Source organism: Phacochoerus africanus, chromosome 11 (assembly GCF_016906955.1).
Source record: "Phacochoerus africanus isolate WHEZ1 chromosome 11, ROS_Pafr_v1, whole genome shotgun sequence".
In the NCBI taxonomy this organism is placed as follows: domain Eukaryota; kingdom Metazoa; phylum Chordata; class Mammalia; order Artiodactyla; family Suidae; genus Phacochoerus; species Phacochoerus africanus.
In genome coordinates, this window is record NC_062554.1 from 2,092,530 (window position 1) to 2,380,887 (window position 288,358).

The following is a 288,358-nucleotide window of genomic DNA, read 5'->3' on the forward strand; positions in this document are numbered from 1 at the left end:
TTTAATTGAAATTTAACTTGTAAGAAAGCGAGGCGTGAAGGATGAAATAGCCACAGTCCAGGCCAGGGTGTGGCCAAGGCCAGGGCGGGTGGGGTGGGGGGGTACATTTGCCCCTGGGAGCCTGTCTCTGCTGCAAAAATGCTGGGTTTTGCAAATTTTAATGAAGTAGCTGCTGCTGCAACATTTGGCAAAAAAGGCCCCAACATTTTCTGTTTTATGTTGCTGAAATCTGCTTATTTTTAAACGCAAGTCCAATTCAGCCAAAGCTCAGAGCTTCTCAGTACTCGGCTAGCATGATTTTTATAGTGACCTTATGGCTCATCATACAGAGACAAAAAGAACAGGAAGCCCTGCTCTCATCCTCAGAGAGTAAGACATGAAGAACAGTGACCAAAAAGTAGCTATTTTAAAACTGCGCGAGTGGCTAATAGCATTTTAGACATTTTAGCCCCGGGCCAGGCAACGTTCTAAGAAGGAATTAGTGCGGTACACCTTCAGAGTAGCCATAAGAGGTCAATTTTACTCTCGTCCTCCCTTTATAGACGAGAGAAACTGCCAGACTGGAGGATGGAGGAAGGCCCTGCTCCGGGTCCCAGAGAGCCCGCTCGTCTATGAAAAGCAGCAAGTGTGCCGTCAGCGCCCTCGCTACATCATCACGACCTGGAACAATGCATCCGAGTGCGGAGGGAGGAGGCGCCGGTCCTGCTGCGGCCAGGGCAAGTTCCAGCTGTCCCGGGAGGAACCCTGAGGGGCAGTGGGTGAGAGGAAGGGACTTCCAGGAGGCAGGTGCCCAGATCAGGCGCACGGATGCCACCTACCTCCAAGACCTGGAAGCGCTGATAGATGTAATGCACCATGCCCGGGTCCTGGGCGCACCGCGGCGGGGGCAGAAGGGCGGTGAGGACCAAAACCCTGAAGGCAGAAGCTCGCGTAAGGGCCAGCATCGTCCTGCACGCCACCCCGGGCGGGAATCTCTCTGCTCTGGCTCCTCGAAGTCGGCCCAAGGGGCCAGGTGGAGGCCTCCCGCTTTCTAGCCGCTGCAGAGAAAACCCACCAAAAAAAAAAAAAAAACCGCCAGCGAGCAAGGTCTGCGCGTCTGGTTACACCGCCAGCTGCGTGATCTCACTTTGCGAGCTGGTGATCAGGTCCAGCTGTGGGCAGGCCAGTCCCCAGAGGCCTTGCAGGCGACTTGGGGCAGAGAGCTCCCGGGGTCCAGCATCTGCTGCTGTCACCTTTGGCACCCGCAGACCTTCCCCAGGCCAGCGGCTGCACCCTCTTGCAGGCCTGGGTGGGTGTGCGTGGGGTGGGGTGGGGGACGGGGGCGGGGGTGGGGGGCGGGGGGTAGACAGGCTGCTCCCCTCTCCCCAGCTCTTCCCTTTTCGCTTTTGCTTTGCTCCTCCTGGAACAGTCTGCAGGCCAATCGCAGGCCTGACCCCACGCGCACCACCCCCAGCTTCTCAGAGTTGGAATCTCTGTTTAGTTTCTGGCCCCAGTTCCCAGGATCCTCTTCCCAGAAGTCGAGGGGAGACCCCACCCCTCTCCAGATCTGCTTTGCCTTCCTGCAGCCTCTTAAAGGCACAGCCAGAAAAATGAGAGCCCTGATGTGCCCCGTCTCTGGGCAGCCCGGGCACAGGGCTGACGGCCCCGCAGGGAGAGACGGCCAGTGGACCCCAGGCCTGGCTGCCCGAGGAGACCGCTGAAAAGCCTGAGAGTCACATGCAGAAGACGCATGCCGGTTAGTGACACAGCGACACTTCCAGAGCCCAGCCGTCGGGAATGGAAGCCCGCGGGGGGAGGGCTCTGGGGTTTCTCATCTCTGGCAGCAGCATCGCCTTCACCTGTAGCTGCAGGCCGGCGAGGCCGAGGACCCAACCCTGCAGCCCAGTCCAGGTGAAGATGAGTCACATCGCAAGGACCAAGGGCGAAGCCTCCCGGGGTCTGCCTCGGCTCAACCTCTCCTCCCACGAGTGGGTCCAGGATACGAAGGATGTTTCCTCAGTCACCTGCTGAAGTGGAGAAGGTTGGGGCTTCTATGCCGAGTGGAAGAATTCTGACCAGGAGTCAGAAGACCTGGATTTGTACTTGGTCCCTGTGAGAGACACTAAGAGAGATTTCCGGAGTCCTCTTCATGGCTCGGCAGTTAATGAACCCAACTAGGAACCAGGAGGACACGGGTTCGATCCCTGGCCTCACTCAGTGGGTTAAAGATCCGGCCTTGCCATGAGCTGTGGTGTAGGTCGCAGAGGAGGCTCCAATTTGGCATTGCCGTGACTGTGGTATAGGCAGCTGTAGCTCCAATTAGACCCCAGCCCGGGGACTTCCATGTGCCGCACCTGCGGCCCTAAAAAGCGAAAGAAAAAAAAAAAAAAGAAAGAAAGAAAAAGAAAATTTTCCGATGTGGCCCTTGCATGCTCTGGTCCCCGTTAGCTCTTCCTCTCAACCTCTCTTCCCAAAGCCTTTAGCCCTGAAATGGCCCTCCCTTCCCTCTTGGTAAAATCACAGACAATGGCTCCTCATCCTTAAGCACAGCTTCTCTGGAGTTTCCGTTGCGGCTCAGTGGGTTAAGAACCCAACGAAGATCCATGAGGATATGGGTTTGATCCCTGGCCTCGCTCAGAGGGTTAGGGATCCAGCATTACCACAAGCTGCTGGGTAGGTCACAGGTGTGGTTCAGATCTGGCGTTGCTGTGCCTGTGGTGTAGACCAGCAGCTGCAGCTCCAATTCGCCCCCTAGGCTGGGAATTTCCACATGCCACAGGTGCAGCCCTAAAAGAAGAAAAAGAAATAAAAAAGAACGCAATTCCTCCTACTCTATTTCCAACAACTTTGACGCGAGCTGGCCTCTGTATCTGCAGGTACGAAGCACTCTAAGCCAGTTCACAAGGGGTTCGGGTATCTGCAGGGAGTGTGGGGGGGTTGATCCCCTCAGACACCCAGGGGCCACTGTGTTCTCCAAAGCAGGCGAACCTCCACTGAATTCCCCTAAATTCTCAGGAGAAAACACTGCCCGCTCAGCCCCCTTCCCCAGGTGAGAACGCCCTGTTGGAAACTTCTCGCAGGTGGCGTCGGGCAATAAAGACACACTCAAGATGCGCTGCCTCAAGCCCTAACTTTGAAACAGTCACTATGAGAGATAAAATCCAGTGGAGGTGAAACTCGGATTGTATCACAACTAACCTTTCGGCAGCAGGGCGTAGCTAAACTTCTCGGTTTTCCAAAGCATGCTTATGTTATTTCAGAGTGAAATAGACATTCAATATGAAAGGCGTCTAAAGAATTATTGGAGACTCGGTGAGAAGGCAGGGGGAGGCCTTCCTATGGCCCGTGTCCTTGGGCTACTTCCAGGCCGCCCACTGCCCCCTCTCTGTGGCGGGGGCGCCGCAGAACTCGGCCTCAGGACCCTTCCGTCAGGCCTGGCAGACGCCCCCTCTCTGCCCGCCCTGGATTCAGGCCCCACGCCGCTCTCTCTCCATCATCCGCCCAGAGGGACAAGCTTGGCCTCTGGTCTACCTGCCCGCACCTGACTCTTGTGATCTCAGAGGGAGCAAAGGCCACCGCTGGTCCCCCAACCGGGTAACATTGACGAGCCGAAGGGCAGACCCAGAGTGGAAACCCTCGTGGTCTTGGGTCTGTTTGTTTGTTGTTGCTGGGTTTTGTCTTTTTAGAGCCACACGCGCGGCATACAGAGGTTCCCGGGCTAGGGGTGAGTTGGAGCTGCAGCCGCCGGCCTACGCCAGAGCCACGGCAACGAGGGATCTGAGCCACATCTGTGACCCACCCAGCAGCTCGTGGTAATGCTGGACCCCTAACCCGCTGAGCGAGGCCAAGGATCGAACCCACAACCTCATGGATACAGTCGAGTTCATTACTGATGAGCCGCAACGGGAACTCTGAGGCCCTGCCTTCTTGAGGAGGCAGAGGCCAAGCAGCAGCATCCCAGGCAGGATGCTGGCACTCATTGTTTGGAGCTGAGCAGGATGCCTCTTGTGAAATTCCCTTCTCGTCTTCCCCTTCGTCTTCTCTTCACCCCTCCTGCCCCCACCCCACCCCAAGCGCTCTTTGCCTTTCCGTCCAGTCTCCCCACCTTTTCTATCTAATTGCCTTGCTTCCTGCCTGAGTGATCGGAGCAGCCTCTAATTCCCAGTCTATGTCTCTTTTGATAAAATGTTGATTGCTCTTCTGCCAAAAGGAAAGCACTTTCAAACGTGACCTCAGCCAACCCCTTGTCAGGGAGGAAGAATTTTTTCCCTACCCTTCTTGGTTCTTTTGGCTGGTCTAAGAATTACACTGACATGAGACAGAGCAACAGGAGAAAATCAAAAATTAAAAAAAAAAAAAAAAAAAGACCCAGGAAAATGGAGTAACGCTCCAGAATGGCCAAAGCGCTCCCCTTAAAGACAACAGAGGATGGGGGGGGGGCAGTGACTTGGGCCTTCGAAGAGGACGAAGGCAATTTCCGTGGCACTGGACAAGCGGGTGTTTGGTGAACAAACCTTGGAGGGGGGGCTGCAGAGACACTGGCACAGAGGCAGGAATTTCAACAGCATTTTGGTTACACCTGACTTCGCTAGGCTCCCCCGTCCACACAGGTAGTCACAGTTCCCCAGGGCGCTCGCTCCCTTCCTCCAAGAGGTGCTCTAGCCACGCTTTTAAGGGAAGGTCGACGTTCTCCCCTAGTCTTTTTGGGCCTTAAAAGCAATCAGCCTAAATTATTCCTCCTGCCAGAGGCACGATCTGGGGAGGCTGTTCTGTCCCTCTTCCCCCTCTTCCTTCAGCTCAGATCGTCGCCCACACTCATCCCCCCCGCCCAGGGCCACATCAAATTCCTCCCCCCATGCAATTTAAGACTTTACGATTCTCCCACAACCTGACTAGAGACGGGAATTTATTACGGACATATTCTGAAAAGTATCCGATCCCAAATAGGAAGACTGAAATAATAGGAATAATTTTAAGTTAAACAGGAAAAAGCCTTTTACAGCAATAAAAGACGTTGTTTACGAACAAGATCAAATCATTAAAAAAAAAAGACTTCACGTCTTCCTACCTCCTCCTCCCCCCAACTCCAGGCAGAATAGCCCCTCATGACTGTGTCCACGGCAGGTTGAAATCTGTCTGAATCTCAGACAATGGAGAGGAAGGCTCATCCAGAGCTGGTGCCCTGGCGGTGCAGTGTGGAAGGAGGAGGAGGAGAAATGCAGGCTGGTTATGGCTGAATTGTGTCCCCCCCCCTCCCCGAAACAGCCTTTTTTTTTTTTTTTCCTGGTCTTTTTAAGGCCCCACTAGTGAAGTTCCCAGGCTAGGGGTCAAATCAGAGCTGCTGCTGCCAGCTGACGCCACAGCCACAGCAACGCCAGATCTGAGGTGTGTCTGCGACCTACACAACAGCTGTGGCAATGCTGGATCCTTAACCCACTGAGCAAGGCCAGGGATCGAACCCACATTCTCATGGATACTAGTCAGGTTCTTAACCGGCTGAGCCACAAGGGAACTCCCCCCTGCAACATTCTTACATGGAAGTCTTAGCCCATTAGGCCCTCAGAATGAGGCTACACTTGGAGATAGGACATTTAAAAGGGTAATAAGGTTGAACTGAGGTCCTTAGGCTGGGCCCTAGTCTAAACTGACCACAGGTGTCCTCATAAAAAGAGGACATTTGGAGCCACAAAATGATGCCAGGGGAGATACCACATGCAGATGCAGTAAGGAGGCAATCACAAGCCAAGGAGAGGCCCCTCAGGAGAAACCACACCTGCCGACACCTTAATCTTGGACTTCTGGCCCCAGAACCGTGAAAAACAAATCCCCGTGTTTTAAGCCCCCCAGTCTGTGGTGTTTTGTCATGGGAGCCTCCCCCGAGCTGCAGAAGCAGGCAGCCCGGGGCCAGAATGGAGACAGATCGCAAAGGGGAGCTGCAGGTCGCTCTCCACCAGAAGACGATGGATAAGGGGGCTTCCTGGGAGACACACAGGGGTCCCAAGGCCAGCCTGAGGCATGGGAGGGACCTAGGAAAAGAGAGTCACCTGCTGGGACGGCCCAGACCTGCCCTTACATGTCGTCTTAGCTAAAGCCGTAGAGGACGTTGGGGTCCTGGCTTGGGACTTCAGAGGGCAGGAGGCAAGTCCCCGGGAATCGGATCAGCAAGTGTTGGAACAAGTGTTTGGGGGGCCCCGCAGAGACAGGGGCGCAGAGGAATCTAACAGACAGACTCGCCCGAGTCCCTCCTTGTCTACACCGAGTTCATGCTGTTCTCTGCGGTGCCGGCTCCCCCCCAGGAGGGAAGGTGTCCTCTGCCTGCTGTCGGCAGGGGGTGGGGTGGGGGTCAGGGGTTCTTCCTGGGTCTTGGGGCCTTGATGCTTTTCAGTTTGAAACAATCCGAATGCAAACAAAACAAAACAAAACCTGAAACTTGACTTGAGGAGTTCCCAATGTGGCTCAGTGGTTAACGAATCCGACCAGGAACCATGAGGTTTTAGGTTCAATCCCTGGCCTTGCTCAGTGGGTTAAGGATCCAGTGTTGCTGTGAGCTGTGCTGTAGGTTGCAGACGAGGTTGGGATCTGGTGTTGCTGCAGCTGTGGTGCAGGCCGGCGGCTACAGCTCCGATTCAACCCCTAGCCTGGGAACCTCCATATGCCACGGGCGAGGCCCTAAAAAGACAACAACAACAACAACAACAACAACAACAACAACAAAAACCCCTGAAATAATCTGAATGCCAAAGGGATTTTGAGGTGGCAAATTTTGCTCCCCTCCACATGCAAGGCTTTTCGGGGGCGGGGGCACTCTGGGAACAATACCCAATGGGGGAGGGTGAATGGAGGATGAGTGGGCAAACAGAGAATTTAAACTGCAGTGCAGCTGCCACACAGGCCTCAGCCAACCCCACAAGGGGCTCTGGGGTCAAGGAGGGCCCTTTGGTGTGTCCCAAAGGGAGGCTAGGGGACGACACCTAGGCCCCCCTGGCATCTGGGGCTCAATGGCAAGGGGGCATATGCAGCCTTTTTTTTTTTTTTTTTCTTTTTAGGGCTGCACCTATGACTATGGAGGTTCCCAGGCTAAGGGGAGAATTGGAGCTGCAGCCACCGGCCTACACCACAGCCACAGCAACATCTGATCTGAGCCGTGTCTGCGACCTACACCACAACTCACCGCAACACCGGGTCCTTAACCCACTGAGTGAGGCCAGGATCTAACCTGCCACCTCATGGTTCCTAGTCGGATTCATTTCCACTGTGCCACAACGGGAACTCCAGGGGCGTACACAGTCTTGAGTGGGGCAGCTTCCTTGGTCTGGGGACAATGCCTGCAGAGGGACTCAGCTGTGAGCTGTTAGTGGCAACAGTCACAGAATTTGGGGACCGAGCATCCTTCTCCTAAAGGGTCCATTTGGGCAACATGCCTGAGTATCCACTTCCACAGGGAGAGGCCAGACCTTGTCCAGCTCGCCGGGTACATCAAACACGCTCGGTATGACAGTAAGAGGAGGAACAACTCTTAGTCACGTGAGCCACATGAGGCTGTGTTCCAGAGAGACCTGCTGGCGGCCGGGTGAAGGGTGGAGCAGAGGGCAGCAGGCCAAACTCAAGTGGGAGACCAGGAGGCTGTTACAGTGATTTGTGGGGAGATGATGAGGGCGCAACCAGAGCAGATCAGGGGAGAGAGAGGTAAATGGATGGTGTGATATCCTGACTTACAAGAAATAAACATTTGGCCTTCCACCAAGGTTCCTGGCCCAGAGCTCCTGAAACTGCGAGTTTTCTTGGAAGAGAGCCCTGAAAGCTTCTTTTGTCATGTTAATGAGGTGGCTTTTGGAAAGCCCCTGAGGGCCTGGGTGCCCAGGAGCCAACTTGAAACGTTCATTTCCACCCAGACGTCCAGGGAGGAGAAAGGAGCTCCAGGCCGAGTTTAATCATTGTGAGTTACTCAGCCCTGCCTCCGTAAGGAAGCCTCCAGCAAATCCTCCCTGGAGAGCTCTCAGAGAGCTTCCGGGTCGGTGGACACGTGGGGATTGGGGGAGGCTTGCCCCACACCTCGCCCCGCCCCAGGCTTCTCTTCCACGCGGCTGTTCGAGGTCCATCCTTTTATAATACACCAGTCATCGTGAGAGTAAGATGTTGCCCTGAGTTCTGTGAGCGGCTCTAGCAAATTAATCAAACTCATGGAGGGACTGTGGGAACCTCCGATTTACAGCCAGGTGGGCAGAGCATGGGTGGCAAAACCTGGACTTGAGGCTGGTGACTGAACTGGAGGCAGTCCTGGGGGACTGAGCCCTTAACCTGCCGTCTCCAGGGAGAAGTGTCAGAACCGAGGGAGACTGTAGGACACTGGGCTGGTAAAGAAGAATGGGTTATGAGGGATCCCCCCCTTTTTTAGGGATGCACATGCAGCATATGGCGGTTCCCAGGCTAGGGGTCAAGGTGGAGCTACAGCCACCGGCCTGCGCCACAGCCGCTGCAACGCAAGATCTGAGCCGTGTCTGGAACCTACACCACAGTTAATGGCAACTCAGGATCCTTAACGCACAGAGAGAGGCCAGGGACCGAACCTGCATCCCCACGGAGGCCATGTGGGGCTCTCAGGTTCTCAACCTGCTGAGCCCACGACGGGAATGCCGAAAAGCAGACGTTGTGGTTGGCGATCAGAACTGCAGGTGTCTGTGAGAAATATTTAGAATGTGGACTTGGCTGACGTTGGCTACTGAGGGGAGCAAAAGGGAAGTGTCAAAGTCAATGGCCAGGGTCTGCCCTGACCCCTTCTCGTCCAGCATTCGGACAGCAGCCGGGGTGCCCGAGTCAGTGTGCAAGCCCCACCACGTCGTTCCCCTGTCTCAGAGCCTGCTTGCCTGCCAATTTGTCCCCAAGACACTCCTCGGGCTCAGGGAGGGCACTGAAATAAGTTTCGTCTCCCCGCCCATCTATAGCCAGAAGCAGGTGCAGGAGTGGAGTGAGTGAGAGGCAGCCCAGGCGGTGCTTTAAGCGCCTCTGGCCAGCGAGGCCCCCTCTCAGGGTTGAGCCTGCCTGTTTGGGGCTCAGTTTCTGCGGCTCTGCTTCGGTTTGCCCTCTAAACCTTGTGAGCCTCGCAGACACCCGCCCTCCTTAGACTGATTCCTGAAAGGATGGCACCTCTCCTCCTGGGCTGGGCTCATAACGGCCTCCAGGACGGGTCCTTGGTCTAAAGCGTGCCCACCCCCACCTGGCAGCCGGGCTGAAAGACACTTGACGATCCCCGTGGATGTTGTACAAACTTTGGCTCCATCACCAGGGCCCCTGGATGGGTTTTGGCATTGACCTCAAATCTTGCGTTCTTTTGAAGGACTCGGTGCCTTCCGCCCCTTGCAAAGCTGGCCGACGAGAGAGAAACACACTGCGGGTCAACACGTTCCCATGCCCGTGAAGACCTCGTTCTCTGATGCATCAGTTTTACCAGCCACGCGGCGCGGGGGACGTGACCCGCATTTCCCCATCCTTGCTGGGGGATCAGACGTTCTTCATAAACCAGTTTTCAGAAAGTACGCGTTTCCTCTTCCCCTGGGAAACGTCAAAGCGTTTTTTCACCTGAAGTGTGTTCATGGAAATCTTCCCAACTGTCTTTCAAATCTATTCACTCTTTAAAAGCCATTCATTTATTGTTTTCTTGATGGCATGAGACGATGAAGTTGAGCTGCTGTACTGCGGACGGGCATCCCTTGGAGAATATAAGTATGTCGAGGCAGTGGCCTTCCTACTGACTGGCTGAGGACAACTAGGGATTTTTAGTTCCCGGATCTGCCTTTGGATCTGCTTTTGATTTTCTCTTAAAATAATTTTCTTTTCAAAAAATGGGCTCGTTCTCGGAGTTCCCAGCATGGCACAACAGTTAACGAATCCGACTAGGAACCATGAGGTTTCAGGTTCAGTCCCTGGCCTTGCTCAGTGGGTTAAGGATCCGGCGTTGCTGTGAGCTGTGGTGTAGGTCGCAGACGAGGCTCGGATCTGGTGTTGCTGTGGCTGTGGTGTAGGCTGGCAGCTGCAGCTCCGATTCGACCCCCTAGCCTGGGAACCTCCAGATGCCATGAGCCCGGTCCTAAAAAGCAAGAAGAAGGGGGGGGGCTCATTCTCAGGTATCCTCAAAGAAGTGTGTGAAATAATCTGGGATAATCTTTTAATCTTTTTTCTTTGTTTCTTTTTTTTCCTTTCTTCCTGTTTTTGTTTTTTGTTTTGTTTTGTTTTGTTTTTTACAGCTGCACCAGCTATAGCCTCATTCCTGGGCTATGGGTTGAATTGGAGCTGCAGCTGCAACCTATGCCACAGCTATGACAACACTGCATGGGAGCTGCATCTGTAAACTACACTGCAGCTTGAAGATCCTTAACCCACTGAGTAGGCCAGAGATGGAACCCGCATCCTCACAGAGACAACTTTGGGTCCTTAACTTGCTGAGTCACAGCAGGAACTCCTAGTCTGGCATTATACTCAGGCCTCAGGATTATCAGAGGCTGCCCCCTAGGTGGACGAGTCAACCGTTCTGTGTCTCCAGGGACCATGACTTTTTTTTTTTTTTTTTTGCTTTTTAGGGCCCCACCCATGGCATATGGAGGTTCCCAAGCTAGGGGTCCAATCGGAGTTACAGCTGCTGGCCTACACCACAGCCACAGCAACACCAGATCTGAGCCACGTCTGCAACCTACACAGCAGCTCACGGCAATGCCAGATCCTTAACCCACTGAGCAAGGCCAGGGATTGAACCCGCAACCTCATGATTCCTAGTCAGATTCATTTCCACTGTGCCACGACTTGTTTTAATAAGCCATTCTAATCAAGGAGGAGCAGTCAAGAAATAATAGGCAGGAGTTCCCCTTGTGGCTCAGCAAAAATGAACTTGACTAGCACCATGAGGAAGTTGGTGTTTAGTGGCCCCAGGACTGGTCCTGGGGGTCCTCCTCCCTGGCTTTCATTTGCTGGGGGTTTGGGTTCTGCAGAAGGACTCAAAGGTACTGTTATGTGTGTTCCTTGACAAGGAACCAGGACCTTGCCCAAGGCTGCACTAATATTGTTAGTTTTCATCCTCTGTGAGGATGCAAGCTCACATCTACCCCGATCCTTATCTGTGGCCCTATTTTCTTTTTTTTTTTTTTGTCTTTTTTGTTGTTGTTGTTGCTATTTCTTGGGCCGCTCTCGCGGCATATGGAGGTTCCCAGGCTAGGGGTCGAATCGGCGCTGTAGCCACCAGCCTACGCCAGAGCCACAGCAACACGGGATCCGAGCCGCGTCTGCAACCTACACCACAGCTCACGGCAACGCCGGATCGTTAACCCACTGAGCAAGGGCAGGGACCGAACCCGCAACCCCATGGTTCCTAGTGGGATTCGTTAACCACTGCGCCACGACGGGAACTCCCATGTGGCCCTATTTTCTGCTCCCAAACTATAAAACCACTTCCTCATCTCTCCCAAGGGAGGGCACAGTCTTTAGGGCATTAGCCTGCTATGGCCGCCTTTGCCTGGCAAAGCAACAAAGCTATGGTTTTCTCCTTCGCCCAAAACTCTGTGTCTGTGTTTCTACTGGGCACCGGTGGACAGAGGCCGAGTTTCAGCAACACTTAGGAGGTTGGTTTTAGTGCCAAAAAAAGAATGGTAAGAAGAGTTTATAGCTTGTACGTGAAGGGGGCCAGGTGATGGCTACGCACCGTTACTGAAGCCAGTGAGCTGTGAAAATAACAGGACCTGGCCCTGCCCCCAAGGAGCTTATAATTCACACCCCCCCACACACGAAATCAGAGGGCCAGACAGAGAATCCAGTTGTGAGGATGGGGCGTGTTTGTGGGTAAACACGAGGTGCTTAGGTGATTTGAAACAGACTTTTAAGTTCTGCCGCTTTCCCCGCCATGTGTTAATTTTCTCGTTAACTTGCTGCTGGGATCTTTTCAAATCTTTGGATCGTGTGGAAGGGAAGAAGGGGACGTGTGGAGTTTCCGAGGGACTGACTGCTGTTTCGAGCTAGAATGGAAAGGAGCAGACGGCCTGCAGAAGGAACTTAAATCAGACCTTAAGACGTGTTCCGGGGGTTCCCACTGGGGTGCTGCATTAAGACTCCAAGGGCAGTGGCTCTGTTTGCTGTGGAAGTGCAGGTTTGATCCCTAGCCTGGCGGACACAGCGGGTTCAAGGATCCAGCACTGCCGCTTCGGCATAGGTTACAGCTGCGGCTCGGATTCGGTCGGCACCCAGGAACGTCCATTTGCCACAGGTGCAGCCAGTAAAAAAAATAAAAATAAAGTGTTCTGACTGAGAATTGGGGGTAAAAGGTTATTGAAGCACGTTGATATTTTTCCAGTGGACAATCAGATACTTGGGGGAATCATTAAGTATCTTAGAGATTTGTTGTGTGTGAGAATACGGGGAGTCGGGAAAGAACCTCCCAGGAGCCCCATGAGTCTGGTAACACGAGGTGACAGTCAGCTGCAGGTGCTTGCAAAGCCTCCAGCCACGGAGTGGCCACACCTGAGGTACCCTGTAGCCCTCACCCCCGCTGCTGTGTCACCGATCTCCGCATTTACCAGGAACAGCAGAGGAGTGGGGCCGGCCCCCCACCCCCCGACACTCCCTGACCCCGCCCCCTCCCCATTTCCCCCCCCCCCCCCCCCCCCCGCCTCCCGGGCCTGAGTCTACGCCAAGCCTGGCCCCTAGAACTTCAGTTCTAGGCATGCCCCCGACACCATGCTTTACCAGGAACGCCTTGGGGCCAGAATCCCGTCCGGGGCTGGCGGTGGTGGTGTTCCCTGCCTGCCCCGTGGGCCCCAGGTGAGAGTCCCGGCCTCACGCTGCGCTTTGAAATAAAAAGCAGGCCCCAGACGCCCTAGAAGGCTCAGAACCTCCCTGTGATCCCGCTGCTGCGGCTTCTGAAACCCACCTGGTGCTTTCCCCTGACCTGGTTCTCCAGGGAGGCCAGTGCTCGGTCCTGAGGGGCGCCCGCCAGATGCTGGTCATGGCAGGAGGGGCTGGCGGGGCTCAGGTGGCCTTTTCGGGGGCCCCTGTTCCTACAGCGCCCCGTAACTTCCTTTCTGCCCAGAGGGATGAAGCCCTGCCCGGTTCGCTCTGCTTGGGGAGGGGCAGGCGTGCGATCCGAGGGCGCGCAGCTGGAGGGGAGGGGCTCATCGATGGGCTCCCGGTGGGGCCGCGGGATGAGGAGGGCGACCTCGGGTGGTTTAAGAAGCAGGTGCAGCTGCGAAGCCGAGCTGGGCGGGGCTGGCGTCCCACCGCCTAGGATGACCTTCCCCACTGCTTCTGGGTCGGGCCCAGGGGCTGTCAGTGTGTTGCCCAGGCTCGGTCTCCCCCAGTAGGACCTACTTGTGGTCTCTCTGCTGAGCAGGTTCCCAGTGGATGAGGCAGCTGGGCCCTGTGAGCAGTTAGCCCACTGGGAACAGAGCCCCAGCCCTAAATCCGAGGGGTCACCTGCGGTCCCCAGAGAGTGCCAGCTCCGGGTACCAGGCTCAGACACTGAATCACTGCTGTGCAAAATATTTGTGGAGCCTTTGCCACTAGAGGGCAGAAGCTTTTCTGCCTATGGCCAGGGTCCCAGTCTCTCTCCTTTTCATAGTTGAACGGGAAGGAATCCAGCTACAGAAGTGCCCACAAACCTGGCTTTTCTTCCCCCTCCTGCAATAAAAGGAAACTCTCAGCCAGGCTGACTAAATGGATGGAATGAATGGGGTGATTGGATTTTCAAACGTGTCTAGGGCCTGATGCTCCGTTCTGAGGTCCACACCCCAGGCGGCACGCTCCTGGGCCTGGTGGGTGGGCAGCTCTGGCTTGTGTGACCTACGCGGTTTCGAGAAGAAAGGAGGCGCCCCAGACGCCTGTCGTGCATCAGGAGCTCCGGGCTGAGCCGCAAGCGCTGTGGACAAACCCAGAGCATCCGGGGAAAGATCCTCTCACGGCCCGAGGGGAGCGGTTGTAGGCTGCTGCCCGGGAGGGTACCTGTGGGCCTTGTCCCTCTTGCCTGCCCCTGACAAGGACCGGCACCAGCCTGGCTTTCCTTTTGGTCATCTCACAAGCCCTTCTGGCGGGGACTCTGCTGAGCTCTCCGGGACTGAGAGGAGGAATTTGGGGCGTACTGAGCAAATCTGTGCTGGTGTTTCATGCAAACTCCACTCTCCTCTGCTTTGAGCACATGCCAGTTCTGGTTCTATGATGCTCACTGGGCATCACTGGTTATTGAAAGCGTTTTCAGGAAATTCTCAGCTCCAAATTCCTTTCTGATCATTTGATGAAAATACAAACCCGTGGAAAATGGAGCTCAGAAACAATGAGCAGGCTGGAGAGAGAGCCAAAGTCCTGCGGAGCCACAAAAGACATCTTCAGAGTTGATCTGCACTTGGGCCTCTAGGCAGCTGGGGTCGGGGGCTGCATGGTGCCCTCTGGCTACACGGCTTTCCCAGGCATGAGCCGTTTCTCAGACTTGGGACACACAGAGGCAGAAGGAGCCCAGAACACGGGGACCGAACTTCTTCATGTGAGAGGCAGCTGGGGGCCGCAGGGGGAGGCAGGAGAGGGGTCTCCCCACTGTCTCGCTGCTTCCTGTCTTGGCTCAGCCCTGCTCAGACCAGCAAAATGTGATTCCGGCAGAAACGGCAGCCCCGGCAAAGTCTCTGTGTGATACCCCTGACTCGAGCCTTTCCTGAAGCTGCACATCACGGCCCTGGAGAGGTGGGTCCGCCCTGTGGGACACCTTTCCTGGCCAGGGGCCAGGTTTTGGATGTAGAATCTTGCATAAAATGGGAGGGGACAGCTGCCAGGACCGGGGGTCCTAGGAAGACCCGGAGAGTGCCTTGCTGCAAAGAGATGGAGGGGTCAGGTCTCCAGCTGGGTGGGCGGGGGCCGCTCTTCTCAGTCTCCTCTGCCTGGGGGGACACGAGCCTACCAGCCCTCTGCCTGCTGGACCGGTTTGCGTTCCTCCTGCCTCCTTGAGCCCCACTGGCCTCTGCTGCTGCTGCTTCTACCCGCGTGAGGCCAAGGCTCTCTGAGTAGAACCCAAGTAGTGAGATCATGCATGAGAACGGTTTTAAGTGGCGGGTACAAGTTGAATCTTTGTCCTCTGTTTAATCTTGACCCCTGTGTAATTACAGCTTCAAGCCTGAAATCTGCCTTTTCCAAACTAGTGATTTTTCCTTGTCCCCTGGAGTCAAAGAAGGTCACGCATTCTGCCCATTTATACAAACGCCTCTCTCTCCACAAGGACCTGCCCTGGGCATGGAGGCATCAGACATGAAGACCGCGCTGGGGCTTCCTGCACCTGCGCTGCTCTTCCAAGCCAGAAAGGGTCCCCCTGCAGCTTCACGCATAGAAACAGTCCTTTAAAAGGGCACCTGCCACTTTTACGTGGGCTGGGGAAATCGACATAAGGGAGCCATTCAACCAGATGCCAGTATTTGGTCTACAGAGAGAATAGGGGTTTGCATAATTTACTAAACTTTCCTGGTGTCATGGACTCGTCCACGTCACCGACATAGCCCTTGGGTTTCTGTTGAGTCCATTGCTATTTTTTTTTTTTTGAAATTCTATCTTTATGTCCCCTGAAAATTCAAGATCACTAAACCTGAAAATGTAGAAAAAAATTAAGACGACTGCCCTTGGGCTGGGCTCGATGGCATCCCCCCGCCCCCGCTTCCCTGCACACCCAGGGGTTGTCCTGCTCTATTCTGTTTCATGACATGGATTCATTTTCCTTGGCTTTGAATTTTTGGGGACAAAAAGAACCGCCTTTCAGAAAGGGGAGGCTCAAAACCGAGCGGCCGCTGCTGCCAAAGTGGCGTGATCTTAACCCAGAAGGTGGTGGATGGTGCTGAGCCGAGTGCCACGGGGAGGACAGCGTCCCATCAGGCCTGGGAGCGGCCGCGAAAGGGCTGCAGGTGCCAAGGGCGCTGACGGCCGGGGTCGGGCAGGCCGCTTCGTGGATTTCACGTGAGGAACACACCAGAAGGCCAAGTGGAAATCTCCTCTTGTTAATTTTACTCAAACACCGTTATTTCACAGCCTATTAGTGCTGTCGAGAGCGTGTGACACTTAACTCCGCAGAGAACAACATGAAATCGATACAGAGTTTAGGGAAAAAATTGACGTTGGTTGAAATACTTCCAACCCCAGGGGTTCTACTTTGGAAAACAGCATTTGGTACTTGCTCCTCTTTAATTTTCTGTGGCGCCTGAGACATCTTATTTCTCTCCAGGGGGCTTGTTATTTCCCCCTGGGTCTTGTTCTCAATGAGACATTCATGTCGTCACTCTTTCCAGGCAGCAAACGAAATCTGAAAATACCAACCAGGATGCTGGGACACAACGCTGCTTGTCTAGGAGAGTCTGTGGGCCTTTCTGGATCCAACAGGCCCCTGCTCTTGAGCACAGCTCCTGTCTGAGGCTGTCCACACACAGGCAGGAAGAAAGCATTTGTTGCCCAGTTTATGGCAACGCTCTTGCCCTTCTTGGCTGACTCCCCATCTTGCTTGTACTTTCTAGAGCACTTTTAAGGGAAGGATGCTACTTCTGGCTTAAAATTTCAGTGAGTTCCAACACGTCAGGAGGAAAAAGATCTATGTTAAAATTAGTTTTTGCGATGGAGCTAAAACTTGTTTCCGGAAGATTTATTCACCAGTTTATAAGTCTGTACGTTCATCTCTGAGGCCTTGAATACAAGCATCTTCAGGCACTTGAAGACACAAGTTTATTATCACCCACCAGCTTTGAGGTTGGTGCATGAGAGGAATTATCTGTCTGAAAACTCACTGGACCCTGCTGCCATGCCAAGAGGATCTTATCTAAATTGTGAAAAAGTCAGTGTCTCAGCGAAGATGTTTGCTTGATAGGAAAACCGTCTATATTACTATGTCAAATGCTGGTTTGGAAATAGCTTTAATGCAATGGATAATTATTGGAATGATAACTACAATAACTTCAGTATCAAGCCAAGACAATATTAACTTTTTCTTTCTTTTTTTTTAGGGTCACACTGGTGGCATATGGAGGTTCCCAGGCTAAGAAAAGGGTTGAAATGGAGCTAAAGCTGCAGGCCTACACCACAGCCACAGCAACGCCAGATCCTTAACCCACTGAGCGAGGCCAGGGATCGAACCTGCATCCTCATGGTTACTAGTCAGATTCATTTCTGCCAGGAACTTCACTTTTTTTTTTTTTCTAAATACCTTTACTGTTTGGAATTATACGTCAAATTGTCAAAAAATAAAGAAAATGAATAAAAATGATACCATGCATTATAAACTATAAGATGTGGTATTATCATTGATCATCTTCATATTAATAAGTATATTTTTTGAAGAACTGTCTGGCAATGCTCAGCCAGCCTTTACAGAGCACTCTATCTTATGATGGAGTTTGGGGGCAGCAGCGATGAGGTAAGGGGACAGCCTCTGTGGCCCACGTCCCCTTGGCCTGCTCTCCTCCGACCTCCCAGGAGGAGGTCCATGAGAATCCTCGGTGACCTGTGGAGGGCTCGGGGGCCGTCCTCAATCTTGACTGTAGCCCATCCCATGCCCAGAGCTCCTGGACACAGCGAGACACCAGGGAGTGAGGGGACAGAAGTGATTTTCCTGCCCGTTTAATTCTGCAGCCCAGGGAGCCTCGGCGGCAAGGGACAGGTAAGTCTCTTGAGCGGAAGAAGGAGGAAGCCGTTCTGCCCTGGTCCTCGGAGAGACGTCACCTGTTCTCCTGGGAGGCTGAGCAGAGGGAGCTGCACACCTGACACCACCAAAGCTGGAGGCAGGTCCGCGGCCCAGATGGGCTTCCTTCCCCGACGCCTGCGCTCAGAGGGAGGCCGAGTCCTCACCGCCCGCAGCTCCCAGGATAACGGCGCCCCTCTTTTGTCCCGTTTTCCTCGGGGTGGTCCTGCACACCCTCTCCAGGGTATTTCCTCAGCCGGGGAGACTTTTTTCTGATTTGTATCTTTTCCTGAGCTTGACTTCCTCACTTCTTCCTGAAGGTCAGCCTATTTGATACGATGTTGGAGAGAAGGTGGGATGGCGTCAGCTACCTGTTCACAGGTGCCTCTTCTGGGCAAGGCCGTCTCAGAGACGCATCAGAAGGCTCTGACCACTGCCTGGGACTTAGCTCTGGCTGAGAAGAGAAGGTGCCAAACAGTGCCTCTGGGGCAGGTGTCCCGGGGCCTGTGCTTAGGAAAGTGCCCGAGGATGATGGTTTAAAGGCATCAAGGGGTGCGGCCTCTCTTTGGCCCTGAGACGGGTTGCAGGGGAAAGTCAGACGGTCCTGGTGATGAGAAAACCCATCTCAGAGAGGCCTCACCAGCCACGCTCAGCCTCTGGCTGTGCTCGGCAAGCAGCTCAGAAATGCTGTTCCACACAGGGGCCTGGAATGGGGCAGTAAAGCAGCAGGTGCGGCCACCCTCTCTGGCTGGAGTGGGGGCGGCCACTGCAGAGCCCGCCCAGGCTGGACACTCGCAATAGCCTTGGGCCCTCTGTGAGGTGGGTGGCCACGGGCGCCTACGCGGTCTGCAGAATTCTCAGGGTCGCATACAGGTGGCACACACACTGGTTTGGCCACAGGCACACCCTCGGTTATGTCCTTCTCTCAGCTCATTAAGTCACTTTCTGTAAGGTTGCTTTTACTCGCAAGGTGGCAGTTAGGAGGAGGACAGGGTGAGGGGAGAGCAGGGGACAGACCCTGACTCTTCCGCTGGGCAGGGCTGCTGCAGGAGAGGGAGGGCAGGCTGGAGAGGGTGCCGAGGCAACACCTGCAATGTGGGGACAACCGGCAGGGTTATGCTCCTTCAAACCAGAGGTGACAAGTTCCCTCTCTTAATTAACTGCGATGGTTCTTTCAGAAAAGGGACAGACCACCTCTGCTCACACACTTAGCATTTTTATCTCCAACCACGGGGGCGGGTGGGGGGGGAATGTCTTGTCTGTGCCCTTCCTTTGGCGTAAAGATGAGTGCAAGAGCGTTCACCTCGAGCTCTCGGGCTGCCCCTGCAAGGACGGCCATCACGGGCTGCCTCCAGGGTGTTCTCTTTGCTTCGGCTGACGCCCCCTTTCCCTGCTCAAGGTCAGGCCTTCCCCCCCCCCCCCCGGCCCCTCGTTCCTCCTCCCTCATCCCACCCTCGGGCTTGCTACGCGTTGCACGCGCTTTTACAGCGACAGCAACCCAGAAGCCCTCTGATCCAGGGTCACGTCCCTTCCCACTCCCATCACCTCCAAAGTGGGCCCGGGGAGCCACACTTCCTGGTGTTCTGTCCTCAGGAGGTCCCTTCCTCCAGAATCTAGGCTGCCACGTGCCAGGAAAGGCTGTGTGACCGGCCAGGGTGTGTACGAGACAACCTTGAGGCCTCTGCGGGACTTTTTCCAGCATCAGCCCTGGGGGAAGCCAGCAGCTCTGTGTGACGTCTGACTGCCTCGAGGCCTCCATGCTGGGAAGAAGCACAAGCTAACGTGGAGGGACTGAGCCTCCAGCGATTGCAGCCCTCCCAGGGGAGGAGCCGGATCTGTGCCAAGGCCAGGCCTTCAGGGGGATCCCGCCAGCCTTGCATGCCGGTGGTACCAGCCTCAGCTGCCACCCGACAGCAGCCACCTAAGCCCCGGAACCCAATACCCATGAGAGATGACTTTATCTTTAATCCACTGAGCTTGGTAGAGCTGGTGATGGAGCACCCACCGACCCGGAAAGGACGTCCATGAAGATGGCCAGACATTTTCCAGTCTGTCTTTCGTCAGTCTTGAAGCCCACCAGGACCCTGTGGGGCTTCTGGTCGCAAGTGCCCGGAGTTCCCGTTGTGGGGCAGTGGTTAACAAATCCGTCTAGGAAGTGTGAAGGGCGGGTTCGATCCCTGCCCTTGCTCAGTGGGTTGGGGATCCGGCGTTGCCAAGAGCTATGGTGTGGGCTGCAGACACGGCTCGGATCCCGCGTTGCTATGGCTCTGGCGTAGGCCAGTGGCTACAGCTCCGATTCGACCCCTAGCCTGGGAACCTCTATATGCCGTGGGAGCGGCTCAAGAAAAGGCCAAAAGACAAACAACAAACAACCAACCAACCCCAAACAAATGCCCTCGCGCCCCTCATTTCTTGTTTTTAGGAAACAGGCCTCACGCAGCCTCTGGGACCTCCCCTGGGCTCCGAAGGGCAGGTTCCAACAGGTGCTACTCAGGGAAGGGAGGGGACCAGAGGCCAGGGAGGAGCAGCCTGGAGACAACAGCGCAGCCTGGGCGCACGTCCTAGGTTCTTAAGGAATATACATAACAATATCTCTGACTTCTTTTTTTTCTTTTTTGTCTTTTGTCTTTTTAGGGCCACACCCAAGGCATAGGCACAAGGAGGTCCCCAGGTTGGGGGTCTAATCAGAGCTGTAGCCACCGGCCTACACTGCAGCCACAGCAACTCAGGATCTGAGCTGAGTCTGCGACCTACCCCACAGCTCAGGGCAATGCCAGATCCTTAACCCACTGAACGAGGCTGGGGATCAAACCCGCAACCTCATGGTTCCTAGTTGGATTCACATCTGCTGCGCCACGGCGGGAACGCCACACTGTCTTTGACTTCTGCAGAACTAAAGTCCCCACTAAATGAAAGAGTTCTGAAGCATTCTTCACTCCAGGACCAGTAAACACCAACTCGGAAGAAGAATGAGAGCTTGCATCTCTCCGGATCCTCGTCTGTGGTCCTATTTCCCAGCCCAGACCAAACGTCACTTTCTATTCTCTCCCAGGGGAGGGCACAGTCCTTAGGGCATGAGCCTCGTGGCCCCCTTTGCCTGGCAGAGCAATAAAGCTATTTTTCTTTTCTCCTTCGCCCAGAACTCTGGGTCTGTGTTTCTATTTGGCACCGGCAGACAGAGGCTCAGTTTCCACAACAGTCTCAGGTGTGAGAGTGCTTTTCTTAGCTTCACATGAACTGTGGGTCTATCGACGGCCACGAGGACTAATTCATTCCATTGAGAGTCGGATGGTTGGGGCATTTTGAAAATATCCAGGTTGTAGAAACCATCCCTCCCCCCCTCCTCCCCCCACCCCATCAGGTACCAGTGCTTCCTGGACATCGTATCGCTACTGAATGTGCCCAGTTCACTGGCTGGGAAGACGCCTCTGCAGGAACACACATCCAGCGCCATCTCCCTGAAGACAAAGGCAGTAAGAGGAAAGGGCTGAGGGTCGCTGCCAGGGGGCTGAGGGTCCATGCCAGGGGCTGAGGGTCCGTGCCAGGGGCTGAGGGTCCATGCCAGGGGGCTGAGGGTCCGTGCCAGGGGCTGAGGGTCCATGCCAGGGGGCTGAGGGTCCGTGCCAGGGGGCTGAGGGTCTGTGCCAGGGGCTGAGGGTCGGGGCCAGGGGGCTGAGGGTCCGTGCCAGGGGCTGAGGGTCCATGCCAGGGGGCTGAGGGTCCGTGCCAGGGGGCTGAGGGTCCGTGCCAGGGGCTGAGGGTCCGTGCCAGGGGCTGAGAGTCCATGCCAGGGGCTGAGGGTCCGTGCCAGGGGCTGAGGGTCCGGGCCAGGGGGCTGAGGGTCCGTGCCAGGGGCTGAGGGTCCGTGCCAGGTGGCTGAGGGTCCAGGCCAGGGGGCTGAGGGTCCGGGCCAGGTGGCTGAGGGTCCGTGCCAGGTGGCTGAGGGTCCGTGCCAGGGGCTGAGGGTCCGTGCCAGGGGCTGAGGGTCCGGGCCAGGGGGCTGAGAGTCCATGCCAGGGGCTGAGGGAAATGCCCAGTTTCTCCCATCTCTTGGAACCAGGTTCCCCTGAGGTCCCTCCGTAAGATCTGACCAGAGGGTAACCTTTGCACTGCCATTTCCATTTTTTCAAGGGTCTTTAATTTCCTTCTCGATCCTGGAAGAGACAGCGAGAACCCCCTCCCCCCAACCCCCCAAATTCAATGAAACAAGGTTGGAATTTTTCAAAAGGAACATTTACTAGGAAACTAACGGGAAACCAAACAGAATGCAAGAGAACAGAGGCAGAGCTGCAGATGGGCTCAGGGAGTTCAGACCTATAACCAGCTTCTGACCCCAGCTGGACTGCCAGGCAAAGCTTTCCAGACACAAGCCACCTGCCTGCCTCTTTGCCTGCTGTCCCCTACAAGCCACCTTCCGCTTCTTCCCGACAAGCCAGTAGCATGCTCCTTCGTACCCCAGGGCTGCCAGTTCTCGGGGCAGGAAGATCTTGAGGGTGGAATCAACAGGCACAGCTGTCCCAGGAGCTCCTTTCCTGGCTCCCGTGCCAAGGACAACTCAGGGTCTCCTGGGACGGCTGCCTGTGTCTGCGGGGGCCAGTCTGGTTTCTCTGGGAGCATCCTTTTGGGCTCATGGATCTAGAGATAGCATTTCTGCTGACCATGCTGCTGGCACTGGCCCATCATGCTTTGGTTCTAAACACTGGTCGGTGGTGGAAGCTGTCTGACTAGGGAGGAGCTGGCAGAGGGGAACGTCGGGCAAAGAAAGCAGCATTCCCCTCACGTCCACGGACGCAGGCGGAACTTGGGCTCCCTGTGGATGCTGGAGGTTGAAAGCCAATGAAAGGATGGAGAGGGATGAGGCAGGCTGGGGACCACGTGAAGCCGGATGCAGTGACACAGCCCCGCACAACCACAGGCCTCCATCCTTTTCAGATCTGACGTCAGGGTGGTTTCTTGCACCTGAAGCTACTTGCAGCCGTGGCAGCAGGGACGTTCTGAAGCCCTGCAGCGGCCCTGGAGACGTTAATTAAATGAAGGTGATGAGCCTCCCGGGCAGGGGGAGCCACAGTCCAACTGCAGAGGGACGGCATGAACGGAGACGGAGCAAACACGGCTGGGGAACCTGTCACGGGAGGCAGAGGACCACGGGGTAACCCCCCGCCCCAGGCGCGCTGAGGCCTCTGGCTCCACCTGTCTGGAGGCAGAAGCAGCGGGGATGAGAACACCGCTGGCAGTGGGCTGGCTGATGTGGTCACGAAGGAAGCTGAGTCATGAGTGGGATACGCAGGGGAGCCCCTGACCTTTGCTCGTGTGGGTACGTCCATCCCCCGAGTGCTGTGAAAGGGACGTGTGTGTGTCTGGAAGTGAAAGGAAACCCGTCTGGGGCTGCCCGAGGCACTGCCTCTGGGCTGCTGCACATGGAAGCACCCCACAAGGCACTCAGGCCCGGAAGGCCCCGAGACGTGCCTTCAGTCAGGGGCCACGTGTGGCATCTCTGCAGGAACTCGTCTGTTTCTGAGGCTGTTCCCTCGGTGGACAGGTGCCCCTGGGAGAAGGGGCTCCAGATCGCTCCCGCCACCCAGGTGCACCCTCTCCATCAGGGATGACGGACCTTGCGTTCAAACACCAACACCAGTTGACAGGAAGTGGCTGCTGGCTACCTCGAAAGAGTGCTGGGGATTCTGAGCCCTCATTTCTGGGTTCAGCGGAGCTGGGGGCCGGGATCAGCTGGCACTCACTGCCACGTCCAGGGGAGTGGGCAGTGAGTCTGCTGTGAACGAGACCTCTCTGCACTGGATTTTCCCCAGGGTGAGAGCCTTCTTTCCCCACCACTCTCCCGGGGCTGGTCCTTTCAAGCTGAGCACTGCTCGGGTGAAGTGTTTTCTGGAGACAGTTATCAGCTTGGTGGAAGTCCAGATCTGCTGCCCATTTAGCACCTGGATAGATTTTGGAATATTCTGTCCTTCCAGGGCCTTCAAGCCAACAATGCCACGCCAGAGTGACCCTGCCAGGGCAGCTGCTGTGACCCCGTCGCCCAGGGCCTGATGTAGTCACTCTGGGCACTCCGAGGACTCTCACTGGGTTAGGCGGTTTCTCCCCGGTCCAGTCTCGATTCTCGGCCAGAAGAGACATGCCCCCCTGCAGCATACCACCTCAGGCCTCCCAGGGACAGCCGGGCCGCGCACGTCCAGCAGACCCGGTCTGGAAAGAGGGCCGGTTATTGCCGCGTTCCGGCTGAGCATTCGGGCCCTGGCGGCGTCGGGATGTCGGTGGGCGGGAGAGGTCACTGGAGGTCTTGGTGAGGTGGCGGCCCTCTCGCCCACACTCATCGCTTCTGGAGGAAGAAGAAACAAAAAGAACACTTTGTGGCTTTCGTCCCTGTATATTTTTCCCTTTCTTTTCTTTCTTTCATTCTTTTTTTTTCCCGCTTTTTAGGGCTGCCCCTGCGGCATATGGAGGTTCCCAGGCTAGGGGTCGAATCGGAGCTGGAGCTGCTGGCCTCCACCCCAGTCAGAGCAACGCCAGATCCAAGCCCCGTCTGCAAGCTACACCACAGCTCGCGGCAACGCTGGATCCTTAATGCACTGAGCAAGGCCAGGGATTGAACCTACGTCCTCCTGGATACTAGTCAGACTTGTTTCTGCTGAGCCACGACGGGAACGCCTCCTTTATTTTCTTCTGATTTACGTTTCAGGTGTACAGCAAAGTGATCCAGTTACAGACATACATCCTTTTCCATTGCGGCTTACTACAGGCCGTTGAATCTGTCTCCCCGCGCTGTACGGCGGGGCCTGCTGTCTATCCGTTTTACAGACACGACGCATGTCTGTCAGCCCCCAACTCCGAGGCTACGCCTCCGCGCCCTCCCTTCTCCTTTGGAAGCAAACGTCGGTGTTTTCTAGTCTCCGTCGCCCATATATTTTTAATGTGACCCAGACAGGCGCCAGGCGCTGTGACAGATGCTGAGGACACAGCTCCCACGAGGAAGACCCACGTCGTGCTTTCAGGGGCTGACGGGGGAGGTTACAACGTGCGAAGATGAGCAAGAGAGCCGTGTGTGACATGCAAGGAGGAGGGAAGGATGAAGTTAGAGGGCGGAGGTCGTCAGCAGAGGGAATTCCCAAAGAGGTCCTGAGCCATGTAAGCTGCAGGGGGACCACGGGGGAAATGGGGGGGGGGGGCACCGTGGGCGGAGGAGAGAGCCCGAGCAGAGGCTGGAGAGGGGCTGGAGGAGCTGCTGGGGTCTGGTCTGAGGAGTGGGAGGAGGTCAGCTGGGGACGGGAGCGGGGGGCCGAGGGGCCGCCACCCCCTCGTGAGGGCCGGGCGCTTTTGCTGCAGCCCCAGACCGCGGGGCAGGGTCTCTGGATCACACTTAGTCCAGCATGCAACTTAATTCAAGCTCAGGGCGTCTTGCAACACAGAGGAAGGGAGTTACTGCTGCAGTCAGAGAGAAAGAAAATCAGTCCCTTGCGAGGACACAGGGAGGACACAAAGGGCGCCTGTGAAACTGCGGGAAAGTGCAAAGGTTCTCGGGCGGGAGGTGAGGACGCACTGCAAGGCCACACGTTCACACGGGAGGCCGTTCGAGAAAATCATACGAGCCAGAGTGTAACGGGCGGGGCAAAGCCGATGCCGATTGCACCCTGGGCCTTGAAGTGTGTGCGTGTGGGGGGCCCCCCCACGCCGCTGGGTCAGGGGTGTTCTTTTCCGGATGGAGGAGGGAAATGTGAGCAGATATTTCCGGAATATTGAGACTCAAATACCACGTTTCCAGAGCAGCTGGCGCTCCGGAGTGCCCTCCAAACGGCTCCCTTCCCAACCCACCACCCACATCAGGCGCTGCTGCCCAGAGCCCCTTCCGCCAGCTGTGAGACCCGCACCTGCAGGCCAGCTTGCCAGTCCTGAATCCTTTCTTATCAGGAAAGCAAAGTGGCCACAGGCTCGGCCCCACCAATGAAGTCCATGTGGTCTGGAATTAACTGTGCATTTATTAGCCAGCGAGGCCTCAGGCCCTGTTCTTTCTGTTTTTGATTACATATTACGATGTGAACTTTATAAATCCCTACAAGAACCCTAAAATTCTTTTTTTTTTTGCCTTAATTTCTTTTTTTTTTTTTTTTTAATTTTACGGCCGCATCTGTGGCATAGGGAGGTTCCCAGGCCAGGGGTCAAGTTGGAGCTGCAGCTGCCGGCCGACACCACAGCCACCGCAATGTCAGATCTGAGCCAGCCTACGCCCAGCTCATGGCAATGCCAGATCCTTAACCCACTGAATGAGGCCAGGGATCGAACCCGTGTCCTCATGGATACCAGTTGGGCTCATTACCACTGTACCTACCACCAGGGAACTTCCCCTGAAATTCTTTCCTGAAGGATATGGAGATGTAGAGAGATTCGTTTGCCCAAATTCACACTAAGTGTCAGAGCTGGGCTTTGAACCCAAGACTTCTAACTACAAAGCATTACACTATTTACAACACCCAAGCCATGGAAGCAGCCTAAATATCCACCAAGAGATGAATGGATAAAGAAGATGTGTGACTAGCCCACGCACTACGGCTCAGCCGTAAGAGAATGAAATAAGGTCACCGGCCACAGCATGGATGCACCTGGAGAGAACCATAAATAGGTGAAAAACCTGGACAGACAGACAAGCCTCGTATGATATCACTTACATGTGGCATCTAAATAGGACACAAAGGAACTGATCTACAAAACAGAAACAGGTCACAGACACAGAACGTAGGGTTGCCAAAACGGAAAGGACGTTTGGGGAGGGATGAATGAGGAGTTTGGGATGAGCAGATACAAACCACTATGCACAGAACTGATAAACATCAGAGGCCTGCTGTGCACAGAGGGACCCTGTTCAATATCCCATAACAACCGCAACGGAGAAGAACATGCAGGCGTTCCCCTTGTGGCTCACCCGTAACAAACCCGACTAGCGTCCATGAGGATGCAGGTTCAATCCCCGGCCTCGCTCGGTGGGTTCACCCTCTCCGCGTTGCCGTGAGCTGTGGTGTAGGACGCAGACACAGCTTGGGTCCCACGTTGCTGTGGCTGTGGTGTAGGCTGGCAGCTGCAGCTCCGCTTCAGCCCCTAGCCCAGGAACTTCCATATGCCGCAGGTGTGGCCCTAAAAAGAAAAAAAAAAAAAAAGAAAGAAAAGAGAATACACATACACACACAACTGAGTCACCTTGCTGTACGCCAGAAACTAACACGACACTTAACTACACTACGCTTCAACACAGCCTTCCTCAAAGCACTCTAAATCTAGCAGATGAAGTAGCTTTAAGAAACCCTACTCCAAGCGAGCAGGCCTAACCCAGGTACGGCTTCCCACCCTCTGACTCCAGTCCTCTGGATCCCCGACCAGGGGCCCTGCCTCTACCGCGTCCTTGCCCATCACGGCCTCGGCTCGCATCTCTGCATTTGCGCGGTCCCTTCAGACCACTCTGGGGAGGCCTCTCCCAAAGTGCCCAGCCCCGGGACCACCTCTGCATCTGGTTTGCTACGGCCTTACCGAGGGCCTGCCCAGAGCACAGGGCTGTGAATTTACAGTTCCCACACACAGGAATACCACCAGCAGAGGCCACGCTGCCAGCTGCCATATCACAGGACAGCTCCAGGCAAGTCCCTTGTGTGCTACTAGCTGAACCAAGCTGAGCCCTGGGAATGCCGGGGGAGCCTACGGGCCTCGCCCCTCTACTGCTGGGTGCGTTTTCGGGGTGCTGACCCTGCCTGGTTCCAGTACCCTTTTTTTTTTCCCCCTTCCCTGGACAGTGCTACTCTGCCCCCAGAAGGCTGTGGGTCTGCCAGGCCAACGGGGATGAAGATGTTTCAGTGCATCCGGTGGAATGGCCGTCTCACAAGGGAAGCTTCTTGGAAACCGATTTCTCCCAGGGAGTCAGGTAAACAAGGCAGGTGGGAGAAGCGTAGCTGAGGTGTTGCAGGAGAGGGCAGTTCTGAGTGTGGCCCGGGTGAGCTGGGCTGTGGCACAGGCCCTTTTGTCTACCTTGTTGGGGGGACACTGGAAAAACACGAACCAAAAAAAAAAAAAATCAAATTATAGCATGTTTCCCGAACTCCTGTAACCTAAGAGGCTGTGTCTCAGCCATGAGTTCTGTTCAATGAGTGTAAGGCAAGACTTTTCTCTAGCAGGGCCCTGACCCGCAGGAGCTTGGTGGAGGGGAGGAGGTGGGGACTCAGGAACTGATACGGCAGGTGTGGGTCCAACACTGGGGGCCACAGGCTGCCTGGCGGCTCCAGCACGGGTGCCAGGCCCATTTCAGGGCAAAGGCGCAGTCGTATCCTGGCTCCCAGGAACCTCCGTGGCATCCACAGGAAGTACGGGTTACGGTCTTATCTCAACAGAGGGGATTTTAAGCAAATCCAATTGTCCTGAGACAGATGGATCTGATTGGAATTAAATTGAATTGAAACCAAAGATGAGAACTGTCCCAATGAAAACTGCAATGTGAAGTGACATTTCGGTTACAAAGATGACAGCTGATGTGAGACAGGCCATTGAAACTGACCCCAAATTAAGAACATGAAAAGATTAAGCGGATCCTTAGATGATACCCGCCTGGGAATTGGCAAATGGGGTTTGATTACAGGAAGTATCTAAAGGCTCTGAAATAAGAAGCCTGTCAAACACTGAAGTGGCTCATTATTGTACTTACGACTGTTAAAGCTGTATTTCAAAATTTTATTGAAAAAGCGTAAAAATCTTGGGATTTCGGTGACTACTGATTCCTTATGATAGCTCTGCAAACATATGAAGAAACGTGCCCTCTTATCATCCGATTCCTCCCTTCTCAACTTCCCCAAGGAGGACCCTCTTTGCCCGACCCCCCCCACCCCCCGCCTCCGCCTTGAGGAGTCAGTGTGCTAAAGACATAAAGCCGTGTCACTGGAGCTGCATCTCCAGCCAGGAGATTGGGGCAAAACACGGGACATCAAAGAGTCTATTTGGGTAAAAACTGCTATTTACTGAGCACCCAGAACTGCGCTTTATCCCACGAGCTTTGCACACCTTGTCGCATGCAATTCTTGCCTTGACCCTCTGTGAGACGGTACAATTACTTTTTTGGCAGAGGCCACTCGAGTCTGAGAAAGGCCAAACAACAGAGTGTAGACGGCAGAGCCAGGATCGGCCACCTTGCGTTTATGGATACAAATGTGTGCTCTTAACCACTCTACCCAGGAGGGCAACCTGTGGCTCCTTGATGCCAACTCCACGACAGCACCTTTCCACAAAAGAGTCTCAGTTCAGAAAAGAATTCTGAGCTGTCCACACTTTGTAGGAAAGTGTGTTACGATCCACTGTCAAGTCATCCTTGAGGGGAAAGTGGTGAATGTGTCACGAGACAGGTCGGCTGCTACTGAGAGCGGTTCAACAGAAACAAGCAAGAAGGCAGGGCTACACGTGAGGCGTTGTTCAGAAGCTAAGAGTGGCACCACGGAGTTTCCGATGGAGGGGGCGTTAGGGGATTACCGCAAGCAAAACTGATTCTACGGGATGAAGTTAAGAAGGGGACATTTGGGGTTGGCTGCACCCAGTTTATAGCCACTGCATTTACTTATGTTTATTTGTTGGTTTTTTTGGTTTGTTTCTTTGTTTATTTTTTTTGTCTTTCCTGGGCCGCACCTGCAGCATATGGAGGTTCCCAGGCTGGAGGTCTAATCGGAGTGGTAGCTGCCGGCCTACACCACAGCCACGGCAGTGTGGGATCCAAGCTGTGTCTGCAACCTACACCACAGCTCACGGCAATGATGGATCCTTAACCCACTGAGCGAGGGGCCAGGGATCGAACCCGCAACCTCATGGTTCCTAGTCAGATTCATTAACCACTGGGCCAGATGGGAACTCCTATGTTTATCTATTCAACCAGCATTTATTGAGCTCTAGGCAAATGTGCTAATGACTAGAGACACACGGGTGACCAGCGCACACCCTCCTCTCGGCTAGCTCACAGTTGTCAGCGGATAACTAGAGAACCGAGGGCGATGAGAAAGAAAAGAGTAGACAAAGTCTCGTCAGGAAGCTCGCCTGTAAATGCTAAGTGCTAAGTGGTGTGTGTGTGCGTGTGTGTGCGTGAGTGTGTGTGTGTAATCGCATTTACTCAAATCAGGGAAGAAAAAGAAGAAAGTCATGATAAAAATTGGGTAAGGGTGGAAGTTGAGAGGGTGGCAGGATACACTGATGCAGTGGATTGTGGGAGGAAATTCAAATTCCGTGTTAAAAGCCTGAGGGTGGCTTCCCCTGACAGTGCAGCTAGCCGACGCCCACCCCAGAAAGGCTGTCCCCGGTCAGTGCAGCGGTCTGGTGGAACCCCGGGAGGCCCCTTGCCGTCCCCTCCATTCTGTGCACACGAGTCCTACCTTTGCAACCTGGGACTCAGATCTCAGAGTGGTTTTGTGTAATCTCAGTCACTATAGAGGACTTGAGCAGATAATTCCATTCCTGTTATTTGGAAAAGTAACTTGTTTGTTTTTTGTCTTTTTAGGGCCATACCTGCAGCATATGGAGGTTCCCAGGCTAAGGGTTGCATCGGACCTGGACCTACAACTCTTGGCCCACGCCACAGCCACCCCCACGGGATCTGAGCCGTGTCTGTGACCTACACTATAGCTCATGGCAACACTGGATCCTTAACCCACTGAGGGAGGCCAGGGATTGAACCTGAGTCCTCGTGGATGCTAGCTGGGTTTGTTACTGCAGAGTCACGACAGGAGATCTCTGGAAAAGTAGCTTTGTAATGCCAGAAAGGTCTACCAAGTAAGAAGTACAAAGGATGAGGTATGATGCTTCTGTGTCAGTTGTATTTTTTTGAGTGTAATAACAGGATGTTGCTTTGCTTCTGTTTTTAAGGGAAGTGTTTGATGAAACGATATAGTAGAAATTTACTAGACTTATGGTTTTAGTGAATATATTTAAGAGAACTTGTTAAATTTACAAGCGATATTTAAATGCTTAGGAAAACACAGTGTACCGGATTTATGGATTTGATTTAAGGAGCTGACATGCCCAAGGTGACTTAACCCAAACGTATACGGTTTTATTTCTCAGCATCGTAAGAGTTCACGGTCCTCGAGAACAATTTCATTCAACACCTACCGTGTTAGACACTGAAGTGTTTGATAACAATCACATTTTAAATTTGCAGTGTTCAAGGGAAAAGAGTCAATCAATTGCTTCAGTAGTGCTTAAATATTAGGAGGCTTTTTGGCTAGGTTTATATGGTTTTCCCCCTTTAATTTGAAACATTTAAGAGAATTTGATTAAGCGTGAAACTGGCATTAAAACCTCTAGGGAGATTTAATCTGTCGAAGTAATGAGCTAATTGAGAATTAAGCAAAGGACAAGTAAAAATGAGCATTTTCATTTCAAACAAAATGACTAGATTTATGGTCATAATCGTTGACACCAGGTGGCAGCTGGTATGTGCGTCCATCACCCAGGTCACTCCTCACCACAGTTCTCTGAGGTGGACCCTATTATCCCCATTTTATAGATGAGGACATTGAGGCACAGAGGTGTTAAATGACCGATTATCAAGGGCCATGACTTAATTATGTACCCCCCAAAATTCGCCTTTGCAGACGGGGTCACAGAACAATCAGGGTTAGATGACGGGGTCATGGGTCAATCAGGGTTAGGTGACGGGGTCACGGGAGCAGTCAGGGTTAGGTGACAGGGGTCAGAGAACAATCAGGGATAGATGACAGGGTCATAGAACAAGCTGGGTTAGACGACGGGGTCACGGGGGCAGTCAGGGTTAGACGACGGGGTCACGGGGGCAGTCAGGGTTAGACGACGGGGTCACGGGGGCAGTCAGGGTTAGACGACGGGGTCACGGGGGCAGTCAGGGTTAGGTGAAGTCTGGAGGGTGAGGCCCTCATGATGGGATTGGTGCCCTTTTAAGGGGAGACACCAGGAGCCGGCTCCTGCCCCCTCTTAGCTTCCTCTCCACCTGCCGTGTGAGGACAGTGAGAAAGCCACCGTGTGCAGCCGCCAGCAGAGAGCTCGCACCAGAACCCACTCTTGCGGGCACCCTGATCTCCGACTTCCAGTCTCCAGAACTGGGAGAAAGTAAGTTTCCGTTGTTTAGCCGCCAGTCTCTGGTATTCTGTCACAGCAGTCTGAGCTGAGACACTACGTACGTTAGTTTCCCAGGGCTGCCACGACAAAATCCCACGAACTGGGTGTCTTGGTCAGCACAGTCCCTCTCGCAGCTCTGGAGGCCAGATGCCTGAGATCGCCAGGTCAGTGGGGCCGCGCTCCCTCTGCGGGCTCTGGGTAAGAGTTCCCCTTGCTTCTTCCCGGCTCCCGGAGGCGGGCAGCCGCCGGCTCCCCGGCGGCATCACTCTGGCTCCTGCCTCCATTCTTACCTTGCCTTGTCCCTCTGTGTCCCTCTGTGTCTTCACGTGCTCTTCTTGTAAGGACACTACTCACTGGATCTCAAGCCCGCCTTTTCAGGACCAGCACGGCCCCGTTTCGTCTTTTTGCCATTTCTTGGGCTGCTCCCGTGGCACATAGAGGTTCCCAGGCTGGGGGTCAAATCAGAGCTGTAGCCACCGGCCTAGGCCAGAGCCACAGCAACGTGGGATCTGAGCCGCATCTGCAACCTACACCACACTCACGGCAACGCCGGATCCTTAACCCACTGACCAAGGCCAGGGATTGAACTCTCAACCTCATGGTTCCTAGTCGGATTCGTTAACCGCTGTGCCACGATGGGAACTCCAGCCCCGTTTTTTTTGTTTGTTTTTGGCATGCAGAAGCTCCCAGGCCAGGGACTGAACCCATGCCGCAATGCCACAGCAGTGACAGTGCTGGGTTCTTAGCCTGCTGTGCTACCAGGGAACTCCTACCTCCCCATTTTCACTTAACTAAATATGTACATGCAAAAGCTATTTCCAAATAAGGTCACAGTCTGCGGTTCCAGGTAGACGGGAATTTGGAGAGGGATGCTGTTTATCCAGTATCCCGTGTCTCCAGCATCCAGCACACTGATAAACTCAAGGTCAATTCTCAGTTCTCACCTCATTTGACCTGCTGGCAACCTCGGACAGAGCTTATAATCGCCCTCTCCCGGAAACGTTTTTTTTCTTTCTTGTCTTTGCATATTCTCTTGATTTTTCTCACCAGCTCAATGGCTTCTCCTTCTTAGTCTCTGCTGGTCTCTCCCTTTCCCTACTTTTAAGTGTTAGAAGGTCCCCACTTTCAGTCTTTGGGCCCCTTCTCTTCTCCGCTTCTCAACCATCCCTGCAACTACAGCCCTTTCTCTGGAATGCCACATTTCTGCATCTCACGTCCTTTGGGGTCTCCCTACAGATGCATCCAACAGATGCTTCAAGCCAGGTAGGTCTGAATCCTGGGTGGGCTGCCAGGTGCCCCACCTGCAGCCTTCCTCAGCCCACTTCATGGCTACCCGGTCCTTCCAGGTACTCAGCCCCAAGTGCTGGCAACATCCCTTCAGGTCTCTCTATAATACCTGCATCAGGAGGCCCCATGAGATCTCCTTCCAGAAGAGGTCCAGAACACAGGCATGCCCCACCTCCACCCTGGCTTCTACCCCGGCCCCAGCCCCTACTGTTTCCATCCAGGTGGTAGCGTCAGACTCTAAAGGTTCTCCCCACTTTCCCTTGTGCCCCTCACACAGTCCATCCCGGCACAGAACCCCCGGGAACCGCTGTGAGCCCAGACCATGTCCCATCTCTCTTCAAAGCCCTGTCCTGGCTTGGCTGCTCCTCTCAGCGTATGAACCGAAGCCCCTGTGAAGACCTCCTCGATTTCTCCTGCCCACCCTGAGCGCCGTCCAGACCTCCCTCCTCTCCCTCCCCCCTCCCTCCCTCTGCATCGCCCTCACTGTTCCTTGTGCAAACTCCCCCCAGGCCCCAGGACCGGGGTTCCCTCAGCCTGCATTTCCCCAGCGCCTGCTCCCTCAGCTCCTTCCAGGGTTTGCGCAAATGTTTTGATCACTGGGGAGCCTGCTGTTACCTCCACTAAAATTAATCCCCATCCAAAAAAAAAAAAAAACCCAACCAACCAACAAAAAAACCATGACCACACTTTTGGTTCTTCCTCACTTACCTGTATATTTCACACTATAATAGTATCTTTTCTTGTGATATAATATATATTATATATAATGTATAACTAATAATAATATAGTTCATACTATTACATACAACTTACATCCTATGCTCATTTATAATGTTTATTTTTATTTATTTATTTATTTTTGGCTTTTGGCTTTTTAGGGTCGCACCCACGGCATATGGAGGGTCCCAGGCCAGGGGTCCAATCAGAGCTACAGATGCCAGCCCACACCACAGGCAGAGCAATGCCAGATCCAAGCCACGTCTGTGACCTACACCACAGCTCACAGCAACGCTGGATCCTTAACCCCCTGAGCGAGGCCCGGGATCGAACCTGCAACCTCATGGTTCCCAGTCGGATTCCTTTCCGCTGCGCCACGATGGGAACTCCCATAATGCTTATTTTCTGTTTCTCCTACTAGAATGTAAACTCTGCCAGGGCAGGAACCTTTGTCTATTTCTTCCTCAAAGGTGAATATCCAGAGTGGGTATTCAATCCATACTCGCTGACGAATCAGTGAACGCCTGAGTCCACTTCCCTCTGCAAATGATGTTTTCAAGGCAACCTAGTCGAGCGTTACTTGGACCGAATGCCGCAGTACAATAAATGTCGCAGGTCACTCAAAGAGGGATCCCGGGAGACTGCTGACACAAGGAGACAGCACGGCAGCTGCAACCGTGAAGGAATTCTGAGCTTTCTGGAGGAAACAGCCACGGATCTCCCAAAGAGCTTTTAAGTAAACCAAGATGGGCCTTTTGCACAGACCTCGACGGGAACTGTCTGCAGTTTTGTGTTGCCACAAGTGTCACCTGAGATCACGACGGGGAACTTGACAAGGTCACTGGTGTCGCCTTGCACATGAAGGACTGGTGCTGGAAGGAAGGTAGACCTCGTTCAGGCCTCTAGAAAATAGGGCTTCTTTGGCTTTCAGAGCCAGCCCTGGCTTACTTTATATATTAATAGAATCGCTACGCCTGGATGTTTGAAAATATGACATGTAGAGTCTTTCTTACAAATCAGCAATCATTTTCCAAGCTGTAAGAGAGAAGAAATTGGAATTCTATCCAACAAGAAATGATCTGACCCTGCCTCTGTGCCAGGCATTTTGCCAGATACTCGTTATACAATGATGAATCAGAGCCTCTGTCCTCAGGGAACAGTTGGACGTGCTGTGGGTGACTCATCCGCGATAATACCGAGGGGTACGAAAGTCACGTTAGGGGTGGCACAGGGTCCTAGGAGAAGCGCACTTGGGCAAGAGACACCGAATTCACAATGGGAGGGCCTTCAGAATGCTTCCTGAAGAAGAGGACAGCTGATCGGATGCTTAAGAAATGTGCTGGATCGAGCTGAGCAAAGAGGGGTGGGGGGGACGGCAGAGACACAAAAGGGAATGAAGGCTGGAGCAGGCAGGAGCCGGGGGTGGACAGAAAGCACAGGGGGAGCCCTAGTGACTGGGCCTGGCCTCAACACAATGCGTGGAGGACCTGGGGGAGGGGCACCTTGACCTTGAACAGAGACAGTGGACTTGACCTTGTTCTGACAAAGGGCTGGTGCTGAAGGACTGTAACGGGCTGATCTGTGTTTTAGGACTGGGCCCCTGGAAGCAGCGTAGAGATCGGACGGGAGGGCACGGAGGAGAGGAGGCCAGGGCCAGTGGCCGTGTGGGAGCAGCTGAAGCCCCCCACCCCGACCCCGAGCCTTGGTAGCCCCCATCAGCCCAGTCAGTGGGGATGGGAAGGGGACAGAGGGCTTCAGCTCCCGAGAGCTCTATTCGACTGGTCCCCAAACAAGGCTGGAGTGTTTAAGTTCAGCCCTTCCTGTAAAAGGGAAAATGGAGCTCTGAGAAGGAATAAAGAGCCACAGATACCAAACCATCAGGAATGAAAACTCATATATCATCTGCCCCCAAGCGCCAAATGACCCCGAACACGAGCGCAGAGCAAAGTGGGAGCTGTCCACCTGTGAACGGGCATATGGCCTTTACAGATGGCAGGCATTTTCTGGCTAAAGAACAAGACTCCCAATATCAAGCTCGCACCTGCCCGACACTGGAGGGAGGTGACCCAGGCTGCTGCAGGTGTGGGTGCCGCACGTTTCTCCCTGGGGTGCCTCCTCCCACCGTGAGCAGCGCCTTGGGCATGTCGCACTGACCAGGCCCCTCCCGGCTGCTCACCATCACCTGCTGACACTTCTCTGCAGACCACGAGGAAACCACCCCTGCAGCAAAGGTCAGCAATGAGCCCCAATCAGCTGCATACCATGCATGGTGAAAGAACCCACTTTTCACCCCAACAAGGAAATGATCTCAGATGGCAATGGGGTCACAGGCAGGGGAGAAGACAGGCGCCCCTCACTGTGAATCTGGAGGTGGTAAGTGGTTGGTGAGTCACAACTGAACTATTACGGGGGTACTTGTGTGAAGTGGGGTGCAGGTTACAGGAGGCAGCCCTTGGACTGAACCCCGAGGAGTGTGTGGGATTTACACGGAGAATGTGCAGGACGAGCTGAGGAAGCATCAGGAGAAAAACCCCATCAAATCCGCTTCTCCTTCTAGGGAGGACTGGCTGAGATCACTTCCGTAGGCCACCGGAGGGAGAGAGGACAGGCTCTGGGGGACCTGCCTGGGCCCGGCTGGGGCAGCCTCACCTGGCTGGGTGGTGATGCTTTCCTACCGCGGCAGGTGTGACCCAGGAGGGGGTCACTCACACCCAGAGTTCACACGGCTAAAGTGCAGCCACAGGATCTGCAGCCCCTGTGACATCAAGAGGGATAAAATACCTACGCTCGCAACCCCAAACAGGGGCCTGCACCCCAGCTCCCAGGCCCCGCGGGCTCCCCCTTCCTTCTCCAGGTCTGACTATGGTTGTGTTTTTCCTTAACTTGGAAAAAGCTCTAAGAATTAGCTTAAGTACTGTGATGTGATGTGGGGGATAAACACACCTAATAGGGGGAACGGAATTTCATTTTGAAAGTTCTAATTAAATATGTGGTGATTTCAAAAATGATTGTTTTGCAGCTTATTTTTCTGAGAGCGAGCGATCAGCCCTTAAATGTGTTTGTTGTTTGAAAAGGGGGGATGACGTAAGAGCCTTTCTCTTCCCCAAAGGTCTAGAGGCTTAGATTGATATGTTTATTAATTATTAATAATAATTGATAATGTTTTGGTACTGCTCTTGCCGTTGGTTTTTTTAAATGTCCCTTACAAATTTTTTGAAAACTTACAGTTGATTAACAGTGTTGTGTCAATTTCTGCTGTACAGCAAAGTGACCCAGTCCCACATATACATACATTTCCTTTCTCATATAATCTTCCCTCACGGTCTATCCCAGGAGTCTGGATATAGTTCCCTGAGCTGTCCGGTAGGACTACCACTAGCTTTTCAGCTCAGACAGTCTCGTGGTGTCAGGAAACCGTATCAGCACAATTACTTTTCTCTTACTTGGGAATCTGCTAAGAACCAGGGCTCAGAGTCGGCCCTGGGACGTGTCTCCCCGCCGTGCTATTCACCTGCGGGCTTTGTGTGAATTAGAGACGGGCGTCCCTCCCCAGGCACATGAGTCGGCCCGGCTCCACTTGCAGAGCACTCTGCGTGGCCCCAGAGAGGCTCTTGTTGGGAGGCGGGGTTGGGGGGCTCCGAAGGTCTAAAGTAGAGCCCAGCGCCTGTCTTGGCCTGAGACGCGGCCTGATGTATGTGTTATTCTGCATAACGACACAAGGCATGGTCCTTGCTGGCGGTTCCCTATGACAGGGACAGTATTAGGGGATGTTTCTTTCCATAGCACAGAATTATCCGTTTCACATGACCTGTTCCGTCTTGCAGTCACTCGGGTTGTCCCCAAGCCTTAGCTAAGTTTCAGTCACTGCTCCAGCCTGGCCCCAGCTGTGCTCTAGGGACCGGAGGAGGGGGGGTCCTCGCCGGGGAAAGCGGGCAGGGGAGGCTGGCGGCTGGAAGCAGGGGTCCTGAGACCCAGGCGCTGCAGGGAGTGGAGGGGGGAGGCCCAGTCTGACTTGTGAGACACGTGGACAAAGGTGCTTCAGGGACTGGCTGAGCCGAGGGGCAGAGGGAGTCAGCTGAGGGCAGACAGGGCAGAAGTCAGGTCAGACGGAACCCGAGGGCCCTGGGCTTTGCTCGAGGGGCTGCAAATACCGCGATAAGGGGGAAAAGTGACCGGGAGTGAAGCGAGGCTGGGCAGGGGTGGCCTGTGCAGAATGGAGCAGGGCATCCGTGCTACCTGCAGGGAGGCTGAGCTCACCTGGCTATGCTGGGGGCACCCGGACTGTCAGGAGAGGAGCCGCAGAGGGCTGGGCCGAGGAGGCTGTGCTCAGCTCCTGCCGCTCTCCTGCCCAGGCTGCGCACCTGAACCGCAGGGCCAGCCCTGGGACTCTGCCTCCCACCCACACCGCTTCCTGGCCGATCCTCCCAGGTCTCAGCTGTGCCCTCCACGTCTCATTCCAGGCCTCTGCCACATGTCACCTCTCCAGGCACCCAAAGCAAAGCTAGCTCCCACCCACTCCTGTCACACTTCTCCCCTGCATGTCCAGCCTCCAACTTATCAGGACTGGTTTCTCTGTTTGTGAGTCTGGGATCTGTCTCCTTCACCAGAATGCAGGTGCCAGGGCGCCAGGCACCTCCCGGGTGCTCTGTGCATCTGGAAGAGCAGCGCACGTGCAGTGAATACGGCTGCGTACACGGGGGAGCGCAGAGGTCAGAGCAGCTGATGGTCCAGTGGGAACCGATGGCAAAGATGCCAAAGGCCAGCCCCCGCGGTTCGAGGACCCCAGCTACCCTGATGGCAGCCTCCCCCCATCACCTGCGACGCCCCCACCCCCAGCAGGGCGTCGCTGGAAGTTATGCTTGCGACACGGCTCTTTCTTCACCCCCTCTCCACCCAACCCCACCGTCTCAGCTGCTGGGACCAAGCGTGGGCACCGGAGCCAAGAGGGGCAAGTGAGAGGTCCTTCCACGGGAAAGGAGACAAAAGAGAAAAAAGAGATGGAAGTGAGCCGTGGAGGGAGAGACAGAGAGAGAGAGAGAGGCGGGTAGCAGTGAGGCAAGGAGGGAGCAGCGTGAAAAGAAGAATAAACACAGATCTGGTTTCCCAAGTTTCCAGCTCCAGCCCCAGAGCTTCCTGGAACCGAGATACATTTCCGCTGCTGAATTCCAAGAGACTCCCCCCCATTTCTTACACAGAGCCCCAAGCTAGTTCCATTCCGTTTCTATTATCGGCAGTGAACTAAAAGAGGGGGTTCTGGGCACAGGTGGCCTGCCACACCCCACATGCCCGAGCTCAGGTGCCTCTGGCGTCAGAGGTGCCGCAGAAGCCTGAGCCTGCCCTAGGAGGGCTGGAGTCATTCCTGCGGCCCCTGGAGCTGGGCAGACTTGTCAGCTGCAGGTCCCAGTGCCACCCAGGTCCTAACAGGTCTCGCTTCCTGGCCCCAGCCCTGCGCCACGGCTTCTGCACCCCCAAGTCTGGTGGAGGTCCCACCAGCCCACCTGGCTCTGCCAGCCTTGAAGCCTATCCCTGGCATGGGCCCTGTGGCCAGTGTCCCATCTCCCCGCCCTGCACCCCCCTCTGAGGCTGCCAGCCCCACGCCCACCCTCACGTCTCTCCCCTCCCTCCTGTGTTGCTCAGACGCTGGCCAGGTGCCCCCGCGCTGCACAGCTGTTGAGTGCGGAGATGCTGAGGGTTACCACCCAGGCCACCTTCCCACCTCTCAGTCTGCCTAGTGGCCTCTCTGTCCCTCCAGGGGTCCCAGCTGTTTCCTCAGGACTCTTTCCCCACCCCTCAACGCTGTTCTCCTTTGATTGGCTCCGTTCGGGGGTAGGGGGGACTGCAGGGCTGGCAAGACAGCTTCTGACTGCTCCACGTTCGCATCCCCACAGCTCCAGGTCCAGTGGAAAATGCGACTCCTCCTGACGGTTCCAGCAAGGTCACATCCCCACCGAGGACCAACTCCTGCTCATGCCCGCTGGACACAGACTGGGGTACACGGAGTCCTGGAGCGGAGGGTGCTGTGAGGCCAACCCTAACCACATGGGCACAGAGGGAAGTAGGCGGGTCCTCAAGGAAAACGCAGTTCTTTTACCAGGAGAAACAGCGCATTCGAAAAATCCTAAGTTCTCACTTCAGAGCTTTTCCCGTTAAGACGATCAGGGAAAATCATGTTCTAATGGGACGAAGAGCTCTTTGCAGCTACTACGTTTAGTCTCATCAGAATACAACACTGAAACACACACATGTGGGGAAAGCCTCCCACTACAACATGGCTTCTAAAATAAAAAAGTATTTCATTAGCTTTTAGGGTTTTTTTTAAAGGGGGCTTTCAGTTAAGTTTACTGCATGTTGTTCTCGGCACATCCTACTGGTTTTGCAAATTGTGGTTACAGTGAAGCAGAGGATTCGGTGGGGGAAGAAACAGCAGAAACAAAACAGTTGAAAGTAAATTAGCAACAAACACACATGACACATCATTTGGGAATGTGAGGTCAAGAACAGTGAATTAGAGCCAGGAGGATGAAAACAAAAGAACTTTCCGGAAAATTCATAGGCGTTGTTTTAGTTTTATATTCTTCAGTGAGCTGAGTGCTAAACAGCACAGAAGGGAAAGCTGACTGCTTGTGTCTGATTGATAAAGCGGCAACTCCTCCCAAGCTGCCTGACCGCCAGGGGGGCACATCTGAGAGATGAGCTGGGTTGTGCAGATATGTGCAAATCCTCCCTCGGAAGAGGGCAAAGGGAGAAAGAAGAAGGAAAAAACAGAGAGCAATCAGCAGGTGGCCTGCTTCAGTTGATGAGGAAGTGGTGAAGACGGAGCCTTTCCTAAACGGCTGGAGAGAGGCCCCCCCCGGCCGATCCAGTCCAAACAGCCTTGGCATCTCTGTCCAAGCAGCACTGGGGCAGAAGAATGCTCGGGTTTAAAAGTATGGACTCAGAAAGCTCTCTGTTCATATCTGTATCAGTCAGCTCACGCTGCAATAACAAACAGCCCCCGACTCTCAGTGGCAACTGTACTTATGCCTTGCTCGTGGGTTTGCGGGTTGGCTGCAGCTCTGATGGACTTAGCTGCATCTGGCTCCAGACATGCAATTTCTGTGTCTTCTTGTTCCAGGACCCAGGGAATTCCCATGAGAGGCCAAAAGCTCAAGGGGTCAAATAAAAATATGTGATGCTCCCCAAAGCCTTCACTTGGACCTGTCATCCCACCCACAGTCGAGGAACAAAAAGCACGTCACAGGTCATGGGGCCAAGTCACTGAGTGTAAGGCCCTCAGGGAGGGTGGAGAGGCACGTGACAGTGGGCAAACAACGCCCTCCTCTTCGTGTGCCAGCTCTACCACTCCTTGGCCTCTCGATGCCGGGTATGTAAATTAAGCCTCAGCTTTTTCGTATCTGGGGAGATAAGCCTACTTATCTCGTAGAACAAGAGTTGCGTGAGATGACGCATGTCAGCACACTGAGCACAGCGCCCTGGATGGAAGAGGTATTTGTGCCACGCAGGAGAGCTCATGTCGCCTTACATGCATCTCCACCCGCAGCATGCGCAAGTTCCCGGGCCAGGGACTGAACCTGTGCCCCTGCAGTGACAACACCAGATCCTTTACCCACTGAGCCACAAGCGAACTCCAACGTTGTCTTATTATCAATCTGAGGCTTCATGTTACAGGCAAGGCAGCCCTGCATGTCAGGAGCAGAGCGACAGGCACTAGGGAGAAGGTGGCATGCAGGACTGGCAGGTTAGATGGGCACAGCCCAGGGTAGCAGAGGAAGAGGCAGAGCCACGAGGTTTAGGTGGTGGGAAGGCCAGGGACACCTCTGATCACAGGCTCGTGAACACCGAATGATAAATGCCTGGATGCGGGGGGTGAGACCCAGCTCAGGGCCTCCGGAAACACCACCCCTTGGAGGGCAGCTGGGCTAAGAGTGCCTGTGGCTTTATCTTCCCACCCCCAGGGCAGCCTGGTCACCTGCCTCCTCCAGGTAAGGCAGCCTTTGCCCCAGAGACCAACCTTGCCAGGCCCCACCCCTCACCTTCCACCCCCACTGTCCAGTCTCCTGGCCTCCCCCCACCCCCGCCACAACCTGTCCTGCACTCACCCCCCGGAACCCCGTCTTTGAGCCATCCCCTGTCTCCTCAGGGGCTCTCCCTCTACTGTCCTCTACACGCATCATCTTGTTTGTTTTTGTCTTTTTAGGGCTGCACCCTCGGCATATGGAGGTTCCCAGGCTAGCGGTCCAATCAGAGCTACAGGTGCCAGCCTACACCACAGCCACAGCAAAGCAGGATCTGAGCCACGTCTGCCACCTACACCACAGCTCACGGCAGCACTGGATCCTCAACCCGCTGTGCGAGGCCAGGGATCGAACCCGCGACCTCATGGTTCCGTGTCGGACTCCTTTCTGCTGCGCCACGACGGGGGCTCCTCCATGCTTCGCCTTCATCTAACCTCGCAGCTCTCTCTCCCCCGCCAGTCAGTCCTGGTTCTCCCTGAAGTCACGACCGCCGCCCTCTCCGTTCCTTCCCATCCCCCCAGTGGCCCGTGTCCCGGGGGGAGCTGGCATCGTCTCTTTGCTCCCTGATCCCTCTGCTCCTCCACCTCCCTGGGATCCTACCCTCCGCCCCTGACCACCAGGAACAGCGGAGGCCGCCCCCTTCCCTGAGGAACAAGGCCTGTGCAGCCCTGGGTTCCCTCCACCCCAGCCCTGCCACTGCCCCACACCAGCAACCAGCTCACTGGGCGCCGGCTCACCCCACCGCGACCCCAGAGCTGGGCACACGGCGGCGACGCGGGGGAGGGCCCCTTACTTGGGTTGCTGGAAAAGCTGTAGAGCCACAGCCTCCAGCTCAGCGTGCCCACGGCAGACCCATCTTGGAGGTGTTATTTATACAAAGGTGAGTTATTCTGAGGGAATTCTTTGTGCTCCGCAGCTGAGGGGTTTTACCACTTTATCCAACGACTTCAGTGAAGCCTGGAAGACAAACTCTCGTGCGCGACCCGACAGTGGGGCCAGTGGGCATTTTCAGCATGGACTGAAGTGACAATCGCAGTGTCAAAGCAATAAACAAGTCGTCTCGCTGCAGCTGGCACAAGCACACGCGAGGGGCACTTTCCCCTCGGGAGCAGGGGGGACGTGCTGCTGCCCTGGTCTCTGCCGTGTGGCCAGCACGTACCTGGGGACCCGGGGACTGGAAGACCCCGCGAGGTGTCTGTGTACACAGTGCTCACTCCACGGGCAGCTTCGAAGGCAGTGGGGATGCTCGCAAGCCTGGGCGGGGTCCCCACCTGGGCACAGCTCGCTTGCACGGCAAAAGCTGCTTGCAGAATAGAGTCAAGACAGAAGCAGGTGCCTCTGAAGCCCGGCCAGCGGCCACAGCCTCCTCTGCCCTCTGTCCTCACCCCCTGCTGCCACTCCATCTCATGTCTTCTCAGGTTAACAAGCAAAGCTACAGCATCATCTGGAAACGTGAAATATCCCAAAGTCCGCAGGCCCCTGGAGCCCAGCTGTATCTCTGTCTTTGCGGCCTGTTTCAACTTTTCCTAAAAGCCCTCCTGGAGCAGGAGAGCTCGTGCTGTCGGCCAAAGCACACGATGCTCTCAGCGGGTTTCCCACCCAGCTTTTCAGGGGTAGGAGTGGGAGCAGGCGAACTGCTGGAACGGTGCTCTGAGTGCGAGCGAGGGTCCCCGGGCCTGGGGTCACCAAAGGGGCTTGGGCACTGCATGCTGAGCACAGGAGAAGCAGGACCCTGCCTCCCCGCCTCCCTCCGTCCCTCTCCTTCTCTCCTTCAGCCAGGACCAAGCACCTGCTCCTGAGCGGGGGCCTGCACCAGGGTCGAGGGAGTCAGAGACACGTGACATTCAGCCCGGCTCCCAGCGATGGCATCATCTATTCAGGAAAACAAACACAAAGGTACAGCACAGCTGGGAGCTACCGCATGCTGCTTCTACAGACAGGAGGCTCTGCTTGGCTGAATCCTAAGAAGGCGGCAGGCCTGTTCTGGGGAGGAGTCCCGGGAGGGTGGAAAGGCACGTGCAAAAGCAAAGGGACTTCGGGGCAGCATCTCCACATCCTGGAGTAGCCGGTATGGTGTGGCCGGGGCATAAGACAGCGTCAGAAGGCTGGGAAGCACCTGAATCCTGTGGGTCCCTTGTCCCCACCTGTTCCCTGTCCCAAAAGCCACTTTGCGTATGTGTAGAAGAAACAGCGAGTAGCCCAAGACAAAGATCTGGGGCCCAGCTGTGAGCCCCTGGAAAACACCTGAGAGGCAGAAAGGGGCTGTCAGAGATCAGGACGGAGACAGGGCTGCTCAGGGAGCCGGCGGGGCAGTGGGGTTCCTGGAGAAGCATGGGGACAGCATCAGAAAGGACAGGGTCCCCGAGCACGGGGCTCCTCGGCAGGTCACCCTGAGTGAGATCAGGTCGGAGAGGCAGCGGCTGTCAAGCGCACTCTCAGAGGCCGCTAGGGCTCAACGGCCGCTCGTTTGTGGACACTCTGGGACCTGCCCCCACGCTAAGTAACACCAACGATTCAATGCACCCGGCACCCACTACGTGCCAGACGCTGCTGAACACCCACCATGGTTTTCTCAAGTCTAACTCCCACAACAACTATTGGGCAGGGCCTATTAAGTATCATCTCGGGGCTTGCCGAGGTTCAAAGGCTGGCCTAAGGACACACAGCTTGGGAGAAAAATGGGAAGAGCCGAAATGTGAGCCCAGGGTCTGACTCCAGGGCCGGAGCTTCTATTTTTTTTTTTTTTTTTGGCTGCTCCGTGGCATATGGAGCTCCCTGGCCAGGGATCGGATCTCAGCCATAGTTGTGACTTAAGCCATAGCTATGGAAATGCCAGATCCTTAACCCACCGTGCTGCACCAGGGATCGAACCTTCGTCCCAGCGCTCCCAAGATGCCACCAATCCTATTGTGCCACAGAGGGAACTCCAGGGCAGGCGCTTGAAATACCACAAGCTTCCAGTGCCCACGGTGAAAAGACCTTGTCCCTGCCTTTGGTGGGTGGTGGTGGCCCAGGGCCCTTACAAAACCGCAGCAAGGGGGACGCTCCTGGAAGCCTCCTGCCCAAAATGCCACCCTCCCCTCTGCCCGCAGGCTCCTCTAGGTCCCGGCGGTGGCCCAGCTCTGAAAGTCTCAGGCACATCAAGGGCCAAGGCTGAAGTGCCTGTCCTCCTGCAGCCCAGCCGGGGCCACCAGGAGCCCCAGCCTCCGCCAGCTCTGCCCCCACGGGCAAGCGTCCACGTGGGCTTCTGCTGGCTCGGAAACGGGGCAATTTTTCACTTAAAACCATCTGAAAACAAACTTCAGTGCCTCCAAAATTATATATTCACAGAACATTTGTAGACTCTGGAATAGGATTAGACAGTAATGATTTAATTGATGGTTAAGTGTGTAGATAAAATGCATGTGCTGAATCCTCTCCGTAATTATCCCTCCAAGGAGCCCCAGCAGCTGTAATTACTGTCTGGGGCCAAAATTACAAACCGGCTGTAGTTTTAAGCAAACTGTGCCGCAGCCCCTCCTGGATCTCGGAGGAAGCGCCGGTCCCTCCCAGCCGGGGCCCCCCAGGGAAGCACGGCGCTCCCAGAGACCCTCACCCAGACCTCAGCCGTTGTCCCCACGGCTGCTCTGCACCCCGGCCCTGCCGTCGCCGCGCACGGTCTCTGCCTGCTGCGGGCATCCTTCTCCCAGTTCCGTCTTTACTGGGAAGAATTCTCTGATCGGCCAGGTCCCCAGCAAAGGAACGCCCTCAAATCTCAGCTCCCCCACCCTGGACGTGGACTCGTATCACCACAGCCCAGAGTCTACGCCCTGTTGGTGGCCAGTACGCCACGTTAGGCTATGAATCCACTTCTGGCTACAGTGAACCAGAATGGCTGTGTCTGTTCATCAGAGGAGGCCCAATCGTGGTTAAATCCCTTGCAGAGGCTACGCCCCGGCCTGGATAATTATGCACCATTCACATATTCCTTTGACAACCACCACAGAATTGCCGGGTACGTCCTGCGTGCCAGGTGCTGTGTGGAGGGCTGGGATACCCGGGTGAACAGAGCAGACGTAGCCCCTGCAATATTGGAATGTGGCTCCTCTCTTTCTTTCTTTTTTTGGCAGTGCTGGGAAGTTCCTGGGCCAGGGATCAAACCAGAGCCACAGCAGTGACACCACTGAACCCTCAACTGCCAGCACCGGGGACTCCTAACCTGTGGCTCTTGAATTGGCCGAGCCTTGACCAGGGACCTGGCAGAGGCCCATCTGGATCTGCACGGACAGGAGGAAGGTGGCAGAAGAGGATGGGGTGCAGTGAGCATAGGAGCTGCTCATCGCAGCTGTGTTCGTGGGAAACAGGCTTGGTTCTCTGCAGCCCCGTCTACGCAGTCGGCACTTCCTAAGACGCCTACTGCGCGCACAGGCTGTGCTCCTCTGTGGCTCATCCTTCTACCCGAAACCACAGAGCCCACGTCCTTTTCTGGCCGGGCTCTTCCTCGGTGTGAAGGCTACAGAACGCAGCACAGGTAACCCTTATCCAAGCAGCTGTTGAACAATCTCCCTAATGATCTACTCACGCCCATCTCCTTAGCTGACTGCGAATTCCATGGGGGACGGGATTCCCACCGTGCCCCCAGTGCCTGCAGAATGCATGCCACCTGCTCCAAAATATCTGGCTTATGAAATGCTGGGGGGGGGGGGAATGATAACATCATGATCCTACTGGGGGGGGGGTCAAGGGTCCCATTTCCACCCTAAAGGGGAAGGGGTGCTCCACTCCAGGGGTTTCTTCAGGCCGAGGTGCGGGGCAAGGAGTGATGAGCGAGTCGGAGCCTCTACGGGACCCACTGGACTCCCCACTCCATCCCCGCTGGGCACATTCTCTCCTCCTCCTCCCTCCTCCATCCCGGTGCCCTCAGGGCTCGGTGAGCCTGTGCGAGGCCAGCACCGGGTACTCGTACCACCAGATGCCGTGTCCACACGCTGCACTCTGCAGAGCGGCTCTGAATGTTTCAGAATGAGCCCGCAGAAGCCATCAGAGCGCGGAGGGTCACCTGCAGGGACCCCGGTGGCCAGGCGAGGGCAGCCGAGGGCAGCCGAGCTGCTGGCAGAGGCCCCTGGAAAGATCCCTTGGGTCCTGTGACCAAGTGAACATCACAGGAGGGCACCCGCTGACAGAGCAATGCCGACAGAAGCCCGGGGAAGCCCACATCACAAAGGAGGGGAGCCACGGAGGCTGCGCAGTGCCGGAGCCTGTGTGCAGGGGAGCTGGGCCAGGGTCGCAGGTGAGCGACGGGGTTGAGAGCCACAAACCCTGGGCTGAGCGCCCAGCATGGCTGCTGCTCCTTAAGGTGACAAACGTCCTGAGAGCTGGGCCTCGCGCTGTCCTCCACCCTGGTCTGGGCTCGGCAACCGTGGGAAGGAGGCCAGAGACCAGACTGGCGCTTGTTTTGTGAAGGATGTTCTTAGGGTTCCCCCACGCCCCAGGGCTAAGGGCTGGCAGAGTCCGGGGCTTAGAACAGGGGCTCCTCCTCTCAGTGGGCTTCCCCTGGACTGCGGGGCGCCACGTGCAGAGGCAGGAGGGGGCCGGTAGAGGGGAGCAGGACAGTCCCCCCCTGGCCAGGACCAGCCCTCCCTCGCCTGGAGAGGCTCAGCCGGGGCTGCGGGCCTGGCGAGCATCGAGATCCAGACTTGACCTGCTGCCCTGCCCACCTACGCTGGCTTGAGCCTCCTGGAAACGGCCACCAAACAGCTGTTTCCAGGAGGGCAGATGATGGAGCCCCCAGACATGGGGAGCGGTGGGCAGTCACGGTGGGAGGTTAGGCCGATGCAGCTGGGGGCCCGGGGCAGGGGGCAGGGGTGGGGGGTGTCGACGTCGCTGGAAGGAGGGAGTCTGTCTGGGCTGGAAAACAGCGTCCTCCCAATCTGGGGAAGGGCTCTGGGGCTTGGTGCGTGGGACACGGCCAGCAACCCAGAGGGTGGACACGCGTCCCTTCGGGCTGGGGCGAGTATTAGCAGCTTTGGGAGTCCTGAGCCCCAAGGTGATGAGCCACATGCCGTCAGGGACTTTGAACCAAAGAAATTGCTGCACAGGAGTTCCCTCGTGGAGCAGCGGAAACGAATCTGACTAGGAACGAGGAGGTCGCGGGTCCCATCCCTGGCCTTGCTCAGTGGATTAAGGATCCAGTGTTGCTGTGAGCTGTGGTGTAGGTCACAGACACGGCTCAGATCTGGTGTTGCTGTGAGCTGTGGTGTAGTTTGCTGATGCAGCTTGGGTCTGGCATTGCCGTAGCTGTGGTGTAGGCCGGTAGCTGTAGCTCCGATTCACCCCTAGCCTGGGAACCTCCATATGCCACAGGTGCAGCCCTAAAAAGAAACACACACACACACCCACACACCCACACACAGACACACACAGGAAGCTCACAGTGTCCTGGCTGTGAAGGGCCTGTGGCCTCCTATCAAGTACGTGGCTCCTGGAGGAAGCCTGGCTTCCGAGCACAGACAGAGGCGCAGGAGCCCAGATTCAGGACTAGCGGGGCCCTTTTGGGGAAGAAGAGAAACAGGCAATGGTCTCCTTTGGAGACAGTGCAAGTCCCTGGAGGGCAGAGCGGTGCTGAGACTGGGCGCTCTGGAAAAGGCCCCAGGCCGTTTTCCGCACTGTCTCGCTTCGTCTTCCGTACATGTCCCCGCAAAATACCAGTCACCGTGTGTTTCTCCGAGTACCTCCCAAACTGACATCTCCGACTGCGGTCAGAGCAGCATTCGAAAGAGCTCTTCAGATATCTCAGGGCTCCCCAGCCAGGCTTCCAGCAACAGCAAGTGTCTGCCTTCGTTTTTCTTTCTTTGGAGGTTGTGAAAATCTTTTTTTTTTTTTTTGGTCTTTTTGCCTTATCTAGGGCCGATCCCACGGCACATGGAGGTTCCCAGGCTAGGGGTCGAATCAGAGCTACAGCTGCTGGCCACAGCCACAGCCACAGCAACATGGGATCCGAGCCGCATCTGTGACCTACACCACAGCTCATAGCAACGCCGGATCCTTAACCCACTGAACAAGGCCAGGGGTCGAACCCGCAACCTCATGGTTCCTAGTCGGATTCGTTGACCACTGTGCCACGACAGAAACTCCGAAAATCTTTATTCTGAAGCTGATGGGAGCATCTGACCATAACGAAACATGATCCCTTCACTACCAGGGTCTGACGACAGAGCAGTTCTCCTGAGGGTCTCATTACTTAAGAGGCTTTACTTTGCTGCACATTTTCCTTCTCCCTCTCCTCATTTTAATATATTTTTTCTTTTTCTTTTTTTTCTATTGACGGTCGCACCCTTAGCATATGGAACTTCCCAGGCTAGGGACGGAATTGGAGCTGCAGCTGCTGGCCTGCATCACAGTCACGAGGGGTCCGAGCCGCATCTGCGACCTACGTGGCAGCTTGTGGCAACACTGGATCCTTAAGCCACTGAGCGAGGCCGGGATTGAACCCGCATCCTCACGGAGACTCTGTTGGGCTCTTAACCTGCTGAGCTGCAACGGGAACATCAAAAATATTTTTCCCTTACCGTCTGCAGTTATCAGAAGATGTCTTGTGAAAAACACTGTGAATCACGCACCCCCTCCCCCCATTTCCTTCTTCCCCCGCGAACCCTCGTCTGTCCAGGCTTCCACCTCTGCCCCCGCGTCGAGGCGTCTCAGGCGAAGGGGCTCCCTCTCCAGGGCTGGACCTGCTGGGCCCACGCAATTCATTCCTTTTTAGGGGACTCCATGAATTCTCCCCTTGCTCCTAGGAGGGAGTTTCAGGAAATGCATTTTCCCCTGATGATTTTCCTGTTTGCAGGATGCCTCCAACGGCATCCCCCTTGTTGCCAATCTGAATATGAATGAACAAGGAAGGATGACCCGCAGCCTGGCAAGGTGGGCGTCCTTGACCCACCACCGCCCTCAATCTACAATCCCTGACCCCGCTCTACTTCTTGTTTTTTGGCCTCTTAGGGCCGCTCCTGCGGCATATGGAGGTTCCCAGGCTAGGGATCAAATCGGAGCTGCAGCTGCCGGCCTACACCACAGTCTCAGCAAGGCTAGATCTGAGCCACGTCTGCAACCTACACCACAGCTCATAGCAACGCCAGATCCCTAACCCACTGAGCGAGGCCAGGGATCGAACCCATGTCCTCATGGGTGCTAGTCGGGTTCATTAACCACTGAGCCACCATGGGAACTCCCTGGTATTCATTTCCAAATCCTCTTGAAACGATTAACTCATCACTCAGCAGTCTCCCACATCTTTGTGTAAGATCTGCAGCATTCTTGGCTAGGCGTGGTTTCTCGTGGTACCTTAAGTCGGGTTTTACAACCACAGCTAAGCATCAGCTCGGTCTTCTGAGGCAACTGCTGGTTGCCTTTGCGATGTTCCCCCATCTCCCAGGGTTCCAGAGGGCGAAGGGAAGAAGTGACGGAAATATTGCCCGCTGTTCTCACGTCCTTCATTTTCCACCCCAAAATCGGCGTGTCTGAAGGTGCATCCAGCGCCTAGCGGGCTCTCTTCGGCCAAGAGAAGCAGAGACTCAGCTCAGTTTCAGCCCCAGTCACACTCTACTCGCCACGGGCCACACGGGGGGCATGGAGCTGTGCTGTGGCGGGGACAGAGGGAGGGACAGCCTGTGGGCTCGCGGAGAAGAGCTGCGCTGGGCCCAGGGCCCGGAGTCTCCAGGTTAAAGCCCACACGTCAGTCGTCTCCTCGCTTGGTCCTGGCCTTCCCTAATGGCCCCCTTCTCCGCCCCTTAAGATGCTCACACGTCTTGCTTCTGAAAAAGAACATCCCGCCCTCGAGCCTCTGACCTGACCTGCCTTCCCCTTTCAGACAAGAAGCGGAGGGGGGGACTGTCCCTGACCCGGTGGGGGACCATCTCCCCGCCTCTCGCGGGCCTCGCTACCCCTGCCCCCACCTGCCGGCTCCTTGCTCGCAGGACGCGCACCGTCTGAGCGCCCTCCGTGGCTGCTGTTCCGGAATTTTCCTTTTCAGTCCTCACTCTCCGCCTCAGCAGGAATAGCGCTGTAACAGCAGAGCCGGCCTGTCTGCATCCAGGTGCCCTCTCTTCACAGCGGGGTCCCAGCCGAGAGTGGACTCGCCAGGACCGGGACCCGGGACGAGAAAACCCCGCAGCCTCCCGTCATGCCGGGAACGCTCTGACTTGCTCTTCCCCGAGGGAGCGGGGGCTTACAGTTCAGGCTCATGAGCCTTTTGTCAGCAGACTATGGGCATCGGCATTTTCGTTCCAAGACGGGGTGACCCATCTGCCTTCTTCCTGCGGCCGAGGGCCCGGAAGAGAGTTGGACAGGCGGGGAGCTCAGAAAGGGCAGCCGTGAGGAGCAGCGTGCGCATGCGCGCCGCGTAGGCCGGTAGAGGGGGAAACCGCAGCGGCTCTTCCAGGAGAGCAGCTTTCAGAAGGTGGTAAGCGACTGGTGCCGTCTGTCAGCCTCTGCTGCTCTTGCCACATACTGAACCTCCTTGCTCTGGGCTCTCCTTGACCCGCCCCTCCCCTCCCCCTTCTCTGCCACTCTGCCCCTTCTCTGCCACTCTGCAGCTCAGTGGATGCCAGGACCATCCATCGGTCAACAGAGAGGCCGGGTCACCGTCCTGAACGCCTGACCTCTCATGACCTCTTCTAACCCTTCGCAAAGGCATCCTTTCCCACCTGCTATCTCTCTGCCCGCTTCGGGCCCGGGCATAGCTCAGCCTGGCCAGTCCAGCCTATGCCCCTCCAGTCGGCATGCTCAGCGCCCTTGCTGTCCCAGCAGAAAGTTCAAGTTGTGTATTCTGCATGAACAAGCCCATCCTCCCCTTTCTGACCCCCCGCCCCTCCCCCGTGTGCCCTGTGTCCCCGGCGCCAGCCCTTCTCCTTCACGTCTTCGTGCCTTTCAGGTGTTCCCCTTTCTCCTCTGGGTCCCCGTGTCCTCTGCTGCTGGGAGGATCCCCACCCATTCTGCAGGGCTGCCCTAGCAGGTGGCTGCGTCTCTCTGGCTACACCTCGCCCCCCCCGCCAAGGTGGTCGGAACTCTTGTCTGTGCTCACATACAAATTCTGAAAACACTAATTATACAATTTACCCTCACACTCTCCGACCAGACTCCTCCAGGGTGGACGCTGTCTCCTCAGGACCTAGGACAGTACCCAGGGGGGTACTCGCAGCAGCCACACATGCCCAGCAAGAATCACACACCGTCCTGTGTCTTTACACAACATTCTTCTTCAATCATAAACACACAGTTGGTGTCTCTGTGCTGTTTCAGCTTTGTAAGGCGAAGCACAGCTCTAGGGCAGAAGGTTAAAATATGTGATGAAATAATCTAGTTGTGCTCATGCCCATGTGTCAACACAAACGCAGGCGTGCAGCATCCTATACGGAGAAGCTCGAACCAAGAGCTGCTGTGGCTTCCCAACGAAGAGATGTGATGGGAAGCTAGAATTCAGGTCTTTTGGAGAAAACGTATTCTGGCAATGCATGCAGCTGGCTCCGACTGCACGTTCCCCTCTTAGAGCTCCCACGGGCGTTGGCATTTCCCCAGCTTTTCTGAAAGTACATATCCTTTCTTTCAGTTTTTCAGTCTAGATCACGACCCATCATTGGGTCTGTGAGATCATTTTAATGGTTGTGACCAGTATTCTTTTTTCTTTTTCTCTTTGAGGCTGCATCTGTGGCAGATGGACGTTCCCAGACCAGGGGTTGAATTGGAGCTGCAGCTGCCAGTCTACACCACAGACACAGCAACACAGGATCCAACCCGCATCTGTGACCTACACCACAGCTCATGGACACGCTGGATCCTCAACCCACTGAGCACACCAGGGATGGAACCTGCATCCTCATGGGGAGTACTTGGGTCCTTAACCCACTGAGCCACACGGGAACTCCTTTTTTCTTAATGAAATATTTTTTTTTTCCTCAAAAATGCATCAGATGGGAGTTCCTGTCATGGCTCAGTGGTTAACAAGTCTGACTGGCATCCATGAGGATGCACGTTTGATTCCTGGCCTTGTTCAGTGGATCAAGGATCTGGCATTGCTGTGAGCTGTGGTGTAGTTTGCAGATGTGGCTTGGATGCTGCATTGCTGTGGTGTAGGCCAGCAGCTACAGCTCTGATTCGACCCCTAGCCTGGGAACCTCCAAATGCCACAGGTGCAGCCCCAAAAAGCAAAAAAAAAAAAGCATCACATGGATGTGTATTCTTTCATGAAACGTTTGTTTCAGCTTTATATGTGTGTGCGTGTGTGTCATGATGTGAAATGTCCTTCTTACTGTAAATCACTGCCAAGAGCATTCGAGGCACTCCGCTCTATTCTGAGTATAATGGGGAACTTCTTAACTGTTGTGTTACACCCACAATCGAAGTCTCTTTGAAGCACTGGGAATCCCCAAGGCAGAGAAATGACAGGCTTGGAACACTCCCCCAAAGTAACTCTTGCGTCCCGCGGTAGCACCACTAGACGTGGGAGACCGAGAAGCTGGGCGCCACTGTACTGTCCCACTTGTGCCATCAATACGCAGTGAGCGTCTCTCCTGGCAGGTGCCTTCCCACCTGTTGCGTCACTTAATCACCACCACAGGTGTGTACAGGTAAGTACCCACGGTCCCTTTTACGAAGAACAAACTCATTCTCAGGCAGAGCAGCTCTAAGAGGCGGGGCCGGCAATGGTTTCCTGCCTTTCAGACACTAAAGCAGCCCAACTGGATTGCTCTGCTGGGGAGTTTAACTGGGTCACAGCTTCCTCTCGGATTCAATGAATTTGCGCTCCTCAATTTTTGTCTGCTTTGAACCCAGTAGCTCTTGCATCTATCGGTTTTGCTCATTCGGTTTCCAAATTAGATAGGACTTCAGGAAAGAATTCAGAAAAAAAAAAACAAACCTCTAAAAGCTGCACAGCACTGTCTTAAGCGATTAATGTAAGCCTTTTGGTGTGTGCTTAAATCAGTTAGGGACCTTAAATGTGTACATCTAGAGATGCGTGTGGACAGCAGAATGCAAATAATCTTGAACAGCATAAGGCCTTCCTGGGCCCTCCAGTCTGGGAGCCAGACTGAGTCAAGTTCTCCTATCACAGTCCAAAGGCAAGTTCATATCAGTCCTGCCGACAGCTTCCGGGGCCGTGAGGTGACCTCGTCTCCGGCCAGCAAAACGGACACTACGTCTGATTCAAATGTCTTCTCACGCCTCTTTCCCCCAACACGAAACTCCATTCTCTGTGGCTGGCCGCCCCCCACCACCTCTGTCCCCCAAACCTACGCCTCTTCAGCTTGTCCTCAGCCGCAGGCAGGGCCCCTCGTACAGCTTCCCACCCCACCCGTCTCAGCAGGTGTATCTCAGTGATACGGAGCCTCAGAGGAACGCAAGGGAGTGCAAGCCACCTAGTGGTCCCTGAGCGTGGGGGGAGGGGGACAGGGCGGGGGGGGGGATGGTAGTGGCGAGGGGGAGGGTGACGGTGACGATGCTGGCGATCTGGTTCCATCTCCAGCGATGGCATCGTCGCATTGCTTTTAAGCAGCAGGGTAAGAACCGCTGGTGCTCCGACTGGGGATGGCCATTCTGCAGCCTTAAAGGACACAGGATCTCGAATGCAAGTAAAAGATCAGAGTATCTCCTCCCGGCTGCCCACCTCTGAAGACCTGACCCTGCAGGAGAGGCCGAGCTGCAGGCCCGAGGCTGGCCTGCCTGCCAGGTTTGGGCTCCTGTGACACAATCCTCCACAGCCAAGGGACCTTGTGGGTCAAAGTGGGCCACCTCCCACGCCCTGCACCCAAGCACCAGGTGGGCCCAGCCGGCAAGATAGGGTCCTGCTCGGATCCTACCTCAGGGCTGAAAGTTCACCCCAAGGAGTGCTGCCATCAGGCTCTCAACACGGAAGCCCACCCTGAGCCCCGCCCGGCTCTTGGTTCCTTTGTTAGAGGTTGATCTGTGGCCACAGTCATTGTCACTGGGGGCCCCACTCACTACCCTTGCATGGAAGCTTCCAGAACCAGGATGGGAGCTCCAGATGCTGGGTCTCCGTATCTTCATAGTGGACTCTGCAGGCCCCTCGGTGCCCAGGCCATTTCCTCAGACCCAGCTTCGCCTCGAGAGTAGGTGCTGTCTGTGGCATTCCAGCTCTGCCCCCCAGGGTGGCCGGGACCCCAGTCAACAAGAAGGGAGATGCAGACGAGGCCTAAGGAAAAGCTCTCCGTCTGGATCCACACCTCCCTGCCCCCTTCGGAGATTTCACTAAGTGGTCCTAACAGGAAGGAAAACTCGGGACGCTGACATAGTTTAGTTTTTATCAATCTTGATCGCTTTCCATGGCATCTGCTGTCTTAATTGGCTTAATGACCTTTAGCAAATTTTTCAACCTGGACACTCACTGTCAGTATGTACAGCATTTAAGTAGCTGCATTTACATCCTCAGCTATGTAGGACACAGAAAGAAAAACACATCTTTGTTTTCCGACTCTTCATTCATCGCTGCTTCTGACAGCTTCTGACAGTCTGAGCAGACTCTCGATAGCACACTCTCATCCTTTAAGATTGCATTACGTAATTGCTCAGTGATTTGCAAAGTTTCTCTTGCTTTTTAGAAACCCCCTTACCTGGGTTGTGGAGAAAAGGGAACCCTCCTGCACTGTTGGCGGGAATGTAAGCTGGTACAGCCACTATGGAGGTACCTTAGAAATCTATACATAGAATTACCATATGACCCAGCAGTCCCACTCTTGGGCATAGATCTGGACAAAACTTTCCTTAAAAAAGACACATGCAAACCGCATGTTCATTGCAGCACTATTCACAATAGCCAAGAGCTGGAAACAACCCAAATGTCCATCAACAGATGATTGGATTAGGAAGATGTGGTACATATACACAATGGAATACTACTCAGCCATAAAAAAACAAAATAATGTCATTTGCAGCATCATGGATGGAACTAGAGACTCTTAAACTGAGTGAAGTAAGTCAGAAAGAGAAAGACAAATACCATATGATATCAGTTCTAACTGGAATCTAATATACAGCACAAATGAACCTTTCCACAGAAAAGAAAATCATAGACTTGGAGAATAGACTTGTGGTTGCCAAGGGGGAGGGGAAGGGAGTGGGGTGGATGGGGAGCTTGGGGTTAATAGATGCAGACTATTGCTCTTGGAATGGATTTACAATGAGATCCTGCTGTGTAGCATCGAGAACTATGTCTAGATACTTACATCACAACAGAACAATGGGAGGAAAAAGTATGTGTACATGTATGTGTAACTTGGTCCCCATGCTGTACAGCGGAAAAAAAAATAATAAAAAAAATAAACCCCCTTTCCTTTATTCTTAAGCATTTCAATGATCAGTGTCACCCCATTCCAGGAGTTCTGAACTCTATTTAAAATGGGGAGGTGTGGGGGTGGGATACCTAATCTACCGCCAGAGATCAGAGACTTTACGCGCATGACTGCGCTTCAGCTTGTGAATAAAAATAAAACAGACAAGCACAAGACTGTGTTAGAGTTGCTAGGATCCTGTTATTAGGAGACTATGGGTCTTAATTTTCATTCTAAACGAGTGAAATGCAGGACGTGGTAGGAGGCCATGGGGAAGGACGGGGACGTGACCCGTCCTCGCTCCCGAGGGGCCTCGGCAACACCGGGAGCCCCTGGCAGATGGAGAGCTGTCCTCTAGAGCCACGCAGGACGGGACTGTCCTTTCGGGAAATAAAACATAAATGCGCGAGGAAAGCGGTTCCCCCCTCACTTTAAACAGCATTCGAATGTCATTAAGAGCAGAGCGTCTCCCTTTTGGCCACAACTGTTTCAACACACAAGCTAATGAACCAAATATTGACAACGATGTGTGAGCGTTCGCCTGTGTCCCAGATACCTGCTGTTTCAAATAACAGAAAACCTACCTCTCGGTGCTCACATAACAAAGGGAACTTATATGCTCACATACTCGTAAAGGCCAGAGGTGCCATCATGTTCAGGAGAGGCTTGATCCAGCGACTCAACCATATGATTGTAGGTCTGGATTCTTCTTCTCTCTCTATTCTGCCATCCATGGGGTTGACCCCACTCTGACCCTGGTTCCTCTAAAGGTCCAAGAGGACTACAGCTGCTCCTGAGGTACATGCTTCTTTGTTTACACCCAATAGGGGAGAGACAGCATTCACACCAAAGGTTCTATAAGACTCAACGACTCCATGCATCAGCTTATGCAGTACTAATTCCCAGTGAACTTGACTGGCTTAGCTTGGGATGAGTTCTTAGCTCCATTACTGGAGCCAAAGGTGGAGCCAAGTCCCCTAGAATCCCCAAGCAGAAGTCATGACCGTCAGCAAGGGATATAAAAACAAAAACAAACAAATGGAATCCCATCAGACTTACAATGTTTTGCACAGCAAAGGAAACCATAAAAAACCCTGAAAAGACAACCCATGGAATAGGAGGAAATATCTGCAAATGATGTAACTGACAAGAGCTCAATTTCCAAAATATACAAACAGCTCATACAAATGAATAACAAAAAGACCACTCAACAGAAAAATGGGCAGATGACCTAAGCAGACATTTCCCCAAAGAAGACATACGATGGCCAGTAGGCACATGAAAAGATGCTCAGCGTCACTAAATATTTGAGAAATGGAAATCAAAACTACAATGGGGAGTGGGATGGACTGGGAGTTTGGGGTTAGTAGATGCAAACTACTACATCTGGAGTCGATAAGCACTGAGGTCCGGCGGTACAGCACAGGGAACTACCGCCAATCATTTGTGAAGGAATGGGATGGAGGAGAACGTATCTATATGTATAACTGGGTCACTTTGCTGTATAGCAGAAATTGACAGAACATTGTAAATCAACTATAAAAAATGTTTTTAAAAACTACCAAGAGATACCACCTCACACATGGTCAGAATGGCCATGAATAATAAGTCTACAAATAACGCATGCGGAGAGGGTGGAGAAGAGGGACCCTCCTGCACTGCTGGTGGGAACGTAAGTTGGTGCAGCTGCTACGGAGAACAGGATGGAGGTTCCTCAGAAAGCTGAAAATAGACTCCCACTCCTGGGTATATAGCGGACAAAACCATAATTTAAAAAGACACACGCACCCCCATGTGCATGGGAGCACTGTTTACAATAGTAAACAAGACGCGGAAATGACCTAAGTGTCCAGTGACAGATGAATGGATTAAGAAGACGTGGGACAAACACAAATCTATGTGTAAGTATAGATACTCAGCCATGATAGAGAACATAAAATGCGATTTGGAACCAGAGACTCTCACACTAAGTGAATTAAGTCAAAGACAAATACCATATGGTATCATTTATAGGTGGAATCTGAAACATGGCACAATGCACAAGGCACCTGACTATACACTGGAACAGACTCAGAGGCACAGAGAACAGACGCGGGTTGTCACGGAGAGGAGAGGGGAGGGGAGGGGAGGGCTGGGTTAGTCGAGGAAAACTATTACATTTAGAATAGGTAACAGGAAGGTCCCCTGTGTGGCACAGGAACTATACCCAATCTGCCGGGATGGGTGGTAGCGGAAAGGAATATAAAGAGAATGCGTGTATGTGGGTAACTGAGTCGCTCTGCATCACAGCGGAAAGTAGCGCAACACTGTAAGTCAAGTACACTTGAAAAAGTAAACAAAAAGTCAGGGACATCCTGCTGTCTGCGTGGTATCTGCGGAACGAGGCAGGCTCCTTGTCAGCTCTCCTTCTGCTTCGTGTTCTCGGGGTGTGAGAACTAAAGCCATCCCCGCAACATAGCCAGCTCCCTACAGAATGCGCTCCATTCTCCTGCCTTCATTAACCCACCTGCACTGTTCCCAGAAACTCTGGCCAAGAGAGAGAAAATGTGTAGATAACACTGTGGCTCATTACAAGGACTCGCCCACACCATCAACTCTTCCTTAAAAAGTATCAGCAGACAGTTTACACCCCAAATTCTGCAACTCTAAAGTCTCGACGTCTTCACCTTGCGGTGTCCGCCGAAATTATTCCATTGCGATCTCTACTCAACTCTAACCAAGCTTCTCCAGCCTCCGTCTCGTTCCCCTGGCTGCACTGAAAGACCCATCTTAAACTGCACTTCCAACAGCAATACATCCGACTGCCCCTCCCCTTCCATTAGCAGGTACGCATGAAACTCAGCTTGGTCCTATCAACTGGTTGCTCTGCTGATATTTGAGAGAGACCACTGAACAGGCATCGCTTGAAAGACTCCTTTCCAGGAGCAGTGGCCTTCCAGATATCAGTACCTCTGTCCTTTGCCAGGATGCTCCACCCTTGCCCTGGACCCCTAACCCAGGAAGTACTCTTCTTCCTCTAGAAATTCATGAGGAGAGTGGTTCAGTCAGATGCTGGCACAATCCATGCTGCTGCATTTCACCTACGGGGAGAACCGGCCAACAGCCCCGAGCATGAGCAGTCACCTCTGAATGCCCTTCCTGGAGATGAGGCTGCTGAAGGCCCAAGCCCACGGAGAGCCACCTTCTTATTCAATTGCTATTCAAGTGCGCCACAGGAACGCTCCAGGGCAGCGACTGCTGAGGCAAGGTCACGGCTAAGAGAGGAGCGTCAAGAAGCAGGTGACTTTCTGTTCGGGCAGAAATGTTAGTTTCCAACACACTGTTATTATCTGTCTTGTCTCCCGTGTGTATCTTAACGCTTCCACGGCTTGGATGACTGCTGTAGCGACAACCTCTGGAAGAGCCACTGCATTTGTATCCCGGCTGGAGATGAGAAAATGCTTAGCGAGCTTTTTCTAAAAAAATAAACCTGATGACTGTACGAGACGAAGACTTGCCTGGGAAACCCCGCCCCACCGACCGTGCCTGGCTTTGTCTGCCGCCCCCTCTGCCAGCTGGAAACACAAGGCCCCATGAACAGTGACCACACCTGCTGGTCCAAACTGCACGCCGGCCACCACGTCGACAGGCACAGACTCTAACAGGCGACGCGCTTTTCAGATTCCCAAACATGCCGCGCATTTTTCTGTTCTTCCCAATTCATTTTGCATCAGTGGCCCTGCAAGGGTTTATGGAAAGTGGCATGCTAAATCCCCCTATAGAAATAGTTCACTTTTTTGCAAAAAAAAAAAAAAAAACCAGTCTCAATTCGAACTCCTTTATTTTGTGCCCCCATTTCTTGTCTTACTGTTTTCGTCTTTTTTAAATCTTCACAGGTAGATGGAGCAAAGCTTTGCCTGATGTAAAAATGCTGCTAAAAGGTTTCCCTGGTGAGAAAAGCCAGCTCACGGACCAACGTCCTCGTCACCCTCCTGTCAGTCCCCACTCAGGACGCAGAGGCTGCCGTTTCCTGTGGGGTCTGCCTCCTCTGTCGCCTATGAAGGACGACGCTGAAACACTCTAGGACCGGCCGCGCTACCAGCTCAGGGGACCCTCACAATTTACCAAGGTGCCCAAGCTGACGTCCCTGACACTTCTCAGCTGCACGAGACGTGCAAAGCCACGATCATCAGAGGGAAGTTCGTGGAGCCCCAGGGGAGAAACGGCCTCTTCTCCAGTCCTTCTCCTAAATGCAGAAAAGGTCATCAAAGCTTGGCACTTAAGAAGGACCATCTCCGGGAGTTCCCGTCGTGGCGCAGTGGTTAACGAATCCGACGAGGAACCATGAGGCTGCGGGTTCGATCCCTGGCCTTGCCCAGTGGGTTAAGGATCTGGCATTGCCGTGAGCTGTGGTGTAGGTTGCAGACGCGGCTCGGATCCCGCGTTGCTGTGGCTCTGGCGTAGGCCGGAGACTACAGCTCCGATTCAACCCTTAGCCTGGGAACTTCCATATGCCGCGGGAGCGGCCCAAGAGATAGCAAAAAGACAAAAATTAAAAGAAGGACCATGTCTGCTGGAAAAGCCTTCGGTCCTTTCAATACCTTTTACACGTTGCACCAAACTGACTTCTACTGGCAGGAAATTGTGGAACATGAGAACTAAAGGAATCCTCAACAACAACCAAAACCAGAACAAACAAACAAACAAACAAAAGGAATCCTCAACAAAGCTTCAAAAACGGAAAAAAAAAAAAACTAAAGGAACCCAAATGCTTTCGTTATGTGTCTTATTCGTTCATTCTTGCATTCATTTCCCCAAATATCAGTTCAATACCTAAGCCACAGGGAGAGTATTGCTAGTCTCTGTAAGTCATGCTCTTCCATGCAAAGGAATCAGGGCTACACGGCCCTGCAAACTGAGCACAAACAAGCCCAGGTCAGTGGACAGACAGACCGTCCTGGAAACGGGAGTCTCGGCGGCCAGGCCTTGTCAAGAGAAAAGAGACACACGCCCTTCGACGCTGCGAGGAAACCTGAGACCCCAACACAGGTCACAGGTTGAAGGAAATCACGCCCTGACACAAAGACGTTTCCACCAGCGGCCGAGCAAGTGAGAGCCTCTGGCAGGACAGAGGGAGGGGATGCACTGGAGGCGCCGGCTCGCCCCGTCAGGCTCGACGCCTCTGGCGTCAGGGGGGTCGAGGAGGCAGCTGAAGGCAGATGTGCCCACAAGAGGCTAGAGGAACAGCGGAGAAACGGCCGTGTAACTCTCGGGGCACGAGGAAGGCGCCCGAATTGGCACTGAGTCTGTGCAGCTCCCGCGTGTCCCTGAACGCTTGGGGGGTGCGGAAAGGAGGGGACAACACTGGCCGACGGGGTTTGGGGGGTGGTTCCAGCACGTGGGGAAGTGACCCCTGTACCAAAGGCTGCGGAGAAGACCTCTCGCTCGGGCCAGGCGCCCACTGGGAGGCATGAGATCTGCCAGCGGCCAGGAGCTGCGGGGGCGTCCAAGCGGCCCAGGCAGGGACCCAAGCGTCTGAGGGCCGCGGATGAGCAGGACCACAGGCCCAGTCTTTGAGCTTCCCTCACCTGGGCGCCCGCTGGGGCAGCGGAAGGACGGAGGAGGCCGCCGGGGAGAAGCGGATCCTAGGAGGAATCGGAACATTACGTCTGACCAATTGATTATCCCTAAGAGGCCGAGCTAACCTGGAAAAGACTGAGAAACATTCATCGGCAAACTCAAACTGATTTTGTTCCCTTCCTGCGCCTCGCCGGGAGGGCTTCCCTTTTAAAGAATAAACGAGTACATGTTCTTGCTGTCGGAATGTACCTACGTGTTTCTGGGTGTCTCAGTTTCCAACCAGAACAAACATTTTGTTCTTGGAGATGCTGAGACCTCCTGCTGGACTCCGTGTTGGCGGGGGGAGCGTGTCACACGTCCGGGAGGTCCCCACGCTCACCCCCCACTGCCCCCCGACCTGCGCACACATTGGGCTCACAGACCCTGTCCTCAAGCTGCGCCTTCAGAGGGCAGGGCATGTGGCCGCCGCCTCAGGCCAGCTCTACTGCCAGGGACTGCACCGCAGTGTCCCCAAGCCCTGCGATCCGGGCTGCCCGCGAGCACCCCGAACACCTCCTGCTTGCCAGCGGCAGCTCCCCGTGGGCTCTCCCGTCCTGTGCCTCGGGTCAGCCTTGTTTTCCTGCTCTGAGCTGCCTTCTCTGCTGGCCTAGTCTCACCAGGACCCAACCCCGCCCGCACTCAAGCTCCCTGAGGGGAAGGTGATCTGCTTGGCTTCTGCCAGTCAGCCCCTCCTCCTGCGAACCCGCTGCGAAGGGCGAAGGGCGCCTGGCCTGGAATGCTGGAGCCCTCCCTCCCTGCAGACTCTCCTGGGAGGGGCGGGGGTCACTTGGGTCCACCTGTCCTGCCGGAGGGGGTGCTTCTTGGGAAGTCTGCCCTCCCCAGTCCTGCTGGAGTGTGGCTGGCTCACATTTCCATGAGCCCTGACCTGCAGCAAACTGGACCAGGGGTGGACACTCAACCCAACCTGGGCGACCCTCGAAGAATCCAGGTGGGCCCTGCTGGGCATGTGGTCGAAAGGGTAAACCAGTGTAAGCTGTGTAACTCCCAGTCGAGTCTGTGTACGTTACACAGCTGAGTCTACACCCTTCAGGAGGCAGAGGGCAGCCGATGCCGGCTCCGTTCACGCGGGGTGCGCTGTGCCCCACGCGCCCCAGCTACACCAGGAATTGCAGGACCCTGAGTTGCAGGGGGCTTCAGGCTTGTCGAGGGGGTCCTGCAGACAGTCAGACAAACCAGGGGCTCGGAGAAAAGGGGGAGCTTGCAGACCTGAGCACCCCGGTTGGGACCCTGGGGTTTAGAATTGCGCACGTCTGTCCATCAGGGGGTGCTGGGGACCTTCCCTGTCTATTCTGATTGGATTCCATCTCTTTGAGGGAAAAAAAAACAAAAACAAAAACAAAAAAAACACTGATTCAACTCAGTGGTGCCTGTGGCCTGGTTTTCCCGGCCAAGCAGATTCCCTACTTGCTAATCCAGCGGGCACGGAAGAGGCAGAAGCCTGGAACCGCTTCTGTTGCTCTGACCGCTTCTCAGCTCAGGGCGTGGGCCAGCGCCACGTGCAGGCTTGGGGGGCACCAGGCACACATCTTCTCTGGGACACACAGGGGAGGGGCTGTAGGGAGGCCCCTGCAGGGGAGGCTCCTGTCCCCAGGTCCCAGGCAGCTGCTCTGAGGGACTTTACCCAGTTTTTGGAATCTCTGTCATCGGGCAGAGGAAAGGGAGCGGTGCTGGCTGACCTTTGGATGTGCGGTGAAGCCATCCAGAACCCCTCAGAGAGAAACGGGTTTTGAACTCATTGGCTTTGGAAAGGCCATCTGCCACCAGCCTTGGCGAGGTCAGGACATGCTGGAGGCGGCCCCATGCAGGCTGCCAGATCTCTGCGGGGCTCAGAGCACAGGCCTGACCCGGTCCCAGCGCCCAGTGGCAAAGAGCTTCTGCCAGGCCAGCCTCCTTCGTACTAGATCCCAACTACCACGCGTCCTCTCTCCTCCCCCCTCTGCCATGCATTCTTACACACATGCACTCACACCCAGAGAACTGGGACGTCATTGCTGTTTTGTTTTAAAGCAGACATTTTAAAGGTTCTCAGCAAAAGTGCAACCTATCTTTACAGCCAAGGCAGAAAGGAGAGAGAACAGAATGTAAATGAGTGTATCTACTTCCAGCCAAGTCCCAAATGACCCCTCTCCCGGTGTGAGGTCACAGCCGATTGGCACACGGGGGGTGGGGGACGGCCGCCCTTTCCTCCTCCCTCCACGTCAGATGCCACAGCCCCGTAAGCACCCCAGCAGACCCTCCGAGTGTGGGGTACGCACAGCAAGGATGTCAGGAGCTTTTACCGGGTCGCAGCCGCGGTGCCTCCCGTACCTCCTCACAGCCCCCCTTGTGGGACGGGCTCGTCATGGGGAGGAAGCTAAGCTTCCGAAAGGGGAGCACCAACAACTGAGGGGCAGCACAGGGATGTGACTCCCAGTCCAGCCAAGTCCAAAGGGAGCGCCTGCATCCACTCTGCCCACGGCCGCCTCCATCCCGACAGCAAAGCGCGGGGCCCTGCCCTCCCACACAGCTCAGCTGGTGCCACTGCCCCGACTCGGCTCCTCACATGTTTCTTCTTAAAAGAGGAAGAACTGCCCCCTCCCCGCCATGGATTTGAAGTCCGGGGCATGTACTTCAAAGAGACAGGAAGCAACAGGGCGGGACGGCATCTCAGGTTTGCCTTTTCACACAAGAGACATTTCTCTTAGTTCTGCGGCAACTGTCGAAAAAAGGCCACTGTGTTCCCCGAGGTGTTTGCAGCTGCTGTAGCAAACGACTCCCACGTTTTAGTGGTTTAACCCTCAGAACACTTCTCTCTCACACTTAAGTAGCTGTCAAACACAGATTTGCCATAAGCCAAGGGCTCAGGTTTACGGAAGGTCTGCCAAGCGGCCAGTCATGCTGCACTTTCTCCCGGGCCGCCTACTCCACATTCCCGCACGCCAGGCGCACACGTGGCTGCTTGGCTGTGCACAGAGTGCCACCCACGGTCACTCCCTGGGTAGGTCACTGAGACCAAAGTGCCTGTGCACAGAATCAGGGCTCACGGCTCAGCCCCAGGCCACACCCGTGTCCCTCCCCACTTCCTGTGCCCCACTTCCTGTGCTCTTTGACGCCCCAGGTTACAAATAAGCATTAAAGCCAGCAGCGACCTGTAACAGAGCAAAAAGTCTGTTACCGGTGCTCTAACCGCCACTGCTAGTGACAACTCTGGCAATTTCACGCCTTTGACCGTTCCACCAGGGGCCCCGTCGTCAGCCCCAATCCCTCAGCTCCTTCTCAAGTGCTTCACGGGTTCCACAGATCTCCCTTAGGGACCAATTCTGAGTCTGGAAAGAAAGAGTCTTTGCTTCTATGGCCCAAGGACAGAAGTGTCCTCAAGGACCTGCAAAATAGGGGGCCCTGGGCACTCTGTGACTATACATCCTGGAGGCCCTGACGCTTGGAATCAGTCCACAGATCCTATCCTGCTCTTCCCTCCGGCAGCATCTCCAACAAAGAAAGGCTCCCTCTGTCCCCGGGGGGCCTTCTTGCCTCTCCATGGCTGCCCTGCATGTCGCTTAGACTGACTGACTGTCTGCGGCTACAGAACCCACCCTGGGCGAGGCTCTGGTCTTGGGCTCTCAGGACGGCTTTGCAGCGAACAGAGTAAGAGGGAGTTCTTGCCTGGAACCCACGCTCCCTGGTATCCCTGTTCCCAGGGGCTCACTTCTCTTTGCTTCCCAGGAGCACGCGGGACTGACGCTCCACGGCCGAGCTTGTCCCAGCGCGATGAGGGCCTCCTCCGCTGTGCCCCTGTAGCTCCTGATGTGGATGACAAGGCTTGTGACTGGAGATTCACAATTCGTTCACATGCTGTCCTTTCCCGCTCCTGCTCTGTAAGCTCTTCAAGGGAAGGAAAGGTTCCCTATGCCAGCATGTTCTCTATCTAATATGGCATTTCACCCACAGAAATGTCACCTAGTGAGTGCAATTTTTTAATATTTTTTTCATTTTAGGGCTACACCTACAGCACATGGAGGTTCCAAGGCTAGGGGTTAAATTGGAGCTGCAGCTGCCGGCCCACACCACAGCCACAGCAACACGGGATCTGAGCCGCATCTGCAACCAACACTGCAGCTCATGGCAATGCCAGATCCTTAACCCACTGAGTGAGGCCAGGGATCGAACCTGCATCCTCATGGATACTAGTTGGGTTCTTAACTCACTGACCCACAAAGGGAACTCCAATTTATTTTTGAGAATGAGTTAGTTAAAAACAAACAAACAAACAAACAAAAACTCCAGAAAGCAAGCCGAGAGGGAACCTACCTCAACATAATAAAAGCCATATATGACGAATCCACAATGGTGAAAAACTGAAAACATTTCCACTAAGATCAGGAACAAGACAAGGATGTCCACTTTCACCGCTACTAGTCAACACAGTTTTGGAAGTCCTAGTGATAGGAGAAGAAAAAGAAATCCTAGAAGAAATCATAGAAGAAAAAGAAATAAAAGGAATCCAAATTGGAAGAGAAGTAAAACTATTACTGTTTGCACAAGACATGATACTATACTTGGAGAACCCTAAAGAAGCTACCAGAAAACTGTTAGAACTCATCAATGAATTTGGCAAAGTTTCACGATGCAAAATTAATACACAGAACTCCACTGAATTTCTATATACCAACCATGAAAGACCAGAAAGAGAAATCAGAGAAACCACCATATTTATCATCACATCAAAAAGAATAACATACCTAAGAATAAACCTAGCTAAAGAGACAAAAGACCTATTCTCTGACAAATATAAGATGCTGATGAAAGAAATCAAAGATGACACAGATGGAAAGATATACCATGCTCTTGGATGGAAAGAATCAATGTTGTCAAAATGACTGTACTGCCCAAGGCAATCTACAGATTCAAAATAATCCCTATCAAATTACCAAGGATGTTCTTCACAGAATTATAACAAAATATTTTAAAATTTGTATGGAAACACAAAAGACCCTGACTAGCCAAAGCAATTTTGAAGAAGAAAAACGGAAATGGACGAATTAGGTTCCCTGACTTCAGACAATATTTCAAAGGTATGGTTATCAAAACAATGTGTTACTGAACAAAAAAACCCAGAAATATAGATCAGTGGAACAGGATAAAAAGCCCAGAAGTAAACCCAAGCACCTAGGGTCAATTAATATATGACAAAGGAGGTAAGAACATATAGTAGAAGAAAGTCTCTTTAATACGTGGTGCTGGGAAAACTGGACAGCCACATGTAAAAGAATGAAATTAGAACACTCCCTAACACCATACACAAAAACAAACTCAAAATGGATTAAAGACCTATATATAAGACCTGATACTATAAAACTCTTAGAGGAAAACACAGGCAGAACACTCTTCAACATAAATCACGGCAACATCTTATTTGATCCACCTCCTAGAATAAGGCCAACAAAAACAAAAATAAACCAATGGGAACTAATTAAACTCAAAAGCTTTGGCACAGCAAAGGAAACCATTAAAAAAATGAAAAGACAGTCCACAGAATGGGAGAAAATCTTTGCAAATGATGCAATGAAGGCCTAATATCCAAAATATATAAACAACTCAACAACAAAAAAACAAACAACCCAATTGAAAAATGGGCAGAAGGCCTAAAATAGACATTTCTCTGAAGAAGACATTCAGACAGCCAACAGGCACATGAAAAAAATGCTCAACATCACTAATTATTAGAGAAACGCAAATCAAAACTGTGATGAGGTACCACCTCACACTGGTCAGAACAGCCATCATTAGTAAGTCTACAAATAACAAATGCTGGAGAGGGTGTGGAGAAAAGGGAACCCTCCTACACTGTGGGTGGGAATGTAAATTGGAACAACCGCTATGGAATACAGTATGGAGGTACTCAGAAAACTAAACATAGAACTACCATATGACCCAGCAATCCCACTCCTGGGCATCTCTCCAGACAAAAAGATACATGCACCCCTATGTCCACAGCAGCACTATATACAATAGCTAAGACATGGAAACAAACTGAATGTCCATCAACAGAAGAGTGGATAAAGAAGATGTGGCACATATGTACAGTGGAATACTACTGAGCCACAAACAAGGACAAGATAATATCATTTGCAGCAACATGGCTGACTAGAGATTCTCATATTAAGTGAAATGTCTTAAAGAAAAAGACAAATATCATATGATTATCACTTGTATGTGGAATCTAAACTATGGCACAGATGATCTTATCTACAAAACAGAGAAAGATCATGGACATGGAGAGAAGACTTCTGGTTGCCAGAGGGTAGGGGGAGGGAGTGGGAAGGAGAGGGAGTCTGGGGTTGGTGGATGCAAACTGTAGCATTTGGAATGGACGGGCAAGGGGCCTCCTCTACAGCACAGGGACCTGGGTGTGGCTGGGTCACTCTGTTGCACAACAGACACTGAAGAAGCATTATAAATCAACTACACTTTCCTTAAAAAAACCCAAACCCAGAGAAACAAAAAAGGGAGTGAATAAGAAAATAATTTTTAAAATAAGTTAAGAAATTAGAAAACCAAAAAAAAGCTGAGTCACCGAGTAAGGATAAAGGGTGGGGGGTGCGGGGAATGAGAAGGAAATGATGTGGGAGTGAGTGAATGAATGAGGGTGGGAGGCAGAAGCAGGGTCCATCGCCACCTCTTCCACCCTGAAACAGAACCCTGCTTTTAGCAGACATGCTGCCACGCAACGAAAAGGATATACTTCCCACCCTCCCTTGAAACTGAGACATGTCTCTGTAACTAAGCTCTGCGACTAATTAAACATAAGCAGCAGTGTTGCACAGGACATCAAGGAAAATCCTTTAAAAAGGAAGATGTGGGCTTTGGGCTGTTGTCTCTTTCCACCTTTCTACTGCCTGGAAGATACGTGATGGTTGAAACTTAGCAGCCATGTTGTTTAATGAGGAGACATCGACAAAACAAAACACCCCACACTGAGAGAGGGAGGCAGAAAGATCTCCTTAATCACAGAGCTTCTATAACATCCTAAATAGCTTCCCTGTATATCTTTTTAACGTAAAAAAGACATACATTTCCATTTCACTTGTATTTTGTGGTTTGTTGTTTTTTTGTCATATATATCTGAATCTGATACTAACCAGTTTGTCCAGAATCACAGGTTCACGCTAGAGCCAGTCTGAGAACCCTCTCTCCCAGTGTCCAGCTGTTCCTGAGGCCAAGTTAAGTCACCCTATGATGGCCTAGACCTCTGCACTCACCCAGGTCCTGCAGATGCCCTCCGAAGGTCAACCCGAAGTTGTAACATGAGACAACAGAATCTTGACCTTTTTTGAAAACAATCCAAGTGGAGGATAATCCCTGAGTGGCAGGGGGCCCAGACCCAACTTCGCGTTGGACGCAGTTCCCAAAGGACGCCCCCCGAAATGCAACCAGGGGACCCCAACACTGGCCCCAGACCTACACTCACAGTTCTGGTGGCTCCTGCATTTCACAGTCAAGCCGCTCCCCCTGTGTGAAGCGGGGCGCGAGGGGAGCAGGGCCTTACCTCCACCAGGGCGTGCCAGTGTGCGATGGGCTTGCGTGGGCACGACAGCATCTCACTCCAGTGGTCTCTGCCCAGCCTCTCCGCGTCGTTGCCTACTTGACACACGCCGATGATCTCATTGTGACCTACACTGTGAAAACGGCCCACAATAGTTTTTTTCCTAAAATTTTGGTATGTAAGAGCAGCAACCACTCAAACTGCTAGAGGAATAGGGAAGGGGTGGGCCTTTTTATTCCCGGACTTAAAACGCTAGGCCAAGTTTAACAGCCACGAGGACACGGAGTCTGGCCCTCATACACCTCAGCCGTTGTAACACTGCCATGGCCTAGCTGGTTTCCGGGAACCCTGTGTTGGAAGAACTTTTTGATGCACGCAAAGAATGCCACTCGGGTTCTGGAATAAGGTTGAGCTCAGGCCTCCAAATCCATGTAATGACAGGGGGCCATGTGGAAGGAGTTTCTTGCATTAACGGCTACTCCATTCCTGCAAGTGGGAGCCAAGTACAGCTAAGGGAGAAGCTCTGAGTCTGGCAGCTGCGGCCTTCAGCTCCCAAAAGGGGCAGAGTGGAGGAGGCCCTGGGTCTTCCTGCAACCCTCTCCTGGGAGGACACGTTGTCTTCTCAGGCTCTTCCTTCCTTCCTTCCAAGCCCAGACCTGCATCGTTGACCTCACTTGAGTTCCCTTCAGCAGAAAGATACTTAGCCCTCAATACTTAGCTAGTGTTTCTGCAACATCCCTGGACAGGCCCTGCCCTGCATCGCTTCTTTCTGCCCTGACGGGTTCTGGGACCATCTTTTGTGCATAAGCAGAATGACATGGCCCGTCCTTTAACTCTTTGAGACCCAAACGCATGGACGTGTTCTCTCCTTTTTCCTTCCTGCAAAGACTTTTTTTTCTCCTATCTGTGCGTAGGGAGCAAGGGGGAGACGAGGTGGGGAAGCTGTGTGAGGATATTGGATTCTATGCTCATTAAAATCAGTAGCAGGCAGAAGCCCCATGAATCCTGCCATGGATTTTTCCAGGCCAGATTCATGAGTTCACTGAGAATTAAACTGAAGCAGAGCTCACATAATCAGATTTGCCGATGCGGGAAACTCGGCAATAGCTTGAAAAATACTGGCCCAGCCTCCCACGGCTGGTGGGCAACATCCCCTCCCGTGGCCAGGCACTACTGGTGCTGGGTGCCATCCAGAGGCGACAGCGGGGTTGTCACACCCATGGGCTGAGCCAACCCACGTGTTCCTGGGGTTGGAAGACAGCTGTGCTGCACCCAGGCGTCTGCTCGAAAGAGCTCAGGGCCTTCCTGACCTTTCAGGGTCTGTGGGAAAATTTTTAGCTGCAAACAATATTGTAAGATATTAGAAGTCAGAATTTTTTTTTAAATTTTAATAATTGTGCCCAGATCACGTGGAAGGTTTCCAATTAGAAGGAGACTTTGCATTTCAGTCTAATGACGGGTTTAACATGTATAATTCCCTGTTGGTACTTCCTTTGCATATTAAAATGACTGTTTCTCAAATCTGTCCTTTAAATACACAATTGGCTACAATGCAGGCTATAAATATCTCTGCTGCGCTGTATTAATTAGAAAGTCGAGCATCTTATACATTTTAATGTGCCCTGTCATCCACACCGATGCTAGCATTTCCAAGAGGATAGGTGTGTGTGTGCTCTCAGACTTAAGGAGATGGACGTGATCTTTATTAACACGTCGGGGGAAGGAAGAAGAGAAGGAAGTGACGTATTGGAAATGCTGACGGTCTGGCGAAGGTAATCCTTCTGCGGCTTCGAGGGGGAGCTTTCCTACAAAGGCGGGGTTGCCTGGGAGAGTGGGCAGAGCGAGATCTGGTCTCCAAGCTGAGATTCTAGGGCGCAAGAAGATGGAGAGGAGAAGTGGGGAGGGGGGAGGACACGGGAGGAGGAGGAAGTGGGAGAGCGTTCAAGGCACCCTGGAAATCTGCCCGGACGGCAGGGCTGGCTGGTGACGCGGCGACTCCTCGCCAGAGCTCTGGGCGTGCTGCTCACAGACGCCTTTCCTGTGGCTGCACCCAGACACCAGCTAGGACTCCCTCCCCAGCCCTGGGCACAGCGGACCTGCCCCGAGAAAAGCGCCCCAGGCATCTCACCGGTCGTAGTCCATGACCGCGATGGACAGGTGGATCTGGTCGATGTTCTCGGGAGGGACGTCGAAGACGATGGCTTCGTTGTAAACGGGGTTCAGGGTGTTTCTCTTGGTGGACGTCTTCCTCTTCTTCAGTCGTCTGCCCTCACACATCAGCGAGACCTTCACGTAGGGGTCTGTGGAGGCCGGAGGAGCAGGGGTGCGTGAGGATAAGTGCGGATGCAGGCCGGCAGGGCCCCCGCGGCAGAGTTTCAAGGACCTCGGGCTGCAGAACCCGTTCCCTGCCTCAGGACTGGCGCTGGGAGATTTTAACTAATACGATGTCTGGGCAGCGACTGGAGTTGGGATCATTAAGCCACTCATTCAGGAAAAAGCACAGGGCACGTTCTCCTCAAAATGCATGGTATTTAAAAATAGGGTAAAAACATCTGTTACTGAGGGTTAGAAAATGTTCCGGCCAGGATCCAGGACCTGCCTGGCTGCCACAGCAGGGGACACGCAAAAGCACTGATCACGCCTGGGAAACCGGCTGCAGGCCCAGCCCAGAGCCACCCTGGGGAACCTTTTCCAAACACCAGGACTTTAGGAAACGGAGAAGCTGAATCCCTGGAGGACAGGGAGGACCTGGGCGTGGGGTGGGGGTGGATTTCCTTCAGTGTGGGGGCCTCAGGCCCCAGAGCAGCCTGTAGCTGGGTGCCAAGGTGGGGGAGGGGGGAGGTCAGCAGGTCAAGGAGAGAAAGGACACAGGTCTGCTCGGGTGCCATGCTGGGAGGGGGTGACAGGTGACACGGCTGGTCTCTGCTTCAGGTGGGACACCCTGCTTTCACCTCCCTAGTCTCCCGCTCAGTGGGAGTCCTTCTTGCTTCAGCTGCCTGACCAGGTGAAGCCCTGACACCTAGACACCGTCCGGCAAAGGCCAGAAGGGGCCACATCCTTTTTCTGCTTGAAAAAGACACTGACGTCCGGGAAGCCGAATATACTGCATTTTTTATTTCAGGAAGCCCGTGGACCGGGCGCTCTGCAACCGCATTTCGGGAGCCCATGCAGAGCTGGCTTGTGAACTTGTGTAAAAGGGAAATGCCCAGCGGGGATTTTCTGTTGGGTCCTAGAGTTTAAGGGGACACTGATTCACTGGGAAACCCAGCCGCCGAGTTCTCTGCTAGCCTCTGATGCAAGGATATTGGGTTACCCATCTTTGAAAGGCCCGAGGGGAGCCTGCTTACAGCTGAGGAGAGACTCAGCTACGCTTCATCGGCAGCGCCCGCTCGGGGTCAGGTTCACCATCGCGCGAAGAGGACCTAAGGATGACGACACTGACGGCGCGGACGCTGAGGACCACTGAGTGGGCGTCTTAGGACTCGCTCACTCACGGCAGCACCAGCGAGCCAGATGCCACGGTTACCCTCCTTTTTACAGACGGGGAATCCGAAGCCCAGACCCGTTAAGCGGCTCAGCGACTTGCCCAAGGCCACACAGTGACCTAGGTCTAGGTCCTAGCCTGAAACCCGGGCGCTTTGGTGCCGAAGTCCACCACGTCTTCGCCGCGGGAGACTCACAAGGGGCGCGCGAGAACCGTGGGAGGAGAGCCGCCGCGGACACAGCCCCACCTGACGCTCCCGTGATGTCCATCGCCTTCAGGTTCCTTGCCTTTATGATGGTGATGGTCAGCCTGCCCGCCGTCGGAAGGTAGCAGAGGGAGAACATCAGCTCTCCGAGATCCACGTTGTCCTGGCGAGAGAGCACAAACCCAAGCATTAGAGAGCGTCTTGGGTCTGCTGCACGGAAGACGCAGGGGTGGGCAGCGCCGCAAGGGATGCGCTGCTCCTTCTGCTCGTCTCCAGGGTCCCCCGTGTCCCCCCTTCATGACATCATCAATCACGCGAAGGAGAAGAAACGCCCACACTCTGGGAGCCCCCACCCTACAGAACCACACTCGTCTTCAGACGGCCAAGCCGCCGAGGCCATCCAGGGCTCTGCCACCTTCTAGCCATCCACCTGCAGCTGGATAGAAGCCCCCCAGCCTTAACCATCCCCAGGAACAGAAGCCCCCCCAGCCTTAACCATCCGCATGGAGTCCCCCATGTGGCCCCACTCACAGCCCCCACAACGCACCCAAAGCCCACAAAGAGGGGCCTGCAGTGCTGGGCTGCCCACCGGCAGCCCAGACCAGCTCTGCTCTCTCCCACAGGTCTCCATATAGCCCCTCGGAGACGCCCCGTTTCCTACAATAGCATCTCCCACCCAGGCCCACAAAGTTCTTCAAATAGTTTCTGTCCAAGTGCATCCTTGCCCTGCAGCCCCCCACCCCCCTACGGAGCCCCAACCCCAGTTTGCTGCAATGCCTCCTGCAAACATCCCTCTGCTGCAACACACACCCACACCCTCCCCTGGTCAGAGCACTGCACCCAACCTGGTCACATGCAACCTGTGCAGGGAGAAGAGCGCGCGGCTCTGCTGGACCCTGCGAACCCCTTGTTCCTCCCCGGCTCTCGACAAGGAGCTGCAGCAGCCTGAGAGCAGCAGCCCGAGACCCCACCCGTCCACAGTCCTGCACGCACCCGGACCCTTGCCGGGCCCTGTGCGAGGTCCAGGCCGGGAGAGGTGGGCAGAGACCCAGGCCCCGCAGGCCCTGACTGCTGACCTCAGGGTCCCCTCGCCTCCTCTCGGCACGTCTCCAATAAGCCCATTTCCCTCTGCTGGGAAAACATCTCCGCGGGCAGCGGGCAGCCATTCAAATAGGTCAGAAGACACCATTCTCTTCCTCCTTCTTAGCCCAGGGGAGGTATAACCAGAAAGGGGAAAAAAAGCCAGTTCATTTAGTTTCAATTTCTGTGATACCTGAGGTTATGGAGCTGGGTGTCTGTGTCTCATTAATAGTTTCATACGACAATGCTCTGGGGAGCCTGGTTTTTGCTGTCAACATCCAGAATCTCCCCGCCCCTTCTTGATTCTCCAAGGATGCTTCTACTTTTAGAATCACAGATGCCGCTCTGGAAGGTCACCTCGCCCAGCCTCCCTCCTTGACCGCTTCTGCAGGAGGATGCGGCAAAGCGAATCTCTTTGGTCGCTGAGGCAGATGGATTGCTATGCATCCTCCAGCATTGCCTGCTGCATGTAAATAAATGGCCTCCCCTCCCAAGCGTGCCAGGCTCTTCTCGTTCCTGGAGCCTGGACAGCAGGAGACTCAGGCAGCTGGGTCTCTCCCTCTGGGGTGGAGGGAGGGAAAGATGAGCGTTCTACACAAGCAGGGGGTGTCCCACCAGGGGCTGGACCGCTTGGTGCTACAGGGTTCCACGCTATGGAGGAGGCCTGCTCTCACTGAAGGGGCTGACCCAGCTTCCTGCTGGGGCCAGAGGAGGAAGAGAAGCAACAGCTGTCCCCATAAATTATCTTTTTTCCGTCCATACTGCCTGGCATCGTCCTTTGTCACTGGCCCTCTCCTGCCCGCCTTAGGCAGAGAGGCGTCGACACCTGTTCTCTCAGAGGGCTTTTCACTGTTCGTGCCTCCTTTCCTCGCATCCCATCCTGAGAGTCTTGGTCTGACGAAAGTAAAACAGGAATAACCAAAACCGTGCCTACAAAGCTTCAGCATCATTTTTTCAGCATCCGGTTCCTGCGGGCCCATGCTGCGCAAGCTCCGTGGGTTCAAGGTGTGATCAGACATCCACTCCAGGGCCCGCCCTCAAGGCCCGTGCTCCGGACTGAACCCAATGCGTCAAGTTACCTTTGCACTGAGTACATGTCTTTCCCACACAGACTTCATTCTCACATATTTATATTATGTTGCTGTTTGCTCACGAGTCAAAAGAGAAAATTAAGCTTCAGGTTTGGTTATGTCTTCAGAATGTGAACTGGGCTGAAGTCTACATTTGTACTTTAAAAAAAAGTGGCAAATTAAAGAAGTACCTATCAAAGAGAAAATGCTTGGTTTGATTTCCAAGTGCTTTAAAAATCAATTATGTAAAATTATATAAACTGTGACAGTGAAAATGATAAAATGCAAATACGAAAATACCTAAGTAAACCAGTTAAATATCCCCTTTCCTTGCGTACATGCCACTTATGTCACCGCTGTCCCGGAGCAAGGCTGTGCATCGTGATACACACTGCACCCCCCCCCGCCCCCCGCCCCCCATTTATCCCCTACTCTTCTAACACGTGCTGTGGCTTTGAGCCCTGCCCTTCCAGGCCCTGGGAGGCGTTTCCGCAGCGGTGAACAACGGTCGTGCTCCTTTAAGAGGGGATGGGCTTGCTGGGGTGTGGAACAGGAGTGGAGGGTACCTTGTGCTAACTTCTCTCCCCATCAGCGGGTGCTGAGCTGGGGTCAGGAATCTGTAGAGTCTGATGTTTGCAAACCTTCCCTTAAATCAGGGTTCTCAATTTTGCTCCCCAAGGGGACAGCTGACACCGTCTGGCTAAGGTTTTAGTTGTCCTGGCCGGGAGGCAGGTCTGCTGATGTCTGTCCGGGAGGTGGATCCAGGGTTGCTACGAAACACCCGACAATGCACAGGCAGCTCCTCACTACAGTGAGGTAACCTGACTCCAAGCGCCAACAGTGCCAAGGCCGAGACACTCTGCCTTATGGCGAAGTGTTTGTATCATTAGTCAAAATTTTCCCAGAAGGCTGATAGAAGTCAAATATAAAAAAGAGAGTCATGGAGTATTTGGCTTCTTTTCCGGCTTGACAGAAATCAGATATGTAGAAGTGCTGCTGGTGGCCGAGCACCCTGGGGGTACAGGGGGCAGGGAACTGTCACACCAAGAGGTGCTCCATTTTCTCCTGCTTTGTGTGGCCAAGTGCAGTATCACTGGGAAGATACACTAGGCATGAGGGCAAGTGTGTGTGAATTCTCTCCCTGCCAGCTCACTCTGTGCTAGGCCTGCCATGCTGGTCAGCTCTCTCTGTGCTAGGCTTGCCTGTACTGGTCTACGGGAGCTCAGATTCCTGTCTAACCAGTTCACATTCGCCTTTCTCTTCTTGGGTTCTTCTGCTGAGGCCATTCTCAATTCCATAAAGTTCTAGAAGGATTGCTGCAGGAATTCAGACTGACCAAAATAGTCATGCCCCTTGTCCACTGCTGTCTGTTCAGGGATGAGTAAGTAACCCAAGCAGGGAGATTTAGAGTGTTCCCTGGGACTGAAAAATCAACATGAAGGCAGAGAATTTTCATTTTACTCTGGTTATCCACTGGGAAGATATGAAACTAGAATTGCTGTTAGCATTTCTGTACCATATGTATTACAAGTAGTGTAATATTACTTTAAGGTAGGCCGTGGATACTAAAAATGCATGCCATAAACTCAAAAGAGATGACTGATGGAGGTCCTGCTACGGTGCAGAGGAAATGAATCCAACTAGTATCTGTGAGGACGTGGGTTTGATCCCTGGCCTTGCTCAGTGGGTCAGGGATTTGGCATTGCCATGAGCTGTGGTGTAGGTTGCAGACATGGCTTGGATCCTGTGTTGCTATGGCTGTGCTGTATGCCGGAAGCTGTAGCTCTGATTCGATGCCTAGTCTAGGAACTGCCATATGCCATGAGTGTGGCCCTAAAAAGCAAAAAAAAAAAAAAAAAAAGAAGAAGAAGAAGAGGAAAAAGAAATGACTAAAATAAAACAACAAGAACTGATAATTAATAAGCCAACAAAATAGAAAATATATGCTTTAAAAATATTAATCCAAAGGAAGGCAGAAAAAAAGGAAATCGGAATAAGACCAGAAGAGACAAGTATGATAGAAATAGAAAACAGTAATATGGTAAATTCAAACTCAACTATTCTAATAATTACATTAAATATAAAATATCTAAGCATCCAAATAAAAGGCAAAGATACCCTGACACCTATGGTCGATTAATCTTTGACAAGGGAGGCAAGAACATCAAATGGGAAAAAGAAAGTCTATTCAGCAAGCATTGCTGGGAAACCTGGACAGCTGCATGCAAAGCAATGAAACTAGAACACACCCTCACACCATGCACAAAAATAAACTCCAAATGGCTGAAAGACTTAAATATACGACAGGACACCATCAAACTCCTAGAAGAAAACATAGGCAAAACACTCTCTGACATCAACATCATGAATATTTTCTCAGGTCAGTCTCCCAAAGCAATAGAAATTAGAGCAAAAATAAACCCATGGGACCTCATCAAACTGAAAAGCTTTTGCACAGCAAAGGAAACCCAAAAGAAAACAAAAAGACAACTTACAGAATGGGAGAAAATAGTTTCAAATGATGCAACCGACAAGGGCTTAATCTCTAGAATATATAAGCAACTTATACAACCCAACAGCAAAAAAGCCTATCAATCAATGGAAAAATGGGCAAAAGACCTGAATAGACTGTTGTCCCAGGAAGATAGACAGATGGCCAGCAAACATGAAAAAATGCTAAACATTGCTGACTATAAGAGAAATGCAAATCAAAACTACCATGAGATACCACCTCACACCAGTCAGAATGGCCATCATTAATAAATCCACAAATAACAAGTGCTGGAGGGGCTGTGGAGAAAAGGGAACCCTCCTGCACTGCTGATGGGAATGTAAACTGGTACAGCCACTATGGAGAACAGTTTGGAAATACCTTAGAAATCTATACATAGAACTTCCATATGACCCCGGGATCCCACTCTTGGGCATCTATCCGGACAAAACTCTACTTAAAAGAGACACATGCACCCGCATGTTCATTGCAGCACTATTCACAATAGCCAAGACATGGAAACAACCCAAATGTCCATCAACAGATGACTGGATTCGGAAGATGTGGTATATATACACAATGGAATACTACTCAGCCATAAAAAAGAATGACATAATGCCATTTGCAGCAACATGGATGGAACTAGAGACTCTCATACTGAGTGAAATGAGTAAGAAAGAGAAAGACAAATACCATATGATATCACTTATAACTGGAATCTAATATCCAGCACAAATGAACATCTCCACAGAGAAGAAAATCATGGACTTGGAAAATAGACTTGTGGCTTCCCGATGGGAGAGGGAGGGAGTGGGAGGGGTTGGGAGCTTGGGGTTACCAGATACAACTTAGAATAGATTTACAAGGAGATCCTGCTGAGTAGCATTGAGAACTATGTCTAGATACTCATGTTGCAACAGAACAAAGGGTGGGGGAAAAATGTATACATGTAAGAATAACTTGATCCCCATGCTGTACAGCGGGAAAAAATAAAAATAAAAAAAAATAAATAAAAAGGGAGAGAGAGAAAAGAAAAAAGGCAAAGATTATCTGATTCAATAAAATAGCAAGAAAATATTATGTTCTCTATAAGAAATATACTTTAAAGATGTAAGTACATTAAAAGCAAAAGATTAAAAAAGATATCCCACCCTAACACTAATAAAAAGAAATCTGGAGTGGTTAAATTAGTATCAGACAAAGCATGAGGCAGAACAATGAATATTACCAGGATCAAAGAAGGTCGTTTCATTATGATAAAGGGATCAATTCATAAAAAACACACAGTAGTTCTAAATTTTTATGCACCTGCTAGCACACTCAAAACACATGAGGCAAAAATACTGGAACAACACAATCAACAAACTTGACCTAACTAGTCATTAATAAAACGTTCTACCAAACAGCAATAGAATACATACTCTTCAAGTGTACCCAGAACACTGAACAAGACAGCCCATATTCTGGGCCATAAAAAAGTCTCAATTAAATCTGAGAAGATTCAAAGTACATTTTCTGGTTGCAATGGAAATGAATTGGAAATCAACAATAAAAAAGATATCTGGGAAATCTCTAAATACTTGGGAACTAAATAACACACTTCTAAATAACCTATGGATCAAAGGAGAAATTAGAAAATACTTTGAACTGAACTGAAGTGGAGATATGATACACTAAAATTTGTGGATGCAGCAAAAGTAGGACTCAGAGGGAAATTTACACCACTACAATGCTTATAATATACAAGAAGAAAAATAACCAATCACTGACTTCAGCGTCCGCTTAAAGAAACCAGAAAAGTAAAAACAAATAAAAAGCAAAATAAGCAGAAGAAAGAAAATAATAAAGATTAGATAACACAATGTAAAGGTGTATATTTTAAACAACAGAGTAGCCCCTAAAAGAACCACTGCACACATGTAATAAGCCATTACTAGAGATAAACTGTAACCATTAAAATATTCAGTTCTAAAAATGGTAGGGAAGGAATTTCCATGTGGCTCAGCAGGTTGTGGACCCAACTAGCATCCACGAGGATGCGGGTTCGATCCCTAGCCTCACTCAGTGGGTTAAGGATCTGGCACCGCCGGAGTAGGTCACAGATAAGGTGAGGTCACAGATGTGGCTTGGATCCTGCGTTGCTGTGGCTGTGGTGTAGGCTGGCAGCTGCAGCTCTGATTCGACCCCTTGCCTGGGAACTTCCATGCGCCATGGGTGCGGCCCTAAAAAGACAAAAAACCCAAAATGTGTATGCTTCTAATACAGATCTTCCAAATATATTGAACAAATCTGAGGGAACTAAGAGGAAAAATACAAACCCGAAGGGGAGTTAGAGATTCCAACACTGCTCTGTCAGCAAGTCACTGAATAGGCGAGGCAGAAAAGAAGGATGTAAAGACGTGAACAAGACCGCCAGCCAACCTGATGTACTTGGTGTTTACCTACTCCGCCCACTGACACTTGGTCAAACAACAGCGAAATGCACATTCTCCTCAAATACACGCCAAACGCACTCCGTAAGATAAGGCATATTCTGGCTCCTTTAAAAAATTCTCATTAGGAGTTCCCGTCCGTGGCGGCGCAGTGGTTGACGAATCCGACTAGGAACCATGAGGTTGCGGGTTCGGTCCCTGCCCTTGCTCAGTGGGTTGACAATCCGGCGTTGCCGTGAGCTGTGGTGTAGGTTGCAGACGTGGCTCAGATCCCGCACTGCTGTGGCTCTGGCATAGGCAGGTGGCTACAGCTCCAATTGGACCCCTAGCCTGGGAACCTCCATATGCCACAGGAGCGGCCCAAGAAATGGCAAAAGGACAAAAAAAAAAAAATTCTCATTAAATTCAAGGTGAATGAATGAAATCATAAAAGTACGTTGTTTTTTATTTTGTATTTCACATTTTAAGATTTTTATTCTTTCTATCACCATTAATTTATAACGCTCTACCAATTTCTGCTGTCCAACAAAGAAAAGCATGTTCTGTAACAATGATAAAATTAAACTAAGAATTCAATTGTAGATACCTGGAAAATCTCCAAATATTTGGAAATTAAACAATACTTTTCTGAATTACCTATAGGTCAAAGAAAAAAAATCACAAGGAATATTAAAAATTATTTTGGGGAGTTCCCGTTGTGGTGCAGAGGAAATGAACCTAACTAGTAGCCATGAGGATGAGGGTTCAATCCCTGGCCTACACCACAGTTCACGGCAACGCCGGATCCTTAACCCACTGAGCGAGGCCGGGGATCGAATTCGCATCCTCATGGATCCTAGTCAGGTTCATTACCACTGAGCCACAACAGGAACTTCCTAGATGCATTTTTCATTTTGCTTGAGTATGTCCTTGAGTACTTTTTTCCCAGTGAAGGTTCACAGGTATTTAAACTAATTTTTATTGGGCTTTAGTTCTTAAAAGAAAGATAGTTGACACAGAGTTTAGGATAAAATTATTTTATCTTAGAATATTTTATTTAAAAGTCACAATGTCTTCTAGGACCTCATGTTCCAGCCAGGGGGTTGGATGCTGTTCTCTTGTAGAGTTTTCCCCTCAAGGAGGTTTTAAGATCATCTCTTTGTACTCTTACCTTGTAGTTGTACTTCTGAAACTTCCCCAAAAGGTGTTTAGAGACCTTGTTTTCACTGATTTTGCTTGGTCCTCAGGGATGGCTGTTAATTAGAATTTTTTTCTCTCGCTTTAATCTCTTTTTCTCCAGTGACCAAATGATCTGTTTATTTTGGACATTCTCTTTAATGATGCTTGGTTTTCCTAAGATTCTAGGACATCTCTAGGTGTCTGCATTTATAACTGAAGGGGCAAAGCAAAAGTCTTACTGCTCATCACTTTAGGAGAAGCCTCAGAAGGGAGTGAGGCAATCTCATGTTTTCATCTGATGTATATAACTGGAAATTCTGAAGAGGTGTTTTTGTTTGTTGGTTTGTGTTGCCACACCTGTGGTATGTGGAAGTTCCCGGGGCAGGACTTGAACCTATGCCATAGCAGGGACAAGAGCTGGATCCTTACCCCACTGAGCCACCAGGGAATTCCTGAAGAATTATTCTCTAATACCACCGCATGATATTAATTTCGTCAAAATCGTTGAACTTTGGTTTTACAGTAGGTTACACAGTTCGGCAAAGAGAGTCACAGTCAACAGACGTTTGAAACCCTAGTGTCCTCAATGTTTTTAAAGCACCCCTGTGCTGGGGTCCCGAAGACCACCCTCAGGTGCGGCGGCTCCCTAGAAGAACTCGCAGGATCCGGAAAGCCCGTTACGTCATAATCACGGCTTACTACAGTAAAAGGACACGGATTTAGATCAGCAAAGACAAAATGACATAGGGTGGAGTCCAGGAGAAACCAGGCATGAGCTTCCAGTTGCTCTTTCCCAAGAGAGTCACAGAGAGCCCTGAATCCCCCCAGCAGTGATGCGTGACGACACGTACAGAATATCGCCAGCCAGGGGAGCTCACCCAAACCTTGATGCTGAAGGTTCTACCTGTGGGTTGTAAGGTGTCCCCACTCCTTACACGACTAACTTAGCTCCTCAGTCTTTTTTCCCTTCACCGGAGGGGCATTGGCATAGCTCAGGGCCCTGGGGGAACAAAAGCAAGTGTCTACCATGGATCCCACCATGAGCATAAAACATCTGGGATGGCCCAGAACTCTCATTGGTCAGGATGCTCTAAGGGCTTGGGGGAATCTTTCAGTCAAGGACTAGCCCTTTCTTTAGAATGTGCAGGGTTCAGGTACCCCAAGCATGGTGAGTCAATCCTTTACTACACACATACAATGCCCTCATTTCAACTTGTCTTTTTACGCCTATTTTCCCGGACTGAAAAACGGAGAAGTGGAGTTCCCATCATGGCTCAGTGGCTAACGAACCAGCTAGCGTCCATGAGGTCTCAGGTCAGATCCCTGGCCTCACTCAGTGGGTTAAGGATCCAGCACTGCCGTGGGCGGTGGTGTAGGTCGCAGACACAGCTTGGATCCTGTGCTGCTGTAGCTGTGGTGCAGGCCACAGTGACTCGCCAAGAAAACTAGAAATATATTAAACTCTGATTGGACCCCTAGCCTGGGAACCTCCATATGCTGTGGGTGTGGCCCCCAAAAGATAAAAGACCAAAAAAAAAAAAAGAAAAAAAAAAGAAAAAGAAAATGGGAGAAAAAAAAGAAAAAGAAAATGGGAGAGAAGCAGTGGTAGTCCCTAAGCTTGTGTACCCAACCATCACACATTCTAACCCAGAGATCAACATCTGATGTGGTGGAAGACATTTCTAGAAGGAGAGCAGTTACCATCGGGGCCTGGCAAAGATATTAGGTAGGATGAGCAGTGACCATAATGCAATTAATTAAGCTAGAAATCTGTAATACAAAGGTAACTAGAATGTTTCCATATGTTTGGAAACTAAGAAATACACTTCCAAATAATCATGGGTCCAAGTAAAAATCACAATGAAAACTAGAAATATATTAAACTGGAACATAATAAAAATTCTACATTTTAAAATGCATAACATGCTGTAAATATTGTGATTTATAATTACAATATTTTTATTTGGTCTTTGTCCTTGACTCTGACACAGGGCTCCTGAAACCCTTGTAAATGCCTAAGTGATAAAAGCACTAGAAGCCTCTTTTGTTCTAGGCAGGGAGCTGTGGGCAGGCTCCTGGATGGCTTGTGGATGGGAGCTGATCACCAAAAAGGACGAAGCTGTAATTAGAAGCTTGAAATTTTCAGGCCCAGCTCCTACTCTCCAGAGAGGACAGGGGGCTATAAATGACTTTAATAACTGAACATACCTACCTGAGAAAGCCCCCAAATACCAAGAGTATTGTTTCTGAAGAGCCTCCTGGTTGGTGAATACACCCATGTACCAGGAGGGTGACACCCCCCACTCCACAGGGACAGAAGCGCCTGTGCTCGGGACCCTCCCAGACCCCAGCCTATGTATCTCTGTTTATCTGCATCCTTCAAACCATCTTCTAACAGGCTGGTAAAAGTAAGTAAGTGTTTCCCTGAGTCGTGTGAGTTGTTCTCGCAAATAATCAAATCCAAGGAGCAGGTCCAGGGAACCTCCAATTTGTGGCCAAGTCGGACAGAGGCTGAGGGTGACCTGGGGACCTGCTTCTTGTTCCTGCATCTGAGGCTAGGGGGAGTCTCATGGGACTAAGCCCTTAACTTGTGGGATCTGACACTCTCTCCAGGTAGGCAGTGTCAGAACCGAGTTAAATTCTAGCACATGCAGCTGGCCTCACAGAACTGCTTTTGCTGACACCAAACACCTGACATGCTTGGTGTCAGAAGGGTCACGAAGGCGGCAGGAGTCCGGGAGTAAAAGAGAAACACATAGAAAGAGAACTGTAGGTTGCTTCCCACACAAATGCGGAAAAATCAGACTAAGGGGAAGTTTTTAGCTTTAAATACATAACTTGGAATAAAATAAAGCTGATTAATTGCGATCATAACATCTATCTCAAGAATTTGGAGAAAGAACAACAAATTAAACCCAAAGTAAGTAGCAGGAAGGAAATACATTTAAGAGCAGAAATGAATGAAATAGAAAACAAATATATTTCTAGAAAATCAACAAAGCCCAAAGTGAGCTTGAGAAAGGGTAATAATAATTGCTAATGATCGTTTTTGTTTGTTTGTTTTATCTTTTTGCCTTTTCTAGGGCTGCTCCTGCAGCACATGGAGGTTCCCAGGCTAGGGGTCTAATTGGAGCTATAGCCACTGGCCTACACCGGAGCCACAGCAATGTGGGATCCAAGCCGAGTCTGCAGCCCACACCACAGCTCACTGCAATGCTGGATCCTTAACCCACCAAGCGAGGCCAGGGATCGAACCTGCAACCTCATGGTTCCTAGTCAGATTCGTTAACCACTGAGCCACAATGGGAACTCCGATAACTCTTATTGTCAAAACAGATAGAAAAGGGGGTTGGGCAGAAAGGCATTGTAAATAACCATGTTAGGCCGGAATGCAGTACCACTAAGGATCGTTACTAAAAGCATTAAAAAGATAATACGAGGATTTTATAAACAATTTTATACCCACAGAGTTTAAAAATCAGACAAAATGTGTGAATTTTTTAAAACACAAAACTTAACAGACTCAAATTATCCATTAAATAAATTGAATCTGGGAGTTCCTGTTGTGGCTCAGTGGTTAATGAATCCAACTAGGAACCATGAGGTTGAGGGTTCAATCCCTGGCCTTACTCAGTGAGTTGAGGATCTGGCGTTGCCGTGAGCTGTGGTGTAGGTCGCAGACGCGGCTCGGATCCCGTGTTGCTGTGGCTCTGGCATAGGCTAGAGGCTACAGCTCTGATTAGACCCCTAGCCTGGGAACTTCCATATGCCATGGGAGTGGCCCTAGAAAAGACAAAATAAATAAATAAATAAATAAATAAATAAACAAATAAATAAATAAATAGAATTCGTAATTAAATATCTCACCATAAAGAAAATTTCAGGTTCAGTTGGCTTCACTGGTGAATTCTATTAAAATTTTATGGGAGAAATAAAATCAATATTATATAAACACTTTCAGAGAACAGAAAAAGAGAGAATATGCCCTAATTTATTTTTTGAAGATATCATGTTTTGGGTACCAAAGTCTGAGGCAGCCATCACAAGGAAGGCAAAACTACAGACCAATTTCGTTCATTGAATGAGATTTAAAGAATGAAAACATCAGAACACTGAATGCAGAATACGTGAAAATGATAATACATTGCTGATATGTTTTATTCGATGTATACAAGCTTAATTTAACATATGAAATTAAAAATATAACTGTCCATATAGTAACGGAATAAAGAAGAAAAATCATATAATTATCTAAATGAATGTAGAATAATATGATAAAATCACCATCTATTTATGGTAAAAGTTTTTATTGAACCAGATATGGAAGAGGAATCTGCATATCTTGTGGCAGGTGTCTAGAAACAACGCTACAGCACTGGAGTGCTTACTGGTGAAATGTGAAAAGTAATGTGCAAACCAGTCCATGGTATATACTATATTAACAAATTGAAGAATACAGACCATGGGATCATCTCAATAGAGGGAGAAAAAGCTTCTGACAAAATTTAATACCCATTTACGATGAAAACTTCCCAGAGAGCAGGCATGGAGTGAGTATACCTCAGCATAATAGAGACAGTATATGACCGTCCACAGCTTACATCACACGCAATGGTGAAAAGCTGAAAGCATTCCCTCCAAGATCAGGAAGAAGACAAGGATGCCCACTTTCACCACTTGTATTCAACATAGTTTTGAAAGCCCTAGCTGTGGCAATCAGAGAAGAAAAAAAAAGGAATCCAAATTGGAAAAGAAGAAGTAAAACTGTTATTGTTTGCAGATGACATAACCCTATACGTAAAAAATCCTAAAGATGGTACCAGAAAACTGCTAAAGCTTATTGATACATTCGGTAAAGTTGCTAGAGATATAGAGATATTTGTCTTTTTGTCTTTTCTAGGGCTGCACCTGCAGCAAAAGGAGGTTCCCAGGCTAGGGGTTAAATCGGAGCTGTAGTCGCCAGTCTACGCCAGAGCCACAGTAACGCCAGATCCGAGCCGTGTCTGTGACCTATACCTACACAGCTCGTGGAAACACCAGATCCTTAACCCACTGAGCAGGGCCAGGGATCAAACCTGCAACCTCATGGTTCCTAGTCAGATTTGTTAACCACCGTGCCATGATGGGAACTCCACAAAATATAAAATTAATACACTGAAACTTCTTGCATTCCTATACGCTAACAATGAAAGATCAGAAAGAGAAATTAAGGAAACAATCACATTTACCATCATATAAAAAGAATAAAATATTTAGGAATAAATCTACCTAAGGAGGCAAAAGATCTATATGCTGACCACTATTTAAGACATTGATGAAAGAAATCAAAGACAACACAAATAGGAAAGATACACCATGTTCTTGATTAGAAGAATAAATATTGTCAAAATGAGTATACTATGCAAGGCAAGCTACAGATTCAAAGCAATCCCTATCAAATTAACAATGGCAGCATTTTTCACAGAACTGGAATTTTTTTTAAAATTTATATGGAAAGACAAAAGACAGTGAATAGCCAAAGAAATCCCGAGAAAGAGAAACAGCGATGGAGGAATCAGGCACCCTGACTTTTGACTATATTACAAAGCTACAGTCATCAAAACAGTATGATATTGGGACAAAACCAGAAATATAGATCAGCAGGACATGACAGAGAGCCCAGAAATAAACCCATGCACCTACGGTCTATTAATCTACAACAAAAGAGGCAAGAATATGCAACAGAGAAAAGACAGTCTCTTCAATCAGTGACGTTGGAAAAATTGCATAGCTACATGTAAAAGAATGAAATTGGAACACTCTCTAACATCATACACAAAAATGACTCAATTGGATTAAAGACCTAAATGTAAGACCAGATACTATAACACTCTTAAGAGGAAAACATAGGCAGAACACTCTCTTTGACATAAATTGCAGCAATAACTTTTTTGATGTACTTCCTTCAGTAATGAAAGTAAAAATAAACAAATAAGACCTAATTAAAGTTAAAAGCTTTTGCACAACAAAGGAAAGTATAAGCAAAACAAAAGACAGCCCACAGAATGGGATAAAATATTTGCAAATGAAGTGACTAACAAGGGATTAATCTCCAAAATATACGAACAGCTCATGCAGCTCTATATCAAAAAAACAAACAACCCAATCAAAGAAAAGGTCAGAAGACCTAAATAGACATTTCTCCAAAGAAGACATACAGATGGCTAATAGGCACACGAATAGATGCTCATCATCACTAATTATTAGAGAAACGCAAATCAAAACTACACTGAGGTACCACCTCACACTGGTCAGAAGAGCCATCATCAAAAAGTCTATGAACAATAAATGCTGGAGAGGGTATGGAGAAAAAGAAACCCTCCAACACTGTTGGCGGGAATATAAATTGGTACAACCACTATGGAGAACAGTAAAAGGTTTCTTAAAAAACTAAACATAGAACTATTCTATGATCTGGCAATCCGACTCGTGGTCATATATCTGGAGAAAAGTGTACCTCAAAAAGATACATACACCCCAGTGTTCACTGTAGCACTATTTACAATAGCCAAGACAAGGAAGCAACCTAAATGTCCCCTGACAAAGGAATGGATAAAGATGTGGTACATACAGACAATGGAATATTAGTCATAAAAAAGAATAAATTAGTGCCATTTGCAGCAACATGGATGGACCTAGAGAGTACCATGTTCAGTGAAAGAAGTCAGAAGGAAAAGGACAAATATTGGACATCACTCAGGTGGAATTTAAAAACAATTCCAGTGAATTTATTTACGAAACAGAAACAGACGAACAGACTTTGGAAACAAGCTTATGGTTACCAAAGCGCAGAGGTGGAGGGTTAGGGATACATTAGGTGTTTGAGATCAGCGTACACACGCTCGGATATATAAAAATGGATAATTAACAAGGACCTACAGTACAGCACAGGGTACTTCACCAGTATCTGTAGTATATGCGGGTAAGGAATCTGTGAAAGAATGGCTGTGTGTATACGTATAATCGAATCAGTTTGTCGTACATTTGAAACTAACACAACATTGTAAATCAACTATACTTCAATAAAAATGAAAGAAAATAATTTTTTTTTTGGCTTGCCTTTTTTTTTTTTTCTTTTTAGGGCTGTAGCTGCAGCATATAGAAGTTCCCAGGCTAGTGGTTGAATTGGAGCTACACCTGCTGGCCTATGCCACAGCCTCAGTAACACGGGATCTGAGCCACGTCTGTGACCTACACTACAGCTCAAGGCAACACTGGATCCTTAAACCACTGAGCGAGGCCAGGGATCGAACCCACATCCTCATGGACACTAGTCGGGTTCATAATCTCTCATCCACAATGGGAACTCCTAAATTTTATTTTTTTCCCTGTCTTTCTGCCATTTTCTTGGGCCGCTCCTGTGGCATATGGAGGTTCCCAGGCTAGGGGTCCAATCGGAGCTGTAGCCGCCTGCCTACGCCAGAGCCACAGCAACGCGGGATCCAAACCGAGTCTGCAACCCACACCACAGCCCATGGCAACGCCGGATCCTTAACCCACTGAGCAAGGGCAGGGATTGAACTCGCAACCTCATGGGTTCCTGGTCGGATTCGCCAACCACTGAGCCATGATGGGAACTTCTAAATTTCATTTTTATGTACCAGAAAAAAAAGGTTAAAAAAACCCTCTCATTGAAAATAGCATCAGAAACCATCAAATCTTGGAATAAATTTACACAGAAATGTCCACAAATTTTTTTTTCTGTTTTGAAAACAAAAATAATGCGTTATTGAGTAACGTGAACGGAGGTCTAAATAAAGGAAGAGCTGTGCCGTGTTCGTAGACTAGAAGAACTCGACACCATACAGACACTCTCCCAACCGACCTGCAGGCTGAGTGTAATTCTAACCAGATCACAATTTGGCCAACTGATGCTAAACTTAATCTGGCCATGCAAAGTGCCAAGAGCAGTCAAAATTCTCTTGAAGAAGAACAAACTGGGAGACCTCACCCTACTGGATGGGAAAACGTATTCGAATGCCACTGCACTGGTGTAACATTTGCACCGGGCAAAGGAACGCATGGACTTGGACAGAGAGCGCAGACACCGACCCGGCTACGTGTGCCTGCACAGTTGTGTTACGTTCCGGTTCTTTTGGTCTGCCCCTCCACGTACCCTCAAAGGCCATCCTCTTTGGAAAGCAATGAAACCTCATGTACGCATGAAGAGACCAAGTCTGGGGTTAGTCTGGGACAAGCACATGAACACACCCATACGTGGCCAATAAAACCAAGACAATTCACTTGTTTGTTCTTCATTCCACAGACATTTATGGAATACAATTATCTGCCATGTGCTCTTCTGCATGCTGGGGCCCAACCAGGCAAAAGGCATCTGCCATCATGAGCCTTATTATTTCTTTTTTTTTTTGTCTTTTTCTCCTTTTAGGGCTGCACCCGCAGCATATGGAGGTTCCCAGGCGAGGGGTCTAATCAGAGCTGTAGTCGCCAGCCTACACCACAGCCACAGCAACGCCGGATCCTTAACCCACTGAGTGAGGCCAGGGATCAAACCCGCAACCTCATGGTTCCTAGTCAGATTCCTTTCCGCTGTGCCACAAGGGGAACTCCAAGGCTTATTATTTCTTGTGTATGAAGCCTGACAATGAGCAAAATAAATTATATATAGACACACACATACACATATACACACATATATAATATACATAAATACACATATAATACACACGCATAGGATAAAACGCAGAGAAGAAAAAAGTAGAGAAATGAGGTTGAGCAGTGTGGAGTGTGGCAGAGTTAAACATGATGCTAAGCAGGGAAAGCAGCAGGAGAAAACGCTTTTGTTTCTTTCTCTTTTTTGGCTACCCCTCAGCGTACGGAGTTCCCGGGCCAGGGGCCAGATCCGCGCCACCGTTGCAGCCTAAGCTGCAGCTGTGGCAATGCTGTATCCTTCACCCACTGTGTCTGACCTGGGATCGAACCCGCGTCCCAGCGCTCCCAAGATGCTGCCGATCCCCTTGCACCACACTGGGAACTCCAGAACGTGCTTTTTTTTTTTTTTTTCCTTAATAACTCAATGGATTTATTACATTTGTAGTTGTGCAATGAAAGTGCTTTTTTGAGTGGAGGCCTGGAGAAGTGAGGTGAGATGGCTTATGATGCGGTTGCCTGGGAAAAATTGTACATGACCAAGGAGCAAGGGCAGGTGTCCTGCGGTGGGAGGCACCTGCTATGTCTGACGCAGGGAAAGGAGACAGTGAGAGTGGGAACGGTGAGGTCAGAGAGGCGGTGAGGGACCGGACCACGCAGGTTCTCCAAAGAACTCTGCCTGACGCCCTGCGTGGGAACGGAAGCCGTTAAAGGGATTGAGCAGAAAAGCAGTGACTTTATTCTAACAGGATCACGCAGGCTGCTGTGTTGAGATCAGTCTGTGGGGACAAGGGCAGCGGCAGGGCCCTCAGGCAGGAGGGGACTGCAGCAGACGACTCCAGAGAAGGCAGGGAGGTGGTGAGAGGCCGGCGAGTCTGGAAGATGACACAGCAGGACTTCTCATAGATTAAATGACAGAAAGGGAGGAGTTACGAAGGATTCCAGTATTCGGGGCCTGAGGTAGTGAAAAGGTAGAATCGTCATGAACTCGTAATTAAGAGGGAGAAGACTCTGGGCTACGGGAGGGACCGAAGACTCGGTTCAGCCAAAGGGAAATGTGTGATCCCAATGGGGCTGTCAGGCTGCCCATCAGGTAAGTTGGGAGGCTGCGGAAGGGCCAGGTAAGAGAGAAAAAGACCAGCTCCTGGAGGGAGCAAAATGTAACCACGACGTGTTCAGCTATAAACTCAGTTTACATAATAATGATATTGACAGGAACAATTATTGCCACGAATTTACAATATTACTATTTTTGAGAAGACGGAAGAGGGAGGGTGTGTGCGTGCACTCGTGAGCTAAATCCTCATCTTCCATAATAAAATTCAACAGTAATCTAAAAATAAAATAGAGCATTTAAAACATGGAAGCGTATTTTGAAATAAACAGCTGAAAGTATCGAGTATTGAGGCTGCGGGTATGAACATAATGAGGACTTGGTATTTAAAACCCTGGGAGTTCCTGTGGTGGCTCAGCGATAACGAACCCAACCAGTATCCCTGAGGATGTGGGTTCGATCCCTGGCCTGGCTCAGTGGGTTAAGGATCCAGCATTGCCATGAGCTGTGGTGTAGGTCAAAGATCCAGCTCGGATCCCAGGTTGCTATGGCTGTGGTGCAGGCCGGCAGCTGCAGCTCCAATTCAACCCTTAGCCTAGGAGCCTCCGCATGCTGTGGGTTTGGCCCTAAAAAAACAAAACAAACAAACAAACAAAAAAACCCCTGAAGCCTGGACACACAGTACCACAGAACCATTCTCTGTTCTCAGATTCTTCCTTTCAAAACTGGAAGGAGTATCTCAAGGAGCACAGGGTTGTTAAAAAGATTGAGAAAGCATGAGTCTGCAGTAAATGCTAACTAGGAGGTGGCTATTTTAGCATCACACTTGCCTATTCGTTTCTCGCTCCCACTGGCCATGCACTCTTCCAGGGGAGTCCCACTTGGGCACCTCCCCCAGTGGCTGGCACTGAGGAGCAGCTCAGGCCAAGCTTCGGAACGGATGCACCCATGAAGAGGACACGCGAGGGTTCTGGGTTCTGTGGCAGCCCCGGGGCCTCACTGCCTGGAGACCCTGGTCAAGCCATCCTGCTAGGGGACATCTGGTTACCACTCACCCGATAGTCCCCAGCACCAGTGACTCACTGAGAGATCCTGCTCTTAGAACGTTTCTTACAAAAACAAAAACTCTTGCAAAAGAAAGCAGCAAGAAACTACCAAGTGGAGAGGAAATCCCGGGGCAACATCTTCCTCCAGGGTCACGGATTCCCGCTGTTGGTCCAAACCTGGAAACCTGCCCCCCCGCCCCCCGCGACACAGAAGATGGGAATGATTTGATCATTCAGTTTGCTCAGAAACCCCAACCACATTCCTGACACTTGCCCCAGACATGACAAAATTGGCAAAAACCACCCCTTGTCAGTGACGGCTCCTACCAGTAATTAGCATGCACTGTTAACGTAGCTGTTGCTGGCACTTTATTTATGGATATTGACATGATGAGCCGCACTGGAAGCGCTCCTGAGGATGACACTCTGGGAGCTGGGGTGGCCGGAGTGAACTCAGCAGCCCCCACAGGGCACAGGGAGAGGACTGCCATCAGCCCACTCTCTTCCTGCCCCCAACTGCTCCCCCCAGGTCTAATATGCTATAGACCGGCCCCACGGTGAAAAGCAGGACTCGAATTAGCTCAGCCAGGAATGCACAAGACGGAGCTTCCGTCGTGGCTCAGTGGTTAATGAATCTGACTGGGAACCATGAGGTTGCGGGTTCGATCCCTGGCCTCACTTGGTGGGTTAAGTATCCGGCGCTGCTGTGAACTGTGGTGTAGGTTGCAGACGCGGCTCAGATCTGGTGTTGCTGTGACTGTGGTGTAGGCTGACAGCTGTAGCTCCGATTCGACCCCTAGCCTGGGAACCTCCACATGCAGTGGATGCAGCCCTAAAGAGAAAAAAACAAAAAACGAAACAAAACAAAAAAAGGGGAATTCGTGGGACACTAACGTCACATCGTGTCAACACTTCCAGGCTGACCACAAACGTGCCCCTGGCGACCAGATCTGATCTGGTTTAAAACGTCACTTACGTCCGGATGACGCCAACATTTGCATCTCCAGGAGTTCCCGCGGAGGCTCAGCAGGTGAAGACCCTGACACAGTGTCTGTGAGGATGTCGCTCAGTGGGTTAAGGATCTGGTGTTGCCCTGAGCTGGGGTGCAGGTCACAGATGCGGCTCGGATCTGGCGCTGCTGTGGCTGGGGCACAGGTTGGCAGCTCCGATTCACCCTCTAGCCTGGGAACGTCCCTATGCTGCAGTTATGGCCATAAAAAGATAAAAAAAATTACATCTCCATCCCAGCCTCTTCCCTGTATTTATAAACGCACACATCCAAATGCTTTCTTTAGATGGACGCCTAGCTACTTGTCTAAGAGGCATCTCAATCTTAATACCTCAAAAAGGGAGCTCATTTCCCTCTCCTGCCCCCAGCCTTCCTGTTCAAGTTGCCTTCATCTCAGTTTGGTAAACACATGCTCCCAGAAGCGCCCCAAATCTGGGAGTCATCAGATTTATATTCCTCCTCTCCTCTCACCCTCCCACACCTGCAAGTCATGTTATTTCTCCCTCCAAAAATATCTAGAGTCTGCCCGATTTTCTCCTTCTCTGTGCTGCTACCCTCTTCCAAAGTGCCGTCACCTGACTCACGTAACTGCTGCACAACCATGAAGGCAAAAGGAGTGCCACCGGGCGCAGGGTGGCTGCTGGGACAGCTCGTAGCACAGGGTGCTCAACCGGAAGGCGGCCTCTGGGGCTCGCACACATCCGCACGCTTCCCCTCAGTGTGCCTGCGACTGGGATTCCCAGGCTGGACCAGGGCACTCAGAGGACGGGCTCCACCCATGGAGGGGACATCGCGGCTCCCGACCTCCCCACACGACCGGAGCTTCCCCTTGGAGGCTTCTAAGAGTACGGCAGGGGCTGGAGAGCCCCGCGCACACCTCCGTCCCACAGGAAGCCGGTGGGTGTCTCCTAGAGCGGCAGTGGCAGATGGGATGATGACGATGACACGAAGGAGACTTTGATGATGACACGAAGGCTAACAGCTCAATAGGAGCAACCTCTTTGCCTTCCTGTGAAAAGCCAGCGGTCCCGAATGACAGGATTGGCGACTGTACCCAGCTGCTCTTGGAGTCTTTCATCTTCGCAAACTCTGCCCCCAGACCCAGCCAGGGAAAGGGTGGGGTTTGGCAGGCACGCTCTTCTGGGACATACCCAGCCAACCATGTCTCACCAAGGGCATGCTTGGTGCTCAGCTGGTCTCAGCTCCGAGGGCAAAGGGAAAGCTTGGTGACTGGTTGTGCCCCATAGGAGCTGATCGCCCAGGACGACAGGCAGCCCTTCAGCACAGGCCGTGCTCAGCAGGCCAACAGGCACAGAGGAAGCCCATGGCCCCGGAGCAAAGGCAGAGCCTTTTCCTGGGAGAGGAAGCACGGTGCTCACCTCAGACACTGGTATCAGGATTGATTACTTTAAAAGTACAGATGCAAGGCCCTAAAAACATCACTGAGTCTTCACAGGTTCGTTAAAAACAGGTGATCCTAGACTAACCTCACTTCCTTTCTTGACTTGGGTCATTTGACTCACTTATCAGGACGCTCTTGCAGGCACAGACAATGTGGACCTCGGCACAGACCTGGGAAGCTCTCTCCAGACAGACAGCCCTGGCTCAGAGAGGTTGGGTAAACTTCCCCAGGTTGCACAGCTAGTTAGTGCTGGAGCCACACCCTGAGTAGGCAGCTTGACTGCAGAACCCAGAGCGCTCCCAAGTGGGCAGTCCTTGCATAGCCCAAGAGAACATAGGGGATGGGAAGGGAAGGCGGCCAGCTTCTTCTGTGTGGGGATTTGAGGAGGCCTGAGCTGGGAACACAAGCCTCAGACCCTCCTCTTTGCCGAACAAGGACCCCACCCTCAGGGCTGACCTCACGCCCTTCGTCAACAGGAACCTGCTTCTGTCTTGGCAGGTGGAAAGGAAAAGAAAGAGAAGGAAGCTACCCTGACTGGATCCCATTAGAGAACTAGGGCAAACGGGGCTTTAGCAAAAGAGGATCTGCCTTCCTTTCACACACAAGCATTACACAGTCCCCTTCATGTCCACTACAATTGTCTAATATCCTTTAAGGTATTAGGTAGAGCAGGTGCAATCAGGGGCGTCTCAGATGCACTTCCATGAGGACAAGAGCAAGGGTCTCCCCCTCTTTTCCAAGAATTAAGTCAGCTAAAAATACATGTAAAGCATTTAGCACAGCATCCGAAACATCAGTGTTAACTCATCTGTGTTGCTCCTCTTAAAACAGGCCTCGCACAGGATGGGTCCATAATTATTAAACGCACTGCATCAATGAATGAATAGCAGTCGTTTCTCAGGAAAGGAACGATAGATTGATGAGAACATAGAGCAAGGACTCCGCTCCATCAGCTCGACCCACATTTGAAGACACTCTCACAGCCTGATCTGCATGCTGGATACAGGAGACACACAGATGCTACGAGAATTTCCTAGGCTATGGGGAGAATTAGTTAGGAAGTTCAACAAAGAAACTGGCACATCCTGCTGCAGTGGTATGGCCCCAGTCGCTACAAAGGGGATCAGACAGCAGCAGAGCAGTCAAACAACTTGTTCACGTTACAGAGTGTCAGGAACGGGTCTTTCCACCTCCATGTGCTTTCTCTGGCTCTAAGTCTTCATGCAAATGCAACGGTTTTCGAAGGTGCCAGACAATCCTATTAGAATGTCAGAGCAGACCTCCTACTCCAACACCCAGGACTCATCAGAGGATCTGCAGCTTTCTCCACCCAATGCTCCATTTGAAACTCATGGGAACTTCTGGGAAGAACAAGTCAACTTCTAAGAGGCGTCTACCTCTTGGTAATGGCCTGAAGCCATTCCACATGCTGGGCTGATTAGGTGACAAACATGGGTCCCAAGGTGGCCCTGATCATCTGCAGAATTCCCCGACTCCCTGGAGTCCTGTCTTAATCTGTGTTGTGGAGGAATTCTCTCTTTTCTCAAAAGACATAGCTCGCATTCACACGGAAAGAGAACAAAGGTAGCTATGAGGGAGCCTGGGAGAACCTGCCCATGTTTAAAAAGGTCTTCCCTTTAAATTCATTTGTTTATTTTTACGTATACCTTTTACTTTTAGATATAAGGCTTATATTTACAATTTTTTTTTTTTTTGGTCTTTTCTAGGGCTGCACCTGCAGCACATGGAAGTTCCCAGGATAGGAGTCAAATCCGAGCCATAGTCACTGGCCTACACCACAGCCACAGCAACGCCAGATCTGAGCCGCATCTGCAACCTACACCATAGCTCACAGCAATGCCGGATCCATAACCCACTGAGCAAGGCCAGGGATTAAACCTGCAACCTCATGGTTCCTAGTCAGATCCATTAACCCCTCAGCCATGCCGGGAACTCCTAAAAATTTTTTAATTATAGTTGATTTACAATGTTCTGTCAATTTCTGCTGTACCGCAAAGTGACTCAGTCATATATATACACATTCTTTTTCTCACATTATCCTCCATCATGTTCCATCACAAGTGACTAGGCATAGTTCCCTGGACTATACAACAGAATCTCATTGCTTATCCACTCCAAATGCAATAGTTTGCATCTATTAACCCCAAACTCCCAGTCCATCCCACTTCCTCCCCATCTTCCTTGGCAACCACAAGTCTGTTCCTCATGTCCATGAGTTTGTTTATTTTCTGTAGATAGATTCATTTGTGCCATATTTAGATTCCAGATATAAGTGATATCATATGTATTTGTCTTTAACTTTCTGACTGACTTCACTCAGTATGAGAGTCTTTAGTTCCATCCATGTGGCTGCCAATGGCATTATTTTGTTCTCCTGTTCGGCTGGGTAGTATTCCATTGTGTATATACCACAGCTCCTTAATCATTTAACTTGTTTCCACATCTTGGCTATTGTGAATAGTGCTTCAATGAATACAGGAGTGCATGTATCTTTTTCAGTGAAAGTTTCATCCAGATATATGCCCAGGAGTGGGACTGCTGGATCATATGGTAGTTCTATTTTTAGCTTTCTGAGTACCTCCATAATGTTTTCCACAGTGGTTGTACCAATTTACATTCCCACCAACGGTGCAGGAGGGTTCCCTTTTCTCCACAGCCTCTGCAGCATTTGTTATTCGTTAACTTATTAATGATGGCCATTCTGACTGGTGCGAGGTGGTACCCCAATGTAGTTTTGATCTGCATTTCTCTAGTAATCAGTGATGTTGAGCATTTTTTCCTGTGTCTGTTGGCCATCTGCATGTCTTCTTTGAAGAACTGTCTATTCAGGTCTTCTGCTCATTTTTCATTTGGGTTGTTTGTTTGTTTCTTTGCTGTTGAGTTTTAAGAGCTGTTTGTATATTTTGGAGATTAAACCCTTGTCAATTGCATCATTTGCAACTATTTTCTCCCCATTCCATAGGTTGTCTTTTTTTTTTTTTTTTTTTGCTTCATGGTATCTTTTGCTGTGCAAAAGCTTGTAAGTCTGATTAGGTCCCAACGTTTTATTTTTTATTTCTATTGCCTTGGGAGACTGACTTAAGAATTAACACTTGTACAGTTGATGTCAGAGAATGTTTTGCCTACATCCTCTCCTAGGAGTTTTATGGTGTCCTATTTCATGTTTAAGTCTTCAAGCCATGTTGAGTTTATTTTGTGCATGGTGTGAGGGTGTGTTCCAGTTTCATGGATTTACATGCAGCTGTCCAGTTTTCCCAGCACCACTTACTGAAGAGATTGTCTTTTTCCCATTTTATATTCTTGCCTCCTGTGTTGAAGGTTAATTGACCATAGGTGTCTGGGTTTATTTCTGAGTTCTCTATTCTGTTCCATTGGTCTGTCTGTCTGTTTTGGTACCAGTACCACACTGTCTTGATGACTGTGGCTTTGTAATATTGTCTGTAGTCTGGGAGAGTGATGCCTCCTGCTTGGTGTTTCTTCCTCAGGATTGCTTTGGCAATTCTGGGTCTTTTGTGGTTCCATATAAATTTCTGGATTGTTTGTTCTAGTTCTGTGGGAAATGTCATAGGTAATTTGATAGGGACTGCATTGAATCTGTAGATCGCTTTGGGTAGTATGGCCATTTTAACACCATTAATTCTTCCAATCCAGGAGCATGGAAAATCTTTCCATTTCTTTGGATCCTCTTTAATTTCCTTGATTAATGTTTTATAGTTTTCAGCATATAAGTCTCTCACCTCCTTGGTCAGGTTTATTCCTAGGTATTTAATTTTGGGGGGTACAATTTTAAAAGGTATTGTATTTTTATATTCCTTTTCTAATATTTCAGAAATGCAACTGATATCTGAATGTTAATCTTGTTATCCTGCAACTTTGCTGAATTCACTGATCAGTCTGAATAGTCTTTGTGTGGGGTCCCTAGGGTTTTCTATATATAGCATCATGTCATCCGCATAGGGTGACAATTTTACTTCTTCTCTTCCAAATTGGATCTCTTTTATTTCTTTTGTTTGTCTGATTGCTGTGGCTAGGACTTCCAACACCATGTTGAATAAAAGTGGTGAGCATGGGCATCTTTTAAATTTATTCATTCATCTATTCAACAAGGATTGAGCAGGCACTGTAACAGGCACTGCACTAGGTGCTGAGAATATAAAGGAGGAAAAAGGATGTGAGCCCTTGCAGTAATGGAGCTGCCACTGCAGCTAACACTCTAGAGCTCCGACAATAATCAATCACCTGAGTAAACTATATCCCATGTTAAATGATAAAGAGGGTCCTTCCAACATCACAGGGATACAGGAGGTCATAGAAGGAAATACAGTTTTAGATAAGATGGTCAAAGGAGACCTCAGAGATGACGACATGGAAAAGAAGACCTAAAGGAGGTGAGGAAGCAAAGGCGTGTGGCCACTTGAGGGAAGCGGTTCCAGGGGAGAATGTGGTGCCGAGCTGGGGGCGCATCTGAACATCACAAGAGAGGGCCCTGTGGGCAGAGTGGAGAATGCGTTCGGGGTGGTGGGGGGAACCCAGGTCAGAGGGGACGGGGGAAGGGGCTCTGGCTTTCATTGTGATGAAATGGGGAGTATCCGATGATCTGGGGCAAAAATAGTAAGAATCCACCTAGCAGTTGAAGGGATTGGTCTAGCTTCTGCGTAGAGGACAGACTGAGCGGGGAGGAAGCAGGATCAGGATGACCAAGTAGGAGACTGTTCAGCACACCTGCAACCTATGCTACCCAAGTCCCCATGGCTTTTGCGTAATTTCTTAAGACTGTTTTGGATTTTAAAAGGTCTCCTTAATCATCAGTGAGTGTTTCAACTGGTCATTGCATTAGCTGTTGCCTCCACCGTAGACACATTTCTGCTACTCATCCAGTCAGGTCCTCTAACGTATGTAGGATGTCCTTTTGTTTGGGAAAGTTTACAACTGGGGCCTAACTCAGTACTTTCCTCAGGAGCTCTGGGGTATCAGAGCAAAAGCCCTTAGGACAATCTAGAAAAACGTAAATAGACTGTTGAAAATGCTCATCAGGAAGCTGTGCCCTGGCGCCAGGGCCCCAGTCACACCTACACAAGAATCTCCCTCCAGGGCCCCCAAAAGAGAAGAAAGTGAAGGCTTCCCCAGCCTGCAGGTGCTCCAGACTCTGGGAGAGAGTCCAAGTACATAGGTGAATGACGTGAAGCTGCTGTTCCCACAGGTCACAACTGGAGGCCTATCAGTGACTGCTTACCGTGCAATCTGTTTCAGGGCTCGGCGTCAGTGTGGGCAGAGCCTTTGCTGTCCTAGACGTTCTCATTAGATGCCCTCCAATTTAGTACATGAGAACCCTTCCCAAAATAAAATGCAACGCTCACCACTCAGGGCAGCCCAGGATGCCGACAAAGCCTATACCGGCAGCAGTGGGACTGAGCCTAAGCAGGGGGCTTGGGATGCTCTGGAGCTCCGTGTGGGCAGATGACAATAAGGAAAGGGGAGGTGTGAGATGAAGGGAATCACCCAAGGGGAGAATGGACGGGGGAGTGGGAGTGAAGGGGTGGCACACGTAACTGACTTACTTAAAATACACTTCAGAGGAGAATACATTAACTCATGCTGAGTTTCGTATAACCCTGAAACTAGCATTTGGCAAAGATGCAGGGAAGAAGGAAGCGCTGCCACCAAAACAATCACAAACAAGCAAATAAGCAAAACTGTAAGCCAGTTCTTACATGAGTATAGTTGAAAAATTCCTATGTGTTAACAAATAAAATCTATTCGTATTAACAATGTATCTTGACCAAGAAGGGTTTATTCCAAGATGCATGGATGTTTCAAAATTAGTAAAGGACATTGGTGGACTGAAGAAGAAAAATCATGCAAACACCTCAACAGAAAAGATACTAGAGAAAATTTAACATCCATTCCTGATAAAACAACAATGCAACACTAAGAGCATCACCATTAAATTCAAGACCAAGAGCAGATTTCTTGCTATCACTCCTCTTATTTAACAGTCTGAGGAGTTCTGGCCAATGCCATAAAATAAGGAGATACTTAAAAGGAAAATTATTACAGAAAAGGAGGAAACCTATGATTCTCCGCAGAAGATAACATTACTTGGTTGAGAATCAAAGATAAATAAGTGGATAACTACTGAAACTAACAAAACAGGTATCTGATTTTAAAAAAAGGACAAATAAAGAACACCTACAAATCAGAAGATAATCCAGTGAAAATGGGCAAAAAGCTAAAACATAAATTTTATAGAAGAAGATACATGAAAAGCAAGAAAAAAGTGCCTGGCGTCACTAATCAAAAAGGAAAACCATGATGAAATGCCATCCCTAGAACAGCTCAATTTAAAAGATGATAACACTAAACACTGGCAGGGATAGGAAGCAGCTGGAACTCATCGGCAGTGCCAGTGGGTAGGTAACATAGCACAGCCACATTGAAAAACTACATGCATTTCTTGTAAACGTATATCTACAATATGACCTAGGAATTTGCCCCAGAGAAATAAAAACATATGTCCACACATAGACTTACGAAAGAACGTTACAACAGCTGTATTCTTATGTGCCCAAACCAAAAGCAAAGGAAAAAAACACCCAAGATTAGAAACAACCCAAATGTCCAAAAGCAGAAAAATGGATAAATAAGTTTGGTGTACTCATACACTGCAATTTTACTCATTTAAAAAAAAAAAAAAAGGATTACGGATACACTCCGCGATACTGCTGAATATCAAAAACATGATGCTGAACAAAAGACCCCCCCCTCCAAAAAAAAAAAGTGTGAAGTACAAGAGCAAGAAATCAGGGTGACGTCAGTCAGAGACGGGCTGCTCGGGGATGGGGGCGGACTGACGGGGAGGGCACGTGCTGAACCTGGGGGTGATGGGGCCGCTCTGCATCTTGCTGTGGACGTGACCACACGAGTGAAGACAGGTGTCAAAACTTTTCACACTGAGCACTTAGGATCTACGCGCTTTAGCAAAGGTACATTACACCCCAATTTAAAAAGTCCTTTCTACATGTGCCAGTGAATAAAACAGGTTTTAAAAGTAAAAACTACCCCATTCTCAAAGGCAGGAAAAAATATAAAGTACACAGGAAAAAAATCTTAAAGAGGCATGTCATGAATCCAGATAAAGAAATTTTACACAGTGTTACTAAATGACTTTTTAAAAAGACTGGAGTAACTGGAGATGCTCCAGTTGGTGACATTTAATATGGGAATTACCAGCTCCAGACGGTAATATTTAATATGGGAAAGGCGTTCATCACACCAAATTGCATGGAAATTTAGGGAGATCCCAGAGCAGGGGCACAGTTCATTTTGAAACATCATTCCTAAACAATACAAAGGTTTACCTGTAAGATTAAACGGATGACACCACCAATCTCTTCTCGTTTGTAAGAATGATGGAAGATACATCTCACCAGATAGTAAGATGTATTATGAAGAGGCCATGATTTCAAGACCAGAATACTGCTACCAGAAAAGTGAAAAGATGAATGAACCCCCCCCCCACACACAAGGTACAAAAACAGGCAGTTCCCTACTTCCCTACCTAATCACCTCATAAAAACACACCAAACATAAGTGCACAAAACTGAAAAAACTGTAAACCAGCTATAATGGAACAAAGAAAAATCATTAGAAAAAACAAGTGAAAAACACTTAGATGTCATACAAGGGTTTCTAATTCCTAAGAACTAAAAGTTCTATGAAAACCCTCATCACACATTACTTTAGTGGCACGCTGTTAACGGCGTCGGGACAGTTTCTTTCACTCACGGTGGGTCCCAGAAGCAGGCCAAGCGACGAAGCGAAAGACAGCATCTGCCTGAGGATAACGGCGAACAGGTTCAAGTTCTCATCCTTGCCACATTTTCCCAAATTTAGCACATTTTTATGCTTCTACTTTATGACCGATATCAGCATTTTTGAACTTCCAATCTCGTCTGTGTGTGTGCCTGTGCGTATGCGTGTTATGTGTGCACGTGTGTGTATGTGTGTGCACGTGTGTGGGCAGGGTATAGGGTTTTGCTTTTTTTAAAATTGCTTTGCTCAGATATAACTCATACCCTGTAAAACTCACCTGTTTAAGTATAAAAATTCAGTGAACACTGGTATGTTTGCAGAGTTTTACAACCATCATCACAATCTAATTTTAGAGCATTTTCATCACCTAAAAAGCCACCTCATACCTATTTGCAGTCACTCGCCATTCCAGTATGGGTGCTATTGTGTCTTGCTCCGAAATAAGGGCAAGATGAAGCACCATTTTTAAACAATTATATAAAAACCACGAATCAATTGAAGGTGAAAATACTGCTGAAGCTGACCCATTTCAGCAATGTCACTGAAGACAGTCTTCAAGAGCTTCCTCAGCTGATGCATCAAGTGTCAAATCTGGGTTATAAAAGGAGGTTCAGTGAGGTCAATCTACGAGGCTCAACGTGCAGACTGCACAAGCCTTAAAAACAGCAGCGCTTGCTACATGGCAATGTCGGGAGCTTAGGAAGTGCTGGTAAGCTTACTCGGGCGGGCTTAAGGTAACTGATTATTTGGGGAAAATAAGTCCAGATCACTGGCACGCAGGCACACCGAAGTCGTCTGAATAGATTCAAGCTGTACTGCAGAGATTACAGGTTAGACGGTGGCCTCCGGGGTCAGATTAGCTGGACTGGATTCCAGCCTCGCCACTCACTACGCGACCTCCACCAAGTCAGGCCACCTTCTTGGGCCTCGGTCTCTTCACCTGCAAAGGGAGTTATGAGATCAAATGCCTCATGGGGGTTTCGGGGGGAATGCGGAGCGCACACACCACGCTCTCAGAGCAAGGTCTGCCCAACAGTTAAGCCGTCGGCAAAGGCTGGTCTTCGATGTCGCTGGTGTCAATACGGATGATTTTTGCCACCTCCAGGGTGCGGGTGGAGGGGGGGAGGTGGGGGGCATGGTTCCGAGAGCAGCATCCCGAACGGAACAGCACCCTCATGTGAGGATATAGATATTGAAGGATGTCGAAAAGCCAACAGAGACTCACACCTCTCATCTCAAAGAGACCGCAGCACGACTTAGAAAAAACGAACACAAGCCTGCAGAAGAAAGAGGTCTCAAAAGAAGAAAACCAAATTGCCACGACGCGTACAAAAAGATGTTTATTTTCACCGTATCGTGAGACACACACACCCTCAAGCTGTGTTTTGCCCCTTAAGTGAGAGGACGATAAAATCATGATCACGGAAATGAGCTGAGGTATTTACACTGTCGAAAACAATAACTGAACTGGGAGAAGCAAAGAGTAAACCAGGCGAGCGAGTCCCTGAAAAGGTCAGTAAGGAGAAAGCACCTGGAACCAGAGGGCGTGAGCCGTGGGGGGGCTACTCGGTGAGGACAGCCTAGCGAGCGCATTCATTCATTCCTTTAAAGAAAAGGTGTCACCCACGAGATGCCAGGCTTGGCACATGGTGCTAAAGTTCCGGGTGTGCCAAGGGGGGCGAGCGCCCCGGACCCGGCAGAGTTCCGACCCAGCTGGCTCGGAGGGCAAATAACACACAAGCCGCAGCTGAACGTCACGCACACATTCCCAGAACACAGCCTGCCAGAAAACCTGTAGTGTGTTTTTAGGCTTGCAAAGGGGGAAAAAGAGAAATGGAAACAAGAAAATGTTTTTTCCTTCTTGGCCGACAAGAAAATATGAAACGTGCTTTTCTGAATAAATGGGAGGAGAATAAAACATGTACTTTTTAGGCGGGAGTGTGTATGTTCCGGATGAGTTATTGGCGCCCATTCTTCTGCCCTCATCTTGAGGGTTTCTAAGTCATTTCTTCTGGCTTATTTCCTCTTCACGGATATGAAACCAAAACCACTTCCACTCCATTATTACAGTTTTCCATTTCCTTGGAAACTGAAAGGTTAACTGGAGGAGTGAGGGTGGGATTAGGGTGCCACAGGCCTGGGAGGGGGCCCTGGACGCCTGAAGAGGGCAGCCCAAGGACCCCCAGCAATCCAGAAAACCCCTTCTGGCTCCAAAGGCCCGCCTTCCCTGGACAGAAGGTTTAGCTTAGGACAGAGTTGTTGTTTTTTTTTTTCTTCTTTCCTTTCTCCCTCTGGCATTTGCTCCCCCATCCATCTGTCAGAGCTGCAGAGTTTTCCGGCCATGAAGGAATCTGACCCCAAGTTCTATTTTAGCCTTGGCGATGCCTTACACTTAAGAGAAATAAATGTAACCCGGAAGACGACTCACTCTGCTTGTGCAGGTTACAGTTTGCAACTGGGTCACTGAGGATCTTCAAAGCCAGATGCACTGGGGGAAGCCAGTGAAGCGACGGCAGAGAAGTCCAACGAGCCAGCGGAAAACTGGAGGAGATGAGTTTTGTCTTTCCCACGCTCTCCCAGTGCTTCGAATGAAAGTGCAGTTTAGGAGTTCGTGTTTTGGCTCAGCGGGAACGCATCTGACGAGAGTGTGTGAGGATGTGACTGAGGCCCCTGGCCTCGCTCCGTGGGTTAAGGGCCCAGCGCTGCTCCGAGCTGTGGTGTAGGTCGCAAACGCGGCTCAGATCTGATGCTGCGGCTGGCAGCTGCAGCTCCGATCCAACCCCTACCCTGGGAACTTCCATATGACGTGCGTGCGGCCCTTGAAAAAGGAAAATTGTCAGTTTAAACCCCAAAAGATCTGTGGTTCCACTTCAACTGTGCCATCCACCAGCTGTATGAACTTGGGCAAATTATTTAACATTTGTTTCCATTCTGTAGAGTGAGGATAACAGGATTTACTAAGGTTTTTGTGATTATGAGAAATAATACAGGTCCCCGACACTAGAAATACAACAAAGTGTATCTATTACACACCAACCACTCGGCCTCCTTAGCTCTCCAGCCTCTCATCTTTACCTTTACCTCAACATCAGCAAAGAACTTTGCTTTTGCTTTTTATTTCATTCTTTTTCTTTTCTTTTTTTTTTTTTTGTCTTTTTGCCTTTTCTAGGGCCACTCCCGCGGCACATGGAGGTTCCCAGGCTAGGGGTCTAATCGGAGCTGTAGCCACCAGCCTACGCCAGAGCCACAGCAACGTGGGATCTGAGCCGCGTCTGCAACCTACACCACAGCTCACGGCAACGCCGGATCCTTAACCCACTGAGCAATGGCAGGGATCGAACCCGCAACCTCATGGTTCCTAGTCGGATTCGTTAACCACTGCGCCACGACGGGAACTCCCTTTTTCTTTTTTTAAAATTGTTATTTCCCCAATACAATTTTTTTTTTTTTTACTGTACAGCATGGTGACCCAGTCACACATACATGTATACATTCTTTTTTCGCACATTATCATGCTCCATCGTAAGTGACTGGACATAGTTCCCAGTGCTACACAGCAGGATCTCCTTGCTAATCCATTCCAAAGGCAATAGTATGCATCTATTAACCCCAAGCTCCCCATCCCCCTTGGCAACCACAAGTCTATTCTCCAAGTCCATGATTTTCTTTTCTGTGGAAAGGTTCCTTTGTGCCATATATTAGATTCCAGATATAAGTGATATCATATGGTATTTGTCTTTCTCTTTCTGACTTACTTCACTCAATATGAGAGTCTCTAGTTCCATCCATGTTGTTGTAAATGGCATGATTTTGTTCTTTTTTATGGCTGAGTAGTATTCCATTGTGTATATATAGCACATCTTCCCAATCCAATCATCTGCTGATGGACATTTGGGTTGTTTCCATGTCTTGGCTATTGTGAATAGTGCTGCAATGAACATGGGGGTGCATATGTCTTGCTTTTTATTTCATGAAGAAAACAGGAGCCCCCACAACTTGCTGGCCAGACATCCTTACAAAGATGCCTATATCTCTGTCCTCTCCCTGCACTGAAGGATGCTCCTCATCCTAGCAAGTGAGATGGACATTCTACCCTTTAGGGCCTCTCATCAGCTTCATGGATTAGCCTCTCCAATGGATCCTACTTATCAATATTTAAACATTTTCTCGGAATTTTATTTTTTTATTATTAAAGTATAGTTGATTTACAATGTTTCTTCAATTTCTGTTGTACAGCAAGGTGACCCAATCACACAGAGTTCCCTGTGCTGTACATTAGAAGCCCATTGCCCATCCATTCCAAATGTTACAGTTTGCATCCAGCAACCCCAAACCCCTGTCCATCCCACTCCCTTGCGTGCCTCCCCCCCCCCACGCCCCTGGGTAACCACAAGTCTGTTCTCTTTGGCCTTGATCTGTTTCTGCTTTGTAGATAGGATCATATGTGCCATAGTTTAGATTCCACAAATAAGGGATATCATATGGTATTTGTCTTTTTCTTTCTTACTTACTTCTCTTAGTATGAGAATCTCTAGTTCCATCCATGTTGCTGCAAACGATATTCTTTTGTTCTTTTCCATGGCATAGTATTCCATCGTGTAAATGTACATCTTCTTAATCCATTCATCCATCAGTGGACATTTAGGTTGTTTCCATGTCTTGGCTATTGTGAATAGTTCTGCAATGAGCACAGGGGTGCATGTATCTTTTTTTTTTTTTTCATGTATCTTTTTGAATGAATGTTTTGTACAAATAGATGCCCAGGAGTAGGATTTCTGGGTCACATGGTAGTTCTACATTTAGTTTTCTGAGGTATTTCCATACTGTTTTCATAGTGGTTGCACCAATCTACATTCCCACCAACAGTGAAGGAGAGTTCCCTTTCTCCACACCCTCTCCAGTGTTTGTTATTTGTTGACTTGTTAATGGTGGCCATTCTGACTGGTGTGAAGTGGTACCTCATTGTGGTTTTGATTTGCGTTTCTCTAATAATCAGCGATGTTGAGCATGTTTTCATGTGCCTGTTGGCCATCTGTATGTCTTCTTGGGAGAAATGTCTATTCAGGTCTTCTGCCCACTTTTGAATCAGGGTGTTTATTTTTTTTTTGCTGTAGAGCTCTACGATTGTTTGTGTATTTCGGAGATTAGGCCTCCTCCACTTGGATGACCCACAGTCCCCTCACATTCGCAATACACACAACTAAGTTCCATCTAAGCCAGCAAAAGGCATCGCCATCTACTGAGATGCTAATATGGGAAGCTTGAGCACCTTCATTTTCCTTTTATGATTTCTCAATGTTGAAAGTGCTCAATTTGGTTGGACCTTGTGGATGAGTCTAAGAAAATTTAGGTTAGTTGTTTTCTTACTGATTTCTCTAGTTCAATGAAGTCATCATTCAGAAGTAGCAGCAAGAGTGGATTCTGGGAGGCTAATTAGGAGGCTATGCAAAATATCCAACAGAGAAATAAATGATAATAGCTTAAGCCAAGGCAGTAGTAGTGGAGGTTCAAGAGATAAGCAAGAGAAGGATATGAGAGAGCCACTCAGAGTTCCTAATATAAATAACTGGTGGGAAAAAAACATAGCATGAACAACAACAAAAATGTGGCCAATTCTATAAACAACAAGAAAAAAGACAGAAGACACTGTATGCAGATGACATGATACTATACATAGAAAACCCTAAGGACTCAACCCCAAAACTACTTGAACTGATTCATAAATTCAGCAAAGTAGCAGGATATAAGATTAACATTCAGAAGTCAGTTGCATTTCTGTATACCAGCAATGAAATATGAGAAAAGGAATACAAAAATACAATACCTTTTAAAATTGCACCTCACAAAATCAAATACCTCGGAATACACCTGACCAAGGAGGTAAAGGACCTATATGCCGAGAACTATAAAACTTTAATCAAAGAAATCAAAGAAGATGTAAAGAAATGGAAAGATATTCCATGTTCCTGGATTGGGAAAATCAATATTGTAAAAATGGCCATCCTACCCAAAGCAATCTACAGATTCAATGCAATCCCTATCAAACGACCCATGACTTTTTTCACAGAACTAGAACAAACAATCCAAACATTTATATGGAACAACAAAAGACCCAGAATCGCCAAAGCAATCCTGAGAAACAAAAACCAAGCAGGAGGCATAACTCTCCCAGACTTCAAGAAATACTACAAAGCCACAGTCATCAAAACAGGGTGGTACTGGTATCAAAACAGACAGACAGACCAATGGAACAGAATAGAGAACCCGGAAATAAACCCTGACACCTATGGTCAATTCATCTTTGACAAGGGAGGCAAGAACATCAAATGGGAAAAAGAAAGTCTATTCAGCAAGCATTGCTGGGAAACCTGGACAGCTGCATGCAAAGCAATGAAACTAGAACACACCCTCACACCATGCACAAAAATACACTCCAAATGGCTGAAAGACTTAAATATACGACAGGACACCATCAAACTCCTAGAAGAAAACATAGGCAAAACACTCTCTGACATCAACAGCATGAATATTTTCTCAGGTCAGTCTCCCAAAGCAATAGAAATTAGAGCAAAAATAAACCAATGGGACCCATTCAAGCTGAAAAGCTTTTGCACAGCAAAGGAAACCCAAAAGAAATCAAAAAGACAACTTACAGAATGGGAGAAAATAGTTTCAAATGATGCAACCGACAAGGGCTTAATCTCTAGAATATATAAGCAACTTATACAACCCAACAGCAAAAAAGCCAATCAATCAATGGAAAAATGGGCAAAAGACCTGAATAGACATTTCTCCAAAGAAGATATACAGATGGCCAACAAGCACATGAAAAAATGCTCAACATTGCTGGCTATAAGAGAAATGCAAATCAAAACTACCATGAGATATCACCTCACACCAGTCAGAATGGCCATCATTAATAAATCCACAAATAACAAGTGCTGGAGGGGCTGTGGAGAAAAGGGAACCCTCCTGCACTGCTGATGGGAATGTAAACTGGTACAGCCACTATGGAGAACAGTTTGGAGATACCTTAGAAATCTATACATAGAACTTCCACATGACCCCGCAATCCCACTCTTGGGCATCTATCCGGACAAAACTCTCCTTAAAAGAGACACGTGAACCCGCATGTTCATTGCAGCCCTATTCACAATAGCCAGGACATGGAAACAACCCAAATGTCCATCGACAGAGGATTGGATTCGGAAGAGGTGGTATATATACACAATGGAATACTACTCAGCCATAAAAAAGAATGACATCATGCCATTTGCAGCAACATGGATGGAACTAGAGAATCTCATCCTGAGTGAAATGAGCCAGAAAGACAAAGACAAATACCATATGATATCACTCATAACTGGAATCTAATATCCAGCACAAATGAACATCTCCTTAGAAAAGAAAATCATGGACTTGGAAAAGAGACTTGTGGCTGCCTGATGGGAGGGGGAGGGAGTGGGAGGGAGTGGGAGGGATCGGGAGCTTGGGCTTATCAGACACAACTTAGAATAGATTTACAAGGAGATCCTGCTGAATAGCATTGAGAACTTTGTCTAGATACTCATGTTGCAACAGAAGAAAGGGTGGGGGAAAAATGTAATTGTAATGTATACATGTAAGGATAACCTGACCCCCTTGCTGTACAGTGGGAAAATTAAAAAAAAAAGAAAAAGAAGAAAAGAAGAAAAAAAAAAAAAGAAAAAAGACAGAAGAGGCAAAAAAAATCAACCATGTTAACTGGAAAGTGAAAAAAAAATAAGATGATGGAAAAAAATCCATATATGTGTATACATACATACATATTACACACACATACACACAATGGCAAAATATGCACACAGATTAAATTTTCAATTAAAATCTAGTTTTATGCTATTTACATGAGACACTCCTAAAATATAAAAACACATTAATGTTGGAAGTAAAGAAATGAAAAATATAAATTAGGTAAATTCTAAAAGTTCATATAATGAACAAATGGTGTCTATGGTTAAAAAAAACATGAATAGGGATAAAATAAGTATGCTATACTCTATTGGTTTTCTACCCAATATTCAATCTCTCCAGTTCCTCACTAACGGAATTCCAAATTTTTTTACTGAGTTATAGCTGATTTATGATATTATATACGTTTAAGTTGTACAACATAGTGAGTCACAATTTGTAAAGGTTATATTCCATTGTTATTATAAAATATTGGCTATATTTTCTGTGAACCCCAATTTTTTTGATGCAGCAATGGGCCCAGTAAAAATACTCAGTTTTGGGGACTCTTGCTACAAGGGATGATCAGTGACCATTTCTGGCCTAGAATCTCTTGTGGAAATCTACTGTGTGGTATTTCTCAGGGGCTATTATTTATTTTCCTGATATTAAGGAGCACTCTTAGTTGGACGCATGACTTTTGCCTTTTAACCATCTATCATCTTATATGTAATGCCAAGTAGTTGCTGGAGGTTCAGTAATAGGAGAAAAACATATTCTCTTTTTTATATACAAATATACATAGTCAAATATATTGTTGCTGTGATTATTTTGAACAAATTATTATCTGTTAGATCAACTAGGAATAAGAAAAATAAAAGTTTTCATTTTACCTTCACTTAATTCTTCTTTGATGCTTTTTGTTCTATAAATCCAAGTTTCTGAACTGTACTACTTTCCTTCCTTCTAAAGAATTTCTTTTAATATTTTTTGCAAGGCAAGTCTACTGACAACAAATTCCCTCAGTTTTTGTTTGTCTCATAAAGTCTTTATTTCTCCTTCACTTTTGAAGGATAATCTCACAGAGTACAGAATTTTTGGTTGATGATTTTTTTTTCCTCTCAACACTTTAGGTATTTCATTCCATTCTCTTCTTACTTGTATAGTTTCTGAAGAGAAGTCAGATGTAATTATTTGTCCTTCTACAGGTTAGATGTTTTTGACTTTGTCTTCTTTCAGAATTTTTTCTTTGATTATCTGTAATTTGAGAATTATTTGCCTACGTGTAGTTCTGGGGGGTTTTATCCTGTTTGGTGTTCCCCGAGCTTCCTGGATTTGTGGTTTAATATCTAACATTAATTTGGGGAAAATTCTCAGTTTTCATTGTTTCAAATATTTCTTCTGATCCTTTCCTTCTTCTCCTTTTGGTATTTTCATTTTGTATGTGTTACATCTTTGGCAGGTGCCCCAAAGTCACTAGATATTCTGTTCTGATTTGTTTTAGGCTTTGTTCTCTTTGCTTTTCAGTTCAGGAGGTTTCTGTTGAGACACCTTCAAGCACAGAGATTCTTCCCTCAGCCATGTTCAGTCTACTCACAAGCCCATCAAAGGCATTCATCATTTCTGTTATGGTGTTTTCTTACCTTTAGATTTTTTTGTTGTTGTTCTTTCTTAGGATTTCCATCTTTCTGCTTACACTGCCCATCTGTTCTTACATACTATTTTATCCACTAGAGACCTTAGAAAATTAATCACAGATGTTTTAAATTCCTGATTTGATAACCCCAGCATCCTGCCATGTCTCTGTCTGATGCTTGCTTGTCTCCTCAAACTGGTTTTTTGCCTTTTGATATACCTCCTAATCTTTTTCTTGGTAGCTGGACATGAAGTACCAGGAAAAAGGAACATCTGCAAGCAGACCCTTCGTCATGGGGCAGTGAGTGGGTGTTGGTAATGGGGTGTGAGCTGCAGGGGGAGGGGAAGTGTTCTAAAGTCTTAAAATTTGGTCTCAGCCTTTTAGGGCACCTGTGCCTCTGGACTGTAAACTCTATGAGTGGTTTTAAGTTTTTTTTTCTCCTTTCTCTAGGTGGGAGAAGATAGCTAGAGCTGACTGGAGTTGCATCAGTTAGGCTCTGATACTGCTCCAACAGGTTAGGCTCTGGTTAAATTATTCTCCCACAGGCAGCTTCGATAAGAAGAACAGAGTGCTCTGGTCCATTTCAAAATGGTTTTTCCCCTCTGCCTGCCAGAAGGAGAAAAGGATTTTTCTCTGATTTTATTGTGAAAACCTGGTGGAGCTCCTGAGGTAAATCTCACAAAACTGTGGGGGGTCTGCTGTGACTGGGTTTCACTTTCTCAGGGTTGTCTACACGGAGACTCCAGCAGTCCCTAGCACTGATTCCAGAGACGGTTTCTATTCACGAGTCTCTACTCCAAGGAGCCATTATTCTCTGAATTCATCTATAGGTCTCTCCACTCTTGGGGGTTTGCCTGTGTCCTCACATCTTTCTGAATCTAAGAGAGTTGATGATTTCTCAGTCTGCTCAGCTTTTTACTTGTTGTTAGGATGGAGCAGCAGGTTCCAAGCCCCTCATATGAAGAACAGGAAACCATAAGTCAAAAACACGTTCTTCTTGGGGAACTATGAAACAGTTGTAAAAGCCTGCCACATATATGGCTGTGAAGGAAGTCTCAGTAAATCCAAAACAATGATATCCTTCAGATCACATTCTCTGAGAGAAATGCAGTGAGATCATAAATCAATGATAAACAGCCAAACAAGCTCACAAATGTGGAAATTAAAAAACATACTTCTAAATAATTCACTAGTCAAAATAGGGATTATAGCAGGAACTAGAAGCTACTTAGAACTGAATGACTCATAGGATGAGGCAAAAAACCTACATCAAAAACTTAGAAAAAGTGCAACAGGCTAATCACATCAAAAAAAGAAGCACAAAACAAAAAAAGAAGAGAAAAGGGAAAATATCATAAATAGAGACAAAAGGATTAACAATACAGAAGCTGATTCTTTGAAAGGCTCTGACAAATTAACTCTTTGACAGAGCTGATCAAGAGAAAAAGAGATAGAGAATAAACTCTGCGATAAATGACAAAGAAGCCATAATTATGCCTCTTAGAGAAGATCAATGACCAACACCAAGGCATCTGAAAACCTAACAAAACAGAAAACTACCTAGAAAAATATAATTATCAGCTTTCACATCAAGAATAGGTAACTTGAAAATTATAACCATTGAGTCAAACAAATCAGTGATTTAAAAGCTACCTCAAAAAGCCCTCTAGGAGTTCCCATTGTGGCTCAGTGGTAATGAACTCGGCTAGTATCCTTGAGGACGTGGGTTCAACCCCTGCCTCGCTCAGTGGGTTAAAGGATCCAGTATGGCCATGAGCAGAGGTGTAGGTCGCAGATGTGGCTCAGATCTGGCATTGCTGTGGCTGTGGTGTAGGCCGGCAGCTATAGCTCCAAGTAGACCCCCAACCTGGGAACTTGCATATGCTTCAGGGGCAGCCCTTAAAATAAAAAAGCCATATAAAACAGATAATTCGACAGATAAATTAGATCAAATCTTCAAAGAACCAACATTTTCTATCTTACACAAAATTTTCTAGAGAGCAGATTTTTTTTTTTTCCTTTTAGGGCCTCACCTGCAGCATATGCAGGTTCCCAGGCTAGGAGTCCAGTCAGAGCTGCAGCTGCCAGCCTACACCACAGCCACAGCAATTCAGGATCCAAGCCTTATCTGTGACCTACACCACAATGCCGGATCCTTAACCCGCTGAGTGAGGCCAAGGATTGAACCCGTGTCCTTGTGGATACTAGTCGGGTTCATTAACTGCTGAGCCATGAGGGAACACTGAGAGTAGATTTTCAAAAAGAGCTTTCTCCAATTTGTTTTATGAAGCTACTATAACCCTGATATAACTACACAGAGAGTACAAGAGAGGAACATTATAGGCCAACTGCCTTTAGGAACACAGCTGCAAAAATGCTAAAGAAATCTTAAAGCAAAACAAAGCAATATGTGAAAAAAAAAATACACCATGACACAACAGGGTTCATCAGCAGCACTCAGAGACAGTTTAACAGTAGACGACGTAAATTACAACCCGTCACATGACACGATGGAGCTGGAAATGGAAAAACACCATTATCATCTTAATAGGCACAGAAAAAACCTGCTAAATTCTTACACCCATTCATAAACAAGACGTTTAGCAAACTGTGAATCTCTACCCTGATAAAACGTGTCTACTCAATACTCACAGGGATGGTCACGCTGAAGGGCTTAGTGGTGTCTCGATGAGAAAAACAGCAACGGGCAGGAGGGGGAAAGAGAATCAAAACTGTATTTTGTTAAAAATAACAGTCTTCAAGAGAATCTGCACACTAACGGAACCATATCCAGTTGCCAATGTCTGCTGGGTATCGGTTCAGTATTCAAAAATCAACAGCAGTTTCTGGAATTCCCTGGTGGCCTGGTGGTTAGGGATCCAGTGTTGTCACTGCTGTGGCCCTGGATCGATGCCTGGCCTGGGAACTTCTGTGTGCCATGGGCACGGCCAACAAAACAAAACCAAAATCAATAGCATTTTTATTCACCAGCCAAAAATCTTGTAATTTTAGAAGACAATGTTCACAGCGGCATCAAAAACTATGTTATATTAAGACATAAATGCTGAAAGGCTATAAAAAATTTAAGGAGAACATTATTATTGAATAACAAATAAAGAGCACTCTGTGTAAAACCATAGCACTAACCTGTCATTTTTCAATCCCTTTGAACACCATTTTTCTTATTACTTAGCACCTTCTAACATTTACATTTTTTTGTTTATTGTCTCTTTTTCCCAATAGACTATAAAGTCCTCAAAGCTGTTACTTTTTCTGCTTTCATTCTCTGCTGGATAACATTCTCTGGAATGGTGCCTGACACCGAGCATGGCCAGTAAATACTTTTTCTGATTTGATGAACATCTAAATTAATAAACTGTCTGTAGGTAGAAAAATAGCAATATTATAAATATGTGAATTCTAGTCAAATTCATATGTAAATTCCATGCAGTTTAGATAAAAGTGTAGACACTGTTTTTTATGAAATTGGAAACACTGACCCTAAAGTTCTTAAGGAATAAGAAGGGCTAAAAATAGCCAATTGATGTGAGAAAGAAGAAAGGAAAGATGAGAACGGAGTTAAGTGGGGGAACACTCACACTACCAGATTCGACAATTACTAAAGTAATACGGAAATTGATGGAACAGAAAAGAATGCCCAGAAAAATAAATGCATCTCTCAGAACTTGTCCTATGTCAAAAGTTGACCTACAAGTTCAAGGAGAAAGAGTAGACTATACATGGACGGTGTTGGGACAATTATGGTTGATTGACGGCAAGATGGCTGCAGTTCTCACCCTTCTCTGTACACGTTCTTTGCATCAGGAGGCTGCGGTCCTTCCAATAGAGAGGTGGTCTATTTTCCACACCTGGAATCTGGGTGCCTTGCACCTGCTCCGCACAATGAGATGCTGCTGCAGCGCGTGTCAGTGCCTAACCTAGGCTTCGACAGGCCCCTGGCTTCCACTCTCTCTCCTTCTCCTGAGCCTGTGCGGCGAGAATGAGGCTGGGAAACTGCATGGAGCAGAGCTAAGCATGGCTGTCCCCACAACAGGCCCAGCTGTGTGAAGTGTCCTACCAAGATCAGCTGACGACAGACCTGAGAGTGAGGCGCACGAGGCCCCACTCAGATCAGCAGAACAGCTTCGCTTGAGAGCAAAACATCCATGGCCCTGAGGTTTTGTGGTCATGTGACACGTCTCATGACTGTGGCCTCAGATAAGGGATGCTGACATCCTTTCGGAAGTGGGGTCTCTCACACACACTGTACACATAAAAACGACTCCAGACAGACCAGAGAATTAACTGTAAAATGCAAAGCTTAAAAAGTTTTAGAAGATAGTCTAGGAGCCTCTTTTTATGACGCTGGGGTAAGAAAAGACTTCTCGAGGCGTCTAACACTGCAGACCTCAAGAATGAACAGACAACTGTGAACAGACTGAAAGTGAAGGCCTCCATATGACAGAAGAGACAGCACACAACATTAAAAGTCAAGCTCTAAACTGAGAGAAGTACGAACATGTATAACTGAAAAGTGATTTATAATTAGAAAGTAGAGAAATCCCGACAATTAACAAAAAAATTAACCCTAAGAGAAAAATGGCCCAAGTAGACGGTCAGGTAGCTCAGAAGAAAGCCTACTGGATAATGCGACAGGATTGAATACCCGTCTGGTTGTCGAAGTTAACTAGTTAACCAAGTTTCAGGGAATAAGCACAGCGATTTAGGCCCACACGCTTCTGTTGGGCGTATAAATGGACATAACTACTTGGGAAAGCAATGAGTAAATACATGATAAAACTGCCTAGGCCCGTGCTCCAGGCCTAGCACTTTCTTCCCAGTAACGCTCCAAAGAGCTGTATGCACGAGGGTGTTCCTTTCGCATTTTCTTTTTTTTTTTGCAGAGAGTAGAATTCATGTAACGATCCATCATCATGAGACTGGATAAATGAACTTATTCACAGAATGGAATTTTTTTTTTGCATTTTTTAGGGCCACACCCGTGGCACATGGGGGTTCCCAGGCTAGGGGTCGAATCGGAGCTGTAGCTGCCCGCCTACACCCCAGCCACAGCAACGCGGGAATCTGAGTCAAGTCTGGGACCTACACCACAGCTCATGGCAACGCCAGATCCCCGACCCACAGACAGAGGCCAGGGATGGAACCCACATCCTCATGGATACTAGTTGGATTTGTTTCCACTGTGCCACAATGAGAATTCCCTTAACAAATTTTTAATCTGGTACAATGTCATATTTGCAGAAAAGTGGCAAAAGTGTTCAAAGAACTACCACTAACTTTTTTTTTTTTTTAATATATATATATTTTTTGTCTTTTTTTTTTGCTATTTCTTGGGCCGCTCCTGCAGCATATGGGGGTTCCCAGGCTAGGGGTCGAATTGGAGCTACAGCTGCCGGCCTACACCCCAGCCACAGCAACACCAGATCCGAGCCACGTCTGCAACCTACACCACAGCTCAGGGCAACGCCGGATTGTTAACCCACTGAGCAAGGGCAGGGACCGAACCTGCAACCTCATGGTTCCTAGTCGGATTCGTTAACCACTGCGCCACGACGGGAACTCCCCATTAACTTTTTAATCAGATGCAGCAATAGTCTACATTCTGTCTGAAATATTTATTCTATGTATTATGTATCAGGCATCTATCCATAGGTAGCTAGCTATCATCTATCTATATATATATATATATATGTATCTATCTGTCATCCATCCATCATTTATCTGTAGGATCTCTTTCGTGGACTCTTTGAGACTAAGGTGGAGACAACCTGTCCTTTCCCTGCTAAATGCTTAAGTATTTTTTCCCTAAGAGTGGAAACCTTATTTTACCTAAACATTGTAGTTAACAAAATAAGAAAACTTAATACAGATACAATATTATTACCCAACCCATAGCTCATATTAGTATTTCTCACAGAATGGAATTCTAAACAAGGACAGGAGATGACTTATATGTACGAGTGTAGATAAACCTTGAGGAAATAATATTAAAAGGAAAAAAAAAAAAACAAAGTTTCAAAAAGATGAAAACTGTGATGCTACTTATAAGACATGAAGCAGTATTACATTTCGCTTATGGACAACACCATGTGTATTAAACACTTGCATGGAAAAGATACACAAACTTCAGCAGTTGCTCAGGGGATTGGAGGGGCTCTGACTATGTCTGCACTATTTTACATATTTATAAAAATATTTAGGAGTTCCCATCGTGGCGCAGTGGTTAACGAATCTGACCAGGAACCATGAGGTTGCGGGTTTGGTCCCTGGCCTTGCTGAGTGGGTTAAGGATCCGGCATTGCCGTGAGCTATGGTGTAGGTCACAGACGCAGCTCGGATCCCATGTTGCTGTGGCTGGGGTGTAGGCCAGGCGGCTACAGCTCCAATTCGACCCCTAGCCTGGGAATCTCCATGTGCCACAGGTGCGGCCCTAGAAAAGACAAAAAGACACACACAAAAAAAATTTAGAGTCAAATATGACAAAATGTTAACATATGAGCATCTGCTGCTACATTTTCTGCATTTTTCCATATGTTAAAATATTGAGAATCAGACAACTAAACAAGAAAGTGGAAGGAATGAGCAGCCCTGGCCACCTGTCGTCCCCCCATCCTACTCTTCTGACAACTTACCCATCTCCGCTCCCAGGGAGGAAGAGCTTTTAAATCGGGTACGTTTTTTCAAGATGGATACGGACGGTGACAGAGAAGCCGCAGCTCTTCCCGGATTATGTCCCGACTGGGTGAGCTTCCAACCACGGCCCCCATTAGGAAAAGCGGGAGGAGTACATTTGGGGCCCGTGGTCATCCATTTATCTGAAGATTACTACATCAGGAGTTTACTTCTCATTTGCCTTTCCATCTTTACGACATTCTCAGTGCTGGGGTCCAATTATAACTGTTTCATGTACATTATTTTGGAGATAAAAGGGAAGACAGTTTAGTAATACTAATAATTTAAAGCATTTTTATTGTCAAGTCTTGAAGACCAGTGTAAACTTAGTATTATCTTTGTCTTACACTGGTATCTGTGTTCTACATTTCCAAACATCCAGACATTGGCTGCCTTTTCCTAATCTCTAAACCTAAGACAATAGCAAAACAGTCCTTGACAACTTCCCCAGACACCTTACAATCTCCTCCACATAACAGAACTGAGGGTTATTTTTAAAATGCAAATAATTTCATTTCATGTCGCTCTCTTCCCAAGACTCCTTCAGTAGGTTCCCACGGCTGCTTAAGGGGAAAAAAATCCCAAGTACTCTGTGAGGCTGGTTCTTCCCCAGTGAGAAGTTCTTTGCAGATCTTCCATCACCTTCTAGCCATGCTTTGGGCCTCAGCACACACACTACTTCTTTGGGAAAACTTGCCCTGATTCTCTGACCAAGTTTTGCCCTATTGCTACAGCTTATTGGGGGTACCTGGTATTTTGTCTTATGCCAGTTCTCATAATTTTAATCATATAAACATCAATGTAATTATTTGTTGAATATCTGCCTCCCCTCCTAGGACCCAGCAGCACAGTCCTTGGCATGTAAATACCCAACACGGAACTAGAGCATGCATGAATGAGCAAGCTTTAATATTACAGCTGGAAAAAAGGCGAAGGATAAATAATTCTCCTCCCTGTAACAGAATCTGCATGAGGACTGTCAGCTGCTGATGGTCACAACTACCTTTAATGGGATCTGCTGTAAAAAGCGACAGTTGTCTGTAAAGGACTCATTTATTCCAAGAGTCCCAAAGCGGTTTTTCTCACCACATCAAATGCTCTCAAAACAGAGGTGTAAAGTGATTACATTTACAAGGAAAAGGAGCACTAGTGGAGAAGAGATTGGCCATGCACCATGGGGAGCCTGTACTTTTTCCCTCTCTGGGAGGCTGCATTTCAAGGAGTCAAAGTCAGGCTGGTGGGCAGAGGAGAGAAAGAGCTGAAGAGGCAAAGCCCCCAAGCCAGGCTGGGGTTGCTTAGGCCACGGCCTTGATGCTAACTGGCCACACTGACAACGTGGAAAGACAGAAGTGGCCATTTCTTCCAAGGAAGGATCTGGATGCTGAATGAGAGACTTTCAAAAAAGATTTTAAAATTAAATGCCAAGAGCTGGAAAGATGACTCAAGTTTGAAGAGGCAGGCAGACCGTAGACTCCTGAAACATTTCAGTCTTCCTCTCTGGCTAGAGTGTAAGTGGGGCCTGGATAGCCTCTGGAAACTGTCTTCCATGCAATGATGGACTCATTACATTTGCTGACTTGAAACTCAGTGACAAATCTCAGTTCCTAGACAGGCGCAAACACATCACCAGTTATCTCAGCCTAGACCCGAGACAGTCAATGACCGTAACAGAAACCATCAACCCACAGGAATAATTTAGGTTTGGTTCCCAAATGAAATCCAAGGACGAGCCTTGAGTGTGGCCAATCAGGTTCAAATAAGGAATGTTTCACGAGCTCCTATTTGTACAAGGCACTGGGCCAGGCTCACTACGGCAGCCACGAGGCAACAAGGAAGCTCCTGGAATAACTTGGGAGAGAAGATACCGCATGAGAAATGAAAATAGCACAATCACGGACCAGTTATGAGAATTCTGGAGCTCCAATTCCAGCTCTGAGAGATCCATTTAACCCCGATGAGGCTCTTTCCTCTGTCTCTGTTATCGTTTCACCCGATGATCTCGCAGGTCAACTCCCATCAACCACACTGTCCCTTCCTCATTCTTATCCCAGTAACAGCACATAAATGGTGTCCCAAAGCAGAGGCCGAGTCTCTGTTCAATGGTCTAATACATGATCAGACAAAAACTGCAGAGGAATATGGAGAAGATAGGATAGCCTGCCTCAGATGGATGCTTCTATTCCATCTGACTAAGGAAGGCAGGGAAGAATTTAAGGGAAAGGTGGGATTTGAGTTGAGGCCAGAAAGGTCAACAGAAGAGGCAGGAGAGGAAGGGTAAAAGGCAGCTCTAACACGGCAGTTCCCAATTATTTTATTTATTTTTCTATTATTATTTTTTTCTTTTGCATAATGGTTTTTATTTTTTTCCATTATAACTGGTTACAGTGTTTTATCAATTTTCTACCGTACAGCATGGTGACCCAGTTACACATACACGTATACCTTCTTTTTTCTCTCATTATCATTCTCCATCATAAGTGACTAGATAGAGTTCCCAGTGCTACACAGCAGGATCTCATTGCTAATCCATTCCAAAGGCAATAGTCTGCATCTATTAAGCCCAAGCACCCCATCCATCCCACTCCCTCTCCCTCCCCCTTGGCAACCACAAGTCTATTCTCTAAGTCCATGATTTTCTTTTCTGTGGAAAGGTTCCTTTGTGCTGTATATTATATTCCAGATATGTGACATCATATGCTGTTTGTCTTTCTTTCTCTTTTTCTGTCTTTTTGCCATTTCTTGGGCACATGGAGGTTCCCAGGCTAGGGGTCGAATCGGAGCTGTAGCCACCGACCTACACCACAGACACAGCAACTTGGGATCCAAGCCGCATCTGCAACCTACACCACAGCTCACGGCAACGCCGGATCCTCAACCCACTGAGCAAGGCCAGGGACCAAACCCGCAACCTCATGGTTCCTGGTCAGATTCATTAACCACTGCGCCACGACGGGAACTCCTGTTTGTCTTTCTCTTGCTGACTTACTTCACTCAGGATGAGAGTCTCTAGTTCCATCCATGTTGCTGCAAATGGCATTATGTCATTCTTTTTTATGTGGTATTATGTATATATACCACATCTTCCTAATCCAATCACCTGTCGATGGACATTTGGGTTGTTTCCATGTCTTGGCTATTGTGAACAGAGCTGCAATGAACATGCGGGTTCATGTGTCTTTTTCAAGGAGAGTTTTGTCCGGATATATGCCCAAGAGTGGGATTGCTGGGTCACATAGTAGTTCTATGTGTACATTTCTAAGGTATCTCCAGACTGTTCTCCATAGTGGTTTTACCAGCTTACATTCCCACCAACAGTGTGGGAGGGCTCCCTTTTCTCCACACCCCTCCAGCACTTGTTATTTGTGGACTTATTCATGATGGCCATTCTGACTGGTGTGAGGTGGTATCTCAGGGTAGTTTTGATTTGCATTTCTCTAATAATCAGGGATGTTGAGCATTTTTTCATGTGCTTGTTGGCCCTCTGTATGTCTTCTTAGGAGAAATGTCTATTCAGGTCTTCTGCCCATTTTTCAATTGGGTTGTTGGCTTTTTGATGTTGAGTTGTATAAGTTGTTTGGATATTTTAGAGATTAAGCCTTTGTCAGTTGCATCATTTGAAACGATTTTCTCCCATTCTGTAAGTTGTCTTTTTGCTTTCTTTTTGGTTTCCTTTGCTGTGCAAAAGCTTGTCAGTTTGATGAGGTCCCATTGGTTTATTTTTGCTTTTATTTCTGTTGCCTTGGGAGACTGACCTGAGAAAACATTTGAAGGTTGATGTCAGAGAAGGTTTGCCTGTGTTCTCTTCCAGGAGTTTGATGGTGTCTTGTCTTCTATTTAAGTCTTTCAGCCATTTAGAGTTTATTTTGGTGCATGGTGAGGGTGTGTTCTAGTTTCATTGCTTTGCATGCAGCTGTCCAGGTTTCCCAGCAATACTTGCTGAAAAGACTGTCCTTTTCCCATTTTACGTTCTTGCCTCCTTTGTCAAAGATTAATTGTCCATAGGTATCTGGGTTTATTTCTGGGTTCTCTATTCTATTCCATTGGTCTGTTTGTCTGTTTTGGTATCAGTAACACACTGTCTTAATGACTGTGGCTTTGTAATATTGTCTAAAGTCTGGGAGAGTTATGCCTCCTGCTTGGTTTTTGTTCCTCAGAATTGCTTTGGAAATTCTGGGTATTTTGTGGTTCCATATACATTTTTGTCTTTTTTGTTGTTGTTGTTGTTGTTGCTATTTCTTGGGCCGCACCCGCGGCACATGGAGGTTCCCAGGCTAGGGGTCTAATCGGAGCTGCAGCCACCGGCCTACGCCAGAGCCACAGCAACGAGGGATCCGAGCCGCGTCTGCAACCTACACCACAGCTCACGGCAACGCCGGATCGTTAACCCACTGAGCAAGGGCAGGGACCGAACCTGCAACCTCATGGTTCCTAGTCGGATTCGTTAACCACTGCGCCACAACGGGAACTCCCCATATACATTTTTGGATTGTTTGTTCTAGTTCTATGGAAAATGTCATGGGTCATTTGATAGGGATTGCACTGAATCTGTAGATTGCTTTGAGTAGTACGGCCATTTTTACAATATTAATTTTTCCAACCCAGGAGCATGGAATATCTTTCCATTTCTTTCCATCTTCTTTCATTTCCTTGCTTAATGTTTTATAGTTCTCATAATATAAGTCTTTTACCTCCTTGGTCAGGTGTATTCCCAGGTATTTGATTTTTTTGGGGTGCAATTTTAAAAGGTACTGTGTTTTTGTATTCCTTTTCTAATATTTCATTGTTGGTATACAGAAATGCGACTGGTTTCTGAATGTTAATCTTATATCCTGCTACTTTGCTGAATTTGTTGATCAGTTCAAGTGGTTTTTGGGTGGAGTCCTTGGGGTTTCCTATATATAGTATCATGTCTCCCTAATGTTTTATACTGTGGCAAACATAGCCTTATTTTTATGGTACCCACTGGGGCAAACCAGTGAGGAGAGGAGGTAAGGCTGGAGGTGAGGGGAGCCCACTTCGCATCCCAGGAAGCTGAGGGAAAAATCGGTACCCTTTAGACTGAGGTCTCTAAGGAGGGTTCATGTTTATATACCCCAGAGAGGTATAAAATGGGACCCTACCCATAAGCAGAGTAAGGAAATAACTTCTCTTTATCTTTATTTATTTTAAAAATAAGATCTATTCATACTTAATATAAGGATGGACACAGGGGGCCTCACTCAATCCCAATCAAAACATCTGAAATGTGGATATTCCTTTACTAGTATTAGGGATTCCTCATACTTGGTCTATATTGTTATTTGAAATATCTGCTAATGACAGCATAAAGCTATTACAATCAAGAAGATAGTTTAACATATTTCGAATGCAGAATATTTCACCGTTGTCTAAATTTTTCACGTGTGTTTTAACATATTCATTAAAATTCGTAAAGCAGTACATACACTTGAGAAATATAAAAATGTAAATATGTTGGCAATGCATATACTGAACTTTTTTGTTTTGCTAAAAGAAACACACTGTATCTGTTTGGGTCCAAACAAAAAAGAGAAACCATCCAGTAATTCAGATTTGATATGAACTGACATGAAGAATCATTAACTATAACAGAGGACTGAGCAAGAAGTCACAGAACTCTGAGGACCACGGGAACAGCCCACAGAAAGAGCAGCCATTTCCCTTGGGCTAAGACAGAACAGCCAAGAACAAGGGCCTCCCTGCTTTCGAGGCTGAGCCCCAGACATGCTGGAGAGGGCACAGCTGTCACTTCCAGAATGAGAGCCGTTGCCTGAGCACCGCACTGGCAGAACCTCCTGGAAATCCAGCCTCTGCCATCTGGGTGCAGGAAGAGCTGTTCACGGGAGGGTGTCTCCCCCGGGGCACTCGGCTGCAAAACCACCCGAGGGGGTGCCCAGGGAGCTGCAGACACCTATGCACCGCAGAGGCCACCTGTGTTAGAGAGCCACCACCCACACTGCAGGGCAGGGCCCGGGGAAGCCGCCTGTGCTGCGGGACCTGGGTACCAGCGGCTGGCCTTCCGTGGGAGCCTGAGACAGGTGGACACACCGGACCTGGGAAGAGGAGCCCTTCTTCTATCGTTGCCCTCCAGCGCCCTCTACTGACCATGCTCGCCACTGCGCCCCCAGCACAGGAAAACCACTTACAGGTCCCAACTCTTCTTTTTCCGGAGCAGGCAATGAAGGCTGAATTTGCAGCGGAGAGGAAACACAGTTACAACTGACACATGTAGTATAAAAATGTCAGAGGGAGAGAGCCCCAACACATGTATATTTATTTACTTGTAACTTATATACAGGTAGAAAATTCTAGTGATGTATAATAAACATGCAAAAAAAGGGAAGAGATGAGATATTACACCCAGAAGTTGTAACCTTACTCCTACACCTCAGGGTCTGCTTCTCCCACTCTCGCTCTGGAGATGACTCCTCCCAGTCAAACCTGTCGGGACCCACGGCCAAACCACTTAGCTGTGGTGTTCTACCACCTTCCTAGCTCACAGCAGCCTCTGTGTTTCCCAGGCACAGCTCATCTTTCCCGACCGCTCTAGGTGACATATCATTCTATGGTATTTTCCACAGCACGAGGCAAAAACTCACAGTCATCACAGACCTGCTGATGGTTAATCCACTGACTGTTCTTGAAAAAGACACCCGACTGGTGTGTAGTAGTCGTCGTACACAAAGCTGTGCACGTGTAATGGGTACACAACCTGAGGAGTCTGAAGATAAGCCTGTGAAACCATCACCACAAGCTATGCCATGAACCCAACCAGCATCACCAATTATTCTGAAATCACATCCACACTTACCAAACCCATCATTGTTCTTTATTATGTTTCCAAACTTGAGACTCCAGATCACTGGGTCCTACGATCTAACACACCTCATCCGGGGATACGAGGCACGTGACCACTTCATTACACGCGTTCACTGATGTTGGCTTGCACGTCTGTTGTACGATTTCCGGCCTCGTACGGAAGCCCGCCCTCAGTTGCAGCACAGGCGCCCAACGTGGGGCTGTGCTCACCCAGCTGCCTGGAGAGACATTTATCTCTTCTCCGTCTCTGATGCAGACAAAAGCTGAATAGAAACTCCTGAGTTCCTAAGACTGTGTTTATGCTTCTGTAGGAAGGACAAAGCTCACTTCCTTTAAAACAACTCATGTCACAAGTGTGGAAATTGCTCTGCTCTGTAAACTGTTGACAGCATTTCACAAACACATGTGTTTTCCAGCTCCTCCGGGATGAGCTGTCAAGCCATTTGGGATCCGGTCAAAGACCGCCACCACTGCTCACCATTTGGCCCCTTCCCTGGCAGACGGCAGACCTAGACCTGCAAAGGAAAGCCAGGCCTGGGGGTGCCTCTGCCCCCTTCACCCCCGTCCTGTGTCCCCCCCCCACTCCCGTGGGGTTTACTTCCTGGAAAACAAATTCATAAGCCAGTCACCACCAGCTCATCCATTCAGCAGGCTCCAGCATTGAGTCCCTGGCCGCTCATTAATATTTCTTCCTTTTCCCTTCCCCTCAGGCCTGGCAGCCACACTCCTGGTGGTGTCTGTAACACAGGCAGACTCTTCCCAGCCCAGGTACTCAAATACCAGCACATCTGTCAAGGAAGCCCACTGTTTGCCTGTGGATCCTTTGCTTAAAAGAGTGGCCAAATGTTGACAAAACATAGCTTAGCCTCATCTCAAGTTTCTGTTCCATCTTCAGAATCGATGGGGATTCTGAGAAGTGCATCATTAATTCCACTACATCATCGTATTGAAGGTGCTGGTGTGGCACTTACGAAAGCAAAGGCTTTCTTCCCCCATAAAATCAATGATGACAGGCTCAGGCTCCGGGCAGGGAACGAGCAGTCTGGAGCTCCAGTCCACACCCGGCTCCCACGTGGGGGGCCCCCCCGGCCACTCAGGAGCTGCTCCCCAACGTCGGCCAGCTTCCCCGCTGCATCCTGCCTTGGGTGACTGCCATTACCCAAGCTGCCCAGAGCCTCAGGGCTCTTGCACTGACTGCAGGAGCTTGACCTGGATTAGCCACATCCTGGCAAATTAGCACAGACGGCAGACTCCTGAAAATGTAACCACTGCCCCAAGTGACAGTTGATATTTCTCTTGTACTAAAGATCTTAGGAACTACTGAGCTATTAGTTGCTTTCCCCACCAAAGGTCATGAGACTCAACTGTTAAGAAATAGGCAATGCATACCACTTTGTTTCAAGGCGCAAAAAAAAAAAAAAGTCATTAAAAATTATTCTTGGGAGTTCCCTGGTGGTCTAATGGTTAAGGATCTGGTGTTGTTACTACTGTGGCTCAGGCCACTGCTACGGTATGGGTTCGATCTCTAGCCCAGAAACTTCTGCATGCCATGGGTGTGGCCAAAAAGGTTATTTTTAAAACCATTGCTGTTCATATGGAAGCAGAACTTTTTTTTTCCTTTTTATGCCACACTTGCAGCATATGGAGGTTCCCAGGCTAGGGGTCAAATCAGAGCTGCAGCTGCCGGCCGACACCACAGCCACAGTGTCGCTGGATCTGAGCCGCATCTGTGACCTATGCTGTAGCTTGTGGGAACACCAGACTTTCAGCCACTGACTGAGGCCAGGGATCAAACCTGCATCCTTACAGAGACCGTGTCGGGTTCCTAACCTGTTGAGCCACAGTGGGAACCCCGGGAAGCAGAAAAGTTTAAGGTGGCTGGTTGTTTGTAAGATACGAGCATCACATCCTAAAAAGCACTGGTTTTATTACCGAGGCAATGCTCACCACTCCATGAGGGCCAGCACTCCCAAATAGGATAAGGATCAGTGATGGGGTCAGGGTCAGAGGTCTGCTGAAAACGGTGATTTTACACACTGTTTGGAAACGTCTGTAAAAGCTGGACATTCGTTTGTTTGGGGCTGTATCAAAATGCACGTAGCATCTCTTTTCCTCCTCTTGCCCCACCCTCTTACCTTTTGGGAAAAGCACGCCCTCAGGCTACAAGCTGGTAGTGGCAGCAATGGTAGAGCCAGCCACAAGAGAGGGGGGGCCTGGGGGGTGGGCGCCAAGAGAGGACAGGCCTGGGGAAGAGAGCGAGAGGCCTCGGCAACCTGAGATAAGGAGGGGAAGGAGGCCAGCGGGGCCGCAGGCCTGCCTACTGGAGGCACGGGGCTGAAGTGGGCTGAGGCAGGGCGGCAGGCTTGGCACCTGCAGGACAGACCAGTGCAGCGGGCAGCTCAGGCAGGAGCTGGCCACGCTGTCCTTCAAACTGGTATCGCTTACATTCCTGTTGGACGTGTGTCAGGGAGACTGAGCGGTCGTCCCCCTCTCGTCTCAGCGGTCAAGCCTGAAGCTGGTTCACAGGAGTGCATCTTCAGAAGGCAGGTCAGTGAGCGCTCACTGCAGCCTGCGCTGTTTGCCAATGTCCCTGCCCTCCCTCGGGGGCTTATTAAAGTATAATTTCCATCTGTATGGGATAGTCTCTGGGAGAGAAATCATGACGAGTAGCCTCCCCCGCCTCAGCGCTTTAGCACCCTTCACTGGTTAGTTTTCTGGACAACCACCTAGCCAGCCTGTTCCTTATTCAGGCTCCGGTGTATCATCCAGTCACTGAAACCTACACGGGGGGACAAAGCATCGTGAGTGGGTCCCAGGGGCCTGGGAGCCTCACACTGTGGAGGGATCTATGGTGACAACACTGTCAGTGTTCCAGACACAAACCACTGATGCAAACTCATTTTAATTCCAGAGTTGACGAAGGCATTGTTCAAAGCATATATGTGTATTTTTTTTTCTTTTTTTCAGGGCTGCATCTGAAGCATATGGAGGTTCCCAGGCTAGGGGTCAAATTGGAGCTACGGCTGCCAGCCTACGCCACAGCCACAGCCACAGCAACGCAGGATCTGAGCTGCGTCTGTGACCTACACCACAGCTCACGGCAACACTAGATCCTTTAAGCCACTGAGCGAGGCCAGGGATCAAACCCGTGTCCTCAAGGATACTAGTTGGATTTGTTTCCAATGAGCTGTGACGGGAACTCCCTAAAGCATATTTTTATGCTAGGACAGACTGTCTGAAGTGTGGTATAATGAAAAAAATATAGGTTCAGAACCCGGACTCTAAATAGGCTTAATTCAAACTCCTTTTTCCCTCTTATTACCTGTGTGACCTTGGGCCATTAATGAATCCATTCCTTAATTAATTTCCTCATCTGTAAAGTGGGCATAATACCTATTTCACCTTTGTGAAAATTAAGTGGGACACACATAAATGCACTCAGGGCCTGGCACCTCAGAGGCGTGTGGCACTCTCAGGTCCCCTTCCCTCCAGTGGGAGGGGTCTGGGACTCCGGCCCCAGAGGGGCACCCAGACCTGGAAGGGGTCAAGCACAGTACAGCTGGCCTTGACGAGACACTGACGATTTACGAGAAAAGAACATTCCTTTAAAAATTGTTTTGATGCTACTCAGCCATAGAAAAAGAACAAAAGAATGCCACTTGCAGCAACGTGGATGGAACTAGAGACTCTCATACTGAGTGAAGTAAGCCAGAAAGAGAAAGACAAGTACCATACGATATCACCTATATCTGGAATCTAATATATGGCACAAGTGAACCTTTCCACAGAAAAGAAATTCATGGACTTGGAGAACAGACTTGTGGTTGCCAAGGGGGAGGGGGAGGGAGTGGGATGGGTTGGGAACTTGGGGTTAATAGATGCAGACTATGGCCTTTGGAAGGGATCAGCAATGAGATCCCGCCGTGTAGCCCTGGGAACTACATCTAGCCACTTACGATGGAGCCTGACAATGTGAGAAAAAGAAAGTATACAGGTATGTGTGACTGGGTCACCTTGCTGTACAGAAGAAAACTGACAGAACCCTGTAAACCAGCTATGATGGAAAAAATAAAAATCATTTAAAATAAAAAACAAGTTGTTCTGTGTTTCCAATGGGTGTATTTAGTACTCAGAAGAGAACCTCGTGTAGGGATGGTGAGAAACAGGGGAAGGGAGTGGAGTAAACTGGGTTAGGACAGGTGTTGGGGGGATGGCCCAGGTCTCTGGGAGCTGAGGGTGCCCACCGTCCCTGCCTGGGCCACGTCGCAAACAAAGCGGGGCCCTTCTCTGAGAGTTCAGCTTCCCCTCTTTCTCCAGGATCAGTCCCCTCTGCCACTTCTCTATACCTGCTACTCCGGAGAAATATACAGACCAGAGCCAGGGCAGACCTGATGCCCACGCTTGGCTGTGAAACCTAAGAGACAGCAAAAGAGAAGGCCATTTCTCAACAGGACCAGCTTAATTCCTAAAAGCCACCCATCCACTATCTGAAAATACAGAAGGATTCTCTTCTTCACCAAAAAAAAAAAAAAAAAAAAAGAAAAAAAAAGAAAGAAAGAAAAAAAAAAGGGAAAAAAAGGAGAGGCAGACTGACGGCTCAGCCATCTGGAAGGGATTACACGCCCAAAATAGCTCAAGGTACTGCGACTGCTGCGGGAGGGCACCGTCCCCCAAGCAGAGGGCAGTAAACGCTGGCAGAGAGGCGCTCCTTCGAAATGCTCAGGATCTGTGAGTCATTCGACACCCCCATGAGACGTGAAAGCCGTGTTCTGAATAACAGTTCGATGACGGGCCTTTCTGCCAGCCCAGTGTGTTAGGAAAGCGTCAAATGCCCAGTAGAGGGCCCAAAACTGCCTCGAGATGGAGGAAACGAGCTACGGCTGAGGTTCGCCAACGCCCCCCTGTCAGGGTGAAGCCATGCTGATGGCCAGGTGACATATGTGCAGGACCATCTGGTGACATTTCTTCCTGGGAACAGATCAACGGAGACTGGGGAGGGTGCCGGGGCGGGTGCAGAGGCCAACACACGGCTCTGGGGTGGCTTCCTGGAGTCCATGTACATCTTTAAAGTGGGGGGGGATCCCCTGTTTTTTTCTGTCAGAGGGTGGTTACACTGCAGTTAGTTTACAGGAGTGCTGCACGTGCTCCTTTTCGTCCCGGAAGCATCTAGAACGTGGGGCTTAGCTAGGGACTCAGGCAGGTCCCTCATGAGGAGATGCTCTCCCCTCCTCACCCCGTCCCTCTTCCAGGGTGAGAAGGGATGAGCTGTTTCTCCCTGGAACTGCTTCCTGCTCTGATGCCACAGAGGCAGCTCCTGGCAGCGTGTGGGTTCCTCCTTCCACTTCTGTGGGCATCTCAGTGCCGAGCCTGACTCACGGCATCTCCTCAACGAAACCGTGCTTCTCTGGGCCCTGCCCGCCCTCACACACCCTGCTCTCACTGAGCTGCTGCCGTCCTGACCCGGCACCACTCCACCCTCTCCTGCCTTCAGCCTCCTGTCCCCTCGACAAGCTGCTTGCATGTCCGAGACCCCCCCTCCAGGCCTAAGGGAAGCGCTGCATGTCTGCACACTTCCTGACTCCCCAGGGCCAGCAGCATCCTGTGACAGGTGCCGGCCCTAAGGTCCTTGACGCTGCCCCTGAGACCCCCGGACAGTGGCCCTTAAGCATTACCCTGCCTTGTTCGATCCGAATGTTTTCAGGAGGCTGTCTGAACGGAGCAGTGGCTAACCGATCAGTGCCACCTTCTCTTTTGGATGCTCTGTGACCCCTCAGCCTCCAAAGACAGAAGCAGCCAGACCGGCTTCCTCCCAAGGCCGTCCGTGATGTGTATTTGCTCAGGGTTGCCGGCTGTGGGCAAAGCCCCGAACTCAGGAAATGCAGACACACGGGACCGAGTCCAGCTGCTGGGGGTGGGGGGGAGGGCTGTTTCATGCTCTCAGCACACAGCTCTGTCTCGGGGGCCACCCCCCCCCCCAGAGAGGGTCCTCTGGGAGACACAGCCGTGTGCTCTGCTTCTTCCCGTAAACGAGGAAAGCAAAGGAACAGGACAAATCTTGGCAGAGGCATAAAAAACTGGCGAATGAAGAGTCGTGGACCAATTGTACAGGAAAGACACAGCCACAGGTTAACAGTGCCTGCCTCTGGGCACAGGGATTACAGGGGACTTTGTAGACAGGATTAGCCACCCTTCTGGTTTCTTATTTTATTATTTTTTATTTTATTTTTGCTTTTTAGGGTGCAGGTGCAGCATATGGAAGTTTCCAGGCTAGGGGACGAACTGGAGCTATAGCTGCCGGCCTACACCACAGGCACAGCAACACCAGATCTGAACCACGTCTGTGACCTGCACCACAGCTCGCAGCAATGCCGGATCCTCAACCTACTGAGCGAGGTCAGGGATCGAACCCATGTCCTCATGGAGACACCTGTCAAGACACGGCACAGAGATGAGAATCCACACACAGCCCAGTGGGACCTGCATTGAGGAAGTGGACCTGGGAGTCTGGAAGGTCCATTCCAGCTGGCGTTTAGAGGGCAGAGCGCCAGAGAGGAGAGAGGTGAGCACGGAGCTCTGCAGAGACCTCACTACCAAACTCTGCTGAATGGGTTAAAGGAGGTGCATTAAATGGAGAGCTACACACTGGTGGGGAAGACGTGGTATTTTCAAGATGTGTACTCCTTCTAAATTGATCGTGTAGTCAATGCAACCCTCATCGAAATTCCAACAGAATGTGCGTGTGCAAATAGATAAACTGACTATAAAGTTCAAACGGAAATCTGAAGGCTCTAGAATAACCAAAACCACTCTGAAAAAGCAGGACAAAGCTGGGACACTTACCATACCTTATTTCAGGACTTGTTATAAATCGACAATAATCCAGTATGGTATTAGAACAAGAAGAGACAAACAGAGCAATGGAAAAGAATAGAGCCTAGAAATACGATCAATTGGTCAACAGATTTTCTTCAGAAGTTCAAAGGACAGTTACATAGATAAAGTATGGTGTTTATAACAATGTTGCTAGAACACTGGATACCATATGCAAAAAAAAAAAAAAAAAAAGCAAACAAAAGAATACGGACACCAGAAACTCCAATCCATACCTCATGCTGCCTACTAAAATGAATCAAAACGGGAGTCCCCTAGTGGCACAGTGGATGAAGGATCCAGCACTGTCACTGCTGTGGTATGGATTCGATTCCTGGCCTGGGAACTTCCGCATGCTGCAGGTATGGCCAAAAAAAATTAATCAAAGTGGATCATACTCATAAATGTGTGAGCTAAAAGTATAAAACTTCTAAAATGGGAAAATCCTACTGTATAAATTTGGATGAGGCAAAGAATTCTTTGGTATGTCACTAAACACACATTCTGTAAGAGATCAGACTCAGAAAATGGATGAGCAAAATTAAGAACGTCTTCCTTTCAAAAGACAATGTTAAGAAGATGGAAAAACAAACCATAGCTTGGAAGAAAATACTTGCACTTCATATATATGGATAAATAACTGCCATTGAAAATATATAAAGACTACTCACAGCTCAAGGCTAAAAAAGCAAATGACCCAATTTAAAAACGGACAAAAGACTTGAACAGACGCTTCAGCAAAGGACATAAACAGATGGTAAACAAGCCCATGAAAAGATGCTGGACCTCCTGAGTCATCAGGGAAACACGAGAGCCCGTATTACACCCCTCAGAACGTCTGAAAGCCAAGGCTGAGCTTTGCCAAGTGCTGGCAAGAATGTGGGGCAAGAAGGACTTTCCTTACTGCTGCTGTGGGTGTAAAACGGTCTAACGGTTTGGTGAAGAGTTTGGCAGTTTCTTAAGAAGGTAAACACGCACATACCACAGGACCCAGGCCATCCTGTCTTAGTAGCTCCTCCTACAGCCTCTGGGGTCTCAAATGGGTATGAATTCAGAAGGTTAACAGAGTGCAGTCTTAAGGATTAAATACTTTAAAGGCCAAAGTACTAGACTTCTAAAAGGACGGTTTGCAATGTTTAACACACCTGAATTGCCAGTTCAACTGGGGTTTTTGAAAAAATCAGTCATGTTCATTTAATGTGAGTCCATTTATTCTGGAAACCACACCCCAAGACAGTTAAAAGGTAGTTCACAGCGCAGTTATCAAAGGATGAAACTAGACGGAGATGAGGCTGGAGGGCAGGACCCGACAGGAACTGGAGGGAAGCTTTCCTGCCTTCCTTGCTGAAAGCTGACCATTGATCCAGCACGACCACGCTTTTAGCAGAGCGATGGCCTAGATTCTCGGTGTAGCTGAGGTACGTGGCACTGGGAGGATAAAGGCTCTGCAAACATGGCCATTTTCTAGAACAGCTTCCTGAGAAACAGCCTACCTTCCCCTCCTTCCCACCCGCCCCATGTTTATAGACTCCCCTTAATTAGAGCATTTCAGCATGGAAGCATAATCCAATCTGAAAGAAAATTTCCCTTGAGAGCCATCTGTCAGAATTAGACTCCACTCAGCTACCGGACAGTAAGGCGGTACTGTAAATACCACAGATGACTTCAACTCTCCCAAGGCTCAAAGCGCATCTTCCGAGCAGGCACATGCCAATCCACGGGACACGGCTTTCCGGCTGGGAGCTGGCTCTCTGTTTTGGACACAGGTAGAAGATCCCTCACAGCGGTCCCGGGAGACCCTCTACCTGAGCAGCCTCGCCTTTCTTGGGAGATGAGACTGCTGTCCTTGACAGCGCTATTAAGTTCTCCTCCAGGTATTCCAGGTCTGCAGATCTTCTCACTGAACTGGGGTGTTCCCAGGCATTCAGCTGCAGGGGGCTGACTATGTCGGGGCGGGGGGGCCGTGAAAGCCCACCCTGGCTCCCTGCACAGCCAGCCTCCCCCTCAGCAGCACTTGAGCTGACTCTGCAGACGCCCGTCTTTGGACCCCACGCCGAGGCGGCAAGCAGACTCCTGCCTGGGCAAGGATCAGATTGGGTGGGGGCGAAGAGGGTCCTTCTCTCTTTCTTCCCTCCCCTCATCTCAGACGTCACATGAGTCAGCAAGCATCTCTCCCATGTGCCCATAACCCTGTTCGCATTGTTCTGTTCCATGGCGCTGGAGTAGACCCTGCTGCATCCTGCCAAACTCCCCGCTACCAGGCGGGTGCACCCCATCTTTAGCAGCTGTGAGTGTCGGCTGCCCTCAGCTCATCACTATATCCTTCTTGGGAGAACTCCCCTCAGCTGATGGGAGCCACCTTACAAAGGACCAGCAAGTTGTATGCTCTACCCAGGGATGCCTACAGCCAATGACAAGCTAGGATAGGGTGAAAAGGCCACTCCCCTGTCTCCCGGTGGGAAAGCTCTGTGGTGCCTTGCATGCCCCATGGCTCCCTGCGGGACCAGGCTCTGGCAGAGGCTCAGCTGAACTGCATCTTATCCCTCCTGCTCTCCTTGCTTCCTTACTCAAGAGCAGTCTCTCAACAAATCCCTGCACAAATCCTCTCCGCTTCTGATTCTAGACAATTCTTCTTAAGGCACACACACTATATTGGAGCTATTTTCTTTCATTCACTCATTCACTCCCTCCCTCACTCCCTCGAAATACATTTAACACCCATCTCTTAGCTTAAGTACTGAAGACAGAGCCTTGGACTGCCCTGAAGGAGCATCTGGGCTAGTGGGACAGGCGAGGATGAATAGATACTCACTGTCAACTGTGATAACTGCTGTGAGATGCGCAGAGAGGCAACTTTAAGAGCACACAAAGGACACGTGCTCTGTTCTGGGTGGATGGCGGGGGGTGCTTGCTTCATAGGGTGTTGAGTAAGCACAAGGGGACATCTAAGATGACTAACATTCAGTTCAACAGCAAAGAGGAGTGGGGCAAAGGTCCCTGCAGACAGAGAGCGGTAGGTGCTCAGAACAAATGCGTGACTGAGCCGCTAGTGGGGACCTGCTGCCATGACAGAGGGAGGTGGCGTCCAAAACTGGGGGCAGACATTGCTCCTGGGTCCTGGTCTTCCATCTGCTGAGTCCTGATACTGCTTCTGGACCCTTAACACGGCCACCAGTGGCCCACCACTGCCTGATTAGAGCTGGTCCTCAAGATGAAAGCTCTTTTTGCCTTGCCATCGCTTTTGCACATATGTTTTTATGCTTTCTCTTCAACTACACATGTCCAAATCCACAACCTTACCTGCATCTGCTCCCATGTTTTCCTCATTAATTCCTGTAACAATGCAAATGTTGTCTCTTTGTTCATCTGAAGCCAGTCACTCTACCTGAGGTTTAGATCCCATCTCGCACCTTTTCAGGGAAGTTTTGCTATTGTTTACCCTACCCTTTATATCCATTCTTCAAACTCTACCATCACAGACTCTTTTCACTAGAATTTTTTTCCATTTAATTGCCTTTATTTTCCCCTTCAAAAATGATTTTGAATGTGTATTTATTTAATTTACATACAGCAAAATGCACTGTTTTGTTATGGTTCTATGAGTTTGGACAAATGCATACAGCCATGGACCCACACTATAATTAAAATAATTATAACAGAGAACAGTTCCACCATTCCTCCAAGATTCCCTCACATGTTGCCCCTTTGTAGCCCACCAACTCCCCATCCCCAACTCCTGGCAACCAGTAATTTGCTCTCTGTCTCTATAATTCTGCCTTCTTTATAATATCATGTAAAAAGAGTCATACAGTAGGTAGCCTTTTAAGTCTAGCTTCTTTCACTCAGCATAATGCACCTGAGATTCATTCGTGTTATTCTGTGTACATTAGGCACACAGAGTTCCTTTCATTGCTGAATAGTGTCCCATTGTATAGATGAAATAGGTTACCTACTTCCCCTTGGAAGGACAATTAGGTTGTTTCTAGTTTTTTGTAATTATGAATAAAGCTGCTATAAATATTTATATGCATGCTTGTGGAAAAATTAAATTTATAATAATAGAAAACACTTGGATCAGAATGAAATGAAAATAATAAAGAGCAAACTATGCTGACATACAGCTAAAGCAGTACTTTAAGGACAATTTATAGCCTTCTATGCATATTTAAAGTTTCAATTGTGCAAGACCAGTAATTCCCAGAAATCTACTATACAGCATTGTGCCTGTAGCTAACAACACTCTACTGTTCACTTAAAGCTTGCCAGTAGACCTGCATTACTGTCCTTTCCACACCAGGTTGATGATGATGATACTAACAACGATAGCAACAACAAAGGGGGTAGGAGGAGACTTTGGGAGGTCATGGATATCTCCATGCTTTAATGGCTGTGATGGCTTCATGAGGTTACATTTATCCCCAAATGTATCAAGTTACTGTCATTAAAGATACACAGCTTCTTACATGTCAACCATACCTCAAAAAAGTGTTTTAAAAAACATTTACTGGGAGTTCCTGCCGTGGTACAATGGGAGCGGTGTGTCTCTGCGATGGCAGTACAGGTTAGATTCCTGGCCTGGCACGGTGAGTTAAAGGATCTGGCATTGCCGGATGGGGCAATGGGGCCAGGGATCAAACCTGCATCCTCACCGATATTGGTCAGGTTCGTAACCTGCTGAGCCACAATGGAAACTTCCCACCTCTTGCTTGTAGAAAAGCTTTAGCCTCTTAGGCCTTCCCCAAGCTCCAAAGAGCAAATTTAATCAGAGAAGTGAGAAAATGAAGAAACAAAGGAAAACAAGAAAAAGCCATAATAGTTTAGCCATAAAACAAAGTCGAGGACCTTCATTTCCTCTTTAAGGATGATATACGATATTTTCAGCCACATACTTGAGCTATTTGTAGATACTAAAACTCCCACCATATAGAAGAAGTTATCTGCATGCCGACCCCATGCACAGAGACCCTAGGCAGGTTGGAACCAGGCTGACGATGTTAACTCCAGGAATATTACCCTGTTACCCCACCACCGACCAATCAGAAGAACGTTCAAGAGCTGATCAGGCACCTGCAACCCTCACCCCTAATGTGCCTTTTAAAAAACTTCCCTAAAAGCTATTGGGGAGTTACAGTCTTTTGAACCTGAGCTGTCAGTTCTCCTTACTTGGCTGTACATGTTGGAGGCCTTATAATAAATGCTTATAATAAATACTTTCCTTCACCACAATCCAGGGTCAACAGACCGGCTTTGCTGTGCATCAGTCAAGTGGAACCAAGTCTGGTTTAGTAACTCTTGGGTCATATATTTCATTTAAAAAAGCAAATGTTTTGTCCTGGCACCTAGACTACAATAAAAGCTATTGACGTCAATTTGTCAGAGGCCTGTAGCTTTATCAATCCCTTCCTTCAGAGGTTCTATCCTGCAGCTCTGCCCCTTTTCACTCCCCCTGAATAATCTAGACGTTGAGGGGGTAACGCATCTAAGGGAGCATGACTGGGAAAAACGGCAGGTGGGGGTCCGTGGGTGCTCGTGAAGGCAGCTCGTCAGACCCCAGGGCTGGCTGAGCACCACCCCCATTCACGTCACTGAAAGAACTTGTCTTCTCAGTTGTCAAGAAAGCCCAGGGCTTTCCATGGGGTTTTTCAAACTGCTGGTCGCTCAGGATCAGTTAGCCATCCAGTCCTAGTGTTTTCCCTACTCAGGCAGGAGCATCCTATCAGCTGACACCAGCTTGCCAGAGTCAACGTGAGCATCTTCTGCGGACTCCACCCTCAGCAATCTCACCCGGCAGCCTAAAATCAGCCCTGCTGGAAGATTTACACCATGGAAAGGAGCAAAGGCTACAACGGGAGTCCCCTTCTGATCCTCCACCCCGACCAGTTAACACGTCCACTGGACACCACTGGATGTGACAAGGCCACAGAATCACATGATGACTTAGGACGTAATGGCACGAAACAGGATTAAATTAATAAGCTTCTTCAGGTACAGAGAGTGTCTGCCCCATTTGCACTTAACTGTTAGGAGCCAGGACCCTGGGCTTCCCTGAATACTTTTATCGTCCCCTGAGCAGTTCCAGGTTCCACCTCGATCAGGTCTCGAAACAGCCCCAGGGCCCTGGCAGACAGAACGGGAACATTCCTAAGTCAGCCACTGCAAAATATTTGACCTTGCAACCACATAGAGTCCAGTTTTGGTGGAAATGTAAGGTTTTTAAATTCATGACACTGAAAGACAGTCTATGCTCTTGTAAACAGTACCTTCCCCTTTTATGAACTGGGATCACAGAGCATCCCCTCCAAACCAGACAGAGGGAGACTCCTGAAGTGCTCGGTGCTGGCCTCCAGGAGCAGTGACAAGCGGGGCCACCAGGGCCACCAGGAGCCCAGGCACAACACCCAACAGTTGCCCAGACCTACACGCGCGCCCTCGCAACCGACACCTTCCTCCAGAGACTGTCTCCTCTCGTGCGGACCCATGCACAGCTCACAAAAAGCATGGTGCTATTGATGGTCTGGCTTCAACAGTTGAGAGGTTTAATTAAACTGTCATTTTTACACTCAACAACTGCCTCTTTGTTCCTTCATAGGAAAGTGTTAGGATTTCTGAGTGCTGACAACTATAAAACTCATGATGCCCTCAGAGAAATAAAGAATAACAATAAAAAGATGAGTTGATGGATGCAGCTCCACGTAACATCCCCCCCAACCACACCCGTCCCGAGAGCATCAGCAAATGAGCCCCTCCGGAGGAACTTCACTTTATTCAGCAGGTGCTTATTTGTCATTATCACTTCTAGACATAATTCTAGGCTGGCACCCAGCAGTGAACTAGCTGGATAAGCTCTTGGCACTCACCAAACTGTATAACAGCGAAGAAAGAAACCTGAACAAATCCATAAAAGAAAGTATAATGACACCAGAAAAAATTATAATTGTGTATGGTGATGGATATTAACTAGGGTTACTATGTTGCTCATTTTGCAATATATACAAGTACAGATCATTAGGTTGTATACCTGCAAGTAATATAATGTTATTTGTCAATTATACTTCAATTAAAAATTCTAAATAAAACATACATCACTCAGAACAATAACGCAAAATCAAATAAGCTGCCATTTTAAAGTCTAACATGTGAAAAAGGACACAAGTCACGATAGAAGTACAGGATATCATGGAAGCATATACCAGAAAAACCTATCGTAGGCCGGGGTTCCTTCAAGAGCTTTCCAAGGAAATGGAATTGAAGCTGCGATCTAAAAGCTTAGTGTGAGTTAACAAGTTAACCAGGGAGAGAAGAGTAAACCAGCACATGTGGTAATTCCGAGACATCTTTTCACAAACAGACTGACATGGCTGTTGAAGAACTTAGTCCTAAACCCTTTTGACCTCTATGACCTTGGCTGAGTCTCTTAATGGCCTTGCAGTTCGGTTGTATGGGCTAAAGGAGGATTTTAGATTACAGGCTCTTTCGGGCTATTTGACTGCAAGGCATTTAACATCTACTATTGTTTATGTTAGGAAATAACAGGCACATATAAACACCGATCATTGCTTACTTGGTACCAGAAAAAACTGCCCTCCTGAAGAGGCCTTGAGTAGTTCAGCACACAGTGTTTCCAACACAGGATGGATGTTCGCACAAACTCCCCCAACGAAACATTCTCCATTACAAGATCCTTTTCAATGTGCACCAGAGCTGACGGGACCGACAATGAATTTTTCGGTGCCAGAAAAAATGAGGTAGACAAGTTGTAGAGGTGGAGTTCGAATGGAGGCGAATGTGCATCTCAGGTGGCTTAATGCCTGGGTTTAAAGTACCATGGGAGAATTCTGCATAAAGGCTGGAGTCCCAAAGACTAAGGGGCACATCCTGAAAACTTCTGCCCCACACAAGTAGACACTGGAAACATAGCGTGTCTCGGACCTAATCTAGGTAAAGCAAGAGTCCCCCCACCCCACACCCCATTTCTAACCTTTAATACAAGCCTCTGCTTAAATGGCTGGAGTCTATATTCACTCTACCTTGTGGTCCCAAAAACCCTCAGGCTCAAAATTTAGAGTTAGTCCATGTTGGTAGTTCATCTAGGTACCTGGGAGAAGCAATCGCAAATCATCTCTGAAGGGATGCACTTTAAATCCAAAGCTTGGAAATTGCTACTAATGAAGTTCTAAGCTGAATGAGCTCACAATCACACGCAACTAAATCCTTGAGTCAACAAGGCAGGATGAGGAAGAGCTGATGGAACCTCACACAAGAGAACAAGAGCTGCAAAGACTTATAGCGATCAGAATGATGAGCAGCACAATACAAAAATACCTGGGTATGAAATGACAAAAGAATTCAAAGAATGAAAGAACTCAAAGTACGTAAAAAAAGGGAGCGTTTCATATATGAGGCAAATGTGAAAAAACAGCACATACTACTTGTACAAATGAAAAGAGGTAAATGGCTGAGTATTTTCCAGAACCGACAGAAGGAAATAATCTCAGATTCAGGAATCCAGTAAACCCCAGTCAGGATAAATAAAAACAAATGTGCATTTAGCAACATTACCGTTAAACTACAGAACACGAAGCAGGAAGGCAAGGTCTTGAAAGCAGCAAGAAAGAAAAGAAAAATTACATACAAAGGAACATTAGACTAAATGCTGACTTCTTTAAAGGAAATGAAGGCCAGAAAACCACGGAATGACAGTTTTACAATGACAAAATCAGGGTAACTGAGAGTTTTCAGAGCCACACCTGTGGCATGTGGAAGTTCCCAGGCTAGGGGTTGAATCGGAGCTACATTTGCTGGCCTACACCACAGCCACAGCAACGTGGGATCCAAGCCACATCTGTAAACTACACCACAGCTCATGGCAAGGCCAGATCCTTAACCCACTGAGCAAGGCCAGGGATCGAACCTGCATCCTCATGGATGCCAGTCGGGTTCGTTAACTGCTGAGCCACGAAGGGAACATCTGAGTTTTTGTGCCCAGAAAAACGATCTTCTAAGAACAACAGCAAAATAAAGACATATTCAGGACTAAGGCTTGCAGCCAAAGGTTGCTGCCAGCCATGGATGCTCCAAGGAAGGCATCTAGGGGAGTTAATATCCTTAGCTCACTCTTCTTATTTTCTGAACCTAACCACAAGCCAGAGACTAAGGGAGTCCTTTTCAGGTTGAAGAAAAATAAAGAACCCAAAGCCTTCAGGGGTACTGAAGAGGAACAAATGGGAGGGATCCAAAATAATTCTCCAACTAATTAAGGTAATCAAGAATTACCCTAGGAGTTCCCACTATGGCTTGGCAGTCAGCAAACCTGACTAGTATCCACAAGAATATGAGTTCAATCCCTGGCCTTGCTCAGTGGGTTAAGGATCTGGCATTGCTGCAAGCTGTAGGTCACAGACGTGGCTCGGATCTGACTGTGGCGTAGGCAAGCAGCTGTAGCTCTGATTCAGGCCCTAGCCTGGGAACTTCTACATGCTGCATCTGCAGCCTTAAAAAAAAAAAATTGCCTTGATTCCAACCCAGATAAGGGCCGTACAAGAAGATAAATTACATGTTATCATTCATGAGCACAGATGTAAAAAAATGTTAAACAAAATATTAGCGAACTGAATTCAGCAATGTACAAAAGAGGCAGTACATCAAGCCTAGTCAGGATCACACTAAGAATATAAGATGGGGAGCTCCCGCCGTGGCTCAGGGGTAACAAGCCCGACTAGTATCCACGAGGACATGGGTGTGATCCCTGGCTTTGCTCAGCGGGTTAAGGATCTGGCACTGCCATGAGCTGGGGTGTAGGTCGCAGACAAGGCTCAGATCTGGAGTTGCTGTGGCTGTGGTGGAGGCTGGCAGCTGTAGCTCTGATTCGACCCCTGGCCTGGGAACTTCCATATGCTGAGGGTGCGGCCTTAAAAACATTAAAAAAAAGAATACAAGATTGGCTCAAAATTAGAAACGTGATCCAATGTAATTAACCAAAATAACAGATTAAATTGAAAAAAAAATATAAGGTCAGAGCATTTGACCAAATGAATGTTTGTGATAAAAGGTTGATTAGTCAAAGGGACCGCTTGTACACTGATGGGAGAAGGTAAATTGAGCAGCCTCTACAGAAAACTGTATAGAGGCTCCATAAACCACTTAAAAAAAGAAAACCTCTGAAAATAGAGCTACCACATGACCCAGCAATCCCACTCCTAGGCATTTACCCAGAATAAGCGAAAACTCTAATGCAAAAAGATACATGCAGAGTTCCGGTCATAGAGCAGCGGAAACAAATCCAACTAGGAACCGTGAGGTTGCGGGTTCGATCCCTGGCCTTGCTCAGTGGGTTAAGGATCTGGTGTTGCCGTGAGCTGTGGTGTAGGTCGCAGATGCAGCTCAGATCTGACGTTGTTGTGGCTGTGGTATAGGCCAGTGGCTACAGTTCTGATTAGACCCCTAGCCTGGGAACCTCCATATACTGCAGGTATGGCCCTAAAAATACAAAAAGACAAAAACAAAACAAAACAAAACAGATGACTGACTTAAGAAGATGTGCTATATTTACAATGGAATTATTACCCAGTCACAAAAAATAGTGAAACATTGCCATTTGCAGCAACATGGATGGACTTAGAGAGTATTATACTTAGTGAAGTCATATAGAGAATGACAAAATACGGTATGATTATCACTTATATATGGAATCTACAAAAAATAATACAAATGAATTGATATACAAAACAGAAACAGATTCACAGTCATAGACAGATTTACGGTTACCAAAGGGGAAAGGGGGAGGGTCAAATTAAGAATATGACGTTAACAGATACAGATATCATGCATAAAACAGAAAAGCAACAAAGCTCTTTAGGGAATTATATAGCACAGGGAATTATATTCAATATCTTATAATAACCTAGAATGGAATATAATCGGAAAAAAAACTGAATCATTTTGCTGTATACCTGAAATTAACACAACATTGTAAATAAACTATACTTCAATTTAATAAAATGTTTACAACTAGGAATATAGGAATACATTCTCAATATGATAAAACAACCACAATGCATCTATAGCAAAATCATACTCAATGGAAACATTAAAGACAGTCCATCTAAAAGAAAGAATAAGTCAAGGATTACTAGTACCGTAATTATTACTCAGCACTGAATGGGAAATCCTAGTCTATGCACTAAGTTAAAAATAAAAGTGGATCCCATCACTCACAAAAACAAACTCAAAATGGCTTAAAGACTTAAATATGAAACAAAACACCATAAAACTCCTCTAAGAGAACACAGGCAAAGCATTCTATGAAATCAGCTCTACAAATGTTTTCTTGGGATAGTCTTCTGAGGCAACAGAGATAAAAACAAAAATATACCAATAGTATCTGATCAAACTCACAAGATTTTTCACAGCAAAGGAAACCATAAAAAAAAAAAACCAAAAAAGATAACCTACAGAATGTGAGAAAATAGTTTCAAACAATACAACTGACAAGGGCTTAATCTCTAAAATATACAAACAACTCTTACAACTCACAGCAAAAAACAAACCACCCAAATGAAAAATAAGCAGAAGACCTGAACAGACATTTCTCCAAAGACGACATATGGGTGCCCAAGAGGCACCTGAAAATATGCTTGACATCCCTGATGACTAGAGAAATGCAAACCAAAACTGCTACAACTACTACTTATTAATGATGATCAGAAAGGCCATCATTAATAAGTCCACAAGTGACAAATTCCAGAGAGGATGTGGAGAAAAGGGAGCCCTCCTCCACGGCTGCTGGGAATGTAAATTGGTGCAACCACTACGGAGAACAGCATGCGGGTAGCTCAGAAAACTAAATACAGAGCTACCATGACCCAGCAATCCCATTCCTGAGCATATATCTGGACAAAAGTGTAATTCAAAAAGACACATGCACCCTGTGTTCATTGAGCACCATTCACAGTAGCCGAGACATGGAAACAACCCAAATGTCCATCGACAGACGTTTGGATTAAGAAGATATGGTATATATCCACAATGGAATACTACTCAGTCATAAAAAAGAACAAAATACTGCCATTCACAGCAACACGGACGGAACTAGAGACTCTCATCCTGAGTGAAGTAAGTCAGAATGAGAAAGACAAATACCATATGACATCACTTACATCTGGAATCTAATATACCGCACAAATGAACCTTTCCACAGAAAAGAAACTCATGGACATGGAGAAGGACTTGCGCTGGCCAAGGGGGAGGGGGAGGGACTGGGAGGGACTGGGAGGCTGATGTTAGTAGATGCCAACTCTTGCCTTTGGAGTGGATCAGCAACGAGGTCCTGCTCTAGAGCCCTGGGACTATACCCAGCCACTTGCGACGGAGCATGACGGAGGATAAGGTGAGAAAAAGAATGCACATGGATGCATAGCTGGGTCATTTTGCTGTGCAGCAGAAATTGACAGAACATTGTAAATCAACTATAATAAATGTTTTTTAAATAAAATAAAAGAGGAGTTTCTCTGTGGCTCAGAGGGTTAAGGACCTGGTGTTGTCACTGCTGTGGTGTGGGTTCACTTCCTGGCCTGGGAGCTTCCACATGCCATGGGTGTGGCCAAGAAGAACAAAAAGGGTATATATATATATATATATATATATATATTAGAAACAAAACTATCATAATTTACATGACTCATTCTCTACAAAGAAATTCAGAAGAGTCTAAAAATCACAAGAGCAATAAGAGTTTTTACAAAATTGCCAAATAGAAGATAAATATACAAAATTGAAACTGCATTACCATACAATAGTTAGAAAATGCAATTTTTGAAAAGATACTATTTAAAAAGTAAGGTACCTGGCAATAAAACTAACCAGACATAAAGGATATGCTCACGCAGAAAATTAGAAGCCCCGGATGCAAGACTAGAGGAAAACTAACTAAGCGGATGGTACACCACGATTACAAAGAGGAAACTCACTACCACGAAGGACGCAAACTGTTCCCGAATTTATCTATAGGCTTCACAGAAGTCCAAAGATATATGGGAAAGAAATTTTAATGTGACTCTCGGATTCTAACATTTATGAGAAAAGGCAAGTCTTAGCCAAGACGGAACTGAAGAAAAAGCAGGCTGGATGACGTGCTCTTGCAGATGTTAAAAGTTTATCACAGAATGACAGCCATTTACAAAGTGGGCTACTTGTAGAGATACTCAAATCGAACCACGGATAGAGAATAGAGTCCAGAAACAAACTCTACATATACAGAAACCTACATAAGACAGAGCAATGCACTGCAGAGTATTGGGGAAATGTACCAGAAAATTGGTTCTCCACATAGAAAAAGAAACGGGAGCTGCCTTGCGGACTGAATGTCTGTGTCCCCCTTCAGCCCCAGGTGTTGGTATCTGGACATGGGTATCAATGAGGTCACGGGGGGCGAGGCCTCCATGATGAGATTCACGTCCTTACAAGAAGTGGAAGAGAGACCAAAGCTTCCCTCTGTCCCCACATGAGGGACATCGAGAGGGCAGCCACCTGCAAGCCGGGAAGAGGGCTCTTAGTGGGAGCCGCATCTGCTGGCACCTTGATCTTGGACTTCTCAGCTCCAGAACTGCTCGAAACACATTCCCATAGGTTTTAGTCTATAGAATTCTGTCACGGCAACCGAAGCTAATACAGGCTGCCTAGATTACACCACACAAACACTTTCATTCTGGGTGGATCAACATCAAAATCCGCAAAGGCAAAACTTTATAATTCCTGATAGAAAACATGGGAAGAATAGCTTTACGACAGAGTGCAAGGAAGGATCTCAAACAAGACAAAAACACAGTAACTTACAGTAGAAAAATTGATACATTTCACCACGTCAAACATACGAACCTCCACTGATCCAAAGATACCATCCAATGAGTATAAAGACGGCCACGAACTGAGAGATGCTGTTTGTAAAACCCTCCACCGTCTGGAGGTTTGCATTCGACTGTGGAGGACACGAATGAATCAGTAAGAAAAGAAAACGACAGACGACAGTAAAAAGTGCTAACAAACGTTTAACAAGGAAGGAAACGTGAATGACCAACAAGCCTTTCAAAAGACGGCTGGCCTTGGCAGCCGAGAATATACAAATCACCTCACTTTACGTGCACACACACACACGCACACACACATATCAGATGGGGTTGGCAATTGCAGGAGTTGGTGAGAATGCGACGCCTTAGGAACGCTGGTCCCTCCAGTGGGGGGGCCAACAGTGGAAGAACACACTGGGCCCTGCCCAGAGAGTGTGAAGGCCGAGTACCTACCTCTCTCGGGGATACCCCTAGAGAAGTTATGGGGGAACCAGGAGATGTGCCCAAAAATGTTGTCTGCAGCGTTGTTCAGAATCATGAAAACTAACAACCGCCCAAACATCATCAATATAAGAAAGCTTATCTGTACACAGAACACAAGAGAATTTTACAGAGTAATGAAAACCCAGCTCCATTTGTCTCGGTTGCTGAAGGTCAGAGACAAAGGGACTGACCCAACACCCAGAGCAGAAACGGACAGAACAATGGACAGTCTTCCGAATACAATTCAGGACAGAGTTCCCCTTGGTGGGAATGGGCTGGGAGCACGTGGTGGAGGCAAACAGCCTGCGGGTACCCCAAGGCACGTGGCGGTTTTCTGGCCTTATCCTCTCCTTAATCTGTATGCGTGTATTATACACGCTGCACCACACACATGCTGCACCACAAAAGTGAAACCTTGGCAAATCTCAAACGTTCACGCTCAGTCTGTACAGATGCACGTTCAAAAAAGCACAGTCAAAACAGCCCCCAACAGTCCTTTTTTAAACGGAATTTTTAAAAAAATGGCCAACTATGAAACAAGCTGTAATTCCCTTCTCAGGACCTCCTCTGGGCTGCTGGCCATCCAGAGGCCTAGACCAGTGCTCAGAACACGTGTTGTCTGCTCAGGACACAACTGAGAATGTCGAGGCCTCTTAACTTCTCCGTTTTCCTCCTTTTGATCAGTAATTTCACGTTGTCCTCAACTCTACGGAAAACCCGGATTCTCCATCCGTGGGCAGAAATCTCCGCCACGGGCCAGTGCTGAGACGGCAGCGATCTGGGGCTCGGAGGTCTCGGCGGGCTGCGCTCTGCATTCTGGCCCCATAGGAACCCGCTCTAGGCGACCCACCCACCGGGGATCAGCCTCATCCAGATTCTTAGCCGCCACCGTGCACCCGTTCCTACTCCCCCCAAAGTCTCCAGAAGGCGACGCAGAGCGGGACCCCTGCTAGGATGTTCCAGTTATTCTACGGAAGCCATGAGTCAAGAAATACAACACGTCACACTAGGCCATGCGACCAACCTCCATCTATCACGCACTGTGGGCCCGGCAGGGCTCAGCTTCTACCCAAGGGGACCTGGCAGGCTCTCCAGGGAGAGGCTTCGCCCTTGCCCATCGGCAGCCTGCTCATCCTGTTTCTTTAAAGCTCTAACGCGGCTTCCTGACTTTGGCGACTGGGATTTGGGACGCCGTCCTTGCCTCCCAGGGCATCTGGGGTTTACAGACATCGCCACCTTTCAAGTCCGAAGAGGCCTTCTCCTTCCCCAACTCCCAAACCACCTTGGTTTCATCACCCGACGTTCTCTGGACCTTCTCCAGCCCCGTTTCTGTCCTGGTCATTGTGATCAATCAGGACCAGCAAAGCACCACATTCTACTTTTCTCATCGGAGTAGCAGGGCAGAGCTGGCTCTGGTGTCACCCAGCATGTGAAGAGAAGCTGTCCCTGGGAACGTGAGTCCGGTTCACAAACGTGGCTGAGACGAGAGAACAGGCACCACGTGGGTATGTGGCCGTGGGGCAGAGATTCTGTGGGGTCTCTTCCTGAGCAGAGTGAGAGCCTTTCACTAAATGGGCTGCAAACTCGAGCCGGGGCCATCATCTGAGCCGAGTAAGGATTTCGCTCCTCGGTGTCTGCAGACGCCAAGGCAGAGGAAGAGGATGCTTTGCCCTCGAAGATGTGCTAACAAAGCTGCCTGAAGGAAGGTGGGCAGGGAAATAGAGCGAGTGGCCTTCAAATACCAGAGTCCCCTAAGAACGCTCTCTCTTCTATTTCAGGAGCAGCAATACCCCTCTTCAGAACAGTGAAAGCAAGGCTGCCAGTGGGATGAAAACATCAGCACTGCAATCTTGTACCTCAATGTAAACACGGCATCCCTACAAAGCATCTGCCCCCTCTCCTGGCGCCAGCTAGGATCTGACCTTGTGTAGTTAGCTGTGATTGTGTAGATTAGTTTTGCCAATATCTGCAGATCTTTTCAGACGGACCCCCTGTACCTTCGATTCCATACTTTAAAATGCGGTACGAACTCCTCTCAGTCCTTCTCCGGTCTGGGATGAAAGCTGAAGATCTGATCATGGGAAATGCCGCTGGGCCGAGCTGAGCAACGGCAAAGACTTAATGCTTTCAGAGAGCCAGGCCACAGTGTCTCCACTGCAGATCAGAGTTAAGAGGCTGCCAGGACCCACCTGGCACAAACAGCCAAAGAAAACTCGAAAGAAAAGGTGGTGAGGAGGGCAGGTGATATCTCAGGTTTATGAGGGGATAGCTACTAATTAGAAAGAAGAACAGAGAGATTGCTATGCTTTTCTATTGCTTCCGTGAGTAATTCTTAGAAAGCGCCAAATGAATATCGTGAAAGACTCGTTGCTGGAAAGGAAAAGAGGTTTGAAGCAACAGCTCTAGGTACACTAACGAGAATTTTACGCTCTGCCCCTCAAATAGAAAAGGCGTAAGAAATCTCTCTGTCATCAGTAAGTAATCTGCTGACCAAGAAGCCCCCACCGCGCCCGCAAAGGAAGGGACGTCAGACTCACGTTGGTGACGTGTTCGATATCCTTCCAAAGGACGCACTCCCTGGGGAAATCGGCCAGGTCCAAGAAGTGATCCACCACCACCTGGCCGATTAAGTCGTGGCGCGAGAACCTGTCGAAGTCATAGACGGAGAAGTGGAGCTTCCGGGCGGCCAGGTCGTTGTAAGGCAGCGGAAACAAAAACACCTCATCGAACACGGGGTTCAGGGTCTTTCTGTGAACTTTAGTCTGGTGCTTTGTTTTCCGATCAGGAAGCAAATAGATCTTGACGTAAGGATCTGAAGTCCCGGAAAAGTCCTTGGCAGGCAAGTTGACGGCTTTGTGAATCTTCACTATGAGCTGCTCCAAGTCGCAGTCGTATTTCAGCATGAAGTTCAGCCTCCCACAGGCCTTGCTGTGACTCCTTCTCCCATCGTCGTTATCCAGGGACCTCTGCTTATACAGCTCCGGCTTAATTCGGCCAATTCCAGTCAACTGCTCCTGTTTCTGAAGCTGCTGGATGCTGAACTCTGGGTGTGACAGGTTGAGCTGTCTTCGGATTGAATTATGCCTTGAGTGAAGAGCGAGAGAGAACAAAGTCATAACCTGATTGGCTCCGGGTCTCTCAGAAACGCGGGCCTGGGATGTAGGCAGACTGTTAAAGGCTCAGATGTGTGGGCCTTTTTTTTTTTTTTTTTGGCCTAAATTCAAAATGCTCATCAATGCAAGTAAGCTGCTCCCCAAGGCTAGAAGCTTGCAATTGAGGTCTGGCATCAGGAAACGAATTACTAACGTGTGGCCCTGGAGCTTGAAAGGTTCCATGTGCTTTCTAAACTGCCTAAGATGTGGTTCAAGAAGCTTATTCAGCTGGTGGGATGTAAAGATTTGTACACACTTGTTTCAACGCAAGATGACTCACCTTGATACACAGTAGCATCCCGAAAAGGAAACAGTTAGCTGCGTGGTGACTTAAAAAGAATGGACCTTTCTCTCAATGACACAGCATTTCCCATCACTGGCCTTGAGCCCACTAAGGTTGCACACTCTTACTGGGTGAAGTAAAATCACGTCATCCCAGGAACACAGTCCTTGCTCTTTTGGAAATGCACGCGTCAGGACGTGTCTGTGTGCAGGGGGACTGCGTGGACTCTGACAGGTGCAGGTGCCAGCTCTGTGACTGTGCCTCTGCTGGACCACAGAGGGGATGAGCAATGAGGCGCAAGGGCTGTATTTCTAACACGGAGGGGATAAAAATGGAAAGTAAGCTACCCTAAATGGATACAGGGATTCAGCGAGGGAAGGCTGGATGCTGATATTTACAAATTAAATATCTGCTAACGGAATCTACTCTTCGCCCTGTAAGCCAATTGGTTTGGGTTAAAGTTTCCCTGAAATGCTCTTTGAAACCTGCCTCATCTGCGTGGATCCTCACAAACTGAGAGGAGTCTTTATTACTTACAAAGCTGTCTTTAAGGGTCTTTGTGTTTGCTTTTAGCTCAGAGTTCAGAGCCATTACACTGGATTTTGTGCAGTCTCTCAATAACCTTAATTAAAATAGCCTCCTCCACCAGAAGGTGAAAGCTGACTCTGGGGGGTTGGTAAATCATCGTCAAGGCAGAGTAAATATTTGAGTTTGTCATCTTTTCCTTTCTGAAGAGTACTTTATGAAATAAAGATGTTAACGACAGGATTAACGGGACCGAAACACGTTTGAAATGATTCTCCCTTGTCATACAGATGCTGCTGTGCTGAATACTCCTCTTCACCCTAAAGTACCCTCCTAATTACGGATCACCCAAAAGGTACACAGAGCTGTCACCTGTGCCTGTCACAGACAACAGAGTCCACCGCAAGGGGCACACCCAGGCACACAGGTTCCCACGTGTGCAAAAACCGTGTGGTCTGCAAGCGTCTCCTGTGAGATTTTAATTTCTTACTGAAAAACCCACCATCTTTAGTTTTCTCTGTATCCTTTGATTTTTTTTAAGGAGGGGGGAGAGTCAGGGGACCACGTCAGGCACCTCAAACCGGCTCTCAGCCCTATTCCATTTAGAATGGATAAAAACGGGGTCCTACGGGGTCCCCTACAGGGAACTGTATCCAAACACCTGTGATGGAACATGATGGAGGATAATATGAGAAAAAGAATGCGTATATATGTATAACTGGCTCACTCTGCTGTACGGCAGAAATCGACAGAACATTATAATCAACTGTAATAAAAAGAGGAAAGAAAAAAAAAAGAAAGAAAAAAGGAAGTAAAACCAGCTCTCTGAACTAGTACGGCCAGGTCAGCCGGGTCAGTCCCTCGCCTACAGCTGAATCTCTCCAGTGCAGAGTAGAGCTTTAATCCTGCTCCATTGGGGTCTCTGGGGGCAGGGGAGGGCCTGGCAGGGGGCAGGGGGGGGGCGTCTGGCAGGGGAGAGGCCATTAGTGGCTGGCACCAGCTCGCATTTCCCATGCCACCAACTTTTCTCTTCAGAAAAAACTGGATTCAAACAAGGGTCGTACTTGCGTGTGGATTCAGTCCCCATCTACAATGGACCGTTCAGGGATCTGCCTCGGTAGCGGCACAGTCTAAACACTAAGCGTGCACCATGCAGTTCCACTAGATGCGTCTGTGACGGACACCAACCTCTGCCCCTCGCTGTCACCTTTGTCCCCCAAGTGGCTCTGGCAGACTCCGTGCGCAACAACCTCCCTTCGCGGCTCTAGAGTCCTGGCTTTAGACTCACCACAGCAGCAGCCTCTCTCCCTCATCAACAGGACGGAGCTGCCGGGTCAAGTTTAAGTATACGAACGTGGCTGCTTAGCAAGGGAACATACTCTGTTTTCCTTGCACGTTTTCTTAGACATGAAATCTGGAAAGAAGTCCAACGTGCCCTGATCTTCTAACCACAAAGGACCGCCGGGGGCGGGGCAGGTCCAGGGGGTGGGCTGGGGAGGGCACCACGGAGAGGTCTGTACTTCAAAGACCAAAGAGAAGCTCCCCGCCCCTCACCACCCAACTGCACAGGAGGCCTCCACTCAAAATTCCAGCAGAGCTGGAGGTTCTTTCTAAAAAGTCAAGCACAGATATGAATCCTATCATCTACCCAAATGTTCGGCCTGACTGGTTTCTCTCCACCAGCCAGAATCACACCAACCGTAGGGCCGTGGCTTCAGCAGATGCCAGAGACCCTGACAGACCACGACAGGTCTCCCTCCCTGGGGTCCCCTTTCAGTCGATTCCAATTTCCTTGCAGGAGTGAGTTATTGGGGACTGGAGTTGGGGGCATGGGTCAGAGAAGCTCCGAGCAGCCAGAGAATTGGGGTCACCTGTCACCTCCCTGGCCCCCCCATAACCTGTGCTGCTCTCCGGGCTGAGCACCAAGAAAGGAGGGCAGGGAGGCTGCCCCAGGGCCACGAGGGAGAAGGTGAGATGGGGAAACAGAAAATCAGCATCCTGCAGCTCTCCCAGGACGGACGAGGAGACAGGTCACAAGTAGGAGGGAGAAAACCGCAGGATGGGATGGCCTGAGCCCCCCCTCCCTGGAATGGGGGTCCGGAATGGTCCCTGGAGGTGGCCTCGAACGCTGGCCACTGGATGGCCCTCAGCCTGAGGGTCTGGAGTTCGAACGTGGACCCTGAGTGGGGCAAGGAGGGAGCTGAGTCTGAAGCAGCCAGGCCTCCGCGTAGGTTTTGGGGGGCCTCTGTTTTGGTGTTTTCAGGACTTACTGTGTTCCATGAACAGAGGGAGAGGTGGTCCCCCAGGGCACGTGCTGAGAAGGGGGACAGTCCCACCGTAACACTGTCCCACAGAAGCTGCCTGGGACTGAGCCTCTGCCCCCGCTTCCCAGCCCCGTCGGGGGTGGGGGGCAGAGGCCATTTTCCTTTCGTGAAACAGGCAAGGAAGACGGCAGCACGACTGGAGCTGGCTGGGCTGGAGGACCAGAGGCTGGGCCTGGAGAAGACCTAACTTCCAAGACGACCGACCAGATTGGAAAGCAGATTTCGCATAAGCTCAAAACCACACCTTCATGCCTGAAGGAATCTGAGCCTCGCCGAGCTGCAGCCAAGGGCCAGGAGAGCCAGGTGCCCACAGGCTGCTCCTCCGCTCCTCAAATTTAAATCAACCTGTTCTAGGGTCCCACTTTGAGCCCCCAAATAAAGTTCAGTTCCTGAACCACAGCCCCCGAAGCCAGCCTCCTCCACTGCATCTTAAGAAAGAAGACATGACTGCAATCCAGCAAATTCGAATGTGCGAAAAAGCAAGGCGTTAGCCAGACTGGAAGGCACAGAGAGACAGAGCCCAGCCGCCGCCTTCAAGGAAAGGACTGGCCAGGAGTGAAGAGATGGTTGTACACTAGCTATAAACCAGGGCAGAGGGGGTAGGGACGGACCAGGGTTAGACAGAGGGTGAAAGAAGCCCTCTGGCTTGGGAACCTGTCCCAGGTGCGATGGTGCTGGGGCCGAGCCTGCCTCCTCCACCCGGCCTCCTGCTCCTCAGCCTCCGGCTGACACTCTGGAGCTCCGAGGGAAATCGGCTGAGTTCTCCTCGTGGCGCCCAGCTCTCCAGCAGGATGGGACCCGTCGGCTCTTCTGCCCCGGCAGCTTTCACCTCACACGTGCTCACATCCGACATCCCAGGCCCTGGGTGAGAACCAGAGCTCAGAATGGCCAGCATCCCTCCCATCACTGGGTTTCCTGTGCAACACAGACAAGGACACCCGCTCCGCCCTCTCTCAACTCCGAGACAGAGGCCGGATGTGCTCCCTTCCCTGGTTCTAAGTCACCGGTGTTAACAAGGCGTTGGGGTCCAGAGAACACAGAGGGGCGGACTGAGACCTCAGAACCCTCCTGGGTTTCTTTACGAGTCCAAGTCAGGACAGGGAAGTTTGGAAAGAGCAGAAATGGGGGCCCTTTGCCTTCTTGGAATCTTCCCTGGTGATGGAGAGGAGAGAGCTGGGTTCTGCTGAACTGTGAGCGACACAGAGAAAGGCAGGAAGCAGAGGGACAATGACTACGAGGGCAGGAGGAGACGGCATCTGAGGCTTTATTCTGGGATTCAGAGGCTCCCGGGGCAGGGAGCTAAGGCGGATGGAGGCACCAGGCTGTGGCCAGTGGAGGGGCATTGGCCAGCAAATGCAAGCCTGGCTTCTCCCACCCCGTCCTAAGTCAGACAGGAAACCTCACTGGCATCTTCCAGTATTTTGTCCCCACTGCTAACGTGAGCCTCCGTCCAGCAACACCTTCTCTCAGGCAGCTCAACCTCCTGTCTCTTCCCATTCCCACTGCTTCCCACTGACGTCAGGTCCTCACTGTCACAGGCATGAACCGGACCCCGGATCCGGTCTTCACTCGGTCCCCCGCGGCTTATACGATCTTGCCAGATTCATCCCTACAGAACCCCTCGAGCCCTTCGGTGTGTATGGCCAGCAGTGCTGTCACGTATTTCCCCTTCCAAGGCCGAGGTGTGTCCTGGCTCCTCTTTATTACCAGCACAGAGTACAGAGCTCTGCGCGTGGCAAACGCCTTGCACATGTGTCTAGAGTAAGGACAAGGATGCCACGGACGTCAGCGTTTCCCCTCCTTAGATCCCAGCAGAGGAAACACATATTCGTATCTGGTTTCAGGACGTCTTAGAAGTTGAAAGGGGTCTGGGCCATGTCTGTTTTTGAATCTGTCCGTTTATTAAAATCTGAATAACTAAGAGAGTATGTTTTAAATGCTTACATCTAACCAGTGCTCTCAGCACCATGAAAAATATGGCCTCATGCAACTGTGCTATTCATAGAGTAATCACCACACTGAATCCTACTTTCCTGCTTCCCAGAGTTAAGGGCCAGTAACGAACGAGACTCGAATTTGGAAGACGCAGAGGGTCTGCTGTCGATGCTGTCGCACTGTCCCTGGGACGCTACAGGGTGTTTAGTTCAGAGACAAGGTCAAAAGTCTGAAGGTACGGCTCCTAACGTATGTGCCACCAGGGCAAGCGACCTTCCGCCCGCTTCTCACCACTGCAGCCGCTGCTCGGGGACAGCAGCGCTACTGCAGCCGCTGCTCGGGGACAGTTTGGTGCTTTGCCATTTTTGTCAGCAGAAACCCGAGACAAGTGGCCTGAGACTGACGAGTGCACCCTGTCAACCATAAATGGAGAAATTCTGTGCCAGGAGCTGCACCGGGAGTTCGAACGAGAAGCAGAAACAAAGCAGACGTGGTCCTTGCGCTCACGGAACTCGGGATACGGAGGGAGACGCAGGCAGCAAGTGAGCAATCGCACGGGTAGAAGTAGATTTTAACCCTGGGAAGAAGAGACAGGAAAACAATGCGGGGGAGGATGCAGGGCGGAGGGCACGGAGGGCAGACACGTGCTTCGGCAGGGGCCAAGGAGGCTCTTCCCAGGAGGGGACATTTTCGCTGGGACATTAAGGCGGCCACGGAGCCCAGCACGGAAAAGAACAAGGGCTGCAGAGAGGCCGGTGGAGCCGCAGTGTGACGAGCCTGTCCGGGTCAAGCCTCTTCCCCGAGTGCATGGGAGCATTCGGTCTCAGGGCCGGGCTGGCCCTGGCCTGGAGGTGGGGCCGGCAGCGGGCAGGAGAGGCCTGTGGCACAGTGCACAGGGCTTACCAGGCTGGATCAGGAGTCTGCGGTGTGGTCACGGACACTTTTACAAAACCAAGGGGTTAAAAAGGAAATGTGAGAAGTCTTAGAGAGAGATGGGACTTTCCTCCTGGGACACGAAGCAGGAGGCGGATGAGCTGGCCTTTCAAGGTTCCCTCTATTTTGAGGGCCCAGGGATTTTCATATATTTGGAGTAGAGACTTTTAAAATGTTCCGGTATCGACAAATTCTGAACAAAACGATCCACATTCCCAGGATAGTAGGTCATGACACAAAAGGGATTTCATATAAAAAGGAATGAAGAGGAATTCTGGAGGGTTCTGCCAGGAACTGAGCTAACTAGGAACAGAACGCTAAGGCGCTTGGTCTCGGAAGACCAAGAGAAAGTCACCCTGACCAGAAACGCTCTTAGAAGATGGACCCGAGCTCCCCTTTAGAACGTTCCAGAAGGCGGTGGTGGGAGCCAAGCAAATCCCAGCTGCAGAGGCCAGCTGAGGGCGAGACCTCTGGTTCACATGCCCGGGCAGAAGCTGTGCCAACCACCGAGACGGGAGGAGGCCCTCGACTGGGAGCCTCAGCTTTGTGTGCTCGGGCCCACTGGTGTCCCGGGACCTTTGGGACCCGTGATTAACGAGACGCAAGAAGGAAGCAGCAGGAAAGAAAGTGGCGGTGGTGAGAAAGTAAAGAACACAATGAGAAAGAAGGGAGCAAAAATAATAACCAGCAGAGCAGACGGTTCAGCTCCATCTCAGCAAAGAATACCTCCTCCCTCCCAGATACGGCATCAAAACTGTTCCTTAAAAAAGAAGGCTAAAAAGGCGCTGGCGTGTTGAAGGAAATTTCATTCATTTCCCCACTTTGTCAGTAAAAAGGGTGTGTGTGCGTGTGTGAGAGAGACAACACAACCCTAAAACATCAGAAGACCACACCCTTCTCATTACAGTAAGAACAGGAGCCAAAGATGTGTGCTTCCAGGCATAGCGCATAAAACGAGGTCAGCAGGAACTTAGATAAGAATGTCTGAGACGCAATAACGAGGCAAACGATCAGCCTGAGGGCAGGTGCAGCTGGAAAGCCAGGGGCTTTACGGCAGGCAACTATTACGAAGGTTGATTTGGGCACCAGAAGAGAGAATTTAATCGCACGACTCCGAGACTAGAATAAATCTAGATGGAAAATGCATTTTACAGGGATAATTCCTTGACTCGCTCTTTTATTTTTCCTCGTCTACCCAACTTCTACAACTCAGTGGTGAGGATATCCTTGGCTGGGAGAGTTCCCAACGCAATCTGTTCCTTGGTGTGCACATTTTTCTAGCATAAACCCTGTGATCAATTAGAGGGGTACGACTGCTATCCATTCATGAGAATCACAGCAGAGTTCTCAGCACTGTCATCTAATAAAAACAGAGCCCAACTCTATGTACGGATGGAACCCCGATCCGAAAAATTAACATGTAAGAGTAAAACCAAATAGGGACCATTTCAAGGGCAACTCCATCCGAAGGCACTGGAGGCTTTTATAAGGAGTCTGCACCGCTGCATAAATTCCAGGGCAGCATCCAGTTATGTTTATGTCTTAAATCTGAAGAGAAATGCCAATGATAAAATCTGAGGATTTCTTCTAAATCAAATGGCAAACAACCATCCATTTCCTCACAGAGGAATATTTTAGGTAAAGCTCTTTGATTCAGAATTGAAAATGATACTAAAAAAGGTTTCTGAAAAAATGAAATTATAAACTGTCATGTTCCATCCCACTCAATGTGAATAAGCAGAGCCTCCAGGATAAACTCGATTAACATAAAAAAGGGTCAAATCTTATTTCTGTTTCTAGAGAATAAAAAAAGATTAAAAAAAAAAAAACTGAAACCGTGCTTGTACTTTCCAAATGACAGCACGTGTTATTCCTCCAGCTATCACTCAAGCAAATATTTTCATTTTATTTAATTATTTTTGTTTTGTTTTGAGCCACGCCCATGGCATGTGGAAGTTCCTGGGCCAGGGACTAAACCCGTGCGAAGGCAGTGACACAAGCCGCTGCAGTGACAACACTGGATGCTTAACCTGCTGTGCCCCGAGAGAGCTCCCAAATAATTTCATTTAAAGAAATGAAACAAAGCTGCTTCCAGAGTCTCTTTTCCTTAAGTTCTTACTTACTGAGAGTGAATTTTTACATCCAGTGATGCACAATTGGCAGTTTAACCACAAAGCCACCTTTATGCATCTGTGTCGTGGGAGAGGTGGCCTCAGTGACGACGAAGAGGACAGCAGGACTGAAGGCAAAATGGCAGCTGATGGGGTGGAGTCCGAACTAGGTGTGGGCTTGTGCAAAGCCTGCGTGCACAGGTTAGCATCTCATTCTTAAAACCCATCCCCATTCCTGGACTTCCCATCGTGGCTCAGTGGAAAGGAATCTGATTAGCATCCATGAGGACGCAGGTTCACTTCCTGGCCTTGCTTAGTGGGTTAAGGATCTTGCATTGGTGTGAGCTGCGGTGTAGGTGGCAGACATGGCTCGGATCAGGCGTTGCTGTGGCTGTGGTATAAGCTGGCAGCTGCAGTTCTGATTCAACCCCTAGCCTGGGAACCTCCATATGCTATGGGTGAGGCCCTAAAAAGACAAAAGAAAAAAAAACCCCACAAAACTCCATCACGATTCCTCTTTCACACGACAGGAAGAAGAAAGAGAGGAGCCCAGTCTCACGCTTCTAGGTGAAGACTGCTCGCTGGACCCCAGAGCCCTTGCTGTTTCTCACTGCAGAAGAGCACAAAGCACCCAGCCCGCGGGACGAGAGGGACCCCAGGCCTGGGAACTCTGGAGACCTTGAAAAGGCTGGACATGGACAAGGACCTCCAGCCACTGCATGGCATCTACAGAGAGCCTGTGTGACAGCTAGGCGAGGTCTGAGGCACAGGGAGTGAATTCCGTAGCAGCACAGAAGACTGGGTCAAAACCCAGGCTCTGGTATTGTCTAACCAGGGTTCAAACCCTGAGCTGGGTGTGGACCAGTCTACGACTTTGTCTCTCAATCTCCTCGACTTCGGTTTCGCTTCTTCTGTGAGATGAAAATGCTAACGGACTGCAGCTCACATAAAGTTTGAGTGATAATAAAATGGTGCAAGTTCTTAGGCGGTAGAGGAAACGCTGAGTCTTAGCCCTGCTAACGCTCAGTATCGGGAGCTCAGCAGAGACTAAGCCGTGCTCTGGAGCCTAACTCAAGCACGGAGAGCATCGGTCAGGGTCTCCCAAAGCCATGTCACTGATACCAAAGGGACACGGGAAGGAGCACAGGCTCCTGGGCTGATCAAGGCCACGGCCGCCCGGAGAAGGGGTTGGGGGCGCCCGGCTTGCACGCGAAGGGAGGGGGTTGGTACTGACCGAGCTGAGGAGGTGGGCTCTGTGACTTGGCGCTGGACTCGGACGCCATGGGCACAGTTCTCCTGGTCCCCGGGCTGGGTCGAGAGGGGAATGTCGGGGGACGTGTGGCTGATCTTCATGGAGGAGTCTGGACAAGGGGTGGGAGGGTCTGGGAGGCCCTCGCTGTTCTCCTGCTCATTGGTCTCCGTGTCCGTGTCGTTAAGAGGCTCCTGGTTGTTGTCTTTGCTACCAGAGAACAGGCCTCGTTCTCGCCACGGAACCCAGCAGAGCTTCCAAGACACGAAGAGAGACACGCCGAAGAGGGCGAGGCCACAGGCAGTGACCACAAGCGTCAGCAGGCTCACCGAGATATCTGCAGAGAAGCAAAGGTCAAAGGTCAGCGGGACGGCTCCCCCCCCTGGGCCCTCCCCCTGCGCGCAGGGGCAGAACGGGCCCTCTCATCCACGCATCCCTGGAGCCACTGCGGACGGCCAGGCTGGAGACGCCCCGGAGTCACCCAACCCTGAGGCAGGAACAGTGAGGACTCAGACACAGGCTCAGAGGAGGCAACGTGAAGGCAGTTTAGACACAACAAGCAGCCTGCGCCAGCAAGAGAGAGGGTATATTCAGGGAACCAGGGATCGTCCCCTGGCAACACAAATCATTTACACTCTGGCAGCTGGACAGTTCCAACTGTCCTTGAAAATTCCTTGGCCATCTCAGAGAGCTGAATGATGTAATTTGGGAATACTTAAATAACAGCTTTGTCAGACAAGAGGTCCAAGCAGAAGGGAGATCAAGTCCTCCCTCACGCCCAAAGATTACCCACCACCCAGTGGTCGGGTGCCCAGGACCCAAGGACGACTGGCACAGTTTGGGTTTCGCTAGTGGCATAGCTGAGAGCAGTACTCAAGGGCAAGACGTTTATTCAGAAGGTAAAGAAAACGCAGGGAGAGGCGCAGGGGAGCGAACCAGGTAGGGGGGAGGGGACGTGATCCAGGTAGGGGGATGGGAAGCGGTCCAGGTACGGGAGAGGGGACGTGATCCAGCTGGGGGGTGGGGAAATGACCCAGGTAGGGAAGTGGAGTGCTGATCCAGGGGAGTAGGATAGCATCCAGGAACGGGGACTTTATCAAGCCAGCTGCCACCAGGGGGACCAGAGGTTAACTTGCTGGGGGAGCTGCACACGCCAGGGGCCGGGGCCAGGCTGTTCATGACATCAACCCTCTTCAGTCACTGATTTGAGGGCAGCTCTAAGCGGCATTTCCAACCTGTAGCATGGGTGGCAAAGAGCTGCCATAGCCAGAAAATTCCCACATAAATAAATAAACACAGGGGCTGGCCTCGGTGGTCAGCAGGCAGGATCTGAGGGCAGGGAGAGGGGCTATGCAGGCAACAGCATCATCTGCTACATGGACCGTGGCCCCCTGGCCTCAGCGAGGGTCCGTGGCAGTACAGTGTCCAGCGGCTGCGTCCTCACTCTCAGAACACAGTCCACCCCCCCCGTACAGTAGAGGGTGAGGCATCAGCCTGGACTCATGTCCTGGCACTGTGGCGCTATGAACTCCTCTCTTTAAAGGACACCCCTTTATGGGGCTCCATTACACCCAGGAGCCCCAAGGACCCGCCCCCCCCCCTCCCCCGGCTCTGCCTTTCCTGTCCATCATTAACGTTTTCAATGCTTCAGCCAAAGTTCTCTGGATGTTTATTACATGTCAGCGACTGCGCCAGGCTTCAGAGATACAGTGGAGGAGGTGAGAGACACAGACGCACCTCCACAGACTCACACACTAGCGAGGGGAGACTTCGGAGTCAGCTACTGAAGAGTCACAGTTTCAGCATCCAGAGCACACCGACAACCCATGACATGAGCCATCGGCATCTCTGCCGAGACAGGCACGTGAGCCCCTCCCATGAGTCACTTACCTACCAAGTCAAGCTGACCACCTGCAGTCCACAGGCTTTGCAACATGACTCTGAAGGCACTTGATGAGTCTTACGAAATAATAAAGCAATTTCTGCATGAAAAATTGCTCTTGACAGAAAGCCAGCCGCCAGGGCTGGTGATGGATCTAATGGACCTCGTCTATGCCTCCCGATGAAACTTTGCCCTTGTGTTGGGACAACAGTATGTCTCTGTTTGGAAACACGGGAGTTTCAGCTTCACCATGGGCAGCCAAACTCAAAATCTTGGCTTATCCTACTTCTCCCCTCACGAAACACTGACATGGGACAAGCAACCTGTGCAACCGTGGAAAACAAGGACAGGTACCATCCATCCATCAGCACCCAGCAACGCAGAGAAATTTCTGGGCTTGCTTTAAAGGGAAGGCAGTCAGGGCTGAACATTTAACACCAGCAAATGAAGGGGCGCCGAAGGTTAAAAAAGAGGTAAAAATCCCAGGTGCAGAGCAAAAGGGCAGGGATGGGGGCTAGGGAGCGGAGTCAGGGTGCAGAGCGAGGGGCACTAGACGTCACGCCTCCCAGAGCCCCACCACCGGTAGCCGAGGGCATGGCCTGGCCACAGGCTCACCGGCACGGTGGAAAATGTGCGGGTGAAACTTTTCTGATAGGTGGGAGCAGGAGGGCTCAAGGAAGGAGGAGACCCTCTCCCAGTTAATCAGGCTGCCAGAGAAGACATCAACCCCACCCCCTCCAACCAAATCTGAAAGCAAAACAAGCTCCACCACACACTGAAATCCCTTAATGCATTTTGTAATCCCAAACCCATCCCTGCATCCTGTTAATCACTGCAGCACCGTCCTGACACAGACACCACCAGGAGACCGCTGACAGAGGCTGGAGCAGAAGGACACCAGAAGGCAGTAGCGTTTGTTTATTTATTTATTTCTTTTTCTTAACATTTATTTTTAAAAAAATTTTTATTATGGTTGATTTACAATATTCTGTCACTTTCTGCTGTACAGGAAAGTGACCCAGTTATACATATCGATACATTCTTTTTCTTGTAATAGTTTCCATCATGTCCCATCACAAGTGATGGGATAGAGTTCCCTGTGCTGCACAGCAGGACCTCATTGCTCATCCGCTCCACATGCAATAGTTTGCATCTATTCACCCCAAATTCCCAGTCCTTCCCACTCCTTCCCCCTCCCCCTTGGCAACCACAAGTCTGTTCTCTTTGTCCATGAGTGAGTTTCTTTCTGTTCTGAAGTTAGGTCCATTTGTGCCTTATTTTAGATTCCACATAGGAGGGTGATGTGCTAATTCCAAGAACAGCCTAAGCCCCAATCACCTTCTGTTGGCCTTTGGCCACATGACTTGCTCTGGTCCATGAAATGAGTAGACACGGCCCATGAGGACTCTTGGGCACCCACCTTCTGCCGAGAGGAAGGGGTCTTAAATAAGGGCTGTGTTTCGGCCCCGGGGCCATGAGCGAAGACCCGCAGGCCAAAGCCTAGAGTGAGGAGCACACTTAGGCCTGGCACACACTGGGGCGGAGCGGCACCTGATCCACAGGTCCACGAGTAAAACCTCAATACTCGATGTTTTCTTTAAGTCACGAAGATCTCAACAGTGTTTGCTATCACGGCAAAACGTTGGCCAATAAACACCACCATCCAGGGTGATTTTTGACGTCACCTCTTTCCCTCTTAAAAGTGTGTTCAGGCCACATATACACACACCTCAGACCCACGGCCTCAGGAAAGGGACGGGAGAGTCCACTTGGAATCATAAAATAGCTTTATTTTATTTATTTGTTTATACATTTTATGGCCTCACCTGTGGCACGTGGCAGCTCCCAGGCTAAGGGTTGAATTGGAGCTGCAGTTGAGGCCCATGCCACAGCCACGGCAACACCGGATCCAAGCCACATCTGTGACCTACGCCACAGCTTTCCGCAATACCGGATTCTTAACCCACTGAGCGAGGCCAGGGATCGAACCTGCATCCTCATGGATACTAGTTGGGTTCATAACCCACTGAGCCACAACAGGAACTCCACTTTATTTTAGAAAGGAGTTACTGCTTAGTTACATGCTAGGTACATGGCCATTTCTTTCATTATTGATCTTGAAGTTACATGTATTTGATGTATATTCTTTGGCACTTACGGTATAATTTTCTGAAGAATAGAAAAGTGTAATTGGTCCTCTGTCCAGGAGTCAAGAGAATAACCAGCTGGGGATTCAGGAATAAAAGGAAGCAAAGGGTAACGTGGTTCTGACCCAGATCCCGGGGGGTGTTGCTGGTTGGGGTGACTGTGCGTGCCCTGTGCCCAGAGCCGCCATGGAGGGCGTCCTCCCGGGGGTGCCCTCTAATCGGGCCTGACCATCAGGACCCTCTTCTGCTGGCTGTTGGCCTCCCCGCAGGCCACGCTGTGCTGCATCAGCACCCCGGACTCTGAACACGAGACCCATGACGCCCCTCGAGCCGGCAGACCTCCCAGCTGGACACCTGCAGCTCCAAGGGGTCCCTGCAAGCCTGGAGACTTGGTTTAGAATGACAAATACTATTGCCCAATGAGAACAAAGCTTGAGCGCCTGCCCTGCCTGTGGGCAGAGGGACAATAACTGCCCTGCTGAACTGTGAAGGGACAGGGAGAATAATTTACACAAAAAGACGACAGCAACAACAACAACAACAACTTGGGCCAAATGAGCAACTTGGAAGATGCCAATCAAGCTGAGCCATCAGACTAAATGACACGTGACGCAAAACGAATTAATGCAAGAGGCAAATTAATTCATATACCCAGGGAGATGCTTACGATAATGGTTAAGACAGAGACGTATGGCCGCAGCAGTAACGGGAATTGCAGGCCCTTGAGATTGCACCTGATCTAACTAAGAAAAGGAGATGGCAGCCCTAGCATTTCGCGGCGAGCCACGTGATCACAAGAGGAAAACGGAAAAGCACTTTAAGTCATCAATGACCCAGAAAATAGACTATGTATGTACCCTTTCCTGCAACAAATCTGTGGAAATTCTCCTAACGAACGGAAATTGATGTCATAATAGAGAACCCAAGAAAGGAAGACAGAGACGATGTACCAGGAGAACTGGTGATAAGCAAAGAAAATGGCAAAAAGTGTATTAAACCTGAATAATTGCTGGTTTTGAGACTAGGAAGTTCAATGAAACTGTTAAGAAAAAAAAAAACACTTAAAAGAGCAAAGGTATGGTAACTAAATATATTTAAATTCCAACAATTGCAACCAAACTCGGGAGATGGAAAAAGGAATGGTATAAAAACAGCTTAAATGTCCTACGCTGTTGGCAGGAAGAGAGGACGGCTGCTTCAACCTGAAGTTGCTGAGGAAACACGGGTGCCAGTAAGAACGGGAAGTATTTAGAGAGACTGGGATCCATGGTGGTGCATGTGCACAGAGTTACGCACACCATCCTCTCCTTCCTGACCCCCCCTTAAACACCACGAAACAAATACAAAGTATAAACTCACAACCACAAAGAGAACAGCAGGGCTGAGCAGCAGACAAGGTTTCCTTTTTTTTTTTTCTGTTACATTTAGAATGGATCCGCAATGAGGTCCTACCCGGAGCCCAGGGAAGGGTGTTCAGCCTCTGCGGACAGGCGGTGCTGATGGATGATGTGAGAAAAAGAATGTATACGTGTATGACGGGGTCGCTATGCTGCACAGCAGACACTGGCACAGCCCTGTAAATCAACTCTCTACTGTGACAGAAAAAAATCCGTGACATTTTTTTCCTGGAGGACAGCATACGGATGAAGGTGTGATAGGGTTTGTCAGAGCCCCCCTCCCAAATGCAGAGGGGCAGACCCCGGAGGGGTCCGCAGCCTGGCCCACTCCACTCACACAGGCTCAGGACACCGACATTTTTCAGGGAGACGGCAGCTAAGACGAAGACGCTCAGTGACTGGAAATCCTCCCCAGGATTTTCCTGTCTGTCTGGGGAGAAGGCAAGAGGAGACGTAGGAGAAGGAGTCCCCACGAGCAGAATCCTCCTTCTTGCAAAAAATGGGGCCCCTGATAATAACGGAATCCCCTTAGAAGTGGGTAAACCCTGACTGTTAAAATCGCATTCCTGGACGAAAGCCTTATGGTCGGCTTTTCTGCTGCCTCCTCCTTGAATGGGACTAAGCTGCAAAGAATCACCCGTGTTACAGAGAAATCTTACGGCACCACCAACACAGAGAAGCTGCAGCAGCAGCAGCAACAACAAAGATGTTCCCAGAGAAAATAGAGATACATCGAGAAGGAAACAGGAACTTTTCAAACATCTCATTCCAGGAAATTTCCATAGTGGAAATTTTTGAGGGAATTTCCATGTATTCTCTCCACAAGAATAGCCCACTAGGAGATGGAACAGAGAGCAAAATAAGAAAATCGTAGGAAAAGAAGCCAACATGATTGCTAAAACAAATGAAAGATGCAAAAGAGGGCAAAATCAGGGCATATCTATGTAAATGTGAACCAAAGATTCAGAAAATTTAAGCAAAAAAAAAAAAAAAAACAAGCAAACAAAAAAACCCAGCAAAATGAGCTATAGAGTATATATCCAGAAGGTTTAATATTTAAGTTTTTGGTTTTTTTTTTTCTTTTGTCTTTTTAGGGCTGCACCCAGGCATATGGACGTTCCCAGGCTAGGGGTCAAATCAGAGCTACAGCTGCAGGCCTCCACCACAGCCACAGCAACATGGGATCTGAGCCACGTCTGTGGCCTACACCACAGCTCACGGCAATGCCAGATCCTTAACCCACTGAGCAAGGCCAGGGACCGATCAAATCTGCGTCCTCATGGATACCAGTCAGATTCATTTCCACTGAGCCACAATGGGAACTTCTGGTATCGGAAGTTTTTCAGAAGGTTAGGACAGGAAAATAAATGTAAAAGTCATTAAAAATTAATTCCTGGAGTTCCTATTGTGGCACAGTGGAAACGAATTCGACTAGGAACCATGAGGTTGCAGGTTCGATCCCTGGCCTCTCTCAGTGGGTTGAGGATCCAGTGTTGCCGTGAGCTGTGGTGTGGATCACATACACAGCTTGGATCTGGTGTTGCTATGGCTGTGGTGTAGGCCATCGGCTGCAGCTCCGATTAGACCCCTAGCCTGGGAGCCTCCATATGCCACGACTGGGGCCCTAAAAAGACAAAATATAAAAAAAAAAATTTAATTCCCTAGAATTGAAGGATAAATTGATAGGGGTCCACAGAGCACTTCTAATACAATAACCCTAACTTAGGCACAGGATTGTGAAATTTCCAAACATAAAAATTAGAGAAAATCACAAAAGCCTCAGAGGCAAAAATAATACAAACACAGAGAAATTATTTGTCACAGACCTATGAAAACCACTTAAAAAAGCACTAGAAAGAAGGGAGTTCCAGTTGTGGCTCAGCAGGTTACAAAGCCAACTAGTATCCATGAGGATGCAGGTTTGATCCCCGGCCTCACCGCTCAGTGGGTTAAAGATCTGGCATTGTTGTGGCTGTAGCATAGGCTGGCAGCTGCAGCTTTAGCCCCTGGCATGGTCCTAAAAAGCATAAAGAAAGAGAGAGAGAGAGAGAGAGAGAGAGAGAGAGAGGAGAGAGAGAGAGAGAGAGAGAGAGAGGAAGGAAGGAAGGAAGGAAGAAAGGAAGGAAGGAAGGAAGGGAAAGAAAGAAAGAAAAGAAAGAAAGAAAGAAAGAGAGAGAGAGAAAAAGAAAGAGAAAGAAAATAAAGAAAGAAAGAGAAAGAAAAGAAAAGAAAAAGGAAGGAAGGAAGCAAGAGCACTGCAAACTTCTAGGGACAAATTACGATCAAGTTAGAATTCTATACCTAACCACACTATCAACAAAGTGTGAGGACCAACAAAGCTGTCTTCAGACTCACAAGAAGTCAGGAGATTACTTTGCAGGCACTGACCACGTGAAGTTTCTTGAGGATGAATGTATGAAATTAAAATGAGACAGGAGTGTGCACAGCGTACAGGGAAAACCCCTCTCCTCTCAGAAGCCCCGTTTGGGGAAGTCTCAGCGAAAGGGCTCTGAGCAGCCTGGAGAGGGGCCCGGCCAGCCCGGAGAAGGAGCACAAGAGCTCCCCACAAAGAGGATCGGAAAAGATCGAGGACAAGATGGAGAGTTTCATTTTTAATAACATTAACTGTCTTCAAATAGTATAGAAAAAAGAGAAAAATTAGGAATTCCAGGAGGAGATCTTTTTAAAGAAGGAAAAATTATCACAGTATTATTTTTCACGTATACTTCTCAACATAGTATAGGTCTTGGTTTTGCATTAACTGAAATTTTATGTTCCTAGCAACACAGACACCACTTACTGATTCTCAACCCTCAGAATCAAGCAACAGACAAGGCATGGAGGCCCTAAGTATGGTTGCAGAACAGAATGGAAATGTTTCCAACTTTGAGAATTAAAAACTAATAGAGGCCTTCCCGTGTGGTGCCACAGGGTCAGTGGCATCTCTGCTGCGCCAGGACACAAGTTCAGTGCCCTGCCTGGCACCACGGGTTAAAGGATCGGGTGTTGCTGCACCTGCAGGGTAGGCTGCAACTGATCCCTGGCTGGGGACTCCATGTGCTACAGGGTGGCCAAAAAAGAAAAAAAAAAAAACTAGTAGAAAAGTCGTCAAAAATTAATAAGTAGAAAGAGGAAATAAGCTGAAGGAAAGGTTACAGGTTGCCTTCCAAACTGAGGGAACAAGAGATACTGTCTATAGTTGATAAATAATATATGTATATCAATGGTTTTTAATTGACGTATAGATGATTTACAGTTTTAGTTTCAGGTAATAGCAAAGTGATTCAATATTTTTCAAGATTATACTCTACGTATTGATGTTTTAGGCTAAAATTATTTATACCTTGAAAACCATATGGAAACATAGCAAAGCTATTTCTGTTGGGATTAGAAGGGACTTTCACTTCTACATTAACTTTTTGCAAACAGCAAGGAATACTGAGGAAAAAATGGGAAGCACTTTTGAAAGTGCTGTAGGATATAAAGTGTATGCGGCTCAGCATCCTCAGATGCACCGGGATCTGTGATCCCCCAAACCTTTCTGAAAACAGTCCTTATGTAACCATGTGGTTTACAAGGAACGGAGGAATGACAGTTAGGACATTGTTTACAATAATGATAATCTCGGTTTCCCCGCACGCTTTCCCTTCCGCGTCAAACAGATAAAAGCAGCCTCCTCTTGCCAGCTCTTCTTTGTTCAGACTTTCAGACTCACGAACAAAACATGAGGATACTGATATAGGTGATTCACTATTTACTCCGCTAACACCTATTTTAAAGCATGCGACACTTTTCTGCCATGCCCACTGCATACAAGAAAGGACATTTTAACATCAAAAACAAACGGCACTCCCTTAAAACACTAAAGTACACAATACTGAGCTTTATGAATAAACCCATTATACTGTCCTTATTTTGTCACTTTGCCTCCCAGTTGTGAGGACTTTGTCCTGGATAAACAAGGCATCAGAGTTTGGGAACCATGGCGCCAGTCCCTTGACTGTCCGTCCCGCCCCATCTCTACTTCTCACAGCAACAGAACAGCTCAGGGAAAAACAGGAAAACGGAGGGCACTTCTGATCCCCCTCCAGTCTTCCTGTCCTGAGCGCTCCCCCTTCAATGCTCTCCCAAGCTGGTTTTATCCCAGAAGACTGGAATTTTCAAAGGGAACCTGAAGAGTTCGTGTCTGCGTCCAGTCCTCGCATGGACACAGGTGACCCAGGGCGATGGTCCAGAGGACCGGGTGCAGACGCTCAGAAGGAATCAAGGCTCCGCGGGTTCAGAGCCCGATTAGTACCCAGGAAGACACGGGTCTGATCCCTGGGCTCTCTTAGTGGGTTAAGGAACCAACGTCGACCCGAGCTGCGGTGTATGTCACAGATGCGGCTTGGATCCTGTGTTCAACCCCTAGCCCGGGAACTTCCATATGCTGCAGGTGTGGCCCTAAGAAGAAACAAAGAAAAAAGAAAGTGAGGCAGATGGGGCATGGAACAGCAGGGGAAGCTCATGGTCAGAAGCCGGGATGACAGGAAGTGGTTTGAATTCAAGAAGTCGAAATGAAGAAAGGCAACTGGCTCAAGATCAGTGATCCATTCACTGACACATGGCTTACCTTTTTGCAAAAGGATTTGAGGCAGCTTTGAAAATATAATGAGGCACAGCAGGAGAAATTCAGTGAGGAAATTGGGGCCAAAGAAAAATAACAGTAAAATGAAGATGAGGTCAGGGGTAAGGTAAATAGCCCAAAATGCATGCATGAGGTTTCGTAAAGTTGCCAGAAGTGGCTACAGAATTCGCTTCCAACATCCCACTTGTCATAGAAAAGAAACAACCAATGACAGGATTTAGCACCTAAAACACTACGGAATCAAGAAATACTTGTGAAACACAGAAAATCTGGACTAGAACTGTCACGATATTAGAGGTTATTGTTCATTGCTTTTAACTATGATAACTGTATTGTGGTTATGTGACATAGATTCCAATGGAAACATTCCAATGAAATGATGTCTGGAATTTGCTTCAAATTATAGATGAAACAAGACTGACTATGGGGTGATAACTGTTGAAACTGAATAGTGAGTATGTGGGATTTATCGTGTTATCACAGGCATCTCAGACCTCGGATGACCTGATGCTGATGGTCGACAGACGTTGAGTCAACGTCGCACACACCCACGGCGGCTCAGAACCTAAGATGCTCCTAATTCTAAACAACTGTGTCTGGGGGCCTGAGAAAGAGAACGCTGGGACGTTTAGTGAGACAGTCGAGCCACAGAAAGAGCTTGAAGATACCACCTGGTGCTTGCAGGGACGAGGTACTGCAACTAGACGGAGGAAGCGGCCGAGACCAGACAGCGCCGAGGAGAGGTCAGGTGCTGCAGGGAACTGAACCAGTGTGGAAACGCGGTATTGCAGAAACCTCAGGGATCATCCAGAACAGTCTCCGTCAGAATTCCGTCATCAATAACCCTTCCACGTGACCACGTGACCACGACGCCTTCAGCTGAATAATTTCTGTATTTTTGAAACTTAATCCACTGAACACGTTTTACCTTACAATTTTAAAAGGGAATAATGATGATAATAATAATGAAATTGCTGCATTCAAAAATCAAAGAATTCCGGGGTTATCCAGGAAAAGGGACTTAGCCCATATACACCCCAATAGGCCAGAGAGTTCTGAATGGTGACCCTTATCTTGGATAAGACACGTTAATAAATCTGAGGCTTTAGATGCCTTGGTGTTTAAATGACTGAACTGAAGTTGTTTGGGAAACGTGATCTTGCAGAGACCTGGGTCTTTAATTCGCTGAGGCACAGTATTGGGAACGCAGGTTCTAGAACCACAGGGTCGAGGTGTGCAGCCCAACACGGGGAGAGCTCAGGACCTCATTTTCTCCCAGCAACACTGGGATGGAAACCCTATCTTCCTCCTGGGGTGGGACTGAGTGCTTACACAGGTCCTGAATTAGGCTATTGCTTTGTCTGTTTTTCCATGAGGTGTCTCAGAATTCAGTGACTACGTACCTAGACGTATTCTTACTGTCAAGAAGCAGTCACTCTGGTTGATGACTACTGAGGCTTCCTGCAGCTTTATGAAATGGGCTGGCAACAAGCAAGCATTAGGTGCCAAATGGTGCTTAGGGAGCCAAATCTGAGGACAAGAGGAGCGCCTATTGAGCACCTGATATTCATTAAGGACCAAACCAGGGGTACAAAATAAATAAGACGAGACTCTGCCCTCAAGGAACCACTAGTCCTTTGAGTAATGAAACCCCGAAGTGAGGGCTATGTAACCCCGGCTCGGATACAGAGAGGGCCCCCCACCAAGCAGGCGTGAGGCAAGTCCCGTGATAATCACCTCTCTTACACGAAGGCCAGAGCAGCTCACTTGGGCACCTGGTCAGAACTTCCCCAGGAGAAAGGGAAGGCCAGGGCTTCTGCACACAGCCCCAGGTTGCAAAGAGCACAGCCTACTCAGCTCTATATGGAGGCCAGGAGAGAGCTGGCCTGCTCCACAGGCTCCAGGACCAGCGTTGCTCTCATTTACATGCTGTGACCTTAGTTAAGTCACTGCCCCACTAGGTCTTACTCATCTGTCATAAAAGGCCTGGGCACAGCTCTCACATTCTGTGGTTCTTGTGAACTTGCCAAATGGCCTTTAGTTCAAGGCAACGTCCACTAGGGCCAAAGCCATTGTAATAATTCCTATTAGTGACCACAAGCCAGTGGGTGCTCTCCAACGGGCTGTGTTAGGGCCATTCCTGCTCTTCATTCTTGCAGCAGACCTGAGGTTCTCGGAGCTCACGGAACAATATTGGCTCATGGTACAAACCAAAAGGATTAAGGAGCATTAACTTGGGCCTGCAGGAGCCATACCATCCGTAAGGTACTAAAACAGGTAAACAGAGCACTCGACTGCCTTGACTCTAAGAAGCCAGCGGACTGGCAAAGAGAATCACGGCATGGAAACTGGCATCAACTGCACTCCCCTGCACGTGGCATAGAGGGAAGGACGCATCTCAGAGGACTGCCCTCCGGCCGTGCTGGGCTGCACCCTCAGGCCGACAAAGCTGCACCTGCCAGTGTCAAGTACTTGCTCCTCGAAGGAGGAGTCCAGAGTCGGCGACAGAGAAATCAATGGTTCACCGGATGGGGGAGCTCACGTGTCTGAGGCAGGGTCCGGAAGGGACGCCCCCACCGTGTGCGGCAGACTGCAGGACAGGACGTGGTGGCAGGCCTCGCTCCCAGGGGCAGGGAAGGTTACCAGCGATGGGGGAACTCAGGTCAGGTTGGCACATCAGTTACCAGGGGGACCAGCAGAGGGGCACGCCCCTCACTGCCCCTTTGATGGACAAGCACACAGGAAGGTCAGTCAGGTGAGCAGGGCACAGGTGAAGCAGGAACGGGTCCAGGAGGGGGGGAGTACAGAGAGCAGCCATCCTGAATGGCCTGACCCCACGGGCCCCCAGAAGGCGCCCAGGTGATCCTGCCCTTGTTAAGGACACAGGAAGCGGCTGACCTAAAATTAGCATTGCAAGAACACCTGCTGTCGCACCTCGTATTTGCAAAGTGCAGCCTCATCGGTGTGACCAGCCGCACCGCCTCTTCACATGGCCTTGCCCCCTCCACCTTAGCCAGACGGGGCAGGGGCCGCAGCCCTGCACACTGACGGGAGCTGCAAACACTAAGAGCAGGGGTCTTGGCTCCTGTGTCGCTAATCCCTGGCCTCCCCATCCTGCTGCACCCGGGGCCCTGCCGTCCGCACACTAGGGAAGCTCAGGAACTATGAGCAGGTTTGCTACGGGGTTTCCAGGCTCTTTAATTCTCTAGAGAAATTATTTATTTGGAAAAAAACCCACTTAAGAAAATGCTCTACCACCCACTGCAGCTTTGGAAGTGCCTGCGAAATTGACACTGCTTTCTGTCTCATAGGATTCTGGCCTGTGCAGAGCAAAGGAAAACACTCAGAAGTGCTCGGATTCTTGAGAAATAACAGGAAATCTGATGCGTAGGGTTTTAGATGATGCGGACTTTTTGCCTGAGAAGAACACCACAAAACAAATCTCAAGAACACGTGGGGAGACATACAGGCCCAGCAGCCTTCCTTGGTGTGTGAGTGGGAAGTGAGTCCCACCTCCGGGCAGTGGAGGGGGCAGGAGTAGGCATTGGAACCCGGTGTCCAGCCCGATTATTTCCTTTGACACCCTGGCTGCCTGCAACTTCTACTCTTTAGAAGCCATTTCTCACCTCTGAAATGGAACAGAGATCCCCGCCTGGATCTTATGGGAATTCGGTGCACCTGTCACAGTGCTTTCAAGACATGTTGCCTGAAGTTCTTTTCCCACTTAGCACTGCTGCACTGGCCTAAGAATTCACACCTCCCACTGGGAGCCCTTTCCAAATTCGGTCAGTTATTTCCCAGGTTATCTGGTCTTGCTTTGATCCAATTAGTGTTTAAACCTATCATCTACCCCGTGGAACAAGATCAAAAGGTTGCTAACAACCATCTTTGTGAACAGTATTTAGAAAAATCTCACAAAACAAGGTAACATTTGGGCGGGAATGCTTCTTCCCAGTCTCAGCTCCCATGAGGAGCGACTTCCCCCTAAAGCTCCTGGTCACTTCTCCCAGCTCTTCCTGCTCCATTCTGAGCAGAAGTGGGTTATTCAACTGGACAGCTCAGGGCAGCCCCACTTCGCGCTTCTCCGTGGTGTCTGTCCACATGTGCAGGGCGGTGCTGGAAGTCAGCTACGGCTCCGGGCCCCTAATTAGACACACGCTCTCTTCTGGATCTTCCTCAGGCACAGCTGGACACCTGCAGGCAGAGAGCAGACCTGGGCACGTGCCCTCTGCTAGCTGTGTCTATTCAGGTCAGGGCAGAGGACTGCCAGGCTGCCATGAGCAGGAAGGGAGTCACATGGGTGACGTTTTTTCCATAGCCCAACAGCTCAGCAAGAGACAAAAGCAGGAAGAAGGAAAGGACTTGGGGTCTCGGTGTAGACTTGTTCTTAACCACGCATGAGACACTCTAGCCTAGAGCCTCCCAAGAACTCCTGCAAGAAGGAGCAGCGGCCCTGGTGAGCCCTGGCGACTGTCAGAGGCAATGGACAGAGGCATTTTGCGTTTCTTCAGGCTGCTGAGTGACAGGCATTTCGGTTAGTAGGATTCCATGATTCTAAAACAGGATTTCCTCTTTCAAATTAGAAACTTTAAAAATGCTACACCCGAAGGATGCCGTGTTTGCACGTGACATCGTCATGTAAGACAGTCAAAGACCCTTTCCCAGGATCTGAGGAAGCCACGTCCTTACCTCTGGGCACCTGATGCAGCCTGTCTTCCACGAGGGAAGTCTGTGTAACGCGCCCTCCACGTGCCACTCCAAATCCGCTCTCCTCCCGCCCCGCCCTGCTCTGGCCACGCGGGCCGACCTACAGGGACCACACCCATTGCCTGCGCCTTGTCGGACTCACCCACTGGGAGGCCCTTGTGGGAAATCACGAGTGGGAGGAGAGGGAAATTACGAAATCCCTTCCTCCAGATCTCCTCCTGCCGGGTCACCCCGTCACAGGTGCTCCTCTACGAAGATCCACAGCTCCCTGTCCGGCTTCTCCCAGGCCTGGGGGTGGCCCTGGCGTCCCAGTACGATGAGCCCTGGAGGAGCGTGCTGTCCCAGGCTGGTCTCCCTGAATCGTAACGATGCCTTTGCAAAAAGTCCTTGGACCCAGCCCTTTTCTCAAAGAACCGAAGGCGACCCTGCTGCACGTTTCCACTGGGACCCAGACTGACTGTCTGCAGAATGACTTGTTCTATATTGAGGGTCTTCCCTCTACTCCCTACCTGCATAGCCCACCTGTGCAACCTTGGGGAAAACGAACTCGTATCTGGGCCTGAGTTTCCTAGCACACGACATGACTTGCGATGAGATGGAAGGAGTCTTCCGGAGCTCGAGTTTTTTTTAAAAAAAATTAAAAATACAGTTTTTGCAGGTTACTTTCCATTTACAGTTAGTACAAAATCCTGCCTATATTCCCTGTGTTGTGCGATGCATCCTTGGGTCTGTCTTACACTCAGTACCTTGTGCCTCTCACTCCCCCACCACACCCACCAGCTCGTTTTCTCCATCAGATCTCATCTTCCGGAACTGAGAAATTCCACATCCAAAGTATCTTCCACAACCTAGCAGGATGTCTAACACACAGGAGGCACTCGATGTTTGATGAATGATACAGTTCTGAGCTGTGCGTGATTTCCCTCTTTACAGCCATTAAAAATGTGCTTTAGGGAAAGAAAATGCCAAAGAAGCCACGTGTTTAAGAATCTATAGGATAAGAGTTGAGACAATCTTTTCATCATGATTGAAAATAATATTTCCTGCTTCTCTGAACATTTAAGACTCTGTAGAGGCAGGGCTGTGTGCTAGAAGGAGCATGTGGAGTTCCCATCGCGGCTCAGTGGAAATGAATCTGAGTGGCCACCCATGAAGACACAGGTTCGACCCCTGGCCTCCCTCAGTGGGTTAACGATCCAGTGTTGCCGTGAGCTGTGCTGTAGGTTGCAGATGCGGCTCAGATCCCGCGTCGCTGTGGCTGTGGGGTAGCCCGGCAACTACAGCTCTGATTCAACTCTTAGCCTGGGAACCTCCGTATGCCATGGGTGTGGCCCTAAAAAGACAGGAAAAAAAAAAAAAAAAGGCGGCACATGGGCTCTGGAGACAGGCCTCATTATTAAATTAACTTCACAACACATCATATTGAGCTGCCTTTATGAAGCTATCATGCCTTTGGGAGGAGAGTGATACATCCAGAGTGCGCCAGACAAACTGAATTTTCAGGAGACGCCCTCACAGCCAGATGATGGCTCCACACAGTCTTGCTTTCACGGCCAATATTAACCCTAGAACTACCTCTCCTGAGAACCGGCTCCAGTCACAAGGCCGCCTAAAGTCAGCACAGAAAGTGGACTCCTGGTTCACACTCTGCCCTATTTTTTCTTTCCCTTCTGTCTGGCTTGAACCTGGAACCATGACTAAAGACAGACTCTCTTCCAGCGTATAGCCTCTTCCTTCCGAGCTTGGCCTTCTACGCTTGAAATCCTCAAGCACTCCCAGTGCTAAGAACACGACCAAGCGTGGACTATCAGCAACGGATTTAAGGCATGGGCTCCTGCGTCTCTGCATTCAATTGTCAATTTTCTACAAACCAGGTTTTTAAGTCAATTTCCTTTCAGCAACTATGTCATGGTGCTAAGAAGATGGTTTCCTCTCAACGGCTCCTCCTCATCGGTGGCCATGCCCGGGAGCTGGCACTTACTCCTCATCAGAACGATGAACAGCACTGGCGTATAACCGAGAAAGGGCGCCACTGTGCTGAAGAGCGCTGACAGTAAAGGGAAAAACCCTGGATTTCAACACAAGCTACTCTTAACTGTAACTGGGAGACACAAGGACACCAACCGTTCCCAGCAGTGTTCTCTTTAAGACAACCCCCCCCCCCCGCCGCCACGAGTCACGGAAATTCTCCCTAATGGCCATGGACAAAGCCGCAGCTATGAGCAGGAACGGACGGCTCTTCCTAAGACACGTCTGCAATCCTCTCTTCCCTTTAAGCCAGGTAGGTTTCCTTTTCCTGCAGAAAAATATACACAGTATAGACCTGATCATTTTAACCATTTTGGGGTGTACAGTTCTGCGCCATACGAACCACCGCCCTGTTGTGTGGCCATTGTCACCATCCGTCGGTAGAGCTCTGTCATGGTCCCATATACGCGACACCTATAAACAAGAACCAACCCTTCCCTCTCCCCTCGCCCCCAGCTTCTGGCAGCCACTCTTCTGCTTCCTATCCCATGATAAACTAAGCAGTTTGCTTCATTTTCAGGAAAGCTGGTCACAAGCCAGGCCCTTCGCCTCCCAAAAGTGCATAGAGAAGCGGAGGGGACTCCAGCCAGAAAGCACAGGCAGGCGGTGACTCCAGCCAGAAAGCACAGGCGGGCTGCTACACAAACAAGGCGGAGGGAGGGGAGTCCGGGGCCCATCCCAAATGATGCTCTGGAGACCGAGGTAGGAACACAGGGCTGCACACAGGGACCCCGCTGACAATCTCGCCGGACCCTGGATGGAAATGCACTCTCCCGAGGGTGCACGGAACTTCTTCCACTCTTCTGGGCGCTCATCAGCATCCTGCACCTACAGGACTCCAGGCGGCACGGCCACGAGGCGCTCTCCCCACACACTGGGCTTGAGGTAGGAAAAGTGTTTTCCTAAAAACCCAAATGCGGGCCCTGGACACAGGCGTAATGAAGACTCCAATTCACAACACAGAGAGGGCGAGGTTCTCAAGCTTACGGGGGGCTCGACGACTCATGGCAGATCAGGCAGGAGCCTGTGGACAGAGTGGAGATTAGCAGGAAGCCAGGGCGCGGAGAACCTGGACAGCATCAGAGCAGCGAAATGACAGTAACCGCGGGCACAGACCAGGGTGACGACCGCAGCAGGAGGCCCGGCTCACAGACAGCAAAGCCACAGGAAGTGGCACATGGATGTGGGACATTATCTCCATCATGGTGCCCATGGGAGACGCACAGGAAACGCCCGAAGTGGATGCCAGGCCCTTACCATCCCCTGACAGGTCAACAATGAAGACACCGCAAAGCCTGCACAGAAAAATGCTGAAGAGACCCACCTAGGCCCATGAGTTGGGGACACTCAGGGAGATGCTTGGATGAATGATAAAGGAAGACTCAAGACGTTTTGAAACTACTAGAGAGGATAACACATTATCATGAAAATACGAGAGAATTACGAAGCAAGGAGGAGACGGATGAAGAGTTACATTTTACCAAATACACACAACTCCATAGCTTCACTAAACACAAGTACTAGGCAGGGGCCAAGCGCCTTTCGACCCTTCCGCCAGAGTACTTGGAATGCAGTACCACCGCCACAGAGCTCGGAGTTCCGTCCAGGGTGTTCCAGGGCCTAAAAGTCATTTACGGATTCCCTCTGCTGTGACTCTGGGAGCCTGCGTCAAAGACTCACAGCCCCGCAGAATTAAGTCAACGGAGCATCTCCGCCATGTGCCATGCTTTCATGATGCATCTTTCTACTGTAAGCACACCAGCTGCTGTGTGTCACTCGAAAGGCGTGGCACATCAGAGCTTAAACAATTCCACTTCCACACAGAACTTATTAACAAATGCACAGGGAAACGGGATGAAAACATAAGGTGTCTGCCTGTCTTTATAACTTGCATACTTATCTTGGCAATTTCTGGATGCTTTCTGCTTTATGATTTATTAGTTAACTAGAAGGGAGCCCCTTTCTCGTTATCCCAAAATGAGAAAGAAAAAGCTGCAATTAGATGTCATCCCTGTTAGTCAAGTGAGGTATGAAATAAGGTAACGAAGGTTATGAGTGAGGCACCGACCTCTTTCGAAGACAGGGAATGAGTCGACTTCTGCTCAGACCTTTGAACAGGCAAGGACAGAGACCACAACACAGTAAACTGAGAAGCCAGTGTGGATGACGACAGCCAGTTACTGCTTCACGTCCTCATGAGAAGAAATCAGGGGGCCCGGCCAAAAATCCCTTGTGACATGAGCTGGGCATGGAGTTCTGAAGCTTGCACTTGTGAACTTGACAAAAAGAACCAACCATTAAATTAATATAAGCATTGAAAGGAGAGAGACCCCCACCGAATCTTTAGCGTCAAAATTCTCCTAAAAGAGGTCTGGGGATAGCCTGTGCCATAGACTGAGAATCTGCAGCCTCTGCCGCACCAAGTTCACAGATTAAATTCTATGAACACCTCATGTGATGGTGTTAGGTGGTGAAGCCCTCACGAATGGGATTGGTTCCCTTATAAAACAGGCCCAAGGAGTTCCCGATGTGGTTCAGCAAGGGAAGAACCCAACACAGTGTCTGTGAAGATGCAGGTTCAAACCCTGGCCTCACTCTGTAGGTTAAGGATCTGGTGTTGTCTCAAGCTTAGGTGTAGGTCACAGATGCGGCTGGGAACCAGCACTGCTGTGGCTGTGGCGCAGGTTGGCAGCTGCAGCTCCAATTTGACCCCTAGCCCAGGATCTTCCATAAGCAGCAGGCGCGTCCTTAAAAAAAATGAAAAATAAACAAATCAATAAAAGAGGCTCAGGAGAGTTCCCTCATCCCTTCACTCACATGAGAACACAGAGAGAAGGCACGTCCATGAGAAAGTGGGCCATCGCCAGACACCACATCTGCCTGCACCTTGATCTTGAGCTTCCCAGCCTCCAGAATCCTGGGTAATGAATTTCTGTTGCTTATAAACCACCTAGTCTATGGTAGTTTGTTTACAGCCGCCCAAACAGACTAAGACAGCTTGGTCCCGGGGCGGGGGATTGGGGCATAGAAATAAAACCCAATGGCCTGAGTAAACTTACCCTGTGTTATCTTTTTGTTTCTTAACATTCAAATTCCATTGCCAGATTGGGGGGGGGGATGCTGGTGGGGGTTGTGTAGAGAGGAAAAAGTAGGAAAAACTGGAGGAGGGATCGAAGAATTCACTCATACTAAAGTATCTGTGGTGAACGTTTGCCTAAAGAGAAAGCTAGGTAAAGAGCAGAGACAAAAAGCTGTGGAGAAGCCAGGGAACTCAGGGGATTAACCTAGGAGGACCCCAAAAAATAAAACTGAGAAAATGGAGAGGAAGAAATCCTCGAAAAAATAACATTTCCCAGAGGGTGCGACATACAGCTTTTGATAAGATGTCCCAAGAAGTGCTGAGCAAGATAAATGAACAAAGGCATACAGAGAGACCCATGGCAGCGAAATTTCAAAACCCGAAGGCCAGAGAGAGAACACCATAGGCGCAGGCTGTCGCTGGACTTCTTTTAAGCAGTTCTGTAATGCAAGACGACCATGGGACAGTACTTCTAAAATTCCAAGAAAAAATGACTTTCATTATAGAATCTATGCTCAGCCAATTCATCTATAAAAATGAGGGCAAAATAAAAGCATTTTTAGAAATGCAAGAACTGGATATTTATATCCTATGTCCATCTTCTGAAAATTTTACTGGATGTTCCCCAGCTAAAGGGATGCTAAAAAAAGGAACTGAAGAAAGAGAAAGCAGAGAAACTGATAAAAGCGTACTGCACATTCAGGTGCCAGGGACACGGGGTCCTGGACGCCAGCTCTGCGTCGGTTAGGGAACATTTCCTGGGAGGAAGCTGTCAGGAAGAGAGTGAGTTCCTAACACACCGAGCGTGCGATGGAGACACAGAACATTTCGTGACCCAGAAACACGGTCCTCTGGTCTACGAAGTATGTTAAGTAGTTTACGATAAAAAAAAATTATAAAATAGTGTGAGGAACCCAACAAAAGAAACTGACAGCCAAATGCCAAGCCAGTGAAAACACGAGCACGTGTGAATAACTGATGGCGGCAGATACCTGAGGACACCGGATATGCACGAACGGAGGCCTCCGCGTGGCACAAAATGAACCACATAAAGCTGTGCTTCCTTTGCCAAGAGTCCTGTGAGTCACCACGGCTTAGGGCTTACTAATTTTTACAACGTCACGGCATTGTGACAGCAACGACGACAGCTCTACCGTTGAGGGCCTAACAGGGAACAGGGAGCTGCCGCAAGCACCCCTCACGTGGGAATTCACTGATCCTTGTGACACCCTGTGATGACCACAATGTAGCAGATGAGGAAGCCTAGGGACAGAAAGCTGCTGGATGCTGCTGCTCATCACCACACTCCACCACTAGGCGCTAAGAGCATCCTTAGCTCATGTGGTTGCCACCAGTTAACTGAAAAAGTCACTCAAAGGAAAAAAAAAACAAAAAAACCTACCCCCTTAAATATTTTCTTTGAGTGTACAATTTCTGTTTTAACCCAAATATATTAATTCACCAAACCTTTGGTATAGGCTAAAGTTCTTTTGACCATGAGTCTTTTGACTGCAGTTCTGCGCTGTCTCTCTGACCTTGGAAACACCCACAACACCTCTTGTGTTCAATGTGAGTTTGTTTGAAGCAGAAGCAGCTAAAGGTGTTTGCGACGCAACCTGAGAGACTCCCTCCAGGATTTTCCATCGTCTCGGATCTTTCACAGTGGGGTCTCTCCACACCCAATTCAGCGCCGTCCAATTTTTCAAAGTTTTATTGACGTAGAGTGGTTTACAGTGTTGTGGTCATTTCTGCTGCACAACACAGTGGCTCAGTTGTGCACATACACACACCCGTTCTTTTCCGAGTCTTTTCCCGTGTCGGCTACCACAGAATCATGAGCAGAGCTCCGTGTGCTGTACGGCAGGTCTCCAGTGGCCAGTCATTCTACGCACCACGCTGTCGGCACCCCTGGAAAAGGTACCTTGCCTTTACTGAGTCTAGGGGAGTTTTTAATTCGGTTTTCATAGAAACAACAAGTCTCTGGGGTTCCCGTCATGGCTCAGTGGTAAGGAACCCAACTGTATCCGTGAGGATGTGGGTTTGATCCCTGGCTTCGCTCAGTGGGTTAAGGATTCAGCGTTGTCGTGAGCAGTGGTGTCAGTTGCAGATGCCGCTTGGATCCGGCGTGGCGGTGGCTCTGGTGTAGCTCCTATTTGACCCCAGTCTGGGAACCTCCATATGCCGTGGGTGCAGCCCTAAAAAAGCAAAAAAAAAAAAAAAGCCTCTTTTATTATTCATATTTCATCAGTATACATAATATTGAATTAAATTACATAATCGCAATAAGTACAACTAGAATAAATAAGTTTTTGAACAAAAATATCTGCTTCGTAGTAAGCACTGAGCTTAATTTACGGGAGCAGGAACAAACAGGCATAGTAGTGAACCGCCTGCGATCTGTGAGCACTCAGCCTGTCCTAAAACGTTTCCTAGAAGAAATTAAAAGCTCTAATAATTACGACTAGTCGGCTAATTGGAAGTTGGTCACGAACGCTTCAACTGAACCATAAAACACAGTTTGTTGATTTGTAACGTTTAGAATCAACTTATAAAACATGGATGACTTTAAAATTCCAATACAGAATGTAAAAATTTTGTCATCCCCAGAATAAAAACAGCGTAAGAAGCAACTAATAGCCTCATTTTTAAAAGCAGAAGATCCAGGTTGTCTAAGGTTGATGCAATAGGAAATAGAAGTTTAAAAAATATTTTTGGAGTCTAAAACATAACTGATTAAAAAAAAAAGAACTTAAGATAACAATGAATAAAGACTGGGGATGAGAAAATTCCTCATCTTGTTTACAAATAGCCTAACGTTGGTAAATAAAAAACTGAAGTACAAATGTATTACAGTATGGAGATAATTACCAGCAATATAAACTAAAAAAAGATTAAATGAAAATAGATACCTCTGGGAGTGGACCTATAGGTAAACTTTTTTTTTTTAAGTATAGTGTGAATTTTTAAACACTATATATATACACACATACATAAAATATAACCTGGATAACAGTAATTACAATTATAAATAAAAAGAGATGTTAAATGAAACATAAAGAAAGAAAATATGCTTTAAATTCCCAACGTGGGCTAAAGAGGATCAGTAAGGGCCCAGAAGGGGCCCTATCTCCACTGAAACAGTTGCCAAAAAATACCCGAAGCACCTGGGAGGGTTTCTGCGTGGACAAACTTCCCACGCTGCCTAGGAGCTGCCCTGCGGGGAGGACCAGGTGCCACCCACGCCCCAGTCCCTGGGTCTGCGCCTGCGCACAGAGCCCCCGGGAGGGGCGCGGGGAGCAAGCGCTGAGGCGCCGCCTGTCATGGGCACGTGAAGACCCGGGTGCCTAGCCGGCCACCTGTCCACCTGCCTGCCTCGGGGAACTCGCACTCCGATACCTACCTGGGCGAAGGGCATTTTGTAGACATGCTCTCCATCACGGTTCCATTTTTTGCCCTGAACCTGAACCTGGCAAGCTGCTGCCCATACCCTAAGAGAGCGTCTCTGTATGTGGACTTGGCTTGAGAAGAAAAACAGAAAGATGCAGCGACGCTGTGAAATGGGTGTGGGGTCTCCGTCCAGCCAAGAGGTTGCTTGGTTTCACTTTATGTTTTTTATATTACGAAAAAAAGTTGTTTTTCCATTTTATAAATGTATGTTCTTATAACAATATTAGGAGAGAAGCTTTCTTACGGCAATTAAGAGTCTGGAGACACTACAAATTTTAACCTGAGGAAGTATTTGAGAGCCTGTAGACAGATGATCGCTTGTGATGGAAATGGCAGTCAGATTGCTGGATCACACAACCAATATCCACAGTAGGAAAGGACAATTAGTTACTTAGAGCAATTTTGTATTTACATTCATTAGGTAAGCAAAGTTCTGTTTACGTAGGTCCCTGTGCCATAATTACAAGGGTCAGTACAGAAAATATTGATAGAGCCTAGGTCCCTCCGGTGGGAAATTCAAGCACACCTCAGGAAATGCTCTCGGAGCGCAGAATGAAATGAAATGCACAATTGGCTTGTAAGCACAACCGCGAGAAAATGTAAGGAAAGAAAGAGTGTGCTGGGGGCATCTTACTTACTGTTACTGCCCTGCCTGTCCAAACGCCTGTCAAAGACACAACCTCCAGAGCACTGTCAGTTTCAATAAGTGTTTACAGAGACGTGTGGCTCAAATCCTGATGGCTTTGAGCATGGCAGATAGCCTTGAACTTCCAGCTCCAAGAACTTACAAACTGCAGATAAATTCTGTATCTGGCTCTTAGCAAATGAATCCAAAAATCTACTCTGGTGGCCCCAGCTGGGCTGCCATCAGATTTTAATCACAACTGGTGTGCAAGAAAATGGAAAAGTGAGAGATAAGAATATGACAGCATCATTGTGTTCGAAAGGGCTTCTGGACTGAGTGCCGAAGCATCAGAGACGGTTCTGCCGAAATCAGGAGGCTGCAACACAAGAGCAGCACCTTTCCATGTCAGGATGGCTACTGATGCAAAACAGAGCTGGCAAAAGAGCATGAGTCATAAATAGTTTCCCAGACGTGGCAGGGGAAACCTGTTCCATTGGATCTGACCTCATCTGTTTAGGAATTCCTCTTCACTCTGAGGCCCAGGGGCCGGACACGTTTGTCAGGCACGTTCCCGCCCTGCGCTAGTTTAGAAGAGCTGCGTTTTATGCAAATATGAAAACATGCCTGAATATTTAACCTCTGTGCTCCTGTGTAAAAGCAGGAATGTACTCGGTTACACATCTGCAAGCGCAGAAAACTAGCCCCTGCTCAGGACAGGGCTAGAGCCAGCTCAGAGCAGCTCAAAAGAGCCAACTGCTACATTTTCAGGAATTTTGAGAGCTGGGTATTAAACACAGCCATTACTGAAACCTTAAATTATACAAACCTACAATTATACAAATTATATTGAAAACAAAGGTAATAAGCATTCAAAAGTCACCATGTCCTATTCGTCTGACCACATTTTACTAGTATCTGTGTTCTCAGGGTGACCTATGTCTATCGAATCTGTAGGATGGCAGTAACTCCCTAGTGATGGGGTGCTCTGCGTCCCTTGTCCCTTCCAAGCCCCGCATCGGTGGACAGAAAAGGGGCCGTGGTGGGAACATTTAGATTAAGGAAATTTCCAACACCGCACAGCGTGGCTTGATTTATTATTCTGTTGAACTTATCTTAAGAAAGTGATGGAGAAAATGTCAGTAACACAGATTAAAAGTGTGTCGTGTCTGTAGCGATTACATTGTGAAGAGCACAAAAGACTGAAAATTAATTCTTCCAGTATTCTGAGCACTCTTATCTAATTCAGCAAAGAAGCTGCTCACACTTGCTGACAATGGGTGACGTCACGGCATGTGTCGCTGTTGCTTCACTTGCATCTGACTCGTTCACGTAAATGAAGCCATCAACCTCGGTGCGTGGTGGACCTCTGCTCATCTGTCAATTGCAACCAAAGGTTGCCATGGACACAGAAGGTGGCCAAACATCAAGGCAGACATTCTCTAAGAATCAACTGTAATGTAATCAATAACCTGTACAGTGTAATTTTTTTTCTGAATTGTATCATGCGCATCCTCTATGTCAGTAAAATTTGTAATAAACTTGTGCGTGTATCTTAATTAATGCACACATTTTTAACTCTGGAGAACTGGTGGTCCCACAGGTAGCAGTGCACTGCTGTCCTCAATTCAGGCAGCATGCAGCCTAGCTTCCTCAGGAATCTGTGCAGAATGAAGGTTCTTTAAATACGCCCCACTGCTCTTTGCAGAAGGGCTTGACCTGATGCAGAATTACCATTGTGTGCTCAACAGATCTGCCTCACACGTCCTGCTTTTACAGCATAAGTGGCTGTCACCAGATGGTAAGAGTTGGGCTTGACCCTGGGCAATTAGACACAGAGGAAGATCAGAAGTTTCTGGGTCACAATCATATAAAAAGACTGCTGATAAAAAAAACTAAAGAATTCCTATACTCCTCTAACTGGGTAACTTTCTTCATAGCAAATGAGCTTGTCTTTAAAGCAGTAGTTCTGAAATTTACGTGTGGCTGATAAGTGCCAGGGAGCCTTGTTAGATGCATAGATTCCTAGGCTGTGCCTCCAGAGGGCCTGGTTCTAGGTGAGACCCAGGAAGCTCCACTTTAAATAAACACCCCCAAGGACCTCTGAAGGCAGGTGGCTCATGGTCAGACTGAGAAATGCAGTATCATTGAGACACTTCCAACATGAACAAAGTAACTCGCCTAAGCTCCCACTCCTTAAGCAGACTCTGACCGGCTCCAACAAGCTGGAAACAACTTATTGGCTCCCTGGTTTTTCTCTTCAACTGATATGACCCTCATCTCACCAACCCTCTCACTTCATCCATTTCTTTGTTCCCAGTGAAAAAAAAGGAGTAGGTTGTCCTAAGCAGCCTCATGAGAAATCTTGCTGCAGGTGAAGTTGACAGCCAATAATAAAAGCACAGGAAGACGGCTCTGCCTCTCTGGGCCCCTCTCTTCTCTAGGTGTTCACAGGCCATCTGCTACACTGGCACAGGACTTGGCCAGGGATGGACACCAAGAGCATAAGCCTTGAATTTCTAGATTCCACATATCCTCCACTGTGAGGTCTGGGCCACCTGCCCAACTGCACCTGCTGGCACTGCTCCTGCTGTTGGATGGCTCCCGGCACCTGCTATCACCACCTCTCTCCAGGCAGGGAGTTGTCTTTCCTCTGGGCCTGAGCATAAGTTAAAATAATACATTCTGATTAAGATGTTTCCGCTGAAGCGATTCTTGCCATCGGCATTCCTGAAAACACTTTCGGCCTTGAAGAAGAAAGTTCCTGGATCCATACTCGCCTGGCCCTGTTGGTGTGCTCCTAACGCTCTAAATTGTTCTCGTGGGCACTAGTTTACAAGGAGGCGTGGTTTCCTTCCTCTCTCCTCCTTTAGGAGCTAGAATGTGAGCATCTGAACGATTCTGAATGTTTTTCATTCCTCTTGAACTCTCTGGAACCTGCCTGCATGAAATTATACTTAAAACTTTTCCTGTTCAAGTCAGATATTAATATGAAGTGAAATGACACGATAAAGAATCACCCTCTATTAACCAGATACCCGTGCTGCTGCTCTGGTTCCACTGGGAATGAGGTACAGCTTCAGTTGCACCTCCTAAGTTTGAGTGTAGCCGGGCGGTGTGGCAGAGCCTCAGAGCTCGGTAACACAGTTACGCCTCTGCGGAGATTCAGGAACGTACCTCGGTTTGGGACAGGCCTTCCTCTGCCATTTAAGTAACGTGCAGCCTTTCCAGCTTTTAACGAGTTTCCAGCATCACTGGCACAGCGCCTTTCTTAGCGAATCTTTACATGCCACTGAGACAGACATGCTCAATTCAAAATATTCTGGGCAGGAATTTCAACAGGTTGATGATAAAGTTCTGCAACAGAAACATGTGCTTTCACATTGAAAGCGCAAATGCAGGATGTACCCTGGAGGAAGGAGTGGCGCTTTCTAACTCAGCACACTCCAATCCCTAAGACGCTGTCCACTAAGCCGTACTGTCCATGTGGCCAGCATGATGCATATTATAATACAGCACAATTACTTGGCTGTAATAAAAAATGTCCCATTTTTGTTCGGGAAAACCCACAGAGTCATAAGATTCAGGAGCCAATGGATGCAGTCTTCCAAAGAGCGTTTTTTAATTTCCTTTTTTTTTTCTTTTCTGTTGCTGTTAAGTTGGCTTTAAAAGGACACTGGAAGGCTGGACATGGCACTTTCTGATGAGTGTAAGGAGGGCGCAGAGCACACGGATCCCACTGGTGTCTTCAGGTTTGGGAAACGCAGTTGCAGTTCGGTGTCATAACATGAGGACAATGACCGTGGTTCAGCCAGAAACATCCATCTAGACAGCTCGCTCGTCCACTCTTTTGTCTGTGCAAACATGTTCAAGTACTTTTTTATGCCATCAGGGGAATAGGAGGGTGACTAAAACAAGCCTGCCGTCAAAGCGTTCACAGCCAAGCAATGGAGGCAGGTGCCTGGACAGGTAGTGTTTCAAGTGTAGGCGCAGTGATAGCGAGAAGACGCCAAGAATCCAGGGCAAAGAGACCCCCAGGTGATCAGAAAGAATCCACTGGAATGGGGGCGGCGGTGGAGGGGGAGATGAGTCATTCAAGGCTGGAGGACAGTTTCGGCTGGGAGGCAAGCACTGCAGGTCACCCCCACTTTTAGTGCAAAGCAGGGGATGGCACGTTACGTGACTTCATTAGTCTCTCGTATGTCACTGAGGAGCCTGGATTGGATCCTCTGGCCGATGGGCACGCTGAGAGTTTTACAAAAGAAAGCAGCAGGGGCGGACCTGCTCTTTAGAAAGACCGCTCTGGCTTCGGTGCAGGATCAATTTGGGTGGTTACGAACAGAGGCAGGAAGTGCATTAGAAGCTCCAATAATACTGGAGACAGCTTTTTTTTTTTTTTTAAATTGAAGTATAGTTGATATACAATATTATATTCGCTTCAGGTATACAATATCATGGTTCAATATTTTTATAGACTATATTCCACTTACAGTTATCACAAAATAATGGGCTATAGTTCCCCGTGCTGTGCTATTACGTATCCTTGTTGCTTATCTATTTTATACCTAATAGTTTGCATCCCTCGGTCCCCGACCCCTATACTGCCCCTCCCCTCTCCTCACTAGTAGCCACTAGTTTGATCTCTGTATCTGTGAGCCTGTTTCTGTTTTGTTATAAACATCCATTTTTTTTTTTAAATTCCACATATGAGTGATAACGTGGAGCATTTGTCTTTATCCGACTAATTTCACTAAGCATGATACCCACTAGGTCCATCTATGCGGCTGCAAATGGCAACATTTCATTCTTTTCTGCGGTTGAGTAGTATTGCACTGTGTACTATATCTTCTTTACCCATTCATCTGTTAATGGATTTTTACAGACTGCTTCCATATCTCGGCTTTTGTAAATTAAATAATGCTGCAATGAATACTGGTGTGTGTGTGTGTGTGTGTGTGTGTGTGTGTGTATCTCTTTTTGATTAGTGTTTTTGTTTTCTTTGGCTATATACCTAGGAATGGAACTGGTGGATCAGATAGTATTTCTGCTTTTAGCTTTTTTTTGGCTGCTCCTGCAGCATGTGGCAGTTTCTGGGCCAGGGACTAAACCCACGCCACAGTCGTAACCAGAGCCACAGCCGTAACAACACCGGATCCTTAACCCACTGGGCCACCAGGGCACTATTTTTCCTTGTGAGGCACCTCCATCCTGTTTTCCAGGATCAGGACCAGTGCCTGCATCTGCTGACATTCTCAGCACAGTGTACAAACATCTCCTTTTCCCAAGGAGAGGTGTGAGGGCCTGAGATGACGGGCAAATCACAGGAACGGAGCTGGCAGGCAGATCTGAGAGGCCGTTATGAGAGAAAACGGGCTGGAACTGGTGACTGTTGGAGGAAGGGAGGCACGGATGTGGTGCCGTTGACCGATGTTTCTGGAAGGACACTCAAGTTCCTGACGTGAGTGACGGGGGTGGGCAGTGTCACCCGCCCAGGAAAAAAGCACAGAAACCGGCCTGGGGTTGGGGTTGGGGGACGAGTTCTTCATTCACTCACTATTTGAAACTGGTCCAGGGGCTACAGACAGAGCCTGCCTTCTCACGGAGGGAGTCAAACACTAAACAACTAAAACAAATTCATCGTGCAAACTCAAGTATATGTCCGCTGAAGAACAGTTAAGCCGGGGGAAAAAACAGGTGCAGATGGGGCCTCTCTGAGAAGGTGCTGACTGAGCAGAGAGACCCATCAGTGAAGAGAGTGCCAAGCTGTGCGGGGCCCCGGGAGGAGCGTTTCTGGCGGGAGAACAAGAGCAAAGGCCGGAGGAGTGGCGCCCGTTTTGGACATGTTGAATTTGAGGTGACGTCTGTCTATCCAGACGGAGACATTCAGAAACCAGTTGAACACACTGGAACCGTTGGTTTATTGGAGGCTCGTGAATCTTGAGAGTGGAGGAGACAACTTGGGAAAAATGCAGAAGTAAGAAAAGCCGCGGTCAAACGGCTTCATTAAGACACACCAACATTGAAAGGGCAAGTAGAAGAACAGAGCCCATGAAGGGGAAAAAGAATGAGAGTCAGTGTTGCAAATTTCAAGGGAGGAGGAAGCAGCAGTGGTGTTCCCAGAGCTGCAATGTGGCCCCAGGGAGGGGCAATTAGCAGGTCACTGATGACTGCAGTGACAGCAGCCTCAGAGCAATGGGAGGTGTGGGAATTGGAGGACAGCGGTTTGAAGAGGATGGGAAGGAAACCCGGCCAGTGGAAGACATCATCCGAGAAGCGTGGCCGTGAAGAGAGGCTGGTAGGGGACGGGACGGGCAGCAGGGAGAACATCCACCCTGGCAACGTCCAGAAGCTGGCAAGACGGAAGAGGTCAGCTGGAGCAGGGCTGGCAGGCCAGGGCCGTGCCCTGAATGCCAGCAGAGGCCAGGCACCTGCTGCCAGCTGGTTTTGTGCGGTCTTGTCTCCCAAGAACTAATTCCAGCCCGTGACCTACACTGGGCCAGGATGGAGCTGGCAGACCACCCAGCACTCCTCACTCCAGGGCACGGCAAGAGCCTTTAGGAAGCTCTCCCGGGCCTGTGTGAGGGCCCAGGCGCAGTGGTGACCTGACAAATGCTGTTTGTCAACCGACGGGCCTGCCCGCGGAGAAGGGGTCGCGAAGCCTCTGCAGGGTCTGCTGAGAAGGTGACCTTACGTGTGGCTGCTTACATGTAGCTGCTGCATCCTTCGAGGGAAAACCCCTCATTCTCCCATTCCTACCATGAAGCACCAGGCCCAGAAGTTCAAAGTCAGGTCCTGTTCAGGTCCTGTTCAAAGTCAGATGTTCTGCCAGAACATCTCACATCAGGTGGGAAGTGAGAGGGGAAGAAGGGAAAAGCCAAGGAGTGACAGACGAGAGCCCAACTGTGCGGAAGAAACCAACCAACCAACCAGACAGCACGAAAATATGAACTTCGGAGAGAAATGATCACAGATTATATAGACATGGCTGTGTAAACTCTACAGAAACAAAGACTTGGTCAACAGATCCTGAACTATCAGAATGAGAGGCTCCACTGGAAGCAAAAAAGAGGTCAGGCTTTGACCAATGACAGGCAGCTCTGCATAGCCCAGCAGGTAATAAACTTATCACAGGACTTTCTCTCAAGGGGCAGAGAGGCCAGAATTAAAAAGAGACTCCACACATTTTCAGATAAATTGAGCAATAACAAAACCACGGCTGTCTCCTAAATGAGATGAGCTGATCTGGAGACCTATCGCTTCGTGGAGACGGCGTTTAGGCAGGATGTGTCGTCACGTATCACTCGCCCCCCAACCCTCATCCATACAGTTCCCTTGGGACCGCCCTCGGCCCATGTTTCTGACCATAGACTCTCTTGGAATGGCACTTCTGCTTCTGGGAAAGAAGCCAGCCTCCAAGTTCCTGTAAACAATTCCTATGATACCAAAGGCTGAGCACTCTTTTTTATTCTAATTGCCTTCACAGGAAATGCATACTGGGTTCTCTCCTCCACTTCAGCTGCTTGCTTCTTATACTTTGATCCCTCCTGGATGCATATAATCGAGCCATCATTACCCAACCATGCACACGACCATGTAAGGACAGGCAGAAGGACCAGAATCATGCCAAAACACAAGAAAACAGTTGGGAATAACAGAAGCAATCCCCGTCATAATTGCAAAATAAGATTGGAAATTGCTTTTTCATTTGGGGCCCATGTTTACAAGGACCGCACTTAAGAAACCGGCATTTCTCAAACCCGGTTCCGTCTCTGTCATCCTCAGCCTGCTCCCTCTCTGCCATGTGCAGTCTGCTGTCTCAGTCAGAAACCAAAGGCTTCCTTCACGCCTCCCTCCAGCTGTACCCATGCCCTATGGGTCCTGGCATAATTAGAGCATGATTACCATTAGGATAAAATTCAAACTCTTACCAAGCTCTCCGTGTGCTTTTCTGACTTTCTCTCTCATCACATAAACGCCCTCCATTCCAAGTCCCAAAGTCCGCTCCGTCACCTTAAACTCACGCAGGCGCCTCGAGGTCACCCACCCACTTCCAGAACTCGAGCCTTTGCCCAGACTTGCTCTGCTAAAAACTATCCCTCTGAATGCTTTGCTTAAACGCTCACTTCCGTAACACGGAGAAGCTTTATTTCTTCTCTGGGGAGGCTGTTTTTGATGCCATTACTACCAAGGTTGAGTTCCATGCCCTCCTGTGTGCTTCCACGACACACCACACTTTACCGTAACACGCTGTCGTGTACTGCCTGTCCACCGTCGCCCCGGGTGTCCAAGAGCGATTGGTTCTATGAGCCCCCTACAGATACAAAAACCCATGGACGTTCAAGTCCCTTATAAAAATGGTGTAGTGTTATGCATAGAACCTATGCAATCCTCTCAGATACTTTAAAACAGCTCTAAATTGCTCAGAATACCTAACACAATGTAAACGCTATGTCTATCGTTACCGGCACACAGCAAATTCGAATTTTGCTTTTTGAAACTTCCTGGAATTAAAAAAAAAAATACTTTCCATCCTGAGTTGGTTGAATCCATGGATGCAGAACCTGCAGATATTAAGGGCCCACTGCGCTTGTCCACACCCTCCCCTGGAAGGTATCTCCTGAGGACAGGACTGCGGCTGCTCCTTCCCGAGAAGTTAAGCGCCAAGCAGAGCTTCAGCATGTGATCGTTTGGTAATGTAACAGCTAGCTACATTGCATGCTCAGTTATAAAGAGCAGTGAAAAGAGCCAACCGCAAGTTTGAAAGATAAAATGAATCAAAAAGGGGATAAGATGAAGAAAGAAGAGAAACCAGCAATGGCATTGGGCCCCGGAAGGTGGGTGGGACACGAAGAGAGAGATCAATGAAGAAGTAAAAGAAAGCAGAAATAAAGGCAGAGCGGATTGCGGAGAAACTCAGAAAGGCGTTTCCCTAGAAGAGCAATGCGGTCGGGCGCGGACTGAGGTCCCGCCCAGGCCCTGTCCTGGATCCACATCTCGTCTACACCTCCAACATTACCTGTCGACACAATGGCCTCATTTTGCAGATAAGAAAACTGAGACACCAAGAAGTTAGGTGTCTGACCCCATGTTACACGGCGGGTACGTGGTGAAGCAGTCTTGGCACTCAGCTCGCACGGACTGCTCAGGACCACGGAACTGTGAGCAGGCAGATCTGGTGGTTAAAAAGGCTCGAAGCACCTAACCTTATCAATGAAGCTGGGATTTACCTTGTTAGAGCTCAGCGCCTGCATTTTTCCCTTTAAATTCCTGTCGCTACAGCTCCTCTGAGAGCAAGGAGAATGTGTGGCGTCTGCAACAGACAAAACCCTGTGTGGACTGAAATCCAGACTGTCCACCCCATCTCAGGCTCCCCGGGGAAGGGGTGGCCTGCAGGGACCAGGCCACCTTCTGTGTGTGCCACGGCCGCCCCAGCCCACCCTTCACTGCAGTCCTGGCCCAGGCCACCCAGGCCAGCGCTGGCCTTTCCACTTTCTAGTAATAACCCTCAAATGTTAATTTCCGGAAATGTGTGGTTTGTAGCCCATCCGAGCCTCAGTTAAGGCACCTATCAGGACCAAAGGGAAACATTTCCTAAACTGACATTAAAAATGGGCCTGGAGGAGTTCCGGTCATAGCTCAGCAGTTAACAAACCTGACTAGCATCCATGAGGACGCGGGTTTGATTCCTGGCCTCGCGTAGTGGGTTAAGGATCCAGCATTGCCATGAGCTGTGGCGTAGGTCGAAGATGCAGCTTGGATCCTGCCGCTGCTGTGGCTGTGGTGTAGGCCGGCAGCTGCAGCTCCAATTCCAGCCCTAGCCTGGGAACCTCCATATGCCGTGGGTACAGCCCTAAAAAGACAAAAAAAAAAAAAAAAAGGAATACCTATTATCATTTCATATTAGGGGGAAAAAAAGGTGTTCATCTTTCCCCAACTTCCATAGCAAGCAAATAGCTTTGTCAGGACAGCACCCCCAGATGCAAGGGAAGGAAGGCTCTTCCTCTACTGAGCTAAAGCTCACACGGGGGCTCTTCATTTCATTCCGGAAGCTTCCTCTCGGGCAGAAGCAGGGTCCCTAAGGGCAGAGCCCCGCAGCCTTCCCTCATCTTTCCCGCCTTTTGAATTTACTAGGCTTCGGAGGTTTTTATCCACAGATATTCTCCACATCTGATGACACTAATATAAATGGATTTCTTGGGCATCTAAACATCGAAGTCAATATTTTCTCACGGAAGCAGATTTTTACAAGAAATTAATTTTAACTGATTCAACTCATCATCTAACAGTGGTTACCAAGGATACCAACCAGCCAAAATCACTTGGCTCCAACTTGCCTGTTAATCAAGAGAAATGAACAGAAAACGGTGTAGAACTGTGGTTGTCTAAATGTCCTGGCAAGAACCAAGTCCCCTCCCGACATCCCCAAGTCCTGATCTCAGCTAAAAACATTTCAGTCTCTAATAACTGCTAAGAACATGCAAAGCTTTTCCCAGGATTTGAAATTCAGCGGTTAGTATTTAGAAAAATGACCGCTAATGGTTTCACTTTAATTCACTTCCTGATGAAGCACCAAACTGAGAATGGCTACTGATTTGATCTTCTTATCAATCTGAAAGCAAATGATTTTCACCATGGCAGTTAACGGAGCATTCAGGTAATCTAGCTGAATCTGTCCTAAATCAAATGTCCGTCACTATATACATATTCATACAGGGTAGCATCTGATAGATGAGCCTAGAACCTGCACCAATTAAAATGAAGACATGCAAAGCAAAACATGCTCCCTCTTGCTGAAAGGCCAAAAGTATACATAAAATTAAACACTGTCTATAATGCATTTCTGTACATTTAAAAAAGAACCAAAGAATTGATACCCTCTCTCCAAAAGGCACAGGAAATCAAGTTTCTTACCCGTTTTTTACATCTTCAGAATATTAATTGTATGTTATTCACTGCAATTATTTTGGTCCACTTTGTGATGTGTTGTTTTTTTTTTTTTTCAATGCCTTTTGATAAAGGAAAAACAAAGACCTCTGATGTGTCTGTCAAAATCCATCAAGCTTGTCTTTTACAGTTGCTGACCTTGGGGTCAGGCTAAGGAAGCTTTCATCTACCTAAAATATGACAAAAACTGGTAGCTGCCATCTATTTTCTCCTTCTTCCAAAGAATCAGAACTTCAGTTGTGTTAGAATGACAATGCACCAAGTCAGAAGACAACATTTCCCAGCTCTCCTTGCAGCTGGGCCACACTGAGTAAATGCTGATCAATGAGATGAAAGCACGAATGCGGAGTGGCACTTCCAGAGAGATTTACTGAAAAAGAGCCCACTCAGGTTGGAGGTAGGGTCTTTCATCTTTCCCAGGAATGCAAATATGAGTTCTGGAACTCCAGCAGCAGTGTTAGCCCGTGAAGTGACTTTGTGTCAGAAGCCATGTACTCAAGAAGGCAAAAAAGAGAGAAGAAACCTCTGTGCTAAGACTCCCTGGAGCCCCCCGACCTGGGCAGTCTGCCTCTAGATCTCTGTGCATAAAAGGATTTTTAAATTTACCATCCATGTTTAAGCTACGTTATTGTTTTTCTGTCATATCTAGAACATCCTGATTAAAAAAGACCTACCTTATAATTTCCTTTAGAATTTTAATGGTTTTATTGTGTAAAATTTAATCCACAGGAAAATGTTTGGGAATGGAGTAGGAATGCAGCGTTATTTCCCAGTCAATAGTCAATGATTCCAAAAGCATTTACAAAACAAACCATTCTCTCCTCCACTGATTTGAAAGGCCATCTTTACCCAATCCCATGCAGCCATGCTACTTTGGTTCTTGTAGAGCCTTTGTTTCCTCTGGGAAGTGGGAAGCACAGTTACCTGCAGAAAGCCGAGAGCAGGGGGAGGTGCCTGGGGGAGAGGAAGGCAGGGGTTTAATGCCAGGGAAGGACCAGCAAGAAGCACACTGGAATCTCCAGATTAGAACATACGGATTAACAGGGAGGATTCTGCAACCAGAATGCCTGGTTCCAATCCCAACAGCAGACTTCCTAGCTGAGTGGAGTCAGACTCACTCAGTCCATGCTTTGGATCTGTCTTCTGTAAAATGCAGAGAGGACACGAGAACCTGCCTCGAGGCTGCTGTGTTAGGTGAGTTATTATGTAAAAAGCTTAACATCGTATCTGGCATTACCTTCTATTTCATATTATCATTATTATTAGTCATTAGTAATACTAGTTATAATGCAACAGTTCTTGTCATCATCATCAGTCTTCACATATTAAGACAGTGACTTTGGGTTCCCTAAGGTATTGGCAGGAATAATGCCAAACTGTATCACGTGCTTTTTGGTATCACTTGAGGTGATTATGGCTGTTTCTCCAAAAATGTCTTGTGAATGAGACACAATTGCACACCCCATAGAATGGCTGTGATAGAAAAGACAGATGATGACAAAGGTTGGCAAGGATGTAAAGAAACAGGAAGCTGATGGGCACGTAGAAGAGTGTGTCATTTTGGAAAACAGTCCAGCAGCTCCTCAAAAAGCTCAGCATTACAGTTACCATATGACCCAGTGACTCCACTTGCAGGTATATAACTAACTAAGAAAAATGAAAGCATGCATCTGTGCAAAAACTGCACCCAAATGTTTTTAGCAGCATTATTCATAATAGCCCTAAACTGAAAACCATCCAAATGCCCATAAACTGATGGATGAATACACTGTGGTATATCCATACAACGGAATACTAATAAGCAATAAAAAGGAGAGAATAATACATGCTATAATATGGCTGGACAGCAAAAACAGTATGCTAAATGAGAGGATCCAGTTACAAAAGTGACTGCATTTTTTTTAAAAAGGAGACTGTATATCATAAATTCCGTTTATATGCAATGTCCAGAGAGGGCCAATTTATAGAGACAGAAGGTAGATTAGTGACCTCTTGGAACCGGGATTAACCGTGCACGGATGACGGATCTTACTGGGGTGATGGAAACGCTAGAGATGAGAGTGGTGCCTGTGCAACTTCATCCGTTTACTGCATCATCATCTCTTAAAGGGGCTGAGTTACAGGTACATAAAATATACCTCAATAAAGTTGTTTAAATGAGGGAATGAGTAGAGATACACTGAGGAAAATATGTGAAGCCTATGTTACTAATTTTGCGTAAACATAGTCAAAACTTGTATAAATTATAAACAATAGTAACAAATCCACTAGGGTGATAATAGCTTTACCATTCTTGTATTCTTGAAATCAACTCTGCTATGTTGTAGTATACCGTATTTTAAACACAAAACTGTATTTCCTTTACTATTACATAACATAGAATTCATGAGTGTATGTTCTTAACTGAGATTGGCATGAATTTTTTTCTATTATCTTTGTCAGATTTTACATCAGTATGATACTAGTCTCCTAAAATGAACCGGAATGCTTTTTATATTTTGTCTATGCTATGGAATAGTTCTATAAGCATATGAATTATTAAGCCTCTTCAGAGGACAATTTGATACTTTTGTACCAAAATATTTAATGTGCATAATCCTGGATCTAGAAAGTTTACTTAAAAAAAATAGTAGCAGTGATTATTTCTGGGTAACAGAATGCTGGTGACCTATACCTAATTCCTGGGCTCATTTAAAATGTTTCTTTTTCTTTTTGATTTTTATTTTTTGCAATGAGAATTTAAAACAACCTTGCAATGACTACCACAGTTCCAGCAAATTAAAGGAAGATGCATTACTTGATAGTCTGATAGACCCGACCTATACAAATATCTGGCCCTAAAACGTTGTGGGGAATAGTTCTTGGATTATCTTTCAGTGTCCTCTAAACATTTTTATACCTGCTCTGAGATGTTTGTATCTTCCTCTCAATCTGTATCACCACGTCACTGGCATATACAGCATTTTCTTATGTTTTTTTAAAATCTGTTCTACGTATTATTAAATACCCCCTTTCCCCTTGCTTTATATTCATGTATTCGCATAAACTTTTCTTGGTCAAAAAAGCAAAGTATTTACTTATTTTTAATTCAAAGAAACTCATCTCTTTTTTTGTTGTTGTTTATTTTTATTTATTTATTTAGTCTTTTTGTCTTTTCTTGGGCCACTCCCACGGCATATGGAGGTTCCCAGGCTAGGGTCAAATTGGAGCTGTAGCTGCCGGCCTACACCACAGCCACAGCAATGTGGGATCCGAACCATGTCTGCAACCTACACCACAGCTCACGGCAACGCCAGATCCTTAACCCACTGAGCAAGGCCAGGGACCGAACCCGCAACCTCGTGGTTCCTAGTTGGATTCGTTAACCACTGCGCCACGACAGGAACTCCTTTTTTTGTTTATTAATACCACCTTTTTTTTTTTTGTCTTTTTAGGGCTGCACCCATGGCATATGGAAGTTCCCAGGCTAGGTGTCAAATCAGAGCTGTAGCTGCCAGTCTCTGCCACATCAGTGCAGGATCTGAGCCGTGTCTGCAGCCTACACCACAGCTCACATCCACTGAATGAGGCCAGGATCGAACCCACGTCCTCATGGATACTAGTCAGGTTCATTACCGCTGTGCCACCACAGGAACTCCTTGTTTGTTTGTTTTAAGCTATAGTTGCTGTATAATATTATATAAGTTGGTTTTGTTTTCTATTTTTCACTTCCTAATTATGAATTTCTTCTTTTGGCTTTACTGATGCTTTGTTCCTATATTTTTGGTTTATTTTTATATTTCTAGTTCTTAAGTATAACACTGGTTTGTTTTCTGTTTATTTCCTATCACAAGATAAAAGTTACGAATTTTCCTTTAAATATAGCTTTGGCTGGGGCCATCTGGATATATGTGCTTTCATTTCCATTGTATTTTCAAGGTCGATAATTGCAGCCTCCATTTTTGCTTTTTTTTTTTTTTTTAACTCAAGAACCTCAGAAAGAGTTCTCTTCTTGGGTGTTTAGGGTTGTGGTGGTGTTGTTACTTGCTATTCACTCATTGATAGTTTTATTGCATTACCGCCCATAAATGTGATCTATACAATTTTGATCTTCTGGAACTAACACTCCTTTTTTATGGTCTAGCCACATAGTGATCAATTTTTTTTTGAAGTGTTCCATGAACATTATTTTTCTCTTGGTAAGTAGAAAATTCCATAAGTATTTCATATAAATCAAAGTTTTAACTACATTATTCTAGCCTCCAAGTTATTCATTTTTTATTTTATGTGTCTAATTATTAGCAAAGTATGGTAGACTCCCACTCTACTTCTAATTTTCCTAACATCTGATGTTTTAACAAACTTGGTTCTATATATTTAACTACTCCTTCATTCATTAAAAGTAAAAATTTATGCCTACTTAGTCTGTACCATTTATCAGCCTAAAACAAGTCTTATTTAATGACTTTGAGGTCACATCCAGTATGTTTATTATAGGAATGTTAGTTTAATTAGCATGAGGCTTTGAAAAAAGAACAGGTAAAGACAATGTAAAATCCACGGATATTTTGTGCTTGTTATTTTAATGTAGTTAATGAAACTATCTCCTGAACATTTAAGAACCACGTCGTGTATGGCCACTTCTCATCCCGGTGCTCTAAGCTGCATCATTAAGGGCACTATATAATATCCATTTCTCTGCATGTGCTTCCCCGGACCAAATCCGATGACTGTCTGTTGCCCTAAAGCATCACCTTTTACTGTCAAGGCACATGCTCTCGAGCTTTTTGTGAATCTGCCCAATTGACTTCCCAGTTCCCACATACTGAGTACTGGAAGATGGATGTGATTGAGTCACTGAGGCGTGGGACAGTATAAAAATTAAAAGATCAGAAAACCAATGTAATGGAAAAGAGCTGCAGCTTTAATCATTATCAGCTGCAGAGTGGATCCTCTCAAACAGAGCCTGTGGGGATTAGATTCCCCCAGGAGCCTTCAGGAATCCACACATAAATGGCCTCTAAAGCAGCGTGGAGTTAGACTCAATGGAGGCTTCTATCAACAGCGTTTGGAAGTAAAAAAGAAACACTTTGGGAGAGTTCTCTGAAATAGATTCCGGAACATGACGAATTTTAGCTCCCTCAAAATTAAAGTACTACCCACAAAGCACTTCCAAAGCCCCGGAAGAAGGATGACCTATAAACTCGGGATAGTACGGTGACATTAAATCTAAGTCACAGTGGAACAGATTAGAGAAGCGCAAACAACAGTTTTCTCCTGCCCTCTGAAATAATTTGGGGAGTCTTTAGAGCCAGCTCAGCTATGCTGTCAACTGACATCCACACTATTCAAAACCCATCAGAACTGAAAATACATACACTGAGACCTTCTGGCTAAAGTGTGGCAAGTGGTTCTAACGTGTCCCCTCATTCATGCTTCTTCCTTCTTGTTTCCCAGGTTTTTCTGACAGGAGGTGAACATGTTGGCAAGAAGGACTCAAGCCACCATATTCTTAAAGCTCGGAGCCCGGTTAGAGTTTTTACAGAGTTTGTGTACACTGTGGTTACCCTACATCAAAAATAAGTGATAACCGTATTACTTGCCTAGCAATAAAGAAGACCACGATTTTAGTTAGCTCCAGGATGCTACGGTTACCTCCCGCAGCTAATTGTTTTTTACAGAGTTTATTATTAATTGCACCCAGGGCAGCTGTACTTACTAATAACTGGAGAGGACTCCCACTGTGGTAAGAAAAAAAAAAAAGATCAATGGTGGTAGTAAATGCACTCTCATGCTTAGATTTCCTTCCCTAATATTTTATGAGGGGTTTATACAGATGCTTAGAGCATTTATTTTGACAATGGGGCTGTAAAAAGTAATTTCAATCCATAAAGGCCATAAATACGTGCCATTTGCATCCCTGGCTGTAAACCAGACTCAGGTATAGAGATATTGAAGGTTCTGGTTTGGCCAGGCTGGGGAGCTGTGTCTTTGCAAGTTCCCTGATGAACTCTGATGCATAACTGGAATTGAGAATCACTTTCCGATACCCTTCAAGTTCCTAAAGGGGCCTTAGAATTCAAGCTTTCCTCACCTTTTATTTCCACTAACTTCTCTCCGAGGACCCACCAGCCTCCTGCCCTCACATCGGCATCAGATCTCACATGCACCCTTGGACTTAAGGCATTTAAAATTAATCTTATTATTTTCCCACAAAACATGCTGGCCATTCTGCAGTAAACCTAACAACTGGCACGACCTTCCTCCCAGGCACCTTTGCCAGAAGTGTGGGAATTCGCATCCCTCTGCTTCCTATCAAGGAACCAACTATTTTAGCTCTGAGTGTTTCATTTCTCCTCACTTCCCCAATTCCATTGCCTTAAAACAGTTCTGCCCGGATAAATGCTAAGAGTCTACTACTCCTGGTGCTGTCGGCTCTGACTCCAGTCTCCCGACGGCACCTCGACACCGCCTCGCCCCACTTTCCTCAGGTCACTTGCCCCCTTCCCGGCCTGCTGTCCCTCCCCCAGCACTACTTCTGTCTTAACTTTGGTTAATTCAGTACTTGCCAAACTCTGGTCTTTCCATTCTTTTCCTTGTTTCCTTCCATCACTTATTTTCCACCCTACCTCTCGGCCTCACTCCCACGATCACAGCCTAGATCCAGTCATCCAGCAATGGCAGCTCCTCCGTACTCTCTGGTCCCTCCTCCTCCCAGAACCCCCAGTAAGCACCCCACCCCAGAGCACCTACGGTCCACTGATGCTACCACCTCCTCACCATCCCTGAGCCCCCACGTGTCCACTTGACTCTTTGCTCAGATGAGACGTCAGAGTCAGTCTCCTCGGTTGCTTCGTTCCCATCTCCCTCATCTCTGACTAGTTGTTTGACTTCTTTCACCTACAGTCACTCCTTGGTAAGTTCATCTAGTTTCTTGGCTTGAAATATCATCTTTATGCTGATGGCTCCCAAATGTACACCTGCAGACTCGACCTTGTCCTTGAACTCCAGGATGCATATCCAAGTGCCCACTCAAGAAAATCCCTCCAGCAAGCCTCCCCTCATTATCTCACACCATGAATTTATGTTCTCAACCAGGTCATTCTCACCAACTAAGTGCTGTCATTTCTTACACCTTAAACAAAATTAAAAAAAAAAAACAACCTGATCTCATTTCCCTAACTGGTGCCTAACTCATTTCTCTGTCCTCACCTGCAGAATAACTTCAAAGAGTCCTTAACTCTTGAAAGAGCCCATGACTCCTTTCCCGCCAACTTCTTTTAAGGCCACTCTGATCAGGCTCTCGTTCCCACCGTTCTACCTAAACGGCTTGTCAACATCACTTCCAATGAGCCCCGCCTTACCTAGCTGCTCTGGTTCGCGGTTGGCACTCATTCTACTCCACCTCTTGGGAGCATCTGACCCAGCTGTTTATTCTTTCCTCTTTCTCACACCTTCTTCTCCATCTTGGCTTTCAGGTCAACTCTCTGGCTTGAATTCTCTGATCTATCTTTACGAAACTTCCCTTGCTGGCTCCTCACTTTCTCTCCCTCCTGTTAGTTTCGGAGAGTTCCAAGTTCATCCTGCTCCTCTTCACCCCTCTCGTCAACATCTCCTTCCTAGACGATTTCCGACAGACTCATTTTAAATAGCACCTGCATGCCTCCAACTCTCGCATTTGTATCTCCCGGCCAGCCATCCTTCCCAAACTCCAGACTCACATGTCCAGCTTCCCGGTCTGTCCCCCTCTTGACTCACTAATAAGCAGTTCCAACTTAACACACCCCAAACTAAGCCCCTGATTATTCCCTTCAAACTTCTCCTCGACTCTCTTGCTCGGGCCCAAATCTTGCTTCCTCTCTGTCTTTTACCCTCTACATCCGTCCGTTGGTCAGTACTGTTGGCTCTACCTTCACGCAGCCCAGAAAGTGACCACTTCTCATTGCCTCCACTGCTACCAGTCTGGCCCAAGCCACCGTCAACTCCCACACCAGCCGTGGCACTGCTCTCCCTGATTCCACCCTTCCCTCCTACAGTCTGTTTTCTATATGCTGGCCAGAGGGATCCTTGCTATTCCTAAGTCTATTATTACCTCTCTGCTTAAAACTTTCTGATGGCTTCCCATGCTTCTCTGAGTACAAGTGACAATGGCTTCTAGGGCCTTCCAGTCAGCCTGCCATAAGCTCTCTGACCTCATCTCCTTCCCCAACGCCTCCACAGTCCCACTGCCCCTGCCCCTGGCTAACCCTACACGCAGCAAACATGTGCCTGCCTCGGGACCTTTACACCTGCTGCCCCGCCCCCCAGAGCGCTCTGTCCACCTCTTCCCCCCACATCTCCGACCTTCACTCACAGGTCAGTTTCTCAGTGATGCCGTTTTACTTTCCACATCTACTCTCTTTCCGTGCTTTGTTGTCCTCCTTACCACTAATCGCTAACGTACTCTGGAGTTAATTAAATTACAAATTATCATCATCCTCTGGCCAACGTGGACGCTCCACAAGGGCAAGCTTTTTATGTTTGGTTTGGTTCTCGACTGTATCCAGGTACCTAGGTCTGTCTGACACCCAGAACAGAGCCTGGAACACGGGAGAGGGTCAATAAGCCTTGGATGAGTGAGTGAATGGCATCTCTAACCATAATCTCCCCAGTCTACCTCCGCCCTGCCTTCAGAGCCATCTGATTAAGAGACAAATCTGCCTGCTTGATTTTTTTTAGTTTAAAGCCCTTCGGTGGGGCTGCAGTGCCATAGGTGATGCAAAGTGCAATGTCTCTAGTGGCCGGGCATAGCCCCAAATGTGATAAGAAAAGTTTACGTGTGTGTGTGTGGGGGGAGCAGACATGAACAGTGAAAAGTGTAAGACTTGCCTATAGGCATTTGACTCGATTACTTGAAAGAGCTGTACTGGCCACTTGGCAGCCCCTGTATACAGAATCAACCACCACCCCACAGCACGGCTTGGTGGGCACGGGGCAGGCCTCCCATGCTCATTTCCTCCTGGCCCTATAGCATCAGAGAAAACAGACTGTGCATGTCTTCAAGCTAAGCAGCTGCGATGCAACCAAACACGTTGCTTTCTCATTATTAAATAAACAGGCAAGGAAGCACGAGGTCACTGCTGGCATAGTCTGAAATTCTGTCTGGAACCCAGATGTTTGAACCAGATGACTAAACGTGCTAAAGGCAGTTTTACAGCTGTGCGGGGTAGTTACACTCGAGTTTCAGGGTGACATGACTGGGGATCTGAAGAGGTAATCTCGCGTGCAGTGATTCCCGTCTGTCAGGAAGAACACCGCCAGCAACGTGAGCTCCTTCCCTCGAGGAACCAGGAAGCCCTGGGAAGAACCCTCACACACAGAACTTCCCCTTCCCGGAGTCTCCTGGACCACATGGCTGAGAATGATGGTGAGCCTCTGGGCTCACCGCAGGAAACTGCACTTCCTTCGAGATTTCTGCACCAGAGTACTCCAGCCCCAAGTCCTCTGCGGGACGTCGACCACAGCAAACTAGGGCTTCCACGACTGGAAGACCCATGTTTCCTGGAGCAGACTCGTCTCCCAACATTCCCAATGATGCCCCACCAGCTGCGACCAAAGAGCCACTGTCTCCTATCTTAGAACATTTGTAAATTCCTAAAATGTCCTTCCCAAACACACGCTCCAGGCAAAGGGCACCACCCAAGCACCAATTTCTCCAGCAGTCCTCTACTGAGATCCACTCAAAGTGGCTAATTACTTCTCTCCTATTTTCTTGCACTGCATCCAGTACATATCTCCCTTCGATCTTTATTTTATTAATTGCAATTACTGTTTAATCTCTGTTCCACAGGGGCAGTAGCCACGTCTAATGTATCTTGGAGTCAGTGATGCCTAACCTAGTACCTGGCACTTAAGAGGCACTCAATGGATGTTTTTTGAATTTAATTTAATTATACTTAGAAGAGTGATCGGATCAGTGTGGCTACTACAGTAAAGTGCTGGGAGGGGATGGGAGTTGGAAAGAGGGAAAGGAAACAAAGAAAAAGAGATCCAAATTCTACAACAACCCTGTTTTTCATATTTCACATAAATTAAGGCAGCACTGTGCACTGGAAAGAATGTTACACTGAATTCCTCTTTCTTTCTTTCTTTCAAGGCTTGCACCTGCAGCATATGGAAGTTCCCAGGTTAGGGATCGAATCAGAGCTGCAGCTGCCAGCCTACACCACAGCCACGACAGTGCCAGATCCGAGCCACATCTGTGACCTACACCACAGCTCACGGCAACGCTGGATCCTTAACCCGCTGGGCAAGACCAGGGATCAAACCCGCATCCTCATGGATACTCGTCAGGTCTGTAACCTGCTGAGCCACAACAGCAATTCCTGAATTCCTATTTCTGGATGCACTCCTAGCATTTCAGAAGGCAGTCTGGCATAACGGGTTGATTACCATCAGACAACGTGAGTCCACTGACTACACAGTGCTCCTTCTATAAGCTAAATTTGACAGACTGTTTATGGTCCAGCTAATGTATACTGGTAAGAAAAACATTAAGATTCTCAAAAAAATAAATTTGTACATGGTAGAAAAAAACATAAAAGATTCACATAGCAGGAAATATAAACTGGTTTAAAACATTAAAAACATTCAGTACAGGTTGAAACAGCAACCAGGTAGCCCCTTAAAAACTTTTAAATTAGTAACCTTTTCTCCACGTTACACCACCTAACGGTAGTAGACTGTTGACAAGTAGCAGGACTAACTGGCATAGATGTAACGGAAAATGATTGGAACCCGTTGGCAATAATTAATTACTAAGAAATTTTCCCAAAGGGGAGTGGGAACTTAGCTATAAATTTTTTATAGAAATGAAAAATTACTATAAATGCCCCCCAAAATAAAGGTTGAGTAAAACAAGATTCATCTACCCTTTGGGATATAGTCATCGCAGTAACTGTATCATCAGAAATTATAATAATAACAGTAATAATGGCAATATTTATTGAGCAGTTTCTCTATGCCCAGTACTATGATAAGTATTTCACCTGCATTACGATACATCTTAATGTAAGGTTGCCAGATTCAGCAAATAAATATATAAGAGGCAGAGTTCAACAGATGTATCCATTGTTTATCTGAAATTCAAATTGAACTGGGCATCTTGTATTTTATTTGGATAACAGCACTCCATTTTACTCATGAGAAAACTAAGACACAGAGATTAAATAACTTTCCAGGGTCATACAGCTAAAAAGTGGTGATAAAATGCTAAGTTTACAAAAAAAGTAGAATAGTAAATTCTGTCTCTGAATGATTATAAGCATACCTAATTTTACTGTATTTCACTTAATTTCCCTTCACAGACACTGCTTTTTTTATTTATTGCAAACTGAAAGTTTGTGGCAACCCTGTTATGAAGCAAGTCTACTGGGTCATTTTTCTTTTTTTCAGCTGCACCTGTGGCATGAAGAAGTTCCTGGGCCAGAGACTGAACCCATGCCATAGCAGCAACCGAAGCCACTGCAGTGGAAATGCTGGATCCTTAACCCACTGCACCACAAGGGAACTCCTAGTGGGTTATTTTTCTCACAGCACTCGCTCAAGCACGTCTCTGTGTCGTGTTTTGATCATTCTCCCAATATTTCAAACTTTTTCATTATTATGATATTTGTTACAGTTATCTGTGATCTTTGAGTTACTATTGCAAAAAATCACAACTCATGAAGGCTGAGATAGTGGTTGGAATTTTTTTTTGCCATACAGTATTTTTAAATTAAGTAATGTACTTTTTCTTCAAGCATAATGTTACTGTACGCTCAAGAGACCACAGTATGATGTAAACACAACTTTTATGTGCCCTGGGAAACCACAGAATTCACGTGTCACTTTGCTATCGTGGTCGGGAATCAAAGCTGCTGTAACTCGAAGGTGTGCCTGTGTAAGCATGTGCGTGCCAACGGCTCACAGGTGAGGGGAGGCTGGACAGGGGGTACGACCACCTCAACATCCACCTGCTGAGCAATCCTTGAGGACCTACTCTGGGTGCTGGGCTGCCTCAGCCGCCCACTCCCATTTTACAGGTGAATGAAGTAAAGAGTTACCTATTTTGCTCGAGGCTATAAAGCTAGAAGGTCAGAATCAGAGTCTGACTCCAAAGTTCCTGCTTATTCCATTTTGTCATCCTGATCTCTTGGGTAAGATTTTTTTTTTTTTTTCTTTCGAGGGTAGTTCTCTTTTTAAAAAAATTAATCCATTAAGTATTTATTGTAGGAGTTCCCATTCAGTGGTTAACGAATCTGACTAGGAACCATGAGGTTGCGGGTTCAATCACTGGCGTTGCTCAGGGGGTTAAGGATCCGGCGTTGCCGTGAGCTGTGGTGTAGGTCGCAGACGTGGCTCGGATCCCACGTGGCTGTGGCTCTGGTGTAGGCCGGTGGCTACAGCTCCGATTGGACCCCTAGCCTGGGGACCTCCATATGCCGCGGGAGCAGCCCTAGAAATGGCAAAAAGACACACACACACACACACAAGTATTTACTGCGTATGTATATTCCTTTTTTTCCCCACCATTACCATTTATTTCTTTGAGGACATTTGAGGTCTACTCTCTTGGCAAGATTCAATATACCACATTACTGTCAACAAAAACCATGTGCTGCACACTAGGACTCCAGAACTCTTATCAGCGCTGGTATAAACGTTCTGTGTGATAAAATACACGCTCGAGGACACATGGCTATCTCAAGCAGATCGGCAAGACCTCGGCTTTTGAGTTTGCCTTGGTTTAAAGCCATGCTCTGGGCTAACCCAACTTTTTCTTAAAAGAGAAGTTATGAACAGTTATGGGTTACACTGTGACTTCACTGCGGAAGGAGAAATACAGGCTCCACACTTAACATTTTGAAAGTGAGACGACGGCCCCCGCGGCCACCTCTCACTAAGCTCCCCCCTTCCTCCATGCATTTAAACACGGCCACCTCTGATGCCCTCTAGCAAGTCACCGAGGAGGGGGCTGTGACTGTGTTTAAGCCAATCCCCTGAGGAAGCGCACACGCACACACAAACACAAAAGTGCCAAAGGCGTGCTTCTGCCACACACACACCGGGGGACTCTAGGTTGGTTTCCCTTAGGTGTCGGTCTGAGTCTTCCCCGCGAGTGTCGCCCACGTCAGAAAGTGTGTGCTTTTGTTTACTCTGAAAGAGGCAGCTGGCCACGGGGCTGCCGGTGCTGCCTTTCCCACAGTTGGCTTTTGCTTGTCCCTCTTGGTCGTTACCTCATGGCTGAACCACTCACGGGTCCATGGAGAGGAAGCCCACAGAGATGAAAACACACTTGCTTAAATACAATATTTATGAAGAAGCCCTAAAATGTCCCTGAAGTAAATGCAAATCCGACCTTCACATATTGTGCATCCAATATACCACTCATTCCTTAGAAGACGCGCTCCTTCCTGAAAGGAATTAACATTAATTTTTAAAAATGAGTCCCATTGTGCATGATCACACCCAAGTCTATTCACAAAAATCGAGGGGTTTAGGGCTGATTTTTCTTTTGACTTTCTTTGAAAATCTGAATTCGGGTTGATGTTTATTCTCGATTATTTTAGAAATTTTTCCTCAGGAACTGTATTTAATGATGATTTTACATGTGTATGTTTGAATAAGTTACTTCACTCTAAATCAATATAAGGTGACTCTAGTCATATTATAGCCTTTTAATCAAACACTCTGGACATGATTTTCTCAATTTGTTCTTTTTTTCCCCCAAGCTGAGTGGATAAAATAGATTCCCAGGATATGTTTAAAGAGTCCTCAAAATAAAAATCAGGGGTAATATTGTTAACAGAAAGGTACGGATCAGCTAGTTATTTGGACTGTAACTGAACAAGGTTTAACAGTCAAGGTAACACGTGAACAGCTTTGCTAATTTTGCAGAAAAGAAACGTGAGCTGAGCTGAGCTGAGTGAGGTTCCTCCTTCACTGGCTGGCCTCGATGGTTGCCTTCCACTCGGATGCACATTAGAACCAGCCAATGAACTTGTGTAAAATAAACTGAACCAAGCCCCATCCCCAGAGATTCTGATTTAATCGTTCAGGGTGGAGCTCATGGGTAGTTTCTTGTTTGTTTCACTTTTGTTTGTTTGTTTGAGCTTTCTAAATGTTTCTAATGTGATGCCAAGTTGAAAACCAATGGTCTAGAAAAGTCTTTCCTGCCTTTTCTGAACAGGGTTAATGTCCACTTAGCAAGAAGGACAATTACTGCTGTGTTGTACACCCTGGCCAGGCAGGTACACCTTCCCTAGTCCATCAGAAATGACGACAAAAGTCTCAAGATTAAATCCATTACAGAAACGCAGACTAGAGAAAGGACATCTAAATGTAATAAACCTAGGAAATTTTTATTGACAGTGACTCCTAAATTCTTAGAATACTTGATGTGTTTACCTAGAAGCTGCTCTTAGACTCAACTCTTTTTAAAAGTGGAACCCATGGGCTTAGGCTAGTGCAGCTCTCTGCACTTCAGAGTATTCCTATGTGCCAGGCTCTTCCGCCACGCTTCTCAAGCCCTGGGGTGCCTAGGAACCACCTGAGGCTCTTCTTAAGGCACAGAGTCACATCAGTAGATCTGGGGTGGGCCCCAGAGTCTGTATGTCTCATGAGCTCCCAGCTGCTCCTGATGCTGCTGGCGCACAGCTGAATTCCTTGAGCAGCAAGGTCTTAGGAGTCGTCATGAGGATTACGTGGAATGACCTACATAAAGTGCTTGCAGATGCGGTTGGCGCCCTTCCGAAGACAAGACTGACGAGGAAAATACTAAGACATGATTAAAACCTAGAAATACCTTCACCCAATCCCCTTTTCCAGATGTGGAGACAACTGATGAGAAAAGTGACAACCACGCCCCTCCAAGAGCCCAAGGCAGAGGAGACTCATTCTTTTCTGAGTGCGAAAGGCAGCATCAAGGTCACCGAGTGGAAGTCAGGGCTTTTCGTTCCATACCAGCAAAACCTGCTGGGGGTAACTGCCGCCCTGCAATCCTCTGACTCTCCCCAGAGAGGGCTAAGCCCCCAGTTAAAACTCTGGGCGCGGACCAACAGACGACGTTGCAGAAGGCTTCCACGCTTTAGGTCACTGTCGACCTAAGAGACATGCTACGTCTAGTACGTACAGATTCGTTCTTCAAATAAAACAAAACCCTCATTGTGTTCCTCCCCACGCCAACTGTGCTCCTCCTCAAGTCGTGCCCCATGCAGTACAGAGCCCTGCTTAGGTCAAAGAGCTTTGGCATCACCTTTCACTCCTCTCACCCTCACAACCATTCTACCCACAAACCCGAGCACCGACTCTTCAAACTGCCCGCCACAGCCTCTGTCTGAATTACTACAGTAGCCTGCTCACAAGCTTCCCTCGCTTTACCCTTGATCTTCAACCGTACTTTCTTAACACAGCAGGTGGAACGTTGCTGCTTCTCTGCTCAAGCCCTTCTCATTCAGAGTAAAAACCGAAGTCCTTACGATGGTTTAGAGACGCCCTGCGTGATCTTCCCCTCCTATGAACCATATTTCTTATTCTCTCTCTTACTCATTCTGCACCAGCCACCCTTGAACTCGACTGTCCCTTGAGTCACATCAAGGGCGTGCGTCTCAGGACCTTTGCACTTGCTCTCTCCTCTGCTGTGAGGGCTGTCTGCTGAGATTCACTTGCGTATGCCCAACAGTGCCAACCCTGAAACAATACAGTGACGCCTATTGCTCTCTACCGAAAACTGCTCACCCTCAGCACATCACTCTCCATAGCTGGTACAGATGAAGGATGGGGTGAGGCATTCTAGTTCCAATTTATGACCTAGCTGCATTTCTTGAAGCCACACTTTCATCAGATCCTCTCTAATACTAGGTCAGGGGAAGACAGGGGGCTGTACTCCCACCTCAGAGCACCGCGCCTGCCTGGGCAGAGAGTAACCCTGCTCATACCCCATGGTCAGGCTTATCCCAGGCTTGTCCCGCCCCTGAAAAAAAATGAGTAACATCCTAGATGCAGAGTCACTGGGCTGTTTTCTCCTTTTAAAACCAAAGTTCCTCAGTTGAGCTTGAGAAAACCTAGCTGCCAAGGGTTAGCCAGGGATGGACAATGGAGAGAGAAAGCTGAAACACGGCATTCAGGCGGGTTCCTTTACAGACAAGGACGTCACCCACTTACAGAGATGGCCCTCTCCAGGGACCCGCATCCCCGGGCTGCCGCTGGGCATCGCTGCTCTCATTCCCACTACACAGCAGCAGCACTGGGCAGTGCAGCTACTCTAACCACTCGGCTTTTAGGGCTCAGAAATTAAAGGCTCTCTTGGCTTGGACAACCAAACGGCTTCAGAGGGACGGAGATAAATGCATCTGATGTAAGAGTTAATAATGGGCCAGAAGAGGAGGGAGGGAAGTGGAGAGATGCTGGCCTGAGGTGAGACGCCCTGGAAGAGGGGCACTCTGCACGTTGGCTACAGGCTCAGTGCCTCCGACCCTGTACCACAGCCCCCTCCCCATGCCTGCCTCATGGACGGGCGGCTTCCTGATTCAAACGAAGAATCCAGAGGGTCGCGGGGTTACCTCAAAAGCACTGTGCTGCAGTTTAAGAAAGCAAAGCAGTGCTTTCAGGAATTCAAAGAAGAGCACAGCACACTCATTATCTGTGGCTTTTTCTCAGCCAAGGACTCAGATGTGTCTTTTAATAAGCAGTCTTCCCGGTGAGTGATTCTTCCTCAAGGGCTTCCCAGCGCAGAGGATGAGGAAAAGCTAAGAACACGGCATCCAGCTCGTGGACTAAAAGGAGCAGAAGCACAAAATGAGCCCAAAAGACATGGAGGGTTAAGCATGCAACTCCACGAGGCCTCATCCATCTTCTCTTGTTATTCCAGATAGCAATGGGAACGCCTGGCACGGTCACAGGCGAAGAAGTGGCGCGTTTCAACAACGAACACTTGCTCTGGGTGAAGCAAGCCAGACAATCTTCTTGTTCCTGCCACTTAAAGACAGAGCCTTTCCCTCTTCGGACATCATCCTGGGCCCCCAGTTGAGCAGATGAGGGGCCCTCATTTGTGTTCGCAGTCTGTGCCGCACGTGGATCCAGCATGGAGTCACACAAAAGCTGGCCTTTGCGCCTCTGGGGAAACCACTTGAAATCAACACTATTTCTGGACTTAATTCTCCACTTTGAAGGACCACATTAGTGATCAGCCCACAAGCTTAATTAATGTAACCACAGCCAATGGGGAACAATAATCTTTCTTTTTCAATTAAAAAAAAAAGCCTTTGAGTAGAAAAAGATGATATAAACTTTTAATAGATGACCTCACTCCACAGACCCATTTAAAATATACTACCGAGGAGATGCTATTTAAATCAGCCTGCTGTATACCTCTTTATGAATCAAACAATTCTCTAACTGATCCTTTGGGTCTATGGATTTTTATAGAATAGACTGGCTTAAAATGAGGCAAAATCACACCAGATAATCTGCAGGGCAGTAGCTCCTTTCCAATATTCATACAGAGAGCGACACGTCCTGGGGAAAGGCCATTTTCTTATCCCATCTTTAACACTTCAGCCACAATATGCTTTTTTCCCTAAGTACTCAGGTTCAGAGACTATTCGAGAAAATGACTCCTCAAGGCGAGAAGAATCTCAAGTAAACATGTGGAAGGAATCTTCCAGGAGCCAGCGCTGGATGATGAGACCTGGGAGCGAGGCCCAGGACCCTCGGGGCGGAAAAAAACGGCTGCACTAAAACGCCCTCCTCCAACCTGAATTGGTCAAAGGCCAAAATAAATGAACTTTCCAAAGTTAGGCGCTTCCAAACTTTCACGAGGAAGACGTGCAGGTGCACAAGCCATGACCCGCCAGCCCCTCGACCTCGCTGTGCCCGGCGGCGGGAGCTGGTGGCGCCGGGCGCCCGGGCCCAGGCCGCCTCCACGCCCAGAGACCCGCAGGGGACCGGCTCCGGCCCGGCGGCCCAGGACCCAGAGCGCCCAGTGCCCGGCCCAACGCCGGCTGCCGCCCCGCCCTCCTCACCCCAGACCCAGGAAAGGAAAGGGGCGCTCCGGGGAGAGGATGGGAGCGCCTGGTGGGACTGAGCCCAAGCCCGGGGCCGTCCCCAACTCCCAACTTCCCAGAGTTTCCTGGGGTCGCGTCCCCCTTCCCACGGCTCGCGAGGCCGCCGCGGCCTCCCCTCGCCTGGAGCGCAGAGCCCGGGGAAGTGGAGCGCGGAGCTCGGAGCTCGGGAGCCGCCCCCAGGAGCCCGGGCGACCCGAGCGCAGGTGACGGGCGTGGTCCCTCCAAGCCCGCGCCAGCCCACCCCGACTCGGCCTCCGCGCAGCAGCCTCAGCCGGGGTCCCCGCCCGGGGCCAGCATCAGGCCACGGGGCGCTGCTTCCCGATCCCCGCCCCAGGTCGGTGGTCACCCGCCCTCCCCGCTCCAGCCCGCGCCGCTCTCCAGCCCCAGGCCCCGGTGCGACGCCAACTCCCAGCCCAGGGCCCTCCGGTCGCGCCCGGCAGCGGCGGCGGTGCTCACCTGGGTCGCGGAGCCTGGGTCTGGCGCGGTCCCGCAGGTGGTAGATGAAATCCTGGCAGCTGTCGTGCTCCAGGGCCCCGCGGGCACAGAGCTCGGCCAGCAGCTGCAGCGCCTGGTGACAGAGCGCGTCCCTGGCCCCGGGCATCGCCCCCCCGCATCCTCGGACCGCGCCGGGCAGGCGGGCGCGGGAGACAACCCTCCGCCTGCCAGCTCAGCGCCGCTGCCTCCGGGCCGTCCGCGCTCGCCGCCAGGGACCCGCCGAGAAACGGTCCGAGCCGCAGCCCCAGCCGGCCCGGCCTCCCACCGGTTGCATGCGGCGCTGGGCCAGCCGGTCGGCCGGTCGGGCTGTCTCTCTCTCCCGCCCGGCCCCTCCGTCCCTCCCCCGGCACCGAGGAGAGGCGGCGCCGCACAGCCCCGCGCGCCTCTCAGCTCGCGCTCCGCCCGCCACTCGCGGCCGCCGGGAGGCGGGGCGGGTCGGGGTGCGCGCCGCGGGGTGGATCGCGGCGGCCCCGGGGCGCTCGCCGGCCCCTGGAGCAGCGCGGCACTCGGCTCGGGACCTCGCGCCCAGAGCGGCCGCGCCCAGGTTCGGCGAGCGGAGCGGGTGCGCGCTCCGTCCTGAAGCAAAGCCCCGCCGCCCCCGCCGCCCCTCGCCGCCGAAGTTCAAAGCACGATCTTGGGTGCGTGGCGCCGAAGGTGATGTCTGAACCACGCCGGGACTGGAGAACCGGGTCCCGGCGGCTGTGACCGTGAAAAGCGCCGTCTGGGCACAAACCGCGGGCCTAAAGACGCTAGACGCCCCAACGCGGGGTCTGGGCCCAAGGTTCACCACCAAAGGGAAGATTTCTCAAGCACAGGCCATTTCGGGCACCGTGGGGACGCGGAGAAGGTGGAGGCTCTCAGATCAAAACTAAGGTCAAATAAACGGCTCCTGAGAAAGACGCTGGGACTTACCCGGAGCTTCCTAGGTTGTGGCCGGTTTTCTAAGCAACCGATGGGAAGGTCCACCAAGGGAGAGCATCAGGGAAGCTGGGATGTTTGGTGTGGAACACAGGACATCTTTCATACCCACCTCTTCTAGGCAATAAGCCTAGAACGTGCGTGTGTGTGTGTGTCGAGCACTGTGCCACAGGTCTGTTAGCTAGAAAATTTCATTTAATTCCCTTGATAGCCCAACAAAGTCTCCGTAACTGTTAACCCCGTTTTACCGATGACAAACCTGGGACTTGGGAAAGTAGCACCTGCCCAAGGTCATACACAGGGAGGCAGGGTAATTGTGACTTTTTCTCAACTTTCCTTAATACCAGTGTCCGACTCTATAAACTGTGGGATCTGTACAGCGGGCGCTCTTAGCCATAAGGTTGTGCTGTTGCTAGGGGCATCTCAGAGCAAATTGTGCTGTGCAGAAAGGTACTTCAGGATGCCACAGAGTGTTCATCCAACAGATACGCTTTGACACATTGCTGTGAAAGATGCTGGGCCCTCAAGGACTTTCTATCAGAAGAGCAGAGAAAATGCAGAGCTGGAAAGGCAAAGCTATCGTCAGAGAGCTGTGGAAAGACAAGTAGACTCTCTACCTTAGGAAAATCAGCAGGGAAAATAGGTTTACCGAGAGACAACCTTTGGAGGCGGTTGAGCAGAAGCTGGTCTTTGAAAGGTGCGAACTCTTGGAGAAGCAGGGAAAGATGGTGTGACAGTGGAGGTGGCACCAGAGTGTGGATGCTGGGGCCTGGGGTAAAGCATGAGAAAACAGTGACACGGACAGGGCTACGCCAGAGAGGAACTGCAAGCAATAAGTTCGGTTAAGAAATTACTTTGAGAAGCCACGCAAGATATTATGAAGGCCTAGATCAGGCCAAAAGCCTTGCTTGATGGCCAGGAATATCCAAATTGGCAAGACGTTTCAAGTTTGAATTGACAAGATTGCAACTCACGGAATGAGAAAGAATGAAAGCCGTAAAAGTTCCCCAAACGAACCTGGGTCAGATGTGGCAAGTCCCTGATGATGCTTAGAATTGCAAGCCCAGAGTTTCAGGAGAGAGGACAGGAGAGACGGGCCCTCATCCATGGAAAGGTAGCTGCCACAGCGGATGCATTCCTCCAGGAAAGAAAAGCTGGAAAAAAAATGGGAATTTGCCGTTCAGGATGTAGCTTAACAAGGAGACTGAGAGCAATCAGAGAAGAGGAAGATCAGACAGAGGGGAGTCACAGAGTCAATCAACAGCATCCACTGTCAACAGAATCTGAAAAGGAAAACCTAAGACGTGCCCTTTGGATGCAGCAGACAGTAAGAGTGTCGTGGTTTAGAGCCTAGTTACTGTGCACCCAACGTGGGGAAGCGAACATTCTGGCACCCAGGGCTTCTAATCAGATATACCGCTCTGTGCAGGGCTGGGTTGTTAGGAAGATGACATAAAATGCTTGGAATGGTCTCAGCCCACAGTACAGGCGCAACGAGGGGATGGACTTTTGTTGTTGCCGCTGCAAATCTAACGCAACCGGCTGGGGGCTACACGCACCACTTAATTCATGACTTAGAACATTCCTAAGTGGTAGATGATGTTATTTCCTATTTGACAGGTGAAGAAAGTAAGATCAGGTGGTTCAATCATTTTCCCGAGGACAAACTGCTCCCAGAGACAGCCACAGGCAGCCTTCCCATGCGGCCCAGCCGCTGGCAACGACTTCACCTCTCCCTCCAGCAGAAGCCGAGGCTGTTTCCCTTCCCCCTGAATCTGGGCTGATCTGTGATTTACTTTAACCAGTGAAACGTGTGCAAGTGCTATGCCCATGTCAGAAGGTGGAGAAAAGGAACCCCGAGGCCCTGCTGGTAGGTACGCAAACAGGGCAGCAGCTACACCAAACAGGACGGACGTTCCTCCAATAATCAGAACCAGAACCACCATATGATCCAGCTATCCCACTTCTGGGTATTTAACTGAAGGAAATGAAATCACTACCTGGAAGAAACATCTGTGCCTCTGTGTTCATTGCAGCATATTCCCAACAGCCAAGACATGGGAGTAACCCGGGTGTCCGTGACTGTATGAATGGATAGAGAAAATGTGTGTATTTCTACAATTACACACACACTCACACATAATGGAATATTATGCAGCCTTGAAAAGAAGAAAATGCTGCCATTTACGACAACATGGATAAACCCAGAAGACATCATGCTAGTGAAATAATTCAGACAAAGAAAAATACTGTACGGTGTCACATGCAGAACCTAAAAAAAAAAAAAATGCTCCTCATAGAAACAGAGTAAAGTGATGGTTGTCAGGCGTTAGGGGCGGGTAACATGGGAAGATGCAGGTCACGGGGTTCAAATTCTCAGGTGTAAGGACCCGAGGCACGTACGGTGGCGGTGACGCTGACTGGAGTTAACGCTAGAATACCGTGTATTCGAAATTTGCAGAGAGGAGCTCTTAGGCACTCTCACCACAAAAAGGCTAACAGAAAGTGACGGGTGTGGTAATTACCTTGACCTTGATCTTGGTCGTCACTTCAAGACGCACGTGGACGTCACGCCGCCATGCACATTTGAAATATATGCAATTTTTTGTGTCACGTATTCCTCAATAAAGCTGGAAAAAATAATAAAAAAGTCCCACGGGTCTTTCAGCTGCTCGTAGACCATATCCTGACCCCAAACTCCCAAGATCTAGATTCCGTGCTTGGGAAGCGGCTGGGATTCTCGATGGCAGAACTCCGTGTTAACAGGCATTCTGTTTGATTCGGTTCCTTGCCAGGTAGTGGCCTTTAGCAAAAGAGAGTAAGATCTGACTGGCATGGAGTTCCCTTCATGCCTCAGTGGTTAACGAACTTGACCAGGGTCCATGAGGACCCGGGTTTGATCCCTGGCCTCACGCAGTGGGTTAAGGATCCGTCACCGCCATGAGCTATGGTGTAGGTTGCAGGCGCAGCTCAGATCCCGTGTTGCTGTGGCTGTGGTGTAGGCGGGCAGCTGTGGCTCCAATTCAACCCCTAGCCTGGGAACTTTCGTGTGCCCAGGGTGCAGCCCTAAAAAGACAAAAGAAAAAAAAAAAAAGATTCGACTGGCATGACTCGTTCCTGGTGAGCCCACGCTCTCTCCAAGCGAGGGGGTGCTCCCATGACCCACTCAGCCTCCTGTTTCACTATCCTATTTGTCCTCACTCTTGCTCCCGAGCCTGAAGTAAAACCACTGGACCAGCAGACAAGAACTGAGGTCGTGTCCTGTGACAACGGAGCTCTCCTCTTGGGCCTCGATCTCCTGTAAGCTTGGTTCGTCCGTGTTTGTAGTCAATTTTTCTTGAAAGATGGAAGAAAAGCCAATTTTGGATTGGGTAACGCCACTCTGCCCACCTGCCTGTTATCACTGAACCAAGAAGCAGGTCGCTCTGCTTTCTCTTTAGCCTTCCTTTCTGAGCTGTGTGGGTTCCTTCCCAGTTTATGGCTGCCAATGACAAAGTTATAATTCCAACCTGTTTGAGTTTAAAGAAGGTAGAGGTTGATTAGCTTTCTGTTGAACCGATGGACGTAAAAGGATTTACTGCAAGGGCAGCAGACGATGCTTCAGGTGAGAAGACCGGGCACTCTTCTCTTCTTAGTAGATAACTCTTTGTTCTCCACTTGCTCATCTTTTTCAAACAAGGCCAGAGAAGAGAGAGGTCAGATTTCCACTGACTGCGAGAAATTTGGACTCAATAGCCCCCTATCACCAAATAACTTTTTAAAATTACTTTCTGTGTCCCTAGAGCTGCTTTTCAAAGTGGCTGATGCCATGCGCCCTGTCCAGGTCTGGGCACTGGCTGGAGTCATGATGGATGCGGGGAGGAGGAGAGGTGGAGCCCCGCATGGGCCAGGCTCTGACACGGTGGTCAGGGAGCGGCCGACTAGCTGAAGATAAGATTCCAAACAACCCTCTCCTTCCCTCCTCTTCCACGGCAAGCTTCCCTCCCTCCTCAGTCCTGAAGACAGATCCACAGCAGGCTGCCCTGCGCTCAGGTGCCAGTTTATGGAGAGAAGCAGCTCATGTGCGTGTGTATGGGCGATGATATGAAGGGAGTAAGCATTTTTCAACAACCCCCTTCTTGATCTTTTTGCTTAGTGACAAATGGCTTTGACAAAAACCCGAGAACACAGACACACAGACACACACACACACACACGGAGTCGGAGAAGCATCCTTCCCCTTTCACTGCTGTTGCCTCTAGCCTTATTCAGAAGATGACAAGCAGACCACATGCTTTTCTCAGCCCTAGCTCTGTCTCAAGAACCAGGCTTCAGGTTATCAGCTCAAGAGTTTAGTACTTAATCACATTTAATTAACCAATCAATGCATCAAATGTCTGTTGAGGACTCAACGCAAGGGTTTTTTGATACAACTTCTGGGTTGAATACTAAATCTCCATATTTTAAGCTTTCTTCTTCTATCTTGCATTCATTAATTAAAACGTCATCCTTTTAGTATTGCTTGTACTTTGACTTATCCTCACTGCAAAATTTGTTTGACTTTTCTTTCCCACCTCTAACCGAACTGCTCTTAATTTTTTTCCTCCCCATAAATCCATTCTGCAAAGCTTTTGTCAGGAAGCAAAGTAGACTTCAGAATTTTAGAGGTCTATTTCAAAGTCATTATTATCATATTCCAATGGTTTTCACCATAGTTTTTGAGCTCATGCTGTGTGCCAGATACTCTAAAAATGCTCTAAATAGAAGAGCTCCTAAAATCCCCGTAACAGCCCTATGAAGAGGGTATTTTTATTAACTGTCTTCCCCTTTTCAACAGAGGTAACACGAGCATCGACATTGAATGGCCTTTCTAAGGTCACCCAGCTAGTCGGGGGTAGCGATGGACTGTGCGACTCCTTAGCAGGGCAGGGCGCTCCTCTGCAGGTGGGTCCCGGGAGAGCACAGAGCCCCCGTGCTGAAGCTGAATGGCCCACTGGCCCGAAGAGCAGCGCTGGCATTGTGCTTTTACCACCTCCAGTGGACGCAATCAGATCGACACCTTGATTTTGTTCTCTGCATATGAGGATGGGCAGGGCCTGATCAATTTGCAGCCCATGTGGTCTTTCCAGACGGGCCATTTCCAGCCAACACCAGCTGAGCAACTGCTTGCACTACATAAAGTCTGCTGTGCTTTCCACGCTTAGTTTAACTGAATCAGCCATCTGAGAGAGAGTGTGACATCACCCTTTTATCTTTGAATTTTTTTAATTTTTAAAAAATTCTATTGAAGTACAGTTGATGGACACTGTTGTGTTGATTTCTGCTGTTCAGAAAAGTGACTATATATACTTATATATGTATTTTTTCCATTATAGTTTATCACAAGGTATTGAATATAGTTCCCAGTGCTCTACGATAGGACTTTTTTTTTTCCTTTTTCTTTTTATGGGCACACCTGTGGCATATGGACGTTCCCGAGCTAGGGGTCAAATTGGAGCCGCAGCTGCAGGCCTATGCCACAGCCACAGCAACACCAGTCCCAGCCACATCTGTGACCTGTGCTCCAGCATGCGGCAACGCCAGATTCTTAACCCACTGATCGAGGCCAGGGATTGAACCTGCATCCTCATGGAGACAGTGTTGGGTTCTTAACCTGCTGAGCCCCTACAGGAACGCCAGGACTTGTTTATCCAACCGATATATAATAGTTTGCCTCTGCTAATCCCCAACTCCCAGTCCTTCCATCCCCTACCCCCTCCTTGGCAACCAAAACTCTGTTCTCTATGTCTGCAAGTCTGATTTTGTTTTGTAGATAAGTTGATTTGTGTCGTATTTTAGATTCCACATATAAGTGATATCATATAAGGAGATATTTGTCTTCCTCCTTCTGACGTACTTCAGTTAGTAATAATAATCTCTAGGTCCATCCATGCTGCTGCCAATGGCATTTTTCATTCTTTTTGATGGCTAAGTAATATTCTACTATGTGTGTGTGTGTACACACACACACCACATCTTTATCTACACACCTGTTGGTGGACATTTAGGCTGTTTTCAACCCTGATTTTAGATGGGAACACTGAAGCACTACGGCCCGAGGTCATGCAGCTAGCAGGTGATGCAACGAAGATTTAAATCCAGGCTAAAGAAACTCCAAAGACTGGAATGTAACTATCAGACAAATGCCTCCTCGTGAATTTCACATCAGAATTGCCAGACAGGATTTTTCCAGTTTTATATACATTCTTAGAACCTCTTATGAACCCCCTGAGTAACTGCAGGAAAACCACATCCACACTCTACGATAAATGATATAAGCTTTTACTAAAGAATTGATTAAAGCCCAGGTGATTATATGACAAACGACGGGCAAAACGCCCTGTGCGCCTACTATTTTGCTCCCTCAGTCCCCCTGGGTAAGAAACCAGCTCCCACTGTGGTCGGGATCCTCTCCACTGCCTGATCTTGGTTTGCATTTGGTTTCTCTTTTCCAGCTGCCCTGCAGCACGTGGCGTTCCCAGGGCCCCACGGCGAGGCCAGATCCTTTAACCCTCTGGGCCAGGCTGGGGATGGATCAAACCTGCTGCTTCGGAAATGCCACCCATCCCGTTGCACCACAGTGGGAATGCCATCTGGTTTGCGTTCTTTTGCTATTTTTCTTCTGCACTTAGGCCTTTTGTGCAGGCACTAGAATTTGCCTTCCTCCAACACAGAGAACTCAGCGTCTCTGGGTGCACCCACTAGAGCTGGGATTTTGCAGAATTTCCACTAACTGCACACAGGTTTTCCTCCCATTCAGTAACTGCAAAATAATTCCTACTTTAAGGATATGCCTCAATAAAGTGGTAAGAGGTGGTCTTGTTCATTTTTTTAAAAAAAATTGTAAATGTTCAAGGTATTAAAAAATATATTCAAAGTTTGTTTGGGTTTTTTTTCTTTTTTTTTTTTGCTTTTTTTAGGGCTGCACCTGAGGAATATGGAAATTCCCAGGCTAGAGGTCGAATCAGCTACAGCTGCCGGACCTACACCACAGCAACCATAGCCACGGCAATGCCAGATCTGACCCTTGTCTGTGTCCTATACTACAGCTCATGGCAATGCTGGATCCTTAACCCACTGAGCAAGGCCAGGGATCGAACTCCCATCCTCATGGATCCTAGTCGGGTTTGTTACCACTGAGCCACATCGGGAACTCCCTTCAAGCTTGTTTTGTGGGTTTACTGTTTAGCCTTTACCATGCCATTTATAAGAAAAACGTCTTGCATATATTATTCAAGACAGAAGAAGCCACATTTTCCAAAATGTTTTTTCCTCAATTATCTTCTGATTTTCCTTCCATCTCCAGTGATATTTAGGCTCAACTGGGGGAGAGAGTCAAAGCTGTTACATGAAACTTCAAGCACACACACAAGTTAAAACCCAGAAGTTGTTACCTGCAAACAAAGACATCTGGGGATGGAGTAGGGGAGGTGGGGCAGCATCAGGACAGGTGAGGCTGCAGGACAACCTGAACCATCTCCCGTCCTCTGAGCTCTATCTTGGTTTTCTTTCCCTCAGGCCTCTCGATCTCATTTTTCTCTACTGGCGTCTCCTCTTGGACCTGACCTCCAGCTCTTGGATGCCCCGAGCTGGGTTCTCGGTGCTCCTGCGCTGTGCTCCCCTGAGGCATTTCCTTTGGCTCCAGGGTCTCGAATTCCCCCCACATACTGATGGCTCTCACATCAGACCTCCACCCATGATTTCCCTCTTAGCTCCAAATTCACACGTGAAACTGTCTGCCTGCTAATCGCTTAAATGCGTAACTTCATTCTCACCTGTTTCTCCCCACCTTCCTCGTTTAAGTAAGTTAGTCACTGAAATGTTCAGATTAAACTAATGCATCGGTCTCTTTACCTCTCCCCATGGCTCGCCTGCCTGATTCAATCCACCAGCAAATCTTGTTGCTTTTAGATATGTAATATATCCCAGCCTGTTTTCTTCTCTCTGCTCCCCCTCTATTACCCTAATATAAACCACTGTTATCTCCTGCCAGGCCACTGCCATAACCTCCAGAAGCAGACCATTGGTTACTTACCCAGAATCCATGAATCTCTAGGAAAAGCTTCATGTTTTTCTTGTAGCCGCCTTCATCCTTCTGGCCAGGTGCTTCAGGGGAGTCTGGCTCCATCCCCGGATCCCAGAGGTAGAACCTAATTAATCCAAGGCAACAGTGTGACAGCATTCTCCTTACCAGCGACTGCTTTAGGAAGGAGCACCTGATCAAATTATGGCCAATGAGACATGATGGAAAGGTGACCGAGAAGCCTGAGTATGGCTCGTTCCCCCCCTTACAAAGGGATACAAGGAATATAGAGCCTCCGTCTACCTCTGGACATTGTCATGTTTAATCTGATGCCCAGAACTGCCACAGCCAAACCACAACCAGCCAGAAGAGGATGGAACACACAGAGAGAAGGCACAGCCCCGAGAGCGCCAGGAAAGACAGTGGACCCAGGGGCTTCAGGGCACACCTCTGCAGATTCCTCCCTCTGTGCCTGTTACAGAAGGGAGTTTATTTTCATATTATTTAAGCCACTTTGAGGCAATGTTTTCTTGATTTCAGAGGCTTCTGTGTCCAAATTCCTAGCTGCCAACAACAAAACCCACTGGACAGTTTCAACAAAATGTGCGAAAGAACTTCCAGGAGTGAATCAGGTTTAGAGTCTAGGAACAAATTCGTGCTGGATGAGCAGACAGCCCCAGTGGAGACCTCACCACTCCTGCCACCACTGGGGGAAGGCCCAGCCGTCCACAGTGAAGGGGGCTGGGTGTGAGGTTCACCACGATTAACTTCACTTCTGCCCCCCTGAAAGCCGAACCTCCTCCACCACCTGGCCCAGAATCAGTTCTCTGCAGCACCCCCTTCTTCCTGTCATCATCTCCTGAACCAAGTCACAGCCACATGGGTCAAAATGGCAAAGCTCAGGCCATCTGCCTTCACTCTAGCTGCAAGGGACACTTGGAGTTTTTGGCTCCCACCTTGGGGTGGCAGGGCTCAAAAGGGGATGTATTAGTTACCTACTGCTGTGTAACAGATCAGCCCCAAATTTAGCAACTTAAAACAACGGGCATTTGTTATTTCACAGTTTCTGAGCTCAGGAATCTGAGGGCGCCTTAGCTGGTCGTTGTGGCTCTAGGTCTCTCCTGAGATGCAGTCAAGTTGCTGGCCAGAGCTATTCCACCTGAAGGCTTGACCAGGGCTGCTTTCCAGAAGGCTGACTGGAAGTCTCAGTTCATGTGCCACGAGGCCTCCACAGGGACGCCTGGGTATCTTTGGACAAGGCAGCTGGCTACCTGGAGCGAATGATCCAAGAGAGAGGCCAAGACATAACCTTATTCTTTCACAAGCTAAGCTTAGAAGGGACTCGTTCTGTTATTTACACAAACTAAACCCTGGTACCACGTGGGAAGGGCCACACCGGGCGAAAGAATAGCAGGGTGTGGAGATCATGGAAGGACCCCTCCGAGGCTGGTCACCACAGGGGGGAATTCTCCAAACACACAGGGAGAAGGTGAAAGGAGCCTGGAGGCCAGAAAGCATAAACAACGTTCTTCAGAGACGTGCTTTCCGCGCTTCTCCCGTGGAACGCGATGCTCTTTTTTCAGTTCGATGGTTGGGTCTATTCGCAGCGGGGCCAGCCCTGTCCTCTCCTGGCTACACTAAGGCCTGAAGGATCCGCATCTTTTACACCTATGACTTGGCGACGTGTGAAAACATCCTAAGCAGCCTTCCTCCTTCAAATCCTGTCTCCCACCATCCTTTCTCCTCAGAGCACTTACGATGACCTTTTGAGGCATGAATTAAACTGCACTGATTCATTCTTTAAACCTCAAGTGGCTTCCAGTTGCCCTGGAGGTTAAACCCAAACTCCTCGGGTCCACCGTGTAGACGTGGGCGTCCCTCCACCCTTCTGACACCACCTCGGATTAGTCGCCTCCTTGCTCCGTTTGCCTCTGTCACATTGCTCTCTTTCTGTCCCCCAGACAATCCATTTGTTCTCAGCTCAGTGACGTCTCACTTGTTCTGGCCTCTACCTTAGAGATACCTCCTCGGCCGGCTCCTTCCTGCCCTTCACATTTTAGTCTAATCACCATCTTCCTAGAGGACCCTTCCCTATGTTCTAGTTCACATTAAGCTAGCTCCTTCATGTCGCTATTACAGCCTGAAACTTTCTTGCTCACTGTCAAAGCACAAATATTTATAGAAGACTTACTCTGTGCCAGACACCGTTCTGGGGACCAAGGACCTGTCTCTTTGCTTTGTGTTCATTCCCACCCCTCACTCCTCATCTGTCATTGCTGAGAACCCACAATCCAAGAAAGTGCCTGACACTGGAAGCATCCAGTGAGTATCATCTGAACGAGAGGATGCAGATAACAAAGGGCCCACATGGGCCGGGGTACTCGTGAGAGCATGAACCATAGCTTGGCAGACACACAAGAACCAGCATCCTCGGTGAGAGTCACGTGAATCCGGGGCTCAGTACCCAAGAGAGCAGCCTGGGTCTGGATAAGTTCAAGACAGGCAGAGGACCGGGGAGAACCAGGAGAAAGACAGCAGGAACTCATTCAGGAAACAAAACCAAGCTCCCCTCTGCCGTCATCTCGCTTGGGATGCCAGTTCCATCAAGGCAGACCCCCACCAGCAAAGTGCAATGACGGCTGTCCAGCAGGGTCCCCCCAAAGTCCTGTCCACCAGAACCTTGTTTGGTCTTTGCAGATGGATCAGTTAAGATCTGGAGAGGAGACCATCCTGGATGTGGGGTGGGCTCCCCCTGGAAGAGGAGAGGACACAGGTGTGTACAGAGTGGACAGAGGCGGAGACCCAAGCACTGCGCCTGGAGGCCAGGGGACACTTAGGAACTGCCAAGAGCCACCGGAGCTAGGAGACGGCAGGGAGGAATCTTCCTAGAGCTTCCAGGAGTGTGGCCTGCCAACATCTTGATCTCAGACTTCCGGCCTCCAGAATTGTGAGAGAATAAATTTCTGTTGTTTTAAGCCACCAAAGTGGTGGTAATTTGTTATAGCAGCCCCAGGAAAATAATGCAACTGCTGTTATTTTTTTTTTCTGGGCATAAAATAAATGTTCAATAATTCAGCCAGGCAAGTCTGTGGCCGATTGTCTGTCCAGTATTTGGCACAGAGCAGATTATTTTTAAAAATTCTTATTGAAATAAATGTTTGATGATTGGCTGGCCTGGTAGAATTTCAAAAAACCCTTAGGAGAAATACATCCAAACCTTTCCATGATTCTGTCTGTGAATAGGAAGGGTCAAATGCACCCGAGGAATCTGACCTTCTCCTGCGGGCTGAAATGAAAATGCATTACCTTTGTCTGCAAAATTATACAAGAGCTGAGGTCAAAATGGATAAGAAAGCAAAAGGACTTGGAAACACGTCTGTAATTTTTATGACACGGGTGACATATTTGTCCTTGAGTTTGTATCCAGGATTTAGTCTTTCACTCTTGCTTCCTTGTGTAAGGAATGGAGCCTGGGCCAAGAGCAGAATCACCCAGCCTATTTCAGCTTACGCTAGGCTGATCACTCAGCACCTCCTCGACAATTATGACCCTGTCAGTCCTGCGAGCTTTGAAAATGTACGACCTCAGGTATCTACCTTGGGGGATCTCGCAGTCCGCGTGTGGGGACAGACGGTGGTATCTGGTTAAAACACAGCGTCATGGTAAGGTTTTCCGTAGAATTACAAAGCAGTGTCGAAGGATGGAGAGAGTAATTCTATCAAGAAGCATTTGTCTATTATCTGGCTGTGTGGCCATAAGAAAGTGACTCTGGATATCAACAATCCATTGCCGAAATGAGTATCTCGGACAAGACAAGGTCCTTTTGGCAGTGACAGTGTGACGATGACCTTGGATTAGTCCGCTTCATGTGTGCCTGTCTCACTGCTCCCATTAAACCTCAATGGGGTGAAAATTGAGCCTCAGTCGCCTCTCCCTCCTGGCTCCGCTGCAGGCATCAGTTAAGTGCGTGCTGATTGGCTGGTGACTGAAATTCATCGTCCTCTCCTATTCTTACATCTCAGCATCAGGTAGAATTCCCTGCCTCAAACTGACTTCAAAAAGAGCAGTTTTAAATACCTGCAGGAGCTCTTCCTGGCTTAGCACTGTACCCTGAGTCCTACCAAAGGGCTTGAGAAGGGCTGGGTGCCAGCTCTGCTTTGGCAGCAATCTGCCAAAAAGCTTCCTTTTCTGAACTGGCGCGAGCCCCTCACCCCTCCACGATTTTCTCCGACTCTTAACCCTGTGGACCGGGCCCACCGCTTGCCTGTCTGTGTGAACGTATCTCAAAGACGCAAGTACTTACAGGAGAGCAGAGTGTGTGTGTGCGTGCAAATACACAAACTGTGAGAGGACCTGGGGAGTGTAGCAGTGTGTGCACGCGACTGTGTGCTGACGGCTCCAGGGAAGCAAGAGTGTGCTGGGCTCCGCAGAACTCTCCGCCCAGCCTCCGCCTGGTGGCCCTTCTCTAAGGGAGCAGAGAACAAGCCGGTGGCGGGGTGGGGGGTGGGGGGCATGCCTCTTCCTCGTCAGGACTGGGGCCCCATCTCTACTCCTGGGGGGGGGGAGGATTCTATTCATTGCAAAGCTTGAGATAAAGACCACCGTGGAAAAGCTACCGGTATCAGGGGCTCTTGTGTTTGTTTTTAAAGTATTACAAAAAAAAAAAAAAAATTAGCTAGCAAGCAAGCCTGGTTCTCCTACTGAATAGATGGTGTTCCGTTAGAACTGCTGTCTGCAAAGTTTTTTTCCACAGACAGTTGTTTTCAGTTTATGACCTGCTCTGCTCCCAGAGGGGCAAGAGCATAAATCGTTTGTTTTCCAAAAGAAAAGACACAACCATAAAATAAAAAGCAAAGGCCAAGTAAGCGGATTTTTCCCCCACCGTAAGCCATACTTGTCTGAGTGACTATGTGTGAACGAAGGCCCACCAGGGCTGAGGCGGCAGCAGGTCCGAGTCTCCTCCAGAGGCCGTCTCATGAGCATTAATAGCAGCCTGGGGTTTCTAGGGGATGCGAAACAGCTTTAGGCCGCAGCACGAACACTGTTTCTGGGTCAGGCGGACTCCTGAGGCAAAGGAGCTTTTCTGTACTGGGGAAGTTCAAGGTTTCTTTTCTGGTCCACCAACGGTCTGACTCTCCCCCTGGCATCTGCTCTTCTGTGACGAAACTAATGGCTAACACAGCAAAGCCATCTGGGGAGCTATTGCTGTTCTAAGCACTTTAACAAGGAATAATTCACTGAAGCCTCACCATAATGCTATCAGGTAAGTGCTATTATTACCTCCATCTTAAACACAAGGAGGCTGAATCCCAGAGAGATTAAGCCACTTGCCCAAGGTGGCAGAGCCAGTGAGCAGGGGAGCTGGCGTTTGAACCCAGGCGGTCCAGAACCTAGAGCTGGCTTTATAAACTGCAACACCACATCATCCGACTGACCAGGCCCGTGTGGTAGGCGGGTTCTAGAAATAGATTTGTAATGTGAATATTGCATAAAATCATAGCTTAAAATATAATAGAATTTTGCAATTATGTATTTATAGATGGATTAATTTTTAGGATTATAGCAAGACAGATATAATGATGAAAAACATTGAGAATTTCTTGTAGGAGCCCATGGCTATAAGAAAAAAAAAAAAAGTACTGATCAGAGCACGGAGGCTTTGGTGTTTCTTCTGCCTCTACTTCTTTGTACTATCAACTGGGTATCTCTGGATATACTGCCTGCCGTCTGTTCACATATGCCCTCAGCTCTGTGGGACCCTGGGAACTGAATTCCCTAAACGCATGCAGAGAGAGGAGCCTCACTTATCAATGAGGAGACTGCTGTATGTGGTTGGGGGGCAGGGGTGTACGGACAGTGGCTCTCCTGCAGCCCTTGGGAGGTGAAGGCCCTGGACCACTGGGCGTGCTTCTCATTTCAGGCCCCTCTATATTCTGTGGTGGCTTTCCTTAGGATCTACTGGATTTTTGACTAATGGTCCTGTGTAACTTTAGGTTTTCATTGGATGCCATTGGGAGGGAAGGAGGGCAAGTCGGCATCGTCTTACTAGGCTCTACTGGAGCCTTTCCTTCTAAAACGGATCCACACACAGGTCTCAACAGACCAGGGAACACGGAAATGGATGGTTTGGTATAACACCCTGAGGCACGATGCTTTCTCTGATGCATCCTTGAACATAGTTTATTTCCTACACTATGACTTAATCAAACATTTGATTCCATGTGGAATCCAAAATCAAAGTCCCCACCCAAATATAGCAACGATTTGTGACATACAACTTAAAGCAACAAACGTTCACTTTCTCCTGGTCTCTGTGAGTCAGGAATACAGGTGTTACTTAGCTGGGTATTTCTTTCTTTTTTTTTTTTTTCAGCCATTTCTTGGGCCACTCCCACGGCATATGGAGGTTCCCAGGCTAGGGGTTGAATTGGAGCTGTAGCCGCCGGCCTATACCACAGCCACAGCAACACAGGATCCTAGCCGCATCTGCAATCTACACCACAGCTCACAGCAATGCCGGATCCTTAACCCACCGAGCAAGGCCAGGGATCGAACCCGCAACCTTATGGTTCCTAGTTGGATTTGTTAATCACTGAGCCACGACAGGAACTCCTACTTAGCTGGGTATTTGCTCAATATTTCTCACAAGGTTGTAGTCAAGCTATAAACGGGCTGTGTTCTCATCTGGAGGTCTGACAGGAGGAGAAGCCCTTCTAAGCTCACTCGTGGTTGTTGGCTGTTGAACTGAGAGCCTTCGTTTCTCGTTAGCTATTAGCTGGAAACCTCCCTCAATTCCTTGCCATGTGCGTCTCTCGACTGGGCACCTCACAACATAGCAGCTTGCTTTCTGCTGCATAAGAGAAAAATGCCTAAAGTGAAACCCACCGTCCTTCTATAACCTAATCCTGGATGTGATGTTTCATCATCTCTGCTGCATTTTATGTGCTCGAAGTGAATCACTGAATCTAGCCCACAATCAAGGGGAGGGGAGGGGCCTACACAAATGAATATTGGGAGGTGGGATTCCTGGGACCCTCCTGGAGGCTGTTCACCACAGCCACCTGGACAAAGTCATTTCAACGGCGAGAATTATTTCTTTTTTATTATTATTATCACCCAATGAATCTTATGGTGAGGATTATTTCTGCTCAAGTATTTGTAAGCTAGCACTCCCCAAATTCTCCCTCTTTTGGTTGTGTGTGTGTGTGTGTGTGTGTGTGTGCGTGTTTAAGGTTGCACCCATGGCATACGGAAATTCTCAGGCTAGGGGTTGAATTGGAGCTGCAGCTGCAGGTCTATGCTACAGCCACAGCAACGTGGGATCTAAGCCGTGTCTGTGATCTACACCACAGCTCGTGGCAACACTGGATCCTTAACCCACTGAGCAATGCCAGGGATCAAACCCACATCCTTATGGATACTAGTTGGGTTCATTACCACTGAGCCATATGGAAACTCCTCCATCTTTTGAGTCCTACCCTCTTTATAACATCAAGTAAGATGGTTCAAGTAGTCATCCCAATACTGTGCAGAGTAAACCCACCTGTGCATCTGGAGTAACCCCTCCAATGGCCGGAGGGGGGGTTATTACTTCTGCATCTGGAGCAACCCCTCCAATGGCCGGAGGGGGGGTTATTACCTTTGCATCTGGAGTAAGCCCTCTGATGGCCGGAGGGGGGGTTATTACCTCTGCATCTGGATAACCCTCCGATGGCCGGGGGGGGGGGGTTATTACCTCTGCATCTGGAGTAAGCCCTCCGATGGCCGGGGGGGGGGAGGTTATTACCTCTGCATCTGGAGTAACCCTCCGATGGCCGGGGGGGGGGGGGGGTTATTACCTCTGCATCTGGAGTAACCCCTCCGATGGCCGGGGGGGCTTATTTCAGATGAGCGAGTCCATCTGAATCCTACTTCCTCATCACGGCCTGCTCCTGGCAGATTTTCTCCACTTTTGGGTCTGCAGCCTCTTCCTCTTCTTTCATATCCACAAAGCACCACTGCTGCTGGGTTATTTTATATAACAGATGTCTACTGAAGTTTTAGAGCTAAGAGGAAGTAATTACAGTCAATACAGAAGACGCCCTCAACAGAAGCAGAAACATCGCTGTTCCTAGAAATGCACTGGTCGTTCTCCAGCGTTAGAACGTCTGCGGCCTGGGAGCCCTCTGCGCCGTCTTACCCCTCTGACCTGTCGCTGGGGCTTTTTCCCTCTCCAGCTTGTTACACAACTCCTATTTCTTCCTCTGTCTGATACTCAACATTTCTCTTCGTTTGTTTACCTCGATACGCTTGAGCTAGGTGGGGCCGTTCTAACTCACCTCTGAGGTTTTAGTAGTGTTGACTCTTGAATGGGAAGGGGCTGGTGCTTCCATTCGTCTCCTGTGGTGGCTTCATGAGGCCTACGTAAAACGTTCCACCTTCCGCTCAAAGACAAGACATGACTGCACATCTAGGGGCACTGAGAAAAGGCAGCTTTAGAAAAGACACAGAAGTGCTTATTGTGCCATTCAAGCAACATGTCAAAAAAATTTGCTTTGATGTGAATTTCTGTATTTATCTAGACAAAGAAGCAATTGGTAGCTTCTATTCTAAAACATTCTCAAAGTTCTCTCACAGGCACCCTGTCACAAGAGTGTCATCTCATTTCAGAAAGAAGAAAGTCCATATTTATATAAAAATATAAAACAATCCTAGAAGAAAAACACAACCAACTGTTAGGAAGTTACATCTGAGGAGCAAGGGTATTTTGAAGGAGTTTTGTGGGAGAAGGAATAAGAATGACTACGTAGTAAGAGGGATTTTTACTTTATAGAGATATATGTATATCTGTTTTTAAAAAATAATCTGTATTATTTTTGTCTCTGTTTTTAGGAATAAAGCATCCTGGAATTAAACAAAAAGCTGTAGACAAAGAAACAAATGCCACTTCATAACACTCCTCAGCAATGCTGAGCACCAGAAAGTAATGGAATGGTCGGTTATAGTTTTGATGGAAAAAAGTATGTGAGAAGAATTTTGGGAAAACATAGGCCAGACACTCTCCAACATAAACCACAGCAATATCTTCTTAGACCCACCTCATAGAGTAATGACGATAAAAATAAAAAGAAACAAATGGGACCTAATTAAACTTAAAAGTTTCTGCACAGCAAAGGAAACCCTAAACAAAACGAAAAGACAATCCACGGAATGGGAGGAGATATCTGCAAATGATGCGACTGAAAAGGGATTAATCTCCAAAATTTATAAACACCTCTAGCAGTGCAATACCAAAAAAAAAAAAAAAACCACCCAAAAAACAACACCATCAAAAATGGGCAGAAGAGCTAAACAGACAATTCTCCAAAGAAGACCTATAGATGGCCAAAAAACACATGAAAAGATGGTCAACATCACTCATTATTAGAGAAGTGCACATCAAAAAGTCTACAAACAATAAGCGCTGGAGAGGGTGAAGAGAAAAGGGAACCCTATTACACTGTTGGTGGGATTGTCAACTGGTGCAACCACTGTGGAAAACAGTGTGGAGATGCCTCAGAAAACTAAACATAGAACTCCCATTTGATCCAGCAATCCCACTCCTGGGCATCTACCCAGAGAAAACCATGACTCGCAAAGACACGTGTACTCCAGTGTTCATTGCAGCACTATTTCCAATAGCCAAGACATGGAAACAACCTAAATGTCCATCGACAGAGGAGTGGATCAAGAAGATGTGGTACACATACACAATGGAATATGACTCAGCCATTAAAAAGAATGAAATACCAGCATTTTTAGCAACATGGATGGACCTAGAAATTATCATGCTAAGTGAAGTCAGCCAGACAATGAGGCACCCACATCATATGATACCACTTATATGTAGAGTCTAAAAAAAGGACACAATGAACTTCTTTGCAGAACAAATACTGACTCACAGACTTTGAAAAACTTATGGTTTCCAAATGAGACAGGTTGGGGGGGGTGAGGTATGTACTGGGGGTTTGGGATGGAAATGCTGTAAAATTTGGTTGTGATGATTGTTTTACAGCTATAAATGTAATAAAATTCACTGAGTTAAAAAAAGAATTTTGTCTCCAGCTTTTTTTTCCACTCATGGTAGTAACAGGAAGATATCCTCTAATATTCAAAAGCTAAGAAAGTACACTATGCTCATACTCACAAGGAAAGAAAATGTGTGTGTGTGTGTGTGTGTGTGTGTGATGCATGTACTCTATGTTTTATTCCAGCTGCTGAGGTAAAGACTCAAAGAATCAAAGAATGTGCAATTCAAGTATAAAACAGCTGAAGAAGGATGTAAATATCAACAGAAAGAGAATTCATTAATCTGCTCATCAAATATTTATTGAATACCAGTTGTATGTCAGGCACAATTTTAAGCATCATTAGCAAATAAAACAAAGACCTCTGCTCTTACAGAACTTTCATTTTAGGTACCTAGTATGCTAGCTAGTCCCATTTAAAAAAAGAGAGATTTCTGATAAGAGGCATCTAGAGGATGACATTTCAGAGATAGATGTAAAAATCTTAAATAAACCAATGAAAGTAATAGTCCATTTGAAAAATAGTATTATCAGAAGAGTATGCAGATTTTATTCTAAGATTCACTTATTAATAGTACATTTCTGAGAAAGTCTTAGAAAATAAACAAGGGAGGAAATTTCCTTAACATTTGAATGACTAGCAGAATCTAGAGGCAACGTTCTAAAGGCTGAAACATCAGAAATATCTATTTTAAAATTCAAGGACAAGAAAATTTCCTTTGTGTTTTAATTATTATTTAGCATTACTTAGCAAATCTGCAAAACAACAATAAAACTAAAGGGAAATAAGCTATAGCTATTAAAATAAGGAGAAAAATAGTCTACAAATGATTGATTTGTTGACGTAGAAGACTCAAGATGTTTTAACAAAAATCACTCCAACTAATTAGATAAGTTTTGAAAATGTCCAGATGCAAACATAAACATAAAATATGAATAGTTATTTCTTTTTACCAGCAGTAATTTAGTCAAAATTATGATGGGGAAATTATTCTGTGTCATAAGAAATAATTAGGCAGAGGAGGGAGCAAGAGGGCGGAGGAGTGAGACGTGGCGCTCACCTTCTCCCACAAACACACACAAAAAACCCATCTACAAACAGAAAGATTCACACAGAACATCTATTGAGCCCTGGCAGAAGATCTTAAACTTCCAAAAAGGGCAAGAAACCCTCCACATAACTGGGTAGAACAACAGGGAAAAAAAAAAAAAAAAGAGAGAGAGAAAGGGATCAGGACGGGACTTGTGCTCCCCAGAGGGAGCCCTGAAAGAGGAGAGGAACCCACCCTGGGAAGCCACCTAGCCAACGGGGAGGTCGGCCGAGATGGAGGGACCTCACAGTCACTGAGAAAACGCAGCAGCTGGACTGGGGAGGGCAGAGCCGAGTGAGAGCGGCACGGGTCATCTGCACCCCCGCCCTGGACACCACAGCCTGAGATGCTGGGGGCGGGAGAGGGCGTGGATGCTGAGACTCAGGCTCCTCTGGGGTCAGTTCTGGTCCGAGGACTATGGCTGGCTGTGTGGATTCAGCCTGAGGGGCTAGGGAGCCGTGCGCCATGGGCCGGGGAGCAGAGAGCCACAGCCAAGGGAACCTGGGAGGAGGTCTGGGCCCACAGGAGAAGAAGGCAGCCTTGCTGGGGAGGGCGAGAGGAGGAGGGGTGGACCGCCACAGGAATCTCTTTCCTTGCGCATGTACAGGCTCTCAGAGGGCGGGGCAGTGGGAGATGAGGCTACAGGTAGCAGCTTGATCTCCAAACTATGCAAACAACTCATACAGCTCAACAGCAAAAAAAAAAAAAAACCCCAAACAACCCAAATGAAAAATGGTCAGAACACCTAAACAGACATCTCTGCAAAGAAGACATACAGCTAGCCAACAGGCACATGAAAAAATGCTCAACATCACTACTTATTAGAGAAATGCAAATCAAAACTACTATGAGGTACCACCTCACTCGGGTCAGAATGGCCATCATTAATAAGTCCACAGATAGCACACTGGAGAGGGTGTGGAGAAAAGGGAACCCTCCTTCAGTGTCTGTGGGAATGTGAATTGGTGCAACCACTATGGAAAACAGAATGGAGGTTCCTTAAAAATTAAATATACAACTACCATACAACCCAGCAATCCCACTCCTGGGCATCTATCTGGACAAAACTCTCCAGATGAAAGATACATGCACCCTATGTTCACTGCAGCACTGTTCCCAAGAGCCAAGACATGGAAACAACCCAAATGTCCATCGACAGATGAATGGATTGAGAAGATGTGGTACATATACACAATGGAATACTACTCAACTATGAAAAAGAACGAAATGATGCCATTTGCAGCAACATGGATGGAACTAGAGACTCTCATACTAAGTGAAGTAAGTCAGAAAGAGAAAGACAAATACCATACGATATCACTTATGTCTGGAATCTAATATATGGCACAAACGAACCTAACTACAGAACAGAAACAGACTCATAGACATGGAGAACAGACTTGTGGTTGCCAAGGGGAAGGGGGAGGGAGTGGGATGGTCTGGGAACTTGGGGTTAATAGATGCAGACTAGTGCCTTTGGAAGGGATCAGCAATGAGATCCTGCTGTGTAGCCCTGGGAACTATGTCTAATCGCTTGTGATGGAACATGATGGAGGATAACGTGAGAAAGAGAATATATAAATATATTTATATACACATATATGTACGTATGTATAACTGGGTCACTTTGGTGTATAACAAAAATTGACGGACATTGTAAATCAGCTGTAATAAAAATTAAAAACATATATAAGGAAAAAAGAAATAACTAGGCAATTTTATAAATAACTAATAAGAAATCAGAGAAAAACAATTCAGAAAATTATGTTATCTATGAAGAGAATTAGAAAATATACGGAGAGCTATAATAGGAGAATAAACAGAGAGACATACCATGTTCCTGAATAGGAATACTAAATATTATAAAGGTAATTATTGAATTCTTCTCAAATAATTTAAAGCTTTAATGTGATTCTAATAAAAATTTTCCAGAGTTCTAAATTTTACTTGATAAAATGATAATGACAATATGGCTCATTTTAAAAAGCATTATAGTTTTAAATAGTAAGAAAGTTGCAAAAATATAAAACAAAATGAGATGCAAAGAGTCATAGAGATTTGCCTGACAAGACTGTAAAGACTACATACAATAGACCTTCAGTCAGCAAGATGCTGTGTATCTAAGGCAAGAATTGACAGTTTGACCCATGGAGTAATATAAACACTTCAGAAACTAACACTCTTATAACTTAATTCATAGTTAAATTTCTATCATAAATCAGTATGTAAAGGGAAGAGTATTAAATACCATCGGTTAGGCATTTGGGGGAAAATGAAGCTAGACTGAAACATCTTAGTGATGTGCTGAAATTAAGACACAATGAAACTAAAGCAAAGTGAAGTGAACTAAGCTATAGCATAGACTATAAATGCACATGTTGTCAGTCCCAAGAAGAGGAAAGTTTTTCTAATAATAAATGATATAGAAGAAATAACAAAGCAAAAACTGACCAAATAAGCAAAAAACAGCAGCTTTAATTACCTAAAAATCGAAAATCTTTTTCTAATAAGTTACCACAAAATAAAATTAAAACAAAATTCGACATCCTGGGAAATTATTTGTAAGCAAAGACTTAGTCTTCTTAACGTATGTTTTTTCATTGCTGTGAAGCCAAGAATAAGCACAATGTTACCTCCATAGATAATGATGGATAAAGGACATGGACAGATAATTCATCAAAAAGCATAAGACACCAAAAGATAGGAAAAATAGTTTTATCTTCTTAGTTATGAAAGAAATATGGGTTCAAATAACAATGAAACAATGTTTTCCTGATTTCGAATTTGAAACAAAAAATGTTAAAAAGCTGTCATACTCACTGTTGCTGTAGGGCTTATAGTAGCATTAGGTCGTACAGAAAATGATTTTGGGGCAGTATATACCAAAACAGATAAATATTAATGTCCTCTGACTTAAGTAGACTCATTAATTGGAATTTATGTTTCTAAAATAGAAGCTATTTTAAAACAGCTTAATTATCTAGCAATAGGGAAGAATCATTAAATATTGACAGATTAATAATAATTTTTTTCAGCAAGTATAAATCATATCTTCAATGAAACTATGTCATAGCATTGAAAAATAGTGACAATGGAAATGACAAATAGTTTATAAACCATACGACAAATTTGTGTATATCTGTGCACACACACAAGCAAATACCAACACACGTGCATACATAAAAATGACTATGGAAAATATTCAAAGCCTAATTTTATCTTTATGGGTAGATTCTGAATGTCTTTTAATTTCTTTGTTTTCTGTAATTGTTTAAACACTGAGGATCTTATACAATTCTTCCTGCCAGTTTTAAGGAGACATAATTGACGTATGGTGCTGCATATGTTTAAGGTGTATGGCATACTGATTTGACTTCTGTACATCATAAGATGCTTGCCACAAGTTTGGGAGCTCCCGTGTGGCTCAGCAGTAATGAACCTGCCTAGCATCCATGAAGATGCGGGTTCCATCCCTGGCCTCGCTCAGTGGTTAGAGGATCTGGCATTGCTGTGAGTGAACGTGTATGCAGGTCACAGATGTGGCTTGGATCCCGTGTTGCTGTGGCTGGGGTGCAGGCTGGCAGCTGCAGCTCTGATTCGACCCCAAGCCTAGGAATTTCCTAAAAAGCAAAAAAAAAAAAAAAAAGATCACCACAAGTTTAGTGAATATCATCTCATATAGGTAAAAAATTAAAACAAAAAAGAACCCATTTTTCCCTTGCAAAGAGAAATCCTAGGATTTGCTCTCTTGACAATATTCATCTGTAACCTACGGCAGTGCTAATTGCATTCATTATGTTGTACATTACATCACTGGTACTCATTTATCTCATGACTGGAGGTTGGTACCTCCTAGCTACCTTCGTCCAATATTACAGTTTTATAATTTAATTTTGAGATAAAGGATAAGGGATTGCTCCTAAAATCTAGGAGACATTCATTCATATACTCACGGCACAAATATTTACCAAGCGTCTACTCGTGCCAGACGCTGTGTCGAGTCCCCGTTATACAAAGGATCAACGAAATAGGCATGCCTCCTTCTCCCAATGACCTTGCAGTGCCTGTGCCCCTGAAGATGTGTGTTTCTAGTTTTCAGCCTTTTCTTCTCTAGCATTATCTCAGTCAGAATAAATAGGTTGCATTTTTCGTATACTCAGCAAAAAAAAAAAAAAAAAAAGTCTTGCTTTCCAGCAAAGAAAACCTAGCAACCAATTCTCTTAACTTCTGATCCTGTTGCTCTCCTAGGTGGCCCTCCCCTGGAGCTAACTTTTTATCCTGAAAGATGACTGTCAGCAGCAGCAGCCAAATTGCCAAATGACACCTTCCTTTCTCTGCGATGTGTTATCAGCCCCGGAGCCGTTTAGCAGCGTTCTGCGCTGAGGTCTCTAAAGGAATGAACTGTTTCTTTTAAACAAGCTCAAGATGGGTTTAGGAAGAGCTACGTTTCCTCCCAGATTTCACTGTTCTCTCCACACTATAGTGTGTACGTGTGTTTACATGATGCGCTAGTTAGTGGACAGGTGTGCCACACTCATAACCCGTATGTCCTCGAGTCCCCAGATGAAACTTTGGAATTTATGGAAATGCATTTTAAAAATGACTCCAAAATTCACCTTCACCAACACTACTGCCCTTTTAATTACTGATTAGCTGGGCAGGATTTTAAAGCATCTTTTTCCTCCACGTGGAAACAGCTGTTGTCAGACAGTCAGTCAACAGCTCCTGAATCCCTTCTCAGTGGCACTAACGACCCTAGCCACTGGGGACATGGAGATGGATGAGGCAGTCTTTGCCCCTTATCTCCCTTACAGGGTTGAACTGAGTGTAGAGAATATCACAGCGCTGTGAGCTAAGGGTTATGTTCAAGGTTTGTTTAAGCAGCACTGGGAACCACAAGGGACCACGTCATAAATTCTCTTAAAGAGACACTATTTACGCTAAATTTGCAAAGATGTAGAGAAGCTTGAAAGGCACACAAAATAGGCACAGGCAAAGAAGGGCCATCTGACAAATTAAGAAACTCAGCAAGACTGCCATAAAGTGTACTGGGATAATTTATTGACCTACTGATGCTTGTCTTGTTTCTGTTGCTGTAAAAGAACTGGAAAGAATGTGAGCTCCTTGCATTTTTCTCTTTGTTTTTAATCCCTCCACATTCTGATAAGTTATCAAGTACTGTCCGAAATCCCTTTTATGAACATGCATTCAGTAAAGCTTCAGGATAGCACCATGGGTAAGAAACTATCAACAGCTCTAGTTTACAGATAACAGAACTGAAGCACAGAGTAAACAAGTCATTTACTGGGTTGGTGACAAATTAGAATTCAAACACAGGCAGCTTGGGTCAAAGCCAATATTCTACAACCAAAGGATTCGTCGGCAGACTACATACAGAACTCCCACCAGTGAAGAAGAGACACACAGAAGAACCACCGCAGCTTATCACCATGGAAGGAGAAATCTGAACGGACAAAAAAGATGTTCGCCCTCACCTGGACCCGGTAAAAACGCAAAGCAGAGCAGCAACATAATGCGGTCCTGTCTCATCAGACCTGCAAACCCGAGAAAGTCTGACACTGTCAATTATTTGCAAAAAACTGGGGACAATGGAATCTTCACACAGCACTGGTAAGAATAAAAATTGGCATAACCATTTCAGAAAACAATTGGCGGTGGCTAGCGAAATTAAAACCATGTAAACTTTATGCTCCAGTAGTCCATTCCAAGACGCACAAGCTAGAAAACATTCTGACACGTATGTACAGCAAAACGTGTGTCGGGGAAATGACTAGTCCGTTGCCCTGTAAAGCGGATAACATGAATATCTACTATAAAGGACATAGGCAAAATTGATGTTTATAATCATGTCATGAAATACTCTGCAATACATAACATTTTTGAACCATGTATAGGTTACCTATGTCTAGAAGCAATTAACCAGCATTCATTCTGGGTCGTGGAGAACTGGCATTTGCCATGTTATTCTTTGTGTTTTTCCTTATCTTAAAAAGCACAATGTTTTAGGAAAGAGGCCCCAAGGATCTTTCCATCCTCAGGAAAAGGCCATCTTTCTTCCTGTTTGAAGGAAGGAAGCAGAAATCCCACAAGATACACTAAATTTCTCAGATCCCATTCGTGTTTCCCACTTTTGCCCGCTTCCCTGACGTGGTAGAGGCAGATAATTAAGCTTTGGCATTTTCAAAAGACTTCTGATTACGTGGCCCCTCTTCTCCCTGCAGGGCAGGCACAGAATCTGACTCAAAGGCCCAGCAGACAGCAGAGTAGCTGACAGTCACTCACTAAGATCACCAGCTTCTCAGCACAGGCCCCGCTCACCCCCCGGGACCCAATGTCAAGTCTGCAACCACAAGGGCTGCAATTACAAGTCTGTCAACTGTAACCCGCCAACCCGCTTGTGGTATTAACTACAATGCTTTCTACTATGGATAACAGAACCTCAAATCAAACCACCTTGAATCGAAACGAAGTACACTGGCTCATCTACCTGGAAAATCCAGGGGTTCATGGCTCTTTCAGGTATGGCTAGACCCAGCATCTGGCACACTTGAATTAGATTCCTCCTCCTCCTCCACTTGCTTGCTTTCTGGTTCTGCTAATCTGTGTCGGCCTCCTTTTCCCCCTCGATAGATGGACTTTTTCTACGCAGTTAGGGGAGACAGATTATTAGCTGCTCCAAGGTTATACTGTCTGAGCTTCATAAGCCCAGGAGAAAGACAGACGCTTTTTCTCAGTGTCCATATTCAATCCCAAGGAAGCATTCTGACCTCCTTGTTCATGTCTTGTGTCTATTCTATGGACCAAGTACTGTTGCCATGAAGAGATGATATCCTGCTGGAACCAGGTGGAGAGAAAAGTAGGGGTTTCCCCAAAAGAGGGGTGCTGCTCCTGGACCAAGAGGAAAGATGCTGGTCAGCACAACCGACAGGTGCAAGTTTACTCAAAACTCTTTCTTCTTCTCCCTAAACTTTCCATGACTAGGAATCCTCTGGAGAATTAATAGGGACCTTTGAGGAACGACGGCCTTCCCTGAATCATCCTTCTGTGGAGGCCGATGTGGTGGTAGCGAGACCAACATAATGCAGGAGGGAGGCTCCAAAGCTCCAGGGGCCGGCCCCCCAGCAGAGCAGGTGGACGCCTAAGGCCTGAGGACTCTATGAGAGCCGCTAAGAGACACGAGGTGACAACAGGAGGTCTTCTTCTGAACTGGCCCAGGAGTCCACGTGAGACAAATGCCTTCTTCCCTCAACACACAGGGAAGGACGAGCTCTGGGCTGGTAGAGACACCCTCAGGTGGCCATGGAAACACGATACGGGAGACATAGGTAATACACACACATCTGCGCCATGGGCGAGGCCCGCCCGCCCTGCGGAGGGCAGTCGGCCTACTCAGTCTAACAGTCTCACCCAGAGACACCTTCACACACGCACCCGGAACGACGTCTGACCAGAGGTCTGAGCACCCTCTGACCCAAGCGGACCTGAGATTAGCCACCGCAGATGGGCACAGGGAGGCAGCTGCCCTGCTTCTCATGCCTGAGATTGTTCGGGGAGCACAGCTCAGAAGCTTCCCACCATCTCACTCTGCTCTGCTCCTTTTTTGTTCTTTCACTCTTTATGTTCTATGCCCTCTTCTCCTTTCTGACATGCTTCTTTCTGCAATAGTCCATATTTTCCCATAAAAACCAAAGTCCCTTTTGGTTAAAAAAGATAACTCTACTCTTTTTGGGAAAAGCTGTCATCATTTTGCCTCGGTTACTGAACATGAGAAAACAAACGCTCCGTAGCTGTGATATAATGCGAATTGCTCCTCCTGTTTCAGAGGGTATGATTAAAAACATCTATGAGGACACCAGAAAGATGAGCAAACAACAGCAGGACATATGTGACACCATGAAGACAGCTCCCTGGAGAAAGAAACCTCTGGGAAATGCAGAGAAGGGGGCACTTTCTTGATCACAGAGCGGGTGGGCACATGTTCAAAAGACACCAAAAGGCCTCTCAAGGTCTGAATGAGAGATGGGGGTGTCTTGAGTGGCCGCCCTCCTACTCTCAGCAAGCAAGAAGGCCTGAAGGCCGTATCACTGGTATTTATACTGTGCCTGGCTAGCTACGAACCCACTTGTTCCAGAAGTTTCATGTTGAATTCATCTCACTTGTCCTGGTGCAGCCTTAGACCCAGTGTCCACTATGGGAAACGCCAAGCACAGCTCTCCTCCCACTTTCTACCAGGGCTGCCGGCCTTGGCCTCATCCTGACCTCATGGCTCTCCAGCCGAATGCAAGTGCCAGTGCTCCTCCACTCTCCCTGGGGGGGAGCGTCTGCCCTCCCGGAGTGGGGCCGTGCTGTGAAGAGAGAGATTCTAGAGCGTGGCTCCCCAGCCTGTCCCTCAGTAGCTCATCACCAGGCAAAAGGTCGCAGCAGCTGGCGCTCATCAACTCAACCTCTATGAGTTCAAATACCCATTAAAATTGTGAACCCCTCACTGCCTTCTTTTTAGCCACGTTTTAAAGTAATTAATGAGTAATTGAGTAATGCGTTAATAAGAGTCTTAATCATTTTTCTAATGATCACTCCCTGCCTATAATCATCTTTATGACCTGTGGGGAATGCTGCACTTGGGCCAGAGCTTGCTAATAGCTCCCAAGCCGATCCTACAAGGCAATCATTTCTTACCAAGGAAATTTGCTTCCATCTCCTGAAGCAGTAAAAAAAAAAAAAAAAAAAAGATTCAACCTTCAACCTGTGACTTGTCCGACATCTTTGAAAATGTTCTTTCTCCTCTTACGTGTCCTGACCCTTTACTCCCATCCAGCGGATTCTCCCCCTTAAACTCAGAGCCAGGTGTCAACATGCAGGAGCGAGTTCTAGCCATGGGGGGCGCGGGGGGGTGGCACCTTATCACCAGCCCCCTCTGCACACACACGTCCTTACATGGGAAGAGCACTCACCTGGACTCCCAGTCCTAAGCCACCGCGAGTACAGTTTATACCAGCTGTTAAAGAGCAAGGGACTTGTTAACCTTTGGGCTGTGATTCAAGGGGAAGGACGACCACTGCGAAACTACCCAGACCACCAGGAAATCTGTTAGCCAGAAGGACGGAGAGTCAAAACAGCTCTCCCAAGAGGCTGCCCCTGCGGGTCTCGTGATGACCTCCGGCAGACATGTGACCGGGTCAGCCAGAAATGGGTCAAATGGGCTGAAGGCGGTCAAAAGGTACAAACTTCCCATTGTAAAATAAATAGCGCATGGTGATGGGATACAAAGCACAGTTAATGACATGGTGTTGCATATTGGAAAGCTGCTAAGAGAGTGGACCTTAAAAGTCCTCCCCCGAGAAAAACACTTTTGGTAACTGTGTGCGCTGACCGATCCTAACTATACAGACTGTGATGATCCTTTTGCAGTGTACACAGTTATTGAATCATTAAGCTGTGCACCTGAAGCGAATATAATGTTATGTGTACAATTTAATGTTTAAATTGTACCTCAATTTAAAAGAGCCCATAAAAATGGCAATAAATACCTAAGGCTATTTTCTCTTCGTTATTAAGAAAAAAGAAGAAAAACATTGGAAGTTCCCATCAAATATCACCAACTTCCGATCTTAGAGGTTTAGGTGGTTTGGAAACGGGAACTCGGATTCTGCAGATGCAGAAAGAGCTCAGCATTGAGTGTGAAGGTGAAACTACTGCAGAAAATTTTATAGGTCTTAGTTGGTATCGGGTCTTTTCAGGCAACGTGTTCCTTCTGTTAATTATTTCTTCCGTCTCCTGTTTTCACAACCTCTCTCTCTCTCAACTGGACTTTTCCATCCGGAGCGGAAATAAACCCACCAAGGAACACGTCCACCGCCATGTGCAGACAGGTCTGTAGTATTAGAAGAGTGTTCCTCCAGGAGGTCTTGGGATCCGTGTGGGTCCAGAATTTGGGGGAGAACGGTACCCAGGCCACAGAAGGGCACGGCTGTGGGCATGTCCTTTCCAGCCTCCGCTCTCAGGTGAGGCCCACTCCATAGATGATGCCGTGGTAACTTCTCACTGCTGAGGATTTCCATCAGCTCTCTAAAGGAAGAAATCAAAACTCTGTTCTTGCCAGTCCGTCCCAAATCTGGGAGATATAAAGCTGATTAAAACACACATACCCACTCGCTCAGGCTGGGCTCCCCAGAAACAGACTGCAATCAACATTGATGCCGCAGGTTTACCAACGACCATTCTTGAGAATAATACCTGTTGACAAGTAAGAGAAGCTGGGCTCGGCTAAGAAAGAGGGTGGAGTGGCGTGTGATTGCACGGAGGGTACAGGCAATCTTCTCACAGCGCTGAAGTTGGGACGGCCCCGCAGAGGTGTCCTACAGAGGCAAGGGGACTGGGTTCTGAAATCTTTGCAGCAATCGGCCAGTGAATGCAGGCTGCCCCCGGGAGGAAGCCTAACCACCAACTAGGATAATTTCTATAGGGGGACCCAGCCATGCGCCGCTCGCACTCAACCTTCCTGACAACTAGAAAAAAGAGCGCCTCGCTCCTGGAAGAGGGTCTTAGACGAGAGGCCTCAGACGCAGAGCACTGACCTCCCTTCCTCTAGGTCCAGCCTACTCGGGGCTCCCAGCCCTGGCCAGCCCTTCCGACCCACAGGTCCGGTGGGTGTGACACACACTGAGGGGATTTAGCTCATCTGCCTCTAGCTGCTCTCCCGGGGAGAGGATTTGTCTCGTCGCTTCTCTCGCCTCCAGGAATGTGGCTTGATTCACTTCTCACAAGCGGCAGCCACGAGTGTTCGTTTTCTTCTTGGAGACATCCTTCCAACCTCAGGCACTGCCTCCAAAACCTTCCAAAAGGTGACCCATCAAAGTCAAACACAGCTGTAAGGGAAGAGACAGGATGGCTACAAACTCGTCTATTCTTCCCTTGGAATGTCAGGTGATGGTCATTGTACAACTACAAATGTAATAAATTCATTGCGTAATAAAAAAATAAATAAAATTTAAAAAATTTTTAAATAATTAAAAAAATAAGAAAAAAAAAGAATTTCAGGAACTTCTGACTGTCAAAGTCAAGGGCCACCTTTTTGCCGTCTGCTTGTTTGGCGTCTCTGGAAAATGCCTTTATGTTACACCTGGAAACTCCCTTCTCTCCTTCCCCATTTCTCTTTATACTCGTTTACCTGATCTTACCTCTGAGAGTCTAGGTTCCTCTTTTTCTGTCTATCCCTAAAGCACCAGAATAGTATCTCAACTAGAGCAATAACCCCCAAATTGTATTTGCCGGTATTATTCCGTCTTTCCACATGGACCATATGCTGTTGATGCCCATATCTTTATATCTGGCTTGTGCGTCCTTAGGGAATAAGAAGGCTGTGTGTGCGTGATGTGTGGGTGGACACAGTGGACGTATTTGGACACTTACAGACAAATATCTTAGACAAGTTACGCACAATATGTCCTTTTCCCCAACAACCCGAATTCTCCTCCTCTACTCCCTGCCTGGAGGAATGGTATCACGAGGCACACCCATCACGCAGCCACTCTAGGCTCTGGCTTCTCTTTGCTCTGCATCTAATCAAACACCAAGTCTGCCCATTCTACTTGCTAAGCAGCTTCTGACTCTCTCTGGTCTCCATGTCACTACTGGCTCAGCTGAGGCCTCATAAATTCTCACTATACCTATTGAGTAGCTTCTTAATGGGTTTCCCCACTCCATTCTCCCCTCATCCAACTCATTTTCCTCACTGCCACCAGAATGATCTGCTTAAGACACACATCTAGGCTTACTGCTCCCTTCCTCAGGAGCTTTCAACTTCCGACTGCCTTCTGGATACGGCCACCCTCTTTGCCGTGGCATTTCAGTAACCTCGTGACCTGGCGCCTCCCGCTCTCTAGCCTCATCTTTCCCACCTCCACTGAGGACCGGACCGATCTCGCGTGACTTCCAGAATCTGTCACGTCTCTCATACCCCCATGTCTTGTTTCTGCTGATTCGGTTGAAACATCTTTTCTCACACATGGAGATTTTTCAGAAGTGAGTTATGTGTTCCTAGCATTTCTCATCTGGTCACACTGTCCAAGGAGAAGAGGTATAGAGGTGAGGGCCAGGAGGTAATGTGAAATGAAATTCACATTTTACGGCAAGACAAGAAAAATTTAAACATAAAAATTCTCCTCTGCCCTTTGGCCTCCTCTCTCCCCTGCTGTGCATTGTGTGTCTGCTTTATGTGTCGGCCAAACCTCCCCCGTTGGCAGAAGTACCTGCTTCAGCACAAAGAGCACCACTCTCCCAGCACCGGCAGACACCCCTTAGAAGAGAACATTCCTTCTTGACCTTGCAAGGAGCCACCCATCAGGATGATGCTTGAATCTGGATCACACAACCGTCAGTCACATGCCGTTTGATGTAGAGCCCCTGTCTCAAAAGACGTTCATAACTGTGCTTCGATTCCCAACGGGCAGGACGGGTCTGAGGTGTCTAAGATGCTCGTCCTGGATTATAATTCTCAAACCTGACTCAAATAAAATTTCCAATTCTTTCTCAATTTTTCATTGACAGCAGGTTTCACCCAACCATTCTATGTCACATGTGATTGGAGAGGAAAAGAGGAATGGAGATTACGGTCAATTCCTAGAGATAAAGAAACGCATGACCATCGCATCAAAATTAAAGTTAGGAAAAATAAAGCATGAAGGATATTTACAATTCCGAGAAGACAGGAACCAATCAAATTTTGTTCGTGATGGCAAGGAATTTTCAGACATGCAACAAGCACTTAGGAAGGATTACATCCACGTTTTCTTTCTTAAAAAAGATATTCATAAAGTACTCTAGCCAAATGAAAATTGCATTAGCATAAAGATCTCAAGATGGTGAAAATTTAATATACAAGGAACAGTAGCAATCAGTGAGACTAGTGGTAATTCAATCTAAGTAACAGTTGGTACTACGGTCCTGAAATATGTGAGAACTGTTGACAATTCTTGAAATAGCAAAAACATAATGTAAAAAATGAATTACAGTGTAAGAATAAATTCAAGTGTGCCGATTCTCAAGCTTAACTGCTGCTTCTATCACTTTCTAGCTCTTCTAATCAAGAGCAAATAATTTAACCTCTGGTGCCTTGATTTAATGGGATTGATAATAGCATCTGCTTCATGGGGTTGTTGTGAAGAACAAATAAATTAGTACATATAAAGGGCTGAGAAGAGAATTCAGCGTATAGTAGGTGCTTAATAAACAGCATCTACCATCATCCTTGCTGTTATTACTGTTACATCAGTGAGGGGCAGAAACATAGTTACTATTGTATTATTAATACCACTAGGGAATAACAGAGGTTCAAAATGTTTATTTAAATTAAGCAGACCAGTAGAAAACTTGAAACAGGTTATAGGACTTTGAAATCAACTGAGATAAAGGGAACAAACACGAATTAATTAATCCAGTGAATTAACCAAGATGACACATAGAGGACAGGGAGCCTGTCTGAGGGGGTGATTATAACCCAAATTTTGGACATACTGAATTTGAGAGGCTTCTTGGACAGTTAGTCAGATACTTGGGACTCAATTTAAGAGACAGACCTGGATCAGGGCATATATTTTTGAATATGAAATTCAGAGATACAGTTAAAGCATGAGAGGATCTCAAGAAAGAGGCCAGGGTAACGTATGTTAGAAAGATCTGATAAAAATAGTTTGATTCAGCCACTGGCAAATCACTGGTGACTTGCTGAAAACCAGTTCTGTTACAATAGGCTGAAGAGTCAACTGGAACCCCGGCAGGATGGAGAATCGGATGGTTAGACTTAATCATGTTACCTGGGAAATGCTGCAGTCGGGGAAGGATGTTGCTGTCTCTGCGCAGAGACAGAAACGACACTCTGAGAATAGGACACAGGGCCCGGGGCAAAGAGGCCATCAATGCGCCACTCAGCAAATGCTCTCACACACGTCTGCGCCAGAGGCTGGGCTAGGCTCTGGGAAGGCAGTGGTGAGGAGGCTGTGTCTTCCCAAAGGGGACACCTGGACACTCGCGCTGGGAAGGTAAACTGGCGCAGCCACGGTGGAAAATACCATGAGGGTTCCTCCAAAGGCTAAAGACAGAACTACCTTCCGTAGCCTGCAGGAATACGACACAGTCATTCTACTCCTGGGTATACATCTGGAAAAAATGAAAACTCTAACTCAGAAAGATACCTGCACCCAAATGCTCACAGCAGCACTCTTTATAGCAGCCCAGACACAGAAACAAGCCAAGTGCCCATCAACAAATTAAGATGTGGGGTGTGCGTGTGTGTGTGTGTGCACAATGGCATATTAACTCAGCCATTAAAAAAATGAAATTGTGCCACTGCGGCAACAGGAATGAACCTAGAGAATTGTTCAGACAGGGAAAAACAAACACTGTCTGATATCACTTAAATGTGAGATTTTAAAAATACTACAAATGAATGTATGTGCAAAACAGAAAAAGACTCACAGATACAGGAAACAACTTGTGGTTCCCAAAGAGGAGATGGAAGAGGGAAGAGAGAAATTCAGGTTATGGGATTAACAGATACGAATTATTATGTATAAAAGATAAGCAATAGGGATATATTGTACAGTGCAGGGATCATAGCCATTCTCCTAATAACTTACAATGGAGTATAGTCTGCAAAAATACTGAATCGCTGCGCTGTACACCTGGAACTAACATAATATTGTAAATCAGCTATATTCCAATTTAAAGCAAAAAGAATATGCACTCCCTTCCCCTACGTGGTCTTATTGCCTAAACCATGAAAAAAAATGAAGTCTTTTCTCAGCCCACAAGAGAGAGAGGTTTCTTTCTAGATGTTAAATCAGCAGGATAAATGCTGGGATGTAATTTCTTTCTTGACCTCGCCAGAGAGCTATGTTTATCTTACCAGCATTCAGTATGTCCTGAATATAGGATATAGAGGATTCACATGGGATATATGGGACATAGGATGTCAACTACACGCCGAGTTTCAGAATCCCACGCATCCTATTAAAAGGAACCTCCCTTTGCTGGCGGTACAGGCCACCCACTCACTCCTCCTCCTCCTTAGAGAAGCAGCCAGCAAGAAAAGCCTCTCTTTCAGGGCTCCCTACAAACTACAGGTCACTTACGTCGGAGAAAGTCTGGGCATTTCCTCTAGACATGCCTTCCCCTCCCTCGACCTCATCCACCTCATGTCAGTCTCGGGGGGGAGCCTGAGGAAGGGTCAGGAACACCTTTTTTTTTTTTTTTTGTCTTTTTGCCATTTTCTTGGGCCGCTCCTGCGGCATATGGAGGTTCCCAGGCTAGGGGTCCAATCGGAGCTGTAGCCACCGGCCTACGCCAGAGCCACAGCAACGCGGGATCCGAGCCGCGTCTGCAACCTACACCACAGCTCACGGCAACGCCGGATCCTTAACCCACTGAGCAAGGGCAGGGACCGAACCCGCCACCTCATGGTTCCTAGTCGGATTCGTTAACCACTGCGCCACGACGGGAACTCCAGGAGCATCTTCTCTTGCAGTTCTTGAGCACGTTCCGCCATGGATTTAAACTCCATGGTGGTCCATTACGCGGCAACAGACAGCAGTCTCCTGTCTGCATAACTTCGCCTTCTCAGGCAGTTGCGCTCTGCTCTCTTTTGCAGAAATGGCACAGCCACCATTCCTCATCAGCGGCTGTCCGACGACCGGGAATCCGGAATTTCACGTATAAATTCTGAAGATGGACTCCATGATATAGAACCAGGAGTTCGAGCCAGGAAATCTAAGCTCAAACAACAACAGCAACAACAAAATAGAGGCAGAGGGCCCCCAAACCACAGGCACACATGAAGCCCATGTGGGAACAGGAACTATGACGAGAGTCAGAGGGAGATCTCCCAAATCTGTGAAAACCCAATGGGACTAGAATTGGATAATAAATCTGGGGCAAGGGGCCAAGAGACAGGAATAAGTGATGAAGAAAACGAGAGCAACAGGTATGAAAGTTTGGTGACAGCCTTTCTAAAACTGCTTAAAGAGTAACTGGGATAAAATCTGCAGTTTCTGAGACCTAACGAGGCTGCATATGACCTCCATGGGCAGGAAGTGACATTCTTGCAGTATTCAATCATGGTAAGTGTGTGTAGATTCTAGGAAAATCAGAACAGAAATTTGCACCAGCTCCAATTCGCATCCCTGAGATGTAGTCTGCTCTAGTTTTGCAGAAAATTATTACTTTTGGTGGCTGCATAGTCCATACAATGGACACATTATGGTCAACTTACCTATTCCCTTATTACTGAAAATTCAGCTCATTTCCATTCTTCCCTAATCTCACATTCTGATTTACACGTTCGTAATGCATTTACATTCGTATTAAATTTACACTATATCCCGAGGATAGATACAGTTGCAGAATTTTAAGAAGGAATGTAATCTCACCAGTTCAATATCTTAGAAATATAATTCTGATAAAAGGGGGAAAGACTTGGAAATAGGTAAACAAAATAGGAGACTATGAGCAATAACTCAAACAAGATAATCATTACTGGACTAAGGAAGTAGCAGGGACAATGGACATTAAAGGGAGAGGTAACGGCTGGAATGCGTAGGCAGACGTGGCAGGGAGAGAGAGGAGGAGGTGAGGTACTTCCCTGGTTTCTAGGAGGTGAACGTACCGAGTCTGAGATGCCTGAGGAACGTCTTGAGGGGGGTTGCAAGTGGCTGGTTGGGACTCACAAAGGGGAAGACCCTGATATCTCCGCCTCATACAGATCATACTGGAAACTGTACTTGCCCAGGGACATCGTGCAAAGAAAAGAGGTCAAGAAAGGCCATATTCTTAGGATTAAAAAAAAAAAAAATAGGAGGGGGTCAGAGAAAGAGGACACCTTCTCCTTCAAAACAGAGGTTGGTGATACAGAAGAACCAAAATAAGGTGTGATTACAGAAACCAAGTGAGAGAGCTCCAGAAATGGAATAATAGTATTTCCTAACGGGACATATGCTATAGACAAGTCCAATAGGATAAGGATTAGAAAACAACCACCTGTGTGAAACGTTCTCCTGGCTCCTAGGTGTCTTCAGAAGTTTCTATTCCCACATTGGGTAGAATTAGATTCTCAGTGAATTATTATATTTATTAAAAAATAAAATGTATATTTCTAAGTGATGCTTCTCCCCTGCCTAAAACTGGTAAAATTTTACGTAACAGACTTATTTCTGGATAAGCACTTTGACTACTGATTTGTCATACATGTTCACCTCATACATGCATGACTTCTATATAAACTTTATTATTTATTTATATGTAACTTATTTACAACTTAAACATAAATTTAAGGGTTTTTTTCCCTAGGATTCACCTTTGCTCTTTCCTTGTGCCCACTAAAATATTTTGCCTGTTGTCATTTCTTATTAAATCTTTGCTGGTTTATTTCATTAAATCTAAGACATAATTTGGAGCACCTGATAGATACTCAAGAGATGTTTCCTGAATGAATAAATTAGTAAATCAATGAGCTTAAAGTTTTAGTCTGCAGAGACTGAATATTTTGTCTTCCTCCTTTCAAAGACATATTGCAGTGCCGCACGTCCTGGAAGCATCGCTGGAGCCAGAGGCCATGTGGGAGGACTGAATGAACTGACACACGTCGTAATTAATCACTGACTGTGTGCGAGTCTTTAGGACAAACTTGTTACACCCGCCTCCCTATGAGATTCCGCATCTTCGTTCCTTCTCTTCTTTTGCAGAGATGAGGAGGGTGCTAAGGTAATGCCATCTGCTCCACGGATGGACTCACTCGGTGATAGGCGCTCATACGTGTTTAACACCACGGGTGGACTCGGTGACAGGCGCTCATACGTGTTTAACACCACGGGTGGACTCGGTGACAGACGCTCATGCGTGTTTAACACCCTATCTTCCTGGGGCAAGAAGCCCAGATGTGCAGCATCCGCTGGTTTCTGGGGTGTAAGCAGTTCCACTTCGGCCTATTTCAAGCTGCCAGATGATGTCACTGAACTTGGATTTGGGAAAAAAAGCTCGTGATCTGCTTTTGCGAGCCCAAATGAGCTGCTCAAGGATCCCACTGCACCTGGAAGACTACATACCTTCTTGTCGCAAGGAACGCACTCTTGGCAGTTCTCTTTTGTTCCTGAAATAACTCCCTCTTCTGGAACGTCCTTATCAGCCTGCGAACATACTACTATTTCTCCTACTAAAAAACCCCCTCTGAACCCTAGTTCTGTTTTCAGCTCCCCACACCCTTATTCTGCCCCCTCTACAAAAACAAAATGCGAGGAGTGGCAAACACGTGCTCCATGTAGCTCTCCTCCTACCCCAACTCAAACTCAGACTCTGCCTCTACCGTTCCACTGAAATAACTCTTTTCAAGATCAATAATAACCTCATTGTGGCTAAATCAAATAATCCAAAGTTTAATTCCAAATTTAAAATCCATTCCATCCAAATTGAATTCCATGACCTCATGTTACTTCTAATCAACAGTGTGGGAGCCTTGCTTCCAACGTCTCCCGGTCTCTCTCCACCCTGCTGACCACCGCTTAGCGTCCGGTATTGGCTCTCCCTCCAGTCTTGATTTCCCAGTGCTGGGATAGCTCAGGGCTCAGTCCAGACTTCTTTTCTCTATTTGCACTCCCTCTCTGGGGACTTGTCTCATGGCTTTATATATCACCTACAAAAGGACAGCTCCTAAATTTACGTCTCTCCTCTGAACTCCAGACTCATATATCCAATTGCTTTCTCGACAGCCGCACTTGAATGTCAATAGGCACCTCGGATTCGTCCTGTCTGAGCTGAGCTTCTGCTCTCGCCCAGCCTCACTGTGCTTCTCTGGATTCCAGGCCAGCCCAGCTAAGGGCAGCCCCTCGCTGCTCGGGCCCAACGCTGCGGTTCTCACTGATCCTCCTCTTTGCCTCGCATTTTACGTCTTCCCTTGGTGAGTCCTCTGATCTCTGTGTTCCGGACACACCTGGACTCTGACCGCTTCTCTCCATTCACTTTTACTATGGCCTCTCTCACGGACGAGCGTTCTAGCTGGGCTCCCAGCTTCCACGCTGTTCCTCTAGTCTTCATTCTCGACACAGGAGCCAATAAAATCCATTAAAATGTCGATGCACTAAGATCTCTACCCGCCTTTCATCTCATTCGGGTTGGAGCCAAGATCCTCGCAGTGACTAATAAGCCCCATATGACCTGGGGCCCTGCTGCCTCTGTGATTTCACCTCCTGCACGCTCTTCTCCAGCCACACCAGGCTCCTTGCCGTTCCTCGCACAGGCCCAAGGCTCCTTGACCTTAAGGGCATTGCAGAGGCTGGTCCCCACTCCCTGCAAGTGTTTGTCTGGGTTGATCCAATGCATTTTTCTAAACTTGGATGAAATGTTACTTTCTCAATGATAACTTCCCTCACCTCCGACTTAGAACTCATAGTCTCTCTAAAACTTGGCTGTGTCTCCACTGTATTTCCAATGTACTATAACTATTACTGTTAACTAGAAATGCAAGTTTCTTTAGGGCAGGGAATTTTTTTTTCTTATTTTGTATATCAATATATCCCCAGTACTAAGCACAGTTACTGGCATGTAGCAGGTTTTTGATAATATTCGTTGGGTGAATAAATGATCTCATTTAATTCTCACGACACTATGAGATGGGTATTATCAAATTCCTTATGCTACAAATGAAGAGACTGAGGCTTAGATATATTATCTGGCCTACATTCAAAGAGCTATTAAGTAGTGGAGCTAGAATTCAAATTCGTTAGTATGCTGAATAGAACACTGAAAATTACCATGAGTGTCTGAACATCTTTAAATTATGAGCCCCAGATTTCAACAGCTAGATCTTTTATTACTTAAATAAAATACTAGTTATACACAATGCTGGTGTTTGTTTGTTTATTTATTTATTTTGCCTTTTCTGGGGCCGCTCCCATGTCATATGGAGGTTCCCAGGCTAGGGATCTAATCACAGCTGTAGCTGCTGGCCTACGCCAGAGCCACAGCAACTCGGAATCCGAGCCAAGTCTGTAACCTACACCACAGCTCATGGCAACGCCGGAACCTTAACCCACTGAGCAAGGCCAGGGATCAAACCTGCAACCTCATGGTTCCTAGTCGGATTCGTTAACCACTGCGCCACGACGGGAACGCCAATACTTGTGAATAATAGTGATTTCTTCCAAAGGGTCGGCAAGTTGTAAAAACTGATTCCAATGATACAGAATAGGTGCGACCACTCGTTCTCTTCCTCTTACATGCTAATGAAACTCAAGGTGGTACCTCATGCATATCCCCCTCAGAACAGTTCCTGGTTAAGAGATGAACTCAAACAGAGAAATCTTCCCTTTTGAACCTGAAGATGGAAGGGGATATGCCACCTATTAGAAGAAATTGTGTGGCACTGATTTAGCTCTAAAATCCCTTGCAATTAGAACCAAAGGCTTCATGGGAGCTCAGTTCTTTTAGTGAAATATGATTCTCCTGCCAGGCACCCAGGAGTGGGAGTCAGTGGAAGGGGATCCCAAGCTTATAAGGAAGTGTCGGGAGATGTACGTTGTACCGCGAGGGCACAGGGAAGACCACGGGGCGGACACGGGAGTGAGGGGTAGTTCACAGACGGGGCAGAGCATGATGCAAAGTGGGTTGAAGTGAAGAGGTGAAGGAAAACACGGGAGGCGACGGCACTGGGACAGCGTGAGGGTTTTTAAGGATGTGATGGAGATGCTCCTGCGTGCCGGTGTGTATGTGCCACGATGGTGAGGCTGGCAGCGACTGCAGCTGGAGACGACGGAGGAGAGCAAAGGAGGCCAGCACGTAAAATTCGTCATCCACCCAAATGCCCTTATTTACTTATTTATTTATATTGCACCCGAGTTCAAAAGAAGACTTTAAGAGGTCCGTGAGCTGCGGCAGCATTCCGGAGTGAGGAAGACACATGCTGAGAGACGTTCGAGAAAACACGACACAGCCACCTGGAGGAAATGGGAGCAGGAGATAAGCCAAGGCGATGGAAATGCACGCAGCGAGAGCCGGTGCAGGTCAATAAAGTGCAGACCTGTGTGTGCCACACGCAGACACCACGCCAAACTGCGCTGCTAGAATGAAAGGCTGGACACACCTTCAGGTGTCCCGGTACGCCGGGATCGTTCTGGTCCACGAGGACTTCTGCTCGCTGGATGGCTACAGTCTCTGTCTGCTACCGCACAGGCAACATGGCTTGTTCATAACACGCATGCCGGCAGTGGGGCATTCAGGCCGATGCACGAGGCACGGTCACAGTGCATGCGGACTGCTAGGATACAAGCAGGCTGGCAACTGCTGGGCTGTCATGGGGCATTCTGGTCTGCTGAGATGTTAGAACACCTCCTGGGCAGTCACGATACGTGGAGACTGACACACAATGCCTGGCGCCTCATGTAAAATGGCTACTGTGGTTCTTGCAGGGCTGTCACCTGCCTGCTGAGCTCTCAAGGCAGAAGGCTGTCACGGTGCCTGCCGGCTGACTGTTCTGAACCGTCGCAGTTTATGCCGTCGTGACACATCCATCCCAACCTGCTCCGAGCTGTTACATCAAACACCAGCCCATCGCAGGAGGCGAGACTGATGCACACCTGTCCTTCCAGGTGTAAAATGCCCTCAGGGTGCCCACAAGCTAATGGGTGTTCTGCTGTCATAGAGACGCTTGGTTGTCACAGTTCATGCAGACGGACGGATGGGGGTTGCTGCAGCGTGTGATGCTGACGTGGTATAGGTGAGGCCATTACGGGATACGTGGGCAATCACACTGGGCTGCTTTAGTGTCAACTGAGGTGTCACCATGTAACAGGCTGACACATGCAAGTGCACTACAGTGACAAATAAGGGAGCCAAATGAGTTTCCTACTTTATGCCTAGTGATGTATACTTCTAGCTCCTACATGAAACAACCACAGAGTGCTAATAATAATTACATTCTGTTCAAGTTGAGTTCGAAGGTAGAGACTTAAATTAATAAGTCCCTTCATTCCAGAGAAGGACCCCCAAATCGAGCAATTATACTCTTCCCGTAATACATAAGGGGAGACTATCTCTGGCTTTTCATTTTTCCTTCAGTTGCCTCATTTATATACATATTTACTTATTTAGGCAGATGGCTATAAACATACTGTGTTCTCACTGACACGTAATTTGGTTTCCTACAGACAGAGTATATTATGTTTACGTCAATGCATAGCAACATTTATCTTTCACTTCTTAAGGTTCAATATATTTGCAAATTTTAAAGACATTATTGATAATTTTCAAATATTTCCATTATCAAAATAAAATAATAGAAGACATTTTTACATATGTACACTTTTATAGGCTGAGTTTTTGTGATAAAATACATAATGCGACATCATTTGGTTTACATAATAAATAGAGGTTTCCATGAGAACCAATATCATGTCATGGGATAAAACCACACATTATAACATCCTGTCTACTGAGGGCTCTGACAACCTGACCTCATGTCTCCGTGTTCACCTCAAGAACGCAGGATGTGCGAGACGTGCCTGAGGCACTTACCCCTGTGGACCTTAAACCAGCAGGCTGCCGGCTATTTCTCCAGCAAGAATGGGTTTACTGGGGATCCGCAACGAATTCCAACTGCAAGTCCGCAACGCAAGTCCCACCCGAGAAGAAGAGGGGACCCCTCTTACAGGGCAGGGCTGTCATAAGCACAGAGTCTACTGGAGGAATCGAGATGCTGCAGGAGAGCGCTTGTCACTGACTGACTTAGTGACGGTCTCCGCCTGAGCTCTCACCAGGCAAGAAGAGGAATCTTTCCTCTTCCTTGTGGTTCCGCTGTGGTCATAGGTCATGAGCGCTCCCCCTTCTGGCCCAACTCTTTCATACTGAGGTTTCTGTTTCTTAATTTTTACCTGCCTCTCAGGAGGTGGGAGGGCTGAGTGTGCTCACTGCCCTGGGAGCCACTGAAGAAAGGAGCTGAGCACACACCGCGGGAAACCCTACTTTGGACTGGATGTGGATGCTCTGTAGTTGATTTAAAGATGACAGGAAGGTCCCACGCACCATTTTAGTCTTTGGTTGGCATACACTTTGCACCTGAAATGATTCCAAACTCAGAGAAAGGCAGTGTGTACAGTACGGAAAACTGAGAGTGAGCTGCTGCCTTGATGCCTCTTTCTTCCCCCAACATTTCGGTGTTTCCTACAAGCAAGGACATCGTCTTAGTAACCACGGCCTGCGCATCCAAGTCAGGGGACCGAGGCGGTGCTCTGACATCGTCTCAGCCTCAGATACCGCTTCAGGTTTCCCCATTGTCCCAACTGCAGAAGAATCCAGTTTAGAATTTGGCAGTTACGCGCTGCGTTTAAGTATTAAGAATTAATGTGTTGCATTTGTGACTTCCGAATACATGCCACCAGTCCCTATCCTGAAACTGTCTAGCTTTCCCAGCCCCGCTGGCCAGGAATCATCTCATTAGTCTACAAAAAACACACTTCTCACGCAGGAGATTCCCAGGGTTTTAGGAATCTGTGCCGGAACAGCTGGTCATATGCGTATTTCCTTACACTAAGTGGAGAAGGCCTCTCTGCCTCGTTACCACTTCATCTCGGCCTCGACACCTATGACCTGAGCTCACTTTCCCTTGGTGAGCATGTGTCATGTGGTCACACCTAGTGGCAACGGGAGCTGGCAGCATAGAGCAGGTGTGTGCGCTCACCAGAGTCTCTGCTGCAGCGCTGTGACCCAGCCTTCCTCAAGAGAGTCTGCCTCAGTACTTGGCTGTTCCAAGTCTTGCCTCCTGACCCCTGACAACAACTGAAATACTGTTCAGAGATTACAAGCTGTGACCCAAATGATTCTCTAGCTCAGTTTACACTGGCACAATTAAAACCATGTCCCGGTTCCTGGAAGGAGGTTCAAGGAGAATAAATATGTGCTGTTCCTGAGTAAATAGAAGGACCCACACAACTGGCCTGAGGCTGCTGTGTCAACCTTGCCAGATCTGTGGACGTAGAATATTGCCAGCCACTTCAGTACACCAGGACTGCTGCCTGACCTCAAGCCATCAGCCCACACAGCTGCCCTGAGTGTGCCCTCTGAGGGGAAGTCAGGAGGAAGAAAAAGAGGATGTTGGCCCTAGAGAGTTAAGATGCACGTCAATAGACTTTCTTTTTCCCATTTTATGTTCTTGCCTCCCTTGTCAAAGATTAATTGACCCTAGGTGTCAGGGTTTATTTCCAGGTTCTCTATTCTGTTCCATTGGTCTGTCTGTCTGTTTTGATACCAGTACCACACTGTTTTGATGACTGTGGCTTTGTAGTATTTTTGAAGTCTGGGAGAGTTATGCCTCCTGCTTGGTTTTTGTTTCTCAGGATTGCTTTGGCGATTCTGGGTCTTTTGTTGTTCCATATAAATTTTTGGATTGTTTGTTCTAGTTCTGTGAAAAATGTCATGGGTCATTTGATAGGGATTGCATGGAATCTGTAGATTGCTTTCCTCACACCAGTCAGAATGGCCATCATTAATAAGTCTACAAATAACAAGTGCTGTAGGGGCTGTGCAGAAAAGGGAACCCTCCTGCACTGTTGGTAGGAATGTAAACTGGTACAGCCACTATGGAGAACAGTTTGGAGATACCTTAGAAATCTATACATAGAACTTCCACATGACCCCGCAATCCCACTCTTGGGCATCTATCCGGACAAAACTCTACTTAAAAGAGACACGTGCACCCGCATGTTCATTGCAGCACTATTCACAATAGCCAGGACATGGAAACAACCCAAATGTCCATCGACAGATGACTGGATTCAGAAGAGGTGGTCTATATACACAATGGAATACTACTCAGCCATAAAAAAGAATGACATAATGCCATTTGCAGCAACATGGATGGAACTAGAGAATCTCATACTGAGTGAAATGAGTCAGAAAGACAAAGACAAATACCATATGATATCACTTATAACTGGAATCTAATATCCAGCACAAATGAACATCTCCACAGAAAAGAAAATCATGGACTTGGAGAATAGAGTGGTGGCTGCTGATGGGAGAGGGAGGGAGTGGGAGGGATCGGGAGCTTGGGCTTATCAGACACAACTTAGAATAGATTTACAAGGAGATCCTGCTGAGTAGCATTGAGAACTTTGTCTAGATACTCATGTTCCAACAGAACAAAGGGTGGGGGGAAATATGTATACATGTAAGGATAACTTGATCCCCTTGCTGTACAGTGGGAAAATAAAATTAAATTAAAAAATCAGAATGGATAAACAATGAGGTCCTGCTGTATAGCACAGGGAACTATATCCAATCACTTGTGATAGAACATGGTAGAAGATAATGTGAGAAAAAGAATGAGTATATATATATGTATGACTGGGTCACTTTGCTATACAGCAGAAATTATCAGAACATTGTAAATTACCCATAATTAAAAAAAATTAAAAGAAAAAAAAAAAGATGCATGCCAAAGGAATGATTTCAATGAACCCAGACTCTTGCATCTTCCTAAACGTAGAAAAGTACTAAAACTAACTTGAAAAGTCTGGGCGGTTTGTGACTATTGTAACTTCTGATGTTTGACTACATATTTTTAGGTTTTGTTTGTTTTGCTTTCCAGCAAAAGCGCCTATATCTCCTGACTCCCCCCCACACCTCTTTGGAACTGTTTCTGAGAGCTATCTGCGAGGTTTCCCAGCCTGTCATCCTCAGTAAGGTCCCCAAATAAAACATAACTCTCGACTTTGAGGAGAGAGGTTGTTTTTCCGGGGGCCGAGCTGCACTGCCTCCATGGAAAGGAGCTCCCCTTGAGCGTGGAGGACAGACTGAGACAGCTATAAACGGCGGCTCCCTCTCCCATTCCAGATGATGCTTTGCAGAAAGGAGATAACATGAAACACATGCATAGAAACTACAAAAAAGAAAAACCTGAAGTCGAAATTTCTACATTCTCAGAGAAATTAAAGAGGATGTATTTTTTGAATCATAACATCAACGGAGACATTAAATAATCAATAAGATTAAAAAAAAAAACAACAGCGAGGAGGAGTGGGGTCACGCCAGAGGAGGTGGACTTGGCTGGTCGAGTCTACATTCTATTTGAAAGCATAAATCTACAATAATCACTGAGAACCTGCTGTAAAGAAGAGAAAGAAAAGTTGACTTGAGCAGAAATTACAAAAAACTGCCATAAAACTACAAAATTAAACAATGTGGTACCAGTGTAAAAATAAGGAACTAGACCAATGGGAACAGAAAAGAGAGTCCAAAACACATTCAAGTACAAACATTATTTTCTCATGAAAACAGAGATCTAGGAGCTCCCGCTGTGGTGCAATGGGATCAGCAGCATCTTGGGAGCACTGCGATGGGAGTTCAATCCCCAGCCCAGCCTAGTAGGTACAATACCTGGCGTTGCCACAGCTGCAGTTTAGGTCAAGATTGTGGCCTGGATCTGATCCCTGGCCCAGGAGCTCCATATGCCACGGGGTGGCCAAAAATTAAAAAACAAAACAAAACAAAACAAAATCTGGAATCTAATATATAGCACAAATGAACCTTTCCACAAAAAAAGAAAATCATGGACTTGGGGAATAGACGTGTGGTTACCAAAGGGGAGGGGGAGGGAGTGGGATGGATGGGGAGCTCGGGGTTCAGAGATGCAGGCTGTTGCCTTTGGAATGGATGAGCAATGAGATCCTGCTGTGTAGCACTGGGAACTGTCTAGTCACTTACGATGGAGCATGACAATGTGCAAAAATAGAATGTGTACATGTATGTGTAACTGGGTCACCATGCTGTACAGTAGGAAATTGACAGAACAGTGTAAACCAGCTATAATGGGAAAAAACAAAAATCATTATATAGAAAAATAAATAAATAAATAGATAATAAATAAATTTTGGACCAAAAAAAATAAAGTCTATGAGGAAATGATTGATTATTAGAAAAACGGCATTTGGTGTCTGGCTCTCTATTTGGGAGAGGATGAGGGGAAGTCTCTATAACATACAAACAATAATTTCCATATGGCTGGAAAACCTAAAAGAACGTTATGTGAACACTAGAAGAACCAAAGAGTAACATTTTATCTTAGAGAGAAGATGACATAAGACCTAGAAGCCAGGAAGAAGGCTGACTCGCACAGAAATGAAAACGGTCTCAACTGCTCAAGAAATCACACACAAAGGTATTAGACAAATAATCGTAGTAACAATAAGAAGCATTTTTGAATGACAGATAATGGCTAGGTGTTTACATTTTCCACGCAGTATTGAATTCTTATAACAATCCTACCATGAGGAAAAGTACTACTTCCTCTACTCTGCAACTATGAAAGCTGAGGTTTTGGGAGGGTTTAAATAGCCTTCCTCATAAGTGTCACTACATGACAAAGCTGAGATTTCTAAACACAGTTTGGATTCCAAAACCTATCTGCTTAACAAGCATACTACACTGCCTCCTTAATACCAAAAAAAGGAAAAATATTTGCAGCAAAATATTCAGTGCAATAAAATCTATAATGCCTACAGAACTCATACATAGTTTAAAAAGACACAAACTGATTCAAAAGCAAAATAGATTAAACAGAAAAATCATAAAAGGAATATACAATGACTAAAACATTTTTTAAAAAGTCAACATACCAAATAAACAAAGAAATGCGAATAAAATAAAAAAGGAACATCAGATAGGCCTTAAAAATACACTTACTTAGAAATGATATGGAGAATCAGGCATTCTTATTTGTCACTCGTAGGAATACATACTGGTGTATATTTGGAGACCATTTTTGAACTATCGGCCATCATTTTAAATACATGTATTCATGGTCCAAATTTTCAGTTCCAGGAATGTAGCTGAGAGAAACATTCATAACATTTTTAAAAATTTTAAAGTTTAAATTATGTATAATAACAAAAAACTAGAAGTAATGTAAATATCCATTATTAGGAGGCTACACGTACATGTGTGTGTATATACAATATATATATGTATACCTATGTATGTATCAAATGGGAGAGCGACAGTCCTTAAAGTCAAGTGAAGACCAAATATCTTGACGTGCAATGCTGTCCACATACGCTACCGTAACAAGCAGCACTATATCCACCCGACTGCTAAAATCAAGGACATCAGATACCAAGTTTAGGGAGAATGCGGAGGAGGAAAAGCAATTCTCAATCCCTGGCTCGTAGGAGTATGTAGAGAAACGGGACCAACCAGACACGCATATAGAGATGAGGCATCCCCCCTGCCACCACCCCCCGCTCGAGGAGGGTATTCTGCTTCACTCACAGTCTACTGATTGAAATGTGAGTCTCACTTAAAATGAACCTTCCAAGAAACATCTAGAATAACGTTTGACGAAATATCTGGATACTGTTCCCTAGTGAAGTTGACACCTAAATTTAACCATCACAAAGGATGCAAACGGGTTTCGGAAAATGTCTTCGAAGAGCATACAAAGCTGAAAAGCATATTCTATGATCTCTGGCTTATAGTCAACAGACAAGCACGTGCATGATTCCCCAAAGACACGCACAAGAGTGTTCCCAGCAGCGCTACTCGTAAGCACTCTAGACGGCGCACTAGCCCAGAGCCCATCAAAAGTGACTTCTCGTTTTGTTGATACCTTCGTTTTGCATCCAATAAGGTCTTGCCAGCCCATACATATAGAATCCACTTCTAAGAGCTGTATGACACTCCTGTGTCATAATCTACCCGACCAGTCCTTTAGTGATGGACGGTTTCAATATCGACAGTGGAGCAGAAATCCGCCTTCCTCTCCCCTTAGGGTAAATTCCACGACCCAACAGATACTGCTGGATTCCTTTCCGCCGCTGACACCGGCTGTTCTCTACTCTCCACAGCTGGAGAAGACCTGCTGCCCTCACGACTGCACATTTGAGTTTGACGACAATGTTAATTCTTTGCCAATTTGATGAGGGGAAAATTTTATTCACATTTTAATAACATTTCTTTGATTATTCATGAGCTACACATTTATCATACGCTTTGGTGTTTCTTTGGTAACTTACCCCAGAGGATTTTGCCCATTTTCCATTAAAACATTAAATATTTTCCTTATTGATTTTTAAGAGCTCTCAATTTACCTGGGATATTGATTCTCTGTCCAACATTTTGCAAATACTTTTCCAATTTGCTTTCAACCTTTCAACTTTTTATGGTGTTTATTTTTACACAGAAGTGTCATTTTTTAAGTAGTCAAATTTACCAAACTTTCCTATTATGTTTTCTGACGCTGAGGCAAACTTAGGCCTTCCCCAACCCAAGATTATAAAAATATTCACCAGTGGTTCAGTATTTATGGTTTCAGTGAGGATTTATTTTAGTACAGTCAGTGAGGCAAGAACACAGATTTTTTTTAACAGCTAGCTAACTGTAACATCATTCACGAATCTTTGTTTTCCCTACTAATTTAAAAAGCTACCTTTATCAAACACAAACTCCCCATATACCATTAGTCCTAAGTCTGGAATTGCATTCTTTCCATTGTTCTTTGTGTCTTTGTACCAGTAATATATATTTCTAATTGCTTTAACTTTATTTTATTTTATTTTATTGTCTTTTTAGGGCTGCACCCACGGCATATGGAGGTTCCCAGGCCAGGGGTCAAGTCAGAGCTATAGCCGCTGGCCTACACCAGAGCCACAGCAACACCAGATCCTTAACTCACTGAGCAAGGCCAGGGATCAAACCTGCATCCTCATGGATGCTAGTCATATTTGTTTCTGCTGAGCCACAACAGAAACTCCTACAATGCATTTTAACATCTACAGAAGCAAGCTGCTCTAATTCTCGTCTCAGACTTTTTTTTTTTTTTAGAACATTCATGTCTATAATTTCCTAATTGTTTTGTAAAGATCAAAAGATTCTGTTGGAATTTTTACCAGAACTGCATTGAATATATGTACAAGACATCAGATACTGACCTCCTTCTTCATACACTAAGTCTTTCTATCCTAAAGCAATATGGATTTATTTATTTATGTACTTTGGTAAAATCTTATAATTTTCTAAGTTTCATTATTTCTCACTCCACCCTGGAAAGGCCACAAACATCATCTAAGAATCAAGAAAGGAAGAGAAAGAGAGAGGGAAAAGAGAAATCAGATATGTACCCCACTACTCAGGGTTCCAAGTCTGAAACAAAGCTCAAGTTGAGAATGAGAAGAAAAACTACATTTTTTTTTCTTTTTAGGGCCACACCCACAGCATATGGAGGTTCCCAGGCTAGGGGTCCAATCGGAGCTGCAGCTGCCAGCCTACACCACAGCCACAGCAACACCAGATACGAGCCTCATCTGCGACCTACACCACAGCTCACAGCAACGCTGGATCCTTAACCCACTGAGCGAGGACGGGGATTGAATCCGCAACCTCATGGTTCCTAGTCAGATTCATTTCCGCAGCGCCACAACAGGAACGCCAAGAAAAACTGTATTTAATAGGAGTTTATAGTTCATAGTACAGATAACTGGCATTTTATTTATTTATTTATTTATTTTTGCTTTTTAGGGCTGCACCTGCAGCATATACAAGTTCCCAGGCTAGGTGTCAAATTGGAGCTACAGCTGCCAGCCATAGCAACACCAGATCCAAGCCTCGTCTGCAACCTACACCACAGCTCACGGCAATGCTGGATCCCTGACCCACTGAGTGAGGCCAGGGATCAAACCCGCATCCTCATGGATACTAGTCAGATTTGTAACCTGCTGAGCCACAACAGGAACTCCTGAGAACTGGTATTTTAAATGCCAAAAATAAGAAAAGATTTACTTTATTCCCTGAGAGTAATCAAACCCAGGAGGAGAACTCACTGAAATTTCATTGAGGAATATGAAAGTCCCTCTGTGAAGTCCAGCTCATTCAATAAAATGAAAGTCTGCCTATGTCGTGGAGAAGTTTTAACAAAGTACAACGTGTCCATAATATTTATTATATTTGTTTCTGTGCAGTGTGTTACGAAATTCTTCCCTAGCCCAACGTCACCGCTATTCTCCTGTATTTTCTTCTCCGAATAGTAGCTTTGTTTTTAACATTTGCATTTTAATGCACCAAGAACTTGTGTTACGCATACTGTGGGCTAAGATCCCATTTATAAGCGGGTAACCAAGCATCCCAGCGTCAGGCAGTCAGTCAGCCATCACTCTCTCCAGCGATTATGGCCACATGTCCCATAAGGTTTCCATGTCTTATTTGCTCTATTCGTGGGCTGTCTGTTCTGATCTCTTGGTCAGTGTCGTGCCTTCGTGCCTTAGTGTTCTCATTGTAAATAGAAAATCTTAGGCCAGATCTACCTTATACATCGTGAGAACAGGACAATGGACCACACCGTTGGCCCTCTGAAACTTAAAGAATATGCATCGTTCTGGCAACGATATCAAGGGTCAGAAATCAGTATCAACATGATAGATGAAGAATGGAAAAATGTCATGACGTAACAAAGAAAGCTTTACTATAAAGGACTCAAGTTCATCTGTTTTAGTTCCTATCCAGATTCGGTAACTTAGTATTTCTCATATAGTACCTCCTTTCTTTTGGGTCTGAAAATTTAATGAAAATTTAAGAAAGTGCAAAAAGAATATTGGACTTCAACTTGAAGGGAACTCCAGTAAGAAATAGGCATAATAATGGAGTTAACAAAGAAATAATTTAAAAACCCTGTTTTAAACACCTTATACGCAGGTTTTCTGGGGATTATCTGATTATCTGTTTCATAATAGTTATACTGCATGGGCATTTTGACAGCTTTTTGAAATTTTAGAGCATCCGAGAGACTCATATACTCAAAGGGATTCTAATTAAAGGTTTAGAAGTGTTTGATTAAGTTTGCAATCAGCACTTAAATGTTTGGGGAAATTTAATCTGTTTAAGCCCATATTTCATTTATCAGTTTATATACAAGTTCTGTAAATATTCAGTGGGATGTTATTAATAGTTAATGAGTTCTAGATTCATATGATTAATAAATTGGAAGATAAACTAATTTAAATAACAGTATTTATTCCTCTTTCTCCATAGACATCATTTGGACATAAAGTAATCTCACCATGAAAAGTCGGATCTTTCTCCTGCTTCTTTCTGAAAATGGCTTTTTTATTTTTGGCCCTTAATTAGCTTAGTAGCGTCTGTAAAAACGTTCTGTAGTTGTTTTAATGGAAATTTCACTGAATTAGTAGATTGAGTTGGAATGCATTTTCCTCTTCATGAGCACATGCAGCATCTTCTGCTCAGTCTTAGAAGAGCATGCTTCCAAGGTCCTCCCACTTAGGAAGAGGGCTTCCTGCCGTCTGTGATGCTGACGAGAACCCAGTGTTCACATTATCCTCATTCATCCGCGCGTGACCGAGATGCCAGAACCTTAGGTGACACAATCTGCAGATATTTCCCTCATTTCTTCGCTTGTCTTTTCCCTTTCTCATAGTGCCTTGTGAAACACATATAAATTCTTTGTTTCAATGAAATCCAATTCATCTGTTTTGTCTTTGGTTGCTTGCGCTTTTAGGTGTCATGTCTAAGAAAACAGGGCCTCACGCGAGGTCAGAGAGATTTACTGTTATGTTTTTATCCAAGAGTTTTATAGTTTAGTTCTTACACGTAGGCCTTTGGTTTTGAGTTAATTGTAATATGGTATAGGTAGGGGTCCAAATTCATTCTTGTGTGTGTGGCAACCTGCCTGTCCAAGCTTCATTTGCTGAAAAGACTCTTCTTCCCCCACTGGATGGTCGTGCTACCCTGTTGAACACTGACTGTACATGTATGGCTTTATTTCTGGACTTTCCGTTCTAGTCTAGGGATGTATGTGTTTACCCCACATCAGTATCACAAGGTCTTATGATGTTACGTCCTTTTCAATGTAACAAGTCTTATATTTTTGTTGTATTTATTCCTAAGTATTTTACTTTTTTATGCTATTGTGAATGAAACGGTTTTCTTAATTTCCTTTTCATTTTTTACATTACTAGTGTATAGAAATACAATTCATTTTTGTCTATTGCATCTTGCAATCTTGCTGAATTTGTCCATTAGCTCTGATAGTTATGTGTGTGTGAATTCCTTAAGATTTTCAATAAACTAGATCATGCCATCTGTAGAGAGTGGTAGCTGTACTTCTTCCTTTGAAATCTGGGTGTCTTTTGTTTTTCTTTCTTGCCTTATTTCCCAGGCTAGAACCTTTGGTATAATGCTGAAGAGAAATGACAAAAACTGGCGTCGTTTTCTTGTCTCCTCGTCTCCTAGTTAACAATGTACTTTTTAATTTCTGGATCTCTTGTCTTTCTGGGCTGTGTTCTGGATGAGGTTCAAATTCAATTCTTCCAAACATCCAGTGCCCCATTTATTTTTATAATGGGAGGCCTGTCTTCATTTACCACTTCAAATGCATTTAATACACTATTTTATAACATCTGTTCTAGAAATATAGCATCACCTATAAGGATTTGATTTCTCGCTTGTTGATTTTACACCTGTTCTCTTAACATTAAATCTCTTCACATATTTGAATTTGGGTTTGCAAATAAGCTCCATTGTGAATGTTAAGGATTTTTTCCCCTTTTATTTTATCCCTTTCCTTTGTTCTTACTTTTTCTGATTGCGTCTCTCCAGTTCTCTGGTCTAGTACATGGCCTTTTAGTGACTCTTTCACTTACTGCTTCACTGTGATATTGGGGATTTGGCAGATTTGGTGACAGAATCTCTGGCAGCTTAGCTATGTTCCAAGTTTCCTGGCTTTTGATGCCTGTAGCATCTAGTAGTATGGCCTCAGGTTAATATTCACCTTAGTCAAAATTCTTTTCCTCCAGTCTTTTGCCTTGCTAAAGAAAAGCTGAAAATATTTTTATTTTTCTTGTAATCGATTAAAACTTATCATTCAATATTACTCTTTTATCTTCTGCCATCTGTTGTTACTGAGAGGTCTACCGTCAAGATATCACTGTCCTATGTGCAATCTGTATTTTCTCTCTAATAGTACTAAAGATTCTATCTTTGATGCTCTGCAGGTTCACCACACATAGAAATGTCTATGTGTAGTGCATTACCGTATCCGGTTTGATTCTACTAGGAGTATACTTTCAATCTAAAGATGCATATTTATTTGGCTCCAAAATTTTCAATTTTTACCTCCTCTGATATTTATCTTTCATGTCCTCCATTAGGTTTTAGACGTCTATCAAATAAATATCCTTCATGCTTTTAACTGTAATTTCACACTGTATATATTAAATTCTTTATCCCTTTCTACTGTCCATCGTCCAAAGCCAGTCATGGTGGCCCCAGTTAACCACAAGCGTACTGAGAATGTGGGGGAGCAGGTGAAATTTGGGGCGCACGCCCCTGCTCTGCCACGGCCCTAACAATGTCTGTGCTCTGGTCCACTTTGCTTGTCAACATTACCATAGCAACCGTCGCTTCTTAGGCTACCAGCCCCAGCATCTTTCTGGGCTCTGCTCAGTCCTGCCTTGGGTGTCCTTCATAGACGGGGCCCTGATTGATTGATTGATTGATGGCCTTGGCTTCGTTTCCCTACTCATGCCCTCCCTGGCTTCCCTCCTCTTCGGAGGTCGGGCAGCCTTTCTGCTCCATTTTGTCCGAGAGCCTTAGTGTTCTAAGGCCTATCTGTGTCCAAGAATGGCTTCGGCATTTTCCCCACTCACGAACAGGGCTTTGTCTGCCTCCTACCCTACTGTTTCCCAAAAGGGTATATATAAGACCTAGAATTCCTGTCCACAGCCTCTAAGCCATATTGTGGCTTCAGTGAAAAGAGCACTGGATTTAATTCGCAAGTTTTCATCCTGGCTTTAATGTAACCATCACCATAATAAATAATTATTATAATAACATCTATCATTTATTACTTGCCTGAAATGTGTTTATTTCTCTTCTAAGCACATTATACATATTCCTCACAAAGATTCTACAAAGCAGTATTATTTTTCCAAATTAAAAGATAAGGCTCAGAGAACTATTAAATACAGTATCTATCGTGAAAACAAAAATCTCTTCTACAGAACGAGTTCTCAAAGTGTTGTCTGGGGATCTAGGTCAATACTATTTTCATATTAATACTAAGATTTTATTTTCCTTTTTTATTCTAATTCTCTAAGGAGTATAGGATATGCCTAATTGCATTCAGAAGCAGAATAAAAATTCACCTGTCTCTATTCATCCAGATATTAAAAAAGAGTTACAAAAGGTAAAACAATGTTATCTTCTCACTATTTTTTTTTTTAATTTTGGAAAGTGTGGCTTTTAAAATATAAACATCTTCTTTATGGGTTCATTGTTGTAATTTAAAATGAAAAATAGATAAATATATTTTTAAAGCTCTCAGTTTTTACTTCGGATACAGTAACTGTCTATAGGTATAACTCACACAAACAAAGCTCCTTGGGGTCCTTGGTAATTTTGAAGGTTTAAAAGCATCCTAATCACTATCCTAGAGTAATCCTGCTCTCCAAGGGTAAACGTGTGTGTGATTTCTTAGGTGTCTTGCTTTCCCCCCAGGCTTATAAAAGCAAAAGCAGGGAGTTCCCGTCATGGCGCAGTGGTTAACGAATCCGACTAGGAACCATGAGGTTGCGGGTTCGGTCCCTGCCTTTGCTCAGTGGGTGAAGGATCCGGTGTTGCTGTGAGCTGTGGCGTAGGTTGCAGACGCGGCTCGGATCCCGCGTTGCTGTGGCTCTGGCGTAGGCCGGTGGCTACAGCTCCGATTCAACCCCTAGCCTGGGAACCTCCATATGCCGCAGGAGCGGCCCAAAGAAATAGCAAAAAGACAAAAAATAAAAAATAAATAAAATAAAAGCAAAAGCATATTTATACACAAATACATGTATGTATCTTGTCCTCACAAATAAAAATGTTATACAGCTGATTGTAAATGTTTCATTTATTTTAGAGTTCCTGCTATTTTTGTTTGGTATGTTTTATATCAATTCTTCTAGAAGTTCAAAATCCTAAACGAGATGTAGACATGTGAGAATCAATCACAGGAGGAACTGTGGCCAGAGACAGAGAGGTCAAAAAAGGGTCAAATGTGAAAGGTGAGACCCTGGAGTTTCCTTGTGGCTCAGCGGGTTAAGGATCTGGCCTTGTCACTCCAGCAGCATGGGTTACTGCTGTGGCTCGGGTTCAATCTCTGGCCCAGAAACTTCCACATGCTGTGGGGCATAGCCAAAAAAAAATTTTTTTTTTTAAAGAAATGTGATATATTGAGCCTGTTTTTTTTTTAATGACTTAAATCCTTAAAAGAATCTTGTACACGTACAAGTGAAATGTCCAAATGAAATCTTGCACATCTTCATTTGGTTATTCTATGAGCTGACATTACTAAATGTTTATGCAGTTATATTTCCAGAATTCATTTTGGTAAGAGATATATATTTAGTGTGTGTTGGACTTCCATTACTAGTTTCTTGAATTATGTCTGGCTAATAAATGCTCCTTTTCAGTTCTTTTGTGACACCGATTGTCTGATTATATCGTTTCTTGAGCTCTGTCCCACTCCAATGATCTCCCATTTTCCACGGCAGAAATGGAAGCCAAGCACTGCAGTCTCTGCCACGCTCTAAGACTTGGCAGAACTGGTGCTGCCACTGCTCCCGCGTAAGTTCTGTAACTGTGCGACTTACTCATTTTTTCTTATGAAATACAGAAGCATTTTGTGGCTTTCTGAGAGGAAAATCTTGTTGGCGTTCAATCTGAATTATGCATAACTTCTAAACTGGCTGTTGAAAGTTATTATTGAATTAGTTTATCATTTGTAACACCTGTGCACATGACTCTGCCTACACTAGGAAATGGGGACTCAAGTCAGTGTTTATGGGAAGCTCTTTAGGCTCTGCCTGACCATGTGTCTCCCCAGGCCCCCACATTCCCTCCCTGCCACCTCCTCCAGGCCACTCTCTAGCTGGTTGGACTATGCTTTCGTGTAGACTTTGGCCTTGAACCTTATTCTCTTTCCTTTACTTCCCTTTTTATCGTTCACATCACATCCTTTTGACATGTTGCTTAAATTCCAACTGGGGCCCTAATAGGTGCCATTTTTTTTCTACTGCTTTGATGCGATTATCTCACTGCCCTGTCTTCCTCTTCCAGCTCTAGACCCAGAACTCCAGCCAGAGCCTGAAGATGTTTATCCTTCCCAGGTACTGGTGTACCTTACTATGTTTGTGCAAAACATTTATACTTATCAATAGTTTGTTATTTTTGTTATGAATCTATATCTTGCTATTTTTATCACAGTGCTTTTGTGTGTGTGTGTGTGTGGGTGTGTGTTGTACGGAGGGCAGGTCCTTCCTCTTGCCTTTCCATTTATTATTACTAGATTAAAATATTACTGATGTCTTCTGTCTTAAAACTGACACGTCTTCTCCATTCAAACATTACTGCTATTAGTTTTTAGCAATTCTTGGAAGGGTTCTAAGTATATGGTCTCAAAACACTGCTTCATCCTCTCCAGTACTTGTTGTCCTCATCTATGGGAGCACAGGGCACAGCATCACTGTCCAGACATCACAGCCACAAGAGTGAGCTTTGGTGCCGTGGGTGATGACAAAGCACCTTGCTCAGTGATGGAGGCTACGGAGGTACATGCAATCAGCGGACTGAGATGCTCACTGAGGACCTCTAGAAATAATAAGAGAATTTTCAGTGTGGGAAATACACATGGAAGGTGAAGACCAGAGCCCAAAAAATCTAGTTTATTCCTAGGTCCCGTTTATTATGATATGCCCTTTGTGACCAGAGGAAGTAAAGCAGACAACATCAACTATGAAAATACACAAGAATGGAACCGTTTCAGTGAGAGCTAAAAATGAAGAACGACAGACCTCCTGGAAATAGCAAAGAAGAAGGCAAAGAGTCAGTTAAGGATAAAGTGAAATCTCAAATCTCAATCCTACAGAAATGACATAAAGAACAACTAGCAAGTCTAAACATTAACTTAGAAAGCAAAGGTTTAGAATTTCCCAGACCTTAGAATTTAAAAAACTGGTTTATTCCTCCTTTAAAATTTTTTAAGGACTGACATAGACTGTTTTAAAAAATGACCATTTGTTCATAGGAGAAAAAAAAGAAGAATGTTTTAAAAAATGACCACTTGTTCATAGGAGAAAAAAAACATTTCGTAACCAAAACTTTAGGAATGGCACAGGCTATGAATAAAGAAGAGTTTTATAAATTTAAAACACCCCTCTTCATCACGAACTCACTTTATTGTCCTGATATTTCTAAACTGGCCAGAGATAAACGCACGCCTGATCAGGGTCTGGCTCGGGTCCACTGACTCGTGTGAGGACATCACACCAGGGAGAGGTTAAGAATACTTGACAACTGCGTGGATTGGGTACCAACCAACGACAGTAAATGCCACCATTTCAACGGACATTAACCACGGACGGCCCGTTGAAAATAAAACCTGAGGAGGATCACAGGTATAAACCTAATCTGTGCACAACTGTGGTATCGGAGGAGACATGGGGGAAAGCGAAAATAAGCCACAGTTATGAAACTAAGACACCAACCTAAAATGAGGCTCTTGCATTGATGACAAGCGTGTGTCCTAGAGTTTGAGATTCAGCGTTGTCTCCATCACTAACGCAGGGAAGAGAGAGTTCCTAACACGCTACTTAGGCCTCAGACAACAAATGCAAAGAACCTGAAATTCAGGCACCTCAGGTGAGAGGAGACCTGACATTCAAAGGTGGGAAGAAAAGAAAATCTTTCCTTTTATAATTTAAAGATTAGAGGATGAAGAGACTTAGAGAACACTCATGGGATGTGTTTTTCATCACAGATCAGTTACCTTGCTAAGTTGCTGTTCTCTTTGAAGGAAGAAAGCATTTCCAAAACCACAGTAAGAGAAAAGTCCCTGCCTCCAGTGAAGACCTCATGATGCGCTGAGCTGGTTTTACAGCGAGGATCATGGGGGGGGGGGGGGACAACAGCCACCACCATCCTGACCCGGGGGCTAACGGGACCACTGCGACGTGCAAAATACACTCTGCTCACCTCGGGGCCTCAGAAATGGGGCCATAAATGGTTTCAAGATTATTGAGAAATTACAAGGAAGATTAGGTTCAGGTGGGTAAGTGTGCAGTAAAGGAAAAAGAGCTAAATAGTCGAATAAAATGAAAATGAAATAAAACAAACACTAGTTCTCCTGAAGACCATGCAATGACTCTTTTTTTAAGTAAGACTATATATTTAGAGAAATACAAGTTCACAGAAAAACTGAGGGCAAAGGGACAGAGATTTCTCATACAGCCCCTGCCCCACACATGCATAACCCACCCCACTTTCCATTACCAATTTCTCAACAGAGCAGCGCATTTGTTACAAACGATGAAACTACACTGATATGTCACAACACCCAAAGTCCATCCTTTACACTGTAATCCACTCTTGGGGTTTACCTTCTATGGGTTTGGACCAACGTATGAAAACATGTACCGATCATTACAGGGCCACACAGAGTATTTTCACTGCCCTAAAAATACTCCATGCTCTCTGTCTACTCATCGTCCCAACACGTACCAACCACTGACCTTTTCACTCTTCCAGAACACCGTACGGTTGGAATCCCATAGTATAGAGCCTTTGCAGTCTGGCTTCTTTCCCTTGGTGGTAAACAGGCAAGGCTGCTTCATATTTTCTCAGCTTGACAGCTCATTTTTTTAAGCACTGAATGATACTCCATTGTCTGGAGGGTCCACAGTTTACTTGTCCACTGACCTACGGAAGGACATCTTAGTTGCTTCCCAGTTTGGGCAATTATGAGTAAGACTGTAACAAACACCTGTTGTGCAGGTTTTCGCGTGGACATACCTTTTCAACTCCTCTGGGTAAATACCAAGGAGTTCAACTGTGGATCATACGGTAAGGCTGTGCTTAGTTTTGTAAGAAATCACCAAACTGACTTCCAAAGTGGGTCCATCACTTTGCATCCCCAGCAGCAACAGACATGGGTTCCTGCTGCCCACATCTCTGCCAGTATTTGCTGCCCTCAGGGTTCCAGATTTCAGCTCTTCTAGTAGGTGTACAGGGGTATCTGGCTGTTTTAGTTTGCATTTCCCCGATGACATATGATGTGGAGCATCTTTCCACACGCTTAGTCATCATCCATATACGTGTTTTTGGATGAGGCACCTGTTCAAGTCTTTGACATATTTTAAATTGGGTTATTTGTTTTCTTATTTAATTTTAAGAGCTCTTTGTATATCATGGATAACAGTTCTTTATCATATGTGTCTCTTGGAAATATTTACTCTCAGTTGGTGGCCTGGACTCACATTCTCTTGATATTGTCTGTTGAAGAGCAGAAGCTTTTAATTTTACTGAAGTCCACCTTATCAATTTTTTCTTTCATAGACCACGTATTTGCTGTTGTATCTAAAAAGTTATCCTCATACCCAAGATCACCTAGGTTTGCGCCATTCCTATCTTCTAGGAGTTTATTGTATTATGTTTTACTTTTATTTATTTTTTTAGGGCCACACCCATGGCACACGAAGGTCCCCAAGCTAGAGGTCGAATTGGAGCTGTAGCTGCCAGCCTACAGCACAGCCAAAGCAACGTGGGATCCAAGCCACGTCTATGACCTACACCACAGTTCACAGCAACACTGAATCCTTAACCTACTGAGAGAGGCCAGTGATCGAACCTGCATCCTCACGGATGCTAGCTGGGTTCGTTAACCTCTGAGCCATGACAGGAACTCCTATGTTTTACTTTTAGATCTGTGATTCATTTTCAGTTAATGTTTGTGAAGGGTATATGCAAATATTTTAAACTATTTATTAAAAGACATCGAAATTAAATAAACATATTTAGGTATGAAGCTTAGATTTTTTAAAAAAGTTAATTAGCTCTCTGTGGAGAAGACTAACAAAATATTCATGTAGTTACCCTTCAGCTGAGAAATCTCAGTTCTAGAATCTCCCCTTCACCTACATCTCCGCAAACATCATACGACAAAGGCGAAGCATTTTTATCACAGCAAAATCAACTGAAAGGTGAGAGAATACAAATTCCTGTTAGTAGGAACACGGTTAAACAAGCTACATCCACCTAATAGAATATTATGCAGCTAAAAAATAATTAGAAAGATTTCTATGAATTGACATATGCAGTCATTTCTGTTTTAGTTTCCATATTTAAGATTTTAAAAGGTGCAAAAGAAAGTATACAGAGAATGCTTCCTTTTGTATAAGAAAGAGGAAAAAATAAAACTATAAATACATGCCTACTTTTACAAAAAGAAACACGAGAAGGATAAACCAGAAACTACTGCCGCGGTTACCTAAGATGAGTGCGCGTTTCAATAGTTACGTGGAGTGTGGGAGCAGAGAAGAGGAGATGAGGCTGGGAGCCAGCACCTAAGGAGCCAGCACCTAAGGAGCTAGCACCTAAGGGCGTCTTTAGTTAAAGACACCTTTCACATACTTTACCTTTATTTGAGTATACATTTTTATACAGCTTTGATTTTTTAAAAAATGTGAATGCTTTCTACATTCAAAAATAAAACTAAATAACAAGTATCTAAAAGGAAAACACCTAAATTGAATATAAGGTTAAGGAAATAAATCTAACTAAACGAAATTGGTGGGAAACGGAATTTTTTTCGAAAGACTTTCAACATAGCACTGGCTTTCCTCCTCTAGTAGCATCTACTCTGAGGAAAATAATGAACTGCAAAGAAATCCCGAGCTATTTACAATACTTGGTTTTTAGTAGTAATATTAGTATTGAGAATACATAGCTACCAAGGTTTGCACTGTAACAAAAAAGAAACAAAAACAGGATATAAACAAATCTAATAAACTGGTTCACATGTTAAATCTTAATGGGGAATATTAATATGAACTAACGATTTCACATACAAGCTTTCTAGCTCAGTTGGGGTCAGGTGAACATGGACCGGATATTAGGTGATGCTGTAGATTATTTTTAGTTTTTTAGGTGTGGCAATGATATTGTACTTACATAGGAGGATTTCTTTGTTCTTCAGATACTTAAGGCTATGTGTGGGTTTTGGGGTGGAGTCCATGGCATCCACAACTTACTTTCAAATGGATCAGTAAAAATAGATTATTATGTTTTTAATGCTCAAACCGTCCAAAATTTAGCCAGAGAGAGAGACCAAGACCAGAGACAGAGAGACAGACAGAAAGCGAGAGGAAGCAAAATCTAATAAGACTGACTTATGAAGAAAGAGAAAAATCTGAATAGTATTACAACAATTCAGTAAATTTGATCTGTAATATGAAAGTTTTCTAAAGGCAAAAATGTGAGCCTAAATGTCTTAGTGAATCAATTCTATCCAAATGTCAGGAAGAAATAAAGCCAAAGCAGTGGAAGCTCTTCCGGAGAACTGAAAAAAGGGGGTACACTTCCCTCTATGCTTGAGGAGGCCAGAATAAATTTGACCCCCAAGCTTAGCAAAGACATTATAAGAAAAGAAAATTACAGGCCCTTTTCATTAATAAAGATAAATGCAAAATTCCAAACAATATTAGCAAATTAGAGGTTCCATTTCCAGCAGTGGTAGAATAGGTTGTATCAGAATGACCTTCTAATGATCTCTGCCTAGTCGTGGTCATCAACGCTGACCCAAGAGTGACCCAATGCAGCCAAACATCACAGGGGACATGAGCCTTGAAAGAAAGGCAGCACAGGGGCTCAATTTACACGCACTGACTTCGCACCTAAGGGCTCCCCTAATTCAGTGCTGCACGCAGGAACAGAGCTCAGGAAGAGAGCAGCAGGCTTGCTGGGCAAGGATTCAGAGTCAGTGTTTGGGGCTGCTGGAGTGACGGGAAAGTAAGAGAAGAAATCCTAGCACAGAGGGAGCTAAAGGGAAGGGTCTCAGAATCCGTGTACAGCTCTTTGCAAATCCTCGACTGTCTCCTCAGCTGTGCAGGCATAAGGCAAGAGTCCAACAGAAGCAGAAAGCGGCAGAAGGCTAAGAGCTGAGCAGGAATTTCAGCATCTTCGTGGGAGGCAAAGTTTGGCGTTCAAACGGTGACAAACTAAAAGAACTCGGTAAATGTTTTGGGTTCTCCAGAAGAGTCACCTTACTAGAAAGGAGGAGAAACAAAACAAAACAAAACAAAAAAACAGAGAAAAAACAATTATGGCAAAAGGCTAACACCTGGAAAATCTGAGCTAAGGGTATATGGGTGTTCATTTTACTATTCTTCCAACTTTCATGTATGTTTGGTTTTTCAAACAGAAAGTTGGGAGCAAGCATTGATTAGGACCTTCTAATGATTGCCTCAACGCACCCAGCTCGCCTCTCTTCCATGCGGCTTCCGATGCTAGAAGAGGGACAGAATTCACAGGGAGGAAGAGCTAATGATTGGAGGTAACAGCAGCAGAACTTAGGGGCTTGGAAAACAACTGATTTTGCCAATTGGAAAAAGAAATCTGCAACCAAATCCAGAAATGAGGGAACCTCAAAAGTAAACTGGCTAATGCCCCCAAACTCCAGAAAGGCTCTAGAGTTGTGTGTGATACAGCACACGGCTTCGAAAAGAAAAAGATTCCCAAAAGAAGCAATTAGGTGTCCACATCCCCTCTCCGACCTTCCACAGATGACGGCCTGGCCTTCCTCCTCAGCAGAAGACTGGAAATCAGTGTGTGAAGACGATAAACTAGAGGAACTCCATATGCAGACACCAAGCCCACATGACAGCTGGCGTTCCACAGTGAAAGCTGGACAATGAAATTAAACAAGACCCTCCCAACCCCTTCTGACGTCTCAGCTTCCTGACTGGTGACAAACAAAATCACGCCCCTCCCACACATAACCAAAGGAGACTGAGGGTTCGTTTATGGGGAAAACACCTGATCAAGAGCAAACACCTGGGCATTGACCCTTGGTGGTCCCCCGATGAAACAGATTTACACGTCCCTGTTCACTCAATTGAAAGAGCCAAGCGTCTAAAACAGCCCTCTGCACGCAAAGCTTCCGATCAGCACCGCGCCGTCCCTGCACATGAATGGACAGCCATCGACGGCAAGACGCCTAAGGAGAGCTTCTAGCAGGAATGACATAAACCCAAGCAAAAAGGGGACTCAAGAAGGAGTAAGAACAACGCAGAGACCAGAAGGGATGTTTTCAAAATGTAATTAATATCCTGAAATAGATGAAAGAGTATATTATATTTATGAAACAAGAATAGACGGTACACAACTCTCCGAATTCTCTTTTGTTCAGAGAACAAAAAAGAGGGCCCCTCGAATCTGATTAACAATAGGCCCAGAAAAAGAAAACAGAGGCACGGGAGGAAATAAGTTATCAAGGAATTAACCCGAGAACGTTTCCGTGAACTGAAAGACATGAATGTCCGGACCAAAAGGCCCGCAAAGCGCACAGGGCAAGAGCTGAAAGACGTCTCAAGCTAAAGAACATGACCGCAAAATTTCAGGATGCTGACAAGAAAGACGAGCGCCTTCTTAAAGAAGAAGGAAGTCACATACAAAGCTATCAGGTATCAGAGTGCAGCAGATTTTGAGCAGCTGATGACACAGGTATGAGACAAGTTCAAGAAAGTAATGTTTAAGACCCTCAAGAGTTTCTGAGCCATACGGTATCCCACCAAGGGTTTCTGATAAAATGGAAAAGTTGTCTGTAGTCTCGATTAGAAATATTCCTTTTCACACACAGCCAGCCAGTGTTTTTAGGGCTCGTTAGCCCTTACTAATGGCTCATGTCCTATTTTTCTCTTCCAACAGTCCCATTTTCTTCCTCAAAAGTGAAGACGGGGACTTCTAATTAAAGGTGGTTCTTCGACCACAGCTTTTTACCTTCTCTCCTTCCTAAAACCTATTAAAATGACAGTAAAGAATAAAAAAGCTCTTAATCCCTGCAACTTTTATCGCAAGCCTTTCTTCCTCTAGTATAATAGTCTATGACGCTTCTGTTCTTTGTTGCTTCTAAATCCATCTTCTATGTTTCTTCACCTATTTTAAAATAGGTTCTCTCCCCACCTTCCTTTCCTCTCTAGCTTTTCCTGCTATCTTCTGTCTCTGGTTTTCAAATCTTTATGGTCTTCCTTATCATAGCATCGAAATCTCTTTAATTTCTTGAACATGCAAGATAGTTGTTTTCCAAAACTTTTATCTACTTTCTGGAGTAGGTTTTCATGCATATTTTTATATCCGTAATTATACACGCTCTATTTATTTATTTCTTTGTTTGTGACCAAAGTTTGCACAGATGCTGTTTTCTTTTTCCTGTTTGTATTCGTGCCTGTTGAAGAATATTCTCCACCCCCTTTCCCTGGACTCCACCTTTAGACCTAAAGCTGGGATGGCAGATCCTACCCTGTTAGTCCGTCAGCTGGCCGGGTTGTTGGGGAAGGAAAGGAGCTGTAATAATTGCTTCTGGCCCCTGTTAAAAACAAACAAACAAACAAACAAAACCCTGAGCCCAGTTCTGTCTGCATATCCTCTTTTCTCTTTGCCCCAACAGCATAATGGGTTCGGTGCTTGATGAGATAAAGTTCTGAGTTAGAAAACCTTAACTTATATAGAAAACGCTGGAAGGAGTTTGGGCCATGACGATGCCTGCCAGAGACCCACCGGGATTAATGCCTGGCAGTGGCCCATTTCTGTCTGTGATTCTAGGTCCTGCAGAGCTGCCCCTGCAGAAGTCTCTTCCTCACTGCATAGGCAAGAAATAGAGACTTAGAACTTATTCCAACAGTTATTTCTACCGACTGCCAGGTGGCAGGTTAAGTCAGCCAGCAGCAAAATCCTTGTTTATTCACTCATGCAGCCAAGCTGTCCTGTGCACCCACTTGGCACTGGGCACTGAGACAGATGTGGGTGCACAGGGAGGACCGAAGCAACACAGCACCCTGGACTTAGGGTCTTTGGGGACAGGTAAGCGTGAAACTCGTAACGGCAGCATGACGTTATGGGTGTTCTAACCACGCAGACGGGACCCTAGGGAATAACAAGGAGAGCACTTTTAAACGTGGCTCGGAAGGCAAGAGAAAGCCTTTTGGAACAGGTGACACGGAAGAGAGACCTGAAAGGCAATACCTGGAGTTTACCAAGCTGACAAAGCCATGCTAAAAAGAAGGAACGTGCTGGGCAGTCTGGAATTTAAGAAAGATCACATAAAGGAAAAAGGTTACATATAATGTGGCTTGCCTACAACTCACAAGCATGTTGAGAAGAGGTTGAAAATGAGAGTGGAAAGATACCCATGGTGACATCTTAATGGATTTGACATGACAAGACAGCCTGGCTTTCCCCCTGTACATCATGAACCGGTAAAAAGGATTTTCTAAAAAATGGAAGACAACATCCTTTAATTTGTTCAAACAGAGCCTAAAACAACTTATTTCTGAAACAGGCCAAATCCCCGTTCTTCGTTCTACTGATGTTCGGATTCGTTTGATGGGAAACGTGTCGAATGTGGATGCGGTCTGCGTATCAACGAAGACACTCTCCAGGACCTAACTTTGCCTGGGCGCCGCTGGGCCCTCTTTCAGACGAGGCCTCAACCTTGGCCCCGTACTTGGGGGGTGCCTTCAGAGCCCAGTTCCAGTTAGAATCCTGCTGGGTCAGTTTAGAGAGAATCGCTGCTAGTCCTGCGGTCCGATTACCCCGTCCTGCCTTGAGCAAGACTCCTGCCAAGTCGGCTGAGCAACAACCCCCACCTTTGAGGTTTCTTCCTACCTCTTCCCATCCGCTGACCGCGCCCCCCCCCCCATTTGGCCTGGTGACTGTAGCTCCCTGGCCGTCTTTGTTGTATTCGGGACTGCGCACAGCTCAGCCCAGAGGCGTCTTTTACTTTACCGCAATGATTCACCGCCTTAGCCACCGCCCAGCTCTGCTCCTCCTTGACGGTTACACACAAGACCTTATTTACTTGCGTAAAACAACAAGTTCCGTTTTATTTTTACTTGGATCACTGCTTACGTCACCTAGTTCTGGCCCCACAGATACGGTTAATCTCTCTGAACTTTCTCCTCTTGTGGGCATAAGAGTACCTCAGTGAGTGGACAAGCATGTCCACTGCTGTAAAGCAACATGTTTGCGGTGATTGTGCAATGAAGGTTTAGGGGAAGGAAGGGACACGCTCTTTCACTGGCCCAGATCAGTCTATTCCGTTTTAGTAGCATTATCATAACAATAGCCTGCACCACGGCAGGGATCGTGGGAATTGGGAGGAGGTGATAGATTGGAGGGTTATTTACAAAGAGTATTACCAGGGTTTAATATTAGAGGTAAGACGTAGGAAAAAACAGAATAATTTCCATATCCTAGTTGTGATTAGCCTTAGTGGACAACTTACACATTACAAATCTTCCATGACTTAGCCTGGGTTAGTCTTGATGAATTCATCATAAATTGAAAATATCATCCACAGCAAATGCATGTAATAGACCTAACCCGCCACAGGTCACAGCACGGCCTAGCCTGCTTTAAATGTGTTCAGGACACTTCCATTAGTCTACGGTTGGGTAAAACCATCTAACACAAAGCCTACTTCATAATGAGTATTGTACTGACTGTCTCATGTAAAATGTTGAATATTGCACTGGAAGTAAAAACGGAATGTTTTTATGGGTATAAAATGGTTATATTGGTTGTTTCCCCTCCCGACCACGTGGCCGACTAGGAGCTCTGCTCACTGCCGATGCCTGGGTTCATGAGAGAATATCCTACCACATATCACTCAGCTGGGAAAAGATCAAAATTCCAAATTTAAAGCATAGTTTCTACTGAGTGCATATTGCTTTCACACCATCATAAAGCTGATAAGTCCTAAGTCAAACCATTGTAAGTTGTGGGCCATCTATATACAGTTAGTGAACGGAGCTGGGAATATAAATTCATTTGCAGCAAATGAAAAGGCAAACTACTGACTGGAAGCAAATAACTCATACATATATGGTCAGCTAATATTTGACAAGGGAGCCCAGAATACTCAACGGGGAAAGGATAATCTCTTCAATAAACAGTGCTGGAAAAATTCGAGAGTCACCTGCAAAAGAATGAAGTTGGACCTCTATTTTATGCTGTTCACAAAAATTATCTCAAAATGGATTAAAGACTTAAATATAAGACCCCAAGCCATAAAACTCCCAGAAGAAAACATAGGGGAAACTCCTTGACATTGATCTTGGCAAAGACTTTTTAGATATGATACCAAAAGCATAAGCAATAAAAGTAAAAATGAACAATGAGACTGTATCAAACTCAGAAGCTTCTACATAGCAAAATAAACTATTAACAAAATGAAAAAGTAACCTATGGAATGGAGAAATTATTTGCAAACTATATATCTGACAATGGGTTAATACCCAAAATATACAAGGAATCTATGCAACTCAATATAAAAAAAAACAGATAATTCCATTTTTAAAATGGGCAGAGGACCTGAATAGACGTTTCCAAATGCGACGTACAAATGGCCCAGGGGTGTCTGGAAAGATGCTCCATATCACTAACCATGAGGGAAACACAAATCAAACCACAACGAGGTGTCGCCTCCACCAGTCAGAATGGCTATCGCCCAAAAGAGAGGCACTGGTGAGGACGTGGAGAAAAGGGAGCCCTTACTCTTGCGCCCTGTGTGTGGGGTGCACCCCCTGTGGAGGAAACACTACGAAGTTTCATTAAAATAGTAAACAGCTCCATATGATCCAGCAATTCCAGAAGGAAATAAAACCACTTTCTTGAGGAGGTATGCGCACTCCTGTGCTCACTGCAGCATCACTCACAGTAGCCAAGATATGAAAACAACCTGAGTATTGCGGTGAATGGTGGGTGAATGGATGAATAAGCTGAGACACACACACACACACACACACACACACACACACACACACACACGATTTCTATCCAGCCTTAACAAAGGAGATCCTACTATTTGTGAAAAAGTGCATGACACTGGAGGCCATTATGCTAAGCAAAATAAAGCCGATACAGAAAGACAAACGTTGCATGATCTCACATTCGGAATTAAAAATAAAAATGTTGACCTTATAGTAACAGAGAGCAGAGTAGTGGTTACCAGAGCTGGAGCCCTGGGGAAAGGGGGAGATTAAAAAAAAGAAGAAGGAGGAGAAAGAAAGTAGAATGATGGTTGTCAAAGCTTGGGGGAGGCAGTCATGGGGAGTCACTGCTGAATGGGTGCAGAATTTTAGTTTCGCAGGATGAAATGAGTTCCGGAGATGGATGGGGTGACGGTCACACAGCAATATGAGCGCACCCAACATCACTGAACTACAACCTTGAAAACTTACGGTTTCCAAAGGAGACAGTGTGGGGGGTGGGGGGATGCGCTGGGGGTGTGGGATGGAAATCCTATAAAATTGGATTGTGATGATCACTGAACAGCTATAAATTTAATAAATTCAATGAGTAACGAAAATAAATAAATACATAAGTAAATATAAAAAATCACTGAACTATATACTTCAGAGGGTTGAGAGAGTGAGTTTTATGTTACATGCACTTTGCCCCAATTTAAAGAATCGGCAAAACTGAAAATAAAAGCTATTTGGGGGGAAAAAAAAAAGAAAGAAAGGAGAGACGAGGGAGAACAGGTCAGCAAAAACGTCCCGCGTGCGTGCGGACCGCGGTCTCCGCACTTCCCGCCCTCACCTGAGCCCAGCACCGCAACTTCCGGTCCTGACCACGTTCCGCTCCCCAACAGGCCCAGCCTCCTCGCCACTGCTGGCCTCCTGGCTCCTCTGAGGCTTGGGTGTCAGCGGCCCACTGCCTGGAATACAGGCTCGTCATTCCCCAGGTCACCAGCCCCGCCCCATCCCAACCTGTCACATAGCTTGGAAAACAGACGGCAAATTACATGGGGAGGGAATGCCTTCCCTTCTGCACAGAATATGATAAAATATCCAATCTATAGAAAGAGAGACTCCGTTCTTATAGATGATTGTGAATTTGAATGAGCCAGTCTATCTATCTACCTATTTATCCATCCGTCTATGCAAATTGCACGCTAACGTCATGGAAATGTGGAGGAGAGAGACATCTCAGCCAGAGGTGGACTCCTGCCGGGAAGCCTTCTGCAGAGCATCTTTCTACAGATCTCTATTAACTGAAATGAAAAGTTAAGGAAGTCAAATATTTCTTTGGAATATTTCTTTTAAAATACATTTCCTTGATAAGAAATAACAAAGTATAGCATAAAAAACTCAAATAAGAAATGGCCATTGAGAAATACAAGTTATTGCTTAGCCACAGACTTAGGAGACAAAGCAAGACATTCCTAGCAAAGCAGCCTGAGAGACCAAGTGCAGATAATGGAAGAACGAACCAGGGCAGGTCTTTCCAGCTGATAACCACATAAGAGAAGGAGAGGTGGCATCTATGCCTGGCCAGCAGGTAGCAGGCAATATTCTGTGATACAGGAAAGGGGTGAGTTCCCTACAGTTAGACGTCAAGTTTTCTCCACTGATCTTGTGCAAAATCCTCTTCATCTGGACACAACGTCATGACACTAAGAAATGTTACCTACAAGTCAGTAAGACAGACAACCCAAGTGAGTCATTTGGCACAAGGAGCTGAAGACCCAGGTGTTACTGGCTTAGTCACAGGGATCTGCCTGGTTACCTGAAACACCTGCCACTCAGAGGCAGTGTCCCAGTGAAAGATGCAAGATACAAGGAGACTGCTGGATAGAAACTAAGCATCCAGTGTGGGGCGACCAGCAGTATCCACAAAGGAAGGGAACTGACTGGAGTCTTTCACTTTGAGCAACAAGGAACTTCTGGGAATGGGAAAAGATCTAGAAAACAAATTACGATGTTCCAGGTTTACACTGGAAATGGGAGTTTTAAAAACAGCAATACAAAGAAAAATGGACATGGTCAAACGGCTCTTCAGACCTCCTGCCTATATGAACCCAGGAATGAGGTGTACATGGGCTAAGACCTCCTTGGATTTCAGGAGACGGGGCTGGATTTCACCAGCAAAGAATGAGAAGGCACAGCGAACGGGTGTTTGCTTTTGCGCCCTCTACGAATCTATGAGAGGTATTTTAGGGCTACGTAGAGATTCAGATTGAAAGAGGCTTTGCCACCAGTTAAGGCATTTCCCCCTCCTGTCAGGCAGTGGCTCAGTATTATCACTAAGCAGGGTGAGCATGGAATTTTCCCCAAGTTATGGAACTCAAAGCTCTTAGCTTCTGCCTCTTCCTTCCTCCTCCCCATTGGCGGTGCCACCCGCTGGCTCTTGGCCCTTTGGGGGGTCATCTTCTCGATAGGCTATAAGCTGGCTACCTTCTGAGGCACTGTGGAGCCTTTGCTGTTTGCCTCTTTGGCTCTCGGATTGCTCCTTCCCTCTGACTGGCCAGGGCGTGGGCCACACTCTCGTACACCCCCTGGACTTCCAGATCTGCCTGATCTCAGAGCCGCCCCGCGGCTCTTCTCTCACATCGGTTCCGGAGCCAGGCTCGCCCTGACCCCCTGTATCTGGGTGACCAGGTTTCCCTCTGCGGTGGACCCCACGAGGCCCTGCTCAGGTCCATTTCAAGGAAGGACCTGCTGTGCCGGCTGCCTGGAGTGCTGACAGGTGACAGCCTTCAACTGTCGGCCCCCTGAGAGCCTGCAGAGAGCGGCAGTGCTGAATGCCTCATCCATTCTTGGGCTTCATGTCCAAAGAGCCATTCTGGCTCCCGAGCTCCCCTGCGACAGGGCCTGCACTGCAGCTTGACGTCCCCCTCCATGCATTCCTACCTCCTTCACCTCTCTTCCCCAGGTGTTGATTCCGAGGATATTCATTAATAAACATCCTGCACGATACATTACAAACAATGTTTTTAAATTTTCATTCACTCTTACAAAGCAGAATACAATTTTCTAATATTCACAAAATAAGGAGAATTTTATAAGGAGCCCCCTTTGCAATACAACTGTACTATAATCAGGCTGTAACACAACTGTAATGCAATTAGAGTCTTTTGTCAAAGTCTGCATTCTATCTTGGGATCCCCTGCCTCCTAAACAATCTTTTTAATTTGCACACTTTGAGGTTCACTCTGCTGCTCTGAAGTTCTATGGATTTTGACAAATGCAGAGTGTCACATATCCATCAATACAGTTTCATACAGAATAGTTAAATCACCCACAAAAATCCTCTCTGTTTCACTTATTCAACCCCCCCCCCCACCAATCTTCTTACTGTCTTTATAGTTTTGCCATTCCAGAATGGTATATAAACGGAATATAGTACATGGCATTTTCAGATAGCCAAAACAATTTTGAAAAAGATGAACAAAAGCAAGAAGACTCATACTTCCAGGTTTCAAAACTTATACAAAGCAACAGTAATCAAGACAGTAATAAGGACAGACATAGATATCAATGGATGAAACTGAGAGTCTAGAAATAAGCTGATGTATCTAAGGTCAACTAATTTTTGACAATGGTGCCAACACAATCTGATGGCAAAAGGACAGTCTTTTCAACAAAGAATGCTGGGTCAGCTGGATAACCAGATGCAAAAGAATGACGTTGCATCTTACCTTATACTATTCACAAAGATTAACTCTTAGAAGAAGACATGGGGAAAAAATGAGGTCGTCAGGACCTCAGATATGGCAATGATTTCTGAGCTATGACACCAAAGAAAAAATAGATAAACTGATTCGTCAAAATTAAAAACTTTTGTATATCAAAAGAAATGATCAAAAAAGTGAAGAGACAACCCCCAGAACGGGAGAAAGTATTTGTGAAACATACACTGGATAAGGGTCTAGTATCCAGAATATATAAAAACTGCTTTTAACTCAATGACAAAAAGACAAACTGCTCAACTTAAAAATAGGCAAAGGACATAATATGTCCTTTGGACAAGAAGATTTACAAAACAACCAATAAGTACTTGATTAGATGCTCAACATTATTAGTCCTTAAGGAAATGCACATCAAAAACACGATGAGATGGCCAAAAAGCACGCGCAAATATGCTCCGCCTCACTAATGAAATGCAAATCATCAGAGAAATGCAAATAAAAACGACAAGGAGGTACCACCTCACACCAATCAAAACAGCCGTCATCAAAAAACATACAAACCGTACACGCCGGAGAGGGTGTGGAACACGTACGCTGTCGGAGGAAACGCAAATTATACAGCTGCTACTGAGAACAGTATGTAGCTTCCTTAAAAGTTAACTGCACAACTGCAACATGACCCAGCAATCCCACTCCTGGGCATCTATCCAAAGAAAACCATAATTCAAAAAGATACATGCACCCCAATGGTCACTGCAGCTCTAGTCACAATAGCCAAGACATGGAAGCAACCTCCATGTCCATCGACAGAGAAATGGATAAAGAAGATGTGGTACATACACACAGTAGAATAGCTATAACAAAAAGAATGAGGCGTCCCTGTCGTGGAACAGTGGAAATGAATCCGACTAGGAACCATGAGGTTTCAGGTTCGATCCCTGGCCTCACTCAGTGGGTGAAGGATCCGGTGTTGCCGTGAGCTGTGGCGTAGGTCACAGAGGCAGCTAGGATTTGGCGTTGCTGTGACTGGTTTAGGCTGGCAGCTACAGCTCCGATTAGACTCCTAGCCTGGGAACCTCCAGTGTGCCTTGGGTGTGGCCATAAAAGCACAAAAGACAAAAAGAAAAAAAAAGAATGAAATAATGCCATTTGCAGTGATATGGATGGACCTAGAGACTCTCATACTAAGTGAAGTCAGACGGAAAGACAGATATCACAGGCTATCACTTATGCGTGAAATCTAATAAAAATGAGACAGAAGAATTTATTTATAAAACAGAAACATACTTAACAGATTACAAAATCAAACTTATGGTTACCAAAGGGAAAATACTGGGGGGGGGGGTATTAGCATATACACACTGCTGTACATAAGACAGATAACTCACAAAGATCTGTACAGCACAGGGATATCTTCTCAGTGTCTGCGATACCCCTTATGGGAAAAAGGATGGATAGAGGTGTATGTGTAACTGACTCCCTTTGCTGTAAACCTGAAGCTAATGTAACACGGTAAGTCAACCACACCCCCGGAAAACTTAAAAACCACAAATGAGACAGAGAGTACTTTGTACCCACTAGGATTACTATAATTTAAAAAAAAAATCAGAATATAAGACGTTTGGCATGCAAGTAGACTTACTGAAGCCTCATTCATTGCTGGTGGGAATTTAAAGTGTTGCAGCCACTATGGAAAGTAGTTTGGCAATTCCTCAAAAAGTTAAATATAAAATTACCGTAAGATCCAACAATTCTACTCCTAGGTATGTAACTAAAAGAACTGAAAACCAGTGTTCAAAAAAAGACTTGTATATGAATATTCATAGCAGCAGTAGTTACAACAGCCCAAAGCAGAAACAACCCAAATAACCGCCAGAGGAAAATGGATAAACCAGCAGTGCGACGGCCACCACAGTGGACTAGTGCTCGGTCATTACACGTCACGATACAAAAAAGCCTTGAAAACACTGTGCTGTATGAAAAAGACATATATTATTGGATTCCATTTACATAAAATTTCCCAAATAGACAAGTCTACAGCGATAGGAATTAGGCTAATGGTTGCTTAGAGCTGGGGGTTTGGGGAAGAAATGAGGCACAGTTGCTCGTTGGTATGGGCTTTCCTCTGGGGGTGATGAAAACGTCCTGAAACTGAATGTGACCATGACTGTTCCAAAAAACACTGAACTGTACACTTTACGTGAATGAACTGTACAGTATGTCAGTTACGTCTCAATAACGCTGTTTTAAAAACATGTAGTAAAGATGAAATAAGGAATAATTTCCGGACATTTTGTTTTGTTCCTTAAAGATACAAGGCATTTTTTCCCTTATAAAATTAATAATATTTTAATGCAATGTTACTGGAACTATACTGTATCAATGTTATGAGTAAATTGTAGTGAGAGTAATAGCTTTTTAAAAACTTTTGTTTAACACGCTGGAATATGTCGAGTCAGCAATTTGGTTTTAAGTTCCAAGTATTTTGATCTTTAGTTCTTAATGACATTCATAAATGAAAATTATACCTCACAATACTACAGAGATCTAAATGGCATAACTCTTTCAAAGGGAACAAGCTTCTTCGGTTAAACGTAATAAATAATTAATTTTCCCATCCTCTCCACTATCGACAGAGGCTTTCATATAAATTTGAGAGGAAAAAATCCTTAGCTGGTCTTGGAAATGAAGGACAAAGTGCTACATTTATCTATTTCAAACAGCTGAGTTTAAAACAAAGTGAAAACCCTTAGAACATTTTTTGAATATTAGAAAACTGTTCCTACATTTTTAAGATAAGCATAAGGAGAGTTTTACGGGTGACACAACATTTTCAGCAACAAAATCACAATGGAAATGTTTCCCAAAAATCATCTTCAAAATGTCCACCCCATACCTTAAGTTTTATTTCATTAATAAAACATTGCATTTCCCTTGAAGAAGAAATGAAATGAGATTCCTTTTTCAAAACTTCTAGGTAGTATGCTAACGACACGCTTAGGGCAGAAAAGCTCAGCACATGTGAAACCACCGAATGTGGGAGTTCCTGGGCCGGGGACCGAACCTGCACCACAACGGCCACCCCAGTCACTGCAGTGACAATGCCGGATCCTTAACCCACTGCCCCACAAGAGAATTCTGAATGTTTACTTTTTTAGAAGAGAAACACGTGTGATATTGATACACTGCTTGATAATTATTATACTCTCTCCCATTTCATAAGTAGGTATTTCAAAGATCTCTCTGAGAGACATTAACTGGGCTCATAAACTACAACACATTAGCCAAATCCGAAAGCAAAAGAAACGTGTGAGAGTCCCTCACGAAGCCCTCCACTTATTTGTGCTACAGGCAAACCACATTCGACGGTCTGGCAGACCGCACGGAGGCCCAGTGTGACCCACACATTATCAGTAATTAGGGAACACGTGGAAAAGGGAGCGTACGTGGGTCTTTGATGGCATTGCTGTGTTGCTGAATTAACCAAACCTGGGATCATCCATCACCAGATTCTTACGGTGTCAATCAGTCAACCCCCTGCTATTAA

General features: G+C 47.6%; 2 protein-coding genes across 3 annotated transcripts in view; both read right to left on the minus strand.

Moving 5' to 3' along the window:
* The window catches only part of OLFML1 (olfactomedin like 1), a 25,249-nt gene extending 23,924 nt beyond the window's left edge, over positions 1–1,325 (minus strand). Inside the window, exon 1 of the mRNA XM_047753432.1 lies at positions 819–1,325. Coding sequence (XP_047609388.1) covers positions 819–944 — 126 coding nt within the window. The 5' untranslated portion in view covers positions 945–1,325. The remainder of the gene's footprint in view (positions 1–818) is intronic.
* A 20,534-nt stretch (positions 1,326–21,859) lies between these two features.
* SYT9 (synaptotagmin 9) lies at positions 21,860–212,464 on the minus strand. Of its 2 annotated transcripts, XM_047753684.1 has the most exons (7): positions 212,128–212,464; positions 158,715–159,066; positions 148,755–149,301; positions 72,966–73,086; positions 71,363–71,534; positions 69,238–69,367; positions 21,860–23,978 (listed from the first exon to the last, which is right to left on the minus strand). In XM_047753684.1, exons 1-7 carry the CDS (start codon positions 212,270–212,272, stop codon positions 23,970–23,972), a joined length of 1,476 nt encoding a protein of 491 aa, XP_047609640.1. In that variant the 5' UTR covers positions 212,273–212,464; the 3' UTR covers positions 21,860–23,969. The 2 variants fall into 2 exon arrangements, with proteins under 2 accessions (XP_047609640.1, XP_047609641.1); XM_047753685.1 differs by lacking the exon at positions 21,860–23,978 and having other exon boundaries at positions 69,295–69,362.
* Between the last annotated feature and the right edge of the window lie 75,894 nt (positions 212,465–288,358).

Coding starts and splice junctions, on each gene's coding strand:
- SYT9 (XM_047753684.1), bottom strand. CDS start 212,272: ATGCCCGGGGCCAGGGACGCGCTCTGTCACCAGGCGCTGCAGCTGCTG. Junction 159,067..212,127: donor ACCCAGGCTCCGCGACCCAG/GTGAGCACCGCC, acceptor GCTTCTCTGCAG/ATATCTCGGTGAGCCTGCTG. Junction 69,368..71,362: donor GCGGTCATGGACTACGACCG/GTGAGATGCCTG, acceptor CCGTTTTCACAG/TGTAGGTCACAATGAGATCA.